We start from the raw sequence: 220,032 nt of genomic DNA, 5'->3' as shown, positions 1-220,032 counted from the left end.
TAACAACAACTGAAACATTATAGTTTAGGAATAGTAAAGTAACACCCGTAATTACAGGTTATCCCACACAGCTATGGACTGTCAGTACCACGTGCTTCGACTAGGTTTAACACTAACATCCAGTGCTGTAGAACTCGAGTCCAGACAGGCGTCTTTTCTGTCTCAAACTTGGCCATTAGTCTCGGCAAACATACCAATTGGTCTCGACCGAGTCCAGAAATATATGATTAGTTTAATTCAAAATCCGTCTAGAACGGTCATTGACATTGGCCACCAAGTAACCATGTTTACCTGTTTACCTAATCATGGTTACCAGGCAGCCAATCAGTGTCACTTGCAGTCGTATGCATGGCTCTCATTGGCAATGACAAAAGCATTTTTTCTGTCTTGTTCTTGGACTCTGTCTCGAAACTCTTTGGATTTGACTAGTCCTCGTCTTGGACCGGGCTTGAAATTGACAAAGGTGGTCTTGACTACAGCACTGCTAATATCCACTTTAACGATCAGTTAGAAATCAGACCGGCTGCTCATTGATTCATCAGCCTGATGTCTGCAGTAGAATCTGCTCACGTGGACAGACGCATGTGTGGTCAACAAACACAAACAGAAAACTCAGATCAGTGATTGGAGTCATTGTTCTGTCCCTCCTGTTACATTTAAGCAGAACCTGTTAAGCTTCCTGGAGTCACCCTCCCTATAAAATCTGATCCAGTTTTCCCAAAATCAGTGACATAGTTGGTGATGTGTGACGCATTTGTGGCGACCTGCAACCAAAAGTCAGAAAGCACCAGAACGGGCGTGCAGGATGCAGAATGACAGAGACGCTATTCACTCTATTCCAACTCAGTGTGGTATCAAGATCATATTTTAAAGTAGAAAAGTTACACATTGTTGCTTTAATATTATCGTTTGACTGAAAATAACCTTTTTATGCTTGTTGTAATCGCTTTCCGGCTTGTTGACATTTTACACATCACACAGAAAAGTAACATTTTAATTGCTTGAATGAATTTGATACATCGTCCAGCTCTACTTTTAACATGCTGTAAAACTTCAATTAACAGATCGGGCTTTTATTTGCTTCAATCACTGAAGTCAACCTGCCTTTATTTGTAAACAGGCCTTAAATTCCTTTTCCCTCTTGCTCTGCAAAGATGGAAATATAATCAAATAATTTATTTAAACCAGTATGAATATTAATTGTATAAGAATGATCGGATAACGTATAAATTACCAATAATGAATCTCATACTTTGGTGCTCGTGGTTTTTAGTAAAATAAACTGAACGACTGAATTGTGGAGAATCTAACTGATATAACGATGTGTAACATGTTAATATTGACAGAAGTTAAAACATTTATATTTAAGCTTTAAGAGGTTTTATACATCCAAAGATTTGCTATAAAATCCAGACCAGGCCTCTAATAGAGACCTGCCTTTATTTGTACAAACGTGTAGCCACACCAGGCTACTAAAAGAGACCAGTTTTTAATTGAAGTTTTATCGTATTTACATCTGCTCCATCTCTCACTCTCCTCAACTGAAGACTAATTCAAGCTCATGTTTTCTGTTTCTTTAGATCTCCTGCAGCACATTTATAGTTCAGAGTTCAACTTTGTTTGACCATATTTTTTTGGGGGGACTTTTATTAAACTACAACAACATCACTTTTACACACAGTTTACAGTCTGTGATCAGACCTCGCATCATTTTCAAGGCTGAGGGCAGTTTTGTTGGACAGAGGGCTAATGTGACCGTAACGTAATCTAGTCTTTACAGGACGCAAAGCTACCTGAAAAATAATGAATATCAGCGCTTACATGCAAAAAAAAAAGTGGTTGCATGGTTGCAGGTGGATGAAAGCTGCATTAGACATCCTGATTTAAGAGAATAACACAGCGTATGAGGTAGTTTGTTTTATCTCATATTTCTAAAAAAGCTTCATATGAACTTCAGCTGAATTATAGAAGTCATTTTAGCGCAGATCTGTGGAGTCTGTCCTCCGTCTTTTACAGTGTAGTTGTGTTATAAAGGGCCAGTATGGACACGAGGAATGATTACATTATGACACCAACAACTGCTAATATATGTTATTATACACTATTAATATATATTTATATATGAGCATGTGAGTGTTAATGTAGAGTTGAAAACATCCGAACCTGTTCTTTAAAGCCGCCACAGCCAGAGGAAAATGATTTACAGCATTAGCTCTTATTATACTCTAAATGTTTTCATCAGCAGCATTGGATTTTATGCAACTTAAAACGTGTGAAATGTGCATGTTATTAATTGATATTTTCTTGGCTGTAGTTATAACATTGCTTAGCGTATGATAATATAAGTCTGTGTACGTTGTTTCTTCAATCTCTCTCTACCAATCAGCAGTGATTGAATCGTGCTCACGAGTGTAGAGTTTAAAATATAGTGACGTCTGGACTTTACAGACTCTTAGCTCTCTCGATGTGTGGAATGATATTTGTGAATCCCAACGTGTCGGATTAATTCTCTTTGTGCATGTGTAAAGAGACGTGTGTTTGTACAGCAATGGTTTGAATGCCTGTCATTTTATTTTGTGGAACTTTATATTAAACTTTATGGATGCATGGATGTGGTTTGTGTTTGTGCCTCAACTTTCTGCTTGAACTTGGCAACACTTTTCATTCATTCATCAGCTGATGCCAGAGGTAAAGGAAGTACTGGAGTACAAATACTTTGTTACTGTGTTTAATAGTCTTTTTTCAGGTTTCTATACTTTACTTGAGTATTTTAACTGACAAGTTTTTACTTGAACCCCTTACATGTTTCATATATCTGTACTTTTTACTCCTTTAATTTTCAATACAGGTTAATTACTTCAGTTTTAATGGATTTGAGGGGAATTATTATGTTTTTATTTTATTTTATTTTTTATTTTTTGCATCATTGCTCGCCTTCCCAACATAAAGACCGGTCTATATCACACATCACAGACATAACAAGACAAAACAGATCAGAGTGGGAGACAGTTTGAAGTGAAGCTAACCAGCCAGTCAAGATGACCTTCAGAGAAACCAAGAGAGCACTTTTTACTTTTATACGTTCAGCACATTTCAGATGTACTTTCTCACTTTTACTTGAGTAAAGAAGTTGAATCAGTACTTCTGCTTTTACCAGACCCTTTATTTAGATTAGGGAACTTACCAGTCAAACTTGTTAACATGAGTTAGTATTCAAACCTTTCTGTACCACCAGTGCTGCTAATTAGGACTCTATTATGAAATTCAGCTTCACTGAGCAGAATATGATTTTAAAGCAACTCAAAGTGGTAATGTTGAATAGTAAACAAACTACACCTGATAAAAGTTAACAATAGATGTAAAGCAGAAGCTCCTTTTGTCTATTTATGTCTAAGTACTCAAATATAAAATATACGTATATATGGATCCAAGGCTGATTATCGTATCCTGTCACAACCTGGTCTGAAATTAATTGAAACTGCCTGAACAGATATTTAAAATATGATAATAAACAGAGAATGAATTGCATTACCATATGGTTTCTGTGGTTTCTGCATGTTTACACATTCAGCTCACATGGACCTTCTCACAGGTTCAGTTGTATGTTTGTTTCCTTCAGTTTCCTCATTATGGAAACTCATTTCTGCCAACGTGATGAGAGAAAGAAATGTTAAAGTCGTTATAATGAGAAACTTTCTCAAAATAATGAAATTCTAAGTCATTATATGGTATTTTTGGTATTATTGGTTATTTTATTATTTGTTTATTTAGTTTCTTAGTTTGAGATACTAAGTCATTTTTTGAGATATGAAGTCAATATTTTCAGAATGTTTCTCATTCTAATAACCTTTGTGTCCTTTCTTGTTTCTTCGCATTGTCTAAAATACTTCATTCATCACTTTGACCCTGATTATTATTAAATCAAAATGTTCCTACAATGAGCACAAGTAATACAGTTTCTGTCAATTGGAGAGCAGAAATATGTCAAATAATCTGTGAGGAAGGAGGAGGAGGAGGAGGAGGACATCTGCCTCCCTCCCTCCCTGCCTCGCTATCTACCTCCCTGCCTCCCTCCCTACCTCCCTGCCTCCCTCTCTCCCTACCTCCCTCCCTCCCTACCTGCCTAACTCCCTCCCTCCCTCCCTACCTCCCTCCCTGCCTGCCTCGCTCCCTGCCTGCCTCCCTCCCTCCCTGCCTCGCTATCTACCTCCCTGCCTCCCTCCCTCTCTCCCTACCTGCCTACCTCCCTCCCTTCCTCCCTCCTTACCTGCCTACCTCCCTCCCTCCCTGCCTGCCTCCCTCCCTGCCTCGCTATCTACCTCCCTACCTCCCTCCCTACCTCCCTGCCTCCCTCCCTCCCTACCTGCCTACCTCCCTCCCTCCCTTCCTCCCTCCTTACCTGCCTACCTGCCTACCTCCCTCCCTGCCTCGCTATCTACCTCCCTCCCTCCCTCCCTACCTGCCTACCTCCCTCCCTGCCTCGCTATCTACCTCCCTGCCTCCCTCCCTGCCTCCCTCCCTCCCTCCCTCCCTACCTGCCTCACTATCTACCTCCCTGCCTACCTCCCTCCCTACCTGCCTACCTCCCTCCCTGCCTGCCTCCCTCCCTACCCCCCTCCCTGCCTACCTCCCTCCCTACCTCCCTCCCTACCTCCCTCCCTGCCTCGCTATCTACCTCCCTACCTCCCTGCCTCCCTCCCTCCCTACCTGCCTACCACCCTCCCTGCCTCGCTATCTACCTCCCTACCTCCCTGCCTCCCTCCCTCCCTGCCTGCCTCCCTCCCTACCTGCCTACCTCCCTCCCTACCTGCCTCCCTCCCTACCTCCCTCCCTACCTGCCTACCTGCCTCGCTATCTACCTCCCTCCCTCCCTCCCTGCCTCGCTATCTACCACCCTCCCTCCCTACCCCCCTCCCTGCCTCGCTATCTACCTCCCTCCCTTCCTGCCTCCCTCCCTGTCTCCCTCCCTCCCTCCCTCCCTACCTGCCTCCCTACCTCCCTCCCTACCTGCCTACCTCCCTCCCTACCTCCCTCCCTACCTGCCTCCCTCCCTACCTCCCTCCCTACCTGCCTACCTCCCTCCCTCCCTACCTGCCTCCCTCCCTACCTGCCTACCTCCCTCCCTACCTCCCTCCCTACCTGCCTACCTCCCTCCCTCCCTCCCTCCCTACCTGCCTCCCTCCCTACCTCCCTCCCTACCTGTCTACCTCCCTCCCTGCCTACCTCCCTCCCTACCTGCCTCGCTATCTATCTCCCTGCCTACCTCCCTCCCTCCCTACCTGCCTCCCTACCTGCCTCCTCCCCCTACCTACCTCCCTCCCTCCCTCCCTTCCTACCTCCCTGCCTCCCTCCCTACCTTCCTCCCTACCTCCCCACCTGCCTACCTCCCTCCCTGCCTCGCTATCTACCTCCCTCCCTACCTGCCTACCTCCCTCCCTGCCTACCACCCTCCCTACCTGCCTCCCTCCCTCCCTGCCTACCTCCCTCCCTCTCTCCCTCCCTGCCTACCTCCCTCCCTGCCTACCTCCCTCCCTGCCTCGCTATCTACCTCCCTCCCTACCTGCCTACCTCCCTCCCTCCCTACCTGCCTACCTCCCTCCCTCCCTCCCTACCTGCCTACCTCCCTCCCTACCTCCCTCCCTACCTACCTGCCTCCCTCCCTCCCTCCCTACCTGCCTCCCTCCCTCCCTCCCTACCTGCGAGACTTTACTCAGGGCACAAAGCTGTGTTAAAGAAGAGCAAGTCACGCGAGACTTCGGTGATGGCTAACGTGAACTAGCTCGCTGTGACAACTACAGTGACACCGGTCGGGGTGATCCACCGACAGCTGCAACCGATCCTCCGGTAATCCGGCACATAAAGAGAAAAGTCCGACCCCAGCCACCCACAGAGGGGTCCTGTCTGTCGGCTTGAACAGCCCTCACCGCCCCCTCGGACTACCCGCGGCTGTCGTCCTTTAATCGGCCAGGTCAGTCTGCGTTCATCCGCCAGTCGCTAGCTGTCTCTGGGGTTAGCTGGTTAGCTCCAGCGAGACGCAGTCATCTCTGGGGGAAGTGTCAGTAGAGTCTCATTTTAATCAGCATCGTTACAACCAGCACTGGTCTGTCAGCCATGCAAGAGTGGAGAGGGGGGGTGAAAACAAAACCGACAGCCAGCGAATCACTTCAACCGGACACTCGTCTTCCGGAGCAGCCAGCTAATGCTAATCTCCACCATCAGCAGCTAGCAGCTAACAGCTAGCAGCGTTAGCGAGCCGCTGAGGCAGATGTTTGTTGTCTGTAGTGTCTGTTGTCTGTAGTGTTTGTTGTCTGTAGTGTTTGTTGTCTGTAGTGTCTGTTGTCAGTGATGTTTGTTGTCTGTAGTGTTTGTTGTCTGTAGTGTTTGTTGTCTGTAGTGTTTGTTGTCTGTAGTGTCTGTTGTCAGTAGTGTTTGTTGTCTGTGATGTTTGTTGTCTGTAGTGTCTGTTGTCAGTAGTGTTTGTTGTCTGTAGTGTTTGTTGTCTGTAGTGTCTGTTGTCAGTAGTGTTTGTTGTCTGTGATGTTTGTTGTCTGTAGTGTTTGTTGTCTGTAGTGTTTGTTGTCTGTAGTGTCTGTTGTCAGTAGTGTTTGTTGTCTGTGATGTTTGTTGTCTGTAGTGTTTGTTGTCAGTAGTGTTTGTTGTCTGTAGTGTTTGTTGTCTGTAGTGTTTGTTGTCTGTAGTGTTTGTTGTCTGTGATGTCTGTTGTCAGTAGTGTTTGTTGTCTGTAGTGTTTGTTGTCTGTGGTGTTTGTTGTCTGTGATGTTTGTTGTCTGTAGTGTTTGTTGTCTGTAGTGTCTGTTGTCAGTAGTGTTTGTTGTCTGTAGTGTTTGTTGTCTGTAGTGTCTGTTGTCTGTAGTGTCTGTTGTCAGTAGTGTTTGTTGTCAGTAGTGTTTGTTGTCAGTAGTGTTTGTTGTCTGTAGTGTTTGTTGTCTGTAGTGTTTGTTGTCTGTAGTGTTTGTTGTCAGTAGTGTTTGTTGTCTGTGATGTTTGTTGTCTGTAGTGTTTGTTGTCTGTAGTGTTTGTTGTCAGTAGTGTTGTTGTCTGTAGTGTTTGTTGTCAGTAGTGTTTGTTGTCTGTGATGTTTGTTGTCAGTAGTGTTTGTTGTCTGTAGTGTTTGTTGTCTGTGATGTTTGTTGTCTGTAGTGTTTGTTGTCTGTAGTGTTTGTTGTCTGTAGTGTCTGTTGTCTGTAGTGTCTGTTGTCAGTAGTGTTTGTTGTCTGTAGTGTTTGTTGTCTGTAGTGTTTGTTGTCTGTAGTGTTTGTTGTCTGTAGTGTCTGTAGTGTTTGTTGTCTGTAGTGTCTGTAGTGTTTGTTGTCTGTAGTGTTTGTTGTCTGTGATGTTTGTTGTCTGTGATGTTTGTTGTCTGTAGTGTTTGTTGTCTGTAGTGTTTGTTGTCTGTAGTGTTTGTTGTCTGTAGTGTCTGTAGTGTTTGTTGTCTGTAGTGTCTGTAGTGTTTGTTGTCTGTAGTGTTTGTTGTCAGTAGTGTTTGTTGTCTGTAGTGTTTGTTGTCAGTAGTGTTTGTTGTCTGTGATGTTTGTTGTCTGTAGTGTTTGTTGTCTGTGATGTTTGTTGTCTGTAGTGTTTGTTGTCTGTAGTGTCTGTTGTCTGTAGTGTCTGTTGTCTGTAGTGTCTGTTGTCTGTAGTGTTTGTTGTCTGTGATGTTTGTTGTCTGTGATGTTTGTTGTCTGTGATGTTTGTTGTCTGTAGTGTTTGTTGTCTGTAGTGTTTGTTGTCTGTAGTGTTTGTGGTCAGTAATGTTTGTGGTCTGTAGTGTTTGTGGTCTGTAGTGTTTGTGGTCAGTAATGTTTGTGGTCTGTAGTGTTTGTGGTCTGTAGTGTTTGTTGTCTGTAGTGTTTGTTGTCAGTAATGTTTGTTGTCTGTAGTGTTTGTTTACAGCCGGTTTGACTCTTGTTTATGTCTGTGCTGGTTGAACAGGTCAGAGATATCAGGTCGTTTATTTATTATTGGTAACGTTACAAACCTGTAATTAATCCTATTATCGATAACCCCCCCCCGGAGAGGTCTGATCTTTCATCTGTAACGATTAATCTGATTAAGTCAGTTATTATTTAAGCAAGAAGCTCTGTGTGTCTGTTTTTATGTTATTGTAAAATAATACGATTTACTCCACTCACCTGTTTATATACGTATATATGTTATATAGTATAAACTGTTCAAAAACAATGCATATTTCCTTTTCTTTGTAAAAGTGAAACTAAAGTCACCGCGCCTTAAAACCACAGTTTGTTTTTCACACATTTGTACCACAGTTAAACTGCCTTGTGATTTATCTTTACATTACTATCAGTATAAGCATTGGCTGCAGCCTTGGTAAAGATGCTTCACTGTGTTTTGTGCTGCTGTATTTCTGTATTATGTTATTATATCTTTGGTTCCTGTTTCCCAGGTATTGTCCAGCCTCACCCGGCCCCACTGTGGATCTTTAGCCCCTCCGGCAGGACAGTGGCAGAGGCAGAGCCAGAGCCATCGGGGACCAGATCAGCAGGCAGCAGGGCTCCATGAGTACGACGGGGCAGCAGCAAGGGGGGGGCTTGCGTTCTCGCCGAAGCCTTGCCCGGGACAAGGACCCTGGGCAGGGCATGGGCATGGAGGCGGCCTGCTGGCTGGCCCCCGGAGTGCTGCGCAGGCTGATCGAGCTGCCCTCGCCCCCCCTGTCCCGACACCAGCTCAAGAGACTGGAGGAGCACAGGTAACAGAGATTTCAGCTCTACAGACTGAGACGAACGGCAGTAAAACTTTACCTTATATGGATATTTAATACTATGTACAGTAAGTTGGCAGTGATTTATGGAACCGTGCAGAAATGTCCTCAGCAGTCTCATATGGACGTGTTCAGTGTTTTATAAGAGTTTACATTTCAAACTTAGTTGCTGTTTGAGTGACTGTGGTTTAAATAGAGTTTATTTTCTACAACATTAAACTCCAGGACTGTTTATGTGGTCAACACAGTTTGAAACAAGAAAGTCTTCTAACAACTATTTTCAAACTTGTTTCAACTTGAACACAAACAAGTAAAATAATGCAGTTAATTGTAAGAGATTGACCACTTCAGCTCATGTGTCAGTGTCATATGTAATATCATTAAGGTATTACATTAGTGGTGTACATAGTGTTAGTCAGTGGTTTTCCAATATGACAATCAGAAATGTCACAATATAAATTGATTGTCTAGTTGCTGGTATTTCTGGACTGACGACACGTAAACGGTTGATGACTCATTCCCGTCCTGCTAGCTGTTTGTCATTTACACTCTCAAACTGCAGAACTACCTGCAGGCTGTCTGAACTTGACAGGAGAGGAGATCACCTAAATTATTTATGAATAAAAAGATCTGCCACTCTGTTTATAGTTTCTGAACACTGAAAAGCGGGGGGGGGCAGTAAATCACCAGGGTAAAGTCATCATGTCCTCACCTGGCTGTTGTCCGTCCCCTACAGGTACAGCAGTGCTGGACGCTCCCTACTGGAGCCTCTGATGCAGCGTTACTGGGAATGGTTGGTGGGAAGAGTCCCCTCCTGGATCGCCCCCAACCTCATCACCATCATCGGCCTGGCAACCAACGTCTTCACCACCCTCGTGCTCATCTACTACTGCCCAACTGCCACTGAACAGGTTCGTCATCATTCTGAAGCATCGTTATACCGGAATGTCTTCATGTTAAAACTTATTAAACACAACTAGGATTTCTGTTAACACAAATACTGTTTTACTTCGCTGAGTTACCCCAGCAGCCATTTTATTACAGGGACTGTCATAGGTCTGTTACTGGGGCTGTTTCTGGAAACTGACCTCCAACACAACAATGACAACGGACCTGTTATTTGTCATTGGGTGTCTGTGGTAGAGAAATACTGAAATATATATACATGTAAAATTGCTGAATCACTGTTAAATAATCTGTTCAATAACTCAAATAGGGCATGGAAACCTTTTTGAGGTCCTCGACCTTGGGGTGTCTCAGACTTTTGAAATATGCCTCGATGGAAAACTGGCTCCGACTCGATTTTGGTGTTTAAAGACGACGACACGCGAGCCATACACACCTCTCTTTATGACCTTGCAGCTATGGAGTCTGTTTCCTGGTGACAGTACTGTAATAAAAAATGAATTGAAGTCCACCAGAGACTGAGCAGAGTTAGCCTCAGTATCACAGACTCTGTTTATGGTCTGTGATTATATGTATTGAAGTGTACAGCATCTGTTCTGAGTTATGAACCTGAAGCGTATTTGATTCTGGGTTTCAAGGTGAGTGAGTGACCCCTGCATGAATGTTTGTGTGTGTGTTGTTTCAGGCTCCTCTCTGGGCGTACCTGCTATGTGCTGTGGGTCTGTTTGTCTACCAGTCATTGGACGCCATCGACGGGAAGCAAGCCAGACGCACCAATAGCAGCTCTCCGCTGGGCGAGCTGTTTGACCACGGCTGTGACTCCCTCTCCACTGGTCAGCTTGTACCCGTTCAACGTCGTTCCGCTGCGTCCCCGTGAATCTGAAGCTCCTTTTTAACACGACCTGTGTTCATGCCTTTTGTCTCTACAGTGTTCGTAGTGTTGGGAACCAGTATAGCCGTGCAGATGGGTACGAACCCGGACTGGATGTTCTTCTGCTGCTTCGCCGGGATGTTTATGTTCTACTGTGCCCACTGGCAAACATACGTGTCAGGAACACTGCGCTTCGGCATGTGAGTCGACAAAAGCTGTTTGTTTTTCTTTTTAAAAGCAAGAAGATAATTTCTATTTGTATATTAAGTTCGCTCGTCTCAGGAGTTAAAGTTCAGTCCTTCAATACAAGACCTGAGTTTCAGTACTGATTCCTATAAAAGCTGCTCAAATGCATCTGTATTTAATGTTATCTGAACACAGAAACCCATAGAATTTACAAAGTGACGATTTAAATCAGGAAATATCTGCTCAGAAAAACAAGATTAAGACCTTTCATCTACAGCCGGGACTGATGTGTGATTGTTCTCTATGTCCACCGAGCGCGGTTCAACAGCTCACAGCTCTGTGCTTCTCAGTGTTTGTGGTGTTTTCTTGTTTTTTCTTCTTTCTTTCTTTGTTTTTTGTTGCTGTGGTTCTGTGTTAAGATAAAAACTTTGAATTCTGTAAACTAAGAATTTAGTCCGTCTATCTTAAACATAAAACATAGAGCAATTGTCCTCTTCACTGAAAAAACAATTAAAATCACATAAAATAAAACTTATTATTATTATAAATATATTTTTTATTGTTTTGATATATTTCGATAAATTGTACAGCTCTACTTAAGTATATTGCCAAATTGAGTGACACCTGTAAGTTTGGAAAAACAGAAGATTGATTTGCATAAATTTTAGGTTGAATAACAAAAAAAGTGAATGTATCAAATCTAAAACACATTTTGTTACTTATTAAAAACAGCATCTAGTTATACTTTTATTGTCAGTAATTTGACGAGATAATAGCAGTGAGGTGTGCAGTGGTGCTGCAGTAAATGTGGATGTATTCTGTGTGTAGATTTGACATAACAGAAGTGCAGATCTGTCTAGCAGGATTACAGATGCTCACAGCCACTGTCGGTCCCTGCCTGTGGAACATGATGGTAAACCTCCTGGCTGCTGCTGCATGGCTCACTGCTGTCTCCTTCCACAGTGACTGCTGACCTCCATGGAGAATTAAATTCACAGTCTGTTCTGCTTAAAGGTGCAGTCAGTAAAAATACAACTCTTTCAGTATCAAACTAACTGCATGATCTCCACCCGAAACTCTAAATCCAAACGCCACCGGGGACGAGGAACAATGTGACACCTTCTGATTGTTTGGAAAATGTTGTGGAGGAAACAAAACAAGAGGATTTTCTGCGTTTATCTTTCTTTTTATCTCTGTAAACTGAATATATTCGGGCTTTGGACTGTTGGCAAACCGTTTCCTACTTGCTCTGGGAAATATTTAAGACATTTTCATTTTATTTCTGATGTTTTAATCGTTAATTAAAAAGAATAACCACAAGATTAATTGATAATGAAAATATTTAATTGTAGCTGTAGATATCCAGACAGGTTATATGTGTTCAGAAAGCTGTAAGGAAACATTAAACATTTTTCTTTCTTACAGTGAGGTGTTCAGGATGTGGTTAGCCTAGCTTAGCATAAACACAGGAAGCAGGGGGAAACGGCTAGCCTGGTTCAAAACTACACCTTCCTTCAACACCTCTAAAGCTCTCTAATCAAAACGTATGTCAGATGTTAAATCTGTACACAAACAGAAATTAACAACAGTTGGTGGTTTTACGGGGATTTACGTGCTGGAATGATTTCTTAACAAGCGGGCGCAGTGACTTCACGTATTTTAGTGTCTCCCACTAAAAATATGTCAGAAGTCACTGAGGAGGACGACCTCTTGTTCAAAGAGCCAGTTAAATATAACTGATTGCATCTTTAATGCAGCGACTTTCCTGTTTTAATCTTTAACCTCCATTATAAATAATAAATAACTGCGTGGTGGCGAAGAACACAACAGCGTCCCATCAGCTCCGTGTCCAGCAGTGTGTTGTGGAAGAAGGCTGTAGGATTACTGTGTGCTGGTCACTAATCCTCACTGTGAACTCTCTGCTTTCTCCTCCCACTCAGCATTGATGTGACTGAGGTGCAAATCTTCATTATAATCATGTATTTGCTGGCCGCCGTGGGAGGATCTGCTTTTTGGCAGTCACTGGTAATTGTGATCGGTTCTAATTCTTAATGATTGAGATTAATGAGACTGGTGATAATGTAATTGTGTATTGATGTTTATGCTGTTTTTTTTTAAAATGCTGCTCTAACATTCTTGTTTTGACTGTTTTACTATAACTGTTATCAGAAAGAGTGTCACTCTGAACGTGTTTACAATCCTCTAACATTACTCATGATGCTTTCATTGTGGATGTAAAGGTGAATGAACTCACAAATTACAAAAATAGCTGGATTATTAGTATGATCAGCAAAATCTATCCATGTAAAAGTGTTTCATTATCTGTCCTTTTAATTTGAGTGTTTTTACTGTCTTGATTCCCAGATTCCGATCCTAAATATCCAGATGAAAATGGTTCCTGCCATCTGCACTTTTTTAGGAGCCATCTTCTCCTGCACCAATTACTTCAGAGTTATTTTTACGGGAGGTGTGGGCAAAAACGGATCCACAATAGCAGTAAGTCCTGATAAGTTGGTGTTTAAAGAGGGAGGATATTGTTTTATCACAGATAAATCCACATGGAAATGTTTCCGAGCAATGTCAGTGTGACCTGTTGATGGTTTGTGTAACATTGGTCACATGACGGCTATAAAACATAACATATCTTCACTCAGTTAATTTCTTACTACCTGTAGAGCTGTGTGTATTCTCGGTTACGCTAACAGTGCTACCAGCTGACATTTGTCACTGCAAACCAGAGTTCACAGATATTTTGTAATTTATGTGTAATTTTACTGGTATTTCTTCAGTTTTTACTGACTTTGACTGATCAGTTTTATTTATTAAGCCAAAAATTACAAACAATGAATTTGCCTCAAAGGGCTTGTGGCACATCTTTTTATATTTGTAAATAAGAAACCTGATTGACCATTATGAATACTGTATATGGTTTGATCCAGAGGCACCAACAGTTACCAGAGCTGTAAGAAGGCTTCTCAATTTTCAGATTTTATTATCTGTAGTTAATTAACATTAATTCTGTTAGTTAGCCAAACAACAAAATTCAAATTGTCAGCTGCTATCTGTTGAATAATTTATCGCAAGCTGGTGTCTGAATGCACCACCGCTCTGTATCATATGCTATGTAGAACTCATTGCTAATTATTATGGGACTTTAAGCAGCTCTAGTGAATCTTTCTACTGACATTAACCATCTGTGTGTTTATTGTGTGTCTGTGTCTTCAGGGAACCAGCGTCCTCTCTCCAGTCTTACATATTGGTTCCGTTATAATTTTGGCGATGATGATATACAAGAAGTCTGCTGTTCAGCTCTTTGAGAAACATCCGTGTCTTTATATCCTGGCGTTTGGCTTCGTCTCGGCGAAAATCACCAATAAATTAGTTGTAAGTCAAACCTGCTTTTTTTTTTATAAGAAACAGAAAGGAAAAACCTGACAATGTAGAAACTTCAGTATTCAGTTTGTACACACAGATTCAGACTCATTGCTGTGTCTCTCCACTGTTGAGATCCAGGATGTGTTTAATGTAGCTTAGTACAAATACTGGAAGCAGAAGGAAACTATTAGCCGAGCTTCATCAAACAAATCACCTTCAAACAAATCCAAAGCTGAATACTTTGTTCAGCTTCACCCGGTTTAAATTCCTCAAATCTGGCAAAAAAAACCTTGTAAAGCTCATACCAACAGAGTGTAAGCTGTGATTGAGCAACATATAACTAAATACTGAACAGTTTTAACATTTAACTAAATAAACTTTGTTGTGAAACAAGAGTCTGGTAGAGAACTTGATGTTAGAAATCATAGAAAATAAGACAAAGTTAGTGACGAGACGGTGGAACATCTGTTTTCTCTGATCTCACCTGTTGACTTTTGAACTTGAAACTGCATTTTTATTTTCAGTTTGCAGTAACTTCTTTTTACCACATTAGTTATCCTGAGTTTGAGTTAACTTTATTGTCATCACAACAAAAGTTGTAGGAAGTAGCTCAACATTCAACATACTGATAGAACCATAAAAAAATACATTAAAATTCACAAAATACCATTAATATATATAAAGTATAAGTTAAAACAGAGAATTGCTGAAGGAATTTATTTTTATTTTTAGTATAGTTAAACAGTTGTGTTGTTTGATGCTGACTGTGCTTTCTGTCTGTCCACAGGTAGCACATATGACAAAAAGTGAGATGCATCTCCATGATTTAGCCTTCCTGGGACCAGGACTACTGTTCCTGGATCAGTATTTCAATAGTTTTATCGACGAGTACCTGGTGCTGTGGATTGCATTGGTAAGTACACACACGATTCTAGCTTTGATTGAATGTTTTCTAAGTCACAGTTATTAGATACGAAGTAACTGGTTTGAAATGATGCGTTGAAATTCGGAGATACTAGGTAAAAATAATAAATAATAAGATACAAGTCTTTATTATGACTTACCAAGTGAAAACGAGCGAGTAAGTCAAATGTATACTGAAAGACTGAAATATTGTCATAAGTATGAAACTGAGATAACGAGTGAAAAGTAGGACAGTCAAACTAATTATTTTGAGATTTTATCATCAAACATTTTTACTTGATATCATAAATCTGAGTATGTCACAAGTTTGGGGATGAAAAACTGTAATGTATCAAAAGTATGAGATATACTGAGTAACAATTATAACATACTAACTCAAAATTATGACACTGAAATATTGGGATGAAAAAGAGATGCTGTGTAAAAATTAGATACAAACTATGATTTTTACACATTGAAATGATGAAATATTAAGTCCGAATTCTGAGATATTAAGTAAAACCTTTGACTCTTTTATAATTTTACTGAACTTTTCATCATTTTTTTTAATCTTCCTGTCACTAATGTGTTTCCACTGTGTGTAGAGCTCCTGTTATTCCTGCTTGCAAAGAGTGACGGACTGTCTCTTTTCTCTCCTGCAGATCATTTCCTTTTTTGACTTGGTGCGTTACTGTGTCAGTGTTTGCAACCAGATTGCCTGCCATCTTCACATTTTCGTTTTCAAAATCAAGCCTTGTTCAGTGCTCAGTTCAGCTCCTCACTGAGGACACGCCGGCCATTACTGACTCTGTCCCTTCCTGTTAGTCGCACTCATCTTTTCTTCCCTCTGTTTTCCACGTAGAGATGCAGGGGATGACGTGGTGTAACGTACGTGCTTCTGCCAACTGAATGTGAGGACAAATAATATATATTAAGATACTGGAGTATTACTGTCATTGTTTTCTCTTTTTTTTTTTCTCACCAGTGCAGAATTGAATTTGTACCAGTTTAATCTTCTGCCCCAGTAATAATAATAATAATAATAATAATAATAATAATAATAATAATATCTTCTGACAAACTCATGGTTACACAGCAAATATTTCAGGAGAGTACAGGTGCTACTCAGTATGTTCAAGGAGAGAAACTTAAGTGTGTTTTAACTGTTCTTGTGCAAAGAAAATGTATTGGAAATGAATCAAACTCTTTGCTTTTCATGGTTATAATTTTTGTAATATTTGCATAACTTTCACCTTTTTGCTATTGTAAATACCAAACTGTTACGGTGTCTGTGCTTCTCTTTTAAGTTAAAAATCCTGCTTTGACACATTTATAAACCTTTTTTTTTTTCTTCATGTATATGATTTTAAAACAACTTTATCTTCTGCACATTACTGAGAACTGTGCAGCTGTTTCACATCAGCAAAATGCGGTTTTGGAGGAAACTTAATGTCGACTTTGTTCCACTTTTCTGTTACATATCAGAATATTCACTGCCAATGTTAACTGAAATCACTCGTTTCTGCACATGGGATGTTTTTGGGTGTTATTCAAGTCTGGGTTGTGTGTGCGTGTGTGTGTGTGTGTGTGTGTGTGTGCGTGCTTATTGTCACATGTAATGTTATTTGCTATTCATTATGAAGTTTATAGTTTGGCTAATGCTTCTTGGAGTTTGGCTTCCTCTACACTTTTTATTCTTTTCATTGTAAATAGATTAGGACACGTCATGCACAAGAGGGAGAGACACGATAGCCAAAATCTGAACTATTCACGTATTAAATGTCTAAACTCAAAGGTCCACTTACTAGCGTTAAGAGCTATGCAGATGAAAAGTACAGAAGCTAGCAAGTAGGCCTTTTGAGTTCGAGAACAAAGCTCACGTTTTAAATGAATCAATACTCCGATCAGATCAGAGCGACAGATCACTCCGCCAGCTGTCTGTCTGCTTTCTGTTACTTCTCGTTCCTCTTCTACCACCAACAAATCCAGTGAAAGGACCAAAACCAACAATGTTTTAGTTTGTCTCTTAATGGTTTCTGACTTCCCGACTCATTGGTTCCGACTCTCAGTAATTTCCTAAGACATCGGGTTACTGTAGGTTTTAGCAAACATTATTCAATCAGGAAGAAATAATGCAATTGTTGGGGACTATTTTCAGCAGTGGATTAATCCACTTTTTTTTTTTTGTTCTACTGGCAGCAGGAATGTGTATGTGAGTCCAAATACTGTGTGTGTGTGTGTTTTTGGTAATGAAGGAACATGTCACTCAGTGCAACAATGTGCCTCATTTATGTGTTTTTAATAGTTTTTTGACAACAATGGAGCTCTGGTACCGAGGAATAAGATTATCAGGCTTTAAATACACAGACAACACTTGTTAGTGGATCAGTTCATTGTTTGTTTTGGTCTTTTTTTGTGGGATTTGTTGAAAATAATGCAGAATATCCCCAGACTTGTACCTTTTTAAGGTCAGTGGTCCTTTCACTCCATTATAATCTTGTAGAATTTAAGCCTTTTTATAGACGACAAGTCTTCAAAAGTTGTTGGTTTTGGTCTTTTTATTGGATTTGTTGACAATAACCAGACTTCTCCTTTTAAAACAAACTACCTGCCACCATTACGGTTATTTACACTCCTTCCTGTGTGGCCGATGGACGCCGTTACTCAACCCGAATCACCGTTAATATAACAGAACATTGGGTGACGTTGCGTTTCCTCCAAAACGTACCTGCTGAAGCTGAACAGGTGCACCTCGACTGAATGTGTAGGAGGTGAGGTCACACGATGACATCACAGCTTTTAAGGTGGTGACTGACGAGAATCAGATCAAACTTTTGTTCCTGACAGTTAATAATAAAAACCTGTTTATTTGAAGTGGCTGCTGCTCCGACATCATCTTCTACTGTTACGGTGCCTCGTGCCGAGTGGGTGTTCAGTGTTGCTGCTTCTGAAGAGAACCTGTAGTGATTTAATGTGGAGAACAAGTTTTAACGGCGGAGTTTAGTTTCTTGCTTTTGCATATTGTGCCTGTTTTTTATTTGTATTTCGTCTAAAGGGTTACATCTGCAGATGCTGAACTAAGCCGCTATAGTTTTTTTTTATAATGTTATAAAAAGATTTACAATGCAAAGTGTTGACTGTAGTCAAGTTACAGCAGTTACAACAGCGCAATTGTCTTAACTGGACGAGTTCAGGTTCAGGTCATCTGAATGTTAATGATTAAAAGAAAAAAAAAAAGACTGTTGGTCTGATTCATAGAAAGTGTTAAAGGGCCACTTCACACAAATAACAAACATACATTGAATGCCTTGTGGTATCTTAAAGGTCCAGTGTGTAACTTTTAGGAGGATCTACTGGCGTAAATAAAATATAATAACCCAAGTTTGTTTTCATTAGTGTATAATCACCTGAATATAAGATTTGTGTTTTTGTTACCTTAGAATGAAACGTTTTTGTCTACAGACGCCTAAGTCGCCTTGTATGGAGGCTGCCCTGTTTCTACAGTAGCTCAGAATGGACAAATCAAACAGTGGCTCTAGATGCTTCACAGGTTTCATGGCCACCGTAGTTTCTCCATCACATTTCACAGCTTGTTCTCGTTCCCAGGTCGTCAAATACAAACGCCAGCAGTGTTAAAAGTTAGTTTCAATCTGCAACTTCACCTCTTGATGCCACTAAATCCTGCACACTGCTCCTTTAAGATGAAATATTATGATGTATATCATTAAATACTTTTAAATAAAGTCAACGCTTATAACGATGGAATTTATGAGAATAAAGTGGTTACAAGAATATGGTTTCAGTATTTTGAGAATGTAATATATTGAGAGTAAAGTTTTGAATAAGGAAATTGGGAAATTTGTTATTTTGCTAATAAAAACTATTTAAAAAAATAATATCAAGAATAAATACAAAGAAAAAACATCTAAATATTATGAAAAAGGATAATTTAACAAAGAAAAGTTTTGAAAATAATGTGATTATATTGGGAAGGAAGTCATGATAGTTTCTGTAAAGACATTCTGCCAGTGGGGAGAGCCACAGGAGAGAGAGTGAAATTATGAGACTTCAGTTGTAATTATACAAATAAGTTGCAATATTTGAAGAATAAAGTCATACAAATGTAAGAAAGTAATAAACTATAGTTATAATTTTGAGAAAATATAGTCATTAAGTAAAAGAAATAATAGAAAATATGAAAAAAAACTATTTGGCTGAAAGGCAAAAATCTTAATGGAGATTTTAATGTCGAGACAAAATCAAAACCTGTGTGACTGGATACTAACTGTGTTTGTGACTTGTGTGAACTGACCCTTTAAATAAAACAGTTCAATGTTGACATTCAGATTATTTTATCCTTTATTTTCCACAGTGGGCGTCTCTGTACGGTCGTTTCTGGGTGTTTCAGGACAAAATGGGAAAAGAAACGATGCCCTAATCTGCATGTGTACTATACTGCTGTACAGTGTGTACTATAGCTGTAGAGAGTCTTTGTATAACCCCACGACCTGAAACCTGCAACTGAACAACCTTTTCATAATAACTGTGAGATACAGCATCGACAGCTCATCTGCATATAGTTACTGATGTCAGGTCAGGTTTTTTTTATTTTTTTTATTGTTTTGTAGAAGAGAAGAAGCCTTTTCACGATGAGCATGTTGTCACTGCGTGTGTCTGTACTCTGGAAAGCTTGTGTAAAAGTTTGTCTTCTGTTGGCCAGACTGCCGAGCTCAGGTATATCACCAGTGTGCAGAACGGTGTGTGTTCATAGACGACAGTACAGTAAAAACCACATCACCTGACAATCTCTCCGTTCACCTACCAATGCAAATAAATTTCATACTTCCTACCTGGAAGCAGGTTTCATCTTCTGTGTTTTACTGGAAAACGGTCAAACTGATGGATTCATTGTCCTGGTCTGACTGGAAACCACTGATGGGGCCACTGAAGGCAACGCTCCAGAGGGTGGTATGTAAGGAAGTTTGATTCTGGCGGTTGTGTTTCCAACTTATTATTTTTTTCAATGGGACGAGAGGAGGCCAGCATTAAAATAACAATAATAATAGAAACTTGTATCATTCATTTTCATTTTTTTTTTTTTTTTTTTTTTTTTTATTTTTTTTTTTTTTTTTTTTTTTTTTTTTTTATTTTTTTTTTTTTTTTTTTTTTTTTTTTTTTTTTTTTTTTTTTTTTTTTTTTTTTTTTTTTTTTTTTTTTTTTTTTATTTTTTTATTTAAATTCACTTTTTTTTCTTTTTAAAAAAAAGTAAGGTTTTGGGGGATGTTTTTTTTTTTTTTTTTTTTTTTTAAAAAATTTTGTGTTTTTTTTTTTATTTTATATATTTTTTTTTTATCTCTGCGGGAGAGAGAGTGAATAAATGTAAATTGTAGGGCTGCACGATACTATAAAAACTTAATATTGCAATTTATTAGAGTGAGAATTATCATTTGGCCATATTAATTTCAAAAGTATTTCAAATAATTATGAAGCCCTAATTGTACACAGTAGTGCTTCTAAAACACACATTGGTGTAAAATGAATACTTAAATTGCTGTTTGTATTAGGTGTTATTCATGATGCACTTGCAAAACAATTACTATATATACTATTTGGGTTCTTTATTTAACCAAGAGTTGTGAGAAATTCTGTATTAGCTCTGCTGAGTATCCTGAAATGGTAAGTTTTTTTTTTTTTTTATCAGCACTTCACACAAGCTTTTTTATGGAGCCCATTTATGAAAAAAAAGATTGTGTAAGTCATTATAATGGTAATCTATTAAAATATTTACATAGGATCTCAAAATAATAAGAAACGTTCTCATTATTTTAACTTAGGATTGCAAAATAATGACAAACCTATTCTCAATATTTGGAATTAGTATCTTAATTCATTATTCATTATTATTTTGAGAAAGTTTCTCATTATCCCATCACATTGGTGAAAATGGTCTTCCACAGCTTCCTCTTCCCTGTAGTTTAAACTGAGGGCACACACTGCTCCTTTATGTTAGCCTGTGAGGCAGAATTCAGGACAGAATGAGCCCTAAAGTCTTGTCTTGTTGTTGACTTGCGCATGCGTGCTTCACCCTCCGCTGAACTACAACGACCCTGTGGTAACTTTTAACTTTATTTTTAAATGGAAGCGGCGCACACGACCTCCGCAGTACACCGACGGTTAGTGACAGTAACACGGACGTCTGGACACCAGAGTCCCGTTAGGAAATAAGAGATTTAAGGAGTTGCCTGAGGAAGAGTATGGTCACTGGAGGACTCGTGATAACGTGAGTGTTATTATGATCAGTTACAAACCGACTGACTGACTCACGTGACGATATTTCCTCTATCGATCGGCTGGGTGGTCCAACCGGTAAAACTGAAAACGTTTAAATATAACGTTAATAATGATCGATGGAAGCTATCGGCCGTAGCCAACGTTAGCTATCAACAATCCTACTGGTTTTAATTTGGATCATTAACGTTACATGTAACGTTTGGACTCGTATGAGCTTAGTTTGGTTTTTCTTAAAGTGTCAGATTTTTGAATGGAGTTTGGTGTGAGCGACCCTGGTTCCCTAAAGGCGAGAATAACAGAAACAGTTAATTTTACACACTTCAGTCTGACTTTCTCAGTTTCACTTCCTCAGTGAGAACATGGGGAATTTCCTTAAAGCCTCTGCACACGTTACTATAACACTGTGTGTTTTTTTTTATCACTTTAAAGCTGCAGTAGGTAATTTTTATAACAGTATTATTTTGGTCATATTTGGTGAGATGTTCATTATATCCTGGCAGCAGTATATGAGACAGATAATGTGTGAAAACAACCTCTGTCTCTGCTCTGATTGGTTGTTTTCGTCCTGGATGATGGATTCTTGTGAATGCCATTAGGAGCACTAGAGCCAGAGGAACCTGATTTATTCACAGATTATCTGTCTCATGTACTAATGTCAGGACACAGTGAAAATGTCAGCAGATATAAAGGTTACCTGCTGCAGCTTTAAGTGCCAGGTGAAGCTGTGGATCTTATTAGGCTCATTTCAGATGACTCGCGCCTCTCAGAACTGGTGTTTGAACTGATGTTGTGTGATAGATCAGGATATATAAATGCCCCATAGAGATAATCATGATAATATAATCCTTTAAAGATCCCCTTCAGACATTTCAGATGTTTTTTTTCCACAATAAAAGTATAATTTCATTATTAAACTCCCTTTTTAAAAGGCGTCTACTCCTTCTACCTCATTAAAAATTGCATAATCTATGAATATGCATATTTTTTATGTTTTCCTGAAGGATACAAGATGTCTCCTACTTCACTGTAAAGTCCGTTCTCAGTGTGTGTGTGCACTGGTGGCCTCAAGTTTCTGCATCACACTTGTATAAGTTGCAAACTGGACCAGTACCGGTTTTCCTTCACATCCATGGTCCTTTATTCTGCCAGTATGGACATAAAATCTTAAATTGTGTTCATACTGGTCTTTAAAAGTGAAACAATTTTAATATTCACTTTAAAAATTAAAATTAAACATTTATTTTTGAGTCAGCAGCACAGTTGATGACGGCCCGACTGTATATCAGTGTGTGTCCCTGTTTGTGTGTTGTATACAGGACAGAGTGAACCAGCAGCGCACACACACACACACACACACACACACACACACACACACACACACACACACACAGTGAGGCGGCCATGTGGTGGTTCCAGCAGGGTCTTTGCTTCCTGCCCGCAGCGCTGGTCACCTGGACGGCGGCGTCCTTCATCTTTGCTTACATCACCGCGGTGTTGCTGAGACATGTGGATCCTCTGGTGCCTTACATCAGGTCTGAACACACACACACACACACACACACACACACACACACACTCTCTCTCTCTCTCTATTTCTATACGATATATATTGATTTGGTTTGATTTGCAGTATTGTATTTTTCTTTTCAGATGTCTCAATTGAAATGTAGTTGAAAGTATTGCTACAACAAATATGATTTTATATACATATTAAATACATTACCTACATTAATACATTAAACATTCATTTGTTTATTGACCAGAAAACTGTTGAAAATCCACATTGTAGTTTCTTAGAGCAGCAGCTCTCAACCTTTTTCTTAAGGGATTCATTTTCTATCATTGAGTAATCTGACGATGTCTTACTGACTATTCAATGTATAACAGTAACAGAACAGAACAAATAATAAACAGAATAATGATCCCAAATATTAAACGCAATAAGTGCAGGAAGTTTGTGTAAAACGATTAATTTGGATGAATATCAGAGTTTTCTGGACAGAATTAGTTTCTCTGTCTGTATTATGTATTTTTTACATTTTATTTTTAACAAGCATACAGACTAAATAGGTTTCTTTTTTTTTGTGACAAATTCAGTGTTTTCTTCTCCCTGATGCTTCGCCATTGTTCTATTGACTCTTTACTTGTTTTAACTTTGTACTTTTCCTTCTTTAGCAGAGAGTGAAGGCTCTAATTACAGCTTGTGTTCAAGTCGTCAAAGTTTAGATCTTAAATAAAAATCTGAACTTTAGGAACAAAATGCTGAGATACAAGCCTACTGTGTATATTTTCTTTTAAATTTTTTACACCCCTTTAAATTCAAGAAGGCCTCGTGACCCTCCTTCAAGCTTTGGTGACCCCTAGTGGGGGTCCCGACGCTCAGGTTGGAAACCACTGTTCAACCACATACAATAACAGTGGCAGATTTACCTTTTTAGTTTATACTGACGTTAATACATGGTGCATGAGTTTTAGATCTGACACCAGAATTAACATTTTTCCATATTATGAACATATATATATTTTTTAAACAGCTTTATTATATATTTAACAAAATAAAACAAACTTCTCTCTTAATGAACTTTGTTGTGTGTTGCAGCGACACAGGAACGATGGCACCAGAGAGGTGTGTGTTTGGCATCATGCTGGATGTGTCAGCCTTTTTAGGTAACACACAAGTGCACACACACACACACACACACACAACACACACACACACACACACACACACACACACACACACACACACACACACACACACAAATTTGTTAGTTATTGTTTAATAGAAATCTTTCATGATTAATTTATTGTACAGCTGTTAAATATTCTGTCTACGTAGAAAGAAGAAAAGAATATCGGCTGATGTTATAGGACTTATTTCACTCATTGATTGAGTGTGTGTGTGTGTGTGTGTGTGTGTGTGTGTGTGTGCGTGTGCAGGTATGGCCACAGTATACGTGCGTTACAAACAGGTGGAGGCTCTGACAGGTGAAAACGAGCTCAAACTGAACAGACTGAACCGCTTCGGGCTGCTGCTCGGTTTTATCAGCTCCTTTGGGATGTGCGTGGTCGCCAACTTCCAGGTGAGCGCTGCTGGTCCTGGATCTGATCACACCTGTACAGTGTGTGAAGTGTTGAACATGTCAGTGAATCTGTGTGTGTGTGTGTGTGTGAGTAGAAGACCACGCTGTTCTCCATGCACCTGGTGGGGGCCGTGCTGACCTTCGGGGTCGGAGCGCTCTACATCCTGGTTCAGACGCTGCTGTCACTCTACATGCAGCCTCACGTCCACAGCAAGACCATCTACCTGGTCCGCCTCGGCATCGGATTCTGGACCCTGTGCAGCATCATCAGCAGTATCCTTTAATATGGCGACAGAGTAGTGAGACAATAATTACTTAATGGGGAAAGTTTTTATTATGTTCCAAATTAAAACAGTCTTGAATGTGTTGAGAAAACAAAGGGATTTTTGACTGATTGTACAATAATAGAAGTGGCACCAATGTCAGTATCGTTAAATGAATGGAAGGACTGCACTTGGTGTAGAGACTGGATCAGTGGACAGGTTGATAGAAAGGCCTTTAACCACTACAGGAACGTAACAACCAGTTTAACATGCAGTCATTCTCACAGGTTCTACTTTTGTTTCCACTGTTCTCCACCACGTTCGGGGACAATTACTGGAACCAAACTTGCTCAGGAGATGATACCAACAACGGCTTTAGCGACACAGCAAAAAAACACAATTAATAACGTTCTGGGGTCATGTTTTACTAATAATGAAATATTTGAAGTCTGGTTTGTAAAAACATGATGGAAACAGAAGAACCCAGCACCAAAGCAACAGCGGTTGATAAAAGTTTAAGGAAGCGAATCAGAATATCAGCTGTGTATGGAAACACACCCTCTGTAGTGTTTAGCTATGATCCTTAACAGCGTCCTGTCAGTGTTCATATCATCAGTCATCATGTACAGCAGCCTGCCGGGAGTGGACGTAGCTCACAAACTGCACTGGACTCCTGGAGAGACGGTCAGTAGTCATTGGTGGGATTTACTAGTGCAGATATCATAAGTTTCAGTACTGATGCTAGAATGATACCTTACTTTGAGAAATATAAGTTGTCTGATCACAATCAGCCATACAAGAATAAAAGAAACACCTTTAAGTTGGTAATAAAACGTATTGATGTTGGTAACGCAGCTCTTTGCAGCATCATGTCAACATTAATGTTTGTATCTTGTCCTCTTCAGGGCTACACAGCTCACATTATCAGCACCGTGTCTGAATGGTTTCTGGCCTTCTCCTTCATCAGCTTCTTCCTCACCTACATCAGAGATTTTCAGGTACTCTCTCTCTCATCTTTTCACCCACACAGCTGCTGTTGAAGTCTAATCTCTTGTGTTTTGTTTGTTATATTTACTGTGAAGACCAGACAAACACTCCTACAAACAAGGAAATCCTCATGTTCTGTGAGTCAGATAATAAGTTGTATCTTTGTCCAGTGTAGAGATACATAGTTTATACTTGTGGACCTACGGTTAGTTACTGACTTGACCCAGTGGTTTTTAAAATTATTATTATTGTAGTTGTTTTACATCAATTTAAACTACAACTTCATATACAATTAAAATAAAAAGGTTAAAGGTGCCCACAAAGGGTTGATAGAAGAGAGAGGGTTGCAAACAACAAACATGATATAAAATGATGTATAGAAACTGCTGTTTGCATTTTTTTTGTTCATTAGATTCAGTAAAATTAGGAAATTCTAGCAGATCAGTGTGATTAAATTCATGTGTGTGTGTGTAACTTTGTTGTTTCTTTCTTTTTTCATGAAGAAAATTAACTTGCGAGCCGAAGCAGTTTTGCAGAGCAGCCACCTGTACGACTGGTCACACGATGGCGTCGCAGCAGCACATCACCACAAACGCGGAGTCTCCGAGTCGTCTCCACTGCTGGCCGGAGGAACGTGACCAGCAGCAGAACATCCTACAACAACTGATTTTACACAGATTTTTTAAATGTTTTCTAATCTTGTTTAAAGGGTTTTTATAGGGACTTTCTTAAAGCTGGCATGGCAGCTCTTAAAGGGGCAGTACACTAAATATAGAGAGAATAGAGAATTAATTTGTTCTCGTGTTGTCTCTCCGGTCAGATAGTTTTGTATTCATTTAATATATTACAAATAATAAAACATAAGGTATGAACAAACTCTCTTCCCTCTATTGTACTAGGAGGAAGACAGAAATCTCAAAACCTGTACAAATAAAATAAAATCTATGCGACCGGAGAGATAATACGAGAGGGAAGAGGATTTTTTGTTTGGGCAACTGACCAATATGAAAACCCAAATATGATGCTTTGCACTTTAACCTCAAACTGCAACAGTCCCTCTCAGTGACTTCCTCATTTATACTCTATATCAAATTTTAAAAACGCTGCACTGTCTTTTACTTTCAGTTATAAATTACAGCCGCTCTTCCTGATGGTAGGATATTTAAAAGTTATTGATTGTACAGCAGGCAGTTAAACTGTGAGGGGAAAGAATATTAGCACTTAGGATTGTTTAATGTCTTTAGTTATTCAGTCTGCTTTCATTTAGCTGCATTACATTTGTAATATTCAGTTAATACTACTGAATATTTCAGTATCATTTCCGGGTGCATCTTTCAAATGCTTTACTTCCCCTAAAACATGGCAGATTACTATGAACTGAACCACTACTTTGCTCTCCTGTAGGTGGCGCTGGTCACAATAACTGAACAGCTCCCCCTGCTGGAGAATCAGCACCCTGATAAAGTTAGATTGTAGTAACAGTTGCTGTATTGCTTGTATTACCTTTAAACCAGTCTGTTTTTAAACTGGCAGACTCCAGACTCCACAGTACGTGCGGTTTATTAACATATCCACAAATAAACATTAAAGGTGTGGTAAGCGATTCTGGAGAAATAGTGTCAATATAGTGCCAGAGGCAGCACACAGCTCCAGACAGCGATACAGCTCTCCTGCTGCTATAGTTGACGTCACAACAACAACAGCAGCATATCTTGGTAAACTTGGAAGTAAGCTGAATGTCTGCAGGTCATTTAACATTACCTGACACACAAAAATCCTGGCTGGAATAACAAGTTTGTGTTGTGTGGCCCGGTCTGATTCACTTTGTTTACCACTCACAAAGGCAGGGCTGTGTTCAAAACGATTGGGACTGATCAGAACCACTTAGTCCACCTTTAATGTTTAATCAGATACAAACCTACCTAACTTGTGTTGCTACTGCGCATTGTGCTGTTTGCTGCTGTCCGTTTACATTATGTTCAGACTAATAAAGATTTATTTCTTGTTTGTAATTACCATGGTGATACTTTGTCTACTTCAGACTGCAGACAAATTAAATGTAAACCTCATATTTAACAAGTTATACAATAATAATACTAATTTTTTTTTATTTAAGGCTTCAATCAATATTTTTGATATTAACAATGAGTCAACTCACCGTAATGGTTAAGTTGTGAACGCAGAGAAGCCTCTACGTAGTGTAGTTTTGGCAAGAGATTAGATTTAGCAGCTAAATAGAAATATTTTAACCGGAGTTGGAGACAATCAAATATTAATTAAATACTATTAATATAATAATGTCACATTTAGGGTTCAATAAAAGTCTGATCTGAGCCTGCAGAGGTTTACATTTACTCACAGCTCTTGCAGGTGGAGGTTCTTCAGGTTTGTCACAGGTCCGCCCTGTGGATGATTGTGACCTGAAAACATTTAACACACTCTGATCTGTATGTGACATGAATGCAAAGTAATTAGAGTACTTACCAAAGCATTCAGCTCCCCTGTTGTTTATTTACCTTCATTCAGGCCGGTAGCCATGATTTAAGAAAAACTGAGGTCAAATTACATTACTGATTAATTAAATAAAACCTTTCAGGGATTCAGTATCCTGGGACCTCAAGAGTTATTACAGATTCGGCCCGTCAGTCCAGTATCTCTACAACTGGAACAATGATTGTTTACAACTGGGTAGGTTGGTGTATCTAATAAACTGGCATCTGTGTTCAAGGTTTGTCAACAATAACAATACAAATGTGAACACACAGTAAAATGTGCCAAAAGTTGGATGAACAGTCCTATGGAAGTATTTCAGATTTTTCCTGTTAAATGTCACAAGATTTTGTTTAACATTTTGTACAATTCATTATTTCCTACCTGCGGTGCTCCGAACACTCACAATATCATCTGTAAAACCGTCTGCTCAGCAAAAATAAGCAGTTTAACACCTTTCCTCATTAAAACAAGACAAACTTGCCTGATTTCCAACCTTTCTGCTTCATAGCACTTTAAAAAAAAAAAAAATCCCACACAGGTGGAAGCAAATACATGACAAGCTTTAATTTTCTCATAAAAACTATGACATTTCTATACGAAGCGAACATTTTAAACGATTCACTCCCTAACTCTGTTCAAGCACTCGCATCGGGTGATGTTTAGAAATGAGAAGTTTTTTTTTTTAATGAGAAAACAAAACGAGGCGGAGCATCTGTTAAACACAGAAACTCGGATTTGACAGGCATTAACTTTGGCAAACTGATTTAATATTATTCAGACTTTTGAACGACCCATTGAAACGCTGATTATGCACAAAATATTTGCTCTACTACGTCACTGTGATGTTGCTGTCTGCTCTCTGCACTAATACCCACAACTGATCACAGCATAATAATATTACAACACGTTATTATTAAAATGAATGGCTTGAACATATATATACACATACAATCATAACAATAAATAACGACACTGAAATTAAAGAAGCAACTTTGTCTGTTGAATTAGTAAAGTCACAATTTAAAAATATATATCTGAAGCTGATCCTGATAAAAGACATGAAGGATGAATGATGAGGCTGTATGTTAGTGGTTGTTAAAGGGTCAGTTCACCAAAATAAAAAAAACACATTCTCTGCCACTTTCTTTTGAATGTCACAATAATTTTTGTAAATTATCAGGTGGCCATTAAATGTGTCAAATGTGAGATGAATTGGTGATTTATCTGTAGAAAACATCAACGAGCAGCATATAATTTATTATATATGCAGCTTTTTTCCTATTTACCTGTTCATTTATTGTGTTTTCTCTTATCCAAATCGACAGTGTCGTACACTGCACAGATTGTAAAGCCTCTTCAGGCAAATTGTGATTTGTGGCTACATAAATAAAACTTCTTTTAAAGAAAATAATCACAATATATGTCAGAATATTGCAGTTCAGTTCAAAGGAGAACTGCTTGTTCTAGATAACATCACAGATAACTAAGAAAGCTGTTTGTGTAACTTTCGGTGAAAAGGCCCTTTAAGACAAAACGGATGAGGAGCAGAAGGTGAAGCTGCAGGTGTGTCTCACAACTTCAGGAGGTAGCGAATGTCCAACAACTACTGACACCGAAGTCATTAGTGCACTGCAGAATAAGCATTATGTAATCACTTTGTTTCTTTTCATTCTTAGCAGGGGGGTTTTATTTTGTTCTAAACAATCAGCAGGGATTGATCCGTCCAGTCAACATCATTTTCAGTCAACACAGAAGCTGCGGTTTCTAGGAGCAGTTTACTTAAAAGTTGACTGAATAAATGTAGTGATTTTTAGACTTGTTATTCTTCTAATTTGACTTACATCAACCTGCAGACATTCTTAATCCCGCCTACAAACCCCTGATTGACTAGTAACCCAGGAAAAAGGTATCAAAACACCTACTTTTTAAAATCCTGAACAAATCGTAGATGTGGGCCGCGATTCAGATAGCGGCAATGTACTCGACAGTGTTTCACTACCTTCTGAAAGAGAAACACACCCAGTGATTTCATTGCTAGACATCTGCTTGAAGCTATGGCACGAGCACAGCACATCCAAAACATCTGAGAGCTGCAGAGAGTCTAAAGGCCGATGATGCTCCGCTGTTATACACCAGGACAAAGTCAAAAAGCCACTTTTAAATCCTCCAACCTTGACCCTTAAAGTCATGTGTGCAATGGTTTCCAGTTCTCTGAGGACAATGGGAGGATTATCAGACGGGTGGGGCGTCGGAAAAAAGACCGTAGGGTTATAAGGCATCAGTGGGCGGGGCCACGCGAAGGCAGACGAGCGCCGCCTCAGCAGGAAGTCAGACATTCACAGCCCATCTGTCACGCCACAGTCCTGAACTGTCCTCCTCCACTTCGCTCCACCTGAAGGTTAAAAGGCCGATCCGTCACAGATGATGTTCTGGCCTCGGCCGGGGAACAGCTCCATCTGCCAGTATCGAGGGTCAGCGTACACTGCACAGGGTCAAAGGTCAGAGAGAACAACCATGAACTGTGTGAACCCTAACCCTAACCCTAACAGTGTTCAGATTGGACAGTTTCTGCAGCCATGTAACCTTCAACTGTGTGATTTTATAGATCAGGGGAACAGATAGAACATGTACACACCTCGAAGACAGTGAGCTACAGTTTAAACAGTCACTAAATTCATGTCAGTCAAACAAACTGTCTCCTTTTAATCAAACTACACACATTCTTCAATATTACACTAATATTCTGTTAACTGTTAATAAAGTTTGTGGTTTCAGCTGGCAGTAAAAATCAGAAGATTTAATCTTGATTTTCATCAGCTGAGAACCTTTTGTCATCTGGATTAGGATGGAAGGAAAGTGAGAGGACAGAGACCGTCCGTCCCTGTGTGTGTTTGTGTGTGTGTGTGTGTGTGTGTGTGTGTGTGTGTGTACAGTGTACAACATATTGACTATCAGCAACTAAAGAGACAACCAAAGATCACCGACGCAACTCGTGCAACTTATTAATGTTTAATGTATTTATTAGGTGAAAGGCATAACGTGTTGATTTGTTTATCAGTCTGCTGTGGCAAGTAATTTATAACTTTTATACGCAGCCCTGAAGATCCTATTTCATCTTGTGGGCACAGGAACAAAGCCTATTTGTGCTGTCTGAAGTTTTTTCAAATAATTGTATTTCTGGATAAAAACAGCTGCTGCAGGTGTTACCCATGTCTCCAGGTGTCAGCCACAGGTTGAAGGAGCTGCAGTGTTTCTGACAGCGTTGAACAGGAAGAACTCGAACTGTTGGTAACCCCTCGCCCACCACCAGCCAGCCAAACACCCCAACACCCTGAAAACACAGACAACAACTCAAAGTTAAGACTGAGGGTTCATTAGTGGTGAACAATGGAGGAATACAGACCAACACTGAGAGTGAGGACAACTGCTTCAAAACAGAATAACTAACATTCCTGAAATTAAAACATATGTTTATTTATTTTCTGTATCCACACTTACAGTCCAATACTGCACTTTCAATATCAACAACAATCCAAATTCAGTGTGAAAACATCATCACAGCATATAGTAAATAGTCACAGTTGTGTCTTTAACTGCAGTCAAAGACATTTTGACATGAATCTGGACATGTGAACTGACCTTGCTCTGGGAGTTTGTGCTGTGGGTGACCAGGCAGCGCTGCACGATGGTCCCGGCACTGTCCAGCAGGGGGCAGAGCTCAGCCTTCGGGAAGAGCCACCTCAACACCTTCTCCCTGGTCCCCGAGCTGAACCTCCTACAACACGTGGCACCAATCACAATCATTGAATACCACTGTGTCCTCTTGGTGCTGATCTGATCAGATACTGACCTGGTTAAGTGGATTGGTTATGTTATGGATTGACTGTGACCGATTCACATTACAGCTTTCTGTTCTGCTTTTACAATGGTAAACAAATTACGCATAAAGCTAACACTGATACTTCTCTACTTCCTGCATGACCTTCACAATAAATGCATTATAATGTGAAGATCCGGAACTGGTTAGCTAAAGTTATCAATAATATAGTTTCTTCAACAACTGATTCCTAAACTATTTTCTCTCACAGTGTGATGTGAGTGATCCACCTTTTCCTTACTGTTTTGATTCCAACTTGTGGCCCTTTGCTGCATATCCCCCCCCGCCCCACCACCCCCTTTCCTGTCTATCTTCACCTGTCCTATAATAATAAAGGCATAAAAAGCCCAAAACATTATCTTAAAAAAGGGGGAAACAAGAAAAGTGTACCAGAGCAGAGTGAAGTTAGCGGGTCCTTGCGGGAGGCCGAGGTTGTGGTTCTGCTGACCGTCGTCCTCCTCCAGCAGAATGGACATAGAGCCTGAATGGGCCAAGTAGAGCTCCTCAAGCTGCTGCCGCTGGATACTGAGGGACTCCCCACCCTGCAGAGACCAGAAGGAACCAGCAACTCATCAAACTTCACAGCTTCATTATAAATATATATATATTATTTTAATTGTAGCGTTTATGAAAAGCTTTTTTAAAGCCGTCGTTTACAAAGTTTGCACCCATGGTTCTCACATGGGAAGGCCTATCAAGAGGCCAACTCTGTCTGTGTTGACCTCTGACCTTCAGCAGGACGAGCTGTGGCCCCCGTCGCAGAGTCACGGTCCCTCTGAGGCTCTCTGGGACTTCAAGCACTGAAGAGATCTCTGCACAGCCCGAACAGTTGACCAGATTCTGTCGGAGAGAGCCAGCACTCCACCATTCATGGAAACCTGCAGCACGCACACACGTAGAAATGTATTCAAAGCTGAGCTGTATTCAAATGGTTGCAGCTACAACTTCACCACCAGATGCTGCTAAATCCTACACACTAGGACCTTTTAGAAATAAAGTAATATTTTCACCCTGTAGATACCCGGTACGTTCTCATTAGTAAAAAACTGTCTGCGCATTTGTTCAATTCAAAACAGAAAGAGAGACCGAGTGATCAAGCTTCAGACCTTGTAGGTTGTACTTCTTGGCGATGGGCAGGGACAGCAGACGGACGTGGCTGAGGGGCGACGACCAGTTGTAACAGCCCAGGTTGACCAGACCCAGCTGAGGGGCACTCTGGGGGTATGTGAAGGCCAGCACCGCCACCAGCAGGAAGCCCACTGCCACCACAAACTGCAGAGATAACAGAAACATTACCAACACTGAAAGCTGTGTCCCCCCTCACACACAGCAAAAATGTGTGTGTGTGTGTGTGTGTGTGTGTGTGTGTGTGATCGCTTCCTAACATGCTCACTAACATGATTTTGGGCTTCAGTAGTTCTAACAAATCAAGTGGAAACTTTTACAGATTAAAGTCTTTTTAGTGTAGTTTTCTTGCTGAGCTGCAGTGGACAAATAGGAATACAAAGAGAGAATTTCCACAATGTAAACACAAGGAAGACCTTTGTACTAAAACAAACTGGGAAAAGCAACCAAATCCTCACATATAAGAGGCCTTTAGTGAGTCATTGATTATACTTTCTGTCAACTAGTATAATATTTGTGTTGACCTTTATGGTGGCCCTCAGGATGGGGAACTGGGGAGGCTCTCTCCTGGGCTCGTTGGTCTCCAGGACCTGCTTGATGAACCTCTCTATCTCTCTCTCCGACATGCCATAGCGGTAGCCCGACTGGCGGAGGATGTCGATGCTCTCGGACAGCTTGTCGTAGATACACGGCTCACTCATCGTCGTTCCCATGGCGGCCACAGTGACGGTGGTTTCACGGTCAAACGCGTTGATCTGCAGCTGCTGCAGGCTCCAGGAGCATGGTGTCACCTAGGAAGTCAGTCTGAAATGTTAACTGCCGCTTCATAACTTTCAAAACCGGTTAGCCTTCATAACTTAAATGGTGAAAGGTGAGCATCCTCCTCCTGTCAAGTCATGACAGTGTAACATACCTAGAGCACCGTATAATTTTCTCTTTTAAAAAATGCTTTGGCATCTATGAATGATGACATAAATGTAGCTCAGTCTGAGTTACTAAAGTAATGTTTTTATCTATGTAGGAATATCCGGAAAAACACACTGCGGTAACGTGTTTCGTGGTTAACCACCACTCTAAATGAGGAACTGCAGGTTACCATGGCAACAGCACTGATGCTTCAGCCTCTGTTGGCTGTTAATGTAATGGTGAAAAGAACTAATCGAACACTGGATTAAACTGGCTTCAAACACACTTTAAAACTGTAGCACGATGTAAACACAGTCGACCTTGTCGGTAGATAGAGGAGACAGTACAAACTCCCAGGTGTCCAAAGAGACAATAACAAACTCCCAGGTGTCCAAAGAGACAATAACAAACTCCCAGGTGTCCAAAGAGACAGTAACAAACTCCCAGGTGTCCAGATAGAGACAATAACAAACTCCCAGGTGTCCAGATAGAGACAACAACAAACTCCCAGGTGTCCACAATATAAAGACAACAACAAACTCCCAGGTGTCCACAATATAAAGACAATAACAAACTCCCAGGTATCCAGATAGAGACAATAACAAACTCCCAGGTATCCAGATAGAGACAATAACAAACTCCCAGTTATCCAGATAGAGACAATAACAAACTCCCAGGTGTCCAGATAGAGACAATAACAAACTCCCAGGTGTCCAGATAGAGACAACAACAAACTCCCAGTTGGGTATTGCACAAAAGTAGGATAAAGAAATCCAGGATAATTGAGCAAGCGCGGCTTGACTTAGCCTGCTCGGCGCATCCTGGCTTAATCGGTTGCACGTTTGCCGAGCCAGGATTAAAAGGTGCGGCTATGTTAAGCCAGGTGTAGATAGTCGGGATAAGTGCGTGTTCACGGCATACTGAAATAGACCTCGCGATCGCTCACAGAATCACTGATGGGAACATGGATCAGAGTCGCGCTTCATATTTCACGGCCGCTGAAAAACAGCTGCTGATGGAGTTCTATGAAGAGGTGGAAGATAGAAGAAAAAAAGGCAATACCAATGCCATAATTAAAGAAAGAGAGAAAGCCTGGCAGACAATAGCGGACCGGCTTAATGCTTAAGTAGTCCAAAACTGTACAATGAATAAACAGTGCTCCACTGGAACTGTCATAATTAGGCTACAATTAAAGGACTAAAGGAGTTACTTTAAGTCCACTAATCAACTGTTGTACACTTTGCTTTAAATGTGGCAAGTAGAGGTTCATGTTACTCAGAAAATGTAAAGTATGATTAAGTGCAAACAATTATCCACAATGTGTGTCATTTAATCTATTTTTATCTATTTTATCTTTCTATCCTTCATAAAGAACCAACTTGTCTGGCCATAAAAGGACCTGGCAGCAAGTTAAAGTTAAATACAAGAACATTTTGCAGGCTGGAAAGTGACTTTAAAGTAGATAACAGTGAACAAATGAGGTGAATAGATTAGGTATCTGCTGACTTGTTGAATGTCTGTATGATTGTAGCAGTTAAAAAAAGCCCATAGAACTGGCACAGGGGGCCCACCAAGCCAGGATATGTACGGAAAATGGTCCCTTTATTGAGGTTCTCTGCATCCCCAACAGAATAAAGGAAGCTCCCACTTGCAAAACATCTCAATGTAACACAGACCATCTGTGGTACAGTGAGAGCATGGCTTCCTGCCGTCTGGTGCTGTATTTTTGGACCCAGTAGCCTACATAAATATCTTAGTCCATCACCTGAGAATCTGTATCTCTCAATGAGATAGTCATCTCCAACAGCCAATGGGTCTGACCTGTCCCAGAAGACTCTTTCATGACTAAATGCTCGTCTGAGGATTAGGGCTTCCTCATCCAGTACATCCTCCAAGAAAGGGCAAGCCATTATGAAGAGGGAACAGGTGTGAATAATATATATATATTATGGCATGCCGTTTAGGAAATGAAGCTTTGAATATATGGAATGAATCTTGGATATACTGATAAAAATGTGAGAATACTGAATGAAATTGAAAACCTAGTTGTATCCTTTTCATCAAAGTGATAGCCTTCTGAATTAGCTGGTTTTACAAAATGGCATCAGTTGAAATATTACAATACTTTCTTAAACTGGAAAACTTTTTTGCTTTTTCTGTCAGGATTTAGCCTGAGGCCTGTTGTAGTCGGCCTGCCACCATTAAAAAGGGAGTGAACTTCTTCGTCAGGAGAACGGTATTGGGCACGGGTACTGTGGGAAGGATTGTGGCCCGTACAAGCACTTGCCAATGAGTTAATAATGTCCTCATTGCTCAGTATTGCTGCCACAAGGTTCCTGACTGACTCATTCTCACTTCTACAAGATGGCAGCAGTGCCTTGATGACCAGTCAAGTTTCATTGAATATATTAAAAGTTTCATTCCATATATTCAAAGATTAATTTTATATATTCAAAGATTAATCTCTTAAACGGTATGCCATAATATATATACTATATTGCCCTTGTCACAGATTTCATTGAAAACACCTTTGCAACTTCATCAGCTGTGTTTTGTAATCTCAATTACTGCAATAAACACATATTTATGCAGTTTCACGAGCAGTCTTCATTAGCATAGCAATATAACACTTGTCCTGAGTAATAATACTTCCACTTGAATTAATATAAAAAGACTGTTGCAATTACAAACAGCCAACAGATTTAAATGAAATAAGAAATTACAATATATATGTAATATTTTAATGCAGGATAATTAAAATGATGCAACATACTTAGAAAGACCTTGGACATGCTGTAAAACACATTAATTCCTCACAGGCCTGACGGTGGAAATACAGGTGAATCACTAGGATTAATCTTAGCCTGGCTGTTAGTCTGGTCTGGAGCAGGCTAACTGCAGAGAATAAATCACCATAGTAACTTGGCCGGGATAAGTTTTACCTGCTTTCATGCAACCGACTTGAGGCTAAATTAAGCCAGGATAACCAACATATCCCGGCTTAATCCCTTATCCTGGTTTTGTGCAATACCCCTCAGGTGTCCATAGACAATAACAAACTCCCAGGTGTCCAGATAGAGACAATAACAAACTCCCAGGTGTCCAGATAGAGACAATAACAAACTCCCAGGTGTCCAGATAGAGACAACAACAAACTCCCAGGTGTCCAGATAGAGACAATAACAAACTCCCAGGTGTCCATATAGAGACAACAACAAACTCCCAGGTATCCAGATAGAGACAATAACAAACTCCCAGGTATCCATATAGAGACAACAACAAACTCCCAGGTGTCCAGATAGAGGCAATAACAAACTCCCAGGTGTCCAGATAGAGACAATAACAAACTCCCAGGTGTCCAGATAGAGACAATAACAAACTCCCAGGTGTCCAGATAGAGACAATAACAAACTCCCAGGTGTCCAGATAGAGACAATAACAAACTCCCAGGTGTCCAGATAGAGACAATAACAAACTCCCAGGTGTCCAGATAGAGACAATAACAAACTCCCAGGTGTCCATATAGAGACAACAACAAACTCCCAGGTATCCAGATAGAGACAATAACAAACTCCCAGGTGTCCATATAGAGACAACAACAAACTCCCAGGTGTCCAGATAGAGGCAATAACAAACTCCCAGGTGTCCAGATAGAGACAATAACAAACTCCCAGGTGTCCAGATAGAGACAATAACAAACTCCCAGGTGTCCAGATAGAGACAACAACAAACTCCCAGGTGTCCAGATAGAGACAACAACAAACTCCCAGGTGTCTCTCTATATAAAGTAACTAACATGAAGACACTCGGTGAAGGAAACACGCTGGTAGTTTATCCTCGTCGTGCTTCGTTGAGTACAAACATCAGGACAGGAAGTGCGTTTAAAACCCGTCAGCCACATGTAACGTAGTAACGTAGTAACGTAAGTTAGTAACGTAGTTAACGTAAGAAACCAAACTGTGCTCGATTGAACCTGTAACGATGTTAACGCAGGAGACACTTCACTAACTTCCTCCACAGAGCTCATCACCAACCCACAGCAACACACTGAGCTGGTAGCTTCTGCTAACTAGCCTCGGGTAACACGTTGACTTTACGTCGCTTAAAAGAAAACAACAAACAACCTCACCTGAACGTGAGGTCCACCTCTCTTCTTTCTCACCTCACGCTGCAGGAAAAAAAAAAAAAAAAAACTATTTAAAAATAAATAAACTAGCTTCCTCAGTTAATGAGCATTGCTGCCACAACCAGTCCGGATCTTCATCTTCTTCTACTGGTGGTTTAGGAGTTGGTGCATTACCGTCACCTGCTGGTGTGGAAGATATGTGACCGACATTTAATGGTGAAATAATAAAAATATTAAAGTTATTATATATTGAATGAAACCTGACTGCAGATAGGAAGCTGTCTGTCTCTTAAAACAACTCTCACATTATCTGCGTGTATGTGACTGGGTCGAGGAATAAGAGATGCATTATGAGAGAGGGATTTATTTTTATTTTATTGTTAAACAGACAATAACAAATATACTAGAACTCGTACATACATACGTGAAATAAACATGAAAATAAATTTATAGAAATAAAAACACATGGAAACTTACAATGGACAGAATATCTTAATCTCCAGGAGTAAATAAGAAACTAAATAAAACCATGCAAGAATTACAAAAGGGGGTCATAAATCAAAACATCAGGAAATAAATGTTTAAAAAAAAATATATGAGAAAGTCATTTATCTTTAGTGAAATAAAATTCTTTATAGCAAAATCTTTTGGACACAGGACAAAATAAAAAATGCTCTAAAATGTATAAAATGTATAAAATGTAAAGTTTAACTGATGTTTTATAAACGCCTGTTTTAAACCAATCAGAGGACAGAGAAAGACATTGGCCCCGCCTCAAACAGGACCAAAACAACGTACATCGACCAATGAGAGCACAGCTCGTCCAGAGGAAGTCCCGCCCCTGTTTCCGCTTCTTGTGCAACAGTGAAACAGCAGTGACGCAGAGCTGCGTCAAGCTACAGCGAGACACCGGAAGTAGCTGCAGAGAGGACGAAGAAAGCTTCAGAAAACCAAACAAAGTGAAATAATTAATATCATTTTGTGTACACAACATACATTTATTAGCTGAAAAAAAACATTTTGAATAGAAAAAGGGGGAAAGTAGTGCTTTTTACATAAATAAAACTCCCACTCGACAGTAGAATATTTTATTTTGAAAGTCATCGCCGGAAGTGTTCGTTGTTAGCATGCTCTACCTTGACACTGTCGGATTGTGTTGTAATGTGGATGCAACTGACAGGCGGCAGCGTTTCTTGAATCAAACCCAGCTTCGTTCACATTTAAAATTCAGTCTTAAATCGTGAATCATTTTCTTCACCCCCCCCCGTCAGCCGCCGGTAGTTTGAACCGCTTCGACCCGGTGCTACCCGGTTGTTTTGTTCGCGGGTCAGCGTGTTGTCGGAGGTCAGCGGGTCTCCAGGTGAAACCAGCACGCCGTACAGATGCTTTCCCCAAGCAGGACCGTCTCCTCCCGGCTCTTCAGGCCGGTGTCGTGGATCCCTCTCCGGCTGGGCTCCGACCGGAGAGCCGCTAGCACAGCACAGAAAGGTACCGGCCGTCCGGAGCCAAGCAGCCCGGTTCTCGGGGCTCACAGAGCAGCTAGCATGGAGCTAATCCCGAGAGTGACGCAGTTTACAGCAGCTATAAACTTGAGCGATGAAACTTTACTAAACGTTACATAATGAGTCGTCTGGTACATAAAAGAGTACAATGATGCTATAAAACGCTTAAAAACATGAAGGGCACTAATGTTAGCTGGTTGACAGAAAACTGAAAATAACTTTTATACTTGATTTATGACTCAAGTCATTTATCAGCTCTCTGCGGTTTTTATTTTATTACCTGGTTTTAATGACATTTATAATTTTGTTTTTGATCTTAAAAGGTAAAGGTGTTTGTGTTTTCTTTGAATACTTGTTCAAACTGACCTTTTTTGGTCACTATTCTTTAAGAACCACATTTATGGATCAGTTTATGGTCATTTACTACAAATGAACATCTGCTGATATATTTTTATCTGAATTATTTTTTTAACTCTCAAATATCGATATTGGCCTGTATGTAGTAAAAACATCATATTACTATTATTTTGACAGATATTGTGTGGGAAGGATCATTTTTGCACCACACATTGAATTTTCACAACAAAACAAAAAAACTATTACATTTATGATGATGTGAACTTTTTGGGGGTCTGTACCAAATAAAGTCTTCTTAAAGTTTGTAGACCAGGGCACCTCTGCAGCACTAAAGTACTTAATTATAATGCTGTTTTGTCACACATTTACCTTTTATTGAAAAATAACTTGTTAATTGCAGATAGCCATATTGAGATTTTGATTACCAACCATATCATAAATCCAGTATGAGCTCCACTGTAGTACAAAACCCCTTATAAAGATTCAGTTTATTATCAAATGACCGCACTGAAGAATGCAGTTAAAGGTCAGGGCAAAATCTATAGTAAGTAGCATACCACAGTAAACTGATGGGGGGGTCGGATTGTAGTTTGCTGAAATGAGAGCTGATTATCTAAAACACACTCAACACAATAGATATATATATATATAAAGATAATAACAATCAAGATGGCATACACGTATTTTTAGGTACCAACATGATACCTGATACCGTGTTCACGTTTAGAATTCTTTCACTTTTCTGCACTCGGCTCCACAGACACAGTTCAACAAGTTACTGACCTGCCTGTCACAGAGGAGACTCAGTGTTTCAGTCCAGAACCTTAAAGATCTGATTAAACTCTGAGTAAAACCAGCTGACTGACCGTCCGTCTGTCTGTCTGTCTGTCTGTCTGTCTGTTGTTGTTTTGTGCTACAGTGTTGATAAAGAAGCATGAACTGGAGAAAGATGAGCCCCGCCCCCTCTACATGGACTTCCAGGCCACTACGCCCATGGTAACCGTTAACTACCACGTTGTCATGGTTACAAGCTTTACCAGCTGATGTCCAAGTCGAGAGAGTTACTTACACTTACAGTTTAACTTGTGTGTGTGTGTGTGTGTGTGTGTGTGTGTGTGTGTTTAGGACCCCCGCGTACTGGATGCCATGTTGCCCTACCAGGTGAATTACTATGGTAACCCTCACTCCAGGACACACGCCTACGGCTGGGAGAGTGAGAGCGCCATGGAGACGGCCAGGAAGGTAGAGACACACAACATATTCTTTTTTCTATTTAAACTGTAACAACGAGCTGAGTGTATTAAATCTTAATTTGAGCGAGAGACACTGACTGTGTGTTGTCTCTCTCTTTCTCTCTGAGCAGCAGGTGGCTGATCTGATTGGAGCAGATCCCAGAGAGATCATCTTCACCAGTGGAGCCACCGAGTCCAACAACATGGCTATCAAGGTTAAAAAAAAAAAAACCTCTCTCACCACTACATCCTTCTTTATCCTTCTTTATTCTTTTTTATCCTTTTTTATCCTGTTTTTGGTTCGCAGTAAGAACAGTGAAAAGGTGAAAGTAAACAAAAAAAGTAATGTTAAGTTGTGCTGTAAGTAGTGACACCGCCTCTCCTTCTCCTGCAGGGCGTGGCCAGGTTCTACCAGGCCAAGAAGCGCCATGTGATCACCACCCAGACTGAACATAAATGTGTTCTGGACTCGTGTCGGGTTCTGGAGTCCGAAGGATTCAGCATCACATACCTGCCGGTCCAGACGAACGGACTGCTGGACCTGGAGGTAAACAGAACACAGAGATAATAAACAGTGAACATATTGTACGTTGGACACACAGAAGTCATCGTCATGTGTGTGTCTGTGTGTGTTCAGCTGTTGGAGGCCTCCATCCGCCCTGACACCTCTCTCTTGTCGGTGATGACCATCAACAACGAGATCGGAGTGAGACAGCCCATCGAGGAGATCGGTAACCACGGCAACACACGTGTTACTTACTCCCCACGTTTGGCCAAGATCTGAAACATCTATATATATATGATCTTCCCTGATCTTATTCAGTGTTCTGATCAAAACTATTGATTCATTGATCTCTAACCTTCCTCTCCATAGGTCAGATTTGTCGTTCTAAAGGAGTCTTCTTTCACACTGATGCTGCTCAGGCTGTCGGAAAGATTCCCCTCAACGTCACCGACTGTAAGATTGATCTGATGTCCATCAGCGGCCACAAGATCTACGGACCCAAAGGTAAGCATGAACATAGACCTAAGTGTTAGCTCATTAACACTTAGTGAGGCAGTTTATCTATACAGCCGCTTTCACACAAACGCTATACTGCCAAAACTATAAAAGCTAATTTTCTGAAGGAAATTTACAAGAACTTGCTGCTTAAATTTTGCAAACAGTTGAAGTTGCAGTTAAAATACAAATACTGAACTCTACTCTTCAATCTGACCTGAAACGGCAGCATGTACTGAGTGAACAGAAAGAGGGTTGAGATCCTTGAGGTCCTGCTGACCTGCTTGGAAGTTATATTTGCCAATCTGTGTGTGTGTGCAGGTGTGGGTGCTTTGTACGTGCGCCGCCGGCCCCGAGTGCGTATGGAGCCGATTCAGAACGGAGGCGGGCAGGAGAGGGGGCTGCGCTCCGGCACTGTCCCCACTCCGCTGGCTGTTGGGCTGGGAGCCGCTTGCAGCATCGCCCAGCACGAGATGGAGGTAAAACAAACGCACCCAAAAAAAATCCTGAAACTCAACTAACACAACCAAACACCCTGAGACCTAATGTGTGTGTCTGTGTGTTTGTGTATGTGCGCAGTACGACCATAACAGAGTTTCCATGCTGGCTAATCGTTTGGTCCAGAAGATCATGGCTGGGCTTCCGGACGTCATCATGAATGGAGATCCAGTACGACGCTACCCTGGTACGCACACACACACACACACACACACATAGAAGTGAAACAAAAACACACCACTGTCACAAGTTACTCCAAATGTCTTCCTTCAGTGACTGTGTGTGTGCTTTTCAGGCTGTGTCAACCTGTCCTTTGCCTATGTGGAGGGAGAGAGTCTGTTGATGGCGCTGAAGGATGTCGCTCTGTCATCTGGGAGGTCAGACACACACTTTAAAAACAGTTTAAAAAAACAGGCTTGAAGCTGTTTGGTCTAACAATCTTAATATATGTAAATGTAGTGCCCTGTGGATTGTTTTTTTCACCATTAGTAGCACTATGGAGCAATGGCTCTATATAGATACAGATACGTTTAGCATGTTGTTAGACCTCAGGGATACACACAGTGTGTTTTGGTGACTCCACAGACGAGATTTAACTGATATATAAAAGATGACTGATTTCCTTTGTGTCTGTGTGTGCGCGCAGTGCCTGTACATCAGCGTCTCTGGAGCCATCATACGTCCTCAGAGCGATCGGAGCGGATGAAGACCTGGCTCACTCTTCCATCAGGTACAAACACTTGCCATCCTCTCTGTTATTCCGTTGATTATTTAAGGGATCCATTATCAGGAATTAATGAACCATGTGGAGGCCAGAACTGTCTGACGGTTGCCTCCGTGAAGTAGTTGACAGCTATAATTTGACAGTATATTTAACAACAAAACAAGAGAGCTATCCAGCCACTGTCACAAATCGATATCAAGATTTTCACGAATGATGGAGCACGTGTACTGACTCACGTTGAATAGTGGTCGTGATGTGGGGTCGGTTGACTGTAAATGTAAATCTGTGTGTGTGTGTGTGTGTGTGTGTGTGGGGGGGTGTGTGGTTAGGTTTGGTATTGGCAGGTTCACCACTGAAGAAGAGGTGGACTACACAGCAGAAAAATGCATCCACCAGGTCAGCAGACTCCGAGAGATGAGGTGAGCTCAGCTGGACTGATAATGATGGTTTATTCTAACTGATCTTATGTTGGTAGTTTTATCCATCAGTTCTATTAATAACAATAACACCATAGTAATAGTACGCTCCAAAGTAATATCCGACTCTCAGCTTCATCTCTCTTCTTTTTAGTCCCAGATATTAACTTGATCGTCTCTCTCTCTCTGTCTCTCTCTCTCTCTCTGTGTTTGCAGTCCTCTGTGGGAGATGGTTCAAGAAGGCATCGATCTGAAGAGCATCAAGTGGACTCAGCACTAGACTCCTCCCGCTTCCGGTTTACTTCCTGGCTGACAACGACAACGACAACGACGACGATGATTCCCAGAGAATTCTGGGAACGGACCAGCTTTCCCTTCCTGTATACAAACACGCACAAACTTCCTGCCCGACTTGAAGTCTTGTTTGTAGCTGTAGCTCTCTGTCTCTGTAGAAGCTCCCCAGGTTGCTCTGTCAGGAGATGTTGCTCAGAGAGTTGACCAACACATAGACACTTCTGCTTGTTGTATTCATTCTGTTGTACCTCAGTTAGCTAACAAGCAGAAGCAGTGACACCAGAGTCCTGTATCTGAACTCTTAAGAGAGACAGGCAACGACCCAAGTGACAAGAAACACAATGAGATCAGTTCTTGCGTCACCAGGGATGCTGATGGGTAACTAAAGGCAGCAGACCTAAATTTACTGAGTCGATTTGATGATTCACTAATAATCGTATGAATCAGACCTCTTCACTTTCACATTCTGTCTCCTGCTGTTCACAGGTGATGCACTGTCCTCCCTCGCTCACTCAAAACTCACCCAGACACGCAGTTTTTCTTCTCACATGAGTTTTCAGTACTCCGTAAACAGCAGCATTATGTCAGTGTTAGCAGCCGCGGTTTGATTAATTTCTTTAAGCCTGGGACACTCTGTAAGACTGTAGCCGTGATTTGACAGCTGAATTTTTAAGATGGCGGAGAATAAAACCAACTCAGTGTCACGTACAATGTTGACGAGAATCTGAAGGTGATCTTGAAAGTATCGTGTTCCTGGATGTAGTCAGCTGAGCCTATACACATCATATTTATTAGACTCCTGCATCTATTGTCTTCTACTGTTACGCTCATTATTATCCAAATAAAGTGCTGCTTCGTGATTATGCAATAAACTTAAGTTTTGTTCTAATGTTTATTTTTAATTGACGTATTTACATTTCATGGATACATTCTACAGTAAATACCACAACATGTATAGGCTGAGCTAGTAGCACTGCATAAATTCAACATACAGAAGAATACAAAACACAGACAACAAAAAAAATACCATAAAATTGGTTATTGTAAAGGTATTATCTAAAAATATCAATTTGCTACTGTTCATTAAACATCAGAAGCAATGTACATAAAAATACAAGTTTACTGTCTTTATATATAATTTGGTTATACTAATATTCCTATAATTTTGTTAAGTACTTTATTAGGTCATATGTGCTCAGTGTAATCTCATTAGTGGCCCCGCTGTCAAAAATAAAGTGCGGGCCCCTTTTAATGCCTCATGTCACGTGTAAGCATCCTGTTATGCTATATAAGTTTAAATAATTCAGATATTAAAGCTATTTTTTGTCACAGGGCCTGTGATGAAGTAATAATGCAGTAAAGTGAACCTGGGGCTTGTGGATTTGCATCGCTCACATTATGTTGGTAAAGGTTTGATCTGTAAATAACTACGTAGCCATGTGTGATAGTAAAGAGGTAAAACCAGGGGCATTTATCTGCTGCTATAACAGCCTTCACTCTTCTGATTCAACACTGATGTTGGCTGATAAGACCTGGCTTACAGTTCCTGTTCAATCCCAAAAGACTGGATGGGGTTGAGGTCAGTGTAGAGGCAGGTAATATTCTGCAAGCTCATTTTTATTAGTGCTTGAAGTAAGGACTAAGGAATATTCTTCTAAAATGGACAATTATGCCAGTATTGATTGCAGAATACCATCATCCAGAAGGCCCAGCAGAGGATGTACGTCCTGTGCCAGCTCAGGAAGCTTAACCTGCCGAAGGAGCTGCTGATCCATTTCTACACAGCCATTATTCCGGCTGTTCTCAGCACCATCCATCACTGTCTGGTTCGGATCTGTCAGTCAGGACGTGTACATGTCCAGAGTCAGGAAACAGGCAGGAAACATCCCTGCAGACCTATCACACCGAAACAAACAGTGTATCAGTGCAGTAACCTCGTGACTCAAACATTCACTGTGGCTGTAAAACATTTATTTTTATTGCTGAAATTCAATTTTCTTTTTAAAATGCATGAATATCATCACTAAATACCAGAACAAAAATATTTATTGCAGCATCCTTTGCACCCTGCACCATTGCACTATTGTCTACAAATGTTATTGTTGTTGTTTACGTTTATATATATATCAGTACATAGCAGTTAATCTCTGCTATTCTGTGTATGTACATTGAGGGCAATGTAAATCCCTGTGGTTAATGTTAATTTCATAATGATCCTTACTTCTGGAAGTCAAACAGCAAATGTTTTTAAAAAACTGGAGCATAATTTAAAGAGTATATTTTTCTGTGAGGGGAATTAGAGAACTCCTTGGACCTTTACTCTCCAATAAAGTAGCCCGGTTCAACCGGTAGGGGGCGATGTCGCTCTGAGCCGACGTCCGGGAAACGCACGCCGTAATCTCGCGGTATCACGCGTGTTATCGCAGCACTTGCGCCGACATTTCGTGCCGTCGCGACCTGCAGGGAGAAGAGAAGAGAAGAGAGGAGAAGAGAGAGCTCCGTTCATGAGTTAAAACCTCAGTGTGTTTGTTGACAGATTTCTCGGTAAGAATCCAGCAGCGGCAGCCCGCTCAGTGACGCACTCACACCGGGAGCAGAGGGCGAGAGGAGCCGCTAAAAAGCGTGCGTCCTGCCCGCTTCTCCGCTCCAACACACACACACTACACACACACACACACACACACACACACACACACACACAAAGCAAATCCACAACCTTAGCTCTAGGTGGCTAACGGAGGGTTAGCCTGCACAGGTAGCTAAACTAGCTCCATTCACCCTTTCTGTTAGGCAGTAGCTAGCTGGAGTCTCTCTTCAGAGGCTCCGTGTCGGATATTTGTTTTATTTTCATGAATGATTGTGTAAAAACTTTAAAGGCAGGGTTTGTTTAAAACGCGGTCGTATACGTAGCTGCTACGTTAGCTAACTAACCGACACACTTAATGTTTTCATGTATTTTTTTTTAATTTGTTTTATTTAAAATTACGCATCAGCTGTAGTTTCTTCACTGTACGAACAGGATGAGGAGGTGTTTGAGCTCTGGTTTGATTAGTCTATAGATGAGTTTTTATTATTGATTACACTGCGGTTGCTGCCCACAGGCCACGCCCCCGGGCAGAGACGTCACAGTGCACCGGGGCTGAACTGAACAGGTAGAAAGTTGTTTAAGATGTCAGCGGTTGTCATGGAGTCTGGGTTCAACACTCAGCACACAGACTGACTGACTGACTGACTTTAGCCCTTTTCAGACATGGGATCAATCAACAGGTGATCAGTAATCGGAAAATTAGTATCGGACGACTTTTCATTCGATTTTTAAAGAATCGTTAGTCCTGTAATGACCAATATAAATATATTATAACGTATTATATATTATAAGAGCGTGATATTCTGAGACTGAATGTTTAATCGTTATTGTGGTTATCGTTATTTTTTTTTTTTGTCCTTTTGTAAACTTTTTTTCAGATTGATTAGACTCCTAAAATAATTAAAATTGGCTTATTCACAGTGTTTTCTTGTTTATGAACAGAAGAAAACTGATTTACCTCTTTTATTAAATTATTTTATTTATTTATTTTAGATATTTTACAGGTTCGGCCTCATCACATTACTGTCGTGACTTTTACATCAAAGTAACGGGTTTAATCAAACATGAGACTCGCGTATAAAGTTGCATGTAACAAGATGCATATCTGAAAGGGGCTATAGTTAATCAGTGAATGATACCTCATGTGGTGAATCCGTTTGGAAACTGAGATTAATTACCGTACGTTTCCTGTATGTCAGTTGTTTCTGTTTTTGTCTTTGTTTTGTGCAGGTCAGTGGAGTTGTGTACAGTCAGTCATTGTGAAATAGATGGATGGATAATGTCTGTTATTTATCCCTAAAGGGTTTAATAAGGGGCAGCGAATGGCTTTTTTTTTACAGACGCTATCATGCCCGATCCTGTCTCATTGTCCTCTCTGTTGAGATTAGAGCTTCAAGTTGGCTGACGTGAGGAGATTCCCTCATCCTTGTTCTCAGATAGGTTTCTTTGTGTTTGAGTTATTTGGTCCGTGGATGGCGTTCCACTCTCTCTCGTTTAATTCCACTATGTTTGCTGTGTTTTGAGGCCGACAGCATGTGGACAGTTCTGTGTTTCAGCTGTAAACTGAGAAATCAAGGCAGTGTTTTTGCTCTTTGATCCTGAATTTGCTGTCTTGATCATCTTCTGGTTTTCTGCCTGTTTTTAAAGGACATTATTTTCTGTCTTCTATCAGCTCCATTTTGTTTCTTGGTTTTATGTGAGTGCAAACTGCGGCTTCAATTGAACCCTTTCACCTCACTTTGGATGCTCTGGTTGTCTCTGACATTATGAGCTGTTGCCGTTTCCTCTCCTGCTGTGTTTTATCCTCTTGCTGCTGTTGATGTTTCTCACAGACTGTTAGCAGGTTGACACCAACAAGAGGTGTGGACGTCCAGGTTAAAAATCCATTCAAAGTGGAAGAAGCATTAGTTAAGCTGTCATTGTTGGATGTGATTTTTCTGTGCTGAGGTGGAGCACTGAAATGAATGGTGATGATGATGATGTCTAGCATTATGATGAATTGTATTTTCAGCATTTTTCATCAATCTGAAATGACTGAGAGGTCAGAGTTGAGCGAGCTGTCTGTTCAGGATCATAATGTACGGTCTGATGTTGTTCCTGGATCAGGGTTAGTTGCAGCACAGAACCCCTGAAGCTGTGTCTGAGGATCCAGAGACATCTGCGGAGTACAGGATTGTGGAAGCAGTGAGCATTGCTCCACCTGCTGTCGCTCAGTTGAACATGTTTTTTTTTATCCGTGTTAGCTTACACGTTGCTCTGCACCTTGCTTCTGTTTGCTTTCTCCTCTGATCAGCTGATGTCTTTGGTGTTGTGCTGGCAATCAGTTGCTGATATTGCTCTGGTTCACATAATGCTAATATTGCTCTCGTTGATGTAATGCTAATGTTGCCCTGGTTGACATGATGCTAATGTTGCTTTGGTTTACATGTACCTGACACTGCTTTTGTTAAAATGTTGATGACATTGCTCTTATTGCTCTGGTTGATAAGTTATTGCTGTTGCTTTTGATAACATGTTGCTAATGTTTTGTTGACAATGTTGCAGATTTGCTGGTTGACGTGTTGCTTGGGTTGGGTGAAGTTGCTGAAGTGCTGCCTGCTCTTTTGGTGCTGCTTGAGGATTCAGGAAGCAGGATCGGTCCTGCTCACCTCTGTGTTGTTGCTGGCCTCCTGGTTGCCTGATAGGTCCTGGGTTGTTGCTTGGTGTTTATAGGGTGTTGCTGGCTGGTTTCCAGGTGGTTGCTGGCTTGTTGGAGCTCAGCAAGTCCTATCTTCGGTTTCATACTTGGTACTTCTTCTTAGGAGAGTTTGATATTGTTACACTGCCGGCTTTAGTCATGATGGGTTTTGGTTTTGGACAGGTGTGTCTTTCTGCTGTCAGCTAGGAAAGCTACCGCAGTCAGATTCTGAGGTTTGTTTAGGTTTGAGATCTGTGTTTGGTTAAAGATAGCCTTTTAGTAGTACAGCTGAAATCATACATTACACCATGCTTTGTTAATATTCAACATTTTATCGAATACTGAATGAGAGCCAGTTACTGACACTGACTTAAGCACAAGCTGTCAACTGCTGAAAACACCAACACACGCCCGTCGTTGGAAATATAAAGCATGTTCTGTAAGGTTGAATTTCATCAAATGTTTTGAACAGGAATGTTTGTTTTCTACCTTTTCACCAGGTTTCAGTTTTCCTGCAGAAATCCCCTGTCTGTTAAACAGTGAAACTATACACAGCTTAGTTGCATTGGTGAGTCGCAAGTTGCATGAGATTCATGAAGGTTTACTGTTGCACGAAATATTTCAGACTTATCCGAAACTACAAGCAATATCTTTGTACTGCGTTGTAGACGACAGTAAGGGTTACTTTAAGGAACCAAATAGCATAAAACCTCTTGGTTGCATTCAGGGACTGATAAACAGAGCAGCTCATATTGAGATTTAAAGTCCTCAGTAATCTTCAAACAAATTGGGTTGTATGATATGTTATCCCACATTTTATTGTTTGCTTCAATTTACAAAAATTGTTGATTTAACCTTTTGGATATTAGGTTTCAGATACTGTCAGACAATTCGACATGCACTTTGTTTGAAGCTTACTGTAGACGTTAATTTTCAACAAAACAAGTTGCATTAGGAAGTTTCTTGTGTATCTGCAATACATGAGGTGTTACTGAAACACACAAAGGAAAAGGATCTAACTATAACCAACCATGAGGTACATTGAAGGTCTGCATACATTGAAAAGAGTAACTGTGTGAGTCAATTAGATCAATCAGACTTCACTAGTGGAGTTAGAGAATGTGACCTGACCCTGTTGCATGCTTGCTTCACAAAAAATGGTACAGTAAGCTAGCTAGCAAAATCTTGGCCAGACTCAGTAATGAATGATATCACAGATGGTAAATTTTGAATTGTTTTGCACTGTGAAACACTTTTTCCCCAGTTTGAATTGCTCTGAATTTGCAATACTTCAGAGGCAGTTGAGGAGAGAACCTGTGTGTGTGTGTGTGTGTGTGTGTGTGTGTGTGTGTGTGTGTGTGTATGTATATGTATGTTCATAAATATTTGTGCGTGTGTCTTATGTGCATATATTTGTTTATTGATGTCAGTTCCATTCCTTAATTTCTTGCTATGTTTCTTTTACAACACACAAAATTTAGGAACAGCGGAGCTATGCTAATGCTTAAGATTGCTTCTGTTGGGGTCTAACAAAGTCTGCTGTGATCTGAAAAGTTAATCACTTATTTAAAGCTTGCAGATGTCTGGAGACTGTTTCAGTTTAGCTTTGTTGTCAGTTTCCTACAAATGTTTCACCCCCATCAAACCCCTTCCAAACACCACTGGTTTCCAAATGTCAGGACCCAAAAACGGGTGCACAAAGTTTATAAAAATGGTCTCTAGGTTATTCTGAAGAAACTGAAATGTAAGCATTGTTGGCTAAGCCTTTTTTTGGCCTGCGAAGTCAGACCTGAGTTTCCTGAGGAAACATCTGGAAACCACTGGTTGCCCTCTTATGCTCTTCATCTGACCGTAGTGTTGCTTTCTCCCCAGGTTGTAGGGCTGTTGTTTAGCAGTCAGTATGGCAGTAGTCATCAGGCTGCAAGGTCTGCCCATAGTGGCCGGCACCATGGACATCAGACACTTCTTCTCTGGCCTCACCATCCCTGACGGGGGAGTGCACATCGTGGGGGGTGAGCATGGCGAGGCCTTCATCGTCTTTGCCACTGATGAAGATGCTCGGCTGGGGATGATGCGTACAGGAGGGTCTATTAAGGGATCCAAAGTGTCGCTGTTGCTTAGTAGCAAAACAGAAATGCAGAACATGATTGAACTCAGCCGCCGCAGGTTTGAGGCTGGGGCAGGTGCTGTAGAGACAGCTGCATCTACAGCAGGAAATGCCAACCGACAAGTGGCTGCCCCCATACCCACAGTGCAGCCAGGGGCAGGAGGGAGAAGTGGTAGCCATGGAAACCAGGGTTTCAGTAACACCCAGGCCTCAGTAACAGCAGCAAGCTCATCTCCACAAAGCAACAAGGCAGTCGCCAGTGTGGTGCCCAGCTTCCCCAACAGCTACAGCTCTGCCCCCACAATCACCACAGCTCTGGCATCGCTCAATGCAGGACCCCCACCCATCCCTCCACTTCCAAGCATGCCTTCCATGCCCTCCATGCCCCCCATGCCCACTCTTCCCTCTATTCCAGTTCCTCCTCCAGTGTCTTCCCTCCCTCCTGTCCCTACTGTCTCCCCACTGTCCCAAGGACCTCCAGTTCCTCCTATGTCCCACCTATCTCACATGTCCTCCATGCCTCCCTTTAACCCCTCCCTACCTCCTCCAGGAGGGCTTGGCTCTGGCCTCCCTCTTGGAACCCCCAACCCCATGCTGTTCAACCCTCTCTCCCCCCTGGCCTCTCTTGGCCTCCAGGCCCATATGAAGGCTGCTGCTGCTGCGGCTAGTGGAGCAGGAGTGGCCAGTCCTGATGAGTTATTTGTCTTCCTGCAGAACCTCCCATTCTCCTGTTCAGAGGTGGATGTCAGGGGTTTTTTCCGGGGTCTGGGGGTGGATGGGGTTCGCCTGCTGAGGGATGGACAGGGCCGCCCATCTGGCAGGGCTATGGTCAAGTTCTACTCACCCCAGGACAGCTTCGAAGCTGTGAAACGGGGAGGTGGCATGATGGGCCAAAGGTTCATTGAGATCACCCCTGGCTCTGAGCGGCAATGGGCCAGCCTCAATGATAGTGTGACAGGCCATAATCCTCACAACAGCGGCAAATCAAATAATGAGGCACAGGACCAGCAGCACCGCCGTGGTAATGCTGGGTCAGGGGCCGGAGGCAGGGATCAGCGAGGAAGGTCACGATCTCCCCACCGGCAGGAGTTCTGTGTCTACCTGAAGGGCCTTCCCTACGAGGCAGACAAGAAACAGATAAAGGAGTTCTTTAACAATTTGGCCATCATAGAGGACAGCATCTACATTGCCTACGGGCCCAATGGGAGAGCCACAGGAGAGGGCTTCCTTGAGTTTAAAACAGAACAGGACTACAAGACTGCTCTGGGTGCTCATATGCAGTACATGGGCACCCGCTTCATCCAGGTCCACCCAATCAACCGTAAGGGAATGCTTGAAAAGATTGACACTATCCGCAAACGTGAAGCCGCACAGGGTGATGGCAAGAACCAGGATGGCATGAAAGCTCCTAGGAACTGTGCCCACATCACCAACATCCCTTACAATGTCTCCAAGAAGGATGTCCGTGCCTTCCTGGAGGGTGTGGGGCTTTACGAGGACACCCTGAAAGTTCTGACAGATAGTCATGGCAATGGTTTAGGCCAAGCGATCTTCCAGCTGCGGACTGAAGAAGATGCCCGTAAAGCTGAGAGACTGCACCGCCAAAAACTAAATGGCCGAGATGCTTTTGTCCACCTGGTGACATTTGACCAGATGAAGGAAATTGAGAGGAATCCCCCTCCTCAGAACAAGAGGGGCCAACGCAACCAGAACCAGAACCAGCTGAACCAAAATCAGAACCAGCATCAGCAACCTCAGCCCACTGCCCAGCAACCCCAGATCAACCCATTTGCTGGTATTAGCGGTGAAGAGTTTAACTTTCTCAGAAACACCATGGGAAACCTCAATAGTGCCCCCTTTGTGACTCCATTCTCAGCCCCAGGAAATGGGCTGGCAGGCCCTCCTCCTCTCCCTCCTCTGGCTGCAGGGCTAGGGGACGTGAATCTAGGCGTGGCCCCTCCACTTGTTGCTGGTATTCCTGGAGCTTCCATCTTGGAGCCACCCGGCTTTCGACCTGGCGCTGCAGGAGGAGCCCCCTTCAACCAAGATGGACTGAGAGGGTTGGTGCCTTTTGACAACGGCAACAGAAAAGGAGGTGGAGGAGGACAGAACCGTGGGGGAGGGGCTAATAACAACCAAGGACGTCCTGGGGGCGGGGCTACTGGTGCACAGCAGGTGTTCACTCCAGGAGCTGACGGCCTCCGTAACCAGCCGGCCCCTGGGGGACCTAACAATCCCAACAGTCAACGTGGTGCTGCTGGCCCAACCATTGTAAAGCTTCAGAATATGCCGTTCACTGTAACTGTGGATGAGATTATGGACTTCTTTTACGGCTACCAGGTGCTGCAAGGCTCAGTCTGCCTACAATTCAGTGAGAAAGGCCTGCCAACTGGCGAGGCCATGGTGGCCTTTCAGAACCACGAGGAGGCCACTGCTGCCGTCATGGACCTCAATGACCGACCAATTGGAGCACGCAAGGTCAAAATAAGCCTGGGTTAAATCCCAAATCCCAAAACAGACTGATTGTAGATAAAAATAAAAATAAATTTACACCTACCTGGTTCAACCATCCAGGTGAAACAAAGTCAACATAAACCATACCTGAGTCTGGACTCCAACCCAACTGTTAGTATCTCAGTTTACATCTTGCCGTGCTCATTGATTGTCAGTCATTACTGAAGCCCCTCCCCCTGTGTGTAAATAATGGCCACGCCCCCCCTGCAGTCTGTCAAGTGGAACGACTGATCCAGACTTTGCTCTTTGTGCAGCTCCTCCACTGACTCTGGTGGCACAAACCGATGATGATGTTGATGGATTTTGGTCTTTTCTGATCCTGTTTCTAATGCCGCTTTTTGTCACGTCATGTTGACACACTGAACATACTCACCTGTTTTGTTGCTATGGTAACACGATGATTATAATGAGGCTGACAAAGTAGCTGTAAAGCGCTTAAATATGCTGTGCTGCTGTGGTTTAAAATGTATGCCCTGTTGCTGTGGTAAAATCATGATGAAAAGCCACAGCATGTTGCCATTATAAAATGTTTATGCTCTGTTGCTATGATAAAATTTGTTGCCATGGTAAAATCTTTACATGCTCTGTTGCTATGATAAAATTTGTTGCCATGGTAAAATCTTTACATGCTCTGTTGCTATGGTAAAATCTTTACATGCTCTGTTGCTAAAATCTTTACATGCTCTGTTGCTAAAATCTTTACATGCTCTGTTGCTACGCTAAAATCTTCACATGCTCTGTTGCTATGGTAAAACATGCTGTAGATGAAAAGCTTTTCTATCACAGTGACATTTTGTTGCTCTGTTGCTGTGGTAAAGTCTTCACATTCTCTGTTGCTATGGTAAAATTATGATAAAAAGCTATGTTGCCATGATCAAATGTTTATGCTCTGTTGCTGTGGTGAAATTTTGACATGCCCCGTTGCTATGGTAAAAATCTTTACTGATAACAAGCTTTTTGCCATTGTAAAAGGCTGACACTCTGTTGCTATGGTAAAATGTTGACACAATTCAGTGTTGCAACAGTGCTCCGTTGCTATGTAGAGGATGTGGGATGGACAGATTGCTGACTCGTGTTTTACTTTGTAAATAATGATTTTTGGGCTGCTGAATCCTTTTCCCCCTCTGTCTCATTATTGCTGTGTTTGAATATTGCCACCCCAACCCCACTCCCTTTTCCACAGCACATGCTCAATAGGTGTTTGGACTGTAGAGCGCTCAGATGAAGTCTGTAGCGTTTTTTAGTTTGGTAGCTTTTTGTTGTATGTATGTTTGATAATGTTTTGGATGTTTTCACCTTTAAAGCTCATTTTTGTTTCTACTGTCAGTGTGAACAAACTTGTATGATCGTATCCCATACATGATGTGGAGTCTCCTTTGCTTTGGCTAATAAAAGGACATTCCTGATGCACACCTACTCTTCACTGCCTGATGATGGAAACTTATGTGATTGATTTTGAGTCACTTGTTTCTGTATTTTGTAAAACTTGAATAGAAGACTGGGGTTTGTGTGGAATACAGATGACCTTCAATTCAACATCTTCAGTGGAATATAAGGTAAACTTTGATCCAGTAAATGGCTCCAGGTTGTGCCTCAAGTTATCATTGCTTTTACATTAGCGATTTAGAATTGATTTAAAATTAAATCAAAATTAAACTTCCTCCTCTGTGAGTATTTAGACTCGATGTTAACTTGGTAGCGTTTATTTTTGACTGAACAGTGGCTGGTGTCCGTTCTGTAGAGTCACCAGTCTGGATGTTTTGCATTTTAATGATGACTCCCAGCGTTAGTAACCCTTTCCACACTGATGCTAACAGCTAGACTAGTAGGGAAGCTAATAGCTGTGCCATAAACGGCCAGAAAAACAGAAAAATGCTGCAGCTTGTCAGTATTCAGCAAGTTCCAGGTGGTTTATCATACAGCTGGGAGTTGCTAATGAGTCATTTAGATCCCTTGCATTAATTATAGAATTTCTTTGTGAACTACCTTTTTCATTTCCTTGCAAAACGTTAATATTCCCGTGAAATCATGTTACATACATGTGTTGTGTATGCAACCAGTGGTTGTAGATATTGTTGAAGCTTGTGCTTCCTCCAGAGATGTGGATCAGATAGGATAATGTAAACAGTATTGTGAGGTAACTCAAAAGTACTGCAAGTGAACGTAAAAGTAGTTCACTGTGACTAGAAGGGGACATAGCGATTAATTTATTTTAATTCCAATTTAAGTGCCCAAATCCATAGATCAGGCACATATTAAGGTTTTATTTTAAGGTCAGTTATCAGGAGGAAAGAATTCAATGATCAGGTTTGTGTAAACATAGTTCAATAGTTGTCAGGACAATACAAATGTCACAATCTCAGAATAACTGCTTTGTCCTTTATGTCCCATCCAAGTGGAGTTCATTGCAGAGTCTTTGCTCTTCCTCGACGTCTGAACAAAACAAAAATAACAGCAGAGAAATGGATTGCTGCATAGAATGTAACTGTTAACACGATTTATCCCCAGGTTATAAGATATTCAAGTTTTAAACCATTCATAACAGTTTCAAAAATATCAAAGATGAAAGTAGTTTTGATTTCACCATTAATGGCCTTAATTTTATAAGTCTGCACGGCTGCTCTCAGCATATGTTAATGTACTTAATGCTGCAGATTTGAAATAAATCCTCAGTTTCTAATTGCTGTTTAGTCCACACATGAAGTCTCTATATGACTTTTGTAGTAGCAGAAATCATCAGTGGAAGTAGTTGTGTCTGAAGAGGGACCGTCTGCTGCTCTCAGGAAGTGGTTAACCTCCAAACAGGTACATTGATCAAATGGTTGTGCATGCAGTTTTATAGTGTGTGTGTGTGAGAGACAGAATAAATTGAAGTGAAACACTGTTTGGATAAATGGCTGTTGGTAAAGATGATTGTATCTGTGTTGTGGCTTCTGCAACGGATGTGAGTGAACAGTGAGTCTGTTTGGGTGGGTGACTTTGGGACAGAGGTACAATTTTTGCTGAATGACTGACACTGAGCTGTCAATCACCTACTGAGATCCCCCCCCCCAACTAATCAATAGACAGACAGAAGGCAGAACTTGCAGGTGAGTGACAAAGACGTTGCATTCAAAACATGACAGACACTGTAGCTACAGTGGCCTGTAAACATTCAGTTGTAGCCCGTTTACCATCATCAACAATCTTAGATTCACCTTAAATGACCATAGAGGATAACGCTTATTTACAATGATGTTCAGTAAAAAAAAAAAAAAAAAAAAAGCTTGTAAATGGTAACTGGTGCATGGTGCGCTGCCAGTTGTACAGGATAGTCAGTAGATGGTAGTATTTAGGTGCCCTGTGATGGCCAGTAGGGGAAGATAAAGCGGCCTGTAGAATATGGAGGCATTTAGGTGCTAGGTGATGTGTTACAGTTTATAATATAGACATTAACTTTTAGACGTTAGCCTGTTAAAGTGTCGCTTATAACATGACATAAAGATATAAACAGACACCATTAAGGCATCATAATGCAACTTTACCCTGTAGCTGGCAGATAATGGTCTGCAGATTGTAGCATTTACATGGTAGAGTGAGAATAGTAGAGTCTACAGTTGGTAGACGGTGTCCTGTAGATGGTAACATGTAAATGGTAGAGTTTGCACTTGTAGATAGTAGATGGTTGCCTGAAGACGTTGGTCTACAGGGGGTAGATAGTGGTCTGTAGATGGTAGAGTTTAGATGCTAGTTGATGCCATGTAGATAATGTTAAAATAAGAGGAGGAAGTCTGAAGATGGTAGTGAAGTGTTCTGGCACTTGCCAGGTCGTCGTTGTACATAAGAAATTGTTCCTAATGTCTTGCCTGGTAAAATAAAGGTTTGATCAAATAAATAAAATGGTGGCTATTATATATCGATCATAGTGGATGGTAGTGTTAAGCTGCCCAGAAATATGGTAGCTGAAAGTGTGGATGTGTAGATAACGAGTGGCCTGTAGGTGGTATATGGTATCCTATACTGCACTGCAGTGTTTAGTAGTCACATGTCTTTTTAGCACTGTTCACTGGGGGCAATGCAGATTAACAGGTGCAGTGGAGACCCTCTGTGTCTGTATAGGTTTTTATTTGTTTAACTATTTATTCACAAGCAAACTTTAAAAATGAACAGATTTATTAAACAGTTTCGTTTGTTGTCAGTTGTCACCGTAGTGCTGAAATATGCAGTAGCTCAGTCCAGACCTGTAGTTTGCATAATAAACCCTCTTCCAATTATTGATTATATTGTCGTGTCTTGTTTGCAACTGAACTGTTGCTGTTTGCAGAGTTAGATTATTTATTTTTTTATTTAACATAAAATTAGAACAATTCAATAACATCAAATGTCCCCTTTAATTTCCCCTGAAGTGGCTATTGGTTGTTCATCATCTTATTCCACTTTGTACGAGTGTATCATATAAAGTATATTGTCTGTAAGCTTGTTGCAGCTCTTCATTGAAGCTGTATGATGTTATTCAGACTGCACCATCGCAGACACATTTCCCTAAAATTCAATCTGACAGATTTGGGATCTTTGGAAACTTTCCTCCTCTGGAATTTTAAATAAAGTTCTGTGGGTTTGAACAGAGTTTAGACACAGCTTGATAAAGCTGCATAATGTTGGTAAAGATGGAGGCAGTGGAGGGTTGAGCAGAATTTAAGAGCTCATTAAAGGACATAGTTTCCAGGGAGGTGGAGCATTTGAAGACAAGGATGATGTCAAAGATGGGTGTGTGTGTGTGTGTGAGAGAGAGTGAGTGATTTACAGGCTTTAATACTATGGTTCTGTACATTATGACCTTTTCCTTATCAGGACATTCTTTTTCTGTGTTTTGGCATTTCCTGTACTGTTTCTCACACGATGAGTCCTCTGCTGCTGTTTCTGACTCCACTGTGGTTCAGCTACAAAGGGTGAATAAAAGAAAACCGTATGTTTCTCTGTGAGGAGATTGGCTCGTGCTGTGTTCAATTTGTTCTGTTCTTCCTACTTTCTTAGTGTTCTCAATTATACTTAATGTGACTTGCTGTTTTCTCTCTGGCTGTGTCAGTACAGCTCATCATCTGACTCATTATTAGACACCTCCAGTGCTTTTTGCTTCAGCAGCAGTACTTCCAGCTTGAGTGTGTGGCCCTTCAACGTAAAAGCACAGAAATGTACTTGTATGAATCAGCCTTGAAGTGAATGTGAAAACAGTTAAAAAAGATCCATTTACAAGGTATTTTCTGGAGGTTTTAACAACACGTCAGTCTTCCTCAACAGGATGTTGTCAGTTGTCACAATATATAACCACCTGTTACTTTCTTATGCAAACTCCATTGGCTTTAGGACGACTTTGAGATGTGGTTTGGGGGGGGCTACAAAGTGGACCTTGAGTGAAGATTTTTAGGACACTCACTAAAGGAAGGCTCAGATTAAAACTGGTCTAAAGAAATATGTTGTTGCAATACTGATCGTAAGGTATGATCGGTAGGTAGGTTGATAGACTCCATAAATCAGTATATGACATTTTGTGTATTAACTAATCAAAAGTAGGAAAGTGTTACAAGCTGATTAATTACAGCTAATCCTGCTGCAAAGAACGGATTTGAAAGGATTTGTTGTGACGCCGCTTTTATTCTGAAGGAGCCAGGGTCGGAAGTCTCCTCGTTGGTTGCTGCTGCCTTTTTATAAGCCAGAAACGTCACCCATTCGCGTTTAGCAAAGAGGGCGTGACTGACAGTCGTCTTATCCAATCAGAACGCGGCTCTGTAGCTGCTTGTCCAATCAGAGCGCACTCAGCCTGGGTGTGCCGCTCCCTGTTAGCTAAGCCGCTGAACGGAGGCGAACTGCTGCTTTCTGTCTCAGTTACAGTGAAAATATAAACTCCAGCTGTAGTTAATCTTTTGTGTGGTGTAACAGAGTGGTCAGGTAACAGTTAGCTCTCTCTCAGGTGTATTTACTCTCACTGAAGAGGTGTCGTTTCCTGTTCCGGGACCGTGAGTTGTTGTCCTCCGCCTTGGTGTTTGCTCCTGTGATCTGCTGAAGATATCATATCCCGGATCTGATAAGGTGATTTACAAACACAAACACCTTTACAAACAGTGTTTACTGTACTGGTTTAACTGGCTGACCGGTTTTACAGCCTCAGATAATCTTCTCTTAGTCTCATGCTGGTGTTGCCTTCAGGTGCTGCTCGCTCAGTTCATTTAGTCTGAGGAATAAAACCCTCCCAGGTATCAAACTTTAACTTCAGTCAGCTCACAGTTTGTAACATTTAATATGGACAGTAAACAGTCAGGTGTACTTGTAAGACAATAGGAGGTTGGGATTAAAGGTGTGTTCAGGTGATTTTATTGTGTTTATGTCAGAGATGGTTATGGTTTAGTGAAAGTTAGATGTTTATTATTTCATTGTGTTACTTTGTTAGATGAGAGTCTTCTTTAAAGACACACTGGACAACAATACTTTGTTTAAAGTTTATCTGGTTGCAGCTTTTCTCTATGTAATGTGAATATTTTTGGGTTTTGCACTGTTGAACACATCACCTGATGCACAGGTAGTTGTCAACTAGACAGCGAATGAATTCTCCCTAAAGGTCTAAAGGCACTCTGCTAATTAATGCTTCATTTCCAATACACAAGAGAGAAGTAGAGCAACTATATATACACATATTTCACAATAGTACAGTAGCACCTTGATTATGACCTTTTGTTGTCTTTATAATTATTAAATTATGTCATTATATATCATATGTGACAGTTTAAATATCCTAAACTGCATTTTTAAATGTTAAATTCATGTTTGTTGTGGAGTAAAGTAGTTTGTTTGTAGTTTTACTGCAACAAAATGCTCTTAAGTTTCCAAAAAGTGTCTCGGTATTCTCCATCCCTTCAGGCTGTCACATTTAACTTGTTTTTCATTTAGACAAAGAGAAGGACAGCGACTGACCACAACTATTTATGAGGTTTTATCATCACAACGTCGTACAGGGAGCCCAGCCCCGGTTTAAAGCTGCTGTCGAGGGAGGTTATCCAGTATCTGCTGGAGGGTTGACGGCCTCTTTTGCATGTGTAAAAGATAATTTATACTGTTGTATAGTATTCTCTCACAGAGAGCTCGTGAGACACCATAATGTTTGTTACATTTCATGTAAAAGAACAAGTATCACAGAGGTAGGAAACCGTCAGCGGAAATCGTGTCACAGAAAATCCCATTTTCTTCTCACTACAGACTGTTTAATACTTTATTTCTGTGCTGCAGTCGTGAAATAAGTGACATGAATTGTTTTAGTGCGGACTGAAGTTAGATGAATCATAAACATTTGCATTCAGTGTTGACTGCAGTGAAGGTCTGCAGCTTTAGTTCTTGGTTAATGTGGGATTATTTAGTGATTCTGTTTGGTCTATAAAATGCTGAAAAAGGTTGATCACAATTCCTTAAAGTCGAAGCGGACTTCTTCCTGTCGCTTGTTTTAACTGACAGAACAATCACATAAGTTCAATCAACTAGTAAATGGTTCTTAAGTGCACATATTGCATCGTTTACTATCAGCATAAAACAGAAGTGCATCCAGTATACTGTGAGAGTTTATTACACAGTTTCAGAGCAGGTAAAAGAGAAGCAGTGACTGCGTCTCTGTTTCGGTTTAGTAAAAAGATGAAGAGTCTGATTATTGACTAATGCCGGCTGATTGCTCTAACAGCAGTATTCTGTAAATGGTTTCCCTTTGTGCATGTTTTTAAGCTGCTTTCCTAATTAAACATGATGTGCTTGTTATTAATGGCGTTGCTCCTGGTGAAATGGTAGTTTAAAGACCAGACAGACTCTGGTCATGTAATGTGAAAACCACAACAGCTTCGAGACTGAAACTGTATTCACTGTGTGAACTCTACAGGGATGTGACGACTCTGAGAGTGTAATGTGACCGAGGCTTCAACACATTTGTGGTTCAGTTTCAGACATCCGAAGGCTTTAATGTGTCGAACTGTACGATCTGTTCTCATACTGAAGTTATTCTGTGTATATTCTGAACTGAATCCTGATTTCTCTCTCTGTCCCCCATCAGATGGCGGACTGCGTCTCTAAAGTGGAGCTGAGCGTCTCCTGTTCTGACCTGCTGGATAAAGATGTCGGCTCAAAGTCTGATCCTCTGTGCGTGCTGCTGCAGAGCTCAGGAGGAGATAAGTGGATCGAGGTAACTCACTACACGATAAATGGGTCTTTATTTTACTTTTAATTTTATGTGAGATGAATTAAACATCCCCCCCCACTCTCTCTGTCTGTCTCTCTGTCAGCTGGGTCGTACTGAACGTTTGAACAACACTTCCAGTCCGTCCTTCAGTCAGCGTCTCAGACTGGATTATCACTTTGAGGCAGTTCAGAATCTGAAGCTGGGGGTCTACGATATCGACAACTCCAGCGCCGACCTCGGCGATGATGACTACCTGGGAGGGGTGGAGCTAACACTGGGACAGGTACACACCAGATCAACTTATACCAGACTCAGTAGAAGTTTGTTTTTCCTCCCATTTTAAATTTCCGGTGAGGTTGGGAAATCCCAAAGTCTTTACCCCTGCAACCTTTTACATTTTCATTTTCCCAAAAATATTTCAGTATATTGAAACAAAACAGATTTGCTGATTTGTTTTGTAAACAAGTGAAACATTATTTTTCAGTAAAATAGTTTGTTTTAATAAAAGTGTTGAGGACTCATTAACAGATTGGATCAGCATGTTTTGGTTGCAACTAATGATTCATTAATCAATCATTATTTCTCAATTAATCTATTAACCCCTTTGTCTATAAAATGAGTCCAAGAAGAAGAGAAGAAGAAAATATATTGAATTAAAGTTATAAACAACCAATAAAAGCAGCAAATCCTCAGGTGAGAAGCTAAAATCAGAGAATATTAAGCACCTTTTCTTGAAGAATGACCGAAGTGATTAATGGATAATCAAAGTAGTTGGCATGTAGTTCTGTCAGTTGACAAATCGATTGATTGACATAGTCATGTCAGCTCTTGAATATGTAGAAAATGATTTTGCATTGTTGTCCAGTGACCTGGTGGAGAAGGTTGTTTCACAGTAACCGTTGGAAAATCTGACTGTTGCCGCAAGTTGGATGCAGATATCCAACAACTGTGGAGAGTAAAATGAATGACGATTCATCATTTTATATTCAGCTTTTATATAAAGGCATAAAGAACATTTTAAGCAGAAATCCTAAATAAAATAGTTTAATTTCAGAGTTGTTGTTAAGATAAGGAAAAGCTTCTCAGGCCCAAAAAAGTGTTATGAAGTCTACACCGCCCTCACAAACAGCTCTCTGTCTTAATTATATGGGCTGTATTGATACAGTATTCCCTTTTATCCAAAGTGCTTTACAGTTGCTGCTACAGTACTGATGCTGGGTTGAAGTCTGTTATTAACTCACTTCCTCTGTGTGTATTTCAGATAGTTTCCAGTAAAACTTTGACCAGACCTCTGCAGCTGAAGAAAGGCAAACCTGCAGGGAAAGGAACCCTCACTGTACGTACTGTGTGTGTGTGTGTGTGTGTGTGTGTGTGTGTGTGTGTGTCTGCGTGCGTGCCTGCAAAGAAGATATAATATATGAAATATAAAATATATATAAATGTCATATTTCATTGTGTACATTGTGTAGGTCACAGCAGAGGAGATAACGGACAACAGAGCCATTGTGTTGGAGCTGGAGGCTAAAAACCTCGACAAGAAGGTAACTCTGCTCTTCCTCCTTATGTTCCTTTTCTATCTTGCTCCTCATCCCCTCCTTTTCATCTTCCTCTTCTCCACCGCCACCTCTTCAGGGCCGTGTTGCTCTTCATAAATCATTAGTTTGTGTGTGAAGGCTTTGCTTTGTTGTCACCAAGTAAATGAGGTTGCACCATTAAAACGTAAGGACCGTTTTAGCCCTCCAATGAAAAGTGATCCATTTCTGCAGTGACAGGAAGTTTAAAGGAAGTAAACAGGAAGTCACTGCATCGTGAGCTTTTATTTTGTGGTGTTGGGTATTTATTACACAGTTGATCAAAGAACCTGTTAACGCTGACTGTAGTAACCTGGTTACTGTAAATCCACATCTAAATGCAGCAGATCAGTTTCTGCCATACCACAAAAACATTTCCTATTTTGTATTAGTGACAGAAGTGATGTTTTCTTTCCTTCCAAGTTCAAAAGTGTCTGAATATTATAAACATTCCAGTTCTCACTGGTGGAAACCGGTAGACTTCTACAGGTTACCTTGTGTTTAAGGTAACCTGTAGAAGTCACTCAGACTGTGGATGGATTTGTTTTAAATACATGTATTGCTGTTAAACCACAGTCATGTTGTAACTGTACCTTTATTTTCTCCGTCTGAAGTCACATGCATAATTGTAAAAAGCAGATTAGAAACCTGGTTACCTGTATAGAAAGCAATCAAATGCCCCCACCTGGGGAAATCCCCTACCCGAATTACAGAAAGTTATTTGTTTACATTTAAGAAATAAGACTGTAAACCGGTTATGTAAGCGCATGTAATGAGATATTGTCTTTTCTGTCTTTAGGATACGTTTGGGAAGTCTGATCCATTCCTGGAGTTTTTCAAAAAAGGAGATGATGGAAAGTGGCAGCTGGTCCACAGAACAGAGGTACACACACACACACACACACACACACACACACACACACACACACACACACACACACACACACACACACACACACACACACACACGTTTATACACTCAGACACACACACACAGTTGGATATAGAGGAAGTAATACTTTAGGATGTTTCAAAACTATTCTTGCCTATTTAGTCGTGAATATTTAATGTTAAAGGGAAATGATAAAGATTTGAAACCACATAGTCAGAAAAAAAGACTATAACTGATCTAATTGAAGAACACACAGAGGGCGATGTCACTGTGATGAAGAGGATGGTGAACATTATGGTAATGATGAAGGTTTGTGTGTGTGTGTAGGTGGTGAAGAACAATCTGAGTCCCACCTGGAAGACGTTTACAGTTCCTCTGCAGACGTTCTGCGGCAGCGACCTCGAGAGACCGCTGAAGGTTCCACCAATCAGAATCCAGCTTCAGTCATAATGATCAATGCAATCTTCATCAGTCACATACAATCTCCTCCTCCTGCAGGTGGATTGCTCTGATCATGACAGTGATGGATCTCATGATCTGATTGGTTCTTTCACCACTAAAGTCTCTGAGCTGCAGAAAGGAGGACACGGTTCACCGGTGAGCTCACTGATAATAAATCAATCTTGTCTATTGGCTGATCAGTGGTCATTAGGTCATTAAACTGGCTGTTTTATCCCCCCAGGTGGAGTTTGAGTGCATCCATCCTGAGAAACAGAAGAAAAAGAAGAGCTACAAGAACTCTGGAGTCGTTTCTGTGAAGAACTGCAAGGTAAAGACTACATTACCCAGAGTTCCCTCCTGGGAGGTGCTGCTTTGTTGTCAATCTGAGAACAGATTCTTCCTTTGATCAATCCTTACAATCTAACTAACCACGCCAGTGTTCCTCAACGGGTGTTTTGCCACCTGCAGACACTGCTCAGGGCAGAAAAGCCTCATATATGTGCTAATTTTGTTAGCAGGTGACATAATACAAGTTTAAAAACTCCAGAATTAAACATAAATGGTCACTGAGGCAGTAGTGGTGTCATTATAAGAGATTATGTAGTGTTGATCTGTTCAGTCCATGTTGACTCTGACATCTCACATCTTCTCTCTAAATCAAGGCAAGGTTTTTACCGCGGGCCTCTGGGTTAACCACCCTTCACTTCAACGTTTTTTTAATATACACATAGATAAGTGAGTGATTCTTACACTGTGTCTCTGTGTGTTTGCAGCTGGTGGCTCAGTACTCCTTCCTGGACTATGTGATGGGCGGCTGCCAGATCAACTTCACTGTATGTCAACAACAATGAACACATTTTAAATACTGTATATAAAGTCACCAGTCTGTAGGCCTTCAGTTATTAATCATAATCTCTTAATTGATGTGTTAAAAAAAATGAATGAACTGGCTGATTAACGTGTAAACGATGTATTTCAACAATGAATGAATGAATGTTTGTAGGTGTGGATTCATGAATGAATGAATGTTGTGTGAACACTGTAGGTGGGGATCGACTTCACCGGCTCTAATGGTGACCCTCGCTCGCCCAACTCTCTCCACTACATGAGTCCAGACGGACTGAACCAGTACCTGTCTGCTCTGTGGTCTGTGGGTCAGGTGGTCCAGGACTACGACACGTTAGTACACAATCACGCAATCGTACGCTGTCGAAATACACACCAAACCTACACCCTTAACTCTGAACCCTTTTACCCTACATCTAAACCCTAAACTTACACTGTGATCCCTACACACTGAATTCTATAACGTAAACCCTAGTTTCTACACCTTAAACCCTACACCATATATCTTACACCTTAAACCCTTTTAACCTAAATTATACAACCTACATCTTAAATCCTGAACCCTGCTACCTCAATCCTTCACCTACAACCTTAGCCCTACAAGCTAAACACATTTATTCAACACCATAAAACTTCAACCCTACAATTTACATCATAAACCCTACTCACACCCTCTACCCCCAAGTTCCTACACCTCAAATCATACACCCGAAATGCCGCAACCTAATTCCTACAGCGTTCATCCTTAACCCTACACGCTAATCCCTAAATCTCACAGCCTGATCCATAAACCCTGAATCCTATTAGAGAGCAGGAGAATTATTTATGTGACCATAACTGTGGTTGTTTTTTGTTTTCCTGTTTCAGTGATAAACTCTTCCCAGCGTTCGGTTTTGGAGCCAAACTGCCTCCAGACTATCAGGTCAGCTCTCTAACCAACTAATCACAACACAGCACTCAATGTAGAACAAGTGTGACGTCATATTTCGCCCTGCTCAGAGTCTGTGTTGTAAAATGATTTTATAATTTTGTGATTTGGTTGAATTAAATGATGCTTCTCTAAACAGCCAATCAGAGTAAAACTTGTAGATTGTCAGGTTTATTGAACTGTTGTTTGTTGATCTCACAGGCTGCACACCACGAGTTCGCTCTCAACTTCAACCCCAATAGTCCCTACTGCCAAGGTACACACACACACACACACACACACACACACACACACACACACACACACACACACACACACACACACACACACACAAAGCATATTTAACTGCCCAACATATATAAAACATTTTCATCTTTGTTAATCTGCTCCCCTCTCTGTCTCTCTCAGGTATTCAGGGGATTGTTGAAGCCTACAGGGGGGTTTTGCCTCAGCTGAGACTCTCTGGACCCACAAACTTCTCTCCCATCATCAATCACGTCGCTTCCATTGCCGCCACCGGCGCTCAGAGCAACAGCGCCTCTGTGAGGACACACACAAATACACACACACGCACAAAAAAACAACTACAAACACACTCGTACTGAAACCTGTTTCTGCCTGTCTGCAGCAATACTTCGTCCTCCTCATCCTCACTGACGGTGAGATCACCGACTTTGACCAGACCCGGGACGCCATTGTCCGGGCGTCGCGGTTGCCGCTGTCAATCATCATTGTGGGGGTCGGTCCGGCGGACTTTAAGGCCATGGAGATGCTGGATGGAGACGATGGCGTGCTGAGGTCCACAGTGGGGGAGGCCGTCGCCAGAGACATTGTGCAGTTCGTCCCGTACAGACAGTTCAAAGATGTAAGTGTGTGTGTGTGTGTGTGTGTGTGTGTGTGTGTGTGTGTGTGTGTGTGTGTGTGTGTGTGTGTGTGTTCAGAGATATGATAGATGGATTTGTATTTGCCTGTTTGTTGTATGAGCTCTTCTGTCAGAGCAGAACATTAGAAGAAAATGGAAAAGGGCTTTGTGGGAGGAAGGCTTCTTTAGAGCTACCCAACTCAGAATGTTGTCAGTTCAATCTGAATTAGCTGTTTAATACCAAGAGTTGACTGTTCAGCGATACACTAAACTCAGCCTGAACCATTAACTCTGGTTCTGTGGTGGAAACGCATCCACATGAGTCTGATGTTTTAGCTTAGTTTTAATGCATTTCTTCATCATCTGTAATGTCAAAAGATCTCCACACAGTCAGAGAAAGTAAACGTCCTGCTCATAGTTCAGTTATAAAATCTGTTTTCTTTTTTTTCTAATTTGCCATAAAGGAACAAAAACATGTATATTCATAAAGAAGTGAAAGTGCAGTCACCACTTCCTGTCCGCTGTCCGGTGTTACGCCTCCCCAACACTTACTATCACTCTTCTCCACTTCCACAGTTAGTTTTGTGGTTTGTGGTCATTTCGAGACCTGGTTTGTAAAGTTGTAAAGCCGAGTGCAGAGAATCGAACAATGCGAGTCGATTTAAGTCTTTTCAAATCATTGACTGATTGGGCTTAGACCCAGTGTCCATATGAACTCTGAAACTCTTTATGCTTCCTGTTATCATTCCTCCTGCTCATACCAGCAATGAAAAGATCCCTCTCTAATGTGCTGTCAGTGTGAGTGATGGGGGACAAAAGCCACAGTCCAAACCAAACAGTGGTCTAAGAGAGGGCCTGATGCATTTTTCACGAGTTTTACGAGCCACCGTAGTTTCTCATTCATGTTGTAATCTGCACCTGCACCACTTGATGCCACTAAATCCTACACACTGGTCCTTTTAAGACAGACTTGGACATAATGATCCTATTCTCTCTCTCTCTCTCTCTCTCTCTTCAGGCTCCCAAGGAAGCTCTGGCTCAGTCTGTCCTCGCTGAGGTTCCCAACCAGCTGGTCTCTTATTTCAAAATGAGAGGCCTGGACCCACCTAAACCAAAGGCTGCCCCCAAATCCTAAACCCTGACCCCCAAAAATCCTAAAACCCCACCCGTGCACTCCTTAGACCCCACGCCATAATGCTGAATGCGCACCCTCATATGATTCCAGGATAAGACCACGCCCCTCCGCTCTGGCTCCACCCACCACGCCGACCACCCTTCAGGGACCAACCTGATGTGTTGCACGAAATCTCAGCCAATCACAATGCAGCATTGAGCTGTCAGCCAATCAGGATGCCATGAGCAACCCCTCCCCAGTTTAAAAAAAAAAAAAAATAATTATGTTTTATAATCACTTTGCTTTCTGATTCTTCTCTTGAATAAGTGGAATGATAATGATGTAGTATAGATATATTGATTATTGATTCCTCCTGCTGCTTTTACGCTAACTATGCAGATCACATGTGTTTACAAACATGTGTTTAACAATCTCACACACACACGCACACACACACACACACACACACATAGTTGTTGCCATAGTAACAGAAAGGTCAGTGATCTCCTGAGAGCTGATCTTGTCTAAAAACTGTGTCGACTTTGTTTAGAGAGAAGTGGGTGGTTTTCACCTCAATAAAGCAAGAGTTTAATCACAGCGACACCTAGTGGACATTAGAGGAACTACAGCTGCCGGTTCTTTGCTGTAACCAGTGGGGTCCACGGTACCATGGTGACTATGCACTCTGGACCACCACTGTGTGTGTGTGTGTATGGCTCTTATTAGCTTTATAGATCAGGTATTGATACTTTGCACTTTGCTTTTGCAATAAATGCTGGAAAGTTATATTATGAATGACATTATATATCGTAGCTTTACTGCTATAGCCTTACTATAAACTCTACTATAGCCTTACTGTAGTCTTTAGAGTAGCCTGTGTGACCTCCGCACTCTGCTTCAGCCTGAATGTTTCCGGACTGTTCTGTCACGACGCTCAAAGGTTTGTTGATGCCACCACCTTGGTTCCCAGTGCTGAGCTTATTTTTGACCATCATGCCGCTGTGTTTCCTAAAATGGGGCTGATCTCTGCTTGACCCTTAACACACCAAACACCAAACCTGATCACCTGCATCATCCCATACGACAGCAGACACACACGGTTCTTGTGCATTGAAGGATGCTAAAATGTTTGTCGGTCAAATAAAATAACATTCATGCCATTCAGACTCTTTGCCGCCACGTGAGTGGGTGGTAGAGTCACAGATTGATCTCACAATAAATGACAAAAACTAAGAAGAAAGGGATCATGGAGTGGAGTAAAGTCATATTTCTGGAAGTAGAGATGATGTCTCAGAGTAAAGTGCCTTAATAAAACAAATTGAATGTTCACTGGGAGCCAACATGGTTGGAGCGATGGTGTTGTGATGCTGCGTTCAGGTCATGTGGAAGTTACCGTAAATACTGTCAGCAAGTGAGTCTTTTTTCAAGTTGTAGGTAAACGTGTTCATGTCTGAAAAGTAAACAAACACTGTGCCCTCAACTTTATTCTTCAGTCTAACTAAATTCTCATTTAATTTTGATTTGATCACATTTTACTCACACGTGACCACATGAGCTGTCGTACATCAGATCACTGATCTTGTGATTGCAATGTAGCCTTACCACTCTTTACCAAAGACTTTGTGACTAATGATCTGAACACGCACACAATGTGTAAAAATCCATGTTTACTGCAGCAAAGCCAGAGTTAATGTTGTCAAAATCCACTGCTGATTAAAGAGCGAGTGCCAACACGTCACCTTCAACCTCTTTAAATGACTTCAAATCACTTTACAGTCAATTTTAAATAACCTTTTTAACCACTTTAAATCACAACTGCTGTGGATGGTGATGGAAATGACAGAATAGGAAAGAAAATTTGGGCTTTTTTTCATCTTTTGTCCAACTTTTTTTAAGGGTCCATTTTATTAAAGTGAAATATTTGTATTACATATAATTTTTAGCACTAAAGTTTGTTTTAACATTAGCAAAAAAGTACATTCTTCATGTTTGGGAACAGTCTGTTACAAAATAATCTCTTACTTGTTTTTGTAGCTTACAAACTCAATTATAAAGCGCTTTGAGTGGGAAAAAAGTGTTTAAATAAATGCAGTCAAACCACATCTCACAGTCTTGATCAGCAAATGGAGCTCAAACTGGATTTACATCTCTCCGGACTGAGGCAAACATACACGGTTGTTGTTTTATACCTGTATGGATTGAGGGTCTACTACTGGTGTATGATTTAATCCTGACATCACATGTGGCAGCTATAGGGAACATTACATCACCATAAGTTTAACACTGACGCCAGAACAAACGCCCTCTGAAAGACTGCGAGATGTGGTTGAAAGCTCTGGGAAAAACATGTGAGTTACATAAGCAAGTGATTATTTTGTGAAATATATCAGTCGTGTGTTTGTTTTTTTTACTTGAAGCCGATTTCAAGTGTTTCTCAGCAGTTTGTCCTGCGTCTGCCTCTGTGGTGCCAACAGTGTTTGCTGCTTCAGACTGTGTTTGGTTGTTCTTGGATCCGATTTTTTTCCGCTTTTCTCTCCAAGAAAACAGAAACTATCACTTGCTGTCAACCTCTCATGTAGACCATTAAAGACAGGAGCACAAGTTTAGAGCCTCTTCTGCTCTCCTTGTCTTTAATTTCTCAAACATCTCCTGAGTTTTCAGACGTTTTCAATCTGAGGGTCAGATTTGAACAGATATTCTTTATTTGACACAAAGTTTAGATCAATTTCCCAGAAAGTAGAGGGATTAAAAGTGTTGATTCTTGTAAAGAGGTTTTCTAGAGAGATGGACTGAAGTTCAGGAGAGTAACATCGTTGTCTGTTTACTTAAAGATTTGTAATGTCTTCTTTGGTTGAACTGTTTAAACATATCAACATATCAGTATACAAATCGGCTGCATCAACAGTTGTGACAATTATTTGAATACATTTAGTGGCATTAGGAGGGAAAACTATCCAGTAATTCACAAGAAAAAAAGCAAAGATTATAGAAAAGTTTGTCAAAATAAATGACTTCCTATTGGATTACTTTATCGATCTGTGTCACAATTTAAACTTCTTTACTTTCTGGGATTATTTTAGAAAACAGACCTGCAGGGTTTTGTCAGACCACAGAAAATCTGTTAAGTTCGAAAAAATCTTTTATTATCACCTTTTAGAAAAGAAAACTATGCAAACTACTTGACTGAAGTTTGTTCAAAGTTAATTCTGCATAAACATTCATTTGGACCATGTAGCACAAAATAATGAGTTAAAGTTGAGATATTTTTGTTTGTTGTTCAATATTATCTTGTTTTGAGGCCAAACTGCAGCAGATTCTGTAGATTGAAGTTTGTCCCCGTTAGGCTGCCATAATGTTGTCTTTGTTAGTTTTCTGAGTCGTTGCCAAAAACGTGTTTCATGTGTTGTAGTTGAAGGGAAATTCTGTTTTTACACAAGTATTTTAAAGGAGCCTCAGTTGTAACGACATTATAGCCAAATTCTGCATTTGCTGTATTGTCACTGTAACCATCACTGGGACAAAAATCAGCTGTTTGAAAAAGAGGAAAAACATAAGAAAATGCTGCCTGTGTCATCTACACCTCCCATAATGCTTTGCTCCACGGTGCTGCTCACTGGGAACAGTTTCCTCTGTCACACACATTGTATTTTTCACTCTGTAAAGTAAACTGGGTGATCCACAGCACCATGTGGCCACCAGCTTATTCAACTAACTGCTATTAACTAACCAGAATAACTGAACCAGTAAACATCATGTCTGTATGAATGCTGCCTGTAACAATACAATAAAACAACTTTGGGAAAGAGACAAGTGTTGTTTTTTACTGTGTTTAAGCTGATGAAGCACTGTTTAAAGGGTAATTCTGCTTTTTAATGGACCATGGGGAATTTACCTGAGATGTGCTCACATCATGGGGGGGGGGGGCTTATTCACTGGACCTTTTCAGGGTTACAGCCACTTCTGTGGGCCTGCACATCAAAATAATGAACTGCTACATGTTTAATAGTACAGATATTAAAGGTCCAGTGTGTGACATTCGTCAGAAATGAAATATATTATTCATTGGTATGTTTTCATTACTGTATAATAATTATAGAGACATTTTTATCTTCAGAGGGAGCGGGGGTCCTCCTCCTCTACAAAGTCCAACATGTCAAAGCTCCATCTTTCTACAGTAGCCCAGAACAGACAAACCGACAACAGGCTCTAGTGTGTTTCACAGCCACTGTAGTTTCTAACCTCGAGCACTGAAAGGGAGGGTGAAGCAATTGAGTTGCAATCTGCAACTACACCGGTAGATGGCACTTAATCCTACACATTGGACCTTTTAAGGCTTAAATTTAAGTAACTTTTGTGTTAATACAGCAAAAAACTGAACAGAGTAGAAAGCTATTATCATACTGTACGACAACCAGAAAATCAGCTGTCAGTGAACATCAACACCAGACTTCATAAAGAAAAGAGTCATTTTAATTCAGTTCTTTGTATTTTGATGCTTTTGGTTTTCAATGCAGAATAAAGTGTTTTTTTACAGGCTTATAAGCAAAAAGTGTTGCTTCCACCATTTTGTGCGTGCGTGTGTGTGTCAAGGAGGAAACTAGTTGAGCAACTATTTGCTTTCTCAAACATTAGCAAGGACCTGCCTTAACAGACACACACACACTGTACACACACACACTTTAACAAGCCTTTGTGTGCTGTAATGCACACACACACACACACACACACACACACACACACACACACACACACACACACACGCAGGTACCTCCCATCACCCTGTTGGACAGAAAACACACACACAGTAGTTAGTTTCCAACTGCTGAAGAGAGAGGACAGAACAGAGCAGATGGGACACTGTCAGAGAGACAATATGTAGACAGGTCGACAGGTGAACAGGTAGACAGGTGTCTCAGTTATCGGGATCATAATGTCCATCAGTGTGAATCTGAGGAGGATCTCCAACCTGCCGGGACGATCCGACAGAAAGGTCGAACTCTGCTTCAGAGGTCAGTAACACACACTAACCTGTCTGCATCTTCAAGGAGAGAACGGCCTCCTTATATTGTATTATATTATTTTTTATTTTATTATATTCTATAATATTATATACCCTCTATGTTGTGGACTTACCTGTCTTCAGTGTACCTTTGGTTTTCCTAGTTTGTTCTGCGCTCCTACGATGATATTTTAAACAGTAGTGAGCTTCCAACTTTCTAACAGGTTGTGGAAAGAAGTATTCAAATCCTTTAAAAGTAGAAGTATCACTCTGTAAAAAGTGTGAGTAAAGGTTTTTTCCAAAATATACTAAAGTGAAAGTAGAATGTGTCCATATATCATCAAAAGTAAAAGCACTGTAAATGTAGAATGTTTCCTTTCACGTCAATATATTATTATTAATAGATTATTATTATTGATACATTTATGAGTATAACAATTTATGTTGTAGCTGGTAAATGTGAAACCTAATTCAACTTTATATCCTGTTTTAATTAATCGTACTGTTTCAACTCATCGTATGTGGGAAACTGAGTCCAGCTGTAATATGTAAAAGTAGCATAAAATAGAAAGTGGACAAAGAACTTTTCCTGTTTCAAGAACAGTGGAAACTGAGTCGTGTTTGTGTTGTTTGTGTTTACTGACTGTTTGAATAAACCACAGCTCAGCAAGGAAACAATGTCAATGGAAACACAAAAGTTAATTTTATAGTAAAGAGACATTAACGTATCCTCTTGATCTGACTAACTCAGACTTACGCCCTAGAATAACTTCAGATACACTTTAAAAGGACTACAGATTCCACTGGAAGTGTGTTGGGAAGGGATGTGATGGAGGCCAGTTTGAACAGCAGGAAGGACTTTTGTTTTATTGACAGACATTGTGAACCTATCCTTTAAGACTGCGTTAGTGCGGATGTTTATCAGATCTGGGACAGGCTTGGTTAAAGAGACAAAACAAATACAAGTACATTCCTCTATTGAGATCCTATCTTTGTTGGCGGGTTTTATTTACTTTCTACATAATGAGCAACAAATATAATCAAACAGTATTATAGTTACATTCAGAGTAACACAATTAATTAAGCAACTTGAGTTATCATTGATAAAAGGATATGATCTTTAATATTTATATCAGATGCAATATTAAAGTGACGTATACATTAATAATCATGAAAATATAACATACAGTACAGCTTCTGCCGAGGTGTTTGGACATTAATAATATTCATGTTGAATCAAAAATATCATAATCAACAACTTCTTCGTGTGTTAATTATTGTCTCTCCTAAAACCAGCTTATCGGAGCATTAACACCACAGATTGGACTGGTGTTGTGCAGGAACAGCCCCAAATGTTTTGTCAAAAGCCCAAAATCTTTTAGGCTTTTAAAATAACTTTTTGTCATTTTCCCTCAGAGTCAATGAGGCAAAAGTTCTATTACTGGGAAATATCCCAATCTATTACAGTATTATGGATTCACATTCATTCTGTGAACTCTGCTCCAACATAGTTTAATAGATTTCTTATGTAATCCCTATTTATGTAATCTTAGAATATTAACATATTGAACACTGAAAATAAATCATCCTCAACATTTGTTTTGTTCTGGTTTCAGAATGATAAAGACAGTTGGAGACACATTAGATACAAAATAGAATTTAGGGACAATTAGATCATCACGATTCTTGGTTCTTCAAAAGGTGTATCTTTGTGGACACCTGGAAGTCTGTCATCAGACATCCCATGTTTTAAAGTGTGTTTGTAGTCAGTTTAATCCATGAAGAAGTTAGTTTCACCAGCCAGTGAGCTGTTAACAGAGCCTGAAACACCAGTATTGTTACTATGGTGACCTGTCTGTCTGTCTGTCCTACAGGTTTCACCCATAAAACCAAAATCCTGCAGTGTGAGAACTTGGCCATCTTCAACGAGGTCAGTAAACCACTGTCCCACTGCGGACACATTCCAAAATAAATAAATAAATAAATACGGTTTTTACACAAACAGAGATTTTCTCCTGATGTCGGCCTGAATCTTACAGACAAGTAGTTCAAGTAGAAACAGCTGTGAAGATGATGAGCTGCTTAGATTTCACATCACATAACCTTCATCATGTGTGTGTGTTTGTATGTGTGTGTTTGTGTGTGTGTTATATCAGGTAGCTGCAGTTGTTTGTCTGCTTCAGATTGAAACTATTTTAATGGCGCTGATAGGAAATTGTACCACTCCTACAGAACACACACTCACACACAACCGCTCCTTCAACACACACACACCTACAGTTGGCGTGATTTTTATTCTACTGGCAGGACTCCCGGAGGAAAATAACATTAAAAAAGAAACAAAAATAAATAATTCATGCTCTTGAATTAACCATTTTTTACGCAGGCATTACCACACTAAAGGCTCTGTGTCGATTGGTCCACTACTTTGGTTCAGACTTAAATGTCTCAACAACTATTGTAATGAAACAGACATTAATAGCTCCCAGAGGATGAATATTAACGACTTTGGTGAAGTTTATCTCTAGTGTCACCATGAGGTTGAAGTCTTTGGTTTTGAGTGAAATGACATGAATTCTGGTACAGATATTTAAGGTCCACAGAGGATCTATAAAATGTGATGCATTACATTATGGCGCACATACCAGGGGTTTGCTTCTCTGTTTTTGAGGCACAATATAAATATGACTTTCAAAACTCACGATTCAGACACTCAAATAATGGCAGACAGTAAATATAATGCACTTTATAGTAAAAAGGGAGAGATTTTGGATCTTGTTTAACAAGACTGCGGCAGATGAAAAGTCATTACAGTTCATCCTGAATCCGTTCAATAACTGCTGAGATATTTCCATGGAGTTTCTTACTTTTGAAACGGAACCTGGGAGTCCTGGTTTCACTTAAGCTTGATGTGGTTACAGGTTGAGCTTTGTAGAAGTAGTTGGATAAATTACTTTGATTTCACAGCTCTGGAAAGAGGCATCTCCATAGCAACGGCCACTGAGGCTCATGGGTGCTGTAGTATTTAATGAAAACATGAAACATTTCTTCCTTATCGCTCAATGATCCAGAGACTCTGTGGTTCTGAGTTTAAGGGTTCTCCTGCGAACAGACTTTATTGTGTGATTTTAAAAATGGAGGAAGTGTTTATTGAACTGGAGCCTCCGCCAACTTCACTACATCACCGCCTGTTTGTTGACATAAGGACTACTGACAGCTTAGATAACAGAATTACAGTTATATGGATGACGTGATCAGTGAGCCCTGAGATATATTTCTCTGTGCAGCCACTGAGTCAGGCTGTTTGTTCTTCAGGTGTGACCAGGTGTGTGTGTGTGTGTGTGTGTGTGTGTGTGTGTGTGTGTGTGTGTGTGTGTGTGTGGATGCCATGGTGATTCATGGTTGTACAGAATAATATCCAGTGTCAAGACAGAAACCATCTCTTCCGCCTTGCTCTAGTTTGAGTTTTTATTTGCTGTAAACAGAAGTTAGCAGTTTGATATTAACGTCAATACAGCAGCTGTTCCTCAGACGTTGGTCATCAGTTTCGGGGTTGCCCGTTTGATCCCCGTCCTTGAGCAAGACACTGAACTCCATATTGCTCCTAATGTTTGTGTATTTACTTTGACCCCCCCAATACCTGTTATCATGTGACTGAAGGTAAGGTCATGTGATGACACTTGAGTCTTCTCCATTTGATGAAGAAGGCTGTGAGTTACGGTTGAAAGCTCAAAAAAGATAAATTGTTGTGTCACACATTTAATTTCATAGCATAAAGGAAGTAATTTGACAAAGAAAGAAAGTAACCTGTGTATGTGTGTGTGTGTGTGGGTGTGTGTGTACAGTATTTCCGATGGCCTCACTATGGTAAAGTGATCAGAGATGAAGTTTTGACCGTCAGTGTTTACAACTGCAGTAGAGTCTTCTCCAACAGGTAACAAACTCTCTCTCACACACAATAGACAAACACACACACATATTTTTATTTGTATAGTTATTTTTAACTCTGTGTGTAGACTGCTTGGTAAGCTGGTCATCAGTCTCCAGCATGTTGTTACCATGGGGAGGCTGTTGCTACGGGAACCACTCACTGATGCCAACTACTGCCTGACTGATGTAAGGACGCACACACACACACACACACACACACACACACACACACACACACACACACACACACACACACACACACACACAGTTGGCAGTATAGTTAATATAGTTTTTATTTCTATTTAGTTTTTAATTAAATTTTTTCAATTCAGTTCAGTTTCAGTTAGTTTCCAGAGTGGATTTGCTATAAATGTTTAATTTTAGTTTAGTTGTTTTAATGATTATAATATGGGGGTTATTTGTCAGAATATGTATTACAATACAAACACACTGACTCACAGTCATTTAGAGATCCCAGTCTCAATGAACATAAGCCTCATTCTTGTTGTGTTGACAAATTTGACCAAATTGGGAACACTAAAGACATTTCCTGTTTATTTTTATTTTTTCCAAATTCCAATTTTATTTTTTATTTCATCTACTTTCAAATAACCTTGTTAAGATGTTGGTTGATTTCACTTTCTCTCTGTGTAGATCTATATAGAGTTGGACATTCGGTATCATCCAGTTGAGGGAGCAGCAGGAAGCTGGGAGGGACACGACTTCCTGAGAGTCGAAGACAATGATGAGTAAGATCACGTCCACATTGAACCGAAAACATCTTCTCCACTAAACTGTAGAAACAACCGTCTCTAGTTGTAATGTGGATGAGGAAAACAGAACTTTCTACTTGCCATTTTGTTTTTAAAGGAGCACAAACCTTCTTGTTCACTGTCTTATCCAGAGAGTGATGAGAGAAGATTCCCGTGTGTCCAGTTTTGGCTGTTGGGCCAGTCCTAATTTCACTCTTAGATTAGTCTTACGCAAGATAGACGGTTAAGATAGAAATAAAATTGACTTATTTTAAGACTCAAAAGTTTGCCACCCTTACCCCAGCCTAACTCCAACTCTGTTTCCATGGTAACAATCAGTTACACCTGCTGACCAGTGGCACCAAATTACAAAAAAATAACTTGTAAATAAACAGCAGTGAGGACATCATACCGAGTCCTGCCACAATAAGCCTCCCAGTTCTGCCACAGGTCTGCTCTGTGTTGAGATTTTAAGCCACTGGAAATGTATTGTTACAGTCCTCCAGTAAAACATCCTTGTAACTGTTGAAATCTTCCTAGGGAGTGAAGGGGACTGAGTGCTTTATGATTTATGATTGCTCGGTCAGCCTTGTAATGTCATGTCAGCAAGTTAGTCCTACTTCAAGGTCCAGTGTGTAAGTTTTAGTGGCATCTAGTGGTGTAGTTGCAGATCGCAACATGGCGGACACCATGGAAGGTGACCCGTTGTGACTGTTGATAAAAAATGCTCATTCTAAGATAATGAAAACATAAGTATTTTTATTTTCAGGTGATTATATTCTAATAAAAACATACATTATATTCCATTTCTTCCAATAGATCCTCCTAAATGTTACACTCTGGACCTTTACGGTTGTCAAAAAGTAGAGAGCTTTGTGAGACTGATGAATTTACATTTCTATCTGAAGCATGACTCTCAGTTTAACCTGAACCACTGTCAAAGTTTTAACTGAAGATTGGAAGCAGGGTGAAACTGTTGCCACCCTGGGAAAAGACACAACACACAATCTCCCAACAAACAAACTGAACAAATTATTCTTATCATTAATGTAATTTAGTTTCTCTTCCTTCATCTTCAGATCATCTCTGGTCATCAGGAATGAAGGATTTAATGACCCTGAAAGGTAATTTACAGGACTCACACGTTTATTCTCTTATCATAACAATACTGATACTGATGTTTCTATGAACAGATAATATCAGCCAAACTATCGACATATCCAAGTGTCCATCAGACATAAAGCAAATATAGGAATTATCTAATCGGTTCTCTCACATTGCAATCTTAGACTTTTACATTTCCCTGATAAAATAATCCAAACTCAAGAAACCATTTGTTATCATAAAACTGTTTTTTAAAAAAAGTAAAAAGGTTCTGTACTTTGGTCACCTGATGACAGCAAGTTAATTTGCTGAACAGGACAACGGGATACGGTCAAAAACAAAAATCCAAAACCAGATAAATTGCCTCAAGTGTTGTTACTTGGTGTCGAGCTGCATTGTGGGTAATGTAGGTGCCAGATTTTGACAAGGGAGAGAAATGCCTGGAATAAAAAAGATGATATCTCTGGTTCTGAAACATCAATATTGATTTTATTTCACTCTCCACCGTGAGTGCAGTGCTAAATCAACGGAGAGCTCCAACTGAAATTAAATTGTGTTTTCTTTGTCTGCTACATAATACATATCTGCTCTGTAAATCACCTGTCCTGTTTTCATTTGAGAAAAAAATCTGAAACCAAAAGGGAGAATTTATATATATATATATATATATATATATATATATATTTAAATATGTTATGGTTTTGAATTAATTGCATGGAGATCTTATGTCAATACAACCAATTAACAAATGCAATATGCCAAAAATTCCCAGATATCCTACTGCACCCGGTCTCATTTTTGCAGCATGCTTTTCTGGCTGCAGATTTCCTTCAAGCAGTTTAGAAACTCCACCCCTCTACTTCTGCCAGAAGAATAAATACAAAGCACACAGAGTATTTGGAGAAACTATTAATTACTCTCTCTCTCTCTCTCACTCGTTCTCTCTCTTTCTCTCTCTCTCTCTCTCTCTCTCTCTCTCTCTCTCTCTCTCTCTCACTCTTTCTCCTGACAGTAAGCCGACTGTCACTCGCCCAGGTCAGCTGGAGAGAGAGGTTCGGCGTCTGGGGCGGAGCTTGGTCGGGACAGGGGATGAAGATGAAGACGATGATGATGATTATGATGACGACCAAATGGACTTGGAGGTTTCCAACATCACCTTCACTCCTCTGCTGAGGTCTGGTTACCTTTCTGTCTGTCTGTCTGTCTGTCTGTCTGTCTGTCTGTCTCAACTCATCTGTGTGCTGTAATAATGATCTGCTGTCAATAATGTGTGTGTGTGTGTGTGTGTGTGTATGTGTGTAGTCGTTGCAGGCCGATGTCCAGAAGTGTTGCTTCAGCATTTCCCAGAGTCCATGGCTTCCAGGTGAGTTCATTCATTCGTCCATTTTGGACCTCCTGAAGGATCCTGAGGTTCTATAAACTCCCTCCACCCTGGGGTCTCCTCCAAGTTGGATGTTTTTGGAAACCCTTTAATTACAGTGTCTGTAATCTATATCTTTCTAATAATAATGTATCAAATGACAATGTGTATTTTAAGGGGCAATGCTGGTAGTGATGAGCCTACAGAGAATTAACACCTGAATCTACAGCTGTAAGAGGGTGGCATGGAGACTTTTAATGGACTGTATGGCAGCTGTTCTAGCACACTGGACTTGTACTGCGGCCCCCACAAGACACCCCGAGGGGCACAGTCTTAAGCCTTCTCCAAGACCACAAAACATGTAGGCCAGATGGGCAAACTCCCATGCACCCTCCAGCATCCTTGCAAGAGTAAAGAAGCTGGATTGTTCCACTACTGGGACAGAAGCCGAGTTTTGGTCAATAATTGGAGCATACTCTCTTTAGAAAATGTGAACCACCCCCTTCTACCAGTCCACAGGCACTGTCCCACTGATACAGACAGGGTGATTTAGTTCCAGTTTGTTTGAAGCTCCTCAAAGGGAGGTGCAGTTAGTAGACAGACCTCCCAGCCATCCAGACAAAACCATTACATCATTGAGGTGTGTGTGTGTGTGTGTGTGTGTGTGTGTGTGTGTGTGTGTGTGTGTGTGTTGTGTGTTTGTATGTGTGTGTGCAGGTTAATGTGAACGTCCTGGAGGCTCAGAAGCTGGTAGGAGTGAATATCAACCCTGCAGTTTTCATCAGAATTGGAAAACAGAAAAGACACACAGCAACGCAGAAATCCACCAACTGCCCCTTCTACAATGAGGTACAGAGAGAGGAGTAACATAGAGTAATACAAATACAATACAGTACAATACAGTAGAATACAGTACAGGATAATACAATACGGTACATTAGAATACAGTACAGTACAGGGTAACACAGTAGAGTAGACTATAGTACATTAGAATACGATACAGTACAGTTGTATATGGTGCAGTGCATTATAGTTGAATATAGTGCAGTAGAATACAGTACAGTAGTATATGATGCAGTGCATTATAGTTGAATATAGTACAGTAGAATACAGTACAGTAGTATATGATGCAGTGCATTATAGTTGAATATAGTACAGTAGAATACAGTACAGATGTTTACTTCCTCTTCTCTCCTCTTTCAGAACTTCCAGTTTGAGTTTCAGGATTATCCACAGATCTTCTTTGATAAAGTCATAGAGATAAAGGTCAGTTCAACAGTTTTTTTCACTTCTGTTTCTACTGCTTTTGCCATGGTGAAAGACCTGGGTGTGAACACCTGTAATGTCATCTCCTCTCAGGTGTTCCACAGGCGGACACTGGCCTTCCTGATGACCCACATTGGAACCTTTAAGATTGACCTCTCCACCGTGTACAACCAGTCAGGTACCAGTACTGCTCACAGTGCAGTACTCTGATCAAAATACTGCAGTACTCTCTGACCTCTAACCTCTCTAACGTCTCCAGACCATCGCTTCTACCAGAAGTGGGCTCCTCTCACCGACCCGGCAGACACCAGGTCAGGGGTCAAGGGATATGTCAAGGCAAGTCTCAGTATACTGATGAAGGGAGACGCTTTGAGCATGCCCAGTCTGCCCCCATCCTCCTCGTCCGGAGCCAATGAGGACATAGAAAAGTCAGTAACAACACCTTGTAAATATCATAGAGCATCGTCAAATGAACCGTCATTACACAAACACATCCACAATGTGTGATGTACCTTGACAGGTGTAAGAACTTATATTGAAGTTTGAACTTGTGTGACCGTGTTGTGATACTGTGTTTTCGTTGCAGGAACCTGCTGCTTCCTCGTGGTATGGCTTCTGAACGTCCGTGGGCTCGGTTCCGTGTCCGCATCTACAAGGCAGAGGGCCTGCCCACCATGGACTCAGGGCTAATGGCCAAGATGTCAAAGGTCACGGATCGGACGATCTTCATTGATCCCTACGTGCAGGTTACCTTTGCTGGACAACAGGTACTGGTACCACCATTAGAATTGTTTTTTGTATATAATGGATAAAGGTGAACCCATATAATAAACTATAGGTATAACGATGAAGGGATGAGGGTCATGGGCTGGAGGATGAGGGATTGATGGATGGAGGAGTTGGAGAAGATGAGGGGGGATGTGTTGGTGGATGCCCCAGTGGTTCCTGTATTTAAATAAGGGAAAGAGAAGGGGAGAAAAAATAGAAAGAAAGGATTTTGGGGGGAAGGATGTGAAAACTGAGCCAAAGAGGGAGTGGACTGATAAGGTGTGCTTAAAGTCTTTTTGCGCTGAATTGAGATGAGTTTGTAGCGTGGTATTTGTTCCTGAACCTAGTTATAAAACGTAATTTGTTACATGTATACTCTATTCAGGGGGAGACGTCAGTTGCTAGTGCCACCAACTGTCCAGTTTGGAACGAAGAGATCTCCTTCATTGAGCAGTTTCCTCCTCTGGCACAGCGAATAAAAGTCCAGATCCTTGATGACGCCAAAATGGGAGACATTGCCTTGGCAACCCACTTCCTGGACTTGCTGCAGATTTCTGATCCCACCAGGAACGGTACAACCTGCAGTTTAAGCAATACAATACACTTTAATGGTACTATACTGAGGTCAAACTTTGAGAAAACCCTGTGTCAGAAACTTTTTCTGACACAACTCAACTTCTCCTGCTCAGATATTTCACATTAAAAGCCTCTCAGTGTTTCAAAGTGCATAATTCCTCCCTATCCTGGGAGGCACTTAATCTGAAACATCTGAAGGAGGAGTTTAACTGACCGTAGTCATAGAATAGTAGATTATTTGAATACCAGCTTTTATTTGAGAATTTATGGTAACAGGGAAACATCTGTTTGTCTGCAGGGTTTAACCCCACCTTCGGTCCATGTTGGGTTAACTTGTACGGTTCTCCTCAGAACTCCACCCTCGGAGACGTCCACCAGGTAAACCAGGGAGACACGAGCAAATCAAACCTGACATTTCACACAATAATAATTTAATACAGTAAGTCATAATAGGTTTGAGAAATACACCTAAGTTAAATGAGAAGATTGATACAATTGTAAATATAAGATAACAGCAAGCAGCTGCTCATCTTAACATAGTTACCAGGCAACCAGTGGAGACTCCAGGAACTCACTGTTTCCAGCAGGAACTGTGCTGCATAACCGACCATGAAATCACAACTTGACTTTTTAACACACACGTTTTTTGTACGCATTAGAGAAATTAGGTATAATTGGGTAATTAGTGAGCTTTAAAGGTGCCAAACTAATTCCTTTACTCTCCAGACCTCTTACCAGGGGCAACTGGTGGACCATAAGGGTAAAGCTTGTGCTTTTTCACTTGAGACCCTGCCCTGTAGTTCCCTTTTCAATCTGCAGGATTAGAACAGACTAAACAAAATTGATCTAGGCCGAATTCGACTAACCTTCTCTCTTCTCCAGGCTTTGAACCAGGGTCTGGGTGAAGGAATCTTCTACCGTGGTCGAATCCTCCTTGCACTCTGTGTGGATGTTTACTCCTCCCCCACTGCCGTTACCACAGATACAAGCTCTGTTGCCCTGGGAAAGGTACCTACTTCCTGTTTTTCATAAGAATTGAGCTGTATACACACGCAAAACAACAATACATGTCAGGTTATCAGCAGCTTTTTCCTGTTGTATGGTTATTCGGAGTCAGGTTGTTGTTACCTTGGCAACCACAATATCTAATAAAATCTTATGTGACCTTGATGACTCTCACATCACCTCGTACAACGTCACTGACTCTTATGTGACTCCTTCTTGTGTGTCCTTGAAGATGAAAGGAGCGCTGGGTAAGCTGGGACTGAGGAAGAAGAAAGACAAGAAGGAAGGTCAGTCTACTGAGAAGAAGCAGGAGAAATTTGAAACAAAATTTTAAAGAGGGTCCCTGTCATCAAGAATGTTGGTGAAACCGAATGGAGAGAAAATTTTTTATATTAGTTTAATCTCTGAGTGTTCAGTACGTCCAGGACATGTTTAGCCTCAGCAAAAACCTCTGTGGCTGCAAATGAAGCCAACGAGGAAGTAACAAATGTGCAGTTCCTTGAATGGCCACTCTACGCTGTCTCCTACCTATGCTTTGGATGTTGAAATGATCAAATGATGCTATGGTACATTGGAAAAATGTGAAAAATGAAAAACACTGTCATTGTTGATCATAATATTATACCACCAGACTTATGTGGAGAGGGCCACGGAGATTTTCTTATTATTTATATTGTTTATTCATCAGTTTGTTTTCTTGTTATTGCTGTAGCATCCCCGGCTGCGAGTGGATCCGTTGACGACTCAGGAGAGTCGGGAGTTGAGGTACCAGAGGCTGTTACTGTGGAGGTTGAGGAGACCCACCCACTCCCTGAGGTCAGTGCCATCATCACCAACCACCATCTAATATTTCAGAATAAATAACTTATTTTCATCTCTGATATTGAGAATAAATTAATATGTTGTTTGGTGTTCTTTCAGACTTTCTTTTTCTATGTCACATGTGCTTGTCCTGCTGTTCTGTTTCTATGTTCTCTTCTTAAATTCTTTTATGCTTATTTGTTACATTAGTTTCTCCATTTTTTGTTGCTCCTCCTTTCCGTCTCAATGTCTGTTGAAAGAGTTATATAATAATTGATGTCAAAATATTTATTATTTTACTTTAAGACCCTGTGTCACCAAGCAGACTTAGATCCAGCAGTGGAGAGTAGAAGAATTTTGTATTTAAAACAGTTTCTTCGCAGAGTGATTATCAAGAAACTTATGTTTTATCAGCATTGTATTACAGTCCTGCTCACCATTATTGGCACCCATGAAGTTTAAGTACATAATGTAGAATATCGTCTGAAAAAATGAATCAAGTGAAACATTTCTGTTCTATTGAGAACTTGTGTTTGATACAAAAGAGCAAATGATAAACAACAATTTAAAACAATAAACAATGGGAGGAAAAAATAGAAAAACTTAAAGCTTGCTGTGTCACTGGTATTGGCATCCTTTGATGTAAATCAAAGGATGCCATCCTTTGTCACAATGGTGAAGACAAAAGAGCTGTCTGAGGACATCAGAAGTGCAATAATTAGCAAACACAAGACCTCCAAAGAGCATAAGCCCATCTCCAAAGACCTTGGTATCCCTGTTTCAACAGTGCGTAATGTTATTAAGAAGTTTGCCAAGCATGAAACTGTCAAGAACCTCCCTGGACGTGGGGGGGAAGAGAAAAATTGATGAGAGAAGTCTTCGAAGGTTGGTGCGAATGGTGGACAAAACACCACGTCAAACATCCAAAGACCTGAAGGCCAACCTGGAATAGTCTGGGGTCATGTTTTCAACAAGTACCATATGCCGCACATTAAACCAAACAGGGCTTCATGGGCGAAGGCCAAGGAAAACACCATTGCTGAGGAAAAGACATAAAAAGGAACAACTAATCTTTACCAAAGAGTACCTGGACAAACCACAATCCTTCTGGGAAAATGTTCTGTGGACAGATGAAACAAAAATAGAGCTGTTTGGCAATGCACACCAACAGTTTGTTTACAGACTGTATTTTACTTAATGAAGCCTACAAGGAAAAAGAACACCCTACCAACAGTTAAGCATGGCGGAGGATCCATAATGCTGTGGGACTGCTTTGCTGCATCTGGTACTGGAGGCCTTGACCGTATCACAGGAATCATGAAATCTGAATTATCAATTGATTTTAGAGCAAAATATCCTACCCAGTGTAAGAAAACTTGGTTTGAGTCTAAGATCATGGGTCCTCCAGCAAGACAAAGACCCAAAGCACACATCCAAAAGCACGCAGGAATGGTTGAAAAGGGAAAAAAATGGACTGTTTTAAAATGGCAAGCAATGAGTCCTGATCTCAATCCGATGAGCTGAAATCTGCCATTGGGGAAAAGAAACCTGCAAACGTTCAAGAGCTTGAACAACTTGCAAAGAAAGAGTGGGAGAAAATACCAGCTGAGAAGTGCAAGAAGCTTATAGATGGCTACAAGAAATGTTTGGAGGCTGTCATCAACGGGTGTGCAACCAAATAATAAAGAGGGATGCCATTATTGCTGCACATGCTGTTTTTTTCTGTTTCTTCTTTGAAATTACAATATGTAAGTTGTTCATTACTTTGGACCTCCAATTAAAAGATCCTGATGATATAAATTTGGTACATTTCTATTTATTTCTGAAGATATTGTAGAGGTTATGCAAAAAATGAAGGGGTGCCAATAACGGTGAGCAGGACTGTATATCTGCTATCTGAGTTTAGGCAGTCAAATAATATTTTGAATATTTTGGGGCTTAAACAAAATGCACAAATTTAAAAAATAATTGAATATCATCTGCATAGTAGTGACAAGAAATACCTCATTACTGTATCTGCCCTAGTGGAAGGATATACAATATTAGGTAAACAAAGGAATGAACTTGATGAGGTAGTGTTCCTGGTGGAAAATGGAGAGAATGATATCCTGCAGCTCTCAGATTTTTCTTATTTTTTGTCCTCAGGGTTTCCTGGGAGAGAGGGAGGAGTTTCTGTTGTTCGCATCTCTGTTCGAAGTCACTATGATGGACCCATCTGTAGTAACCAGACCGATAACCTTTGAACTCTCCATAGGTAAGAAACGCATTCTCTGTGCTGGATATAACAATAATTGGCTTACAGACACATCTCCATTGGGGCTGCAACTAACAATTATTTTCATCGATCACTCTGCCAATATAATTTTCTTGAATGATCAGTTAATCAAGTCATAAAATAGTGATCCATCACATTTTCCCAGAGCCAATAGTAATATCTTTAAATGTGCAGTGCAAAACTAATGGTATTAAATGTATTGTTACATAAGACAAAGGAAAGCAGCCTACCTTCACAAGCTGGAACTTATGAATATTTGTCATCAAAAATTACATTACAGCTGCAGCTTCTCACTTGGCATAAACACAGTCTAACAGGGCATTCAGACCTTCGCCTTGAAGCTGGTAAAAGCCAGCTCACATTTGGTGGCTTTTACCAATTTCAGTGTAACATAGCCAAATATGGCTGCCAGTTGTGTGTTGCCTTAATTCTGGGGGTATGGACCAGGGTTAATTTTGATTTCAAAATATGTTCTAGTTAATGCATTTGGGCCACTGCTGAGCCAGACCATTTCGACTACCATTGTTTGAGATATGGAATTTTATTTCCAACATCAGCTGTTCTGTTTCTGGCAGGGAATTATGGGAAGGCAGTGGAGGTTGGGATTTCCAAGAAGAGCCAGAGCAAAGAGGATCTGAGGAAGAGCAGGGAGGAGCTTAGGAGGAGCAGGGAGGATCTAAATGAGGAGGTGCAGGGTCTGCTGGAGTCAGAGGAGGAGCTGGAAAGAGAAGAGGTGCTGATTCCTGAACCTGAGAACAGATCTCTGTCTGCTCCCATGAGACCCCAACCCACCGAATACGACAGGTAAATAACCACTACACCTACACTGCTACACAATCCATCCATCCATTTTCCACCGATTCTCCAGCTGCCGGTTGTACTGGCAAATGGCTAAATCCTTCTTCCTGGCCCCATCATCCTGCTACCTCTTGGTGATCACAAAACTTTTGCCAGGTCAGGTGGGAGAGATAATCTCTCCAGTGTGTTCTGGGAATGCTTTGGAGATACTTTGCCATGATAAGACTTCCTCAAGTTCTTTCTCATCTGCAGAAGGCATGTCAATAAGGTTTAGGAGTTCCTAAGTGTGTTCCTTTCCCTGTCGTACACTCAATTGTCAATTGGGAACAAAGCTTGACTTTCCTTACCTAAAAACCTTGTGACACCCTTTATAAGTATTGCACAAACACCACCCTGCTTTCTGTATGCTTGACTGTCTGTGTTGTCTCTCTCCTTGTCTGTCTCTCTCCTTGTCTGTCTTTCAGGTCTTTCCAGTGTATTCCTCTTCAGTCCCCTTCCGTGAAAGAGAAGCCTTGTCTTTATGTCTGGAGCCAGTTTGAAGATCACAGCTTTCGTCTCTATCAAGCTAACTGGCTAAACAAGATGGCAGACAGGCTGGTGAGAGTCAAGTGATCTTTAATTTCCATATGTATCACACAGTTCTATCAAACTGTGGTTTCAAACATTTCCCTCGCTCCTTTGCTCCCCACTTCTCTTTTAGGAGATTGGTCTTGATGAGGTGGAACGTCTCTTGAGGAGGCCAAGGAGTAACGCAAAGGAGCGTTTGGTGAAGGTGTTGCTGGAGATGGTGGCCTCCTGCAAGTAAGTCTCCTGATTCTGAAAATTGTATTTCATAGTTTGATTTGATTTGACTTGCCATTATGCCTGTCTCTGTGTCTGCCCTCCTGTCCGCCCCCTATCATCCTGTCTATCTCTCTGCAGACAGTTTAGTGTTTTCTCTGACAAGAGGTCTCAGTCTCGTCCCAACAACTTGGACAGATGCAGGAAAGAGTTTATCAAGAAGAATTTGGTGAGTGTGACATCTGTCTCTCTTTCTACCTGTCACCAACTACCTGTCTATGTATTACCAGTATATCTGTCTGACTTAATGTCTGACTGTCTCCAGGTCTTGCTAGCCAGACAGGCAATGAGGGCCAGGCGGAGAGTCACCAGGCGGACGGCCAAACAGCGTTTGATGGATAGCAGGAAATTCCTGAGAAAACTCCGCCTTCTGGCTAAAGAGGTCAGAATTCATAGAGTGGTGATCATTGGTCACCATTAAGATGTCAGAAGTTGCGGTATGTTTAGTATATCTGATGTGCCTCCCCTCATGCACCCTCTCTCTAGCCCCAGACTACCATCCCGGATGTATTTTTGTGGTTACTGAGTGGAAGCAAGCGATTGGCTTATGTCAGGATCCCTGCCTACTCCATCCTCTTCTCATTGGTAGAGGAGAAGAGGGGACGGGACAGTGGGCGAATCACCACACTCTACATGAAGGTAACACTGATGTCTGTATCTCAAATCATTGATGACGTTCGCTGTTGTGTCTCTAAAATCAGTAATGATGCTCACCATTACGTTTGTAAAATCATTGATGATGTTCACCATTCAGTCTCTAAAATAGTTGATAGCACTCACCATTACATCTCTGATGCTTGTGGTTTTGGCTCTAAATCATCATTAACCCTCACCATTCTGATGCACTGTGTTCTGTCTCTAAAATCATGGATGACTCTCACTGTTCCATCGCATTTATTGGTCTCTCTGTCTGCCTTTCTGTTTTTCCAGTCACCAGGAGGTGCAGCAAGTGAGATCTTTGCGAAGCTGGAGGTCTACCTGTGGCTCGGTCTGGCCAAGTACAGTAAAGAGGCCACCTCCTGCTTGCCAGAGGAGTTTCTCCCAGTTTATGAAGAGGAGGGGGAGCAGAAGAGGGTGGTCCCTGTGGGGAAGAGGAAACTTCCCCTTAGTCTGTCCTGCCAGGGTGAGTCAGCTGACTATGTCCAGCAGGCAGCATGGATTCTGCACAGGATAATTTCTTAGGACTTCTCGTCAGTTGTTAGAATGGATGGAGAAAAGTTTGTCCTTCAAAATAAAAGCCCAGTAATTAGTTTTATTTGGACTTTTTTAAGCTTACCTGGAATCAGTAGCTGTCAAACTCTCTGTCCTGGTCAGGTAAAAATAGACCTCTCTCTCTCTCTTTCTTTCTCTCTCTCTGCAGACAGCAGGTACTTCCAGCTACGATGTCACCTGTACCAGGGGCGTGGCTTGATAGCTGCTGATGATAATGGCCTATCAGATCCCTTTGCCAAGGTCCTCTTCTCTACTCAATGCCAGGTCACCAGGGTAGGTACAACTGTCCCATTCATTATAATTGTTCATTCAATGAATGAGCCCACACATTTCAAATTCTGTCACATGCATCTGAAGTCTTCATGGTTTAGAAGCATATGTGCAGCAGGAGCCGAGATATCTGTTGTCTTACTAAATACTGGATTGTAGTTTTCCTATAACACAATGGGATCGCGTCCTGTTTAGACCTTTCCTGCCTGATGAACACTTATATATTTCAAAGTCCACACACCTGCTTTCTGTAGGTATTTTTAAGTCTCCAAGCCCAAGTAAGATATAACTGTTTTGACATGCTGTATAGTACTAACTATTAACAATTAACTGAACTTTATGTCTAATATTTGGAGTGCCCCTTTAACGCACACATTTTTATACATATTCCATGTGTGTAGGTGTTGTCTGGAACTCTCTCTCCAGCCTGGTGTGAGAGTTTGTTGTTTGACAGAGTTCTGCTGGAAGGAACAAGGGAGGAGCTCCAACAAGACCCGCCTCTCATTATTATCAACATCTACGACTATGACGCCATGGTAATGCTGATGTTCTTCCTCTTATCTTACACATTCTGCTGCTGTCTCTGCACTTTCAGGAAGTCAAGTTATTAGACACTTTGTGTGTGCAGGGAAGTCAGAAGCCTCTGGGTCGGGCTTTTGCTGAGCCAGAGTTTAAAACTGTGGAGCAGTTCTACCAGAAGCCCCAACTTCGTTTCTATGACATCAGCATGGGGAGGGCCCCTGCTGGCGAGCTGTTGGCCACCTTCGAGCTCATCGAGCTGGACTACTCTGGGTTTGGAGAGGTGACGTCTGTCAATCAATCAATCACTCAATCAATGTATTTAGTACATCTTGAGTCCTGTTTGAGTAGCTTTGCCAATCCTTTCTATCAGTAATAATAACATTGTTTGGATAATAAATAATGTGACATCACTAAAAGGAAGTTTGAGAGATCCTACCTGAAGGATTTCTCCTACCAGGTGACGTGGAAAGGATTAAACCTGGTAACAGTTCATTCTCGGGCCCCCTCCTCTCTTCCCTTTACACAAGGACTTGTGCTATCATACACTTCTATGCTGACAACACACCTCTATGCTGATGACGCACCTCAATGCTGATGACACACAGCTATTCTTCTCTTCCATCTCAGTTGACAGTCAGGTGGAGGCACCAATCACTTGCCTGGCAGTGATGTCATCTGTGTGACAGTGAAAACAGATACCATGTTTGTAGATGATTGAACTTAATAGCAGCTTGTACAGACAGAGAAGTACGATGCCCAAGACTGGACCTTGGGACATGCCACATGATATATTCATGTACAGAACAGAACTTCCCAAGAAAAACAAAGTAGTCCAACCCAATTAAGTCAGACCTAAACTAGACTAGAACTATGCCAATCCATGTTCCTTGCCTCTCAATGAGGAGATTGTGATTGACTGTATTGAATGCACTGAGGTTGAGAACCAGAATAGATGTTTCTCGGGTTTCCAAATCTATTCTAATAACATTTACCACTTTGTGGTGCTATGTTCAACATAGAGAATAAACCAATTTCTGCAGTATTTTGTTCAAACACATCAAGTTGGAAATTGGTCTAAAATTACTTATGTTCTTTGTGGCTAGACCACAACAGTTTTAAAGGTGTTTGGAAAACAGCCAAGAGACGTTATGCAGTAGTTCTGCTGACAAACAGTCAAGTACCAGCTTAAGAAAGTAGCTAGGCGTGGGGTCTAGGGCACAAGTCGAAGATGTAAGAGACAAGGCTGCCATGTTTAGCTGATATAAAAGATAGACAAAGACACCAAAAAAATGTAACCAACTGGATTTATCCTTCAACAAAAACCCACAAAAAACAGTATGCATTAATTAATTCTAGATAGTGAACTATAAAATTATTTTACCTTTGCAGCCCCGTCTACCTGTCAGTGTGGATCCTCAAGAGCTGACCTGCCAGGAGGAGCAGGGATTTTACATAATCCCAGAAGGAGTCCGACCTGTTCTTAGGACCTTCAGGATTGAGGTTTGACACACAAGCAAGGCACTGTTGTGGACATGTTGGAGACATCAGGTGGTTGGATCTGTGAAGTAACTGACTATGGGACGCTACCTCTGCATTTTTATGTGTATGTGATCAGATTCTGTTCTGGGGTCTGCGGGACCTAAAGCGGGTGGAGCTTTTTGAGGTGTCACGCCCACAGGTGAAGATGGAGTGTGCCGGACAACAGCTGGAGTCTGAAGAGATAGAGGGCTTCAAAACTCACCCCAACTTCAAAGAGCTGGTCCGCTATATCGACGTGGTCAGTTTCTCTCATTGGCATACTGCCGTTAGTTTTGGCTACTACAGTCCACAGATGTGGCTTAAAGAAATACAGCCTTCTTTCACTGAATTTGAAGGACACTGCTGGTTTATTGATTGCATGTATACGGAGCAGAGACATGACTAACATCCTTCTTCCTGCTTGCTTCTTTCCTCTTCCCATGTTTGGTCCAATCAGGAGCTGCCAGAGCAGGCCTACCTCCACCCTCCTCTGATGTTGTTCGTGGTAGAGCAACGGGCATTCGGTCGGCTCGCTCTAGTCGGGACCCACGTGGTCCAGAGTCTCATGGACTTTGCCCCTCGCGAGGTTGGGGGGGAGCCAGAGGAGGAGGAAGAACAGCCAAAGAGTAGGAGCTATGAATAATAAGGAATGAAAGTGGTATTCACAGTAGCGCTGTCTACTATTAGTAGATGTATTTATTCTGAATACATTTTTGTAACACTCAGACAGGTACTATAGAAGTGTTTCCAGAACGTTTTAATTGACCCCCTTTTGCTCAGTTAAGCAAGCCATGGTAAACCTCTGTGTAGTAAGATATACTATGTGCTAGGCTTGTCTATGTTGAAAATTTAGACAACCAAATTCTTGAAGATGGTTAAAGGACCAGTGAATTTAGTGGCATCTAGTGGTGAAGTTGCAGATTGCAATGAACTGAAGACCGCTGACGTCCGTATTTGTCAAGCTGTGAATGAGATGAGGGTGTGAAGTGTGTAGGAGAAACTACGGTGGAAACGCAAGAAAACATAAAGTTTAGATTTTTTGTTACAGTTATGGGTTGTAATGGACAATTACTGTCTTGTGGTGGGCTAAACAATTGGTCAATTATGTTTGTGTTAACGGTTAGTGGTTATTTTCTAGAACTAAAGAGATCCAAATTGTAAATTGATTCAAATTTATGAATTTATCCAGTGATAAAGATCTCTACCTTCACCTGTCATCAACTGCACACTGTGATTGGATTGTTCTCACAGCTATGCCCTCTGGGGTTCGTAGTTGACTTCTCTCCCAAAGTTTTTATGGACACAGTTTCTCTGTGGGTCTCTCCAGGGAAGCAGAATACGATGAAGATCAATCCTCTGATGTCAATGAAGAATATCGGACTCAACAGCCTGCCAATTCTACAGTCAAAGATTCCAATCAACCCCATAAAGCTGGTTCGTGTACGTAGGTTAACTCCTCTTCTTTTTCCTCCGTGTGTTAAAAACTCAAGACCCAAACTGATCAGACAGATTTAATTCAAAAATCAACCATAAAGGATTCAACAATAAGTTTATGTTTACAATTCACCCCCTCAGTCTCCCCTGAGGAAACTGACAAAGATGGGGGAGGAGCTAGAGGAGGAACTGCCTGAGAAGGAGCAATTGGATTGGTGGTCCAAATACTATGCTTCTGTGGAGGAGAAGGAGAGACTGGTGAGACACTTATTTACCTGATATTAAAAATCAATTACAGAAAGAAACAACCTTTTAGATTTTACTTTGTTGAACAATTTCAGAAAAATCAACCAGTATGATGCAAATAAGAAAAATTTGAGATGTTTTTCATCCAGATCTTTATCTCATAATTAGTTAGTTAAGTCAGTTAGAGTGAGTATGATACCACTTTTTCATGTCCTATAACAATGCTGCAGCCTTGAGTATCTACCGATACCAATACCAATTCAATACTGTCTTTTTCTCTCCCATTAACAACTAAGCTGTTAATAATACATCTGTATGGATGCTCTTTGCTTAACCTAGCCACCTAAAAAACATAATTCTCAAACTGTGAAACAAATATAATTGATACATTTTCTTTACTCACAATGTTTGATGTCTGATGACTGTCTGCAGGCTGCTGAGAAGGAGGAGATGGAGGATCAAGCAGAAGCAGGTACAGTTTTAATTCCGACTTTGTTATTTCATTCTTAACAATGTGTATTTTGCCATATTTGTCTATTTAACACAAAAATGAAATAATTTATTTAAACTATATTAAAGCAACAACACAGCTGATATTCTGTATTGTCTGTATTGAAGACAATATTAAAAAACCCAACTTCTCGATACAAATAAATAGCTCTCAGGAGATCATTTACCTTCTTCTTGTGTCAGTCTGAGGGCAGTTTTTTAGAATCGGTGTTGCATTAAAGAGGCACACTATGTAGCCATGTAGTGTGTCCAAGTAGGTTGACAAGGGATCATTGCAGCCATATTTGATAGTCGAACATGTAATTCTAAAACCAAAGCCATCAATCTGCTGCTAACAGCCTCCACTATTCTGGCTGTAGGGATTTGTTCCCATTTAGTCACAAGAGCATCAGTGACGTCCAATACTGATGTTGGCTGATAAACTCTGACTCAGCATTCCTGTTTATCCTAAAGGTGTTGGATGGGGTTGAGGTTCACTCGAAGTAAGGGTCCCAAACCAGGAAAATAGACACAGACCAAAAGTACACTAAAATACATGCACAGGGTTACACACATACAAGACGTTGCCAGACATTAGATAGATGAAGCACAGCATGATGCATGCGTGTGACGGGAGGAGCCACAAAATTAAATATCAACACAAAAAATGTCAACAGAGTTGTGTTTGTTTCTCTTTCGTTCAGATGGAGCGGATCTGACTATGGCAAACTTTGATGAGGAGGAGGAGGAAGATGTGGTGGTGGAAATTGAGCCTCCCAAACGCAAGAAGATTGCCACACTAAAGGTGTGAGGTCACTGTGATTGATGGTTTACAGTCCAGTCTGTCAAAGGACAAAGAAGTATCTAATATAATATATTGGATTTATATTCATTCATTCAGGTAGACACAAACATGAATCCAATGGGATAGTAATGTCACTCTGTGTCTGCAGGAAATGGAATGGAAGAAGGCAGTTCTTTGCTAACATGTTTGCCACAACAAATTTATAAGCCAATAATATGTCAGATGCTGTCTCTCTGCCAGCTCTAATCTGATTAGATCTGTTGACAGGTCAGAACAGATTTAAAGTTCAAATATTGGATGCTGTCAGGGCTGGACTGGGACAAAAAATCGGCCCGGGCATTGTGAGCCGAGACCGGCCCACCAGGTATTGATGGAAAGACAATGAAGCCTTTGAATGAAAACAAACTTTCTTGTGAGAATGCTTGTACACTGTCTTGTTGGTGTATATGTACTTGTCTAATAAACTTAACTTACACCATCCTCCCAGTCAGAGATGGCTAGAAAGAGACAGGAAAGGGGGGCAGAGAAGAGGGGATGACATGCAGCAAAAGGGCACAGGTCGGATTCGAATCCGAGCCGCTGCGTATATGGGTCGCCAGTTCTACCAGCTGAGCTAACAGGACGCCAGAGAAAAAAGAAAAAAAACACGTGATCAATGTCCACAAGAGTTTGCTGTTAAATGTAAGTGAAAAGGGAGAATAAGATAAAAACACAGCTTATCTAGAATAAAGAGGATATTCATGTATGAAAGACAAATACATTTAAGTAGTTACTTTTAACTCCAGGCCACTTTCATGTTAATGAGCAGCAAATCTCCTGGCAAATCCTAATTTGATTCAATCTAAATTATATCAGATTCCCCAGACTCGCACCGGCGGCGGCCGCGGGTCTCTCCTCCTTCTGCCTCCCCTTCCCCTCATCTACCTGATGGCCACCTCCGCCATCATTACCTGCGGCTGCTTCGGATGCTGCTGCTGCTGAAGATGAAGCTCCGCCATAGCCACCAGCAAACATCTGTGTTATTTTAACACATTTGGCAGCTTCTGCCTGATGGGCTTGTCTCTTTTTAGCTCAAGTTTTTTCCGCTTCTTGCTGTTCTCCATTTTCGTAATCTCCTCTCTCTCTGTATGATTGACTGATTGACAGCCGAGGCCCAAGAGGGAGGGGGCATCGGCCCTTGGCTGTAATTGGTCCAGCCCGGAATCAATCATGGCCGATCTGCCAGTTTTGTGTACCAATAGGTATCATGACTAATACCTTTACTAATACTAGAAAAAAAAAAAAAAAAAGGCCAGTCCAGCGCTGGATGCTGTACCTGACTGAGTCTTAACAACATTAAATTTAGAGTTTCATATATCAAGAAGCTGCATGAACAAAAAGTTTGCTTTAGAGATATTCATTTTTCCAAACCTTGGGACCTGATCCAAATGGACCTGTGGAAAGCCTCCCCAAACTTAACCATCCATCAATCCATCCATCCAATTTCTGCTATTTATCCAGGCCTGGGTCACTAAGGCAGAAGTACACCAGATGTCCCCCTTCCCAGTTACCTCTTACAGCTCTTTCGTGATGATTCAGAGGTAGTCCCAAGCCCAATGGGATAATCCATTCTGGTTTTGGATTGCATAATGTCTGAGCACCTGCCCCTGTCCCTGTCCCTAAAACTGAGCCTAGAAACCAGCTAAGAAAAGTAAGTTTGGCTGCTTTCATTCTTTCAGTCTCTATCTGGAGCTCTGGACAATTTGTAAGTTGGACTGCAGGTTGACTGGTAAATAAAGGCATTCAAATTCAGACTGTTCTTCCCAATGTCTGCATTACCCCTAATACTGCACCAATCCATCTATCGCTCACCTGGTCCCCTCCCTCATGACCAAAACCCAGTCAGTCAGACCCAGTCTAAAAAGACCCAGGTATAGTAAAGTAGTGAACAGACACTTGGATCCACTTTTGTATCCGACATATTGATACACAAACCTGAGACTAACAGCAATACAAAAGGACCCTACGAGACCTGATTAGTCAGGATGTAATTTGGACCAGGGCCTGGATCAGGTACTAGGAACCGAGTGGACCTTTAGCTTCTTGTTCGGAACATGATTTTTCTGTTGACAGATAGACAAGTGAAGGCAAAACAGATATGGAGTAACTGTTTGTGTTTTATGTGTGTTCAGCTGTATGCAGGTGATCTGGAGTCAGAGTTCAGTCAGTTTCAGGACTGGCTGCAGATCTTCCCACTGTATAAAGGCAGAGCAAGTGGCGAGGATGACAATGAGGATGAAGAGGAGAGGCTGATGGGAAAATACAAGGTATTGTAGATGGAGAGCTGTTTGCCTGTCTGTCTGTTACTCAGCAAAGAAATGTTCATTAATACATACTCTCCATTCCAAAGGGCTCCTTCCTGGTTTATCCGATTGATCCAGAAGACACAGAAGACACAAACTGTCAGATCACCAATGGAATCCCCAAAAACTCACCGATTAAAGTCTTGGTCCGAGTCTACATCATCAAGGTACCTGTCTCTCTGGCCATTCTCAGTCTTTGTCTCACTTGAACAGTCCAACTTTTTTTTTTTTTTACTTTTCACTGTTGTTACATTCAAGGATGCTCTAACATAAGAGATAAGAGGGTTTGTAGCTGCAACCTTTTTCCATGCAAGAAACAACTAAATTCTGCCTTTTACAATGTCAATTATGGGTTAACAGTGTTTGTATTTTACTGTGAGCTCAACTGCATGTTCTGCTGCCGCTGTTTGTGTCCTGCAGGCCACCAATCTGGCTCCCACAGACCCGAATGGTAAAGCTGACCCATATCTGGTGCTTCGGGCTGGAGAGCAGGCTCTGGACACCAAAGATCGCTACATCCCTAAACAGCTCAACCCCACATTCGGAGAGTCAGTACCTGTCTGTCTACCTGTGCCTGTCCAACACTCTCTCTCTGACTGTCTGCCTGACTGTCTGTCTGACACTATCTTTCAGGGTGTTTGAATTCACAGTGTCTTTCCCGCTGGAAACAGAGATGGTTATCAAAGTGATGGATCACGATCTTATTGGGGCCGATGACGAAATCGGCGAGACGCGGGTTGACCTTGAAAACCGGTTCTACAGCCGCCACAGAGCCTCCTGTGGTCTGGCTCTTTACTATGACACGTTAGTACCAGTTGTAGGACAATTGAATACCAAAACACATTGTACTAGTGCCATTACACATAAAATCTACAATAAGGTATTGGTATATTGGTAACAAAACTAAAACATGTGAAAACCAGAACTTACATTACTGTTACATTAGAAACAGTAAGACAAGTTAGAAATGTCGTACCAAAACTAAGACACCAATAATAATACCAATACGACACATTAATAGTACAATTACAAAATATTAGTAGAGTAATCACTGTTCTCAGTAAAGTAAATGTTTACCTGGACTCTCTCTCCAGTGAGGGTTACAATATGTGGCGCGATGCGAAGAAGCCGACGACCATCTTGGCTGAGCTCTGCAGGAAGAACGGCATCCAGTCTCCAGAGTACAGAACATCTGAGGTCAAAGTCCTCAACAAAATCTTCAAGATCCCACCTGACGCAGTACCTGAAGGTAGGACAGATATACAGGTAGACCTAAACAGACCCAGTTTGTCATCTAAGAAGAGATTATATTTTCTGAAGTGTCGTTATATATAAGTATGTACTAAGTGGAATAACTTTCTATAACTTTCCCTCTGTGGAATCATATTACAATCATGTCACAGTATTAGTACTGCTACCACTACTACTACTGACACAATAGTACTACTGCTGGTCCCCCCCCACACTGCAGCAACCTCCAGTCAGTGCTGTAGCTAAGACCACCTTTGTCGAGTCCAAGACTATTCGGACTGTGTTTTCAAGGCAGAGTCCAAATCAAGACGGATAAGGTGTCCAATCAATGTCCCTCGCATACGATTGCGAAACACATTGATTGGCCACCTGGTAACTATGGTGCCTGTTCTAGATGGATTTTTTAATAAAACAAATACCCGTTTGCTGAAACAAGTTTGCTTCATCATTGGTTTTGTTTTGAAGGAGGAAGTTACTTTACGAAAAACAAATAAACATATTGCTGACCTCCAACTACAATATTTGGTGTGTACTGCAAATACTACAGCACTGCCTCCAGCTGTATGAGCTCTAACAAGACTGTCAGCAGTCACAATGTTTACAGCTCTGACTGCAGTGTTCTTGTTATCAGCTCTGCTGAAGAAGAACCAGCGGTCTCCAGAGGAGGAGGCAGAGATGGAGCAGCATGCAGCCCTGAGCGTGCTACAGCGCTGGGAGGAGATGAACGAGTTCCTCCCTGGAGCTATTTCCCTGGTCCCAGAGCATGTGGAGGTCCGGTCCCTGCTGAACCCAGACAATCCCGGGCTGCCACAGGTAAAAACAACACAAACAATAACTACAGTTCAAACTGTAATTACAGCACATTGCCACTAGTATTACAATGTGTCATTGTGTCGTATCATGTTCCAGGGTTACCTTCATATGTGGGTGGACATGTTTCCTACTGATAGCCCAGCTCCGCCCCCTGTTGACATCAAAGCCCGCCTACCTGAACAGTAGGTCGACATAGTATAGTATATAGTAGAGTCGAATAGAATAGAGTTACAATATGAAACCTTTGTTGTTGTTTCCATGACAACAGGTATGAGCTGCGTGTGATCATCTGGAACACTGATGATGTGTTCCTGGACGATGTCAACCCGTTCACTGGTGTCCCGTCCTCCGACATCTACGTTAAAGGGTTAGATTTAGTTACAAGAATAGAGACCTCTATTGTTTGGCTGTGAAGACTCAGTGTTTAATTCTGTCCTGATCTCTGTGCAGCTGGATAAAGGGGCTGGAAGGAGACAAACAGGAGACTGATGTCCACTTCAACTCTCTGACTGGAGAAGGAAACTTCAACTGGAGATTTGTGTTCCGCTTCGACTACCTTCCTACTGAGGTACACACACACACACACACACACACACACACACACACACACACACACACACAGACACCTGGTGACACCTGGACCTGCTGATGGTCAACACTTCCACTGATTCCTACATGAATCCCCATATTTATAGTGACCTTCTGACCTTTACTTTAGTGGGGGCTACTACAACCAGTTAGTGTTTTCTTGATTGATCTGTCCATTTAAAAACAAAGGTGTCCATTGCAGTTGCAGTTTCCCAGAATCCAAGGGGATGTATTCAAATGTTCAAGACCCAAATATATTCCCTTTACAATGAAACAGAAAGATATCTCATTATCTTCTCAACAGATCATCATGTAATTTCATACCTGCTCTCAGAGGACAAACCTTTTTAGATTTCAATGACCCCATGATTGTTTCTCTAGCGCCACCCTCAGAACAGACTTTACATTTTTAAAATGGATCAATCATCAAGGTGTTGGTTCATATTGTGGATGTTATAAAGGCTGCAGCCATTAGGGGACACTAGCAGAATTTTGTCTGGTTGTCTCTTCCTTTCGCCATGTAGAAAGAAGTGGTGTACAAGAAGAAGGAGTCCATTTTCTCTTTTGAGGAGTCGGAGTTTCGACAGCCAGCTGTTCTGGTGCTGCAGGTCTGGGACTACGACCGCATCGGTGCCAACGACTTCCTGGGTGAGACACAAACAGACAGGACTATGATATCTCAGATATTTAAAAAAATGTACCTTTACTGAAACAGGCCTGTATTAGAGACAGGCCTTTATCTCTAATTTCCCCTGCATTATAGATGTATTTGGTTACATTTTCTGATCTGCTTCTGTTTTAATTTACTGTTAATGTAAACTTCAACATCCTCCAGTTTTTGTGACTCATTATTTGAATACTTCCTTTTATTTAAGAATTGTTTTTATAATTCACAAACCTCACCGTCAACGATTTAAATGTAGCTACTAAAACACCAAAATACAAATTTTTAGAAATCTCAGATACATTTATCTCCAAGCTTATTTTATACATTTTTATCTGGGTGAACTGACCCTTTAATTTAATCAACTTCATCATCGTTCTTGTCTTTTTCCTCCTTCAGGCGCCATAGAGTTCCGTCTCTGCGACATGGTGCGAGCAGCAAAGGGATCCAATAAGTGTACAATTAAAATGGCAAAAGATCGGGCCAGCCCTCGACTTTCCATCTTTCACGCAAAGAAGATGAAGGGCTGGTGGCCGCTGATCCGCTTGAAGACAGCCGAAGACTTTGAAAGGGAGGAGAAGGAGAAGGAGGAAGCCAAGAAGAAAGGCAAGAAGAAGAAGAAGAAGACGAAGGACAAGAGGAGCAAGATGAGAAAGGAAGACATTGAGTACACCGACAGCAACGGCAACACATTCCTGCTAATGGTACAAAAGAATACAATATCAATATACTAATACTAACGCTGCCAGAGAGGATGCAATAGTAGTTATTGCATCTGCTCTGGCAGCATTAGTATGTATGTAGTATATTGGCAGCTAAAACTTGTTTTTTCATGTGAATTACATAGAAATGTAACTCAACTCTGGTTTGGTAATCAATACTAGTTTGTGTTTTGGTCGACCACTTTTGTTTCTGTGAATGAGTTTTGGTGGGATGGGGAGTGTCACTGTGTCACTTAGTTTAACTAATTTGGAGTTTAAGCTAATTTAGACTCCAGTCTGAATACTGACATTGAAACCAACCCTGAAACTGTGTGCGTGTGTGAAGGGGAAGGTGGAGGCGGAGCTTCAGCTGGTGACATTAGAGGCGGCGGAGGCCAACCCTGTGGGACGGGCCCGTAAGGAGCCGGAGCCTCTGGACAAACCAAAGTATGACACACACACACACACACACACACACACACACACACACACACACACACAGCCAAACATCAAGCAAATGCAACAACACAAGACAAAACAAGCCAGCTAATATTCCTTACAGCTAGACATCTGTCTGTCTGCAGCCTTTTGTTTTACAAAGCTCTCACCGACAACTAAAAGCCAGTCCTGCGAATTTCTCTTGTACGGTGGCTTTGTGCTCAGTCACACTCCCTTTTTCTCTACTTAGCTTTCTCCATCAACATCCTGTTTGTCTGTAGAGGCTGCTGAGCCTGGTTCAGTAGCCCGCTCAGTCAGCTCTGGTTCTGGTGCTAATTCCGGCGTTGCTCCCCCATCAGCCCCCGTCAGTGATCTTGCTAGCGCAGTTTATTCAAAAGACATATTTGAACCATCATCTCCTGTCTCATAACCAAACCTGGATGGTACTTGGGACTTAGGACATGCGATTGGTCAACAACAGTGTGAATTCTTTTCTCAAAGTTAAATCAATCTGAGTGGATTTACGTCACTCCTGTGAGTCCACCGATTATAGCGATTCTGTTGTAATAAGCAGATTTTGTTGTAAAATTTCTCCTTTTTAAATAATGATGTGACCTTTAGCCTAGTGTAGACCCAGTCCAGGTGTAATCTGTCACCTGTCGTCCCTCTAGGCGTCCCACCACCAACTTCAACTGGTTCATCAACCCGATGAAGACCTTCATCTTCCTCATCTGGAAGAAGTTCAAGAAGTACATCATCACTCTGGCCATCCTCGCCATCCTCACGCTCTTCCTCGCCCTCATCCTCTACACGCTGCCGGAGCAAATCTCGGTCCTCATTGTCAACGGATGAGGAACTTGCAGGGAGTCTTCATCGCCTTGTCCTGGATGTCACAGAATGTCTCAGGTTTCTGATCCTGAACTGACTAAAGTTATATTTATCTTATTCTCTGTGGAACCAATCAGTAAAACTCATGATTTAATATGTTTACACTGACCGCACTACATTATCCAGCATTGTTTATATATGTTTTTTGGTTTTCCAGTCATGGAAACACCTGGAAATGAATTAAAATGACCAAATACCCTGGAAATCATTTATGTTTCATATATTTCATTTATGTTGCCCCCCACTAAGCTGCGCCGTATGACACTTTATGTATGACGCTGGTTTACCAAACACTACCAAACAAAACAATTTGCTCTTTTCGTATCTCATTCAATAGCTGTCCATACTAGACACGGAGCTGAACAGACTTGCAACGATCTTTTTGCTGCTGGGTCACTTTTTTCCTGTAGTTGCGTTGCCCAGTGGAAATGTTGTAGATGGTCATTTGTGAGAAAGCGCTGTCCTGTATTGTCATGTAAAAATGTCATGAAAAGATCCTGGAAAATGATTTCTTAAAAAGAGTGGGAACCTTGTAGACACCTATTACTGCAGATTTAAAGCACATATTTATATTGTGTAAATTAAAGATTGTTTGACTCCTGTAGCACTGAACAGATTTGTGCTGGACATATCGCACAAATCTGACCGTATTTCCTAAACATAAACATAACCCCATTGTCTACAAGTGTAATGTTGTTGATTCAATGTAGTTGTGGTTGCAAATGTTTATTTTGAAAATAAATAAGTACATTCATATTTTTTGTTTAATTTTGTGTTGACTCCCTTCTGGAGAGCAGGAATGTGATTACAGGACATTACATGATGATCTGTACATTAGATAATCAGATATTCGTCTGTGGACTCAAACTCAGCATAACGAGGCAGAAAATATAAACAACACAACACAAAGTAGAGCTGACTCAGATCTCCAGAAAACAGTTTTTGTTTTCTCATAATGAGATAATTAAATATGATTTATAAGACAATGCAGTTTAACTTATGAAGGTGAGGGTAGTGAAATAAAAGTCAGGACGTCAGACTTCATCCTCGTCTTCAGGGTGAGCAACAGGAAGTTAGAAATGGTTTGTTTAGAGACGCTCGCTCTGAATGTTTCCTCTGAGACTCTGATGGATCATGATGTTGGCTCGTTGTCACAGAGACTATAGGAGGGAAATGATGTCAGCAGACCAGAATGAGGTTCAGTTTGCGCAAAAAATATGTCCAAATATGCTGTTAGATCACAGTTATTTAACGCTGCACTAATGGAATGACTCAAGGGTCCGTCAGTCAGTCTGTCTGCCACTTTACTTCAGACTAAAATATCTCTACAACTACTGGATCAATTCCTGTGAAATTGTTTTGTCTTTTTTTATTATCTTTTAAATCATTTTAAACTGTTACTCAACATCATGGTAAACGAGGGCCATTTGAAATGATTTAAATTTAAATAAAGGTATATACATAAATATATAAAAATACTACAAAATGTTGAATGCTAATGTATAATATAATTTAATATAAATTAATAAATAAAACAACATTTTAATGAAGCAGCTTGTGGAAATTAATGAACCTGATGAATGAAACATTTTGTGAGGAGCTGTACCAGTGATCAAAGTTTGATTTATTACTGCTGAAAATGTTGACTGGACAGATGCAAATCATCACTAACTTAAATTATGAGATTTTTGATATCACATTTTTTTTTTTTACATTTCCTGTAATATTTTTATTTCAATATGTATTGTCGACACATCTGTGATTAGTTTGGAGCTGAAATGTGATGACAATGGACAACATTCAGACTGTGTGACCTTTCATATGTGGTCCAGACCAAGATCAACCTTCTTCATGCGCATCACTTCAGGACTGTGACCTGTTAACACTGGAATCTGATATGGAACATTCAGGAAATAATGTATGAACAGCCGAACAAACAAAAAAATCTGAGCAATAAATCAGAATTCAGTACTAAGGCTTGCTGTGTGATCGTAGCCTTAGTGAGCGGAGGTAAAACTAATGGTTCAAAAACACTTAAATCATGGCTCCAAGCGGGAACTATTGGGAAAAGACCAGGAGTACCTCTTTTCCACCTAAGCAGCTCTGGTCCTTGAATTGGTTCTGTTCAGGATTCAACAACACAATTTACATTTATTTTTCTTCAAACATGCTGATATCGGCCAACTGTGTGTATTTTTGACGTTTTTAACACGCCTTAAAATCAAGAAGGCCTTGCGACCCCCCCATGAAGCTTTGGCGACCCCTAGTGGGGGGCCCGACCCCTAGGGTGGGAACCACTGTTCTAAGGTCACAAAAGCACAACAATCTATATTGAGGTGATTATACACTAATGAAAACATACCTGGGAATATTATATTTAATTTCTGCCAACAGCTCCTCCTAAGTGTTACAAACTGGACCTATAGATGCAGTTTTAACTTGCTTTAACCGACTTCCAGTGGCTCTGACATGAATTAAACAGACAGTGGTGTAATCAGTCCACCTCTGTGCTCGGTCAGCAGTGCGCGCGGCCGCTGCACAGAGCCCCGCCGCCGTGCACCGTGAACGCGCCTCTCCATGCGGTTTGAATAAAGAAGGAAAAGCAGCAAAAAAAATCAGCTGATGATGAAAACACATGAAGCTGTTCCTGGAGCGGAGAGCAGAGACCGGTTTGATTCGCTCATCTGAACCCGGTTCCGGTGTCTAAAGGGGGTCCGGTTTCTCTGCTCAGCACCTCCGCTCTTTGTCAGCCGGTTCACACACAGAGACCCGGGCGGGTTTAAGGTTTTTTTTTTCTCTCCTCTGATTGAAGCGGCTCTACCGGAGAGAGACTGACTGGCTTTAACACGCTAAGGACCCGGGAGTGTTTTAATGTGTGTGTGTGTGTGTGTGTGTGGTGTGTGTGTGGTGTGGGGTGTTTGTGTTGAATCTGATCTGTTCGGGGTTATTTCCTGCTGGATTTAAGCATCTTTTGTTTGGAGGAAGAAGCGGCTGATGCTGCGGTTCATAGTGAAGTCACTCTGACGGAGGAGTCACCGGAGCAGGTCTTTAATGAGCATTTATGAGCCTGGTAATGCTAGTGCATCCTAACGGGACTGTGGGAGTGTGGAATCAGCGCTGATGGGATTATTTCACCTTCATTTATTACTCATATTATTTTATTATTGATCATAATTGGCTCTGGGGAACGGCTGCAAGGGTTCCGCCTGGTTTCCTCAGTCTTTTGTGTGGAATTGATCTGTCAGTCCTCGGACTCTGTTAGTCTGTTCCGGTCCTGTCCCGGGTGGTCCCGGTTTGTCCCGGGTTGAGAAGCACCATGCCGGAGTGCGTGTCCGTGTCCGAGTTCTTGCAGGAGGTTCAGGAGGACTGGAGCTCTCCCACCACCTCCTCCTTCACCTCCAAGATGATCAGCTGCAGGAACACCGTCTACCTGCTGGAGGAGGTCAGTACTGACACAGGAGGGTGGCAGCAGCAGTAGTAGTAGTAGTAGTAGTAGTAGACTACAAATGTAAGATCCTTTTATTTTGGAGGTTTCATCAGCCTGATGAATGATGAATGAACCAGTTGTGTTACTCTATATTCAGGGCCGGACTGGACTGCTTGGGGGGCCCTGGGGCCAAATATGAGCTGCTCGGCCCCCATTACAGCTCCCCTCGATTAAAATACTGTAAAACTTCGGTGGGTTTCAAGAGGTTTTATACATCCACAGAACTTCTATAAAATCCAGACCAGGCCTCTAACTGAGTCCTGCCTTTATTTGTCAAAACCTGTAGCTACAGCAGGATAGTAAAGGGGACCTGCCTCTAATTGGGACCCTGCTTTAATTTAAAGTTTAACACAGTTATCGAGTTGCCAGAATTCCCCTGTCTCCAAGACAACAGTGAATACGATTTTTAAGATCCCCTCCAGACATGTATTACGTCATATATGTGATAATAGTCTGCCTGGAACAATAATGTGTGTCTGATATAATGTAATCTGATATAATGTCCACATTAAAGTCCATAAAAACATATCTACTCCTTCTACCTCATTACAAATTACAGAATCTATGAATATGCAGAATCTTTTTAAATTTCTAAAGTTTTCCTGATGGACACAAGATGTCTCCTCCCTCACTGTTAAGTCCATTTTCAGTGTTTGTGCACTTGTGGCTTTAAGTTTCTACATCACACTTAAGTATAAGTTGCAAACTGGACCAGAGTTCACTTACAAACTATTTGTGATGTCACATATCGTGTTCATAGGCCCCGCCCCTTTAAAGGACTTTAAAGAAATGTTTGTTCACCAGCTACACAATGATGAAACATTTTTAATAAACATACAGTTAGAATCAAACGTTTATACTCCTGACAACAAGAAGGTTTTTATGGTTCTATATAGACGACTTAAAGAGTTTCAATATCTAAACCGAACCACACACAGGACAGGAATGTTCTGTATCAATAGACCTTTTTCACAGCAGCCATTCTGACATGAAATAGTAGGGTAAACACAGGCAGTGACACTAATGAAGGTTCAGTTCCATTCAGGTCAAACAGAGTGAGAGTGCTGCTATTGTTAGCTCACTGGAAACACTCTGCTACACTAAATGGAACAGAACCTTGATTAATGTCATTGGTAACACCTGTGTCTACTATTTCATGTCAAAATGGCTGCTGTGAAAAATGTCTATGAGAACATATTTCTCAATTTATAGCTGCGCCATCTGCAATATAAAATTAATTAATAAAACAACTTTTTCCTGAAACAGCTTGTGGAAATTAATGAACCTGATGAATGAAACATTATGTGAGGAGCTGTACGAGTGATCAAAGTTTGATTTATTGTGGCTGAAATTGTTGACTGGACAGATGCAAAACATCCCTGACACATTTTCTCTGTTGCTGTGGAGTTGTGAAGATTTAGTTTTTACAAAAATGTATCTTTCATTAATAACCCCACTGTGTTCTCATGTGTCTGTCTGACCTCCTGCAGCCTCTGACAGGTTAGGATGATCCTAAATATCAGCAGAGATTGGAGCTGTTTCCAGAGTTAAAAAGTTAATTAAATGTTTTTCCTCTCAGGCCTAAAAGTAGATCTTTACATCAGTAAGAATACATTTTTGTCTCTGGGAACAAAAATAGTATCAAATAATTTTCTATATAATCAATTAATCGACTAATTGTTTTGAGCAGTTTGTTGGTGAGGCTGTGAATCTGCTCTGCTGCTGAGTGACGTCTGTTTCTGTGTGTGTTTGGGTGGGTGGAGGGGTTAAAACCAGCGGGCAGCAAACCCCCCACCCCCCCAACACACACACACACGCACACACACACACACACACACACACACACACACACACACACACACACACACACACACACACACACACACACACACACACACACACACTGTTGGTCAGTGGAGTCATTGACCCGGAGACTTCAGGTCCTCGAGTGGCCTAAAAAACAGAGCCTCAAACTGCCCCCCTCCGCCCGCCTAACCCCCATTTCACCCCCAACAGAGTTGGCATATGTTACCACAGCAACAGATTAATCCTCATTAGTATTCATTGTTATTGTTATTTAATGGTAATGAGGAGGAGCCAGAGAGATGATTATTGATGAGGATATGAATTAATCTACAACCTGCACACTGATGCTGCATTTAAGAGAAGCTAGAAAGTTGGAAATTACAATAACTTTTATGCATAAAACAAACTGTGTCACATGATGATACAGTGAACCGGACTGTGGTGGATCCAGATTCTGTCCCACAGTTTATCAAAGCATATGTAGATCAAGTTCTGTGTGTGTGTGTGTGTGTGTGTGTGTGTGTGTGTGTGTGTGTGTGTGTGTGTGTGTGTGTGTGTGTGTGTGTGTGTGTGTGTGTGTAAATGTGAAATGTCATCAAACATTCACATCACAACTTTAATGAACAATAATAGACCTGTTCTACATCAGTGTGCCTGTACAGACTCATTTACATACAGAAACGCCCCCAGAATGCTGAACACGGTCAACCACATTGCTTTAGAGGTCCGAGCCTCAATGTGGAGTTACTGGTTGTGGATGAAAGAGGTTAAACAAGCTGTGCAAGAAAGCTTCCCAGCATGCATCAGGCAAAGGATTTATGGACACAAGTATCGTTTTGTCTCATTTTATATGTTTATATACTGTACAATTAGTTATTATGAGCAATAGAATAGAAATGTTTGACCAGCTGAAATGTTGCTCGTTACCAAGCTGTTGTCCAAGCTGAAAACGAACTGCGACATGTGGCTTGTCCAAAGATACATAAATAAAGATGAAGGTCATTCTACCTAATGGTAACATAAATACACACAAATCTAAAAATCTGCCATCAGAATGATTTATTGTCAACTATCACTCGTGTTGATTCTATTACTTACCTTTTTAACGATAAAAAGGTAATTTTTTGGGACTGAAATGATGCCATTAATTCATCACTGGGGCTCCATAAATGGTCTGTTATGTTTCTGTATCATTAATTTCAATTGGCTTAGCCAGTTAGATGTTCTGTTATACTGAAACTGTTGAAAGAAAGAAGGAAAAACACACAATATACATAAACAAACGTCTCTCTCATTCTAATGTATTTTTAATTCTGATCTAATTTAGGAATTCGTTAGTCTTTCATTAGACTATATTTACCACTGGAGTCTCGTTGGTCATCAAGAAATTGCTAAATTTTTTATTTTATTCATAGAAATGAGCACACGGTTGATAAATGAAGCCTCTAATGTTTGATGGCTAAAATCTACAGATAAAATCTCTCATATCATGATACAGTACATTTTCTGTACATTTATTAAACTGTTTATGGATAAAGTACAGAGAGAGGAGTGTCTTATAAAAACAAATCACTAACAAATCACTTTGATGCAAAATAAATGTTATTAAATTTATTTGTAACATTGCGAACAATTTACCATGTCACTGTAGGATAAATATTACTTTTAGCTGCTTTGTTTTCAGGGTGTTAGTATTGTACATGCTGACTCAGTGTCACAGCACTGGGACACTTCAATAGAACTTTTTTAATGCTGTTATTAATACCTGTGTCTTTCCTAATACGACAAGTCAAAATGTCTGCTGTGAAAAAGCCCTGCAGAGATCTCTGAGAATATAGACTGATTTATATCGTCTCATGATGATCGTCCTTTATTATTGATTATTGCTCAACCTGATGTCGGACTGAGCTTCAGTTTTAAAACACCCGACTTCAGCTGCTTCATGTGGAGATTTAGACCGATGACACTCACAGGAATGTAGCTCTCTGTTGTCCGAGAACAAAGCTCGTCCTCTGTGTGTGTGTGTGTGTGTGTGTGTGTGTGTTGTTGAGTCAGCAGGTGTATTAGTGCCTTCCCACCCCTCTACACACACACACACACACACACACACACACACACACACACACACAGATTCACATACTGTTGACTAAAACAGAACTTCACAAACCCTTCACAATAGATGCACATCAGACCACAGACCCCTAGGATTTTGTCAAATCTTTAAGTAGGTTTGAAAATCTTAGTCAATAAACCTTTTTCACAGCATTTCTGTCAGACAGAGTGAGGCTGCTTCTATTGTACATGTTGTTACTGTGTTACTGTTATTGTGTTAGTATCATTCAATAACACCTGCGTTTACCCCATTATTTTTAATGGCAAAATGGCTGCTGTGAAAAAGATCTATGATCAAACGTTCAACCCTATTTCTTCCCTCGTTATTCCAACTACCAAAAAACGTGATAAAAGTTAAAATATTCTGTTCCTCCTTTCGCCGGGGGTCCCCATAAAACCCACTCAATGACCCCTGTTGGTCCCTGGACCCCAGGTTAAAAACCGCTGGATTAAATCATCACTGAGGTTTTAATGTATAAACTGTTCAATGTGTGTTCAGGTTCTGGACAGTGACCGGTTGGTGTTGCAGAAGATGAAGAAAGCTGCTAAAGCCAAATACACATCAGGACAAGGTACACACACACACACACACACACACACACACACACACACACACACACACACACACACACACACACATCTTCCTGTACTAACACTGTCTCCCCCTGTCAGACCACGTGTCTCACCTGGAGCAGTACATTAATTCGATGGAGAAGCTGTCAGTCAACTGTCACTCAAACGGAGAATCCGAGGTCGGCTCTGCTTTCTGCCGACTGGCGGACTTCTCTAAAGATCTCCTCTCTCCCATGAAGAACCTGGTAAGTCATCAGTGACAGAGGTCAGAGGTCGCAACAGTTGCAGCGTCCTGTTATTCTGAAGCTGGTTTATAGCTCTGTTACCTTATTCATTAAAAGCAATCTGGGTTTTAACTAGAAATACATCTAATCTAATCTAAAATTAAACCCCAAGATTAGTGCTTAATTGTTCATACCAGACTTCCATTGGAAAAACATCCAATTAATAATTAACTAGATTAACTAGTTTATTCTGAACTCACTTGAGAAACCTGATAACTGAAAACTTCCAGTTGGTTTTTAACTGCTCATTTTAAACTCAAACTGGTAAAACTTTTGGATTTAAACCAATTCGATCTTAACTGTTGCATTCAAAATGTCCATTGGGAAAACAGTTGGATCTTAATTGATCCATTCAAAACAAATCCTCTAATTAAAAAAATACTGTTTTTTTAACTAGCTCATCCCAAACGTCATTGAGAAGGTCTCTTTTTAAAAAATCGGTTGGATCAAAAACCAGTTGTCTAATAACTGGTTCACTCTAAGCTCCGCTAATTAAAAACCCATGATTTCAGTTCACTTGTTCATTGCAAACTTAACCTTCTTAAAACCCAGTTGGCTCTGCTCATTTCCACACTTCAGTTGGAAAAATAAATTGAGTCTCAATCGCTCTGTTCCAAACTCCATTGAGAAACTCTCTAATTAAGGACCAATGATTTGTTTTTACCTGGTTCATTCCACACTTCATTCATTGGATAAAATCTCTGATTAAAAACCAGGTGGATGTGGTTGTTTGTCGCCACATTACCCATTACCACCCTTAAATCTAACTTACATCTTATATTTATTTTTGTTGACAGTGAAAGTTACTTTAATTGTATTTTTCAAGCAGATATGCAACATTTTAAAGAAGTGAAGTATTACCCATGATGCCTATCAACAGGGAATTATTTCCACCATAGATGATCTTTGTGTGTGTATGTGTGTGTGTATGTGTGTGTACGCAGTTAAAGAGCATGCTCCACAACATCAACTTCTTCCTGGACTCTCTGGTTAAAGGAGACCTAAGGGAGGTGAAGGGGGTGAGGACTTTATCTTTACTTTACATAAACAGTTCAGTGGATCCAGAATCTTGTTTCCTCCTCTGACGTTCTCCGTCTTTCTCTTTGTAGGATCTGAAGAAGCCATTTGACAAAGCATGGAGGGACTATGAGAGCAGATTGTGAGTGATGATCACACTAAATTATCTCTTATATTAAATAAGGTGTTACATACACACTAGAATCTCTATTGTTATCAGGTTTTTTGGAGTAGTTATGTGTTTGTGTATGTAAATATCACAGTTAATATATTATTTTTAGAAACCTGGATAAGCGCATTGGCAGGAAAGTAGCATTTTACTGTTGTAGCTGGTTGAGGTGGAACCAGCTTTACCTTCTTCTTATGCAGTCAAACAGTTTAATCTAGGGGTCGGGACCTTCCAGAGGGTCACAAGATAAATCTGAGGGGTCTTGAGATGCTTAATGAGGAAACCTCTGCTGAATGCTGCTTAATGGATTATAACTGACGAGTTAAAAGGACAGTGTGGAATATTTGTAATGTAATCAGTGGATTAAAAAAAACCATGAAAGGTTTAAAGTGTGTGTGTGTGTGTGTGTGTGTGTGTGTGTGTGTGTGTGTGTGTGTGTGTGTGTGTGTGTGTGTGTGTGTGTGTGTGTGTGTGTGTGTGTGCGCAGTAAACAGGTGGAGAAGGAGAAGAGGGAGTTAGCTCGGCAGTATGGGATGGTGAGGAGCGAGGTGAGCGGAGGAGAGATCGCTGAGGAGCTGGAGAAGGAGAGACGCTCCTTCCAGCTGAGCATGTGTGAGGTCAGTGAGTCCGCCTCCGTCTGTGATCCCGCCTCCTCATTCTCCTTCACCTTTACACACATCCATCACAACAAAATGTGCAGCCGTCTCTCTGTCCAATAAACAGACACCTCTCTCTCTCTCAGTATCTGATTAAGGTCAACGAGATAAAGACGAAGAGAGGAGTCGACCTGCTGCAGAACCTCATCAAACACTACCACAGCCACAACAAGTAAGAACACACACACACACACACACACACACACACACACACACACAAAAAACACACAAGGCAACATGCAGTAAACTGATATGGTTATATTTACTGTATCTCTGTGTGTGTAGTTTCCTGCAGGAGTGTGTTTCCACCACTCAGAGGTTGAAGCAGTACATGGAAGAGCTGAATGGAGTCCTGACGACGGTACGACAAGAAACAGCTGTAATGAACAGCGCGGCCTCTAGGGGACGCAAGCACACTGTTGGTGTTGTGTTTTGTTTTGTTTTTTCTTGTAGTCATTAACCAAATTTTGATTAAACAGTGTCTGTCCTGGTACATATTAATTAATCAATCATTATAATTCAATAATATAATAAATTTTTATGAAATGGGCCATTCTGCATAATGAGTACTAATCGGAGGTTTAGCTACACACTAGCCTCATAACTGCAATCACATTATCAGTAGTCAGCCAATCATATGTAAGCTTACTCTCACTCTGTACACGTGTTGCCTTTATTTCAAATTAAAAGCGCACTGTTATTACAAATAACTAAAAAAATCATCCCTCCAACTGTGTTCAAATAACCAAATTAGCTGGAAACAACTGAACGGGATTATTTTAGCCTGATAACAGCATGTTCGTCTGGATTAGTTGAGCCACAGTTGAAGAACAGCGCTCAGGTGAGCTGTTGTGTGTCTGCAGGTGAAGCAGCGTCAGGAGGAGGAGAAGAAGCAGCTTGTGTCTCTCAGAGATCAGCTGAGGCCAGTCGTCCACACAGAGCAGGTCAGAGACACAAACACTGACAGTAACATCTATAATATAGTTCAACAGGTGATTAATGTCTGTGTGTGTGTGTGTGTGTGTAGGACTCTTTACCTAAGCAGACGTACAGTATGCATCAGCTGCTGGGAGACAAACAGTACGGGACAGAAAGAACGGGATTCCTCTACAAGAAGAGTGACGGGTAAAAAATGAACAAGCACACTGACGAACACACTGAAACAGTGACCAGTGTTAAGAACAGGACTATAACTGTGTGTCTGTTTGTGTTTCAGGCTGAGGAAAATGTGGCAGAAGAGGAAATGTTCAGTGCACAACTGTTACCTGACGATTGCACACGCTACTGTGAGCTCACCTGTGTGTGTGTGTGTGTGTGTGTGTGTGTGTGTGTGTGTGTGTGTGTGTGTGTGTGTGTGTGTGTGTGTGTGTGTGTGTGTGTGTGTGATTAGATGTAACCTCCGACCTGTACTCATCTGTCTATCCTTTGGAAACTGATGTTAAAAAAATGATCTTGCACCTCAGATTATGCTTTATTGTTAACATCATGTCAGGATGATGACCTTTATTTTGTTGACAGTTTTTATTGTTTTTTCTCATGTTTTTATTCAGTTTTTAATCTTATGTCTATATTTGTTTTATACTATATATCATTATTTGTTTGTAACCGGCATTAAACCTGAATGAAATGTGTAAGTGAAGATTTCATTGATTGATCTTCTTTTCTCTCTCTCTCAGCCTAATAAACCTCCTACCAGACTAAACCTGCTCACCTGTCAAGTTAAACCCAGTGTGGAGGACAAGAAATGCTTCGACCTCATCTCTCGTAAGACACGCACACACACACACACAAACACACACACACACACACACAGAGACACACACACACACACACACACTGGAATATGATAAAGATATAAAATAATAAAACTAAAGACCCCAGATCAGTGAGCAGAAGTATAACGTGTGTGCAACCAATAGTGCAGTTTCCTGTTGTTCCAGATCACATATACAGTATATTTAAAATATTGAACTATATATATTATATTTTTGCATGATAGATACAATCAAGCATAATGTGAATATAAGTGTAAATATAGTATCAACAAATAATTATACATAGGATATTAGTTTGTAATTGAATTAAATGTTGAGATATGACCCAATAAGGGTGTTTTTTGATTGATTTAGGGCATTGTAATCACCTGCGTTACAATCAACATCAGTCATTCATTTACTCATATCTAAAACTAATGTTTTAAACATTTTAAAGTACTGTATAGTTCTTGATCCTCAGAAGTGCTGCCAGTTGTCTGTCAAAACAAGCAGGAAGGTTACCTAAATAACTCTATCTTAAAGCTCTTTAGCCTCACTGTTGCTGCCATTCATTCAGCATGTTATACTGTCTGTTACTAACTAACTAAAAGTTAATGCACACCTTACAGCCAATCAGAATCCAGAATTTTCCATGGCCACAGTATAAACACACACAGTTACATTGGATAATATATAACAGACACTTTGTCCTACAGATAATCGGACCTACCACTTCCTGGCTGAGGATGAAGCTGAATGTGTGGCGTGAGTAAAAAATAAACTTTATTCTGCTCAGCTATGGATAAAGTCCAATACTGGAAAAAAGTATTAAATGTGTTGTGTGTGTTTGTGTGTATCTGTATGTATGTGTGTGTGTGTGTGTTCAGCTGGATCTCGGTGCTCAGTAACAGTAAGCAGGAGGCTCTGAACGTGGCTCTAGACGGGGGGAGGAGAGGGGGAGGAGGTGGAGAGAGCAGCGTGGAGGATCTGACCCGGGCCATCACTGATGACATCAAACGGATGCCAGGAAACAACAACTGCTGTGACTGTGGAGCTCCAGGTAATCTCTGTCAGTCAATTAATCAGTTAATCAATTAATCAATGCATCTTTCTTGAGGAAATAAATGGCTAATTAATTAAATTAAATCAAATCTTTTCTACTGTCACTGTCACTTATCTAACAGATACTGTATGGCAATGACAATAAAGTTTAATTCTCTCTCTCTCTTTCTGTAGATCCTGGATGGCTCTCAACCAACCTGGGGATCCTGACCTGTATCGAGTGTTCAGGGATCCACAGGGAGATGGGGGTACACGTCTCCAGGATCCAATCTCTGAGCCTCGACAGTCTGGGGACCTCTGACCTGCTGGTAAGTCCGGCCTGTCCATCCTGTGGTCCTGACAGTTGAGATAGGGCAGAGAACTATTGTCAGGTTGAAGCTGCAGATTGTGTGTCATATCCATTCAGGCTGTGTCAGTGCTTCAACTATGAGTGTCCTTAAATTGTCTGTGATGAGACTGAACGGGACCACTGGCTACAGAATGGATTGGTGTCGGATTAGCTTGTTGGCTAATGAGATAAAACATGTAAATCAAACAGCTTTGTAGTTCTTTCAAGGGGGATTTCTTTGATTTTCAGTCAGCTCTGACTCGCTAGACTTACGAGATTAATTTCAGACATTAAGTCGTTTTCAACAGGCTCTAACTTTGTGCGGGGGGTGAATTTTGTTTTTTCTCTCTTCCAGTTGGCTAGAAATGTTGGTAACTCTGGTTTTAATGAAATACTGGAGGCGAACCTGCTGAGTCCGTCACTGAAGCCCTCCCAACACAGCCACATGTAAGACACACACACACACACACACACACACACACACACACACACACACACACACACACACACACCCCTTACCCTAATCTTAACCAATTGTCCCCAATTGTCCCCAACAACTGATACTATATATTTGTGCTGTATGTTCGCAGGGGGGAGCGTAAAGACTTCATCTTATCAAAGTATCAGGACGTTAATTTTGTGAGGCGGAGCCACAGCTCTCCTTCGGCGCTGCGACTCGGCCTGCAGGAGGCGACCAAAAACTGCGACATCTACAGTCTGATCCAGCTGTACGCTCAGAGGACGGAGCTGAGCCAGCCGCTGCACACACACATACAGGTACACACATACTGGTACCCACACATACAGTTATATACTGGTACGCACACATATTGGTTCATACAGGTACACACCTGTAAACAAAACATGTACACACTCAGCAGTGTTTCCTTCCCAACAGGAGAAAGGGGAAACGGCGCTCCATCTAGCGGTCCTATTGGCTGACAGGACGTCGCTGCACATCCTGGATTTCCTGGCTCAGAACTGGTCAGTCTCTGCTCTGACATTGATGTTTCGGAGTGTATTTCATCTCAGTGTGTGGTAATATGTTCACCTGTGTGTTTGTTTTTGTTCAGCTCCAACGTGGACGTGCAGACATCAGCAGGAAACACGGCGCTACACTACAGCTGTCTGCACAACAAGAGCGACTGTGTGAGACTGCTGCTGAGAGCCAGGGCCAACACGCACATCAGTAATGCATACACAACAACACACACATACATACGCTCGCCCTGCCCCCCAACCTTTACCTAAAACTAGTTCAAACTTTAACCCTGAAACAAGGTTTTTGACAAAAAAAGAAGAAGTGATAACTGACTGTCGTAGAAAATGAGGACATTGTTGTTTTGTAAAAGTGCATAAACGTTTCCTGTTGACGATAATGACAACAGAAAACATATTTGTAACATTTGTTAACTCCTTTAACAGAGAACGAGTTAGGAGAGACCGCGCTGGACATGAGCCGCAGGTTGAAGCACGGCCACTGTGAGGCGCTGGTGAGGTCCAAGTTACACTTCTCTACGTGTGACCACTGATGTCAACGTTACACTTTCTGAAACTGTGTGTGTGTTTGTGCAGCTGCAGCAGGCCCAGTCCAACCAGTTTGACCATCACGTCCATGTGGAGTACGAGTGGAGGCTTCGTCACGACGACCTCTACGACAGTGATGATGACTTTGACGACAAGGTAACCATGGTAACGGACAGCCTGCTGATATATCTGCTTAATTCCTTCTTTGTTCGAGTTTCACAACCCAGCTCTGCTATAACATTAAATATTCTTTGTCTGGTAAAGATTCTTTATTCGGTCTGTTGTGAGTATAGGGTCTATGAACTGATTGTCTGATGTAAGGACGATTGGTTAATAGTTATTATTATTATTTACTTTATTTTCTTAATTCTTGCCTTCTTAGTTGTTGTTATTTTTCTTCCTCCTTTTTTCTTTTACCAAAATGTAGTTTACCCATTTACCCCTTTTATTATAATTTAAGTAATAATTTAGTTTAGTGGTGTGACTCTTCCAGTAAACTGTCGATGAACTAACATCACTTCTCCTCTTCTGTTTCAGAATGGTCCTGTGAAGAAAGAGCGCTTCTCCCCTTCCTCGTCCTCCTCCTTCAGCTCCTCTTTCTCCTTCTCCTCCCGTCCCTTCATCTTCAGTCAGTCCACCTCCTCGTCCATGAACCCGTCCTCCTCTGGAGCAGCTGGAGGAGGTCTGCTCAGCGTGGGGAGGAGGCTCGCCATGGCTATGGAGCTCCACAGCCGGCCAGCTGGCTCTGCCTCCAGCCCCCCACCTCCTCCCCCGTCCTCCCCTGCGCCTCCGCTGCCACCGAGGGTCAAAGGTGAGCTCAGATTCTGATTGGTGTGCTTTTTTTTGGTCACATCTGTAACGTTTGGTAGATTTTTTATGTGAAACATCTGCAGAAAGTTTTGACTTTCACTGTCAGCAGCTTAACAGCAATAAAAAAACATTAATGTTGACGTTATTTGAGTCAGTTATGCTTTTGAAATTGTCAGCCTACATGGACTAATAAGACATCACATATATTGTTGCAGTGGTGAATCATTTGTCAGACAAGAACAACTTAAAGAACTTCTTACACTTATAACTATGTGGACGCTGACAAGCTCAATGAATAAAATCTGCCACAAAAAAAAACATTACCTTACTAAAACACAACTTGAGTTTTTATTCATGCTAGCAGTGATTGTAATGTCGGTTGGTTCACCACTTTGGTTCAACCTAAAATATCTCAACTATTGGATGGTTTGTCATGAAATTTTGATAAACACATTCATTCATTGTCGCCTCATCGATGAATTGTAACGACTCCGCTGTTCACCTGATCGCCATCATCAGGTCAAACATTTTATTTTATCCAATACAAACTGGTCTACTGTGCTTAAAGGTGTGTGTAACATTTAGGAGGATCTACTGTCAGAATATACATAACTATGTTTTCATTAGTTTATAATCACTTGAATATAAGAGTCAGTTTGTTACCTTAGAATGAGCTGTTATTTATCTACAGATGCAGTCGCCTTCTGTGGAGTCCGCCATGTTGAAAGTATTGCTCTAAAATCAGCAATAAAACATGAAATGGATCCCATCTTTAATCTAACTTACATGACATGAAGTCTTTTCCCTCCATAGACACATTTCAAACTGTCTCTGCAGCTAATGGCAGTGTATCTTAATGGAAAGGCCGCTTACTAAAAATATAATCGAATATACTTAAACATCTTTACTTTCTATCGTCCTCCAGCTCCCAATGTTCCTCCTCCTCCCCCTCCTGGGGGGGAAGGTGTTGGAGAGGAAGACGAAGAAGAGGGGGAGGTCTTCTTCCCCCTGACAGGGAACAGAAAGTCGACCCCTCCTCCCATCGCCGTCCGACACAAGAGGAGCTGCTCCGAGTCCAGCAAACACGGTAACATCTGAGAGACACACTGCAATTAATCTGTCAAAGTGATTGTGTGTTATTAACTCTCTGTGTGTGTGTGTGTGTGTGTGTGTGTGTGTCTCTGAAGATTACGGGTTGCCAACCAGTCCCAGGATCTACAGCGGTCCAGATTCCTCCTTTAAGAAGTGTGTGTGAGTATCTGAGACACACTGAATTTAAATATAAATTTCCATTTTATCACAATAAACACATCCAAGGGAACGAGGCTTCTGATTGGATCGTGGGGGCATGATGTCACACCTGCCCAGGTGCCAGATAGTCTGGATTTTTCATTTGTGTAGACACTTATTAGTGCTTACAGCAAACTACATAATATACAAACAATCTTCCTTAGTAGCTTTAGTGAAATCCATCAAAAGACATTTTTTTTCAAGCATATATTTATTGGATTTTCTTGTTTTTCCACAATAATAATAACACAAACATAAGCAACAGTCACATAAACAAACAAAAACAGCACAGTTCAACAAACATACAGGATATTAGAGGAAGTACACTGTTGTAGGTAAATCACAGGTTACAAGAGTTCAGGTTCAGTGGACTCCTTGTAAAATAATGTAATATAAATCAGGTCCAGGATCATTAAAATAAAGGCTGTTTGCTTTGGATTGCAGCATAGAAACCAGTTTAAATATAATTATTATAATATTTGAACCAACCATTGACAGAAGGGCCCTCCTCACTCGTCCACTGTAATAATATATTTTTTCCATATATTCTTTCTAGCAGTAGAATAATATTATTATATATTATTATAACCTTTTGATAGCTACAGTAGTGATATTCCTACTTGAGAGGGCCCTAAAACAAAGACATTGGATCCTTTTCTAAATCTCTGTCAAATATTTTATATTTTATATTTCGCAAAGTATTTCAGATCAATACATAACAATTTACAACATGACCATAGGCAGTGGTTCCCAACTGAGACTCCCACTAGGGGTTGCCAAAGCTTCATGAGGGGTTGTGAAGCCCTCTTGATTTTAAGTTAATTGTCTAATAGAACAATGACCAAGCATCAGGAACAAGAAAACACTAAATTTGTCAAAAAAGAAGCCTATTAAGTCTGTATGATTGATAAAAATGATAAAAAATACATAATACAGACAGAATTGTATAAAAACTTTACAAAACAGCAAATAATCTGCTCAAAACTGATCCAAATCACTCCTTTTACACAAACGTCTTGCAGTAACTGAATATTTAGGTTCACTGTACAGTTTTTAATTTAATATGAAATATCTATAAATTATATCACTCAGTCAGGGACTTAAACACACAATTTAAAACATCACCTGCAACAATAATCCATAACATTATACAGCAGGTGTGTGCATAAATAGATCAATCAGAAACCATACATACGACAACATGATGGTGATCACTCTGGACGCATAACTTGAAGAGCTACAACCCTCTTTACTCCCACAGCTCTGAACTGTTTCTGTTGTCTGAACTTTACATTACTTTGTTGTAACGATGCTCTTGTGCTTCCCTAACGCCTCGTCCATTGTTGCAGTTGATGGCTCCGTTGAGAGAACACACTCCTACGCCGTTTCTGTTGGACAGCAGAGAAAAAAGCTGTAGTGACAGAGAGGGTTTAACTCTTCCGAATGTAATAAACCTGTGTGACGCCCTGAGCACATAAACAGCGCGTCAGTGGAATCGGCTAGAAAAAGTCACTGATAAAAACGTATCCTCTGTTATCGCCACCTACATCACAAAGGCAGATGAGACATAAAAGCAATAATAATCATCGTGTTATCGTCTGCAGTCTAAAATACAAAAAATAAAAACAGTTACACACATGCACTTACTGTGCTCGCTGGATGGTGCATCAAAGGTCCACAGTGTGTAACATTCAGGAGGATCTATTGTCAGGAATTAAATATAATATATATAAATATTATAATATGTATAATGTATAATAACCATAATGTTTTTGTTGCCTTTGACTGAGCCATTTATAAGTGTTTTCTATATAAGATAGGTTTACCATAAAGAAACTGCCACATTGTAAAACTATATAAAGTTGACAGAAACCTCTGGTGGCTTCATCTTTACAAACCTGTGCTGTTTGTCCAAACTTTTGTTCCAACTTTATTCAGATTATATTGAGGTTGAAAATATATCAAATGTGTCTGGCTGAATTTTGGTGAGATGTGTCTAAAATGATGCAGCATGATGTGAAAGTTGAGCCTGGTTGCGTTCATTATTGAGCTTCAGTTAAAAGAAACAAAATACTTCCCCTCTAAATTTAAAGGAGCAGAAACTCAAACAACTCTTCTTCAGTTGAAATGAGAGACTGTACTGACCTCTGGTGGACTGAAGCTAAATTACATCTCCGATAATAAACCTGTCTCTCTCTCTCTCTCTCTCTGTCTGTCTGTCTGTCTGTCTGTGCAGGCCAGTGTCTCCCCTCAGCTCGCTGGCTGAACGACCTGACAGAGGTACTTCCTGTCCAGAAAGCATCCAGCTTCCTCCTCTCGGATCAATGTCTGTTTTATCTGTTTGGAGTCTGATGAATCCATCATGTGTGACTGGAGCTTAAACCAGTGGAGGACAAATAGCAGAGAAATGAGAGAGTTAGATTGTAAACTCTAGTTTTAACAGTATTTATTATATTATATATATTATATACGATATCTTTTTTCTACTTTATCGTAGTCGGTTGATTAATTATTTGATCAAGAGAAAGAAAATTAATTGCCAATTATCATCATTATCATAGTCATTTTTAAAGCAAAAATACCAAATATTGATGACTTCACTGATGTAAGAACTGAAGTGAAAGTTAAAAGACAAATTTTAACTGTCACTTGAACTTTGGGAAACTGCGTTGAACATTTTTACTCTTTTGTGACAATTTTATAGACTAAATCCATTTAATTGGAAGACAATCTGATGATTAATCAATAATGGAAATAATTGTTGGTTGCCTTACTTTATTTCAGTTTCTTATACTGGATCATTTTTGAACTCCTATGTTATTCTTCAGGTCTTCTTTTCTTTTGTTGTAAAGTAAATATCTTTAGTCCTCTCTCTCTCTCTCTCTCTTTATATATATATGTATATTTATATAAAATGTAGAAAAATGATCATGTATATAAAACAAAAATCTAAATCTGTTATGGTATAATAAAAAAGGGAAATCTCCCCCAAAATTAAAAATAATAAATTACATAAATACTTTATTTATTAAAATGGCCGACCTCTTTTCATCTATTATATACTTCTAAAAGTTGTGTTTACCTTTTATAATGCAACTTCACATTTAAATCATTAACTCCACCACTTTTAATTCCACTTCTAATTCTGTAGGTTATTCTCTCCATTATTAAAATTCAGTTTGTTTTGTTAATTTCCAGTTTGAAGAAAAGGTTTTAACTTGTTATTTGTTTCATAGTTGCACTTTTGAGTATCCTGTAAAAGTATTGGTTTATTTCTAGAATTAGCTCTGGTTACTTCAAAAGTAAGACATTTGAGCTCAAATGCTTTCATAAGTTTAAGGGTTAAAGTTATAACTGATCATCTTTGTGCCGCAGCTTCTCCAGTCTGATTTAACCAATATAGTAAATTGTTGAAAATTGAATTTATTAGTCATTACTCTTTGAAAAAGTAATATACAGTAATTAGTTACACTACTAATTATATTACTTTTCTGCTACTCACACAGACATTTGGTTATTGTGTTCCATCTCCCCAAAATTCTGATCTATGACAATTAAAATCCAGTTTTGTTTGTTAAAATCAAAGTAATTAGATATTACCAGCTGCTGAATGTAAACATTTCCATCTTCCAAACTACTTTTCTCTACGAATACAAAAATGAATCCAAGGATGTGATTGGATTGTTGGATTTTAAATAGGTAGGGGGGTGACAACAAAAGTAAGGTTGTAACAAAGCCTTTTTTGAGAGGTAACTGTAATTTAATTGCTGAAATGTATTAGTAAGTAGTAACACTACTAGTGACTGGGGAAAGTAACATTATTACTGTAATATAATTACTAATAATAAGTTACTGCCCAACACTTCCAATCCAATAATGAGTGAGAATATCTGATTATCATCCTGTTCTTCTACAATGTACATATTCCTAAACAACTTTAAAAATGTAAATATTTACATTATTTGTTTCTCTTTCTCTGAGGTTTTCGGAGGGCAGACAGTGACGGTAGCTCCTCCCACTTCCTGTTCCCTGCCAGTAAAGCCCCGCCCAACGGGTCTCCCACCAGTCAGCGCTCCCAGAGCTTCGAGAGTGACAGAAGAGGCCCCGCCCCCCAGCCGCTTCCTCGCAGATCATTGGTGAGATCTTCAAAGCAACCGCAGAGAATCGCCATTGAACCCCCTAGAGACCGCATCTCTTAACGCACCTTAGCAACAGCCCTCCACAGCCTAGCAACACCACGTAGTAACCACATGCTAATGCCTTAGCAACCATGTAGCAACACCTTGGAGACAAAAAGTGATGAAATGTAACTAAGTACATTTACTTAAGTACAATTTAAGAAACTTGTTCTTTAATTGAGTAATTACATTTTTGTGACTTTATAATTCTACTCAGCTACATTTCAGATATTGTACTGTATAAATTATTGTATAATATTGTACTTTCTTTCTTCACTACATTTATTTGATAGCTTTAATTACTTGTTACTTTGCATATTAAGATCATTAATACAAAATATAAATCAACTAATTAATTCTAGTTTATATATGTATATATTACTTTCATATATAAAAAAACTTAAAATATATAACACACTCTGATATTTTACTTTTGTTACTTGAAGTATACTTTGGTGTTAATACCTTAGTACTTTACTCAAGTGAGGTTTTGATCTTTTACTTGTATTTTTAGTTTACTGCAAAACATACATTTTTGTTGCCACCTACTTACATTTGCTCGAACAGTGAGCATATTTTCTTTACTCACTTAATCCTTTTCTAATAAGTAGTAATATTTATTAGTATTACTATAATTTTTTCAGTATTATTTATTATTATTCTGCATTTTTAAGTATTATTATGTCAATCAGCCTCGGGGTACAACAAGCCGTCGTGTTGAGGCGCTGTACGACTGCCAGGCCGACCACCACGATGAGCTGAGCTTCTCTGAGGGACAGGTGCTGGTGGTCCTGGGCCAGGAGGACAGTGATTGGTGGGTACGTATCATCCTCCTGACCTCTGATTGGTTCTCCACCGGTGGGTCGAAGCTGTCCCGCTAGCTATTGAATGTAGCTCAGCGGTTTAACCTCAATATTTGACCCCTTTTTTCATGACGTGTGTGTGTGTGTGTGTGTGTGTGTGTGTGTGTGTGTGTGTGTGTGTGTGTGTGTGTGTGTGTGTGTGTGTGTGTGTATGCAGCATGGTTACATAGAGGATGAACCGGAACGGAGAGGTTTGTTTCCATCCTCCTTCGTCCAGCTGCTCTCAGACTGACATGAATCTGGACAAGACCAGACCAGACCAGGACAGGTGCAGACCCCTGGACCAGGACAGGTGCAGACCCCTGGACCAGTTCAGATCCAGACCACATCAGTCACCCGGGAGGACCAGAACCTGGAGCTCAGGAGAACCAAACCAGATCAGGCTTTCAGGTTATTGTCCTTCTCCACCTCTCGGGACTTGACTGATCTGGTCCTGACCAGCTCCAGCATCCTGTGACCTCACAAGATCCTGGTCCAGCCACAGTTCCTGTTGTCAACCATGTTGTCGTAGCAACCAGCTTTTCTTATGCCTTCTGTTACCATGGAAACGTTACAGATGATCTTTCAGTGAAGAATCTAGACCGGACTAGATCTTTATGTGGCTTGGGTTATGTGGTAACGTTGCCATGGAGACAGCCTCACACAGACCAGATCAGATCAGCGAGGATTCAAGGTTGATGTTGACGATACTTGTATTTATTTATTTATTTATTTAAGATTGAAAATATTTTATTAAGCACAAAGATAACGGCAGGTTACTTCAAAATAAAACAATCCACTGGACTTTTATTTTGAAGTCAACTGAACAACTTTTCTCTGTTCTATTTTATTCGAATGTATTTATTGTTATTGATCCGGTGAAGATGCCACCACACAAGCCGCTCCTCTTCTATTTCATGCTCCGCCTCCTTGGTGGAGTGGGGCTTTAAAAGGTCCAACCCGTGACCAGAGCACAAAGGATTGTGGGATACTGAAGACCAAAGGATAAATACCAGGGGCACGTTCAGTCTGTTACAGTTTCCAGGTTGAAAGAAGTTTCCTCAGAACGGTGTGCAATGCTTTGAGGAGTGTTTCATCTCGTTTGGTGCAGCAAACCTGTACTTACGTTTATTTAAATGCACTGTTTCCGTTTAAATTAGGGATGTCATCAACCCTCTCCACTGTCTCTCTCCACTCTGCTGTGTGTGTGTGTGTGTGTGTGTGTGTGTGTGGGAGCTCACAGACGAGACGGACAGTGGAGAGACGCACACTCACCACGCCACTACAAGTGGAACTACAGCCCCGCGAACAAAAAGCAAATAAGCAACTTGTAATCCATGAAAAAATAAACACTCAGCAGAATATAGTTCATTCAGGTAACTGCACTGAAGCAACAAACACTACAGGACACTTTTAAAGGCAGAGAGATAGTTTGTTAGGCTGTTTTATAGCCTACTTTGTTATTCAGTAAAGTATAAAAAAAAACATTAAGAAGCAGCTTAAGCTTTTCTTAAAGCAATGCAGATCTATTCACCTGTATTATAGTATAGTAAGTATTGCATCACGACTTGGTATCAGCAGATACTCAATATCTGCTGATACAAAAAAAAGAGGCAAAAAACTTGGTGACATCCATATTTTTTTACCGTAGTATCAAATCGGTATCGAGAATCGTGGCATTTCACTAGTATTGGTATCGACTAAATGTCTGTTGCTGTGACAAAAATAGATATTTGCGGCGGCTGAACGTGCCCCAGTTCTCTCTAAATTCAGGTAACATCAGTCGGTCTGTAAACGTGGGCAACAGAGGAGGCGGAGCCTGAAATGTGACACAGCTTCGATGTCACAGGATATCAACGCCTCAATGAGTAAGTACGGCAGCGTATTGCTGCCACTATTAGAAAAATACATTTTAATCAAGTTTCTTGTTAAAACAAAAAGACATTTTTCATGCTTCATGCGTTCATCTTGTAATCACTACATACCAAATAATTCTGTTTTAACCAGAAACGTCTATGTAACTTATTACTTAATCACCTTTCTACAGTAACATGACTTACAACCTCTGCAAACTGAGCTGATTGTTTTTCATCATGGTGGCAGCAATACTCTCCCACGAGGAAGAACTTTTATAGACAAATCAAATTTCAAATTTGTCAGTCGAACTTTTCTCATTTGAGTTTGATTGTGTCAACATTTACCTCCAGAGTTCATGATAGAAAACAGCCCTCTTGAATTTCTTTATTTTTTTTATTTCATTCAAAGTGACAGTGGTGGGTTTATGTTGTTTTGAAATATCACAGTGCTTCTGTCTGTTTGGTAACTATGAATGAATGAATGAATGAATGAATGAACTTGTGATCAGCAGGTTGTTTGTTAAGTGAAACCAACATTTTCTTTCTGTTTTATCATAGTCACAGTTTAAAGATTATGAGCTGAATTAAAGCTATGATAACTGAACATACATCACACATACATCTTGTTTGGTCAGTGGATGTCGCTCTGCTCTAAATCTACAGATCACTGACAGTCATTTGTGGTGGTATTACCAGCAGCTTGATTTGATTAAATTTGCACCTTCCTGCATTCTTCACAGAAATTCTCTCAAAATTTCCAGGCTGCAGGGAATCTAAAAAGCACAACTTTGGATTTATACTCACAACAAACAAAATCTTTTTACTATAACTTAGTCTGCAAATTCCAAAACCTGGCATCCAGACATCCAGCTCAGGTCTCCAGAGGACTGCTGCTCTGTCATTTAGTGGCTGAAAGTTCCTCATAAAGTGGATAATTTCCCAATTTCCCAGCAGGAAGTTTTCCCGAAGAAGCCAACAAAGTGTTAAATCTCAGCAATGAACAGGAACTATAAAAAAACAAGCAGCAGATGTTTCCGATTAAACCGCAGCTTAAGATGACTCAGCAGTCGGGTTGCAAGAGAACTTGTGGCTTGTTCCAGACAAACAGGGTTAAACTGTAAAGTGCAGCTGAGCTAATGACAGAGCAACAGCCTCCAGATGATTCAGCATTTATGATTATTTATAGAGGCTTCAGTCTGCTTCAGACTAAGTGCCTGTGGGATCATCTAACAGCGTCTGAAACCTCCCTCTCCGACAGCTGCAGTCTTTGTCACTTCGAGGAGAGACTGTGCGCCGTTATCCGCATTTGTACCATTCAGGAGTACAAAGACAAAGAGTAGTTGGACAGAGCTCAGGGTGACGGTGGGATGCAGCCAGGAGGAGTCTGCAAGCCTTTTCACTCTGCTTTCCAGGTTGGCTGTTTCGGAACAACTATAAATACTTTGGCCTTCTGACGTGGTTAAAGAACACTTCTACAAACTACTTCTTTTCTAGCCCTCAGACATTGTACCAGCACGTTTGTTTGAAGCAGACTGAGCTCTTGACTTAACGATTTCACACTGGCAGATTGGTCTGAATCTGGAAACAGATCGACAAAGTTTGGGATATGTCAACAGTTTTACAGATCCCATAGTCGACCTGAAAGTGGTAGTCTCAGCACTGTACTGCTCAGTCAAAAGCCAATTTGAAGTCCCACTGGAAACCTCAAATCCACATCCTCCATTAACAAGAAAACAAGAGAGATAAGAAAGCTACAGTTTTATAGCGTACTGCCAATCAGAACAATAAACAACTAAAAGCACAGCTAGATCCACCAGGGGGCAGATCAGGGCTTAATTATTGCTTGGTAATACCAGATTATCTTTCTTTAAAAAAATCAAAACAATGCACAAATTAATCTCGTCTAACTTTCATTGAGATTGTGGATGCATTAAGTCCATAAATCTGTTACTTTTTCCTTCAAGGAAAAAGTAACATTTGCTAACGTTACTGGAAAAGACAAGGTGCTGCTTACTAGTGCAACAGGTCAAGCAGCTAAATCAGCTTTTGAAGAACTGATCACTGACAAATGTGTTTTAACAGAGTAGACATCTGTGTTAACTTTGAAAGTAAAATATATTTGTTGTATAATATAATAAGGCAAAAACCAGTTAAAAAGGGATGTTCGAAAGCAAAACTATGATTGACAGTTGATGTGTAGCGTTAATCAAAGGCACATACAACCAGTGGGAGGAACACAAGATTTGCTGAGCAGCCATCGGTTAGCTGAAATAAAAAGGGAGGGAGGTACGATCAAACTCAGATTCAGACTCAAACTAACTCTGTGTGAAAACGTCCGCATTGTAATGAAGCCACAAATATTCAGACAACTTATGACTGACAATCAGCAACAGTTTTACATTTACACTACAGGTGTGACAGCACTCTGCACACTGTTATCTACCATTAACAGAAGGTCCAGCTGACTGACTCCTCTGCTACCCGCTGGACTGGTCAGTCTCTTCATTTATATGGTTGGTTATTTTTGGTTGGACTTTAGTACATTGCACTACATCTTCTATTCGTTCATGCACTGCACACACTGGGGATGTTACTGATTGTTTGACTTTGTTCTTGTTAAGTTTTATTTAATAAATCTTTAGTTAAAAGTCGTGCAGTCTTTGTGACTCCCATCAGCTGAGCTCTGACTCATAGGAGTTAAATCACGTCTGTCCACGAAGTTCAACAGTCTGCAGCTTTAATCTTAAATTATGTTGTAAAATTTGACTTATTAACTCTGTTTATTGTAAGCTGAAATGTTTTACAAACAATTAGTATTAAATACCAATAAAATATTTCTGTTTGACAGTTTGTGAATTCGGCTGCAGACTGTCGAACACATGGAGACACAGGCTGAGAACTTCACACAGGCTCCTCCCACTCACTGCCTCCAGCTCCATATATGGCAAAGACAGGAAGTATCATTGGTGACCTGAAGATAACTTTTTTGTTTCCAGTTTCAGTCAGTCAGGACAGAAACAGATCAGGACGGTTTAAGATTCAGTTAAAATAAATGGATTATAAATGATATAAAATACAAAAAGTCTCATAATGTGGTTGGACTGAGAAGCAACAACTGGGCCTCTTTGTGCCGTTTCTTCTAAAGGGCAAAGTGCTTTGATAAAAAAAAAAAAAAGAAGAGGTTATCCCTTTATACTGTCTATAAAATCCAATACAAAATATATAAACAGTCTGTGGTTTTTCCCACTCAGAGCAAAACTTGTGTGGTTGATCCTCGCAGTCACAGACAGCAGGACGGTTTGTCTGTTTAAACAGTGGAGGGTCCCGAAACACAGTCTGTGTGTGTTGAGCTGGAAATCATTCAAGTCTGCACAGGGAGGGTATCTGAGCCACTACCCACCAGGTGGAGGTAGCGCCTTTAGCTCCTTCCACCCTCGAACAATCTGTCCACAGGTTATCCATGTATGTAAAAATGTCTCTGCCCAACAGCGGCTTCAATCCAGCACAACCTGGGTGTCTGACTTAAGGCAGGCGTGATGATTGACGTGCAAGAAGTACACAGGTCTGATTCCCGTCCAAATCCCCTAATAACAAGCCAAATCTGGCAGCCATACGCGGTCCAGAGTCGGCTAAAATTTGGTTTTTCAGTGCGAGAGGACATCCGAGTGTCACAATCAGACCGACTCAGCTGGATATCAGACGACATGTAGCTGGTTCTTGGTCTCAATAATTAAGTGGCGAATGATCTGCTGGTCAGTAAGAGATCAGTCTGTGGGTCAGTCAGCATGTCTGTGGGTCTGTCCATCAGTCTGTGGGTCAGTGGTCGTGTCACAGGTGCAGACTGATCTTGCCCTCCTTGGCGAGTTGGTGGATGACCTGCGTTTCGAAGTCGGCACTGTGGACACCGGTCTTCCTGAAGGCTCCGGCATAGCGATTCTCCTCCCAGTAGTGGTGCCAGTTCCCCTGCTTGTCGGCACCATAACCGAACACAGACACCTGAACACAGACAGGAAGCGATGCCATGACACACCGCAATGCAATATACTGTGACACACATAACCAAGTATGACATACTGTGCTGTATTTAACAGCAACTTGTGAAGACTAACTCTGATATTTATCTTTCTGTTCTGATGATGCATTTAAGAGCCCATTTGCATTTGGAAATATCTCCCTATCAGAGTATCCCTGAATGCACCACGAGGTCCAGGGACAAAAATAATTAAACATGGATATGAAAGCAATGTTAATTTGGTCCCTGAATGCACCAACAGGACAGGTTTTCTCAACTGTCTCTGCTCTCTGCTGCATTACTAACTGAAGTTTGACAGAAACATTAACTTGACTTAATGTCGTGTCAGAGGTGACGAAACAGACTCCGCCCCCCTCGCCTTCCTACCTGGTCACAGGCGTGCAGAGCGAAGATGATGGCCAGCATGCCGGTGGACGGGTAGCGACCGTGACGCTCGGTCCAACGATCATTAACATACTTAAAGAACACCGGGTTCACCACCAGGACCTACACACACACACACACACACACACACACACACACACACACACACACACACACACACACACACACACACACACACACACACACACACACACACACACACACACACACACACACACACACACAGTGTTACCATGGTAACAATTACGTGAGTTATGATTGAGTACATAAATAATCGGAAAGACTTTTCTTTTCTTCACCATTACTGAGGTATTTCATTTAAATGAATTAAATATTTTAGGTTCAACTTTATGAATAGAGTAGTTAAAGGAAGAAAATGTATTAAAGAATAAAGGTATTTGTTCTATGATCAGTCAAAAAATACACCGAAGGTTAAGAGCAGATGTCAAAACTTCCTCAGAACAAAAAGAGGAAGTAAAAACTGATTATAATAATAATAAAGTGTGAACAGTGTGATGTGAGAGAGCACGATGAAGCTTGTATTTTACCTTGTCTTTATCAGCCTCCACTCGGTCTTTAACCCTCATGTAGGTCCTGCACACACAGAAATAATAACTGCTCATAATCAAGTATTTCATTTTAGAATCAACAATACTTCACATTTACCTTTATCCATTTGCATGTATGTATATTAATGTATACACTACATGTTTAACAGTTTAGTTCACATTTTGTCCTGTCTGATGTAAATGTTTCACATGTTAATGTTAATATTTAGGCATATTGTTTAGTATATAAACAAGTATATTATCTGTGTACATAACCAAAAATATATCAAGTTTTTACTACACCTTTCAATCTGTGAGGAATGTATTTATCTGTTGTATGTTTACGTTAGTATTTTTATGCATAATATATAAGTCACTCTTTTCTATTGGGTGTAAATTCATATTGAAGTACGTGTCTTTGTTCGTAGTAAACACAACATTTCTGTACAATATTAATTATATATATATATATATAACAAGTACTGACGCTGTATTTGTATTTTAACCCTAACCCTAACTCCCTAGTCATAAAACCAGCGGACAAGGGAAGTGCCATAGTTATAATGGACAGAGCCCAATACATAGGAGGAAGCAACCCGGCAACTTAGCAACCAGGAACATTACAGTACATTAAACCAGCCCTTTACGTTCATGCATGAATCGAGCAAACGGATATGCAGAAATTACTCTAATATGTTGTAATATGCATGCAAGGCCAGTAGGTGGCGGTGTAACAGTTTTTTTACTTTGTTATGTCTACATCTTTTGGTAGTCCAAAAATTTAGTATTTGGCGGATGTATGTTGTTAATTCAAAGCCTGCAGCACTAACACGGGTTGATAGTCCTCCATTGTTGTCTTCTCTTTGTACACGAATATTTGACTGGAAATTTAATAGTCCTGTGCGAAGTGAAGCTGTGACGTTTTCAAAAGGTTACGCTCTGGAACCTGGCTTCAAAAGTTTGTGTTTTGAGGCCCCAAAATGGCGTTGTCATGAGAACCAAAGGCCAAACCGCAACAAAAGTTTACCATTTTATGCAAAAAACGTTAGACTACATTAGTTTTAGCTACATGGACCTAATAAACTTTGCTAAATATTTCATACATTTTGACGTTGCCGGTGGACAGCGCACTGGTCAGCCACTCCAAGTCTCTCAGTTTGAAAGGCAGGAGGACGAGGCTGACGCCACGTCCAACGTCCACCGCGCTCTCTGGGTACAGGAAGTGATGCGTCGTCCGATTCCCAACGTCTTTCTCAAATCCTCGAGTCACCGCCTTGTTCATCCTGTGGAGGAGAAAGGTGAGGAAGATGAACAGGAGGAATATGGGAAGGGTATGGCGAGTGTGTGCTTGTACTTGGACATACATACCGAATTATGAAGTCGTGGGAGTTGATCAGGTCACCGTTTCCCGACCGTCGCAGGTTCCCAGAGTTGCCGACCACGGCACACCTACGGCAGTGGTAGGGGAGGGGCCTGAAGTCAACAGTGGGTGGGGAGATGACCTGGAACATCTTTGCCATCACTTCCTCCAAAGTCTGGTCATTACCGGACCGCTGAAGACCCTGTGGAGGATGTCAGGTTGTTTTTAATGTAGCTAGTTTAGCTTTAGTTTAACTATAATACTTCCCAACAGCTATAAAAGCATTTTTACATTCATATTCTTGTTTAATGCTGTGGACAGTTTCTGCATGTTTTTACATTTACAGTTTAACTACAGCACTACACACACACACACACCCACACACCCACACCCACACTATATACAGTAAACTGTGGATCAGACTGATGATGTTGGCAGTATTTCTACCCCCACCGCCCCCCTTTAATCTACTAATGGTTTCTGCAGCAGAACTCAATCTGTAAATGCAGTAAAGAGTCAGATGTTCTACTCTTCATTCAGACTGCAGACAGTTTCGACGGGAAAAAAACAACTTTAAGACTTTACATTTTGATTTTATGAAAATACCTATTTTCATCAGTGGTCCTGACTATTAACTGAAGCACATTATATGACCATAATGCGGTTTATTACACATTCTCTTTGGTCTTCTGGGATTCAGCTGATTTAACAATTCTCAGTGTTCATACATCAATTCAGTGCTGTCAGGTCACTTCCAGCCTGCCATTAATTCCTGTTCAGGGACTCACACTTTCTTACTGCACCACAGTCAAGGAAGCAAAACATAACACCTGGAAATCTTACAAGATTTTTCAAAACAATTCATTTTAATGACCTAACCGTAATTGTAAAGTACCAATATTGACATTATGGTTATCTGCAGTTTAATCGCTGATTGTAGAATAAAATAATATTAGTACAGGAAATAATAGGATTTAGGTTTATAATGATTTTATCCAACAGTGGCTTTTAGGTACTTGTGGTAAAGCTGCAGTGATTAATAAAATCTCACACACTTATTTTTGGATTTATGCAGATTAACTTGAAAAAAGTATACCAGTTAAAGTAAAATAAATTGTTTATTACCTGAATTATTTTAATGGTAATAACGTATGTTAAGCTTAGACCCACAGACTGACTCAAAGAGTGAATTCTGAAGGTCAAACTAAACTTATTTCAGTGAATAAAACCTTGATAATGTTTGTGATAATGACTTTTTAACTTCGATTTCAAACCTCCGGCTGGTGAATCATCATGCATATTAAAAACTGCATTATTTCTGCTATTTGTCCTCACCAGCCACCATCTGAGCGCTTCAGGGTCAAAGTTGTTGTTGGTATCTCGGAGGACAGGCTGCTGTTTGTGGTCGTAGCGTTGGCTGAACCAGTCTGACCCCCCCAGGTCTGAAATACAGGACTCTTTACAACCACATGACCTGAAACAAGACAACACAGAGGAGTCAGACAGTGACAGGGAATCATGGGATATGCAGAACTGAGTCTGGGACCTTCAGTGTCTTACCTCTGGTCATACTGTGAGTACTCTAAAGGCTCCTCCTCGGATTCAGGTTCGGCGGTGCTGGAAGGAGATGGGGTCTGGGGAGGGTCAGGGGTCAGAAGAGAAGGAGGCCCCGTGCGTTCAACAACTGTAAACACAAACAGATTAAGAGTCAGAGAACATTGCATCATGGGAGCTCTCCTTAAACTGTTAGCTACTATTATCCTAATAGAACTGCTACTACTAAATACTTTTGCTACTAAATGTGTTATTGCTACTACTACTGTTTCGTTTACAGTAGCACGACACAGTTAGTTTGGTGAATATTGATGAAAACGGTCGTAGAAAAACTGTTACAGCTCCTTCGGCCAATTTTTGGCAGTTTTCAAAGATAACAAGTCGAACCTCGCTGCTAAATTGTGTCACACTTTCTGTTTCTGGGATTTTTTTTCCTTTACCCCAGTGATGACGACATCAGCTCCTCACCTGTCTCCCTGTCGGTGGGCGTGGCCCGGCTGATGGGCAGGGCTAATGACAGAGGCAGTAAATGTCTCCTTTGGATGCTCTGACTGGCGAGCATGAGGAAGAGGATGGCAGCGATCACCAGGGCAACGCACAGCTTCCTCCTCAACAACATGGCTGGACGGACGATGAGCGAGCGGTGGCGGGACGTGATGAGCTGTTATCCGTTCAGCCTGCTATGTCAGCATATTTGGACTGTGACGTCTGTTGTCATCTGGACATTTTCCCCTGTTCTGTCATCTCTCCACTCAGCTTTATCTCCATGAAGCCTGAGTGTGAAACCTCCTGTGCTGTGAACCACGCTGCTTCCAATTGATGGAGACTGGATTTGTGGTCACACCTGGGTCAGACAGACAGACAGACAGACGCAGCGGCATCAGTGTCATCTAAAATCAACGGATTACGTTAAAACTATTATATAACTACAATTCCTTACTTCATAATATATTACAGATTTTAATTTGTGTAAAAACCCTACATTTCCACCTGTAGATCCACACATTCATTAAAAAAGTGGAACCAGTCTTGATGTTGGCTGCCTGCTCAGTGACAGTCAATCATCCTGTACAGACGGAATAAAGTCAGCTGGATGACTAAACAGACTTATTATCTATTTATTGTTTGCTTCAAGGAAACTCTGGGTTTTACGCAGTTGCAGTTATCCAGATACCTGCCAACTCAGTAATTCTACATTGAGAGACACATTCATTATCTATAACACACTAATTATCTGACAGACGAACTAATTATGTTAAACAAAACAAAAGACAAATGACCCACAACCAACTTATTACCTACAACAACATAACCATTAGGGTCAAACTATTTATCAAACATGTCAAATTATCTTCAGCAAGATAATCATCAATATCAAACACAAATCTTCAATAACAAATGAACTTTTCATTAAAAACTATAATTTTCTAAACAATTACCAAATATACAACAAACACACTAATTATTTAATTATTATTATTTAGTATAATAAAGTTAATCTTATAACAAAAAAAGTATAGATAACAATTTATGTCCAACAAAAATGATCAAATTATTTATAAAAATATAAAAAACTATTCTGATATTTCGATTGTTAGTTATTTCCCAACAATCTAATTAAAAAACATAAACTAAACAAACTATTTATCACTTACTAATTATAAGTTACAAATTATGTATAGCAAACTAAGTATTACTATTCATTAAGAAAATATTTATAACAAAGTAATTATCCATAACAAACTGATTTACCAGAGCTTCTGTTCACTCTGAACAACAACAGAACAAACAATCAGAACCAGAAAACAACAACAATAACAACAACAATAAGGTTCAACACAAAGAACAATAACCCGTATTGTATTATAACCAAACAGGTTGTTGTAGATGATATCTACAACAACAAACACACTGCCTTCTACCTTGAAAAGCAGGAAGAGAGAGACATTTTAATTTTTGCTGATGAATGGAGTCACCCTCTCCCTCTCCCCCTCCTCTTCCTCCCACACCACACCTCCCCTCTCCTCCTGCAGGAATGTCTCCCTGCAGACAGAATAGTCTCTGAATACCAATCAGATCTGGATTCAGTTCAGGTTCTCCTGTTTCAGCTCTCGCTCCGTTCCTGTCTGCTTCACTCTCTCCCTTAGTGTGTGTGTGTGTGTAGTTTGAATCAGCTGACCTGTATGTGTGTGTTTCTTCACTACAGTTTTGTAAGTGATTTATTTCATAATGTTTGTTGTAACAGGTTCACACACACACACACACACACACACACACACACACACACACACACACACACACACACACACACACACACACACACACACACACACACACACACACACACACACACACACACACACACACACACACACACACACACACACACAGTGCTAATAGTATTACTTTTCCTTCTACTAGCAGCACTTAAGCTCCTTTCAGACCTCGTTACATAAAAATTTCACATCTCACATCTGAATAAACTTTAAAGTAAAAGTCCAGACGTAAATCTGACAAAGTTGAACCTGTAACATTTCTGTAGCACTTAAACTGGACTCAAGTCTGAACTGCATGTGTCACATTAACACAAAGGCACAGCAGCACGAGGTTCAATATACAGAGAGATTAAATACGTGTCATTTACTCCCTGATTAGGTCCACTGTAATGAATTTCTCACTTATCTCCCGTGTACGCAACACTGTTATCTTGAGACCACATGTTAATCCATCTCATTATCTCGAGAAAACAAAAGGCCAATTGATTGAGATAACGAGATAATTCATCACGCAAAAATTACTTTTGATAATTAACTCGAAAATTAGTGTCGGGTTCATGTTTTCCACACCTGATTTCAGCCTTTTTGTCATGACTGTCGGGGAGGACTCAGAACTGAAAATAATCATGACCAAAATGTACACCTGAGAATTAATTTAAGCTGTTAATATCCTGGTAATGTGAATATTGACAAAATATATCAGGAACATATTGAGATTTATGAAATGAAAAGATCCCAAAATTAATTATTAACTGGCTCGTTGCACATCATTCCTCCATGCATTGTCCATTATGTTGAACATCTATAATACGCCATGTATGCACGCTGGCATGGCCCTCTTGATCTCTGATAAACATTATTATATTATATATCATAATTATTATATATTCATGTTATATTTTGATGCAGATATAAATTTTAACCTTGCTTGGTGTGATTTAACACTATTACCTACTGTATCTCACCTGGGGTTAGCTCAGACTCTGATGTACAACAATTAACATACATGTACTTTAAATTCTAGAGATTTTTAACTTGGAATGGAACAAGACTCTCGTAACTCTTTATTGACTATTTTGAAATAACAGCAGCACTTTTATTTGTGCTTATTATTATTATTATTATTATTTTTATTATTATTATAAGCTTGCCATATACTGCATGAAAGTAGTAGTTTAAGTGACTTAGAGATTTCCTTCACGTTGGATCAGTCTGAAAAAAGATTTTTTTTCTTTTTGTTTTGCACACAAAAGGCTCTTTCTGTCTCTCTCTTTATGCCTGAATAAAGACAGAAACAACAATTACAGACATACACCTCTGACTGAATGAAAAAACAGTACTGTAACAGAGAGATGAAGACAAAAATGTTCTGTATTTCCTGTCTCGAATAGGCTCAATACCTGTGTAACCATTTGTAGAACCACTGTAACTACTACCGCACTCCTACCTAACCAACTAACTGTGATTTTGGAAAACAAGAGCAGAGGAGACGAGTCCGGACAGATACTGATTAACGAATCAACATATTTGTTCTTGTTATTTGTATTCTCCCCAGGCAGGGTGGGAGGGGCAACGCTCTCATGAGAAAAGCTGGGAAAAGTTTTTTGACAGGAAGATAAGCTCCTGTATTTACAGGTTAACACAGAGCATAACTGTGGGCCATGTTTACTGTGCAAATCTGTCCTGGAACAAAGGACTTAAACACAGAAGCAGTTCAGAACAAACTGATCAGCTGGACATTTGATCTGTCCACACAGGAAACAGGGGCACATGGATCAATAGCTCTGTTAAAAAATTCATTCTGCGCCCCGGTAGCTCACCTGAAAGTGCTCAAGTCCTTACCACAGCAGCTTGGGTTCGATTCCAGCTGCACATCACCCCCCTCCTCTCTCTGCCCCCTTTCCTGTCTCTCACCAGCTGTCACTATATAAATAAAGCTGAAATGCCACAAAAAGGCAAATAAAAAACACCCAAATTAAATAATTAGAATAAATATTAGGTCCATAACATATTGATAAACGGAGTAGTGAAGTGTGAGGAGTTATTTGAGGCGTACGTTAACACTCATATATATTTTCTCTTAAGAATAGTTTTATATAAATGTTACTAACAGCTTTATTCTGACATAATAAGACTGGAATCATCAGTCAAGAAGCTCTCAGAGTCCAGAATCACTGCAGTTTAATTATCTAACTACAAAACTGTAATGGAAACTGAGGGCAGAGTAATGCAGAGCAGCGTGACTCGTTTCTGTTCGCTGCCTCGCAGTCAGCTAAACTACTTTTCTGCCGTTCAGTGTCATTAACTCTTCGGCTGACAGTGCTTTCAGCAGCAGGAGAAACGCTCCCAACACTTTTTGTTTCTTTGACTGTGTGGAAATCTGATGTTTTCACGTCACAGATGATGATAAAAAGACAATAAAACACAAGTACTGACTTGTAGGAGTTTGGTGACGCTATATCTCAAAACCTTGTTGGTGTATTTGATGAGATGTAGCATCAGGAATCCCGATCTGATCAGAGTGTTTCCATAACTGTCTATACTGTAGACAGGTACTTGCTACCATTTTGAAAAAAAAAGTGCCCAAACACTAAATATAATATGAATATTAAAACTATTTAACAATGAATAGTGTGAAACCCACCATTCTCTCATTGGGCTAACTTCTAGTCAATGAAATAATAGTGAAATTAACATATTCCCCATTTTCCTGGGGACCCCTTCAAGGACCCAGTTTGAGGACCACTGAATCAAAATAAATGAAATGAGAATTTACAGTACTAAATACATGGTTACCCATTCAGACTGACAACAAAGTAAGAGACAGACAGGGACAGAGAGAGAGACAGTGGAGGGTTAATGACTATCAGCTGAGTCACAGTGTCTGTATGTTATTTTAGGGTATGTAGGGTGGGGGGGATGAAGGTGACAGGGTTAAAGGTCATATGGTTTCCTGCAAAGAGAAAACCATGTGACAGCACTCCTTCCTGTATCTCTCTCTCTCTCTCTCTCTCTGTGACTCTCTTCTCTCTGTGACCTCTGACCTCTGACACCAGAATGGAAACCAGCTGCTCTGCTGATGGAGTACAGCCACAAGCTGGAAAATAACGACACCGCAGAAGAAAAAAAAATGGTCAGTTCTCACACAGACTGTTTATACAGATCGACCTTCTGCGGAGGAGAGGGGACGGTTAGACTCCGACGTAACTGATTTTTAAGCCACTTTGGAGCTTTTTTGTGTTTATTGATAGCGAACAATAGAGAGATGACATAAAATGACAGAGGTTAAAACAAACATGAAACAAAGGTTCCTATAGGTGAAGCTTTTAGCTGTAGTTTTCTCCAGGGAGCAATTGACATGAATTAAACATGAATGTTTATTTAAACAGGTTTAAAAGGGTCAGTTTACAATGGTCAGGTTTGAAGTATGGCTGCACAATACGGTAAAAGCATCATATTATGATTATTTTAACAGATATAATTATATGATTCACAAGTAGTGCTGGAATTAATACTTTTGCATCACAAATTGAATTTTTAAACTTAAAAAACGAATAATATCATGATTTTTTGGGGTTTTGTATGAAACAAACATGTTTTCTTAAATCTGGAGAACAAGATTTGTAGCCCAGGGCATCTCTACAGAATGACAGTCCTTCATTATAACTCTGTTTTGTCACACATTTTACCTTCATTAAAAAATTAGCAGCTTCTGCAATTTGTATTTTATACTTATATATTGTGATTTCAACAATATTTAAATTAATTGTACAGATGTAGTTTGAAGATATCTGTTATATTTCTGTTTCTAAATAATCTCTATAAAGGGGACAATTTTCATTGCTTCTTTCTTTATGTTGACTTAACATCGTGGGACTAAATTGGCTACAGTAAATGTAATTGTTGAGTACTGATTTCTGGTCATATTTGTTGAACAAATAGTTACAGTTTTAAGACACAATTCGTTCTTTAACCTCACATCACTGTCCTGAGGATGAAACTACACACAGTCAGTCATCCACGTCCACACTGAACCATGAGATGTAATTGCAGAAACGTCTGCCTGTACACACATGAACTTACACATAAAACAAGTTGCTTGAATTTTAAGTTACTCCAAACTAGAGCTGAAACTGAAATACTTCTGTTATTGTCATTTTGCAACTGAGTGTGCCTTAAAACGTCAGCGACAATAGCAACGGCTCACCATCTCTAAGGAGTTTCATGATTGATATAAATAACTTCATGAATCAATGTTGCGGGATGTTGAGATACGAACACACCCTGTGAACGTGATAAATAAGCCTGACAAGCTGTGAAAACACAGGAGCCACATACCATCAAACTCAAAGGAAGTAACAACCAAGAAATAAAAAAAAGTCATACAAAACTGTAGTGAAAAAAAACTGAAATAAGTTAACAAGTTCAAGTCTAATTTGAGGAAGTGCTATCCTCGTTTACAGAGCTTAGACAAAATAAATACTGAGAAACACACTGACTTCCCGTTACAATGCTGACTCACTGACAGTCACACACTGTAAGTTTAACAGCATATGTTTGTACCACTTTATTTGTACTCTCCATACAGTAACTGTCCTCTGGGTCCTGCTCTCCACTCTGTAGAGACAACATCTATTTCCTCTCTCTCTGTCCTGGAAATAGAGATCTCTTCCTTTACTGCTCCTCCAGACGTTTCTCCCTTCTTCCTATATTCTTATATAACGAGCGTCTAAGGATAAAAGGTGTCATATGTTCGACAGATCGCAAAGACCTCTGAAACCTCTGACTCTGAGCTGTAGAAATAAAACTAACTTGAGACAGACAGTCAGCAAGGTCTAACAATCTGTTTCTGTAGCTCAGATTTAGAATCAGACCTCTATAATTACATCTGTCCAAATACAGAGAGGGAGGTTTTACCCAGAGACCACACAACCTGTCTCTCTATCTATAATTATGATGTGTTTCAACGTCCTGTTTCGGACATCACGTCCACATGAATATATTGAACACAGAGTCACACATTGAAGACGACCTCAGAGAAGTAATACAGAAATACTGTGTCAGAGAGGAGCATCGTGGTCTGTAATGTACTGATTTTTACTGCCACAGGAAATACTTCCTTCCTGTGGCAATTTAACGTTTATAGCTCTCCTACCTCAGGCAAAGAGATGGCCAGCAGAGACATTAGGTAGTGAGACGGCTCCAGCCTCCATTTCAGCTCAGTTCATTTGAATCTTCCACTCGCTCTCAGGACTGCTGTCTCCACGTAGATCATTAACTCTCTGGCTTCATGCAATATCATGGACATAATCATCAGCTTTGAATGAACCATAAACACTTAACTGCACCTCAAATTGATAGCATGTATACATAGTTAAATGCCGCTTCCTCCTACATACTGTATATGTGATGCTAAGTGTTTGTATGTTGACTCTTCGTGCGGCGCAGTATGTCCAAAACTTTGTATCGTGAGATTTGTTAAGATTCCAGCGATTTCCTGGTATGTCACAGCACTTTTTATATTTAGAATGCCTTTATATAGTTTATAGTTATTCTACTCTCAGGAGTACATATACTTAATAAATAAATAAATAAATAAATAAACAAACAAACCAAATAAATATACAGAAGGCTTTGATTACTTTAGGGTTTTCTTGGCCCAACAACATGATACTGCAAACAGGAACTCTTTTTAAGAAATAATTTTCCAGGATTTTTCTTGACAGTACAGCTCACACATGTCATATCATTTACCAGCAGACCTAGTATTCATGCTTGCAGCTCCAGAAAAAACAGACTAAAGGCTGAAAAGATTACTGCAAATTTATTTTTCTTCCAACAGTCTAGTTTTCGATTTTTGAAGAATACATTTGTAATCTGAGGCAGAGAATTTTAATAATTGATTAACTGTTTTATTATTATTATTATTATTATTATTATTATTTATTTTTCAAGCCAGAAAATTGCCAAATATTCTTTGATTTCAACTGCACCAATGTGATAATTTGCTATAATATCATTATAAACTGAACATGTAGCTAATATTTTGGACTGTTGCCTATTTTTTGCTATATTATAGACAAAAGTAATATAGACAGATTAGTCTGAAAGTGTTAATATACCAGGAAACAGTAGAAGTCATCACAATTAAAGTTTACAGTAAAATAACTATACCAGTTAACAAATACTATTATACTACAATGAGAGATAATAATACAGTCAGACCCATCTGAGAACCACAGACACGCTGCAGAAATGTTATAAAAGGAACATGTGATTCTAAACAAACCATACAAAAATTTATTTTTATATTTAAATATTGACATATATATTGTGATATATTGAACTGGGGAACTGTTTATAGATAAAATATGCAAACAGGAACGTTTTGGTTTATCCAGCAAATTAAATAAGTGACAGTTTAATATACATCATTATATTGATGCAAAAAAGATAGAACCACCCAATACAGCCACCAATCAGCCCTCATTATTAATTTAAAACATGGCCACTAATGGTCTAATACATATCCAAAGGAAGGATAGGTATGTATAAAATGTACAGCAACATGCTGTTGCCAACAACAAACTGAAAGTATCACCATTGGAGACGTTATAATTAAGCATGTGTGCAATAAGATAAACAGACTTTATTGACAAGCAACATTACCAACATTATCACTGTGGCTGCTGAAGTGTTGAAAACAAACATTGGACGTTACTATCCTTAATTATCAATATAGATATTACATATTAACAATCAGTGAATAATCAATATAATATTAGCCTTCATAGTAATCTTAATAATATTAATGTGTTTAGGAATGACACCGGACATCTTGTAAATCAATCATATCACATCTATTTCAATAGAATATATTTAACAATGGTATCAGTTTTGTTTCAATATATATTATACATAATGTCTTATTTCAGCTGTGTAAAGTTTCAATAACAGGTAACCGCCGCGTTTACACCACCAGTGTAACGTAATGAGGAAGTGATGTCTTCACACTGCGGAAGTTCCCATGAGCAGGATGCACCAAACACCAATGTCTAAAATAAATATCTGGTCGATAGCTGATGCTGATAGTTTTTCTCAGTTGGTATTTATTCACCATTTTGTGCCAGTGAAAAACACAGAAATCTACAAAGATAAGCATCTCTGCTCGGTTGCAGCTCAGTGTATTTCTCTGACATCTGATGTGAGACACAGAGCTGAACAGCTGCTCACTGTTCGTGCTGCTGCATGAAGCACATCTGTATATTTGTGCTGGAAAACATGTTTATTTCTCTTTAATATCCAGGTTGGAAATAACCTTCAAATAACATTCAGCCAGCGCAAAATAGACGTGGCACAACAGATAAAGGTCAGCCACTGATATGTCTGAACACCATCTTATTTCTCAATTGGCTGACGTCAATCAACAAGGTGGATACTTGAATATTTTGGCAGGTGTTCAGCTGATATGTTGGTGCATCCCGAGCAGGGAGTGGTGTTTATGTACTCTGGGGGGAAAGGAACGCAGCTTGTGTGTAGGAGTTCAGTGTAGTTCGTTTATCGCCCTTTAATGTTAACCTTTTACTTCTGCTGGTTGCTTTTACGCTTCAAAAATCATAAAGGCTCATTTGTGAGGATTATCTGTACTACTAAAAGTATCCTGTAAGTATCATAAACTTTAGTTTGCCACGTAGCTTATTTTCTGCCAATATCCAAAATACAATGGAACAACCCTTTTGGCTTGTATGGCCTCCCTGAAGCAGTCCTACATATAAAGTCCTAATCTAATATTTTACTGTAGGAGAGTAAACAGACTCAGGAATATTATCAGGATACTTTAGAATTATTATAGGATATAAAGTTTTATATAAAAGATGTATTGCCCATCTGTTTGTTGTGCTGGATCAATTAAGTTTTATTGTATGTTTTTTTATGTGGGGTCAAAGACAATATATTTTCATATGAAGTGTTTCTGATAGAAAAACAAAACCTCAAAACGATAACATCAGTACAACAAATTGTAAGTATCTCAGGAAACTGTAGCTGTCATGATGAAGGAGGCCTACATAAGATAACTACAGGCTACCAGCAGATGAATATTATAGGGACGTTATGAGAGATAATAATACAGCAGAGTCTAAATAGACCAAACTCCAACAGAGAAATGAAAGAAGTGTACATGGTTCAAACACTGTAAGAGTATTAAATACTTCCAACATTACATATTTAAATAAACTATTACAGGAATACTAGGCCTGACTACGGAACAATAAAGTCAGCAGAGACACAACAATAGGTTATGATAGGAAACTGTGAGAGATATTATAATTAAATAGATTCAAGACGAATATATTATGTAATATAAGAGATATAAGAGTCTAAATTAACCTAATTGTAAAGCACAGACGCGTAGACAATAGAAGGAAATAAAATGTATGTCGAAACAGGTCAAATATGACCCACAGACACAATTAAACATTATATGAATACTACAGAAAACAACTGAACTACTACATTATATAATACCGTTTGGCAGAGTAAAGTTCTCCAGATGTGTTTGTTTGGTTCAGGTCCCAAAAAAATGTCACTATCGTGTTTTTATAACGTTTTTTTTTTCTCTTCCATTTAATGCAGCACTAGTAGATACACATTATGGACAAACTGTAAGTGTGTATATGTTAAAGTATTGTAAATAAAATTACATTTATAATGACGCAGACCTGGTAAAATGGCCTACTAATACTTTACAAAAGATAAATATTATACAGTAAAGAAATATTACAGGAGTACTTTATGTGTAATATTGTATAGAAGTACATTAAAAAGGTAAATATTGTTGTACTACAGGAGACAGCAGTCAAATCCACAACAAGTACTTTATGCTTAAATTTACCTTATTTAGATTTTATTTCATTCTGTCTGATTATCGGCTTGTCAAACATGTGAGAAGCACTTTAAACTAAATTAAACTGTAAAGAAAAAAGGTGCAATAAAACTGATTTATTGATTGTTTGAAGGCCAAAACAACCCTATTTTAAATCTTCTGAATACTGTGGAAACAACAGACTGACCCAACTAATATCACAGGAGTTAAAACATAAGGTCTGATATAAAGTTTGTTTCTGTTTGGCAGCACATTGTAGCTCAGTGCCCAAGATAAATGAGGCGGAGAGGAGGGGGCAATAAAGTGCCAGCTATTCTAACGGTTAAACTATAACAGACACTATAACTGGAAGTTGCCCTACGACGTTTTATTATAGGATTATAATAAGAGCGGAAGAAACAGACCAGAACCCACTTTAAAAGTAACATATTATAGCAGTGCTGATAGAGAAAGTAGAGACAGAGAGTCAGAAGACAGTTTGTACCCCCGCGGCACCCCTCCTTCCTTCCTTCCCTCCCTCCCCATGTCTCTCGCTCTTATCGTTCTCGTGCTCCTTTTTTCCTCCCTGCACGCCCTCACATAAAAACAAACAAACAAAAAAAACACAACAAACACCAACAAGAGAGGAGAAACAACAAGAACAAAAACACCCCCGCCCCGATGCAAAATCAGCTAAAAACTGCATGAAGTTTGGTGGAAAACTTTCCGAAGTTTGCTGCTGAAGTTTCCACCATGCAGCCACCCACCCACACACACACACACACACACACACACACACACACACACACACACACACACAATATATATATATAGAGGTGTACCCGGGTCCGAACACACACACACCGACCCGGTAAACAGCCGGTTGAACGGCACAAAGCTCCGTTCAGAACAAACATGAGGAGGACTCACATGAAGGGGCAGCGGCCGGATGGTTTTCTTCTTCTCTTTGTGAAGCTGCGGAGTTCAGGGCATGATGATGTAGAGCTGAGAGGCCCCGCCCACCGTGGGGGAGGGAGGGGTGAGAAAAGTGGTGGTGGGTGGGGGGGGGGGGGCTGGTGTTGTGTGTGTGTGTGTACGTTTGCAATGACGCCCCGGACGTCTGCAGCTTGTAATAAAAACACACAAAACTGTCAATCAAACGGAGAATTATTTCTGGAGTCACATCATGAAATAAATGAAAGCCAGCTGCTGAGATTCGTCACCATCACATTATAAATGACAGCAGTGACCACATTTTTAATTGGTTTGATGGTTTTGGTTGACGTATTTTACATTTTAAAGCTGCAGGATGTACTGAAAACAAATAATATTGCAGTTATTTTGACAGATATTGGGATAATATGCTGCTTAAAATATTTTCCACACCACTGTACATTTTTCTTAATTGTATATTTTCTATTATATTTTGTAATATTTTTATTCCCCAATGTGTAATTTGAATTTCTCCTACGGGGGATTAATAAAGGGTATATTTTATCTTATTTTATATGATTCATGATCAGTAAACATTTATGAATCACAATTTTCATTTCCACTAAAAATAAAGAAATAAAAATCCAGATGATGGTGATATTTGTAGCAAACATACATGTTTTCTTACACCTGGAGAACAAGGTTTGTAGGCCAGAGCATCTCTGCTCAATATTTCTTTATAATGCTGTTTTCTGACACATTTTACCTTTAGATATAGATATTTAGATATATAGATATAGTGTGTGTGTGTGTGTGTGTGTGTGTGTGTGTGTGTGTGTGTGTGTGTGTGTGTGTGTGTGTGTGTGAAAAGTGTTTAGAAGAATTTCTCCTTTGGGGATAAGTTAATCTTCTAAATCTTCTGTTTTGCTTTTGTTTTTTGTGTGGCAGCCATTGATGGTAGGTATTCAGTGAACAGAGCTTCCGGGTCTGAGAATTGAGGTCAACGCTGAACTCACAAGCCTCACAAGAGACCGAGGACTTGCTCTCAATGAATCCAGATTGTGTCACTGGCCTATTTCTCACCTCACATGTTTTCAGGAACATATTTTTGTGTTTACTATTTATCTGTAATTATATGTGTGGCCAAGCGCATCGTCATTGTTTCCTGCTGTGGATGAGTTGAAACCAAGAGCCGCCAATGAATCACCCCCGCTGGTTGCAAAAAAACCAACACACCAACAGCCATAAAGTGAAAACACGAGGCTTCAAAAACAAACCACGAATCAATGAGTGAATTCACACAGTTCACACGTGATGCTAACACACTAATCATGTCTGTATTATTTATAAATTACACTTTGACTTATATATAGGCTTGGTATGTTGTTGGTTATTGTTGCTTTTTACATATATTTACATGTAGCCTTCACCTATTTTTCACCATCTTATCTAATAGTTCTATGTTAATATCTTTGCTCAACTTCAATGCTTCCTTTTGTTTTGCTGTAAGTCTATTTTTATCTTTCCTGTTTTCAGAACATTAATTCTAATCTGACTAATTTTATCAGCTGCAGCTAATGTTAGCTCCATGAATGAATGAAAATGCCATCTCTGGCTGACTTTTTAAACTTTACAGCTGACAAAAACCCTGTAAAAGGGACAGTGTTGGGAAGTAAGGCATTACTAGTAATAATATAATACAAATATATACACATATTAATTGTCAGTAAGTCTGAAATTTGTTGAGAAGGGACACAATTACTCATTTTTGTGGGGAGTAGCAGAAAAGTTATATAACTAGTAGTGTATCTAATTACTTTTGACAGAGTAATGAGTAAAATAATAACTTTTTAAAATGTAAAATTGGATATGACATGTAGACCTGGGTGGGGTTGCGGCAGTGTCAACTTTTCCCAATCTAACAGCTGCTATCTGTCAATATTTATACAGTTTATACTGTTCTATATCTTATATTATAACTACATGATTGTGTGAGTGACGCACGTAAAACAGGATTTCAGGCAGGAGCAAATCAGTGGATTTGGGCCTATGAGGCAGCGGATGGATGTAAATTTAAACTTTATCTGACAAATCAGAATGCTAAAAGCCTCATAGGTCACATGAGAGACACATGTCTTCCTTATCAGACAGCACATGAGACAGGAAGTGAGACGGGCACGTCTTGCCTCCAGCAGCGAGAGGATGATTCAAACAGGAAATACGACACAGAGAAAAAACTACGATCAATTTGAGCAGAGAGTAACAGAAGAGACGTAGTTTCTCTTCAGCAAAATGTGCTTGTGCTGCAGTGCATTCTGGGATGGGCTCTGTCCAGAGAGGACATCTCAGATCTGACGATGTGATAGTGACATCAGCAGAATGTCAGACTGCACGGAGTGACGAGATTGGTGGATTTAGTCTAAATTAACTAACATGACAGACAGTCACAGAAGAGATAAGAGAGACGAGAAGCAGCTCAACTTTCAGTCTTCCTCTCTCTGTGCTCACTTCCTGTAGTGCACTTAAACAAACCATTAGAGAAACTTTAACGCTACAGAGTCATTTAACCCATTGATTGATGATGTGAATATATCTCTCTCTATTTAAATATACACACATGTGCTGTATGTATTAATTCAACGTAAAGGGAAGATCCTGAATGATTCAGTTTTGGTGGTTTTGGCGCCACCTTGTGGTGAATGCTGACGTTTCATTTCAAAATTTTGTTCACACAAAAACACAGACAATGAATAATAATATAAAAAACATCAAAACAATCAATTTAAAATAACAATTAAACCACAGCAACTATATTTTTGTTGTATGCATCATCTGCACAAAACTAAACTGAACAACTGACAATTAAAACTGCAGAGACGTTAAACATATAAGCTACATAAGGGAGAGAATAAAATACAGACTAGAACAACAATAGTAACGGAACATGAGAGTAAATTCAGTTTGAATACATTTCCAGGATGTTTGGTCATTTGAATCAATTTCCAGGTGTTTCCATGACTAAACAACTAGTCTCTAAATTTCCAGGTTTTCCAGGACACGTAGGAACCCTTCAGGGTTGACTTCAGAACTAGTTTTAATGTCACAAAATCCTGCTCCATGCTCTCTACTTGTCTGTGACTCAAGTCCATTTAATATTATATTTTCAAAATGTGGTGTTGGCTTTCCACAGGTCTGTTAAAAGATAACACATTTGAGCTTTGTGGCATTCTGGTGGAACTTTACAAATACAATAATGGGTTTAAACCTGGATTTTTAGATGTTTTAATGAACTGCTGGATGGGTTAAAGACAATTTTCCACTACTATAATTATATTCTGTTCTATTTTTAAATGAAAGCCCCGGTAGCCTAAATCTTCTGTACTCCCTCCTTCACTGTGTGCGAGTTCTTCTTCTTCTGAGTGTTCAACATCTTTCAGAGAAAGTTCAGATTATGATCTCTCTCACTCCTATCTGTGTCATTTACACTTCAGATTCCTTTCCTGTTTACATACAGTATCTCTCTATGTCTTGTTTTCTGTTTACATTCTGTATGTTTTAGAATAAGCCTTTATGAATCCTCACAGCGGGGGTCCAGCAGCACTAACCAGTCAGTGGCTCCTGCAACCATAGATGCAAGTACTGCGTATGTATCAATGTCTCTCACCACTGTGCTCAACATATGTCACAGTGTGTCATTTAACATGTGTATTTCAAAATATAACAATAACAAAAAATAACATTAAAGATGAGATGAATTAGGTATGAATATATTGTTCCTTATAATAATTATACATCTATCCTGTATAAAAAGCATATAAGGCTTTATTTTTCCTCCTTTACCACCAATCACTTAAAATATATAATCTTTTTTTTAATCTGTCACTTTCTCATTTTATTTTTCAGCTGAAGCTAGCTTTACTCGTACACCAGCCACTGCATACTAGAACATCACTGTATAAGCACTGTATCTAAACACCTCCAAGCAAACGTTAACAAAATGAGCAGGCTAATGCTACTTGGAAGTGCACAGATAGGAAAATTAATGAGTAATAGTAAAGAGCTAGTGAACGGTAAATAAGAGTGAAATATATTTTAATGGATTTTATCAGGTGGAATGTTGGAAGGGACATTTTCATTATTAAAATGTTAAGATTACAGTAATTTACACTCCATTTTACACTTCAGTTTCCATGCTGTGAACAGATGTGACAGAAGCAGGTGAGTCTCACAAGTTTATTTTCAGTTTTAACGATAACATACAATTAATAATCTATACTGCAATAACTGTTAGTGAGAGTTATAAGACATTTGTAGCATCTACATTCTAGCAGAATCCCTTTAGTAAGAAAAATGTTGTACTTAAAACACACCGAGAATTAACAGTCGACTGCTCAAAAGAGTTACAGACAATAGAAAAAAATCACTCCCGAACCCCCGAAGATAAACAGTAAGGAACATTATCAAATCTTCTGTTTCATGAACTGCAGCAATGGAAGGAATATGTCATATATAGTACGTCAGCTAATATAAAAAATACTGTGTGTATGGCCATTTGCACATTAACAGTAAAACATATAAACCTGAAGTGGCTACGTCCTGTGTGTCACATATAAACTGATAATTCTGAAGGCAGAGGGCAGCAGGGTCTGTTAAACACAGAGCGCCCCCTACAGGAGCTCTGGTGTACTTCAGGAAGGCAGTTTTAAAAGGGACAGGATGTATATTTCGGTCTTGAGGTAAACTGTTGAAGTCAGCGGGAACTGGAGACAACACAATTCTAATAGTTTCTTCCTTTGCACACAAAGTTACGAAGCAACTAGAACACAAATATTTAACTGCTTGCTTGGTTTCAGACTTAAGTTTTAGTCTGGTTTTAATGCTGCGCTGCTGTTTCAGATGTTTCTGCTAGCTCTGTCCTGTTAGCTGCTGTTCAATCTGATGTTCAAACCACCAGCTTCAGGAGTCTCAACCTCACAACGCAGCCAAAAAAACATCCAAATTAACTTTAACTATCACAAATTATCTGCATTTATTTCTGTGACTTTGACCAGATTAATAATCTACTTTTCAAACGGCTATTCTCCAAAACCTTTCAAGATCTATCAAAAAACACCTTGACTTTTGATGAGGTTAAAAGTATAACCAAATGATCTTGTTGGCAATGAAATTCTTTAACTCATTTTGTAACCAACTCTCTCTAGACCTGAACAGTCATTTCTCTCTCTCTCTCTCTCTCTCTCTCTCTCTCTCTCTCTCTCTCTCTCTCTCTCTCCCCTTCCTTCCTTCCTTCCTTTGTTCCAGTCAGAAGAGCCTGCAGACTGGTAGCTGGTTGTCTGTCAGTCACAGTGGCAGAGTGGAAAGCTGGAGAGATTTTAATGGACTTTATGCAGGACAGGAAACACTTAGATCTTAGCAAAATTGGCGATAACATGGGTTATAACGTGGTAATCATTATTTAACGCAGCCTTTTCTTCTGTTCTGTTTTCAACAGAACACACTGTGACATGTTTCTGTACTGAAAAGTAAGGCTGTCATGGTAATAATTTAATTCTGCTTGTGAAAGACGAGATGTTTACTAAATTGTAAAACAAACAACAATAAAAAAAGATCCTGGTATTTTTTTGTGTACACCTCCTGAATAAACTGAATAAAGCGTATTGTTGCTTATTGTCCTGTTAACAACTGAGCTTGCTAACTGATTTCTGTTAGCTGACAGAAAAGCTCAAACAGCTTCTAGAGCTGCAGGATATGGTAAAAAAACAGATTGCTAAAAGCTTCTAGACACAAATATTTAGTGTAGACATGCAGATACATTTTGTTTTGACACTGTATGGTGTGACCGGACCCCTATAGTATAAATTATCTGTTTGTGTTCCTGCAGGCATGACAATGTTGACCTGTTTGTGGTGAAACTTCTGCTCTCAGCAGATTAAATGCTGAAGTGGTTTTCACCTTTATGTCACATTAATCCACAGGAAGGAACCAGGTGAACCACATCTGTTGTTGTCTACAAGCTTCCTGTTTCCTCCATAGGTTCACACAGTTCACCGCAATTGTTTTTGTTTTTTTTGCTCGTTTTCATGCAATACTGAGACTGACATTAAATGGCACACACTGGCACTGTTTTCAGTAAACTGTTGAGTGAAAGTATATCAGAAAAATATCTTTGGTAAGTGGTCAGGTGACGGTCAACACAGGTGTCACAGAGACAATAATGGACTCTGAGGAGCAAGACAGTAGGCCGGTTCAACCACAACGTATTTTTTTCCATTTAAATTAGTGCTGTCAAACGATTAAAATATTTAATCGCATTAATGTCATAGTTAACTCGCAATTAATCGCACATTTTATCTATTCTAAAAGTCCCTTGATTTCTTGTTGTCCCATTATTTTTTCTCATTTTAATGCTCTTATCAACATGGAAAAGTGGATCGGCTTGCTTTGTGCAAATGTTGTTTTTAATTGAAAAATCATCCGTTGTCGCCTGGCTTTGACGAGGGGGCGGAGAATCTGCATCAGCTGTGTGTTTGGCCATCAAATGGTATTTCAGACTGGACGTGCTGCGATGATAGCTCAGTTCACAACAACAAAACACACAGATCACTTTGGTCTTGTCAATGTAACCATTTGGCAACTTATTAAAAGTAAACTTTCCATTCAGAATATTAATGGCATCCATTTCGGCATCTCGCGCTCGCCATCCACTCAAAACGTAACGTCTACTACTCTTAAACAACTGTATGCGGCATGCCTGTTGTTTTGTTTCCGGTCTAGCTAGATCCGGTGTGGTGTTGTAGTTTTTCTAACGTTACTAGTTGTTGCAACAGCATGTGAAAAAAACTACAAAGTGTGCTAGGCCAAAAAGAACGTTAATCTTGTGCTAAAAAAATGTATGCCGTTAAAATGGGTTTAACTGACAGCACTAATTTAAATAAAAGGATAAAATCTTAAACTTGTTTATCAACGATTCAGTTCTTGATATGAAGGATAAATGACAGGAATGCCACTCCAGTTAAAGTCAATTCAATTAAAATTTTTCAATTTAAAAACCATTGTTCTGTCTGATTGGGACACCTGGTGGAGCATCACAGCGTCCTAACAGGAGGTAGAGAGAGTTCTGTAAACATGAAGACAAACAGACAAATCCATTCCCTCCAGGACTGTTAAGAGTAGAGCATGATATATATATATATATATATATATTGGATTAACTGAACTGATGATTATGATCTGAAGTTTGGGACAGTCGAGTTCAACCGTGTGTGTGTGTGTGTGTGTGTGTCTACAGGATGACACAGCAGCAGGTTGCTGGGTAGTCAGCGCTGACTTGGTGCTCGTTGCCGCACACAAAGTAGACGTGAGAGTTGCCTTTCCACTTATAGTTCACCTTGGTGATGGGGATCAACTCGACTGTCTGCCTCTGGGGGGGAGGGAGTGAGAGAGAGAGGGGGGGAGAGAGAGAAAGAGAGAGAGGGGGAGAGAGAGAGAGGGGGAAGAGAGAGAGAGAGGGGGGGAGAGAGAGAGAGAGAGAGAGAGAGAGTGAGAGAGGGAGAGACATTAAAATTCTGTGTGACGTTATCATCGAGTTGCTTGAGACTTCACATCAATTTCTCATTATTTTATTATTCATTGAATTAGTAACAAGCAACTTATTAGCAGCCGCAATGATGGGAGAATCACTTAGTGGACTTTGGCGCGCTGGTTGCTATGGAAACAGAGTCCCATTAACAGTTTACTGCAGTGGATACGAGTCAGTTTTGTTTCCCAAGATGATCAGTTTCATTGCAGTTGTTGGCCGTGATTATTAATTCATGTGAACCAGAATAACTCCGGCATATGTTTGTACACGATGCTGACACTGTGTTACATTAAAGCCTCACTCATATTCCTCTTCCAACCTCCCTGTGTCACTCACAGCATCCAGGCAAGTGCAAACCTTTACAGGGAGATTGGCCTGTTATACAGCTGTGACGTAATGTAGACAGTGATGCCTCTCTCTGTACTGCACACACAGACACAACTGATATCCTTCTTCTCATCTGACAGAGGAGACGGATAATACTGTATGTCACCTCCTTTCCTAATTGGATTAAATATTTAAACAACCTTTCATGATACTTTTTATCTTTGTTATTCTCCTCAATCTGTTAGTTACACTCCTGCCTGTGGACATACCTGCTGCAGGATCCTGGAGGTCTGGGCGTACTTGCTTTGGTGCTCTCTGATCAGACGCTCAGAGGCCTCAGAGATGGCCGGGTTTGGGAACCCGAGCAGCGGGTAGAGCTGAGAGGAGAGAGACAGAGAGACTAGCACACAGTACTGACAATAAACAGACAGCATTTTAGCTCCACTACACCTGTCTGAGGGGAGCTTCCTGCATGTTGTCTGTCACTGATGTGCATGATGTGTCTTAAGTTAACAAATGAAGGATTTTTTTTTTACTTAAGGAACATAATAAAGGAAAAACAGTCATAGTTTTCTGCAGCATATTATAATAACCTAAAATTAATAGTGCCTCCACAACTTTTATGAAATGACGCTTATCAGGATTCAGTGAAGATGAACAGTGGAGCTACGTGACACAACAATACCACATATTTAATGATTGAGGGGATTTTTATGTTTTTATATGTACTTTTTGGGGTGTTTTGCCTTTATTGGATATGACAACTGAACAGTGACAGTAAAGGTGGGGAAAGAGAGAGGGGATGACTCACAGCAAAGGGCCACAGGTTGGATTCAAACCTGGGGCAACTGCATTAAGGACTCAGGTTTTAACCCATCATCTAGTAGTTATATTGACAACAAGAAGAGCAGTGCTTATCACCGCTAACTTCTACTTTTATGGGGAAAAAAAAGAAATAAGTGTATTATTGTGTGTGTGTGTGTGTGTGTGTGTGTGTGTGTGTGTGTGTGTGTGTGTGTGACCAGGTAGTGGTTGTTCTTGAACAGCTCCTTCCCGCTCACGGAACAAAGATTATCCATCACCAGACCCGAATTCTGCTCCACCACGTGGTCCTCCACATTGTTAGTCCTAATCACACAGAGACAAATATAAACGCACACACACATATACATACACATAATTTCATCAATATTTTCAGTTGGAAACAGTGTACAGAACATATTTGCTGTATAAAGCCCCCTTGTGCATAATCCTGAATATATAGTTTGTTATATGGATGTTGTGGATGTCATAATTGAGTGTGTTAGATGAAAAAAGAATTCTCACCCCACAGGTTTATCTTTATGCCCCCAGAGGGCACCAAAGGACACCAAAAGCAAACCGGTTCTTAAAAAGGTTCTCAAATTGAACAAACTCTGAACCCGGACAAGAACCAGCTCAGAACTAACACTAGGTTTGCGTTGGTGGACCCCTGGAAACTTTTCAGTGCCCTTTAAAACGCTTTATTTACCATTCAAGTATCAATATAACACCATCAAGGACCTCAGGAGCCAACAACAACCCCTTTAATCTTTTAAAGACCCCCATAGAACTGCCCCTGAAGGATCACTGGAACATTATTAAGGACTTCTGGAACCACCAGTGACCCCTTGAACTCCTTTAAAAAGGCCCCAGGACAGTTGAGTACTCACCACTCCACTTTGAGCTGGATGTAGGTCAGCAGTTGCCGTTTTCCTTTACAGGTTTCACAGTCTGTCGATCCTTGAGATTTACATTTTGTACACCTACACACACACACACACACACACACACACACACACACACACACACACACACAAAACAAACAGTCACACACACACACACACACACACAGTTAGACATGTGACACACGTCTCACATTCTTCAGTGATCTGATCCCAATGCACTGACTGGACAGTGTAATCTAAAAACGGGGCATAACGCTGCTTTTCATGTTTTAATTTATTAACTCTGAATGCTGCAAAAAATTATGTTATTATTATGTTGTGATTGGTTCTGCTGGTGTGTTCAGGGACAATCTGATATCTGACATTTCAAACTCAACAGAAACATTTCAACATGTTCCAATTTAACCAAATCCTTTTCACAGTCCTTGAATGCATCACTGCAGAGATGTTTCAAACGTGCAGAAAGAGTGGTTGGATCTTATTTGGGGTTTTTTGGGTAATTTATGTCTTTTTCTATTAGTTAGTGGACAGTAAAGAGCTGACAGGGAATAAAGGGATAGAGATGGGGATGACATGAAATAATGGTCCCCAATTAGATCTGAACTGGGGGCATTAAAAGGATCTTAAAGTGATAATCCTTGAGAATATAATGCAATCAAACCGTTTTTAAAACGATTTGATGGTCGTCAATAGCCATTCAATGTATGTAGTTTTAATGAGGGATTCACAGGAAGCATTTAATCCCGTTACAGTTTTGAATTGTTGGCTGCACTGTAAACCCCCCTTCAGTACCTGTCTTTGCCTGAAGCATCACAGCGAGTGCAGTTACCAGCATCCTTCTGCCCAGAGCCGTTACACACCCAGCATTGTTTCTATATACACACACACACACACACACACACACACACACACACACACACAGTAATATTAATATACATGTTTCATTGTAAATCCACATTAAATTAGTTATGATTCATTTTATCTGTTTATTATTTTACTACTTTATATAAAATGAAACCTGTCCTGTCTTTAATTTTATGTAGTCAATATGTTGTGTAGTTATGTAAACAACAATTAATACGTCGTTTATCATTACTGATCACTTAATTGATTGGTTGACAGTCTTCTTACATATCCATTTCCCTGGCACTCTTTACATGGAATCTTCCCTGCGGCATGGCAGCTGTGGCAGTCCTACAAACACACACCACACACACACACACACACACACACACACACACACACACACACACACACACAGAGTTAAAAATAACTTTACCGTCTGTTGAAGTCACACTGACACACTGAAGCTGTAAAAATGCTTCACATCAGAATCCTGGTCTCTGATTGGCTGTCAGCCTTCTGTTAAAATCTAACATAGCTGAGGCTGACCGTTTATTTTCTGTTCTAAATCAGACCTTGAGGTAAGTTTAACTATACCAGCAGTATAACTATATGTATGTATATATATATATATATATATATATGTTAAAAATCAACCTTGGACTCAAGGTAAATTAAACAGCAGGCAACCATTTTTTTGCGTGAACCCCAGGAAGAGTAGCTGCTACTTTGGTTGCAGCTAATGGGGAGAATAAAGAATAAATTACAATAGTCAGGTTTCAACCAGTAGAGGGCGGTTGCATATATATATATATATATATCATATATATCAAGATTTGGACCTGAATCAGTCAATGACACTACTAAATTGGTGGTTTAGTGACTCTTAACCCGCTCACCTTGATGGAGGAGGTGTAGGGCACACGGATCTCCTTTGTTTCATTGGTGAACAAGCTGGGAACCGGGACCTGGATCTCCCAGGGCTGGGGGGCAGTCTGGGTGTAGAAGTCAGCCACCTCACCTGTCAATCACACAAGAGAGACGTGACACCAACCTGTCAATGAAATATACCTGTCAAAACACCTGAACCCTGCTGCCATAGTGACGTCGTCAGGGGTATCTCAGTTTGTGCTTGGAGACTTTAGAGACTTATCAGTGGGTTTTTAACTGCCAGAGAGGGTCTAATGAAAGACGCTATTCAGTGTTGTGGAGTTTGATCCATACTAAGGATTAAAAGAAACAAAAAAAGACAAAAATGCACAGATTTTGACCATGCTTTTAAAATCTTTCTCTCTCAAATAAACCAGCTTTATGGAAATTAAATACTGAGTCACTGGAGGAGGATTTATGATGTGACTGCACATGTGACTTTTTACCGCCTTCATTGTTTGTGTTCAGGGTTTGATGTTCTGACAATAAGGGCTTTATATTGTATGTCTAAACTTTCTGATAGTACTCCTTTAACTCTGAAATTATCCAGATAAACCAGTAATCTCCCTCTGTGAACACTTTTCTGCAGTAAAATATCTTGTGCGTGTCTCTCTCTGTGAGGACCCATTGGAGATTTTGTCTGTTTCGAGGTTCAGACTTGGTTTTAGGGTTAAAGATCCCATAAAACAGGAAGTTGTGCACAGGAGATATGATGCCATTGACAATTCAACCTGTGAAATGCACTGTTACCAGAGAAAAATGACAGATTTCTTTGGTTTTGAAGATTGTTGGAAACATTTGCGATAATGTAAGCACACAACTCAACATAATATATGACATAAGTCTAGTGTTTAAAGACATTTCAATGCAGAAATGTTACGTATTAGCTTTAAGGAAGCAATGATATGAATTAAAGGGAAACTAAGAATTAAGTTCAGGTTGAACAACCGTGTGTGTTTGTGTTTGTGTGTGTGTGTGTGTGTGTGTGTGTGTGTGTGTGTGTGTGTGTGTGTGTGTGTGTGTGTGTGTGTGTGTCTGTTTACCTTCGTGAGGTTTATGGGCCAACTCAGTTGACCTGGACTCAGTATACGTCTCCAGTCGGTACTACAGAACAGAAAACACACTTCAACTAGAGCTTCAGCGGAAAGAGACAAAAACAGAAACTATAAGAGCAATATTATTATATTCAACAATTAACAGAACCAGTAAACAGTAATAATTACAGAAATGGTTTTATTGAAATAAATGAATTTCAGAAACTTGGGAAGAATTTGTAAAGGAAGGAAGATCACAATCAGTCAATATTCACTACAGATTAACTGAGTTTAATCGTACATTTTGCTGATCAGGATGGCAACATGAGTTCACTGTGTTTGGACGACTGGCAGCTGGCGAGGACATGTGTAAGCATTCTTCAAGCTAACAGAGAAGTTCAGAGATCTTTAATGAATAAAAAACAGATTTTAGAGGCTTATTTCTGTTTGTCTACAGTGTAAACCAACAGGTCAGAGTCTGAATTCTGTGTTTATTAACAATATAAACATCTGACGCCAGACTGACTGTGGAGACTCTCGGTCTAACAGAGGTTCTCAGACTGTGAGGTGTTCCTCCCCAGGGGGACACGGGACAGCTGGAGGGGAGTCGTGGAGGGAGGGAGGTGAGGAATATATATTGTGTGACATAAAAGGGACAGGTTGAACACAATTTGTTCTCCTTCCTGGAGTCATAGCTCAGTTAGATCTGAACACACAGACGATACATATTTTGGGGATTTCAGTGTGACACATTAAATACTTTATCATTGGGGGTCTTAATTTCAGACTAGTATCAAACTTTTAAAACTCTTGATCCAACACCTAATGTGAATTGTAAGGTGCTCTTATGGAAATCCTCCTCCGGACAAACAGCTTTTTTCTATTAGGGGAAACAACATGTGGAATTCCTTACTAATCACTTCCTGACTGGGATCATTTTAAACTCAAACTGAAACAGTTCCTGAAGTAGTCATACAGTCACGAATGCTCTGGTGCGTTTGTGTTTTATGGTGCTTTAATGTATTACTTTGCGTCCTGTATTTTTCTGTTTTGCGTTGTACATACGTATTGTTGAGTTTGTTTTGTCTCTTGTGTATTTGTTGAGTTTTATTTATTTTGAAAGGCCCATCTGGGGACGGGAATTGCAAATTAGCTTAGCTTCTAAATGCTGTGCTGCGTGGCATTTGTTTATGCTACATTCTTGTTCCTAAAACGTCTGCATGGGTTCTGTAGTGAAAGCAGAAGAGCAGCAGCTCCAGTCGTCTGTCATTGTCTAGACAGGATGCGTTCACAGTACGATGTACTTCACAATCACTGTTGTAAGACACGTAAAGCAAAACAAAATAAAGTGTAAAAATGCAATTTCGGTCGCAGCTACATAACGCAAGTGAAACACAAGCTGTGGCGAGGCCTGTGTGGACAGCTGGGTTGATTAAAATAGAAACGTCTCTGTTCCAGAGGCATGCAAGACCAAAAAATGTGTAGACAAGCAAAACAAGACAGAGTCAGACTGAACTGGTCCTAATGTTTCAGGCCTCAGGCTCATTCACTTCGAAATTGATACCATTATAGTTTGTTCGCATGAGAATCTCTGAGGTCACAAGAGTCATGTGAGAGTCATCAGAGTCACATTCAAATGTTTCTAAACTGGTAGGAGAGGATGTATGTGATCAGAACTCTGTGCCTGTGTATATATACTGCATGGCCCTCTGGTATGTACATATGATCTGGGTCTGGATACTTGATCTGGATCAGGAAGAACTCATGTTAATGTAGGTGTAAATGCAGCATTACATTCAGATTGTGATCTGATCCCAGAAGGTGTTACTGTTTGGACAAAAAACACAGATAAGTTTAGGGGTCACCTACTCTCAACTCTTGAAAAAGCTATAGATAGCATCTTCCCTGACAAAATGCAAACAAGACAACAAGTCTACAGCAACACTAGAGGCTCTGTGGGGTTCTACTTAGACACCTATGTCCACAGCGTCCTGTGTTCCCCTGTTCTAGGGTTATGGTTAGGGAACATAGGACCTTGGGAACCGATACATATCCCTTAGACACAGCGGTGCTCTACGCTAATTACGCTAACACCACCATGACGTTGCTATATGAAGAATTAAGAGATCACCAACGTTTTTTCAATTCATCATGAGAAGTCCGAAATGATTGATTCCTGCACACTTAGATCCATACAATATGTCACTTTATCTTCGTGTGCGGACATTTTTAGAGCCTGAACAATATTATTGGCCAATTTTCAGGCATATTGATATCATATCGAATTTGGCATATATATTATCCGATACTTGCTGATAGGAAAAATATTTTTTCTTGTTACATAATGTAGAAAAAATGCTTATGGTAATATATTGGTGTCATTACAAAGTTTATCCAGCAGTCTGCGCTGTGATTTACAATACTACGGCAAGCAGCACATCGTAAGAGAGACGAAGCGACTCTCAGCAATGTCAACTTGAACTTGTTAAAGAATATTTAATATTTTTAAAAGATATTTTTTAAGAAAGCAGCCTTCTGAGTACCGTTGCATAGTCATATCAATGCAAAATCAGTTCACAATCCACATAGAAAAAGGTAATTCCTGCTTGACTAACTAAAATACCCATATCCAGTAAAATCGGTATCGGTCTGGCTCTAGTTTTGGACACATTAAGGAAGATTTAGTTGGGTGGAGTGGCTGTCATCCTGCATAATTCATCTGAATTGGGACACGTTTGTTGTAAAACTTCATTGCAATTCATCCAATAAAGCTAAACCTGTGAATGCAAAGGCCTGTGATCAGTTCTCATTATCCAGATACAGATCACACGTTAATACCAACGGTTTCTGTAAAATCAAATGGAACAAATCAGCCCCCCAGAACATGACTGGAGCATCCTTAAGTAAAAAAACCCAGCAGTAAACAGTATCATACAGAGTGTGAACATCAGATTACCCTAAAGGTGTTGTATGGCTCCATGCTGGTGATGACCCCATCTTCAGCAGGACCACTACTGTAACAGCAGTGAGATGAGGCATAGCTCTTGAACGCCTCAGAAGCCACATCCTCTGAGAGGGCGGGAACGCTACAACACACACGAGAACCACATCATGAATAAAACCAGAATATCATCTGAACGCAGCATTTTCTCATCCAGCAGAGCTACGTGAGCATCCTGCTGGCTGTGACTGGCTGGTTGTTACAGGCTCCACCCCTTTCAGGTGCACACAGGTTGGTGAACGTGCCCCAAGTCTTACCTCCAGTTGTCCTGTTCGGGACCAGGTTGCGGTGGGGCCACAGGCTCCAAGGGCATAGGAGGGGGCAGGTAACCGCCTGAAGCAACAACAACAAACTTTGAGTAGTTGAAACGACATTAATATTATATGAAAAGATATGGGGTTCGACTCCTCTTACCTCCTCCAGCCGCGATGCCTTCATAGCCAGGCACGTTGCCGAACATGTTGGCTGCAGGAGCGGTGGGAGGGGGATACACAGCTGGAATAAACAACAGGAAACAGTTCATACATCAGATCATCAAAAAGGTTTTATTTTAAAAAGGTCCAGTGTGTTGGATTTAGTGGCAACTAGCAGTGTAGTTGCAGACGGCAACTCCCTCGCTTCACCCTCACCCCCTTCCTTCTGTAGACAAAAACAGCTCATTCTAAAAACATAAAGATTCTTATTTTCAGGTGATTATACACAAATGAAAACACAGTTATGAATATTATGTTCCATTCCTACCAAAAGCTCCTCCTAAATGTTACATTGGACCGTTAAGATGAATTTAAAGCTGACGAGAACTGAAAATAATCAACTTTTTTCTTGGTTAACCAGAGCCCTGACTGTACAGGAGGTCTAATTATGTTATTATGTGGAAACACTGGGTGTGTAGGGCCTTTAAAGGGACGGTTCAACATTTTGTGTAAGACACTTTTTGCTTTCTTGCCAACAATAAGATGAGAAAGTTCAGCACAAAGACTGGACACAGCTAGTCTGGGTAAAGAGGGCGTGGAGGATGTGTGAAAGGAAAGAAGATGGTGATGAAGGGGAGACAGATGTATGAAGTAAGAGCTAGAGAAGGAGAAAATGAGGGATAACAAGGAATAGAGAAGGTAGGAAAGGACAAAAGGAGAAAGGAAAGGAAAGGAAAGGAGGAGGTAGAGAAAGGGTGAAAAAAAATATGTAAGAGAGGAAAACAGATACTAGAAAGAGGAAAATTAGTAGAAAGGGGACATAGAAGGAAATGAGTGAGTAGGAAAGCTACAGAGGAGGTAGAGAAGGAGAGAAGGAGGTAAAGAAGGATGAGGAGGTGGAGGAGGTATAGGAAAGGAAAGACAGAGAGAGGGAAGGCGATTAGGAGATAGGAAAGGAGAGGAAAGGGGGTGGAGGTGGAGAAGTAAGGGAGGGAGCTGGAAAGAACAGGAATAAAAGAGGGGATGAGAATGGAGAGGAGGAGTTAGAGAAGACATCATAAATATGTATTGTACAGTATGTTGCCTCAAATCATCAAATATTTGAATAAGTTGAAATAAGTTGAATTATACAAATACAGTTGCTAAATCTACCAACAAAGTCTAAACAACAACAGACAGATCAGAGAACTGCATACCAAACATCTCAAAAGCTCTTCATATTTCAGTTTTCAGTGGAGGCAACTTACACCAACATCCTGGTCTTTTTTCTATCCGTCTCATCTTGTTTTTTTTAAGGCATTTGAAAACCATCATGTGCCGTCTTGCCCTTACTTGAAAACTGAAATATTAACGGACCAGTGTGTAGTGCCAAGTTGAGCGACATTTAAAGCAAACCTTTTGTATTTGCCTGATGAATGCCTGCTGTGTACGCACACCTACTGCTTTCTTAATACCACGCAGGGGTGATCATATACATGTCACACACCGCTGACACACCCACCAAACCAGAGGTAACATACCTCAGAGTCCAGTGCACACCCTTTTGATGTCCTCCTACACAGAAACCGTAGGAAAACTAGGCACAGCGACGAATGACTGCATGAGTTTGACTAAATAGCTACGAGATATTAAAGGCTATTTAAGTCACAACCACCTTGACTGCCTCTGATTTCAGGTTAGGATCCCCAAATTGAAGAGTACCTAAGCAGCTCTACATGTAGGGATGTAAAATTATAAAACAGCTAAATTACAATACAAATATGTGAACTATTTAGACTAGAAGAAAAGAAAAATCTGCATTGTTTTGCACATTTTATACCAAACATCAGAAATAAAAAAAGACATGTAAAAGTAGATTTTGTTTTAAGAATTTTAAATTTGAAAGAAGATTTTTTTGGTCATAATTTGTAAAAAAAACAAAAAAAACAAAAACGTAATCAGATTCCAGTTAAATTTTGCAAAATTTCAGGATTATTTAGTTTTTATTTAATCAGTTTTTCTATCTAAAAAATAAATAAATTGAGAAGAAGACACATTTTGATGTTTAAAATCTTTCCATCATTTTATTTTCTAAGGTTACATTGTACATGAAAACCTCTAATTGTTATTTATTTTATTTATTAACATATTTGGTGTTGAGGTAATCCAAAAGTAACGGAAAGCAGTCAAGTTAATTAGTAATTGTATCGGATTACATTTTTAAAGTAACCCTCCCAACCCTGATTATATGCAATGCTGAGCTGAGTGTATATCGATACATCCACAGACTGCAGTGAGTCATCAAATGGACTAAAATGGATCTATCACATTATTAATCCATCAATAAACCTGTAAACCTTTCAAATTCATCAACAAATCCTGTAAAGAGTTGCTGCTTTGAACAAATAATTTATCAGGGCTGAAGATTTAAGGATGAAATAAGGTATTTTTGGATTAATAATTAATATTTGCTGGTATTTAATTGGTTATGTTTAGTTAATAAACCTATTTTCTTTATCAATCCATATAAATCATCTTCAAAGCTGCTTCAAAACTGCAAAAAAAACTTATTTCTATGTAAACAAATGGCGAATGCATGATTTTTCCTCCTTGGCCCAGACCAAACCCAGACCAGGGTCTTGCAATGAAAACACTTAAGTCTCGTTAAACCCGATTTAAATGTGCACTGAGAGACAAAAGCTGTGTGACACCTTTGAGTTTGTGTTTTTATTGGATGTATTTTCTTTGCAGGCGGTGCAATGTTGTGTTCGTGTGTTTGAGTTCCTACCTGCACCGTTCATCTTGCTGCTTCGTCCGTGGTCTGCTCGGTGTTAATAAATCCAGACAGAATCTCTGTGTCCCCCCAGTGTCGCTTCACGCTGCTGCTGCTGCAAACAGTGACAATGAAACACACCACTTCCGATTAACACTTCAAAATAAATTGTCTGATTGACAAGCGACCTGTGTTTTTACTGCTTAGCTGGGTTGGGAGGGTTACTTTAAAGATGTAATGTAAATGTATTTACCTCTTTAAAATGTAGTGAGTAACCTAATCCAAGTGTCACAATATTAAAGTCATGTAACTTGATTACTTTCTGTTACTTTTGGATTATCTCAACATTAAATATATAAACAAGAACAAAAGAAAAGAAATGTATTGAAGTAAGTGTAAGACAACAGAAAAGGTTTTAAATATATTTTTAAATTGCAATCCAGATAAATAATCCCCATTTTACTAAATGTAACTGTAGTCTAATTACGTTTTATTCTTTTCTGTAACTGTAATCCTTTACAGTTACCTTTTTTGTTATCCTAATTACAGTAACGTTTAATCAGTTACTGCCAAAGCCTGCTGCTTAGATAATACAGATGTTTAATCATCTGGAAGGACATTTTTATACCCAAGATGCCCGGTATATGTGATGGGTTAAATATAGATTATAAATAGAGCCTACATCTACTGTACTACAAAGTTAGATTAGATATTAAATTGGTGGATTTATTAATGAAAGTGCAGCGTTTCAGTTACAATGTTCAACATTTCCACAAGCAATTAACAAACTGTATGAATGGATGAACTGTGATCAGACATATATGGGAACAATTATTGACATTTATCATCTGTTTGTGCACCAGCATGCAGTTATAAGAGTCCATGGTTTTAGTTTAGTTGTTCACATTTTTTTGTCTTTGAAATATAAGTTTCTTAAGTTTGGACGGACAACATTAGTTTGAATTCCTGAAGATAAACTACAAGAACTGGAGGAGGATGAAACCTGAACTATTCAAGAATCTTTGCTAATGAAAGTTTATGATTTGTCTTCTCTCTCTTTTTTCTCTTTTAGTAAGTTTTTATTTCCATGTCATGCCAAACAAGGAAAGACTATCCACACACTGAAATTTGCCATCTCCCTAGTTTTAGACTATACAAACAATTAATAAGTAATATAACTAATAATAGTTAATTGTGCACCAAATAGACACATCAAATACATGTCAATTTAATTGTATTCATATTGAAGTGGATAAGTCCTCTCTGCAGACTGTTCTAGAGATTATTATTACCCATTTTGTTTATTACCCATTACTGTCTGTTTGTACTCAAAATTACAATATTTAACTAGTTATATTATCACTCGGCTGGACTGAACCACCATCTTTAAAAAGAAGGTTGATGAGACAACGTTTTAAATAACTGAAGGCTTTTGTTTTGAAGGACACGGGCATATCCTCCAAGTGATTTTGCTCATTAGCTTGACTTCACCAGTCTGCAAGAATGTGGACTAAAGCCCCATCTGGGATGGATTACATAGCTGAGCAGATATAAGAGCACATGGGGTTGGAATACAATACACAAACACTTACAAACTAAGGATTTACTAAAAAGTTACTAATGCTATTTATTCAACACTTGTAGAAACAAAAATGTAAAAAAAAAAGGGAGACATTGAGGCTTGCAGCATGTCTGCAGTCTTGTCCTCAGGGTGGGTTTAAATCTGAAAGTATATAATAAAATGTCAGCGTGCTCCTTTAACATCACTATCAGGCCCGGAGCTGCACTCTGTGTCAGACATGTTCAGGCAGCGTGTGTCTCCTGAAGGTAAATATTTCCCAGGTCAATAGGAATTAGCTGCACTGACTTCACCTCCCCCTTTCCCGGCGGGCAGACATGTTGAAGGTCCCTTATAGCTCCTCAGGTTTGTTCACACGCAATCAGTATTATTCCAAACGAGGGCTTTAAAACATCCGGTTGAGGGTCTGCTGGGTGGATCAGTAAGCACAGGGCATGTTTTTGTACATGAGTGAAAAAGGTGTTTGCGTGTGTCTGTTAACTGTGGCAGAGGAAGACAGAGGATCTTGAAACCCCATAATTATATTTTACCAACACAAAGAAATCTTTCATAGAGAGTTTTTATAGTACAGTCATTTATAGCTTTTTCCACCACAACGACAAGTATCTAGCAGTATGTGTAAACCTCTACCCAGACCACAACAGCTACAGTCAGACACATCAGCAGCAGATCAATATATATCATATCATTTAAAGGAGAGAGAGAGAGAGAGAGAGGTTAACACAGCAAAGGGCCACACAAAATAAGACAAAGTTAGATCACAACAAACTGGCACAGATAGTCAGCCACGCCAGCAAGATCACTGGAAGCAAACAACTGCAACCACAGGACTTATTCTCTCAATCGATAACCAAAAAGGCAATCCAGATATACATCAGTGCCACCCATCCTCTCCACTCAGCATTTCAGTGGCTGCCAACAGGCTGCAGACTGACAGTAGCCACAAACAATGGTTACAAAAAATCCTTTATTCCAACTTCCTCAATAAGAACCTGTTTAAATAATAACCCCTTGGTACTTGCCTGCCCCCCATTTGTAACATAATTTTAAATGATTTTTAATATACATTTTACTGCTGTGTATTATTTATTGTTGGGATGGTTATGTAGACATATGCCAGTGCCAAAGATACATTTCCCTTTCATGCAAATTTACTGGACAAACAAAGTAATCTGGATTAAAGATATATTTAAACCCATCATTGATGTTTTAAAAGCAGCGCAATCTGCTGGTTGTTGTTTGAAAAAGTTATCCAACACCTGAGGATGTTTGAAAACAAATACATACAGAATTTTCCCAATTTAACGAACTAATTCCTTTACTAATTTTACACTGCAAAAATAATGGGAAAGGTGCCCTCACGTAGTCACTTGAGAGAGAAGATTGATCTCAGGATGTAGCACTTTAGCTACACAAGGTAGCTGGTGGAGTGACCTATTTCTTTAGCAATAAGCTTGTCAAATGTTTTACAAAGATGTAAAGGATTCAGATAGAGGAGTCAGATTTGGAAATCCACTGTCAGGTGCAACTCAACTATAAACTTTACTGCATGGACAGAGCAGGCTGTTCTTACTGAGGAGGCTCAGGGCCTTCAATGTGTGCACTAGGTTGCTACAAATGTTCTACTAGTCTGTAGTGTCGTCTTCTTCTTAGCTGTTATGTGCTGGGGAGGTGGCATCGGGACTTGTGGTGCTAACAAACTGGGAGAGCCAGTGTGGATGGAATTGGACAGCATGGAGGCTGTGATGAAAGGGACATCTTAAATGATCTTATCTGACAAAGATTATGTATATTATATATATATATAAGAATGTATACAGTGTTGTTTGCATGTTTTGTGTTGTGTTGGAATGGAAATATTTTCATAATGTTGTGCTTACTGGAGCGTTGAAGTGGCCCTGCTATGAGCAGCGGCCCCAAGACAATTTGAGTTTGAGACCCCTGATCTAATAAAATTAATAAATGTGTTGTTGGGTGAAATAAACAATGCTAAAATATTTCGAAATGGATCATAGGTAGTGTGCAACAAGAGAAAGCCATATGACTAAATAAAATAGATAGTAAAAAAGAGCAGGGTTCATGCTCAAGGACAGCAAGTTGGAGTCATCTCGGGAATACCTAAAGTTGTCTCAGTTGACCAAATGAAAAATAATTTCATCTAAAAGTTTTGGAAGTAAAACTCTTGACAGCCTGTCTGTCATGAACAAACTGGAGCCTAGAATCGCTTCTGGATTTTCGGCTAGCCTTTCTTTCCTCCCATAATTCATGCTCTGTCATGTTGTTCAGATCCAGACCTAACATTCCACACACATGTGGTACTCATCAGCCAGCTACGTGGAACTGTGTTCATGCATCATTAATTCTTTTCTTTTTTTAAATTTCATCAGAAATTCTACAGCATTATCTGATCTCTGTTTACCGTTTGAGAAATGCGTCATGTCTTGTTTGTTAATTTTGGTTAAGCAATCAGATTTTATCAAAGGTGTGTCATATCTGTTGCCCAATCAGAGGTGGGAATTAGAGACAGATTTAAGTGAAATTTTTCCTCAAGTCTTTGCTCAAGTTTCCATGTTCAATTCATGTTTTTAGGTATGGTTATATTACAAGAAAGAGGAGTGGTTTATAAGCCTACACTCACATTTTCACCAGTAAAGCTGTAAAAACTCAGAAGTAGAATGTGACAGTAAAAAAGTATTTTGTAAGTCATTATAATGAGAAACTTTCTCAGAATATGACACAAAATATTGAGAAAGTTTCTCATTATATTGAGATACTAGATAATTATTTTCAGATACTTCGTCATTATTTTAAGATACTTAGTTCTTGTTTTTAGAGAGTTTCTCATTATAAAGAAGAAGCAGAAATGAGCTTCCATAAAATACACCAAAAAACATTTTCCTGAATTTTATCACCAATATTTTGGCTGTTTAAACAGATAAAGATACCTCAGTCTGGCACATGTGATTTCATTGTGAGAAGGTTTGTGGAGACAATCCTTCTTCATTGTTGCAGTATCTCTTGAGATCCAATGAGTCTAAGGTTCGTATTCCCAGATTACAAAGTCCTACTTGCCAACAATGTGGCAATTCATGCATTTTGTGTGTTTTCAAGTGATTCTTGCCAGTTAAATAAGGAAAAGTAAACATTAAAATGCTCAGAATCTGCTTTGATCCTGTAATTTATTTTAATTTTAATTTACCCAGTGTAGGTTGGCTGAGTTCAAAAGCTCACTTACAGAAATACCCTGCTTCACTCTCTCTGTTGTCCTTGGAGATTGCCCAATGCTACTCCAATTGTCTGTTTTAATTCAAATGTGGCTTTGATAATCACTGTGCATTTTTGTTTTTGTCTTAGGTTTTGCAAACAGAAAACAGCAAACACTGCTCCTCATTATCGTGTTATAGTCTGGTACAACTAGAAATGCAGATGAAAAAAATAGCTTCAGAATAGACTCAGATGCTCTATCATGCACTGACGCAAGTACACAGGGCACAGACACAGCAACACAGGCACAGGGAGTTCGACATAATTCTCTGCTCATGACACCACTGACCTTTTTCCCAGCAGCCATTTTGATATTAAATAGTAGGGTTAACAAAGGCATTACCAATAATAGTAATTAATACTGCATTCCACTCAGGTCAAACAGAGTCAGGGCATGTTGGCTCACTAGAAAGGCTCTTTGACCCTAAATTAACCTTAATCAGTATAACTGGTAACACATGTGTTTAAACTAAATACTAGGAATCATGCAGGTGGAAATAGCTACCAATAGTTGAGAGCCACCGAGTAATAAGTAAACTTATCCTCCTGTGTGTGCTCTCTCCATGTGCCTGATATTATTTTATACACATTTTTATTATTAGTTATTTTTATGTTCATTTTAGTATTTTGGTTGTAAGCACCATGAGGTATTGTATTTTTTAATTATTATGTCTGCCATAATATATACTTGATGTGTTATACATCCATGACAAAAACCTGTGTATACAAGTTTCTTGCAAAAAATAGTGTGGTATATTATTCCAGATGACACTTTGCATGAAAAACCCCAACACTACATTTCAATTTAGCTTCCACAGTTAATTAAGACAATCATTTATACATCTCAGACATTCACACGGAAAGAACAATGAAGAACTAATCTGGCTGCTCTGTTCTGTGCACTTTGAAGATTTATTAGATGTTTCTCAGCAGCACATGATCCTGTCATGTCTCCTTTAATTAATTAATATATTTCCTGTCTGTAATGCAATTATAAAGTCAGTTTAATCATTTGATTCCATATTCTGTTCACCTTTTATTAATATTTATTTATTTATTTTATTTAGATTTCCAAAAAGTCCAATGTTTTATCACTGTTATAATGTGAACAGACACCATCCAGCCAGCAGGGGGAGCCAGAGTCTCAAACACACACTTAACTGCTGGCAGAGCCTCAAATTTACATTCCTGTAGTTCTTGGCAGTGTGTCAGTGTGTGTGTGTGGGTGAATAAAGAGGCAGAGTTACAGTAGTGAGGTTTTTACACTGAACCAGAGACAGACAGAGAGGAAACTGTGCAGATAAAATAAACAGAGGGGGGTGTTTGATTTTCTGTGTTCTCTGCTCTGTCTCTGTAAATCAAACGCACCTCAAAGGGGCTGAAGTGTTTGAAATGTCCTGTGGAATAATGTTCAGGTCATTGACAGTGTGTCCAGACACAGATACACTTCTCTCACTCACTCTTATGCTTTCAGGTTTCTTTAGAGCTCAGTAATTAGCTGTAAACAATGGTTTCTGATGTCAATATGAGCAGAAGAGAGTTGGCGTTTGGGATTGTTTGTGATGTGGTTTTATGGAAGGAAAACATACTTTTAATATCTTTTAGCTGAAACTCCCTGAGCATAGGCACATGGTCTCTTAGCATGAGCTAAGACTTGTGTTAACCCTGAACTAAGGTTGGTTTCACACCTGTAGTTTGGTTTATTTGAGGTAAAATAACAGAAATCTGGTCTGATATGTGTTCATTCTGTTTTTTCCCCGATAGGTAACTAACTCATTGATTGGACAGAACATGGATCCACGAGGGGAAATCAAGTTCTGTGTTCCAGTGCTGCACTTTACTGAAACATGTACATCTTCTTTGGTGTCACAAAGGACTCAATAAAAAAGAACTGATTATTATTATTATTAGTTAAGATAACCGGACTTCATAGTCATATGTGACAGACAGAAAAGGGACCAAAAAAAGGCATTTTATAGAGTAATATTACCAGGTTAGTCAACATGTGGTCACTACATTTCACTCACTTTTTATTGGAAAACTGCTGAATACAACTCTGGATTAATTTCACTTCCCGACTGATCAGATTGGGAGATTGCTTACTCAGTGAAATTTGACTTTTTTGTGAAAATGAAGGAAGAAAAAAAGGCTAATTGGACAGAAACATGCTAATACCAACATTAGGCCAATTTTGGAACCAGTAAGATAATGAAAATCCTTCAGGAGAGAAAGAATTGTTTTGTCAGCTACAGGCTATGTATCTGTCTATTACTGACCACATCCTGTAATATAATGGTTAAAAATGAAGTCTGGAATGATGTCTTTTTATCCATGAGTTAATGACCCACATTAGCCCAAAACTGCTGACTGGAGGTGATTTCAACAATTATATTACATTAGCTTCTGTAACAAATCTCCACAACTTTTACACTTCAGAGAGAAAACACTGAGGAGAATTTTCTGATGTTTCTATTCATAACGGATTCAGGAGGGAGCTGAACTCACAGCTCTGAGCCGCTGGTCCTCCTCCACTGAGAGGATGTTTACACATCACTGAGTGTGTGCGTGTGTGTGTGTGTGTGTGTGTGTGTGTGTGTGTGTGTGTGTGTGTGTGTCATCCGGGTTGAGCAGAGTCATGCATTTTTTCCATTACCCTCATCAAATCAATGTTAAACACTCCTCCTCCTCCATCTACTGTCCCTGTACAACCACAGAGTGTTTTTTGTGTGTGTCACCAAAAAGTCCGATCAATAAGCAGATAGAATGTTTGATCAGTAAAAACTGGGACAACCCGTCTGCCAGATGTTTTTTTCAGATAAACTGCTGCTGATTTAAACCAGTTTGTTGTTATTTCACAGCTCAGCTTCATCTCTGTTCACTTTTTTATAAAAACAGAATGAATGAATGAATAACTGGATCTCTGACTGTGGGTCTCCTCACTGCTCCTCTAGCGCCACCAGCAGGTTCACATGTGGGAATTTCAGTGAAAACAAATATTGGATGGATCGACGCAAGTCACATAGGTAACGTTATGTAATCTAATAAATCATAAATAAGTCAATATTAACTTTTGGTTTCACATTGGACACAAATCCCAGTCTCCTTGGTAACAATCCTGTGTTTGTTTGACCCATCCATCCCAACTGCCTCCTTACACAGACTTTGTTGCTCTTTACACTACGTCGCCTGATGTGGACGGATTACACTGGAGTTAGAAGAAAGGCTGGTGTGTCTCATACAGGCACTAAAGGGTAAGTTGTGAGTCTGTATGACACGTCAAAGGGCCATGACAAAACACCAATATCTGACACAATGGGAATGAGGCTGCAATAACAGAGTTAATCAGGCCGAGTATGGTTCCCAGCAGACACGGTTTGTATGCAGCCTGCGAGGCTAAACTCTGGGCAAAAAAGTCCATGTAACAGACACTGTCCCATCCATCAGACAAACACTCTGCCTGTTTTTTGTCAACCCCACAGAGGTGTCAGCATGCAACCCTGTCGTCATGACGACTGCTAAGTAAACTGCCTCTTCTTCCACTGTGGCTAACGGACCACAGGTCACCATGGCAACGGTAAACATCCAGGAGGCCGGGGGGTTGACGTGGCGACCTAAAAGTGTGCTTATGCGAAGAGGAACACAGAGGTTTGATCCCTGCAGCAGTAAAGAGATTACAACTGAGAAAAATAAAGAACATGAGGAGATCTGATTAGTAATTTTACATTAAATGAAACCCCAAATGAACTAATAATAGTCTAAATTTAATTACAAAAAAAAACAAAGAAATGTTAGATTAACTTAGAGAAATACTTTAAAAGTAAATAAATGGAACTAAAATGAATAAAGGACTATTTAGCACTCACTAAGCCCTGCCCTAGTTGCTGCTGCTACATCTGTCGAGCTTTCCATTTTCATACTGCACAGTTTACAATGAAAAGACATACTTGAATAATCAATATTCTTAGTAATATGATAAACAACGAGTCCTTGATTTCAGATGGAAATTAGTAAAAGCTGCTTCTTTTTTTCTAACTGACAACTGTGGATTTGACTGAAATGACAACGGTCTACTGGCTGATTTTTTTTTGGGGCATTTCGCTTTATTTGACTGTGACAGTAGACAGAAAGACAGCAAAGACCTTGAGTAAGGACTCAGCCTTGATACGTGGTAGGCTTTCTACCAGGCTGGTTTAATTTTAATGTTTTTCTTTATTATAGTATCTGATAGCTATCTGATAACTCTGATATAGCATCATCCTGGGCTGGCTTGAACAGAGCTTTTTGTAATGTAACCTGTAGTTATCTATAGATACGCTAACTTTCGGCTTAGGAACTAATGCTGGGCTACTTCTAATATGTAGTTAGCTGGACACATTAACATTAGCAGCTCACATTAGACCAGATAAATACACAGTTTAATTCATTCCTTTGAAAAAAAGACAAGAGCCTCCAAGCTGTTTATACTGAGAATCTTATGTGAGTGGTTTTGATTGGATCACCATGATTCGGCAATCATTTCTTATGGGGAGAGGCATATTGAGAGTTCAGTTGCAAATAAAAACGAAAAATAAATAAAAAATGTTTAAAACAAATTGAAATTCAATCAATATTAAATCCTATTGGTGGTCATCTGTATTTGATGTTTGTAAAACATGAGTTTAAGAGGACTGTTCCTTTAAGACTTTATTCTGCACAGTGTTGAACTGAAAACAGTAGAAACCTCAGGAGAACAGCACAGTGGACACAGTGGAAAATACATCCTGAACAGTCACCTATTCACACACACACACACACACACACACACACACACTCATCCGACCTTTAACCCCTACAGTGATGATCCTTCTACAGTCAGTCTGTTGTTTTATATTTAGGTAATCTGGAGGAAAGTCACAAAAAAATTGAGACCAAATGGTCACAGAGGAAAATGAGTTGGTCACAGTGATCACAGCGACGTACGTAACTGTCCGCTGACTCCGTTCGCTGCTGATCGTTTCTGTCGTCAATCACTCGGACGACATCGTCCACGATATTGCAACCAGAGAGCACTTCAACAAGTCAAATAAAGTCCAACCGGACGGTCGTGGAGGACACGTGTCTTCAGAGGACGGCGAGGTCGTGGCAGCTCTTGGACCGCACTTTGACCGCCATGCGCTGGTTGTTGCGTGCTACCAGTCGGTCCAGGAAGCGCCGAGCCTTCTGGGTAATGCTCTCTTTGCGTTTGTAGATGGAGCGTCGGCGCTCCACTGCCTCGCTGCCGTCCCGACGGAGGCGGATTTGTCGGACCACGCCCTCAAACAGCTCGGTGACATTGTGCTGCAAAGACGCCGACGTCTCGATGAACTTACAGTCAAACACCACCGCACACGCTCGGCCCTCTGGGAAAAAAAGACACATACAGGAAGAGAATAAATAATAGCATCAGCCAACTGTTACTAATTAACAACTTGTTGTATGTCGACATGTGTATGTACCCTCTGTGACCTTTGACCCCCACCTTCGACAGCAACTTCTCTGGACCGGACAAGGTCACTCTTGTTCCCTACTAGGATGATGGGAAGATTTTCGGCCTGGCGGGCACGTCGCAGCGTGATCCGGAGCTCCGAGGCAGAGTCGAAGCTGGAGCGGTCGGTTACGGAGTAAACGATGACGTAAGCACTCCCAACCTTCAGACAGTCGTCCTGAGAGGAGCTGTCCTCCCCCTCCTGACAGGTAGAGAGACATGGACACGGAGAAGAAGAGAAAGAAACATCATATTCTTCCTCAACTTCCTTTAGTCCTTTCTGTATCTGTATCTGTATCTGTATCTGTTCAACCAACAACATTATCTGTATCTGTTCAACCAACAACATTATCTGTATCTGTATCAGAATGGGCGGGGCTTAAACCAGATGTGGGTGGTGCTTAAACTGTATCTGGGCGGGGCTAACTGGAAGTTGTCAATTTAAGCCTGAAATTGATAAAGGTTAATCAGAAGTTGCCACATTAATTGCAAAACTATTTAGGGAACAGCTTCAGAATTGAGCTTCAGAGCAACGTTTTTGATCACAAGAGAACTATTTGGAGTTTTTAAATGAAAGTTGGTATATTTATGATTCTAATTTATTGTGATGGCGTAACGGGAAGTTTGCCTTATTCACAAAGTAAAGTGAACTCTTTGTCAACGGTCGATCCAACTGTATGGAAACCCAACACTCACCCATTTATAAATAATTAACTTTTATGCAAAGAAACAGCATGCGTCATCCGAACTCTCACTTTTTGTAATAACACTTTCATACACTCAGATTACAGGTTTTCAAGAGAGTATTGTGTAAAATGTTACTTTGCATAAAGTAAAGTTCACCTGGTAAGTGGCATTGTAATATAATAATACTTATCACAACAAATTACTTGGTATTTTAGGACACTAACTAAATTAATTAAAGCATTAAAGGTCCAGTGTGTAGGATTTAGTGGCATCTAGCGGTCTGTATTTGATGACCTGGGAATGAGGACAGGCTGTGAGGTGTGTCAGAGAAACTTGTAAAAAATGCCAAATGACGCCAATCTCCAGCCAGTGTTTGGTTTGTCTGTTCTGGGCTACTGTAGAAACGTGCCGGTTCAACATGGTGAACTCCATGGAAGGCACATCGTGGCCTCTGTAGATAAAAACAGCTCATTCTAAGATAACAAAAACATAACAATTCCTATATTCGGGTGATTATACCCTAATGAAAACCTATCTATGAATATTATATTCTATTTCTGCCAACAGATCCTCCTAAATGTTACACACTGGACCTTTAAGTGTGATGACATTGTTGTTATCTTACGTGGATCTGAACATAAAACCCACAGCAGCCAAACTGTCCGCACAGCTTAAAATCAGCCACATTAGGTCCCTTTGCAGGATGCCATGTACCCATAATCCTCTGCTTCAAAACAGATATTGAATGCTCCACAACTTCATCAACACACACACACACACACACACACACACACACACACACACACACACACACACACACACACACCAGTTTGTCGTTCTCCCAGGTATCCATGACGATGAGTGTGGTTTCCTCTCCATCTACTGTCAGTGTTCGCTCATATGTGTCCTCTGTAACAAAAAAAACAAACATGTACAATAAACAAAAAGACTCTGAATCAGCCCTGTGACACTTTGAGCTAAATGCTTACATGCCGACGTTTAGCAGGTATAATATTTACAATGTTAATCACCCAGTTTAGCATGTTAGAATGCTGACACTTACCAGAACACACACTGTGGGTGATGGGAGTAGTTTTGCAGGTATTTGGCCATAAACCAAAGTATTGGACACATTAGAAGCTGATAATGGTGCAGGGGATCAATCAGAGTTATTACATCTACAAATTTGACACCATTTCATGGCAATCTATCGAGTAGTTGTCAAGATATTTCATTCTGGACCAAAGTGGGCAAGCATTTTCATCCTTAGACTCATGACCCGAGCATGGCTAAAAACAATAAACAGCATGGAGGACCAATAACAAATTATATCTGTGATCATAAAGAGGAAAACAACCTAGTAAACAACGGGGACAACACACTACAGTATCAGGGCTCTGAGCATACAACAACAACAAGAGCAATGAAATAAAGCAAAAAAGTGTAACCAGAGATTCAGCTCAGTAGACCTAAAAACAGCAGGCAGGCTCTGCCCCCTCACACCATGTCAGACTATCACGGATCAATACAGGTTGTCAATCATGGCCTCAGGCCAATCAACACGTGACAAGAGCTGATCAATGATGTCGGGTCAGTCAAGGTTGTGATGTCGGAACAAAGACCGAGACAGAAACTGCGCACTGAGGAGGACTGAGATGGAGTATGAAAGCTAAAACACAACAATAAAACAAGGTAGAAATCTTTGAAGGGGAAACTCCCATAATTCCTTCTGTTACTTCCATAAAGGTGTTGGAAAATCTGTGCAGCAGAGGTCACAGGCTGAGTAGCACTAACCATGACCAGTAAAGTGATCTTAATGTGGAAAATCACTAATGTTCATGACTCTTAAAGGAAAAGTTTGAAACTTTGGGAACTATGCATGTGCTAAGTTAAAAGACATGATTAATATCACACTCATGTTTGTACACTAAACATGAATCCACCTACCAGCACTTCTAGAGCTCACTAATTTCCATATATCTTGTTTGTTTAATTCATAAAAAAAACTAAGTGTAAAAACAAATTTCCATCAGTTTTATTGAGGTGGTTATGAACTCCACTACTTCTTGGTTGGTACCTGATGCACAGCAACCAGAAGGGATGGCAGGAAGCTACGTGGGATATGTGATAATTAGTGAGCTTTAGAGGTGCTGGAAGGTGGGTTTTGTTACCTTTCGACAGAGCCAGGCTCGCTGTTTCCATCTTTGAAGTAAATTTGCCGGCTGCTGGCGGTAAAACAAACTCTTGGCAAGAAAACATCAAACCTTTCCTTAAATACATCTCATCACCTCCCAGTTTGTCCTGCAGCTAAAGAAATCTCCTGCAGCCCAGAAAGCATTTTCCCCATAAACCACCATTATAAAAGACATTTGTAAAGTTGTTGACAGTAAACTAACAACTGCAAAGAAGATCAGTTGTGACTCGTTGTATAAATTGATAAACTGACTGCTGTCAGCAGCATCCATTAAAGGTTTACTAACTTAAGCCACAACAAGCTACCAGACCAAGTAAGGCTGTAACAACCCCCCCCCGAGTGTGTTAAACTAATAATGAATTTTAGTGCATATATATTTGTTTAAAGGTTCTATTTGTAACTTCAGAAAACCGTTGTTAATTCTGACACCAGTGGTTGTTAAGTGAACTGCAATCAGTGTTCTGTTGCTCGCACTCGCACTCTGTACACAGTCTGTAGATGCGAGCATCATCCTGTGCATGGGCCTAAAGTGATGTACCATTGACTGAATACTAGAAAAGTAATCGGTGAGCCAGCCAGATCAGCCCCCGGACGTCTGGATGAAGCTAGCTGACAGTATTTTGCTACGTTAGCTTGTGTTGCACAGTATTGACACTGTACAGAGAGAGAAGGCTGTCTGCAGTGCACATAAACGTCACATCCTTTTAATTTTTGAAGAAAATCCAACCTGCATCCCTACATACAAACATATTCAGTCCACAGGCAATCCAGAAAGTTGGGGAAGGTCTCATTTTTAAGTTACGTTACAACCCGTTCACTCAAGTGATTGATACATGAAAATAATATCTAAAATGCTTCAGAATCTTACATATGAAACCTTTAAAGTGAGAACATTCAGTTAAACTAATCAGACTAAATGTAACATCCCACCTCCAGGTTGTTCATCTTTCTCTGTGATCCCGGCAAATATCCCAGCGAGGCTGGTCTTTCCGACACTATGGTCACCTAGCAAGACCACCCTGTAAATACAGTCCGAGTCGCTCTGCGAGTCGTCCTCCGAGTCTGAACTCCACTGGGCACGGTAGTGGAGTGACTTGTCTCCAGGGTGGTAGGACGCCGACTGTCCCAGAGGTGGGTGACTGCGCTGGGGCTGCTCGGGATTGTGCTTGGTGCTACTTGGGAGCCCAGGGTCTCGAGTCCAGGATGGGTGCTGGTAGAAGTGGGTGGGAGGAATTGGCGTGCTGCCTCGCCGCCGCAGGGGTTCCTTCTCTCTCTGCGTGTTGAGGGTCATGTTGTTATGGAAACGGCATCAGGACAGGACGGGTCTGAGGTAGGAGACAGGACAATTCAGGTTTCAGAATAAAGTCTGGTTCACTATGGTCTTTAAGATTCTTGAAAGGTCAAAAGGTCCAAACACAATGTTACTTTGGTGTGGCGTAGAGAGCAGGTTTGTTTTCTGTCCATATCCTAAGACAGCGGTCACCAACCTTTTACAAGCAAAACTAACTTCTGCCAACCTCCAGTACTTTAACTTCTCACCTTGCTGCAGTGATGTAGATGTACACTTCAGGGTGTGTCAGTACACTCTGACATCAGAGGTGCAACAGACTGGAAAGTTTCAACCAGAGAGGGTGATTAAACACACTCTTAGCTCACAGGGTTTTTATGCCAAAGGTGCAACATTGTGCTATATGTAACCATTTTAGCCAAGTCTGTTTTACAAAAGAGATTCAGTATCTCAAGAGATCTCTTGTTTAAATGAAGTTTAAATAAATAAGAATGAGTCAAATGAATTGCATTGGAGAAAGGGGTTGTGCTCTGCTGATTTTCTGCCTGGTTTTAGGCTTAAAACGTGCGTCACTTGCGTCCAGTTGGATTGTGGCATCGACGGAATTAGTTAGAAGACTAGAGGAAAGGTTTATTTTGTCATTTTGAGTTCTCTAACTCTACTCTTTGATCCTACAGGGACGTTAGGACAAAGGATGGGAATAGCAGGGTAGAAAATATTTATTATGATTGTTTATATTGAGATGTAGTCTGTAGACTCTTGTGTGTTTTGTTTTTGTGTAACTGGCCTTTAAACCTACTGCAAGGAGTTTTTAACTGGTTATGAAACAGTTGCAAATCTTTAATATGACCTATATAAGCACACAAGACCATCAGCGAGAAGACTGGCTATTCGTATATAGTTTTTCGAGGTGGTCCACAGGAGCCACCAGAATAAAAAATTTAGCTAATCGTTGCTGCTTTAAAGAGCAACCTAAGATATCTTTTATTTTATTAATTTTCTACTTTCTTAATAGGTGTGTGTGTCCTGGAGCAGAGTGAACTACTTTAGGTGTGTGGAGTAAAAGACGACTTCAATTCAGAAATCCCGGCTCTGCCAAATGACAGACAGCTTGCTGTGGCACCAGCTATGTTTAAGTTCAAACGTACCTAAGTCTGAACAGAAATTGAGAGTTACTCTATAACTTAGTAAAACAAGGGACCATACAAGGTGGTCACAATGTAGAGTTAAGATCAAATAGTTGAGAGAGACTGATGATAGAAAAGCCAGAGGAATTTATTACAGATATTTCCTGACAGACTACATCTCTTTACATGTATGATGACACTGAGGTTACTTGGACTAAACAGTACACTGTGATTTTATGCTAGTTTGCACATTATTGCATACATTCAAAACACTCTGTTATAGGTTTCCTACAATGAACAATAGAGGCGTGAACCAAAATCGGTTGAAATGTAACTTACTAACTCAAAAAGGAAAAAAGAAATATTAGAATATGAATATAAAAAGGATTTATCAGCCGCCCAACTTGAGTCCCAGGAGGAATTGTGGTTACTAGAAACCAAATGTACCCATGAAGACCTTTAGCATGCATAAGAGAGCCCTGGCACACAAACAAACTTCCTACAATAAATAATTCAAGTATCTAAAGGTGCCAAGTACGACAGTGACTGAGGGTAAGGTCCAGTCTGGCCAGGTCAGAGCTCCTGTCTTTGGCGCTATAGATAGCGTACTAGATAGTTATTAACAGTAACAGCTTAAAAAAGTCTTACAAAATCCTTTATAAAATTTCTGGTTATTCATCTACAGCAGAACTACAAGCACCAGACATTGCAGGAGGTCAAAGGTCACAGGTCTCTCATGTACAATGCCACACAGTATATGACAAGTTGAAAAGAGGAGCAAAGTGAGATCAACAAATGACAAATAAAATGTCTGGAAAACCACATCTTCCTACATCACGTGATTGTTATTGCATGTAAAATGTCTAAAAACAGATGTACACATATGTAAAGTTAACAAGCATAAAGTATGTTTCACATGTGCTATTAATTGTGAAAATGTTATTTTCACATGTAAAACATCTGAAAATCACATCACTGATATAATGTAAATTAGCTTTTGGATGTTTCACAAGCCAGAGAATAATGTGTGAAAACATAAAGTTTCTTTGTAAGGCACAGCTGAAAACTCAAAGAAATAAAACCATCAGCAGAAAATAACATTCAGTAGATAGAGTAACTTACCGCACACCCCATGAACAGTCTTGTTTCCGTCCAGCCTCAGTAAACAACCGAACAGAACTGTACCCTGTCTCTGTGTCTCTCTCTCTCTGTCTCTGTCGGTGTAACAGTACCCCGGTGCCACAGTAACCCGCCAGGAAGAAAAAAAAAAGTTCCACAACAGCGTTAAAAATTCAGCAGTGGAATCACAGACTTATCTACCTCCCTCTGTGTGTGTGTGTATCAGAGTGACAGCAGAGGAGAAACAGATAACTGAGGAGGGAGAGAGTGTGTGTGTGTATGTGTGTGTGTCTGTGAGTGTGTGTGTGAGTATGTGTGAGTGTGTGTGTGTGCGTGCGTGTGTGTGCGTGCGTGTGTGTGTGTGTGTGCGGTGTTTTATCAGTGTGGAGGTTGAGTTGGTTTAGGAAACATTTTGGTCACTTCCTGTTGGACCCAAAAGACAAAGTTTGGGTGCATGAAACTGTTCAGTCAGGATGAGTTGATATGTACAAAAATATTATATAATACAATTGATTTAATTCAGATTAAAGGTGGACTTTATAGTCATCAACATAAACTTCCAAAATACAGAAAACACACTGGATAAAAGCTTTAAAAGGTGTGTCAATTTACTAACTTGAAGCTATATGACAAGAAATGTTCATTCTATAGAATGTGTTTAAAGAGCTACAGTGAGGATTTCAGAGTTGGCTGATGAAGGACAAATTTTTAAAAATACCAGTTACCAAAGTTACCCGTTTACTACTAAGAGATCAGTTAACTAGCCTATAAAGCACCAGTTTACTAACTAGTAGGCTGGTGAAATATTACTGAAAAAGACTAACCCAGTAAAGAAGAACCAGGTTGTGTGTAAGTTTAAACTTAACCTAGTTATAATATAAACTATTACTAAGTTACTAAGCCACACAGCATATTTTTTTTATAAATTGCAACCATTTTTGTGACACAGTAATCAAGTAGATATCTAACTTGTTAATATACTTACTACAATGTGTCGCCAGAAAGTTAATTTGCACGGTAACCATGATGGTGGAACTCTATCTTGATTGTTAACTGGCCACTTGCCTTTATGTCCAAACTAGTTAGGTTATGTCCAAAGGTAATTGTGGTGCAACCAATTTTAGAAGCTGATGTAGTTACAAACTAAGCCTTCAGTGTTGACTTCACACCCTCACTTAGGAAAGAACATAGCTGGTGCAACGCAGTCAAGTTTACTAACTAGCTAGCTGTGTCGTTATAGAGGGAGCTGGTCCTCTTCTATGGAGTCAGCCGTAGGTTGTCCTTCATGCTGGGAAGCGGAGGGTGAGGCAAGGGAGTTACAATCTGCAACTACACAGCTAGATGCCATTGAATCCTACACACTGGTGGTTTAAGGCAAGGTTAAAAGTTTAAACCATGTTGGAGTTTACTATGCTTGGAGGGTCCATTGAGCTTGACCCATGCTAGGGACTAAAAGTCAGAATGTCTTGGCCTCTGCTACACAGATTTTGACCAATTGTTTTATGTTAATCCTCCAATTTTATGGAAGTGACATACTTACTATGGAAGCACTATAGGCCTACTCATATCTCTAATTTCTAAGGTAGAAATAAGAGTCCACATCATGAGTCAGTCAACATATGAATTTTACCTCAGAATCTGGATTTATTCTAGAATATATATATATATTTATCAATCTTAACTTTTTATAAGCTACTTTTCTTCTGGCAGAGATGGGTTTCCGCAGTGTAAAGTGAATGGGCTGACATGGAAAATGCGATTAAAGAGAAAAACACACCACTTCCTCTTTGTCACAGTGAGTGCTCTTTCTGAAACTCAACACATCACAGATGTTTAGATTTTATCCACCCCCTCAGTTTAAAAGTTTAAAATTTCAGAGGAGTTTCCTCCCAGATCCCCATCCAATCCAGTGAGGCGTTCAGTTACCAGCACAGAAGCCAATCACTGGTCATCCACCTCTTTATCAGTCCAACCAGCCGCTTGGAGCTCCATCAGCAGCTTCATCACTCCCTCTCGAGTCAAGTCAAGATTGTATTTACATAATCTAATGTAATGTAACATAATCTCAAATGTCAATTTCCCTGAGTGGGCTTTACGATCTGCACTCTGTCCTTAGACCTTCGATTCTGGTAAGGAAAAACACCCACAAACCAGAAAAAAAATTCAAAATAAACCTCAGGAAGAGCCACAGTGGAGGGACCCCTCTAGCCAGAACAGCATCTAATGCATGTCTGCATTAGATGTCGCATGTACAGAACAGACCAACAGAATCAGTGTACGCAAATTATGATGATAAAATTTCTGATATATTTATATTCAAAAATATATGTAAAGACTGTGGCTCATGTAGGACATCGAACAACTTTAGGCCATATGTTTCCTCTAGCACAACTGTGTACATGTAGTAGACCTACTGTATCAGTAGGTGTATTATGTGGAATATTGACTGCTGCTGCCCCCACATGGTCAATGGAGGTATGTATCACTACACTGCTGCAACAGTTCAGTTGAATCATTTTTATTACTGCTACATACATTATGTGCACATGCTTCTATGTGTACCATTCATGTACTCATCAGTTGACAAACGATTATTTTTCAGGCTCTTCAGTTGTATTTCTGTTTGTGAAATCACCGATTGTGTCATTGACCCGAGAATAAAATAAAATTCAGATGAACACTATCACAACATGACTAACAGGTTAACTATGAAAATCACCATAACTTGATAAAATATGACACAATATTTTAAGTTTGGCGGTAAGTTTGGCCAGTCAGTGCGTTTGGTTCCTTTATTTCTCTCTAGAATTGTGACTCATCATTTTGCTTCTCCTCCCAGTAGGAACTGTGAGAGGCACCTTGAGAGGAGAGAGAGGCATGCTGGGTTGCATCCGTTCGCTGAGGGTCGAGGTTGTCGGTTTGATCCTGATTGATGGCAGGAGGGGAAGGTGGAGGAGAGGGAGGACGAGTGACTGGAGTGGAGGACATCAATGCAAAATTAATTAGACCAAAATAACTGATGTGAATTAAATGCTGTAATAAAGAAATCATTTTAAATCAAATACACAGCCTAATATTACAGGCTACTGTTGCTATTTCTGTATGCACCTATCTTGGATTTATGTAAATACACCATACAGGCTTTTGAAAACTTTATTCTCACCTGGAGGAAGACTTGCAGCAATGAACCGGTTCCACACTTTGTCATGAAAAGCGTTCACAACTGCAGGAGAGAAACAAATCTACATCAAGCAGATGGCAAGAAAATATAAAAGTCAAGCCAGTTTAATTTCTGCAGCTCAAAATCAACACATAATCCACATAAATCCTTTTAACAAGTTTGGTCTAGACCTGCTCTATTTGAAAAGTGTCCTGAGATAACTTCTGTTATGAATTGGCGCTATACAAATAAAATTGAATTGAATCAGAGAAAACAGAGAAAAAAGAGTTTTGTCATTTGTTCTTGTTCTCTCACACTTTGTTATCCATCTGGACTTCATGTCCTTCAACTACTTTTTCATACTTTGAAACTTGAAAATATTCAGCGTGCCTCTATATTTACTGACAACTCTGACTCCTTCCATAAATTAAAAGACCTGTGTGTGGGATTTAGTGGCATCTAAAGAGGTTCAGATGTGAATACAGCTCAGCCTTCCAAGCGAGTAGGAGAAACTACAGTAGCTGCAAAACTTGCAAAAAATGCCAAACGCCCCCATCTAGAGCGAGTGTTTGGTTTCTGGGTTACGGTAGAAACATGGCGGTTCAACATGAATCGCCATGTTTCTACCGTAATCGCAATAGAGGACCCGATTTCTCTGTAGATAAAAAAAGTCTCATTCAACTCCTTTCAGTCCCTTTTTACAGTGCTCTTCAACCCCTTTTAGTCCTCGTAGTGTTTTCATCGAAAATTACTCCATCTGAAGCTTCAATTTCTTTCAGTGTTTCTCTTTCAGTGCTTGCTTCAAATGACTCTTAAACTCCTTTCAGTCCTTTCACTTTAATGGGGAATAATATTATTATAATAATGATTAAATATATCATGTTATAACATTACATATTGATATTAAATGAGGCCAAACTATCTAATAAACATACGACAGGATGAACTGAGGGGCTGTGTGAAGGGCCAGTATAAGATAAAAAGGATGTTTTTAAAGAGTGAATCATGCAAAGCTACTCTAGAGGAGCCTCAGACTAAGCTGGAAATAAGTCTAAAAGGGCAACTTTAATAGATTTAAAAATTAATTTCAGTATTTCCTGTTAAACTGACACACACTTTAATTTCTTTCAACTTACAACTTTAAACCTAATTTGACAATTTTGTTGGTGCTTCAGCTTCAAGAACATCTACTACCTCTCCTGGGAAGAGAAGCTGCTGTTGAATCCTCTGGGTCTGACCCACGTTCTTCTTCAAGTTCCTCTCCAGGTTCAGCTACGGGTTCTTCTTCAAGTTCATCTCCAGATGGTGGTCCAGGTTCCACCTGGAGAAAGACTCTGTCTAGCAGACGGTCCAGCAGCTGGTTGGCATGATCTGGATCTGTTCTGATGGTCAGGATACGAGGGGGTCGTCCTGCTGAGACCTTCAGCTCTGTAAGGTTTCTGAAAAATTAGGACCCAATGTGAATAAAATGACTTTAAAATTAACTTTAATGCTGCTTTTATAAGCTGATGTCTGTATGAGGTAGCTGTGGGTTCTTACCTGCTTTTGCTGTGTCTGAGGATCCAGTAGAGAACCAGTAGAACCAGCAGCACCAGCAGCAGAACAACCAGGGACACGAAGAAGAGTTCAGTGGTCAACGTCTGGGTCATCATCACACTGATAGCCGAACAGGGGGCAGCAATGGGTTCTGCTTCTCAACTAAACTTACTAGAAAATTATGTTACCACAAGGTCCATTTAGTATCTGTTCTGGAGCTTTTGATTGTATCACCCAATCTCCCTCAGAAGATGGAGTCTGAACCTCAAATTTTAAGTTACCATGGATAGGGATAACATAAAATATAGGTTGTTCAAATGTACAGAGCGAGCATGTGAGAAGAAACATGCTAAATTGATTTTATGTCTATTCTATGCCATGAAAGTGCCAAATAATGCGTTTTTCCACAGAACTGCATAAAAATGAAAGTAATGATAATCTGTAAGAAATAACTGTGTGTGAGATGTTGTGCATTGCAATCATCTATATGCTATATCTATGATGTTCTGTTAATGAGGCATATAATGTATCCAAAATAATAATAATAAGAAAAACAAAATGTTTCATACAAAGACATTCACAAGAGGGGACAAAAAATAACGAATTTGTCAAAGACAGCGTTTCAGTTTAGTTTATAACTTAACAAACTCGAAAACCTCTTTTTTTTAGGAGTCTGGGGCTGATTTGCCACCACCTCAAATTCCTCTTGTGCAGGTTTTTCTCTGGAGAACCACTCTCAATGAGAACCAGATGTAAACGTAATTATTATTATCCAGATAACGTGTAACCTGTTTAATACCAGGTGTAAAGAGGCTTAATAGTCACAGTGATACAATTACCTGTCATTGTAAAAGATTCTTCTTCGAGCATGTATTAATTTGTATGTTTAACTTACCTGCCTCTCCTGCTGGGATCCTGTAGTTTGAAGGAAATCAAATGGTTAAACCGTCTGTTATTCTAAAAGAGTTGAAAGAAAACATTCTGTTTGAATTTCCTGAACCAATCAGAATTGTCAAAAGGCTGGATGTCACTGAACTGGTCATCATTTCAATGAAATATTCTGTCTCTGGAAGACAGGAAACCATCTTCAAGTAGGAACCTTAAAGAGTAACTTCACAATAAATCCACTGCTTTAGTAGATCATGTACAGTCTGTTTTATTATACTATCCAGTATAGTATACAGTTAATTGTAACCACAATTGTTTGCCTTTTCCAGGGAAGATCCAGTTACTCTGTCCTCTAAACCAAAAACAAGACAACATCATGTTCACTGATCTGGGCCACACCCACACCCACAAGAGATCAGAATTGAACTAATTGTCAGTGATGAGAAAAGTTTCATTCTTCCTGACCATAGACACAGGAAATCCAGTTACTGAATACATTCTATGGAGCTCATCCAAGATTCATGGGGTGTTGCATATGCGCATGTGTAAGTGTCGATGGGTGCGTTTGTGCACATAAGCCTGGAGAGTCTCTTCATCTAGCCTCTCAATCAGTGCCTCAGTTCACATGGTGTCATCGCGATAACACAGCAGGTTGCCATGGAGACGTCCCTGATCAGGTCCTAAACAGAGTCGACTATCAACAGGTGTCCGTGTGGGAAGGGAGGGAGGAATAGGGCAGAGCGTGTCACAGCAGCGATCTCCTGGAGGAGTTGTTCCAGCAGCGGCCTTGGCCAGTTGTGGTTTTTCAATTTAGTTTTGCATTTGCCATTTCACGCATTTCAAAAACAAAATACTGTTTACTGCTTTCCTTCATCTATATTCACGTTTCAGTTATGGCTTTATTATGACCAGAGGAGCAAAACTGTATTTAATTCTTATCACAAGTTCTTATCACAGCAGCATCTAGTGGACATTAGAGGAACTGCGCCTGAACACACATCTGCTCTGACGACAACACTTGATTGATCAACACAAACAGGAAACAGGAAGTAAGAGGTTTGTGAGCATGTTTTAATCAGATTAATGCGGATCAGCAGGTCAGTGATTTTTTTTTTTTACAAAATAAAATCCCATAATTCAACAGGAACAATGTACAAGAGAAGAATCTTTGTCTCATATCTTTAAGTCTCATATATTAAAGCACCATCAACCACAGTGGTCATCATTATATTAATCTGTAGGATTAACATAAAATATTATAAATGAATACTTACATTCAAATGTACCATGATAGAGATTTATTAGGCACCATGTTGATATAAATAAAGTTTTTGCTACAACAAAGGTAAAAAAAAAACATGAAGGATGATAGAAAATAGGAGAAAGCTCTTAAAAATGTTGTAAATACAACAATCAGATATGTACACAGTGTGTGTGTGTGTGTGTGTGTGTGTGTGTGTGTGTGTGTGTGTGTTCAAACAGCATTATTAGTGTTGTTGTTATTGATCTCCATCCTGCTGATCAGTTCAGTCACCAGCTGCTGCACAGTGTGAGAGCGCAGGCGGCCGACCTCCAGGACGCCTTCATGGTTCACGCTTTCTGAGTCCTCATAACTCTTCACCACCTGTCACAGTAAATCAATCACTTAATCAATCAATCATCTACAAAGCTGACCCCAGCAGGTTCATTTGATCAAGATCCATCAATACATTGCTGTATTGATGGGTGTGTTTACCTTGTTGGTGATCAGAGAGAGGCCAAAGACTCTCAGACCGCAGTGAGTTGCCACGACGACCTCAGGAGCCGTACTCATACCTGTAAACACACGACACCTGAAGTTACTGAGACAGTTCACAACAGTACTGCTAATACTGCTGCAGATAGTACTGTGAATAAGTACATTTACTCAAGTACTGTACTTAAGTATTTAAAGGTACTTTATATTTCTACCCCACTACATTTCAGAGGGAAATATTGGATTTTATACTCAACTACATTTATCTGATAACTCTGGTTTCTGTGTGTGTGTTTGTGTGTGTGTGTGTGTGTGTGTGTCTCTTACCGACAGCGTCCACCCCGAGTCGATGCAACAGTCTGGCCTCAGCGATGCTTTCAAAGTTTGGCCCACCCACCATTGCGTACACGCCCTCCTGCACGAGGTTGGCCACGCCCAGCTGCTTGGTGATCTCCATCGCTATGGAACGCAGGCCTTTGTCATAGCAACCTGACATGGCGGGGAAACGAGGCCCGAACCTGTAAACAAGTAATAAACAACAATAAATAACGTGATCAACAAACTGACACAAAACCATGAACAAAAATACAAGAAAGCATCAAACCTTAATACTTCGTAACTATGACGACTGAGTTAACAAACAATATTACACTATGATCACAATAACTAGCAACAGTGTAATAAATAGTTACACAAGAGACAAACAAAAAACAGCTTCATCATAAACATGAAACAACAATAAACAATAACACAAACAACGCATAGCCAGGTATCTGAGTTACTTGTCGTCGTTGGGTCCACAAAGCGGGTTCAGACCGACCAGTCCTGGGAAGTTGACGTGGTCTTTGATGATCATGATGTCACCGGGCTGGAGGCCGTCGGCCAATGAGCCAGCAGCATTTGTCACAATCAGAGTCTCCACCCCCAACAGCTTGAAGACTCGGACTGGAAACGTTGTCTAAACAGACAGACAGACAGACAGACAGACAGACAGACAGGTTGGTAATCATTTGTCTCTCAAACATGAGAATCTTTCTGTAAAGATTTGTTGTTCTTCATGTGACGCAGGAAGTCCCACAATCTCTATCTTGTGATTTTACTATAAAAACTGTTAACTTTTGTCTTTTTGCCCTGAGTGCAGCCTTCCAGGTAGAACCTTTTGAAGAATCTTCTGATGTGTCTGTATAATAGATTGTGTTAGTTCAGTGTGTAGTGCAGTTTTGTTGTTCAGGAGTCTCTATAGAGTGCCAACTAGAGGACAGTCAGGTATTCTTAGACACACAAGACTGTGTGTGTGTGTGTGTGTGTGTGTGTGTGTGTGTGTGTGTGTGACTGTGTGTGTGTGTGTGTGTGTGTGTGTGTGATATAGAGGGAAACAATAGCAGCATTCAACAGACTGCTAAAAGGCTGCATGTGACCGAACCCATGCATGACCTGAGCTGGATTCAGAAACACACACACACACACACACACACACACACACACACACACACACACACACACACACACACACACACTCTCTCTCTCTCTCTCACACACACAGGTCATGTTACAGGTTTAGGTTCTCACACTGCTGATTACAGTCATATTTGTGTTACACCAAGGTTGCGTGACTGAGTTGCTTTAGCCAGCTCACACAGTGTGAGTCTGTCCTGCTGCTGCAACACCTGAATTTACCCTCTGGGGATCAATAAAGGCTTCTTATCTTATCTGATCTTATCTTATCTGATCTTAACTTATCTTATCTTATATTCTATTATCTTATGTTATCTTATGTTATATTATCTTATGTTATCTTATCTTATTTTGTTATCTTGTTTCCATAATGCATCTCAAATTTCATTCATTAATATGCTGTTTTTCTTATTTAATTGTTTTAATTGAGTGTAAAAGTGTCTTGCTGCTTGCCTGGCAACTTGGTCCTGGTCAAGGATTAGTTTGGAACGTAACCTCTGTCCAAAATATACCAACTAAGAGTAAAAAACTCCAATGTGCTGTTTATTACAGAGACAGGCTGGTCCCCCTTGTTCATTGTCTATAGATGGCTGATGGCGGTAACTTCATATTTACTATACATTCATTCAACCTTTATTTTAACTCGGAAATACATTAAGGCAGAGACCTTATTTACAATATAAAAATGTAATAAAATAAAATAAACACATACATACATTTAAGTCTTGAATAAAAGGAAAATACGTGGAATTTTCTAAAATGTTGAACTGTTCCTTTAAGGTTTGTGTGAGTTTGTGTGCATGTACCTTGCAGAGTGAGTGTCCTTCATACATGTGGAAGCGACCCTGCATGCACACACACGTCTTCCCCTTCAGCTCCCCGAAAACCAGCCGACCTGCATGACCCTGCACTGCAACACACACACACACACACACACACACACACACACACACACACGCACAGAGTCAGGGTCAGAGGCTAAAGTTAGATAGCTGAGTAGCCAGCCAATGATAGTAACTTTAATAACAGTGTGAAAAAAGATGCGCTCCGCTTCATAACCAGAGTAATTTTTTTGGTCATACCACACGTTTGGATTTTGTTAAGTACATGTAACATTACCATAACAGTGGGGGAGGTGTGCTAGCAGTTTCCCCTTGTTTCCGTTCTTTGTGCTAAGCTACGCTAGACATGTCAGTCACTGTTCATGCATGTTGTAATCAGACAATCTTGGTTTTTCTTCCTTTTCTTTAATAGTTCATCTTCAGTTATTCATATTTTAATTGTACCTGTAATACTGTGCAGACATTGTAAGGATTAAGCCAGATTTAACCTCGTTTTGCTCTCTCTTGCCTAATTTTAAATCGGGATAAATTTCTTCCAGATCAGTTGTTTGAAGTTCAGTGTGTTGGGGATTGATGAATAATTGCCACACTGACCAACAATCTGGTTGGATGGATTTCTAGAAATACTAAATGTCTTTATCATGAATTTAAAACATGCATAGCAAGCCCTGACAGAACTCTGAAGAAAACATTGACTGGTTAATTAATAAAATAAAACAATATATTTAGAGTACCTGTGCTCTGTGGGAAGCCCGGTATGTCAGAATAAGCGAAGGAGTCTTGACACTTGAGGGTGTCAGCGAGCATGCCCAGTCCGGACCCGCAGATTATCGCCACCTGGGGGCGGTGCTTCGTTTGAGACATCAGCCAATCAGCTGTCTTCTGGTATTCGTCATGACTGCAAACAAGAAGAAGAAAAGACAGGAGGAAATTATTCAGGCAGTCAGATCAGTATCAAAATAATTTCTGTTGCAGTTTAAGAACATGAAGTGTGAAGTGGAGGAAACATATATTGCTGGGTCTGTTCAGGTCCATCACATTCTGGACCAGGTCAATTATTCTTGGTTATTCCACCTTTGCTTTGTCCCGCTCATTCAGATCATAACTGATCACACAGTTTGTCATCATACATAAATTAGTGACGTTATTATGGATCAAGTTAGCTGGTGTGGCTGCAACTCAGCCACACCGAATAACGTTATGATGACTGGACCAGCAAACTGCAAACGAGACAATTTACCAGCCAGATCAGCCTCGAACTCTGGATGAATGTACTACAGCTAAAACCACAAAATCACACTATATTTCACAAGCTTTGCAGATTGGTTTGTGTTCCGTCATCTAGAGGCGCTGCCATTATTACGGTGGCAAGTCGACTGATGATGTTAGTTAGTGGCCCCCAGTTACTGAAGAAGGTGCCTTATATGGATGGTGATCTTAACATAATTAAAATCTTACATGTTAGTGAGACATTTGCCAGAAATAGAGAAGAAACAAACCAACAATCTGCCTCAGTTCAAGTGATGTCTGTGTAATACTATTGACCAGTTATATTAGTTAAGAAATTAATACATATGAATTCATGTTTTTCCATAGGTATTCAACATTAATTAATGAATCGCCTGGCATGTGAACATCTTGGTCCTCTGCATGCCTAGGGAGTCTATGTAGTATGTTGTGTATGATCTCAGACTTTATAATGTAAAGTTTGCCTCTACTGTTAGAGCAGCTGATAACTGCACAGGTCCTTTCCCATTTGCTAAACATCGTTGTAAAAAGTTACATAGAAAATAAAGAGAAAAGTAGAACATTTTACACTTCTTAGGGCAGCTTGTATTCAACAATAAAAAGTGATGATGCTTAAAATAAAATATTACATATAGGGCTCCTTTAATATTTAATTTATATGCTAAAGTGTAAATATTTTGGGATGTTTTCATGTCAGAATCTCAGTCTTTTCTTTTCTGTCCTCACACTTTGTAACTTTATAAGGCAAAGAGGTCTAAGTTGAATCAGGAGGTATAGCTCTGCAGTGTGTAATGGACTTTACAAACCTTAACATTCAGTTTGGTTTACATAATCAGATTAAAGTGTGAGTTAGGCTGTAACTGCTCGGGTTGTTGTCCTGCTGGACTCCATGATGCTGCCATGTTTACATGTCACTGTACTGAGGCTGCTGAGCAAAATGTTGTCAAAACGGACAGCGATGATGAAGTATTAGGATCAAATGCAGGATACAAACACACCGATATTGTTGTTTGTATTCTTTCTCATTACTGATTCCTCTCTTATACTTGCTCATTAACTACGAAGCTTCAGGCAACAGCTGGTTAGCAAAAGTTACAAAATACACAATTCTCATTAATCAGCACAAACGATCAGTACAATCTGCAGCTTAACTCACTGCTCTTTTCATTTCTAGGGCAAAATCATTTTATTTTTGATTTCGCTACCGTTATGATTTCCCACCATGGTTTCTGAGAAATAGTTGAAATCATTGAAACTGGTGGTCATAACATAAACTTATGAGATCATTACATTGTCTGTGTGACTACTGTGTTTCTGTGTTAAGTAACACTGAGGAAGGATATCATTTAAAGAAACTTCAGTCAGAATACAGAATGGGGGACATTCAGGGCCACTGAAACTTAACTAGTACTGCCCATGTTTTACAGTGTCATTTTGTTGTATGAATCCACTATGAATACTAAAATAAATAGACATTTAGAGGAAAGGAGAAGTGTCAAGTCCCTCATTATTCCAAGATTTGTACCTCTTTTCTCTTCATATATTTTATATGTTGTCAATAACACCTCCACCTGAGTCATAAGGGATTTTCCCGAAGCACCTTTTCATTTCCTTACTGTACACCTCAGTTTGGTAGCGTACTCTAATTATGAAACACGTTATACCATATTTTATAGATTCTGCAGAATATCAGTGTCGTTATTCCCATTTTCTCCAAACTTCAATGTTGTTTAAGAGAATAATTTATTTCACCTTTCCACTAAAATGCCCAGTCTTGTTTAAATATGTTACTATTAGTTTTAAAATAGACACACGACAACAAAACATACATTTGTTTTAAAAAAGATATAAAACAGACAAAAAAAGGTTTTCTTACCTGATTTGTTCTTTGCTGTGCATGATGGACGGTGGACAGACGGCCGATGATGACAATGATAAATATAAAGCAGACTGATGTGTGTGTGTGTGTGTGTGTTTCTGTAAGCAGCCTCTGTCACCAACTGTGTGTGAGTATGTGTGTGTATAAGTGTGTGTGTGTGTGTGTGTGTGTGTGTGTGATGGAGGGACATTCAGAGTGCAGCCAGCTGATGCTGATCGGCCTAAATATTTACTGGTCACATGCTCCTGATTGGTCAACAACTCGTCCATTCATCAGCAGCAGCCAATGAGGCTGCAGTGTAGAAATGTGTGTGTGTGGATTCCTGAGATTTTTTTTTCTTTTGGGTTGTGCAAGTTTAGTTTTGCAACACGCCCCGCTGACAGTAACGTGATTTTACTTCAGTGTTAACTAACTCTGATCCTGAGACTCACACACACACACACACACACACACACACACACACACACACACACACACACACACACACACACACACACACTTACTTAGGTCTACTCTTTTACATTTATTTCCTGCAGTTACCCTAACCACTACTTGCTTAACCATAACCTCAACCTAACCCTAATTGGGGTCACAGCTTTTGTCCCCAATTGGACAAGCCAGTCCCAATTAAATGGTCTTTAGTCTGAAATGTCCCTGACGGACCCACCCACCCACACACACCCACACACACACACCCCACACGTGGTCACTCATACTATAAGACTTTAGCTGAATGGATGGATAAAGAATGACAGATATTTACATTTGCATAGATGCTACAGCGTTCTTTACTGCCACAATATGAACTTGTTGTGCAGAAGAAACCAAATTGAGACCAAGTCACATTTTTTATCATGTATTTCTATCTTACTGTGTCTTCATAATCATTGATAATATGTTAAACTAGGCTATTATTCATTCATGCACGATGGTGATCTAATTCACTAATTCACTAATGATATCAGCATTCGTGCTATTATTGCAATCTTGGGGTTCATCCATCAGCAGAGGTGACCCTCGACTGCATCTTACATTGTAGAATTTTACCAGCAGGTAAAAACTCGATTGTTCAGGTAATAAATGAATATCTCATAACATTCTTAATTACCCTCTTTCATTACCTGCTCGAATAATTAGCAGGTTATCAATAATAGCCTAGCTTGCTTTCAATGTATTAGGTGGCTTTAAGAATAAGTCAACTTGTCCAACTATCTATAATATCCCATGTTCAATTAAATGAACTAGTGGTATAAGTATGTATGTATGTATTTATGTATAATGAGGCTTAATGTCGATTAATGTTTAGGGCGTTTCTTCTTATTTAAATTAAAAGATTTTTAAAAAATCAGCAAATGAGTAAAATTTGTCTCCTTGAACCTTTTTAACCAGACTTAGACTCAAAGCGGGGTTCAGACAATCAGAGCTGAGACGTGGCGGTTTAACAAGCAGCAGCTCGTCAGTCGGTTTAGCTTTAATTGAAACTCAACATCAAGTCTCATGACCACTTACACACCTCACATGTTCCCCTGCTGCTGCTGCTCTGATCAGCTGCTGCTAATGAGACTCATGTGGGTCTGGTGGACCAGGGCCAGAGTTGGACTGGAACCGCATCAACCTGAAAACCAGAAACCTCAAAACGGAGCCTCAGAACACCTCCACCAGCAGAGAGTTTTAAATGTTCATGACAAACTGTTTTCTCTGAGGGATGAGCCAGAAATAAACTCAAAATCCAGTAAAAGTTTAAAATCCAACAAACTCTGTGTAAAATATAAAGTTAATGAAAACCTCAGAGGTTACATTTAGGAAAAGTTTCACGTGACACTGATGATGCTCTCCTGTCTGAAAGTTAAACAGATAAAACTGTCTCTGCTCTTTAGTCTCTTGTCTTTCAGTTTAACACGTGCCACTGTGTGTGTGTGTGTGTGTGTGTGTGTGTGTGTGTGTGTGTGTGTGTGTGTGTGTGTGTGTGTGTGTGTGTGTGTGTGTGTGTGATTTAACAGGAGCCATGTGGAAGCTGGTTAACAGGTTAATGAGCAGAGCACAGCTGGTGGTTAGAGACTCACAGACAGAGAGACTGACTGAGGAATAAAATCCAGTATTTTACATAATACAGAATATATTGAATCATTTTTACAGCCGAGTCAAGAAAACATCAGACATTAACACAGGAGTCATTTCAAAGTCATTGTTGGTTTCTTTTAAGCGTGACCAGCTAACGATGCGTTTCGCTGGTCACCTGTCATTGGCATCATATCCTCTCTGTGCATGTGTAATAAATAGATTTTTTATTCACTATATATTTTAAGATGGGTGAAGGACTTTAGTCATCCGACGTCTGGATCAGCCCCTCTGAGACATCCTTTACCAAACAGCGTCTGAGAAACCCTGATTTTAAGGTGAAACTGTTTTATTTAGTGTTTTTAATGGTTTTTAATCAGCGGGTCTGTTTGTTTTAGAGAGGAGGAGACCTCTGCAGATAGAAACCTAGAACCAGTAGAAACCTTCTGAACGATGAACACTGAAGGAATCCTAACCGGGAGATGCTGAATGCAGTGACGGCAGTGGTGGTGATAACTCCCATTATCCCACTCTGCTTCACAACATCATCAAACTTTATCTTTTGTTATTATTTCCCCTAGTGGCAGACTAGTTTCCCAAACTATGATATCCATAATTTAAGCAAACCTTAACTAAAGAGTTGTCACTTCATAAAATGGATTTATTTAGCAGTGCTTTATAACAGTGTTGGAAGGCACAGACAAACAAAATCGTCCGACTGATCGGGGAGTCCGATGAGAAAACACTTTGCTCTAGAGGGAATGAACAAACTACTTATTTTGTTGTTTAGTTTGTAGTACTTGTTGCTTCGTCTTGTTGATAATTTAAAAGTGAAACAAAAGGTTGAATTGTAAAAGTTCTAAAGTTTTAAAGAAACTAAAACAACAGTGAGTTTTGGCCAAACTCTCCGCTCACTATTGGTTCTTCATGGAATCAGTGATTCATGTAGATTTCAAAAGATCTTTTCGGGGGCAGATTTTATCTGAAATAATTTCCACCAGAAATCTGATCAGTTTGAAATAAAATTAGGATTTTGTTACTGTTGCTGTTCAAGAATTTGACAGATAAATATGTGTCATTTGACTTTAAGTTTCACCGTCACATGTTAGATTTACTGATATATTCCAGTTTTAGTTTCCTCGGCTGCTGCCTCTGCGTGTTTAATGCTCAGCTGAACGCTCAACATTACTGCGTTCCTTCACCTCAGTCAAAATGTGAACAATGTGACTGGGTCCATTAAAATGTCATTCAGATATTTGGCATTCTTGGACGTATGTGATGTACAAGCAGTCTGTCTGTCTTTTATTCTTGCTGCGTCAGCTTGATGAGGCCAGAAAATAATTAAAAGGTATTTCACACAACGCAGTTAAGCTATTAGTCCATGTCTACCAGTGACTTCTAACTTTACACAACTCAAACTATGGCTTGAGAATAGTCAAATGTTGAGTTCAGAAAACCAGAAACCTTGAAACCGAGCCTCAGCACACCTCCACCAGCACAGAGTTTTTAAATGTTCAGGACAAACTGTTTTCTCTGAGGGATGAGCCTATTTCTGCACCAGAACTCAAAATCCACTCGTCAAAACTGCAAAATCCGGCAAACTCTGTGTAAAACACAAATTTAATGAAAACCAACCACATTTAGGAGAAGTTTCACGAGACACAGATCATGTCTTAAAGTTAACACAGATAAAACTGTCTGTCTCTGTTCTGTAGTCAGTCTCTTAGTGTTAGCATAGTGGAAAACACCTGACACATTATCTCACAGCACTGTGTAATGTTCTGCCAAAATACTTGACTGCCACAAGGTTTTTGCCTTTTCTACAGGGGTGGATCTATAATTTGATGTCAGCTATATCTGTTCAGTCCACAATAAAGGAATGTTTGTGAGTGAAAATATCTTCTTCTAAAACATGCACAAAATACTACTTAAAAGTTTAAACTCACATTATGCAACAATCTTTAGTCAAGAACATAAAATCAATGTAATTTCATTAAAGAAAAAGTAGCAGTTCAGTGTGTGTGTGTGGAGCTCTGTTAGTATTGTATTACAGATAAAAGTGTCTTTTGTTTCTCTTGATAACATGGTCATAAGGTTTTGTCTTTGTGTGTAAATAGGACAAACTCTGCAGTGACTGACGTGTGTCTCTAAAAACAAAGTATGTGTGTAAAATCCTGAACATGTCAGAGAATATTTCAGATTCTCTGTGAGTCGACTGTTTTGGCTACACTAACTGGTGAAGGAAGGTTTTATTTTGTCTCTGACTCTGAGTGAAACAGAAGTTTTGTGTCTCTGCTCAGCATCACTGATAAAAGCAGTTTGTGTGTTTTTCTGGCAGTGTGACGTCTGAATGACGACAGGAAACACAGAGAGAGAGCAGATTTGGTTGTGATGTCAGAAAACTGAAATACATCAGCACAATGAGTCTCATATCTGCCATTTTGTAAAATAATATTCTACTAATGGTAGGTTCACTAGTTAAAATTGTATTAAATTAAATCACTTTTACATTTTTATTTTTAAGTTTTAAAGACAGCTCAAGATAGGGGGAAAGAGAGAGAGGATGAGAGAGGTTGAACTCAAACCCATGGCCGCTGCAGTAAAGAGCTTTGTTACATTGGGTGCCAGCTTTTTTTCTGTACTCCTCCCTCTGAACGCCCAGTTTCTTTTTTATCTGGAAAATCTAAAACTTTTTTTGGATGCTTGTTAGGTTTTTCCATCAAAAGGTTGTTGTACTTCTTGTTGCTTAAGCCTCCTCTGTCGCTAGGGTTGCTTCCCTCTTTGGCTTTAGCAAACTAACAACGTAAGCGCATCAATTGGGCGGGAATATCGCCACAGACACCAGATTTAAAAACTCTGGTATACTGCGAAATACAGAGAGATTTACCTGATGGTGATAGGCTTAATCAGCATCGTGTGAATTTTATTGTTGTTATATGTAGAAGTCCTGCACTACCACAATGAGGGAAATTCCAATGTTACAGCAGCAAAGTGGATAGAGAAAAAACAGTATAAAAAAACAGTAAGAGTAGGAAAATAATAGATAAAAAATAAAAACACCATGTACAAGAGAAAAAACAGTAAGAATCCACAAACAACAGATAACACAAATAGTAGCAGCCACAGCAGTTGCACATGGGCAATAGATTGCACAGTGAATATGGAATGGTCTTCATTGGTGTTTTCATTTCTCTCACATGTTTTGTTCATGTGGATTTGTGACTGAAAATAAATAAAAAACAAAGACTCATCAAGTGAGACAATATCTGATCATGTGTGTGTTTTACAGTGTGAGCGTGACAGATGTCCTCGATGGGGGTTAAAGTTCAAAAGCTCTGTGGTTGAGATAGACAAAATTTTCCTTTAATCATAACTGTGTCACTAAAGATCAGGATGTGTGTGTGTCATGTGGACTGCCAACACTAATCAGAGAGACACTGCTGTGAACCATGTGGACACGCAGGAAGCCGGCCCAGTATTTAGACTGAATAATATCTAAGTCCGGTGTTCACAGCCGGTACAGGAAGTGTCTCCTCTGTAGAGAGGTGGAGAGTGAAGGTGTGGTCGGGTGGTTGATTGACACACAGGAGACCAGTGTCAGTGGTGGAGGAAGTATTCAATCTATCTATCAAAATAGTTGCAAATTGATTGTCTTCCAATCGATTAATAGTTTCAGCTGTATTGTAGGTTGATCATCAGTTTAATTTATTACAACAGAGAGAAAGAAACACATGTTTCTAAAAAAACAACCTGGAAAAACTCATTCAGGCTTTTATTTCCAGCAGAGTCGACTACTGGAATGGTAATTTTACAGGACTCCTCAAAAAGACCATCAAAAAGCTTCAGTTTCTTTAAAAATGCACTTCATTAAAAAACAGCGCAACTCCCACATTTTGTAATAGCCACGACGATATATAATTATTTATTACAAAATATGGCAAATTGACAAAATGCAGGTGATATTATGACGTGCTGCTGTTACACCCCTCAACACTGTTCTCCTCCCTCGGTCATCATTCAGTTTATTTTATTATTGAGAGCTGGATGAGGAGGTCTTATACAAAAAGCGGAATCATCTTAATGACATTTTATCAAAATTTGTGCGATTCTGCAAAATATGCAGATGATAGGCTATAGTTTTTTTTTAAGGATTTTTTGGGGCTTTTTATTGTCTTTACGATAGAGACAGCTGAAGATAGACAGGAAAGGGGAACAGAGAGGGGATGACACGCGGCAAAGGGCCGCAGGTTGGATTCGAACCCTGGGCCGCTGCAGCAAGGACTCAGCCTCGATGCATGGGTCTACCCACTTAGCTAACCGGGTGCCCCGATGATATAGTTTTTAAAATACAACACAACACAACACAGGTGTTCAATTACAGACGCTTTGGGTTGCCAAAGTGTCTGTAATTGTTGCCAAAGTGTCTGTAATTGACCTGGGAACAAGACTCAACAATCAGCTATCTTTCTCCAGAATGTCGGACCCCATCTTTAAAGGTTAAAGCAGGAACACTAGAGATGTTGCAATGAGTCAGAAGATGAAATACATCACAGATTGTCACAGATTTTCTCTGGACAAAGAAAAAGAACTTTTGTTACAAATAACAATGTGAACAACAGAAACATCTGACAGCAGAATAAGGTAAATGTACATATTATTTACTTTACAGAGGATTTTCATGTTATAATCGTGACTGAGCTGCAGCTTCTAATAAAACTCACAACCAAAATTATATCTGCAGATGACTTGTGATCACCAGTTCACGGTCACAAGTCTGGATGCCTGCTGGCCTCTGCGTGCCTACAGCGAACCACACTGCAGTTTAACTACAGTTTTAACATGGACAGGACTGTCTATGAACATGCACTCACACTGACTTTCAGTAACACACACCAAGGGTTGTAATGAGGAGCAGTGACGCACTCTCTGGGTTCATATCCATTTCTCTTTTATTTAACTGATGAAATTTCGTCCCTCCGGCATTTCATCAAGATCAACAACAACATTGGCTCTTAGTTTTAATCACTTCTGTGTAATTGTAATATTAAAGTTAGATTGCAGACGGCAATTACAAAGGGCTTTAATTACAATGCTAGACTTTTCTACATTATCAAGAATGCATACACAATTTCTTCAGCTATAGCTATCCGTGGTCTGCAAAACTACTGATGGATCTAACAGGATATAAATATTTCTGTTATTTCCTGTATGTTTGTTAAAGGCTGCTGGAATTAGTCCGACACCACTGGAACTTTTTGTCAGCGCCCCCTGCTGCTGGTGCCTGGTCTCGCCCACAGGCACAGTTCATCTTAAACAGGACTGTCTGATTACCTTCAATACACTTATTACTACGACAAAGATAAAATGTAATGTAACTTCTCAATACTACACTAAGTAAAAATTATATTTATGGTTTAATTGTTATGAATAAAAACCAGATACTCATCAAAAACAACAACAGACAATGAGAGAAACAGTCAGGATATTTTTGGACATGTAAAGACATTTAATGTGTGTATTGTATGGCATATAACATTGAGATATTTTGTAGCATTGGAACATATCTTAAACATATTAAACAGCTTGTTCATATTTCTATGGCATGTTTTAAAAATAGAAGCAAACTGGTCTCTTTAGAAAGAGAGAAACAGAGAGAGAGACACATAAATAACACAGAGCAGAGCCGATGAGCTGCTGGAGTTTGTCTCCCTCTGCTGGCTGGAAGTTGCTCTTCCTCACATCTCATTCAGTCTCCAATCATTCTGGTGACACAAACAAACACTGATTTAACATCAATCACTGAGCTGCAGATCAGAGTTTATGTTAAACCGGTGGAAATAAATCACCTGAGCTGTGACTTCACAGCAGAGTCTGAAAAACAGTTTATTTTGAGCCAGTTAATAGTTTGTGGGATCTGACTGAAGTCCTTCACATCTGGAGCATCTGAGTGTCATTCATCACCAAAGTGTGTGTATGTGTGCTGGGTTATTGGTGATTGTGTGTGTGTTGCATCATGCTGACAGTCTGTGCAGATCTCACTGACGCACACACACACACAGACACAAACACACACACAGCATTCAGCAGATGTGAGCTAACTGACTTCATTACAGAAACATGCTGAAAAAAGTTAATTAATCGTTGTTCATCAATAATTCAGAGCACGAACATCCAGCTTATAAAAATGCTGCTTTCTTTTGACTGCTATTTGCTATGTTGTGAAGGCAAACAACAGGCTAAGGGGGCCATGAACTATAATTTTAACTTATTTTTAAGTACTGTAAAACTACACTGTTAATAATACTAGAAATTACTGAATTGTATATGATCAGCTGACAACTACAGATTGTAATGATGTTTGTAAAAAGTAAGGAATATTGGTTATTATAGACATCAACCTCCCAGTACTACTCTACAGTAGCCCATAATGGGGTGGATTGGGTGGGGTGGATGAAGCAAAGGAGCTGAAATCTGTAACTACCACTAAAGATACCACTAAATCCTACACACTGCACCTTTAAAAAAAAAAGGTTGGGAACCACTGATCTAACGAATACTGAAATTAACTTATTAAATATCCACTTTTAATTGTTTAATGTCAGATTTCTAAGATGAACACAAATACACAAGGACACGACCACAGGTGGTAGCTACAGTGTCAACTAGGAAACTGAATTAATGGTGTGTACCTACCAGTGTGTAGGATTTGGTGGCATCTAGCGGGGAAGTTGCAGATTGCAACTTAACTGAACACCGCTCACGTTAGTATTTGACGACCTGGGAATGAGAAGAAACTGTGAAGTGTGTAGGAGAAACTACGGAGGCATTTTTGGGAAGTGAGGATCCACAAAAAACGAGAAAGGCCTACAGCGTCAGTAGATAAAAACATCTCATTCTAAGGTAACAAAAACACAACAATTATACACTAATGAATACCTACCTATTAAAATTATATTACATTTCTGCCAATAGATCCTCCCAAATGTTTCAAACTGAACCTTTAAATAAAAATCATGAGGGAAAAAAATAGTGAAAATGAATAAATAAAAATGTCTGATGTCTGAGTTCACTTTTTTGCATAAATGTTAGAAACTTTAATCTTTGTGGATGTGAAGACAGCTGCTGCTGCTTTAATGCAACAGTTACAGTATAGATGTGACATCATGGCAGTATGAGGTCAACACACACTTACACACACACAGAGAGAGAGAGAGAGAGAGAGAGAGAGAGAGAGAGAGAGGAAAAAGTCAACACTCTGTAACTCTTCTGCAATCAGAGGCTGACTTCATCCTTCAACCAGCCCCAGAGTATGTGTGTAAGTGTGTGTGTGTGTGTGTGTGTGTGTGTGTGTGTGTGTGTGTGTGCGCGTGTGTGCGTGCGTGCGTGTGTGTTGGTCAGCATTGCGTGTTGATTGCACCTCGTTACGGCAGAAAGCAGCCGGATGGTGTTGGAGGGAAGTGTGTGTGTGTGTGTGTTTGTTTGTTTTGTTTGTTTCAGTCGGAGATGGGCAAGGGTGTGTGTGTGAGCGCGTGCAGGGTATTGCCTCAAGTTGCATTTGATGGTTGCACAGGAGAGCAATGAAACCACAGCAGCACACACACACACACACACACACACACACACACACACACACACACACACACACACACACACACACACAGTTAAAATGAAGGTTTTGCAAGCTGTCAGAGTTCTTTATTCTCTTATCTTGATGGTGAACTTTCTTCTCGTCCAAAACATTCTGACACTTCCAACATTTTATAATTTTTTTCATGTATTAAATACACTTTTATCACAGCGTCCTCTGATGAATTATTATATTCGCAACAAATCAAATGTACGACATCAAGCTTAAATCATTTATATTATGTCAGAGTTTTTTTCTAATTCAGGTTGAGCAAAGTTTTTTTGTTTTCTTATTTGGAAGTTTGACTTTTTCATAAGAGATCCTTCCATCTGTTATTTACATTTTCTTATTCAAACTTAGATTCACTCTTAAATAATTAGAGGAAAATTCATGCTGACTTTGCCCTCATTGACCCAGATTTAGATATATTATAGTTATTCAATGCGGCTACTGTCTGTGTTTACTGGTCAGACTCAGAGAGTGTTTGAAATTAAATTATTCATATTTATAAACACATCTTTATTTGGAAAGCTGTAGGAGGCTCATGTTGTTTTACCCTGATATATACAGTTTTGGGCGTGTCCCCAGTTCCTCAAATCTCTATAGCGATGGTGGAGTGCAAAGTTAGATTGACCCATGGAGTCAAAATTGGCCACATTCATGGGAAATATGCCCAAGATTTTTCTGAACTGAAGGTTTTTGGACTGTTGGAGGAAACTCTCACAGACATCAGAACATACAGCTGACTAACGGCAGTTCCTGAAATCTGATGTGTGGATTTAGACCTGATCTGAAAGAAACCTGGGAATAATTACACATTTTTTGGAATTACAACTGGGAAAGCAAGATTTTCATGAAGACTCAAATTCTATTCATACAGCCCAAAACCACAAATCTCAATTTGCCTCGGAGGGGATTACAATCTGCACAACATTCGGCACCCACTGTCCTTAGACCTTCAATTCCCCAAAAACTCTTTTAATGGGGAAAAAATGGAAGAAACCTTACGAAGAGGTCTCTCTCCCAGAACGAAAATAGATATATATGTATCTATAATAGATGTTGCGTGTACGAACAAACCAAATCACATTATATACAAATTTTGATGATGACACAATTGCTGATACATTGACATTATAAAGTATTTGTAAAGAAAGTGGATCCAGGAGGATGTTGAAATAGCTTTAGATGTCACCGAGTGAGACGTACGACCTCGTCTCTGGAAGAGGAAAGAGCACAGAACGCGGAGCTTAATAATACAGAAGAGCTTGAAAACCAAACAAATATAGACGTCTCACAACGGCCAAAGACCGCCCCTCAATGTAATTAAAATTTAATGCACGTGGGGTTATAGTGTAATAAAAGGGAAGACTTGCAAGTAGTTAAAGTGGGACTCTTTCCCATCTCTACCATCCATCTCATGTGATGTTACTTCTATATTTACATTGTTTAGGTTTTCATAAGCAGTTCTTTATTCTCTTGTCTTGATGTTGAAAACTTTTTTCTTGTCCAGAATATTCTGACAGTTCCAACATTTTATCATTTATTTCTCACACTGGATGAGATCTTTATCCATCAGAGATTTACTAAATCAGACTGAAATTAAGATGAAATCTTAACATTCGTCAGAATTATGAGAATAAACTCTTACTCTCTTCTGTGTGTTTCACTTTGGTAAATAAGGGTGAGATTAGAGGTTCACGTGGGGGAGGGGGGATATGGAGCTTAATTGGCTGCTGATGCAACACACCTGGGGAACCACTGCAGAGAGTTTGATTTTCTTATTTTTTGTTTGATGCATAATTCCTCAATTAAGAAAAAACAGAAGGCTAAACGAAAACCACAAGAAGGCCGACAAGCAGGAGTCCATTCATGCAGCTACAGGTGAGTCACACTTGTTGATTCAAGACAGGGATCACACTCACAAAAAGAGACCTCTTCCAGTTCATGTGGCAGAGGTAGAGCAGAGCTCTCAGGTGCGTGTATTTTCAAAGTTCCTGTGGTAGCCTGACTCCCAGTAGTTGTGTTATACTACATCAGAACTCTTGTCATGAGAAAAAAACAAATCAGACAAGACAGAAGACTAAGATTAATGTGCTCTTTGATTTTGAGACAAATCCTTCTTTGACTGCATGTCTTCATCAGCTCTACGGGGAGTCGCACAGTTGAAACACACACAAAAAAATATCAGATGACAGAAAAGTCGAGGGGTGAGATGCAGAAAACTGCAAAATGATGAAGAGTCACAACTAAAACTCTGTATGCACAAGGCCAGAAATAATGCATACAAATATACATTATTTCAAAATCAAGATTCATTAAGACGTGCACAAGCATGTTTCTGTTTAATTCAATGATTGCGGAGCTGAGAGCATGTAAATGGATGTAGACACAGCGTCAATCAGAGAGGGGTCAGAACCATAGACTGTATAATAAATAGTGAAGCCGGGTCTCAGGTTTGCATCATCCCTGGCCAGCAGGGGGCTCTGTTGGTTGCAAAAAGAAGCCCGGTTGCATTCATTATAAAACTGTTTCCTAATGAGTTTATGGTCTAAATCGCTAGTTTCAAATCTTCTTCCATACAGCGTGATGTTCATTTAGTAAATTAAAATTAAGTCCAGCTCAACGCACCAAATTCAGATCAAACTGTTAAACTAGTGCTGATCAAATCAAGATTCACTGTTCACTGTCAGAGTCACTGCTTTAAATTTTACTGAGCTGTTTTTGTAATACGAGGACTTGTATGAACAGGCCACCATTGACTCCTGCTTCGGATGAGTTGAAACCAAGAGCAGCCAACGACTCGCTCGCAGTACGTCATTGCTGCTGGCTCAGAAAAACTAACATGGCGACGGCCATAATGCCAAACTCGAGGCTTCAAACCAATGTGTGAAATCACGATAAGTTCAAGAACATGATATGAACAATGAAATAAACTTTAAATTTTAATTTCTGAGATTTACTTCTTGATTTTTAACTGAAGTGTAATCTAAAATCAAAACCTAAAAAGAGGTTTAATGAGAGATTCAACAGAATTCAGTGAAACGCTGCAAACACAAAACTACTGAATCAAAACTGGAAGGTAAAAATCACCAGTTGTTCTTAAAGATACACTCTGCTGTGTTCAAATTAGATTTATTATTAATAATGTTGATATTTTTTATAGTCATAGTATTTCCTATAACAAATTAGTATAATTATAACAGACACAATGAGGAGGTCAAAGGTCAGACCCACCATTATATACACACCACACACACATACACACAGATTCATGTCACAGTGGATGGAGTCGTCATGCCAACAGCAGACATTACTGCTGGTTTCATCACAGAGACAATCCCAGGCTGGCCTCACTGTATGTGTGTGTGTGTATGTGTGTGTGTGTGTGTGTGTGTGTGTGTGTGTGTGTGTGTGTGTGTGTGTGTGTGTTCGTGTTTATAGAGATCTCCCCCCATCTCTTTCTCTCTCTCTCTCTCTCCACACACACACACACACACACACACACACACACACACACACACACACACACACACACACACACACACACATACAGTATTTAAGTGTCTTCTTATCTCAGTTTTGCATCATCCCTGGTGACCTCTTGAGTGAATGTGTATATATATGTGTGTGTGTGTTTATGTGTGTGTGTGTGTGTGTGTGTGTGTGTGTGTGTGTTGAGGGATTACAGAGGAGACTGAAATGAAGGGGCTGAGACAAGCTCAGGTTTCATCAGATGAGAGCACCCCAAAAGAAAGGAAAGAAAAAAACGATAGTAAAATAATAACAATAGTAACCAATAATTATATAACTTAAAGCTGATTTCTTTAGTCCACTAATTATTTCACTATTTATACAACATCATCTCTAAATCATCCAACTCTAAATACCTGCAGTCATGCCAGAGGCTATTTGAGGCTGCACAGCCCAGCTTTGAGCTAAATGCCAACATCAGCATGCTAACATTCTCACAATGACAACACTAACATGATGCTGATATGTGGCAGGTGGAAGTCCACCACCTGATTTAGCATGCTAACATTAGCTAATTAGCATTCTTTCTATAATTCAACTCACCTTTCAACAACCGTTTATGGGCCCTCTGCAAAATACACTGCATCAGTATCAACATATCATTTTTCCATTGGTAGTTTTGAACAAATTAACGATTAAATAAAACTATATTTTGCATGAAAACAGTGGTGGGGGAATTAATCTGTGCATTATCTAAGGAGCTGTACGTAATTACTGCTGAAGGTTGTGTTGCAACGCTGCATTTTAATCAAAATATATTTTGTGCTACTTTTTGGACTATCAACTTTCTTAACTTAGGAAATCATTCCTATTTCACTCAGAAAAGCTCCAGTCTGGGCCCTTTTTTCTCACCTGGCACACAATTTTCATCGAGGTCATCCAGGAATGAAATGAAGCACTCAGTGTTGTATTGTGGCGCTACTGATTCCACACATGTCAGCTGATGAGGAACAATTGTCAACTACGTAAAAGAAGATATATTTACTTGGAGAATCAAATCTCACAGGTACCTTCACAATGTAAGAATGTCTCTTCTATAATAAGAGGGTGGTTTGGTGTTTGGCTGCCCACTTGGGAAGGCTTTAATGCAGAGGACAAATTTCACAATACATTGTATAGTTACAATAGTTTTTAAAACAGTATGTAAATATGTGCAAAATGGTCTGTAAATAGAGTTCTGGTGGTGGTTTGTGTTAATAAAATTCATAAGATTTGGCTTTGAACACATAAGGAGATATCTGCTGAGTTATATTATCCTTCTTTCATCAATTGTATTTAAGAAGCTTACTCAACCACTAGAAATCCACAAACACTACAACACCGGGGAAACAAAGTATCAGTTTAGTGCAAAATAATTAAAAGATGTGATCATGTCATCTCAACTTCTGACTGAGCTCTGCGACATTTTAACAAATGTTAAACCTGGTTCATCTAATCAGTAATCCATCCATGTTTACAAGGTACCAAAAAAGAAGACTGTGAAATATTATATATTAAAAAGTGTTAAGAATAGAATATAATAAGAAAATATTTAAGGAAGAAAGTGCTTGAATGAAAGAAAGTTTCAGTTTTGAAACAGTCGAAAATATAACGCTGCCTTCAAACTGTTCAAGTTTAATATCAAGGAACTGTGTGACTGTATGATACTAATAAGTCCTTTGTTAAATGCAAAAGGGTATCTTGTCACTAAGGTTATCACTGACAACTAAAAGTAAACTAAAAACTAAAAAAAGTTTTAATTAACTGAAATAAAAATAATAACTAGACTAATTAAAACAATATTATGTGCTTATGAAACTAAAATAAAATATAAATATACAGGGAATGTCTTGAATGACTGTTTACATGACTGTGAGCCAATGTGTTTACATTGTAATACCCCTTTATAATGATAAAATATAAACAAAAAATAAATACATTTATAAATAAAAAACAAACTGAAACAAGCAAATCCACTCTGAATTTAAAAAATTGAAAAAATTAAAACTAATGAAAAAATACAAACCTATAAATACTCTGGTTCCAATGTGAGACACTTTGTTGTTGTTGTTTGTAGTTTGTAAGCAGCAGCAGCAGCAGCAGCAGCAGCCAGCAGTCCAGTGTGCTACACTGTGATCTAATTCACTTTAATAGATAGTGGCATGCATGGTATTCTTGCAGTGAAGCATAGCGACAATAACATACACTTCACTCACTTTAACTACATGGAAGTACCGTTATTGGTTTACAAGCAGTCTAGTAATAATATAACCAGCAGGAAACTTTATTTGGGAAAAAAATACTGCACTTGGACCACCGAGTGCACACACTGTGTCGTCCAACCACCCCGAGGCTTTAACTGTGTCCTAATGCTCCCACTGTTAGCCAAATATTAAACCCAGCACGAGCTCCCTGAGGCATGTTAGACCGGATTTGCCCTGAAGCACATAGAGACCACCAGAACAGAGCTGAGAGACCAGACTGCAGGTCTACACACAGGAGGTGGATTTAAAGCTGTAACACACACACACACACACACACACACACACACACACACACACACACACACACACTGCAGCCTGACTCAGGGGGAGATCAAAACGGCAGCGTCACAGCAGCACAGGTGTCGTACAGGTGATAATCCGGAGAACGAGGAGTGTGAAAGAGAACAAATGTGTGTGTGTGTGTGTGTGTGTGTGTGTTTCACAGTGTGTGTGTTCTTGTGGCAGGCCGTAGTTGAGTCAGACACTTGGCCTCTGATTTCATCACGTCGGTTATGAAAGAGACAGTAAAGTTTAACGCACACACACACACACTGTTCCTCCTCCTCTGTTTCTTCAATATTTCATCATGTGGCGTAAAAACACACTAACCATGTGGAGATAACCTGCTGTGTGTGTGTGTGTGAGTGTGTAACCAGGTCAGTCAGGCTTTTTACCTGTCGCTTGGGATCAGTCCACACACACACACACAGGTCACAGGTAGGTCCCAGGAAATCAACATAATGAAGATGTGACCCCATTTCCTCTGGAGCAGCAGGTGTCTGGATTAATGGACAATCACGTGTGTGTACGTCCTCCTGAAGTAATCCCTCTCTAACGTGACCGAGAAAATAAACCAACAGTTCTCAAACTGCATCAAAATAACTTATGAAGTTAAAGATAATTTGAGGTTTCAGCAGTTTCAGTTACAGTGTTTGGTTAGATTTGCAGAGGAACATTTACTCAAGTACTTTACTTTAGTAGAAATTTGACGTAGTTGTACTTTTAGGAGGATCTATTGTCAGAAATGGAATTTAATATTCATTTTGGGAATATTGGCTTTATTAGATACAGCTTAGCATGGACGGGGGGGAGAGGAGGGATGATACACGAGAGAGCCACAGGTCGGACTCGAACCCTGCAACAGGTACTCAGCCTTGGTACATGAGGCGGCAGCTCTACCGGGGCGCTCCAGGGATATAATATTTATAAGTATGTTTTCATTAGTGCATAATCACCTGAAAATAAGAATCATGTTTTTGTTTGAGTTGTTCCTCTTCGAAGGAGTCCGACATATTTCTGCAGTAGCCCAGAATGGACAAACCAAACACCGGCTCTATAAGGCCTTTCACATTTTCTTTCCTTCTGTAGTCGCTGTAGTTGAGCTGTATTCACTTTGTTACAATCTGCATCTTAGCTGGTGGATGCCACTGAATTCTACACACTGATGCTTTGAGTAAAGGATTGAAGTATTTCCTCCACCACTGTGGGATCAATAAAGTTTATCTGATCTTATCTTTTCTTATCTTCTCTAATCTTATCTAATCTTATTTTATCTAATCTTATCTAATCTTATTTTATCTAATCTTGGGACAAAAACCTTGACAATAATCCTTCATATGACAACCTGTGACGAAGATCCCCACTTTGATTTGTGCTGAAGAGAAGCTGCAGAGATTTTCCTTCATTAAAATTAAATCAGAGACATTTTAGTGGACAAGAGTAATGGTTAAAACATTTTCGAATAGAAAAAAACAAATTGAACGTATTCATAAACACAAATAGTTAAATAATACTATGATGCTTAGGCAAGGGGGATGGACTCAGACTCCACTGAATGGGCACCAGCAAACAGAAAGTTGTGATGCATTTATGGTGAAACAGCTTATTCACTGTGGGAATTATCACCCTAGAGGGCACTTTTGTTGCATTTCTTTTCAAATGTGTTGGCACGAGAGGCAATTGCTGATGGGAATTTAACTCGCTTTGCAGGTTTCTGAACATAAAACAAAGTTGATTATGGTCCAGAGTTATTATAATTTATCCTGAGGGGAACATGAATATTTGGTGCAAGTTTCATGGCAATCCATCCGACAGTCGTTGAGATATTTTATTCAGAGCCACAGTGTCGACCTGCTGGTGGCACTATGGGAACAGACAGAGCATCAGCAGAGTGATTAGGATTCATCCTCCTGGGGCAGCCGTCGCTCTCCTGTGCGTGGGTGTGTGGATCAGAGAGGGGAGGGGCAGAGGCAGGTCAGGTGAGGTCAGTCATTTGATACAACTGTTGTTGTTCCACCTCACCTGTTTGAGTTTGTTTGTTAACTAACAAAGAGATTTCCTTTAAAATGTCTCACCTTTACTCATCGATATTTGCAGAAACTAAAGAAAGACACTGATGTGAGTTAGTCGAGACCTTCAGAGAAACACTGGTAGTATTTCTGTCTGACTCACATTGTCACAACTTATTTCTGATCACATCTACCCTCACTTTATATTACTTACTTTTAATCTTTAAGCAAAATACTTTTTAAGAGCTCAATGTCCATATCAGACAACACATTTCTACAAAATCTGAATTTACAAACATGAACAAGCTGTAAAAACGTATATTTAGATAGAAAATATATTTATTGAACTGTTAATTATTTATGTTTTATCTTTTTTTTAAGTCACCCTTGCATGTTTTAAACTCAACCTGTATACTCAAGAGGTTTTAAGTTGTTACTTGTTTCAATAGTAGAATAAAGTAGAAAAGAAACGTTTGATCTGCAGGAGGAAGTGACATAAAACTGACACTTTCAAAATGGCTGACTCTTGTTTAAATACAGATTAATATTTTAATAATGATCAGCTGACAAATGCAAAGTGAGGATTTTTTAAATAATCTATAACTCTTCAGTCACAGTGAGTTCCCCTGTAGTATATTTAACGTATTCTCTGCTGATGTACTGTCAGCGGACACAGGTGAGTTTCTGATGAATCATTGATGGATCGGACGGATTTAGTTCAGTAAAAGCAGAAACGTGTCGCACGTGTCTGAATGTGGAACAAACTCAGCCGCTGAGCCTCCGACCACAGACTGAGCACAGATTAAGGTCAAAGGTCAGCAGGTGGCTGCGGCTCTGCAGGTCAACTGTCCATCTGAACGAGCTCACAAACAAAACGTGTTACTGTCAGAGGAAAACCTGTCGACTGCATTATACTGTACAATGCTTAATATAGATATACTCTGTGCAACTTGACAGGATACCTTAATAAAAGAAGTACATTAACAGAACTTAATCCGCCAACAAATGTGGAGTCATTTAATAGCATAAATTAAACCAAACTCAAAAAAAAATTATTTAAGTAATAACTTAATTTGTGCAGTATTTTAAGTATCGGTGATGATATAATAAATATATAACTCCATTGATTCGTTTTCTTTAAATTGACTTTATATAATTATAAATTTGCTTACTGTGCTATAATGCTTAGGATTTCTTCATCTTTTGTTTTTATTTTGTTTATGAATCATCATATGACCAAGTATGCATCCAAATTATTCTTAATGATCCCCAAAATGTAAAGATTTTATGTTATTCACATAAAAAAAACAAGCAGGTTAGAAGTGGCAGTAACAATTAGATTAGATGATCCACACACAACATTTGTATAAAGAAGAAGCATTTAAGTGAGTCTGATCAATTCTGTTGACACATTTTAAACAGGTTTGGAGAACTGCTGTATATGAGTGTAATAACCTTTTAAGTTTTAAGTTAATTTAACTGTATTACCTGGTATAATTAACTTAATTAATGATTACATTGTTTGACTTAAAAAAATTGGTTTCAGGCTGGTTTCCTCAAACAGTTTGAGTTGAACTAACTCATCGGGTTTTACAGTGTAATAACTTCTTTCTAGGGCTGCAACTACATTATTGATTAATCTACTATCTATTTGATTGATTATTATGTTCATCATTTGGTCAATAAATCTAAATCCTTAAGATATTTAGCTTCATAAAGACAGTTGCAGTCTGTCTGGTGTTTCTACCTGATCGACTTCACTGGGGAATTTATATGAATGATGATATTTATTAATGGATCATTTAAGCACAGGTTTGGTTTGATCACAGTAAAGATAATTTAAACAAAGAGTCAAACAGTTCACATCGTTGTACGGATTAGGGTTGGGGGGAGACTCATTTATTGTTTATAAGTTCCTCATTTATTGGTAAATAATTGGTCATAATGTTAAGTTTACAGTTTCAAACACCACTTTTCTCCAGTGGTGTTATTACTTTTAATTTAATAGTTTGTTTAATCTTATTATAATATTCTTTTCCACTGATTTGTTTGCCCAAGTTTTCTTGCATTATAGCAAACTATGTAGGAAAGTTCTGCAGGATTCTGGGTAATAAATAGGCAAATCAAGGCCACTTTATTTGTGTAACACTCATACAGAGACTAGTCTAACATGTGTGAAGTAAATCATATTCAAATTGTGAAGGCACAACACCAAAGTGTGTGATGTAAAGCCGCAGTGCGTCGGTGTATAATGTAATGATGCTCCATATATAAAACAAGCAGCTGTTCTGTGCGTGTGCGTTCGTGTGTGTGTGTGTGTGTGTGTGTGTTGCAGCTGCTGACATCATCACTGTGCTGTCTCTGATATTTTTAACATATCCTCCTTCAGACTATTAACAGAAAGATACACTCGCTTTCTCCCAGTTGTCTCTGTTTAACATGGATAACTTACTACCAGAGGAATGTTTGTTGGTCTCTCACAGGAATGTTTTTGTTTGGTAGAAGTGTCATAAAATCTCAAATACTTTATTAGAAAACATAAAAACTTTGATTGTATGAAAGAACTTTGTGTAAAACTCCATTGTCTCTATCTTTCCAGGGCGTGTTCACTTGTGTTCATTGTGTAAACGTTGGTGGAAACTGAGTACTTAAGTATTGTCCTTAAGTACTTTACTGGAGTAAGTATTATACTTTTTACCCCAACACATTCATTTCATAACTTTAATTGATTGATTTAATGAATTAAATTTACTTTGCAGATTCAGATTCATATTAACAAATAAGTTATGATGTATTACTGAAGGTCAAAATAAAACAATATATACCTTTATACCTGTACTGTATATTTATAGCCCTATATTTAAATCCTATATTACCTTTAAATTACACTACTGTATATATTTGTTGTCCTGTGCAGTTACATTTATTTTTAAACCTGTAACCTGTGTAATGTTCCATATGAGTCACATCTGTATATAAAAAGGTGTATATAGTGTACTTTATTTATAACCCTTATTCTTATTTTTCACTTCCTTTTATATCTTGTATTTTTTCTGTTATATTAATGTGTGTTTTGTAATCTGTTGTGTTGTACCTGGAGCTGCTGTAGCAAGTGAGTTTCCCCACTGTGGGATCAATAAAGTCTATCTTATCTTATCTTAAGCTGCAGTATATAACTTGAATAAAACTAATGACTATAATCCCATAACACAATATAAATTATGATAAAGTACTTTCACTTTTGGTACTTCAGGTTATATTTAGATAATAATACTTTATACTTTTGAATGCAGGACTTTTACTTACATAACATTTCTGCATTGTGCAATAACTTATACTTAAACGTGCGCCTTTACTTTCAATAAAGACACATATCGAAACTCTCTCGTGGCTGTTTTCTGACGAATGATCGGCTCGGGATTGCAACATCGAGGCTCCGCCCACCGCGCTGGATGACGACACCGCGGGTGGGAACAACGTAACCAAACAGACCCTGAGTCAGTCCCGGTCCTCAGTCCGGCTGAAAGTTCTGGAGCAGAGCGGGGTCAGAGCAGACCGGAGTCCGGAGGGTCAGACTGGATCACAAAAACCACACCGACACACGGAAGGTTGCTGTACTTTAAACTCGGACAGGAGGACGGAAGGACTCGGTTTTACTCGGCTTTGTTCGCTTCAGCACCGGATACATATATATATATATATACTCATTTATTTAAAAAAAAACTAGTTTCATTTCTATTTTAAATCAGTAGTTTCGGTTTGTTTTGGGATGTTTTAACCGTGAGTTTGATTTCATTCAAACTGGAGAAGAAGCCGAACAACAGCTGACGACAGGTTGCGCAACACGACAATAATAAGGACACAAAGACGTCATCACCAGTTCTCCCAGTATCAGACCTGCTGGTTCCAGTCGGAGCTCAAACTTTAACAACAACAACAAAGCTTTGTATGTCTTCAGCAACTTCTGCTCCACAGACAGACAGAAAGACAGACAGACAGAGACCAGCAGCTCCACACTGACTCCACTGGGTTTCTACTGTACTGGATCTACTGGTTTCCTGTTCCAGCTGCAGTCCGGATCAGTCTGTCTGTGTGAACCAAGCACAAGGTAAGAAACTGACCCGAGAGCAGTGGTTGAAAATAAGACACTCAGTTACAGGTAAAGGTCGTTTTATTCAGAGTAAAGTAAAACTAGTGTAACCAGTAAAATGCAGTTGAACAGTATTCTGTCAGAGTTATATGACTGTTATTTTATATTGTATTACTTTTACTGATCCATTACAGCCTCCATATGTTGTCCAGGTGGAGCTCATTTTACTCCTTCATAAAGTTTCTGGTTGTTAAATGATCTGTTATTTTATGTTAAAGTAAACCGAGCTGCAGTAGAACAATATCTACCTCTGAGATGTGTACAAAGTACCTCAAAGTTCATTCTTGACCTTCTAACAAACAAAAAAGCAATTTGACTAATTGCTAGCCTTTTCTGGAGCTTTCAGCCTAACATATGGTCTTCATCAGCAGATGGAGTTTGCCCAGTTGTCATGGAGACGGGTCTGTTAGCATTTGAGCTGTAATGGTTTTAGCTTATAAGTTATTGATGTCCACGTTAGCTTTAAAGAGCCTGATCGATTTGATGAACATCGTGGTACAGTTGAGAGGTCTGGTAACAGAAAGTGGACATTGAGGGTTTTTTTTTTTTCAATTAAAGTCCTATTTCTATACTCTGGTTCTAAACTTTTTAAGTCAGTAAGGACGACTGACTCCATGACAACTGAGCAAACTGCATCCACTGATGAAGATGGGTAAAAAGCCCGGGACATCAGTAAGTGGACCTTTGAGGCTTATTTTAAAAACAGGGTCAAACTTATGAACAGATGAGCAGTGAGCAGAGAATGAGCCTCAGTAATGGAAGATATTCAGATTAAAGGATTAACATCTGAACTTCTGACTGAGCTCTGTGACTTTTTAACAAACGTTAAACCCGGCTGGTCCGGTCAATAATCCATCCCTGTTTACAAGTTAGTAAAACAAAATGTTGATTTTTCATATATTTCACAATACAAATATATAATAATAATAATACTGAGGCAACAAATAAATATGTAGTCATGGTTTTCAAAAAGATAGAGGTAAAGAAAGATGACATATTCTTCATTTAATTAACAAAGAAAGAAAAAAGCAAGAGAAAATACAAAAGAAAAACAACAACATAGAAAGTAATGTCAACATGTCAACTGTCCATGTTGACATCTTAGACACTCCCTAAACAGGTTTCCTCACTTTTTGAAGTTCTCCAGCCCGTCCTCTGTTTACGTTGGTATGAATAATACTTGTTAGTTGCAGCTCTTCTAATCTTTACGATGAGTCTGTAAAAATGCCACCAGAGGCTGATTTACGCTGAAAACAAAAGTGAAACGTCTCAGCGAGGCCTCCGACTGAATCAGACACAGGAAGAGAGATCAGTAACGTTCAGTACAGTCAAATGGAGTTCAAGTTTCACCGTATAAAAGTTCAGAAGAGTCTAATGTAATCTTGAATTCCTGAAAGAGCTGAAGAGATGACAGCAGCACAGATTCACTGTGTGTGTGTCACTGTGTGTGTGTGTCGGTGGATGACGTTGTCGCGGTGACGCTGTGACTCAGGGTGTTTCACCAGAGTAGCCAGCAGCAGGTTTCCACACTGCGTCACCACGGCAACCACAGGTTCAGAAAAACTTTATATAAAAAAAAAAAACACACACTCCCTCACTGTGTGTGTATGTGTGTGTGTGTGTGTGTGTGTGTGTGTGTGTGTGTGTAGAAGGTGTTGACTGTATTTAAAGCCTGTTTAAACTATAAACTGTTGTGCTCTGATGCAACGATCTGAAAGCTGAAGCGTCTGTCAGCTTACAGGAAGTTGCATCATGAAGCCTATAGACACGTTAACAGTGTAACATGTGAGCGGTAGAGACACAGAACACGGCGAGATGTGATACTAATAAAACTCCTCTTACTGTATGTGAAAATATTACTAAAGAGGGTTTGATTGGAGGGAAGAGGGCATGCTGTGATGTCCCCAGCAGAGGGCGCTGCAGTGCACAAATAAGAACCAGGAGTTGAACTAGTGTCCAATATAACTTACCTAACAAGTGTTAACTAGAACCAGCTATATCCCACAACTTCTCACTTAAATAAAGCTCTCATGCATACCTGAAATACACCTGAGCTATACCACATCTGCAGACTAAGAGCCGCTATAATCCATAGTTTTACAGCAATGTATGAAATGGTGAATGTAGTGGAGCTTTTAACAGCTAGAGATCAGTTCCCATCAGTTGGTAGAGACCATAATAAGAGGAAATAATGGACTTACATCCATCAGTCGGACACAAAAACGACTCCAAATGATGAGTTGCTGAATGTGTGAACGAGCAGCTGTTGGCGAACAACTTAAATATGTTGTGTCAAGGTTGTTTCCACTGTCGCCACACCCTTGACCAATCACAGCATGAAGTTGCTGTGTAAGTTACTTGTAACATTTCAGTTCTTTCTAAAGTTATTCAGAATATTGTTACTCAAACAGGAATTGTTTCATCAGAGAGAACTGGTTCTAGTGAAGCTTTCCACACATAAGCAGCTTTGAACGTCCCTGCAGCTGCTTCACAGTATGAAGTGTGTTAATTAACCGGATGTGATGTCACTTGTCTCCTCCAATCACAGATGAGCTTGGGCGCGTCTACAGCCAGGTCTCAGCGGTGTCTGAAGAGACTACTGGACGAACCCCAGGAGAATTTACCAAAATGTAAACTAGCCCGTCTGACTCTGCAACCTCTCGCCACCGGCCTGTCACCCTGCCTCAGCCCCAGAAACCCCGCCCCCAAGTCCACCCAGAGCGAATCCCCATCCAGAGTCGGGCCGTACCTCCTGTTGGAACGTTGCGAGGGGGAGGAGACTTACAGGGCCGAGCACGCACACA

At 39.9% G+C, this 220,032-nt stretch overlaps 13 protein-coding genes and 1 long non-coding RNA gene across 30 annotated transcripts in view; 8 read left to right on the top strand and 6 right to left on the bottom strand.

Annotated features, from left to right (window-relative positions):
- The first annotated feature begins 5,751 nt into the window (after positions 1 to 5,751).
- Positions 5,752 to 17,855, top strand: cept1b (choline/ethanolamine phosphotransferase 1b). Of its 2 annotated transcripts, none has more exons than XM_051414707.1 (10): positions 5,752 to 5,968; positions 8,426 to 8,728; positions 9,477 to 9,651; positions 10,332 to 10,479; positions 10,576 to 10,717; positions 11,532 to 11,616; positions 13,068 to 13,199; positions 13,929 to 14,087; positions 14,866 to 14,991; positions 15,644 to 17,855. In XM_051414707.1, exons 2-10 carry the CDS (start codon positions 8,538 to 8,540, stop codon positions 15,764 to 15,766), a joined length of 1,281 nt encoding a protein of 426 aa, XP_051270667.1. In that variant the 5' UTR covers positions 5,752 to 5,968; positions 8,426 to 8,537; the 3' UTR covers positions 15,767 to 17,855. The 2 variants fall into 2 exon arrangements, with proteins under 2 accessions (XP_051270667.1, XP_051270666.1); XM_051414706.1 differs by lacking the exon at positions 11,532 to 11,616 and adding an exon at positions 12,644 to 12,728 and having other exon boundaries at positions 5,754 to 5,968.
- Positions 17,856 to 21,022: 3,167 nt separating this feature from the next.
- Positions 21,023 to 27,617, top strand: dram2b (DNA-damage regulated autophagy modulator 2b). 2 transcript variants are annotated; one of them, XM_051414440.1, is made up of 8 exons: positions 21,023 to 21,093; positions 22,589 to 22,804; positions 23,872 to 23,939; positions 24,213 to 24,355; positions 24,451 to 24,628; positions 25,220 to 25,302; positions 25,524 to 25,616; positions 26,109 to 27,617. In XM_051414440.1, the coding sequence occupies exons 2-8, from the start codon at positions 22,674 to 22,676 to the stop codon at positions 26,241 to 26,243; spliced, it is 831 nt and encodes a 276-aa protein (XP_051270400.1). In that variant the 5' UTR covers positions 21,023 to 21,093; positions 22,589 to 22,673; the 3' UTR covers positions 26,244 to 27,617. The 2 variants fall into 2 exon arrangements, with proteins under 2 accessions (XP_051270400.1, XP_051270399.1); XM_051414439.1 differs by having other exon boundaries at positions 21,047 to 21,261.
- A 1,022-nt stretch (positions 27,618 to 28,639) lies between these two features.
- cunh6orf89 (chromosome unknown C6orf89 homolog) lies at positions 28,640 to 38,287 on the bottom strand. Of its 3 annotated transcripts, none has more exons than XM_051414435.1 (8): positions 38,136 to 38,287; positions 33,625 to 33,891; positions 33,082 to 33,247; positions 32,657 to 32,853; positions 32,366 to 32,517; positions 31,738 to 31,873; positions 31,306 to 31,429; positions 28,640 to 30,580 (listed from the first exon to the last, which is right to left on the bottom strand). In XM_051414435.1, exons 2-8 carry the CDS (start codon positions 33,811 to 33,813, stop codon positions 30,498 to 30,500), a joined length of 1,047 nt encoding a protein of 348 aa, XP_051270395.1. In that variant the 5' UTR covers positions 33,814 to 33,891; positions 38,136 to 38,287; the 3' UTR covers positions 28,640 to 30,497. The 3 variants fall into 3 exon arrangements, with proteins under 3 accessions (XP_051270395.1, XP_051270398.1, XP_051270397.1); XM_051414438.1 differs by having other exon boundaries at positions 32,705 to 32,853; positions 38,136 to 38,286; XM_051414437.1 differs by having other exon boundaries at positions 38,169 to 38,286.
- On the bottom strand, positions 33,898 to 38,033 carry LOC127371937 (uncharacterized). The gene is made up of 7 exons (XM_051415174.1): positions 38,016 to 38,033; positions 37,649 to 37,797; positions 37,329 to 37,584; positions 37,169 to 37,200; positions 37,073 to 37,136; positions 34,454 to 34,715; positions 33,898 to 34,423 (listed from the first exon to the last, which is right to left on the bottom strand). Exons 1-7 carry the CDS (start codon positions 38,031 to 38,033, stop codon positions 34,272 to 34,274), a joined length of 933 nt encoding a protein of 310 aa, XP_051271134.1. The 3' UTR covers positions 33,898 to 34,271.
- Positions 38,288 to 39,298: 1,011 nt separating the features above from the next.
- On the top strand, positions 39,299 to 45,044 carry nfs1 (NFS1 cysteine desulfurase). Its single transcript, XM_051416543.1, has 13 exons — positions 39,299 to 39,620; positions 40,911 to 40,987; positions 41,117 to 41,233; positions 41,355 to 41,438; positions 41,618 to 41,770; positions 41,861 to 41,954; positions 42,098 to 42,232; positions 42,545 to 42,702; positions 42,803 to 42,908; positions 43,017 to 43,098; positions 43,368 to 43,451; positions 43,775 to 43,864; positions 44,078 to 45,044. The coding sequence occupies exons 1-13, from the start codon at positions 39,515 to 39,517 to the stop codon at positions 44,139 to 44,141; spliced, it is 1,350 nt and encodes a 449-aa protein (XP_051272503.1). The 5' UTR covers positions 39,299 to 39,514; the 3' UTR covers positions 44,142 to 45,044.
- Positions 45,045 to 46,565: 1,521 nt separating this feature from the next.
- cpne1 (copine I) lies at positions 46,566 to 72,692 on the top strand. 5 transcript variants are annotated; one of them, XM_051416542.1, is made up of 16 exons: positions 46,579 to 46,699; positions 62,103 to 62,231; positions 62,332 to 62,511; positions 63,490 to 63,564; positions 63,698 to 63,769; positions 64,599 to 64,682; positions 65,019 to 65,108; positions 65,190 to 65,288; positions 65,374 to 65,460; positions 65,906 to 65,965; positions 66,178 to 66,311; positions 66,846 to 66,900; positions 67,108 to 67,162; positions 67,315 to 67,448; positions 67,535 to 67,771; positions 68,787 to 72,692. In XM_051416542.1, the coding sequence occupies exons 2-16, from the start codon at positions 62,103 to 62,105 to the stop codon at positions 68,901 to 68,903; spliced, it is 1,608 nt and encodes a 535-aa protein (XP_051272502.1). In that variant the 5' UTR covers positions 46,579 to 46,699; the 3' UTR covers positions 68,904 to 72,692. The 5 variants fall into 5 exon arrangements, with proteins under 5 accessions (XP_051272498.1, XP_051272502.1, XP_051272499.1 ...); XM_051416541.1 differs by lacking the exon at positions 46,579 to 46,699 and adding an exon at positions 59,835 to 60,106; XM_051416540.1 differs by lacking the exons at positions 62,103 to 62,231; positions 62,332 to 62,511; positions 63,490 to 63,564; ... (10 more) ...; positions 67,535 to 67,771; positions 68,787 to 72,692 and adding exons at positions 47,257 to 49,652; positions 49,920 to 49,987; positions 51,292 to 55,452 and having other exon boundaries at positions 46,584 to 46,699.
- Positions 72,693 to 73,709: 1,017 nt separating this feature from the next.
- Positions 73,710 to 104,291, top strand: fer1l4 (fer-1 like family member 4). The gene is made up of 49 exons (XM_051415785.1): positions 73,710 to 73,891; positions 75,756 to 75,811; positions 77,727 to 77,815; positions 77,898 to 77,997; positions 78,466 to 78,560; positions 79,643 to 79,687; positions 80,680 to 80,841; positions 80,970 to 81,030; positions 81,745 to 81,876; positions 82,231 to 82,293; positions 82,387 to 82,471; positions 82,553 to 82,721; positions 82,880 to 83,060; positions 83,447 to 83,633; positions 83,936 to 84,015; positions 84,520 to 84,645; positions 84,875 to 84,929; positions 85,355 to 85,458; positions 87,589 to 87,697; positions 88,294 to 88,522; positions 88,981 to 89,113; positions 89,217 to 89,317; positions 89,438 to 89,525; positions 89,622 to 89,738; positions 89,843 to 89,995; positions 90,287 to 90,479; positions 90,717 to 90,841; positions 91,240 to 91,374; positions 91,467 to 91,640; positions 92,750 to 92,860; positions 92,976 to 93,137; positions 93,336 to 93,504; positions 94,206 to 94,318; positions 94,454 to 94,570; positions 94,991 to 95,030; positions 95,752 to 95,852; positions 98,024 to 98,158; positions 98,242 to 98,361; positions 98,615 to 98,742; positions 98,828 to 98,998; positions 99,289 to 99,443; positions 100,077 to 100,258; positions 100,355 to 100,440; positions 100,527 to 100,625; positions 100,709 to 100,826; positions 101,371 to 101,494; positions 101,910 to 102,214; positions 102,558 to 102,658; positions 103,321 to 104,291. The coding sequence occupies exons 1-49, from the start codon at positions 73,813 to 73,815 to the stop codon at positions 103,499 to 103,501; spliced, it is 6,144 nt and encodes a 2,047-aa protein (XP_051271745.1). The 5' UTR covers positions 73,710 to 73,812; the 3' UTR covers positions 103,502 to 104,291.
- Positions 104,292 to 106,043: 1,752 nt separating this feature from the next.
- unm_sa1614 (un-named sa1614) lies at positions 106,044 to 127,896 on the top strand. Of its 6 annotated transcripts, none has more exons than XM_051414240.1 (28): positions 106,044 to 106,979; positions 111,442 to 111,514; positions 111,615 to 111,760; positions 112,744 to 112,818; positions 112,909 to 112,958; positions 113,473 to 113,602; positions 113,728 to 113,813; positions 113,927 to 114,002; positions 114,505 to 114,585; positions 114,669 to 114,766; positions 114,858 to 114,927; positions 115,318 to 115,405; positions 116,112 to 116,160; positions 116,283 to 116,464; positions 116,632 to 116,765; positions 117,141 to 117,232; positions 117,376 to 117,562; positions 117,684 to 117,769; positions 117,859 to 117,974; positions 118,211 to 118,278; positions 118,361 to 118,477; positions 118,850 to 119,123; positions 120,048 to 120,209; positions 120,310 to 120,367; positions 122,649 to 122,692; positions 124,394 to 124,548; positions 125,283 to 125,408; positions 125,611 to 127,896. In XM_051414240.1, the coding sequence occupies exons 1-28, from the start codon at positions 106,854 to 106,856 to the stop codon at positions 125,683 to 125,685; spliced, it is 3,024 nt and encodes a 1,007-aa protein (XP_051270200.1). In that variant the 5' UTR covers positions 106,044 to 106,853; the 3' UTR covers positions 125,686 to 127,896. The 6 variants fall into 6 exon arrangements, with proteins under 6 accessions (XP_051270200.1, XP_051270198.1, XP_051270201.1 ...); XM_051414238.1 differs by having other exon boundaries at positions 120,310 to 120,373; XM_051414241.1 differs by having other exon boundaries at positions 106,045 to 106,979; positions 116,283 to 116,455; positions 120,310 to 120,373.
- On the bottom strand, positions 127,669 to 147,324 carry st3gal8 (ST3 beta-galactoside alpha-2,3-sialyltransferase 8). 2 transcript variants are annotated; one of them, XM_051414245.1, is made up of 9 exons: positions 147,237 to 147,324; positions 135,636 to 136,011; positions 135,174 to 135,297; positions 134,949 to 135,087; positions 133,622 to 133,815; positions 133,357 to 133,536; positions 132,254 to 132,299; positions 131,688 to 131,807; positions 127,669 to 131,284 (listed from the first exon to the last, which is right to left on the bottom strand). In XM_051414245.1, the coding sequence occupies exons 2-9, from the start codon at positions 135,784 to 135,786 to the stop codon at positions 131,117 to 131,119; spliced, it is 1,122 nt and encodes a 373-aa protein (XP_051270205.1). In that variant the 5' UTR covers positions 135,787 to 136,011; positions 147,237 to 147,324; the 3' UTR covers positions 127,669 to 131,116. The 2 variants fall into 2 exon arrangements, with proteins under 2 accessions (XP_051270205.1, XP_051270204.1); XM_051414244.1 differs by lacking the exon at positions 147,237 to 147,324 and adding an exon at positions 142,599 to 142,747.
- A 4,134-nt stretch (positions 147,325 to 151,458) lies between these two features.
- Positions 151,459 to 165,930, bottom strand: LOC127372143 (protein SSUH2 homolog). The gene is made up of 12 exons (XM_051415581.1): positions 165,840 to 165,930; positions 163,074 to 163,154; positions 162,917 to 162,992; positions 162,615 to 162,744; positions 159,668 to 159,728; positions 158,594 to 158,715; positions 157,983 to 158,045; positions 157,644 to 157,723; positions 156,837 to 156,929; positions 156,168 to 156,273; positions 155,415 to 155,522; positions 151,459 to 154,659 (listed from the first exon to the last, which is right to left on the bottom strand). The coding sequence occupies exons 1-12, from the start codon at positions 165,850 to 165,852 to the stop codon at positions 154,522 to 154,524; spliced, it is 1,071 nt and encodes a 356-aa protein (XP_051271541.1). The 5' UTR covers positions 165,853 to 165,930; the 3' UTR covers positions 151,459 to 154,521.
- A 7,567-nt stretch (positions 165,931 to 173,497) lies between these two features.
- Positions 173,498 to 174,477, top strand: LOC127372365 (uncharacterized). Its single transcript, XR_007886625.1, has 3 exons — positions 173,498 to 173,690; positions 173,827 to 173,918; positions 174,147 to 174,477. It is a non-coding gene; the product is annotated as an uncharacterized LOC127372365 (long non-coding RNA).
- Positions 174,478 to 175,337: 860 nt separating this feature from the next.
- Positions 175,338 to 182,886, bottom strand: rem1 (RAS (RAD and GEM)-like GTP-binding 1). 3 transcript variants are annotated; one of them, XM_051415998.1, is made up of 6 exons: positions 182,589 to 182,884; positions 180,591 to 180,659; positions 179,982 to 180,376; positions 177,684 to 177,766; positions 176,165 to 176,372; positions 175,338 to 176,045 (listed from the first exon to the last, which is right to left on the bottom strand). In XM_051415998.1, exons 3-6 carry the CDS (start codon positions 180,340 to 180,342, stop codon positions 175,768 to 175,770), a joined length of 930 nt encoding a protein of 309 aa, XP_051271958.1. In that variant the 5' UTR covers positions 180,343 to 180,376; positions 180,591 to 180,659; positions 182,589 to 182,884; the 3' UTR covers positions 175,338 to 175,767. The 3 variants fall into 3 exon arrangements, with proteins under 3 accessions (XP_051271958.1, XP_051271959.1, XP_051271957.1); XM_051415999.1 differs by lacking the exon at positions 180,591 to 180,659 and having other exon boundaries at positions 176,142 to 176,372; positions 182,589 to 182,886; XM_051415997.1 differs by lacking the exon at positions 180,591 to 180,659 and having other exon boundaries at positions 182,589 to 182,883.
- Positions 182,887 to 189,219: 6,333 nt separating this feature from the next.
- Positions 189,220 to 195,510, bottom strand: pnp4a (purine nucleoside phosphorylase 4a). Its single transcript, XM_051416031.1, has 7 exons — positions 195,326 to 195,510; positions 192,936 to 193,099; positions 192,166 to 192,269; positions 190,687 to 190,862; positions 190,232 to 190,422; positions 189,905 to 189,984; positions 189,220 to 189,793 (listed from the first exon to the last, which is right to left on the bottom strand). The coding sequence occupies exons 1-7, from the start codon at positions 195,346 to 195,348 to the stop codon at positions 189,644 to 189,646; spliced, it is 888 nt and encodes a 295-aa protein (XP_051271991.1). The 5' UTR covers positions 195,349 to 195,510; the 3' UTR covers positions 189,220 to 189,643.
- A 21,046-nt stretch (positions 195,511 to 216,556) lies between these two features.
- The window catches only part of trib3 (tribbles pseudokinase 3), a 6,152-nt gene continuing 2,676 nt past the window's right edge, over positions 216,557 to 220,032 (top strand). The window contains exons 1-2 of the mRNA XM_051414705.1: positions 216,557 to 217,186; positions 219,777 to 220,032. The exon at positions 219,777 to 220,032 is cut by the window's right edge and continues 23 nt beyond it. Coding sequence (XP_051270665.1) covers positions 219,777 to 220,032 — 256 coding nt within the window. The 5' untranslated portion in view covers positions 216,557 to 217,186. The remainder of the gene's footprint in view (positions 217,187 to 219,776) is intronic.

This window comes from Dicentrarchus labrax, unplaced genomic scaffold (genome assembly GCF_905237075.1).
Source record: "Dicentrarchus labrax unplaced genomic scaffold, dlabrax2021, whole genome shotgun sequence".
NCBI lineage: Eukaryota > Metazoa > Chordata > Actinopteri > Moronidae > Dicentrarchus > Dicentrarchus labrax.
Note: the sequence above shows the minus strand (reverse complement) of the source record. Positions and strands in the feature narration are given on the sequence as shown.

Excerpts from the sequence above, each read along its gene's own strand:
- cept1b (XM_051414707.1), top strand. The coding sequence starts at position 8,538 with ATGAGTACGACGGGGCAGCAGCAAGGGGGGGGCTTGCGTTCTCGCCGA. Across the intron at positions 11,617-13,067 it reads CCTGCCTGTGGAACATGATG|ATTCCGATCCTAAATATCCA; the intron begins GTAAACCTCCTG and ends CTTGATTCCCAG. Across the intron at positions 14,088-14,865 it reads AAATCACCAATAAATTAGTT|GTAGCACATATGACAAAAAG; the intron begins GTAAGTCAAACC and ends GTCTGTCCACAG.
- dram2b (XM_051414440.1), top strand. The coding sequence starts at position 22,674 with ATGTGGTGGTTCCAGCAGGGTCTTTGCTTCCTGCCCGCAGCGCTGGTC. Across the intron at positions 23,940-24,212 it reads GGATGTGTCAGCCTTTTTAG|GTATGGCCACAGTATACGTG; the intron begins GTAACACACAAG and ends GTGCGTGTGCAG. Across the intron at positions 24,629-25,219 it reads CCTGTGCAGCATCATCAGCA|TGTTCATATCATCAGTCATC; the intron begins GTATCCTTTAAT and ends GCGTCCTGTCAG.
- cunh6orf89 (XM_051414435.1), bottom strand. The coding sequence starts at position 33,813 with ATGGGAACGACGATGAGTGAGCCGTGTATCTACGACAAGCTGTCCGAG. Across the intron at positions 32,854-33,081 it reads CAAGAAGTACAACCTACAAG|GTTTCCATGAATGGTGGAGT; the intron begins GTCTGAAGCTTG and ends TGCGTGCTGCAG. Across the intron at positions 30,581-31,305 it reads GCTGACACCTGGAGACATGG|TGTACGCTGACCCTCGATAC; the intron begins GTAACACCTGCA and ends GACCCTGTGCAG.
- LOC127371937 (XM_051415174.1), bottom strand. Across the intron at positions 37,137-37,168 it reads TATTGTCTCTATCTGGACAC|CTGGGAGTTTGTTATTGTCT; the intron begins CTGGGAGTTTGT and ends CTATCTGGACAC. Across the intron at positions 34,716-37,072 it reads TATTGTCTCTATCTGGACAC|CTGGGAGTTTGTTATTGTCT; the intron begins CTGGGAGTTTGT and ends CTATCTGGACAC.
- nfs1 (XM_051416543.1), top strand. The coding sequence starts at position 39,515 with ATGCTTTCCCCAAGCAGGACCGTCTCCTCCCGGCTCTTCAGGCCGGTG. Across the intron at positions 42,233-42,544 it reads CAAGATCTACGGACCCAAAG|GTGTGGGTGCTTTGTACGTG; the intron begins GTAAGCATGAAC and ends GTGTGTGTGCAG. Across the intron at positions 43,865-44,077 it reads AGCAGACTCCGAGAGATGAG|TCCTCTGTGGGAGATGGTTC; the intron begins GTGAGCTCAGCT and ends CTGTGTTTGCAG.
- cpne1 (XM_051416538.1), top strand. The coding sequence starts at position 51,320 with ATGGCAGTAGTCATCAGGCTGCAAGGTCTGCCCATAGTGGCCGGCACC.
- fer1l4 (XM_051415785.1), top strand. The coding sequence starts at position 73,813 with ATGTCCATCAGTGTGAATCTGAGGAGGATCTCCAACCTGCCGGGACGA. Across the intron at positions 81,031-81,744 it reads CCAGAGTCCATGGCTTCCAG|GTTAATGTGAACGTCCTGGA; the intron begins GTGAGTTCATTC and ends GTGTGTGTGCAG. Across the intron at positions 89,996-90,286 it reads TCACCACACTCTACATGAAG|TCACCAGGAGGTGCAGCAAG; the intron begins GTAACACTGATG and ends CTGTTTTTCCAG.
- unm_sa1614 (XM_051414238.1), top strand. The coding sequence starts at position 106,854 with ATGCCGGAGTGCGTGTCCGTGTCCGAGTTCTTGCAGGAGGTTCAGGAG. Across the intron at positions 113,814-113,926 it reads CACTACCACAGCCACAACAA|TTTCCTGCAGGAGTGTGTTT; the intron begins GTAAGAACACAC and ends CTGTGTGTGTAG. Across the intron at positions 118,478-118,849 it reads TTGACGACAAGGTAACCATG|AATGGTCCTGTGAAGAAAGA; the intron begins GTAACGGACAGC and ends CTTCTGTTTCAG.
- st3gal8 (XM_051414245.1), bottom strand. The coding sequence starts at position 135,786 with ATGTTGTTGAGGAGGAAGCTGTGCGTTGCCCTGGTGATCGCTGCCATC. Across the intron at positions 135,088-135,173 it reads TACTCACAGTATGACCAGAG|GTCATGTGGTTGTAAAGAGT; the intron begins GTAAGACACTGA and ends GTCTTGTTTCAG. Across the intron at positions 132,300-133,356 it reads TCCACCGGCAACGTCAAAAT|GACCTACATGAGGGTTAAAG; the intron begins GTATGAAATATT and ends CTGTGTGTGCAG.
- LOC127372143 (XM_051415581.1), bottom strand. Across the intron at positions 158,716-159,667 it reads GGCCCATAAACCTCACGAAG|GTGAGGTGGCTGACTTCTAC; the intron begins GTAAACAGACAC and ends TGTGATTGACAG. Across the intron at positions 156,274-156,836 it reads ATCCAGCTCAAAGTGGAGTG|GACTAACAATGTGGAGGACC; the intron begins GTGAGTACTCAA and ends CTGTGTGATTAG.
- rem1 (XM_051415998.1), bottom strand. The coding sequence starts at position 180,342 with ATGACCCTCAACACGCAGAGAGAGAAGGAACCCCTGCGGCGGCGAGGC. Across the intron at positions 177,767-179,981 it reads GAAAGATGAACAACCTGGAG|AGGACACATATGAGCGAACA; the intron begins GTGGGATGTTAC and ends TTTTTGTTACAG. Across the intron at positions 176,046-176,164 it reads CAGAGAAGTTGCTGTCGAAG|AGGGCCGAGCGTGTGCGGTG; the intron begins GTGGGGGTCAAA and ends TTTTTTTCCCAG.
- pnp4a (XM_051416031.1), bottom strand. The coding sequence starts at position 195,348 with ATGCACAGCAAAGAACAAATCAG. Across the intron at positions 190,423-190,686 it reads TGTGGACCCAACGACGACAA|GTTCGGGCCTCGTTTCCCCG; the intron begins GTAACTCAGATA and ends ACTTGTTTACAG. Across the intron at positions 189,794-189,904 it reads TCTCTCTGATCACCAACAAG|GTGGTGAAGAGTTATGAGGA; the intron begins GTAAACACACCC and ends TTACTGTGACAG.